The sequence below is a fragment of the Phalacrocorax aristotelis genome, chromosome 10, assembly GCF_949628215.1.
Source record: "Phalacrocorax aristotelis chromosome 10, bGulAri2.1, whole genome shotgun sequence".
Classification (NCBI taxonomy): Eukaryota; Metazoa; Chordata; class Aves; order Suliformes; family Phalacrocoracidae; genus Phalacrocorax; species Phalacrocorax aristotelis.
This window is the reverse complement of record NC_134285.1, coordinates 23,778,147-24,006,606: the sequence shown is the minus strand read 5'-3', so window position 1 is coordinate 24,006,606 and position 228,460 is coordinate 23,778,147. Positions and strand designations below refer to the sequence as shown.

General features: G+C 43.6%; 7 protein-coding genes across 22 annotated transcripts; 5 read left to right on the top strand and 2 right to left on the bottom strand.

The window, feature by feature from the left end:
• Positions 1–17,642: 17,642 nt before the first annotated feature.
• LOC142062812 (uncharacterized) lies at positions 17,643–37,119 on the top strand. Of its 3 annotated transcripts, none has more exons than XM_075105861.1 (14): positions 17,643–17,807; positions 19,637–20,755; positions 24,545–24,761; positions 26,310–26,467; positions 26,818–26,919; positions 27,675–27,872; positions 28,262–28,821; positions 29,843–30,170; positions 30,799–31,009; positions 32,168–32,310; positions 33,223–33,336; positions 34,111–34,314; positions 35,051–35,144; positions 36,115–37,119. In XM_075105861.1, exons 2-14 carry the CDS (start codon positions 19,864–19,866, stop codon positions 36,176–36,178), a joined length of 3,285 nt encoding a protein of 1,094 aa, XP_074961962.1. In that variant the 5' UTR covers positions 17,643–17,807; positions 19,637–19,863; the 3' UTR covers positions 36,179–37,119. The 3 variants fall into 3 exon arrangements, with proteins under 3 accessions (XP_074961962.1, XP_074961963.1, XP_074961961.1); XM_075105862.1 differs by having other exon boundaries at positions 19,223–20,755; positions 29,843–30,116; XM_075105860.1 differs by having other exon boundaries at positions 19,223–20,755.
• Positions 37,120–37,128: 9 nt separating this feature from the next.
• LOC142062813 (uncharacterized) lies at positions 37,129–49,640 on the bottom strand. Of its 4 annotated transcripts, none has more exons than XM_075105865.1 (5): positions 48,628–49,640; positions 47,750–47,911; positions 39,821–40,862; positions 39,488–39,666; positions 37,129–37,962 (listed from the first exon to the last, which is right to left on the bottom strand). In XM_075105865.1, the coding sequence occupies exons 3-5, from the start codon at positions 40,203–40,205 to the stop codon at positions 37,585–37,587; spliced, it is 942 nt and encodes a 313-aa protein (XP_074961966.1). In that variant the 5' UTR covers positions 40,206–40,862; positions 47,750–47,911; positions 48,628–49,640; the 3' UTR covers positions 37,129–37,584. The 4 variants fall into 4 exon arrangements, with proteins under 4 accessions (XP_074961966.1, XP_074961967.1, XP_074961965.1 ...); XM_075105866.1 differs by having other exon boundaries at positions 49,453–49,640; XM_075105864.1 differs by lacking the exon at positions 47,750–47,911.
• A 2,916-nt stretch (positions 49,641–52,556) lies between these two features.
• On the top strand, positions 52,557–62,125 carry RNPS1 (RNA binding protein with serine rich domain 1). 5 transcript variants are annotated; one of them, XM_075105853.1, is made up of 8 exons: positions 52,563–52,645; positions 55,696–55,887; positions 56,243–56,398; positions 56,721–56,912; positions 58,094–58,196; positions 58,978–59,131; positions 59,598–59,739; positions 61,025–62,125. In XM_075105853.1, exons 2-8 carry the CDS (start codon positions 55,817–55,819, stop codon positions 61,128–61,130), a joined length of 924 nt encoding a protein of 307 aa, XP_074961954.1. In that variant the 5' UTR covers positions 52,563–52,645; positions 55,696–55,816; the 3' UTR covers positions 61,131–62,125. The 5 variants fall into 5 exon arrangements, with proteins under 5 accessions (XP_074961958.1, XP_074961954.1, XP_074961957.1 ...); XM_075105854.1 differs by lacking the exon at positions 52,563–52,645 and adding an exon at positions 52,668–52,768; XM_075105855.1 differs by lacking the exon at positions 52,563–52,645 and adding an exon at positions 53,027–53,411.
• A 232-nt stretch (positions 62,126–62,357) lies between these two features.
• On the top strand, positions 62,358–82,690 carry TELO2 (telomere maintenance 2). Of its 3 annotated transcripts, none has more exons than XR_012662562.1 (21): positions 62,358–62,661; positions 63,164–63,441; positions 64,015–64,083; positions 64,775–64,922; positions 65,313–65,415; positions 66,234–66,302; positions 67,253–67,394; positions 69,231–69,367; positions 70,147–70,235; positions 71,278–71,385; positions 71,986–72,071; positions 72,366–72,457; positions 73,483–73,599; positions 74,607–74,678; positions 75,232–75,402; positions 76,104–76,195; positions 76,996–77,095; positions 77,481–77,545; positions 77,816–77,931; positions 80,333–80,634; positions 81,058–82,690. XR_012662562.1 is itself a non-coding variant. In XM_075105851.1 (21 exons), the coding sequence occupies exons 1-21, from the start codon at positions 62,381–62,383 to the stop codon at positions 81,159–81,161; spliced, it is 2,526 nt and encodes an 841-aa protein (XP_074961952.1). In that variant the 5' UTR covers positions 62,359–62,380; the 3' UTR covers positions 81,162–82,690. The 3 variants fall into 3 exon arrangements, 2 of the variants coding, with proteins under 2 accessions (XP_074961952.1, XP_074961953.1); XM_075105851.1 differs by having other exon boundaries at positions 62,359–62,661; positions 80,548–80,634; XM_075105852.1 differs by lacking the exon at positions 80,333–80,634 and having other exon boundaries at positions 62,360–62,661.
• Positions 82,516–171,593, bottom strand: IFT140 (intraflagellar transport 140). Of its 2 annotated transcripts, none has more exons than XM_075105848.1 (30): positions 171,418–171,593; positions 166,038–166,213; positions 164,558–164,779; positions 160,641–160,762; positions 159,812–159,954; positions 155,558–155,733; positions 154,340–154,431; positions 153,042–153,148; positions 152,104–152,252; positions 148,450–148,653; positions 148,041–148,113; positions 146,463–146,554; positions 145,658–145,785; positions 143,892–144,009; positions 143,303–143,430; positions 140,260–140,407; positions 138,538–138,669; positions 136,027–136,223; positions 93,026–93,203; positions 90,209–90,399; positions 89,088–89,183; positions 88,597–88,729; positions 88,369–88,512; positions 87,830–87,958; positions 87,433–87,615; positions 86,222–86,428; positions 85,795–86,007; positions 85,545–85,711; positions 85,059–85,200; positions 82,516–82,994 (listed from the first exon to the last, which is right to left on the bottom strand). In XM_075105848.1, the coding sequence occupies exons 1-30, from the start codon at positions 171,473–171,475 to the stop codon at positions 82,791–82,793; spliced, it is 4,452 nt and encodes a 1,483-aa protein (XP_074961949.1). In that variant the 5' UTR covers positions 171,476–171,593; the 3' UTR covers positions 82,516–82,790. The 2 variants fall into 2 exon arrangements, with proteins under 2 accessions (XP_074961949.1, XP_074961951.1); XM_075105850.1 differs by lacking the exon at positions 171,418–171,593 and adding an exon at positions 168,495–168,703.
• Positions 101,594–135,719, top strand: TMEM204 (transmembrane protein 204). Its single transcript, XM_075105859.1, has 3 exons — positions 101,594–104,544; positions 120,151–120,306; positions 133,540–135,719. The coding sequence occupies exons 1-3, from the start codon at positions 104,265–104,267 to the stop codon at positions 133,782–133,784; spliced, it is 681 nt and encodes a 226-aa protein (XP_074961960.1). The 5' UTR covers positions 101,594–104,264; the 3' UTR covers positions 133,785–135,719.
• Positions 171,594–173,416: 1,823 nt separating the features above from the next.
• CRAMP1 (cramped chromatin regulator 1) lies at positions 173,417–223,463 on the top strand. 4 transcript variants are annotated; one of them, XM_075105847.1, is made up of 21 exons: positions 173,417–173,553; positions 175,902–176,251; positions 185,359–185,552; positions 187,235–187,388; positions 189,556–189,639; positions 192,347–192,395; positions 200,218–200,303; positions 201,054–201,177; positions 202,280–202,361; positions 203,388–204,653; positions 207,040–207,217; positions 210,518–210,699; positions 211,357–211,431; positions 212,668–212,749; positions 213,458–213,562; positions 214,564–214,742; positions 215,343–215,423; positions 216,824–217,058; positions 217,333–217,497; positions 218,153–218,298; positions 220,803–223,463. In XM_075105847.1, the coding sequence occupies exons 2-21, from the start codon at positions 175,903–175,905 to the stop codon at positions 220,965–220,967; spliced, it is 3,981 nt and encodes a 1,326-aa protein (XP_074961948.1). In that variant the 5' UTR covers positions 173,417–173,553; position 175,902; the 3' UTR covers positions 220,968–223,463. The 4 variants fall into 4 exon arrangements, with proteins under 4 accessions (XP_074961948.1, XP_074961946.1, XP_074961947.1 ...); XM_075105845.1 differs by lacking the exon at positions 173,417–173,553 and adding an exon at positions 175,275–175,419 and having other exon boundaries at positions 185,362–185,552; XM_075105846.1 differs by lacking the exon at positions 173,417–173,553 and adding an exon at positions 175,275–175,419 and having other exon boundaries at positions 202,280–202,352.
• Positions 223,464–228,460: the final 4,997 nt, after the last annotated feature.

The following is a 228,460-nucleotide window of genomic DNA, read 5'->3' as shown; positions in this document are numbered from 1 at the left end:
GGAGAGAAAAGGGCATCCTCAGAGGCTGACTCATTTTATGCATCACCATCTCAGTTTAGGTGGATTGCCCGAGCTGGGCAATGAGTCCTGTCCCTCTCTGGCACAGCATAATGTGGTTTAGAGAGATCTGAGCTGGTGGTGGAAACAGGTGGTGTGGCTCTTTTGGAACGGTGCTCTGCTCATGCTAGTTAGCTCAGCATTTTCCTTAGCAATTATTTTAAAATTGCTAGACTTTAGACTGCTCCACAGCTTGCAGGTCACTGTTTTAAAATTCTTTTTGCTCATTTCCTAGGCTCCACAGACTCTTATGAAAGGGGCAAAAATACCCAATATATATGCCTAATCAGTATGGCTCACATGCTAATAAAGGAGTAAGAGTCTTCCCATTAAGTTCAGGGTCTTGGGGACAGACTCGTGCTCTGGAAAGAATTCATCCCATGTGATCCCAGCTAAACAAACTAACAAATATATACCTTAGCCTTAAAATAAAATGCCTGTTACTTGGTCAGGGTGGTTCTTGTGATTATTCTGTGGCATAAAGGCAGTGGAATAGTTGATCTTCAATTATTACGTTGAGTTTCTGCTGTAAACTGACAATCATACAAAGAGAAACCTTCTGAAGGAAAGAGTTACAAGAGCTGATGTTCTTGTCACTGATTACAGAAGGAAATAACGGAGTTTTGTCATTTCTTCTTTGTATGTGAACACATATTTACTTTATCATAAGGTGGTGAACTATTGCAGCTTGATGATTTCCTCTTTATCAGTGAGCTTTCTACAATGGCAATCCAGAGTATGTGAGCTGAAATTACCCTGATGTAAACTTTATTAAGCTGTATTAACACGTTTGCTTTAGGCTGTTCAGGCAAACCCTTAGCTCTGAAGGAATCTTTCTTAAAGCCAAGCTTGCCTAAAAACATACTTGAGCAGGTGCCTGAATATTTCAGGAAATTATGTGTAGACAGTAGGTAGTCTTCAAGTAGATGCCTTAAATATCAGCTTCTTGGTAGTGATTGAACACTCTTGCATCTGATTTTCTAGTGGCTTCTATGTCATCTTTTTTTATCCAGTCCAGTTGCTAGTAAACATATGTTTTTATTTCAGTTTGGTACCTGCCAGAGTCTTGGCACAAGCTATGGGGTGAGCTGTTGCTGTACATGCCATGCCTTTTTGTAGACACATAGGATTTTGCTCTCTGACACTGTTGATCTTTGTGCTTTTAAGCAAACACCACATTCAGTTTAGTTTTGGAAAGCATTAATCTAAATTTCGGGTGAGTCTTGGAGAAAGCAAGATGAAGAGAATATGGTAAACTCTGTAAAACCTGAAGGACACAGAAGGTGAGATAGGAATGACTGTACACTAGCTCTCTTTCTCTGCAAAAATGTGCGTTAGCCAACAGAATTGCCAAGCGTCAGATTTAAAGCAGAGTAGCACTTAAGCACATAGTTTAACTGTGAATTTCTGCCAAAGAATGACTTAGAAACAAAATGTATTAATTGCTTTCTAAAGGATTAAATGCATTCATAGAAGCTGGGCCATGACAGGCTCTTAAACACTTTTGTCCCTGAATCCCTGAAACCAAAAGGACAGCTAATTGCCGTGCGTGTCCTTAGTTTAAAAAAGAAAAAAAATGGTTACCTTGTGTATGTCACATCTTGGATTTGGACTGAAAAACACGCTTCAATGTGTCTCCTTAGAATTTGGGATAGTTGAAAAGTAGAATATTCCATAGGCTGAAAGGAGGCAGAACATGGCAGCTGTGCCGAATATTTAGCCTTTGGAGTCCTGCCCAAAAGGGAAGAGTTTCTCGAGTCCTAGGGAACATATAAGGTGAACTCACAGATAAACCAAGAGAGCCATTTGTTTCATCTTGCCTCACTTCTGACAAACCAGGTTTCAAGATCTTCTGGCTGCCAGAAGGGAATCCAGCATGGTTGCTAGCTATCCAAATCTCGGTAATGAGCAATGATACCAGCATTTAGAGTGACATATTTACTGCTGATCATATATCTGTCTTCAGGTCTGAGACAGCTGAAGGGCTTTGTAAGAAATGCTCGTGCATTACAGAGGTGCTCTGAAAGAGCACACAGGCCTACAGCAAGATGTGGAGCCAAGCCAGGTTAAACTGTTTGAGGAACCATTATAAGCCTAAAGGTAATGTCCTAGACATGATAATGACTTCCTTCTTCCAGCTGGCCAAAGACACTGCTTTCTTGAGACTGATGTGGGACTGACCTTTCAGGATTTGGGAGCCGATGGTAAGGTAATAATACCTGATATTTAGCTCTTTTTAGATTCCTGGTCTTTGGTGACTGAGTAGAAGACAGTATTATGGTCAGGGCATAGCAGTTCTGGGTTCTGTTCCCCACTTCTCCACCTCAGCTTGGGTAAGTCTTATTGTTGCCTTTATTTTGCAGAGCACTTGGAGGCAGCCCTCAAGATCACGTTCGCAAAGAGAATAGCATGTTCTCTTTTCAGATAAACACCAAATGGCCATTTGGTCACTAGCAAGTATATGTATACAGGCTGCTCGTGGACCATCTACAGAGGCTTTGAATGCATGGGAGGTAGGTTGGGGAGTACATTGTGCTCCTGGGAGATACAACCTTAGCCTGCCTTCTGAAAATGAAGCCAATTTTCCCATACATAAGAAAGACTTAAGGAAAGGATCGTATGGGGCTGCTCTTCAAAGATCAGATGAGGAAGGTGAATGACCAGGGCTTAATGAAAGCGTTTGTGCAGAGGCAAAGATGAGTTGCCAATTAATACGCTGAGGTTGTGGAGGGAGTCTCAGGTGTCTAGGACAGAAAGGAAATGGCACAAGTTCTTCCTAAGAAAATACAGAGTATACCTATGGCACATCAGGTTGACAAAGGTGGTGTAGACATCAAAGAGATGATGCCTTGGCAGAGACACCAAGATAAAACATTAATGTAAAGGTAATAGGTGGAAATCAAAAGACTCTTGATTTGCCTCAGAGCTGATGAGAAGCAATTCAAGAGTAGAGAAGGTGATTGCCGGCACTGGGGCTTCCAGCAGGAACTGGAAGAAAATAACTGAAGGCAATGTGAGTATAGAGTGGGCTAGAGGACTGTGAGGAATAGAATTGGGTAGTAAACTGGAAAAGCAGATGAATATGAAATATGAATGCGTGCCTGAGGAAGAATGAAAGGGCAGGTATTTAGGGACAGCAAGCCAGATAGGACCAGAGTGAGTTTATGGACTGGTGGACTATCGATACTGGTTTCATCAGGGATGGAATGTGAGGACCTATGGGACAACAGGGATGGGAGGAGGAGGAGGTCAGGAGTAGCTAACTGAACTTCTCCAGGTTGAACAAAGAGAGTTGATGGCCATCCCTGTAAAGGACAACTTGGACAGGAAGCTGGTAAGTCCAAAGAACTTGCCAGATGGAGAGAGCAGAGCAAGCCCAGAGTGGTGACAGGGGAACAGCGAGAAGTGACCAGGAAGAAACTCAGTGAGGGGAACCACAAAAAAGTGGTGAAAGGTTCTGTAGGTTATAATAAAACTCCCCAGCAGAGCTGCAGGAGCTATCATGTGGATGCTTTTTAGCCCACTGCAAGTGTGGAGATCTGGGTGTCAGCTTAAATCACTCTCAAGGTGTTCTAAGTCACTTTTGCTTTCCAATCAGGGTATGCCTTGGCTCAGCTGACTGGTAGAGTGTTCAGATGCAGTAAGTTGATCTCTTGTAGCAAGTCTGAGGAAGGATAGAGCAAAACCACCACTTGCACTTGGCTGTGTCCAGTGGCAGTGGTGCATCAATGGGTGCTGCTTCTTGGCAGATGCCCTTTTGGATTTAGGAAGCACAAGTTCATGGCAGCTGGGGTAGCTGTAGCTACATAACACCTACTTTGTTATACGCTACCAAGTGCAAGAGAAGTGTTAATCCTGTGTGTACTTGCCTGGCAGTGGGTACTGTTGTCTTTCTCCTGTAAATTGTTCACACCCGGGGGAGCTGGCTGTTTCAAGTTCAACACCACCAGCATATCAGGCCCTCTAGTCTGCTCTTATGGACTGCTCTTGTTCAACTTATGATCTCAAGCTGTGGGCTTCCCCGCTGAATGGTGTTCCTGGAAAACCCACAGCTCTTGTTTGGAAAAACCTTGGAAAACCTCTCTGTTGTTTGAAACCTGTCTTTGTCTGAGTGTTGCCCTCATATGCTGCACCACCTGCTCTCTCCCTGTCCATGGGGTGCACGGCCTCGAAGCAGGAGCCAGGGGTCTTGGGCTCCTGCTCCTGAAGGGAGGTTGCTGCAGTGTATGGACTGCCTAACTGGGACAGTATTGAGTTACAGTCAGGCCCCCACAGGAATGCAGGACCGTGCCAGTATGACCTGTTCAGATATCCCAACTTGAGAGCAGTAGCCATTGGCAGTCTTTTAAACCAGAGAGGTCAAGTTAATGTCACAGCGCACTTTTGCCAGAAGAAAGGCTTCTGAAAGTGTGGTCTGGGAAGCTAACTGGATATGGTTTTTCCATCTATTCTGTATTTTTCCATTCCTTTGGTTGTTCCCTCTCACCAGTCAGTGCTAACCTGCTGGAAGGACACCATGTGTTGGATGCTGGAGGGCAGTAGTGAAGCCCAGATGAGCCAACTTTTCCGTTGGGTAGCCCACATGGTCTCCTCTGGTGGTTTTAAAACCCTGGGGTGGGTGGCGAGGTTCAAAGGCACCTCTGGAGGGCAGATAGTGCTCAGCAGAGAGCCCACATAGCAGGTCTGCAGTAAGTCCTGCCTTCAGGGAGGTCTGCACACTGAACAGGAGTTTTATCAGCTCAAAGGTCAGGTCCTGTTCAGCTGCTCATGCTTGCCATTTGAGTAAGAAACATGAATCCTTGCACCAGCTCACATACAAGGAAACCTAGTAAGCCACAACTGTGCTTGGAGACAAAAGACGCAGAGGAACAGGAGCTCCTCTGAGTTCAGAGGGGTTCATTGCACAGGTGTATGAGTGACTCCAAAGGGTGCCTGCTCACAGAAAAGCTGTGTCTATGACTCAAAATGCTGTTAGCAGCATCAGCACCCAGGCAGCTGGACTCACAGCCCATCCAGTATAATCCATAGGCTAGGAAAAGCCATCTAAAACTTAATATCTAAAATTTAATATTAAGTACTAGCATGAGAGCTCAGAAGTCACTCGTGTCCCTGGTTTCTGGTTTGTAGCTCTGGTGCTTAGTTTTGTTGACAGACTGCAGGACACTGTGCAGTCAGTGCTCCTTGCAGTCACTGAGAATGAACAAAGCAAAGGGAGCTGGCTGGCTTCAGCCGGCAGACCTGCAAAGTGACTCCCCACTGCTTGCATCTCTCTTGCTCTGACACAGCTGTCCTTCTTAAGTCATATTTACAAGTTTACAGCATAAGCAGGATGAGTACAGAAGATGCAAGACATGGTGGAAAGCCCAGAAGAGATTATGTGATTAAAGGATTATTTCTGCGCTGCTTTCAGATTCTTTCTACCCAAGGCATGAGACTTTGAGTTGGGTCCTGTGATGAGCAGCGAAAGGACAACGAACACACCAGACTAATGGGAGAGGGGTCACAGTGAGAGGTTACCGACAGCAGAGGGCACAAAAGATAATGGCAGCACATACTTGTGCACAGGACTAAGTGATCGCTTGGACTGGAATTAAAACTGTCAGGGTTCTGTTACCTTCTCCTTATGACCGGAAAAAATAGGGGTTCTTTACTCTGATTTTTTTTTTAAGCTGCTTCTTAAATTTTTTTCCTTTCTAAATTTTTTTTTTCTTAATATTTAAAATCAGGTGCCACTTCATGGAATCTGTGGGGCAGTTTCCTTTGTTATCCCAAATAACACAGCACCAAATACTCCACCACCTGTGGGATCAGTGTAGTCAGCGTCTCCACTGAAAAACTCTGTGAACCCCTCAGAAAATTCACAGCATCATTTCACCCCATTTCCTTTCCTAATTCATCTTTTTCTATATACACTGTGGTTGCTGAGTGGAATAGATTAGAAAATGCCATCTGATGTTTTGAGGTGTTTGCAATTCAGCTGGAATTAGGAAAGCCTCATCTGGCATTACAGGTTCAAGTGAGGAGAGTGAGTGGGTTTCTGGATCCATTCTGTCAGTGCAGGTGGGTGAGATCCAGCTCCTGAAGACCTGAACGTGTCTGCAGGCAGCTCTGATGAGCTCAGTTGCAGGGGGACAGCATGTGTCTAACTGGGTTTGCAGTGCCGATGGCTGCATATCGTTGGGTTTAAACCTTTTGTCTACACAAATCTCTAATATTTGCTTACTCTAAATGTACCACTCATGATAACTTTAAGTATGTGTTCGCAGGTTTGGGGGCAGCTTTGTTCTTTGTTGTTTCTCTGTGTGCATGTCAGTCATGTTAGTGGTGTTTTTCGGAAGGATGAACAGCGGCTGTTCTTGCTCTTTTTCACAAACTCTGGAGCAAACAGTGCCAATCTGCACGGTTATCTGAATGTTGCTTTTTTAAGGAAATAAAAAACCTGAGCAGAAAGACTTAGCTCTTGAGATGGTTGCATAGCAGCATAACTGAAGGACTTGCACTGGATGGGATGGTCACCACTTTGCTGGGTGGACTGGCTGAAGAGAGCAGGTGCTGGTGTTGAGAGCAGAAGGGCAGCAGTTCTGGCCCCATGATGTTCGTTGTGTTAATCACAGCAATGACCAGGAAAGCCCCAGCATTTCCTATTCCTCTCTCAGAGCAAAAGTGCAGGTCAAGGGGGCAACCACCTGAGGTTGTTATTCCTTTTTTGTTTGTTTTGTTTTGTTTCTGAACAGGAAAAAACCACTCCTCCTGGAAGCACTGAGAATATTGAGGAAGAGATTGGTGAGTTGGGCCAAACTGTGAGACTATGGCTAGAAAAATCTCCTCCTGTGCAGGCATTTGCTTTTGCTACTTCAACCAGGAGTGATGGGGAAAACGCTCCTGGCTTTGCCATCTCATGCATGAATATCTGTACACCCAGCCAAATATTCAGGTTCCTTCTTAGTTAGCACCCAGAGTTCGGCTGTGAGCCCTGCGTATTATCTGCTGGGCAAGTGGGCATTTCCCTGTGGCTAGTTTTTGAAGGAAGGCAAATCTATAGGGAAAACAAGCAAAGAGCTATCTTTGGGCATTGGTTGCATGAGGATGTATGCCCAGAGACCATTCTCCTGAATGTTGTGTCTATGCCAACAGAGCCCCGAAGCCACGATCAGTAATCAGAAGGTGTTCCCACAGTCTTAACAGATACTTCTGGGGAAGTGTGGCTCTGTGGCTGGCACGCTCAGCTATGTGACACCTGATGTGCTCTGGAGGATGCTCTCTGGCCGTGCTTGAGGTCATATACCAAAGGAAAAGATTGTGGTCCTTGCCCTGACCCACTGCCACCAGGGACTGCTAAGGCAGCAGGTAGGAGTGAGGCTCTGGATACTCAGTCTTGCCTTCCTTTTCCCTCTGTCAGTCTTCTCCAGGCCAGCCACACTGCCAGCCTGCTCCACAGGCTCTGACTCTGTGGCACCCCAATGCCTGGCTCTGCCTGCCCAGGGAGCCCAGTGTTGAAACCCTTCCCCAAGCTTTTTCCTCTCAGCCTGATTTGCAAACATGTCATTGACTTCAAAATAAAATTTTATATTCTTCCTTCCTCCCTTCCTTCATGTGAAGGCAGCGTGCCCAGAAGTTGGTCATTAGTGGATATTGCTGGTAATATAAACAAGGCTTTGCTAGGGCAAGAGTGGAGTGGGGTTCATACCCATCCCAGCCCTTCCACAGTCACTGGGTTTCAAAACTGCCCTCCACAAAATGTCACTGGCAATTACTTTTGATGGCAGGTTTTGGAAACTTTCATTGCTTCTATCCACAATCACAACAAGCATTTTTGACCCCCCCCAAAAAAAGTAAATAAATAAATCAATGCTTTGTTTTACAAGAATTCTTCTGTTGCCAAAATTTTATTTGTCCAGCTCTACAGCCATTTAGTATTGTGCGTATTGAAGGGCAGGAAGCCCTCTTGATTTTAATTTCCTCTGTTTTATCACACGCAGGTAAAGCTGCTTTACCCGCTTCCTCATTCTGCAGTCCCTGCAGATTTATCTTTGGAAACCACAGCTTACTTATATACCTCCTTGTGCTAAAAGCACGTACATATTTAACATAATGAGTAAGTACAGCAGTTCACAATGGACTGCACAACACAAAAAGCATAAGCCCAGACTTTGGCTGTACCAGCTGGCAAGGAAGAGACTGAACAGCAACAAGCTGATGGCAGTTCTCCGAACGGGGAGTGATTTTTAGTTTGGCCATTTGGTTTCGCGCTCTTCTGAGCTGTCTGAACCTATGTGAGAAACGCAGCAGGTGAAGTGCTTCCTAGGAAAGCAGGACAGACGGCTTCAGGTATTCAAAGAGGATGTGCTGCCTTCATATGGTGTAAGACCAGCATGGAGGAGAAGACGGCCGTGAAGTCATTTGGAGACCATTGTTTCTGTGTGCACACAAAGGCTGCATTCGTGCTGGAAACCAGTGACTGCCTTGTACTGGTTGTGTGGGGCCAGGTATGACCTGTAGTTGAGAGGTCCCTCCTGAGTTTTGGAGAATTCAGAGGCAATGGTCTCTTGTACTGTGCAGCAGTTGTGATCTTCAGGAGGTCAGTGTGCTGGGTTTCCAAACACGCCACCCAAAAAAGGCACCAAATTTAAAACGTTTAAACAAGCTTGAGAGGATAAAGGCATTTTCAACCGAGGAAAGAGAGGGCTGCAATACAGGTTTTCAGGACAATTATACAAGATCCAGCTCTCCAGGGTGCCATTCCTAACCTCCCACAGCACTTAACCCCCACCAGCAGTTCTTACGAGGCAGTCTCCTGCAGGGCTTGCTGACAACTGCATGGAGCTTATCAACAGAGGTGTATCTTTCTTTGTCCTGCTTCCAGAGCAAGCGGTTCAGGAGACCTTAGACACAGATCTGTATGTGAGAAGAAGACAGCACTCAACTGCTTCCAGGAGATACCGTGAGGGCTACCGGTAAAGACAGTTCTCCATGGGCATCTTGTTTTGTCTGTAGCTCTCCTTCCCTCCTTCCTTTCTTTTCTTGCTCTTCTGGACTCTGTTTCTGCTAAGCTCAACCGTGTCCTTACCAGGTTGGGGTGAAAGCACAGCTGCTGGTGGCTCCCTGTGGGAGGTGTAGAGCGGCCCTGGGGCAGGAGCAGCCACAGGAGTGGGCTGGGGCTGGGTGAAGTTGCGAAGATGAGGGATGTGGAAGAGCACAAGGTGGTTCTGGGATACATTCCCCTGTTAATGTGGGGTAGGAGCTCTGGCCATGTGGGAGAAGAGCTGAGGAAGAGATGACATCATTGTCTTCCTTGGCATGGGCCAGTGAAGAGAGTGTCGTGAGTGGCCTGAATTGGCTGACATATTGGCGAAGGCCCTCCTTGGCTTCTGTTGTTCACCTGGTGTATGTGAGTGGGGATGGGACAGCCTCTTGTCTTGGGAACCTCTGTGGAAATGGAGAGGCCTTTCCCAGTGCATTGTCTCTGGGTGGCAGCTGAGCCCTTGATGGAGCCCGGAGTCTCACCAACATCCTGATGGGCTGCAGCGGCCATGCTGAGACCTGGAGGTGACACTGTAGCTTGGTCTTGTGCTGTCTGAGTAGTCATGCAGAGGTGCTGGGGGCTACACCTTTGAGGCAAAGAGGAAAGGTTTTATTTCTGTTGCTGAGCCCTTTCTGCAGGCTTGGAGACCTCAAAATGAGCCATGTCGATGGACTGGAGCTGAACACCCATGTTACAGCAGGCTCAGTCCAGTCCAGCTCCAAAGTCTACCATGACCTAAGTGACAGGAAAGGGAGAAATGGCACCTATGGCAAGTCAGTGTGGGCTCCTACTGCCAGGCAGCTGGCTGTCCAGCTTCTAGCCACTTCAGGAAAAGGAGTAGAGCAAGGGGGATATAGGGTTGTTGGGGGGGGGGAGGGGGGGAGCAGGCGGGGGAGGGAGAAGAATGTGGCGCTCTCTTTATGTTGTTCAGCCGTTAAAAAGCACCTGCTTGGGATTTTATTTCTTTTCTGTTTCAGCGGTCAATGCTTACCCAGTCTGAGAGTGGTCCTGTAACCTGTGGCTTGGGGGAGCTTCGTTTGGCACCTTGTAGTAGTGCGCTTTGTCCAGCAAAATGCACATTGTATAGATGAATGTATGAGCGTATATAGATATGTGTGTATGTATTTATCTACAACATCCTCCGCCCATTTCCACCTTCTTCAGCACATGTTAAACATTTATGCTGGTTTCATTAAATTAGTCACGGTTGAAGATAGTTTGCATGTGCACACTTATTGTTAGGTAACCCCTCTAGGGATATTTGTGATGCATTAGCTGTGTGCAATATATTAGGCCATATAAAGCATATATTTTGTGTGTGGTGTGTATATGTAGTGACACAGTTTAACCTTGCTTTGGCTCTGCAAGGTAGGTCATGCCAAATGCTCTGTCATGGCAATTTAGAGTTGACCAAGGGTCCCTAAGCATCAGGTTATGTTGGCAGCTGAAATAACCTTCCTCAGACACAGAAAGCATCTGCCACTTTATAATTAGAGCCCTTTCCTCAGCAGCTGCACCAGTGCAGAGGAAGATGGGGAGTGGGGAGGAGGGATGTTCATGCGTCATAGGTGTAGGCCCCTGGTTAATCATGTCAGCCACGGTCCACCACATGAAGGGGAAGGCAGCCTGGTGGGACCTGCTTCCCCAGAGCATTGCTGCTGGCAAAGCTGTGTCCTGGTCACAGGGCTGGGTCTCAACAGGGAGCAAGGACCTGGCCCTGCCACTCCATGTGGAGATGCTCAGCCGGTGTCCAGGACCAGGCAGATGTTCAGGCAGCTTCCCCTTTTTGCCTTGAGCACATAGTAGAGAAGGGAAGTAGATTCAGAGTCCGTCTCCCAGGAGCTGATGAGCAGGGAAGATTATGTCCTTTTCTGTCAGGGTTGCATGTAGCTGAAAGCAAGAAATTCTTGTGCTTCTCAGCACCAAGGATTATGTGCATGTTTTGACCCCCTTTGAAGTAGGTGCAAATGCTTAAGCACTCCCTGAACAACAGTCTCAGATTTTCATAGCTGAGGTGCTCCTCAAGAGTGGTCTCCAGGCCCCTGCATGCTGGAAGGGCCTTCGACATCCTGATCTGCTGCAGTTGCTGGTTTGCTCATCTGTGTCCTGTCACAGCTCATTCTGGTGTAAAGTCCAGCTTGGGGCACTGAAGTCATTTGGGTTTTGCATCAGTGCAGGGAAGATGAGCATTTGGGCCAAAGCCATAAGTGTGCAAAGAGCTCTGCAGCTGGGTTGACCAAAAGCTGCTTTGCTCTCCCAAGTGACCCTGGTTTAACTGCTGTGTCCTCAGCCAGTGAGCAGTATCAGCAGGTCCCATCTGCAAGCACCAGGCTGAGGACCACTGCTCTACTGTGGTGAAAGTGTCCTTCCCTCCAAGGGTGATGTCACTGTTTTCTTTCTCATCTAGCTTCAAAATATGGCTGTCGTCCCGCACTGACTGCCTGCATGTTTTGGTTTTGTTCTTTTCTTGCAGGCCTGAAACAGCCATTCAGCCTGAGACTGATACTACTTAGAACAGTAGCTGGTAAGTGTCCCCCCCCATTGCTCACTGCCCATTTTGTATAGCTCCATCAGGCTAAAGGGGTTAGGTGGCCACAGCTTGTGACACCTGTCTGCGGGCAGTACATGCGGCTGTCCTGTCCCATGTCCATGGATTGAGAAACTGCAGAGCACGAGGGCTGGGCTGATGTCCTGAACCTCAAGTTGTGCTTCGTATTGTACCAGGAGTCCCGGTGAGCTTGGAGTCCCATTGCATGCCTCTTCCTGCCCAGCTCATCCCTGCCTGGATGCTGTCAGAGAGGACTGAAGTTGAATCCATCTGCCTGCATTGCCCCACCACCACAGGGTTCCTGCCTCAGCCTCATGTTTAGGTGGTTTCCATGGGTATGATCTGTTCACCAGTCTGAGACTCTCTTGGAACTGCCACGACACAGCCTGTGCCTCTGTAAGAAATGCAGAGCTGGCAGAGGTGTTGCTAGACTCAGGGCTTTCCAGAGCCCCTTGAGCCAGCAACTGAGAAACGGTTTCATGATACCGCTATTGTCATCTGCCTTGAAGTGAAGTTGTCCCTGAGTAGATGCTTGCCTTCCTACCAGGACACGCCTGTCAGCTCTTAGTCCTGCTCCTCCTCCTCCCAGAGTCTCTGTCTGCACCCCACTCCTGTGATCTTCAGCCAGGTCTCATTCCCTTTTCCTTTCTGTTCCCCAACAGCTCCAGCTTCCATGGTGTGTGGCATCAGCTTGCAGAACTAGTGGCATCGCAGCCTTCCTGGAGGAGACCTAGAATGAACCAAGGGGGTTGGTTGGGTGGGATGGGACTGGGGCATCTTTAGGGGCATACCTGGGTGAGGGGAGAAGGAACACTTGATATTGCAGTTTTGTTGCAGCTGAGGCAAAAAGCTTTCCCTGTGTTGAGGACAGGTCAGGGACATTTGCTCTTTCTTGAGAATAAACATCCCACCTTGTTTGTACAGCTACCGTTTCCCACCCAGCTTGTGGCCCTGGTCAGCACCACGTGGCACTGAGAGAAAAGGCAATGCCTAAAAAGAGAAGGCAGCATCTCAAGGAACACCAAACTGGCCTGGCCAGCATCTCTGAGCACATCAGTGCAGTAGTTGCCTGTCTCAGGCCATGCAGAATCCAAAGCTATCCCACCACCTGAGGACTGCTGGCATTTATAGCTGGCAGCTGCCTGGCTTGACCCTTCTGGCTAAGAGGAGACAGGGTTTGTATAAACACTGGTGGAAACAGGGGCCTAGATGTGCTTCCCACTACCAGGGTCCAGCCCAAACTTGTCACCTGCAGTTTCAGTTCGTGTCTGACCTGAGAGAGAAGCCAGAGAGTGCTGGGGCTGAGCACAGGCACATGTCCTTCTTTAGAGCTTTTTTCCCCTGTTCAATGGCTTTCCAAAGCACCCTCCCACATGGCAGCACTTGGAGGTCAGAGGAGTTGGATGTAACTGGGAGGCTGTGGGCAGAGGCTCAGTGGAGAAGAGCCAATACAGCCAGCAGAAATGCTCTGGGCTGTGGATCCATCTCATCTAGCCTGCTAAACCCTATCCAGTGAGGCTGTCCCCAAAGCACTCTTACTGCTTCAGCCTGGATCTGCAATGAGTATTTGATGTCCCCAGACTTTTTGCCTTTTCGCCTTTGTGCCATGACCTGACAGAGGAGAAAGAAGAGCCTTCCAGAAGGCTGGTATGGTGATGCTTCCCCAGGATAGACTTGAGGGCAGTAGTCTCTGCTTTGACCCCTAGATCTCCTTGGCTTTTCTGGGCTGAGCTGAAGTCCTGTGGGGAGGCTTATCCTTAGCACATGTGGGTGGGAGGTGAGAAACACACGCACGCACTCCTCACCACTGGTCTGGGAGACTCTGCCAGTTAGATATCCCTGCTGCTGGGCTGAAAGGTATACAAAGGAGCATTTCCTAACTGCTCCACGCTTACCGTCCTTTCGCTGGGCATGTGCCAGTGAGACCCCATGGGAAGCACAGCACCAATGAATGTAGTCTGCCAAGAAAAGAAAAACAAAACAATGCTCAGCAGATCTCTCAGTTCATGACCATTATAGGCAGTGATTGGGGAAGGAAGAAAGTTGAAGTGGATAAATAGTAAGGATTTTCCCAGGATTTCATCGAGAGCAGATGCAGATGAGCAGCATAAAGATGCTGAAAATAGCCTCTAGGCAGACAATTACTGCTCACTCTTGAGAGAGGTACCAGGACAGGAGCTTCTAGAGCAGGGGTGGGTTCAGCAGAAAGGACTGGTCAGGGCCATGCTCTCACCTGGGGCAGCAGACCCCCCCCGGAGGGACAGCAGACACCCCCTGGAGGGACAGCAGACCCCCCCTGGAGGGACAGCATGCCCCAGAACTGGGCTGATCAGCTTGGGAGCATTGCTTGGGTCCCATGGTGACATGTTTTTATTTGTTGTATTCTTTTACCCCAGTGCCAGTGGCTGTCAGGGTCACCTGTGTTTGGTGCTGTCCTTCTGGGCAGGATGCTGGTGGTGTTCAAAGCCACCTGCCAGCCCTTTGCAGAAGGGGAAGGGGACAGGGGGAGGCTGCAGCTCATCTAACTCTGCCCCTGCCGTCTCCCCAGGCCCTGACATCTAATCCTAAGGGTGAGGAGCATCTCCTGGCTGGGTGCTGTAAAGCCCTACCTGAGGCCCTCACATCTTGGCCCCTTCACCCAGCAGTAAATGCCTGGTGTCTTTCAGCCTACAAGGGACAAATCAACAGCTCCAAAAGCAGCAAGGAGGTCTCCAGGTTTGGGAGAGCAGCAGCATGTGTTAGACTTGCTTTGCAGCAGCAGCAGCCTTAGAGGTACCGCTCACCAGTTGAGAGGTATCACTGCAATGTAGAGTAGCAATAAAAATGGAAAGGTCCTGTTAACTGCAGGGCAGGAGCTCAGAGATGCCTCTGTCGTGACAGCAGAGCAGGCATTTGGGGAGCACTGCTCTCCACGCAGGCTCGGACTGGGTTGGGTCTTTGCCCGTACTGCCAAGGGATGTTGGTGTCGGCACAGACGCATGCTGGTGATTGCTGTGGGTGCTGGCTGGGGCATAGCCTGGGATCTTACTGGCAGCATGGGTGCAGGCAGAGCCTGGCAGGCAGCACAGCCGCTTTGATCGAGGGAGTTTGGTACAGCCCTGTGAGGCTGAGCAATGCTTCCAGGATTGGCAGGAGAGTTGTTGAGGCAGCCTGCAGCGATGGGTGCGTACGTCTGTGTGTGCAGCAGAGTTAGCTTGTTCCTTGTACAAACCACTTGGAGTGAAACCAATAAACACTGAGCTCTCTGTGCCTGCATTAGTCAGCAAGCTGAGCCTCATTGTGCGTCTCTTTGTTTCACCTCCCTGCGTCATGTCCCTGCTCCATGTGCCCATTGTCAGCTCAGCCATGGCCACCCAACCAGCAGGACAGGGCACCCACAGCCACAGCTGACCATCTGGATGTGGTGGCTCAGGCTGACCATCTGGACACGATGCCCAAGGCCTTGGGAAGCCCTCCACACCCCGTGGAGCTGCAGCGTAGTGGTGAGCACCCATGGCCAGGCACCCACCCCATGCAGGCTCATGGTGGCTGCTATCCCTGCAGCCACCATTCTGTCTTGTGCTGGGTCTGACCACATCCCTGCCACCCCTGCCAGCCTGGCAGTGAACACCCTGCAGCACCCAGTCTGGCCCCAGTGTAGGAGTAGGGGAGGGGGCCACAGTGCACCATGCTGGGCGTGAACTTGGCCAAATACTTGCAGGGGCTTTGCTGTAGAAAGCTGGAGCCAGTTCCACTCCAGCTGGTCCTCAACAGGTCCCACCAGTGCCCCTCATCCTCAGCAGCATCAATGGGTGCTCCTGTTGTCCCCCATGCACTCAGGATCAGTCATCTCCAACCCCATCCACCAGCTGCAAGTCCCACTCTGTGGTAAGACCCTTCTACACAGGTACAGGCTGCTCATGTTCCATCACCTTAACAAAGCAACTTCCTCTGCTGAGGGTGCTGACACATGAAAAACATGCCCTCTTACAGTGTCTGAGCCTTCCAGGTTTTTCCTGCCTTTCATAGGCCCAACTGGCAAAGCTTATTCAGAATATAGGTAGGAAATATATTCAAACAGCAAGGTACATTTTCCTAATGACGTGGTTAAAGGTTTTGCAGGGCTGTACATGCTTGACATACTGAGCTCTGGCTTGGCAAAGCCAAGCCGTGCTGTGCTTGCTGTAGGTTGGAGATGATAGACGTGGCTGTGCCCAGCCCAGCCAGCAGACACAAACCCCCCGAAAGCAATAAGAGCTGCAGCTTTCCTCCTGGTGCCATGGCCCAGAGTTGCCTAGTGCTGCAGACCCACCTCCCGGGCAGACTGGACACAAAGGGAATTTAGACATCAGCCATATGCCTAATCACAGCGGCCACAAATGGGATGTGAGCAGGAGGGACGTCCCCAGGTCCTGCCCTGTCACCTCTACGCTTCTCCTGTCTGGGGGCCAGGTTCTCCCCCACCTGTCTCCCCTCATTACATGGGCAGCAGCCCCTCACAGCGCTGGCTCTGCGGAGGCTCCCTTCGCCTCATGGCAGGACACTTTTTCTTCTATCCCCCAAATCACCCCTTGCTCTGCCTCCTCTCAGGCTGGTGGGCTTCTGAGCAGCTGGAGAAGGCACAGACAGGAGGAAGGAACTTTCTGGGGTCCAGGCTCTGCTTCCCACCAGAAGAACAGGAGCCTAGCAGTACAAAGCAGCAGCGAGCGAAGCAAGCACCAGGGCTGAGCATGCAGCGGAGGTGGGAGGGTGTGGGGACCAGAGCCGGTTTGGGACCCACTGCAGGCATGACAGGGAGTCTAACTGTACCATGGATTCCAGCAAGGGATGAGTCTGGGCCCCTTCTGGGTAAGGGTGTTTCCTCTCCCCAACAGCTCTCCACCTCCCTTTGTAATTCTGGAGCCTCATGATTGCATAAATACTATGTCTCAAAAATGTGATAGTTCAACTGAATAAACCCTGTCAGGAGGAATATTGGCTTACTACCCCGTTATTGAGCAGCCATGCAGAGCGCTCAGGCCCAGCAATCAGCTCTGTGTGCTCAGGGAGTTTGTTTTGCTCAAGTCCCAGGTGGGAACTGCCCCAGCGCTGCTTTGGGGATGCACATGCCGCCAGAGTCTGTGACAGAGTCTGCAGGAAAGCTCATACTGCACTGTTTTACACCCAAAGGAGCAGCCTCTCCTCCAGGAATAACTGTGGATCCCATGAAGATGACAGTTTCCGTCAGCCCAGCTGGCAAGACCTAGAGCAAATGCAGCCCCTTTGGCAAAGCTCCCCCCTTGCATTGAAGCACTGGTTTCCAGTTACAAGAGAGAGGAAGACAGCAGGCTGCTGAGTCACAAGGAGGAGCCCACATCTGGCCCAGCCGCTGGAGCAGCTGCTTCATCAAATGGGTGTGTGGCTCCGAGTCAGCCCAGAGTGGGATCTCCGGGGCCTTCTCCTCCCACCGAGTCCCCATGTCTGGTGTAGCAGGGCAGTAACCACACACATCTCCCCGTGGGGAGATTTAGGGCAAAGGGGACTGGGCAGTTCCGTGAGCAGATTCGGGGGAACAGGACCCAAGAGCTGATGGGGAGGAAGCAGGCCCGGCTTTCCTCTTGCACTTGGGGAGCGGGGTCCCGGTGCAACTTGGGGGGAGCTTAAAGCTCACCCTGGCCAGGTGTGCTGGGAGATGCGCAGCAGTATTTGCCCTTCCCCCTGCATCCAGTCGGGCTGGGAGCTGGAGCCCGCACAGCCGCAACGCAGCACTGGGACGCTGCGGCTCGTGGAGGCTGCAGGAACTAGTCCCACGGAAAAGCCCTGCCGCTGCCAGTGGGGCAGGCTGGGCACAGCCTCCCCGGCACCACCACACGGCTCAACAGCTCCTGGTTCAACCACTGAGGCTGGTGCAAGGGGAGGCACAACGCCCTCCTCGTCCTGGCTGGGGAGTTCAGTGGGGTGGGAGGGTGGATACACAACGGGAAAACATCCGTCCGTTCATTGATCCACCCACGCGCCCACTCACACCCCACCGGGAGAAAAGCTGGGAAGAGCCAGAGAAGGACGTTCCGGGACACGGGGACGAATGAACTTATTTTGGGTATGGAACCTCGTGAATGTCTCTCCCTCCCCGCCCTCCGCGGGCCGCCCCGCCCCGCCCCGCTATCCCCGTTGCGGCCCCGGCGGGCGGCGGTGGCGGCGCGTCCGTGGCAGCGAGCAGCGGTGAGTGCGTGGGGCGGCGGGGCCGAGCGAGCCCCCCCCGCAGCGGTCCCGCTTCGTGCGCTCCCCCCGGGCACCGCGCGGGGACCGCCTGTCCCGGCGCGGGGGCTGCGCGGGAGATGCGCGGGGGGTGCGCCGGGCAGACCCCGCTCCCGCCGGCCCGGCCCGAGGCCCCGCAGCTCCGCTCCGGCCGGTCCGCGGAGCCCCGCCGGCAGCCGGACCGCCTCCCCGGGCCGGACGGGGGCTTGTCCCCAGCCTGCTCTCTTCGCACCCCCTACGGCCGCCGCCGGGGCTCCCGCTGCCCCCCTCACCTCGGAGCGGGGGCGGGGGGTTGCGGGAGTCGCCGCTTGGTCCCCCCTGCGCCGGGAAATCCCGCTCCTGCCCTGCCAAGTCTGTCCAGCTCGGGGAGGGGGGGGAGGGAATATATTATTTTTTCCTGCTGTTTTCTCCCATTTCTGGTGGGTTTCCTTCTGCCTTGCGCACGCCCCGGACAGGAGCTCCCCCGTGTGCTCCTTCTCCTTCCTCCTACCTTGAACTGAAGTGGGGGGAGAACCTGGCAAGAGGGCACCTGTGGGGCTGGGTTCTGTGGGGAGAAACTGGTACAGTCTCTTCTCCTTTGGAGGCTGGGCAGGAGGAAGTCTGCCAGAGGGGGGTGTTGCTAGTGATTTTGGGGATGATCTGTGCCTGAAAGGGAACGGAGACCTTTCTGATAGTGACCATCTAACAGAAGAGAGAGCAGCGCTCAGCTGGTCCTGTGTGGTGGAGGCATGAGGCACGTGTGTGTTCCTCTGTCTTCTGTGGCTTGAGAGCAGAGAAGCTTAACTGCTGTCAGGTGCAGCAAAAGGGGAAGGCATTTTGGGGCAGAGTGGCTCAGGGTCACCTCTTCATCGGGGTCTGATCTTTTGTGGGATCACTGTCAGCTTCATGCTTTGGAGTTATTGCAGTTTGCTCCTGTTTGTGAGGAGACATTGGTGCACTGGCATTAGCTCAGGTGGCCATGGTAAATGGGATCATACAGGCTTGCTTGCAAGCCTGGGTGTTTATGTCCGTAGCTGAAGGTTGTGATGCTATGGTTCCACTGCAGCTGGCACTTCAAAAAAACCTGCAGGTATCTACCCACACAGCAGTCACCCCTTTGGGTTGCTGTGATCATCAGCCATGATTTTAAGCAGTGTGGATGTGGCCACACAGCACAGGAAGGAGGCAGGCTTCCAGCATCCGTGCTGGTAAGCATTGCACGGCCTGGAAACCTCTGCGTGTCTGATCTCAGCTGATCAAAGATGGCACGGAGGTCATCCAAACTCATCAGGTCATGGTACAGCTGTTCGTGGAAACATCTCTGGGAAAGGGAAAACAAGTATCACCTTTTTTTTCAAGTGTCTTAAATTGTCAGTTCCTCCCCACTGCTTATTCTGCAGACCTATTCTCCATCTGCCAGAGCTGCAGCAGGGTTGGTTGCTGTGGTGGTCAGTGGAGCTGCTCTGCAATGCATGCAACAAGAATCCAGCCAAACCCATCTGTCCCCTCCTTCCCCACCCTCACCTTGATGGGGAAGATTGTTACTGTCATCTTTAGTGCCTGTGGAATAAATTGGACTCAGGGAAATAACTATTAACACAGACACCGTACAACTTTCCACATTCACACAAGTCTCAGGGTTTCAAACACTGATAACTGCTGGCTTGTCCCATTCCAGTCGCTGTTACACATCTCAATAAACCTCTGAAGAAACACAGGGAGGAAAAATTACGGGGCTTTAAGGCTGTTAAATGTCACTGGTGTGTTTCTGTGTTTCCTAAGTTTTTTCTTCCCCCTCTCCTCAACTTTTAAAGGAGCTGAGGTGGGAAATCTCTTTTTCAAGCCATAACCTTCTCAGCCTGACTTTTGTGAGCTCACCGAAGAAGTGTGCCTGCCTCTGCCACTGCCTCTGCCGGTCAGCATCCAGGTCGGAGGCCTTGCATTGTTGTCCTGCCACAGTCAAGTGGTGGCAGCTTCCTTCTGTGCTCTCTTTGTGGCTGTGGAAAGGACAGGCCCCCCTCTCCTCTGAGTTTGAACTGGAATGAAAACCCCAGCCTTCATCATGAGAGGTATCTGGCTGATTGAGTTGATGGTACTTGTGTACATCTGGTTTCCCAAGGTTGCTGCTCAGGATCGCATGAAAAACCCCAGGGACCAGAAAACAGAGCATACCCTCTTGATTAATGAAGTCAATGCTGACAGCCCAGGAGAGGACACTTCTGAGTTTGTGGAGCTCTATCACACCAGTGGTCAAACAGCCCGCTTGGATGGCTACTATCTGGTCTTCTACAATGGCAATGGAAACCGAGCCTACAAAGTTTTGAACCTCCAGGGCAAAGTTACTAACAGCCAAGGTCTCTTTCTCATTGGCTCCTCTTCTGTGAACCCTGCTATAGTAATTCCTAAGAACACTATCCAGAATGGTCCTGACGCGATTGCTCTCTACTATGGAAAAGGGAAGTACAAAGAGGGCATGAGTGTCACAAGTTATGGACTAGTAGATGCCTTGGTCCATAAGACTAAGAAAACAGACAGAGCAGATACACTGGTCAGGGTACTGACCCCTGGCAGAGATGCTTTCCTGGAGGACTCCACCTTCAGGACCATGGATGAGTCAATAGAAAGGTGCCATGGGGCAGATTCTCAGTGGATCTTCCAAGTGGCCATGCCCACCCCAGGCACAGACAACCACTGCCTTCTAACTTCTCAGCTGAACGCATCTGCTGTCCTGATCAGTGAGGTCCTTGCTGCCTCTTCTTCTGAAGAGTCCGAGTTCATAGAGCTTCAGGGTCCCCACTCCACCATGCTGAGGGACATTGTTCTGGTGCTGATCGATGGTCGGACCAAAGACATTTATTTCACCATGGACGTTTATGGCAAAACCTCACTGGATGGGCTACTTCTGATCGGTCCAGCAGAAAGCAAAACCCCAGGTAAGGACTGCATTTTGATTACTATCTCAGAGCTGGGGGAGCAATCAGCCAGGTTTGGGGCTGGAGGATGCTGCCAGGTTTTATTGTTGTTTGGGGTTCTGAGAGATCAGTGAAAACGTGACTCAGAACTCAGTGGCAGATAAAAAAGCAAATCAAATATTAGAAATTATTAGAAAGGAATTATATAAAGCAAAGCAAATATTAGAAATTGTTTGGAGAAGAGGAAAGAATGGAGGCCATCTTTTATGCCACTGCATAAGTTCATGGGTTGCTTCTATCTTTAATTGTGTCTTGTGTGGTACAATACCTTAATCTCAAAAGGGACATATTAGAATTAGAGACATTCAGAGAAGGTCAGCTAGGATGGACAGTGCTCTGGAAATGCTTCCCCAGAATAAATAAGTATGCCTAGAAAAGGAAAGCTTAGGAGGGCCCTGACAGAGGTTTCAGAAATGTGAGTAGCCTGAAGAAAGTGGGCAGGGATAAATGGCTTACCCTTTCTACTGGTTCAAGAATAAAAGGGCATCAAAAGAAGGTCAGAGGAGATGGTTTCAGGACAAACAAGTGGAGGCAGTATATCTCGCTGCGGTGGTAGACCTGCAGAGCTCCAGATGAGGGACCTCATGGAGGTCAGAAGCCCACATGTGCCTTAGCTGCTCAGGAGAACACGGTTCTGCCTCCAGCTCTGTGGCCAGCCTGCTGCAGGACCCTGACTGTGCCACGTCTTCTTGAAGTGTCCCTCTTCTCTCTGTGTGACTTGGGGGTCATTCACAGCAGATACATACTCTCTTCTCGAAAAAGCACAGGGGCTTTTCTTCCATTGCACCATCTGCAAATATAGGTCACATGTGTATCAACTGTGTGAAGCTGTAATATAAACTTCCTCCCAATGTTCAAAATTTCTTCCAGGCCACCAGAGGAGGAAGAAATATCTTGTTATTTTAGGCACCTCAAAAGAAGATTTTGGCGGCTGGACACACTGACTCTGCAGATGTCTTGTGTAATTCACTGACTCGTGACTTCTGAGTTGGGAAGTATATCCAGCCCTTACAAAGCTGGATCCCATAAAAATGAAAATACTTTTGCAACTAAAACATTTTTTTTTAAAGCAGTTGAGCTTCTTTTTACAATTCAAACTGCTCCAAATATCCCCTCACCCCAAGTAGAAGAGCTGATTGTCCACTTGAGCTCTGCTTTTCTCACCAGGAAAGGTGCTCTGATCTTACCTCTGGATGAGCTTAGCAGTCAACAGCTAAGGGGATTCAAAGAAAGTGATGGGAAAGGACAACCAGCTTGCAGACTAAGCAGGAAATTTCTAAGGATTATGTTTAACTGCTCCTCAAGACTCACTCAAGTCAAGAAGGTGACTGGAGATACACTTTGGCATTTTTTTCCAATGAGCCTTTGTCAAGACGTCTCAAGCATACTGCACGCACATTTTTGTGGAAAGTTTTCCCAAAAAACACCCAATTACACTGTGTGATATCATTTTAATCATCTTAAAAGGATACTTTCATAGTGACTCCGTGCTGAGCACTCTGTGGGAAGTTGACCACTTGATTTAACCTGACCACTTCAGATTTAGGACAAGAGCTCTTAAAATGGCCCTGGCTTTGTAAGGCTGGCCTGCCTGTTACTACAGGGAACTTAAAGCTGTGAGAGCACTGGAGCTGAAGTCCTCCCTTGACAGATGCCAGTGATTTAAATGAATCATAGGATGGTTTGGGTTGGAAGGGACCTTTTTTAAAGGTCATCTAGTTTCCACCCCACCTGCTGTGAGCAGGGACATCTTTCACTAGTTCAGGTTACTCAAAGCCCTGTCCAACCTAAGCTTGAACATTTCCAGGGATGGGGCATCCACAACTTCTCTGGGCAACCTGTTCCAGCAACTCACCCCCCCTCATAGTAAAACTTTTCTTCCCTATTCTTCTAATCTAGATCTACCCTACGTCAGTTTAAAAACAGTCTCTGGTAAGAAGTCTCTCTCCATCTTTCTTATAATCCCCCTTTAAGTATTGAAAGGCCACAATAAGATGTCCCTGGAGTCTTCTCTTATCCAGGCTGAACAACCCCAAAACTCTCAGCCTTTCTTTACAGGAGAGGTTCTTCCAGCCCCTGGATCATTTTCATGGCCTCCTCTGGGCTCACTCCAACAGGTTCATGTCTTTCTTGCACTGGGGACCCCAGACCTGGACGCAGCACTCCAGGTTGGGTCTCACCAGAGCGGAGTAGAGGGGCAGAACCACCTCCCTCGACCTGCTGGCCACGCTGCTGGTGATGGAGACCAGGATACACCTGGTGATCTGGGCTGCAAGCGCACATTGTCATCTCATGTCTGATTTTTTCATCCACCAGTATCCCCAACTGCTTCTCCACAGGGCTTCTCTCAGTCCATTCCTTCACCAGTCTGTACTGCTACTGGGGACTGCCCTGACCCAGGTTTAGTACCTTGCACTTGGCCTTGTTGAACTTCACGAGGTTCACATGGGCCCACTCCCTCTGGATGGCATCCCTTCCCTCAAGTGTATCAACTGCATCACTCAGCTTGGTGCCATCCGCAAACTTGTTGAGGGTGCACTCACTGCCTATGTCATTAATGAAGCTGTTGAACCATATCAGTCCCAATACGGACCCCTGAGGGACACCACTTGCTACTGATCTCCACTTGGGCATAGATCTATTGACTGCAACTCTTTGGATGTGGCCATCCAGCCAATTCTTTATCCATTTTATTAGATTAGATTAGATTAGTCTGTCCATCAAACCCATATCTCTTAAAACAAAGATGTTTTGTGCGACCGTGCCAAAGGCCTCATAGAAGTCAAGACAGATGACGTCACTTGCTCTTCTCTTATCCTCCAAGGCAGTCACTCCATCGTAGAAGGCCACCAGATTAGTCAGGCAGGGGACAAACAGTCCCCTGGGCAGGGGTACATCAGGGCTAAGGCACAGGACTGCCCCTTAGCATGCAGGTGCCCTGGTGGCACTTCTCAAGGAGTAACCACTTCTCTTTACCCCTCTGCCTCTCATGTGATTCCTCCTTTAATGTTTGTTCCCTGGAGCCATTTACACAGGGGTAAGAAGTATCAGCAGTCTGCTGCTTTTTAATAGTCTCAGCAGTTCCTGCTGGGTGATGGGGAAATAGTTTGTGAAGAGAACAGTAAATACAAGGAAGGAAATTGGGAAGCTCGTGAAATTGGAAAGCTCCACCAAGCCTCAACCTTAATTCTGTGTGCTGGTATCTTGGGCCTTTGCTGAATATGTATATGTGAGCGTGTGTGTATGTGTAGAGTGTTTGTAAAAACCATGGACTGTTAAATGCTAGAATAAAATGTAAATTCTTAAATATTTTTGTGTACTATTAAAGCACTACTACCTGAGAGGTTAGATTTTACAGATCTCTTTTAGAATTAAAAATTTACTTTACTGTAGACAAAGTCACATCAGCACTTTCTTTCCAGTTCCCCTGCTTACGCATAGATCAGCTTCTCTTGTCTGCAGAACCAAAATAGCAGGATGAACTCTGCTCAGATTTCCCCCTCCAGCCTCCCCCACACTGTGCATCTGGCCACAAATAGGGAAATTCAGGCGAGGCAAATATAAGAAATATTAGTGAGCAGAAAGATGGGGCAGCGGATGCCAAATTTGCAATAACCAGACAATGACAGCCACTTCTGAGTTCCTGTGTCCTGCTCTCCAGGACAAAAGAGATGCTGGTTTCCTGCATAGGGAGTATCGCTCATGTGTTGCTTACATGCCATTGTTGTTCCTTTCCTTGCTGGTGTGCAGTGGATCTGCCGTTCCCAGAGAACACCACCCGTCCTGTTCTCAGAGGTGGCCCCAATGCCGTTGCCCTCTACAGGGGCAACAGCAGCAGTTTTGTCCCGGGGAAGGCGCTGCCGGTGACTAGCCTATTGGATGCCTTCGTGTACACAAGCAACGAGGAACCAAACCCTGAGCTGCTGGAGACCCTGACCCCTGGCAGACCTGCCTTCAAGGAAAACCGGTGAGAGGCTTGGCAGGGCTGGGAGGAGAGTCTGGCACCAGAGTCGCCCTTGCCTGCTGTCCCAAACCCTGGTCAGGACTGGAAGACCAGTTCCACCTCCAGACCAGGGTCTCCTTGTGGCGGTATTGAGTCGTTGGCCTTTTCCCACCACCTGGTCTGAGTTTGTAGGTGTCCCCCTCTCCACAGCAGTCCTGGTGCAGCTGTACAGGAAGAATCTTCTGACCAAATGATTGCTGGTTATTATTTGATAATTTAAATTATTTATTATTTATAAAAGTATAATGGTCAACATAATAATTTTTCCAATATTACTTTCAATAAGAAAAGGTTTTTCTTAGATTCAGGTTGGAATTTTAGGTGCAAATGAGGGCAATGGAGGGACTTCATTATCACTCACCTGACCCAGGACAAAATCTCTGCCCTGCTTCAACCAGACCAAGGACTGGAAGCTGGGCTACGGTTCATTCTTTCTTTTTGGTATTTGGGGTTTTTTTTTTGTCTTTGTGGGGTAAGGGAAATGTTAGTAACCTCAGACTTTTGTGAGACAGGAGAACTGTTTCTTTCACATTTTAGGCATGCTTTACTAACTGGAGAAAGAGGACAACAGAGTGGGTAAAGGACAGTGAAGCAGGTGGAGGAGCACAGGCATAGAGGTGCCATGCATGTGAAGATGGGGTGGGGTGTGTAGAACCAGGCAAAAAGCAAAAGAAATCTGGGCAAACTCTTATCTGTGATTTTGATGGCAAAGCACCAGGCTTGACCTCTATGTGTAACTGTCAACTAAATACCAATCTCCTGGCTCTGTAGCAGGAGGAGATTCACCTTTCTGGATGGGCCTGTGGAAAAACCATTTGAGACTACAGTGGAGTTAACTGCATCAGGAAATGGCGTGGTTTACTCCCATGGCAGGGTCACCACTTATTCACAGCATATTCCTATTCCTTCCTTTGCTTGTCTTCCTTCCACTCATGAAACAAAACCTGCATTTGGCCCATAAGGAGGTGGTCTCTTTTCCTGAGGAGCTCTGAGCAGCCCTGCTCTGTGCAGCTCCTCAACATCAGGCTTTATAGAATCATAGAATACTTTGGGTTGGAATGAACCTTTAAAGGTCATCTAGTCCAATCCCCTGTTGTGCTCTTCACCTTTGAGTTGAGGGCTCTTACTCAAGCATTTCATCTTCAGGTGCTGCCTTTCCAGTTTCTCTAGCTGCACCCCACCATTATTCCCAGTGGTCTGAGGCTGAGCACAAGTGTGTCTGTACTATCTTGCCTGTCTTCAGATCACTCAAAAAAGCAGCCAGTGCTAGAAGAGAAAGGGTTGGATGAAGCCTGTGCTCTTCTCTCTCAAGATTTAGTGAGCTATTGGGCTTTTTTTTTTTTTTGAGACAAGGAGGTACTAATGAGGATGGGATATCTCTCCAAACTTTGTGAAGGGAGAAAACTGTAAATGCATGGTTTCACCCTATGGTACAGTCAGGTGTGACTGGTGGGTGAAGAGGACTCGGGTCCCTGGCTGGCAGGTCATATTTTACATGTCTGTCTCTTGCAGGCACCAGCTGGGACGTGTGTCCATGAGCCAGTGCAACTGCTGCTCTGTGACCCGGGACTCCTTGTCCTATATCCTCAGCAGGCCCACCCCTGGCAAGTTCAATGACTGTCCCAGCAAACGCTTCAGCCAGACTCTCTCCTTTTGCCTTCACACAGCAGGTGGGTATTAGTTATTCTGCTCCTGTAGGCAGGACCTTCTAAAGGCAAGAGCACGTGCACAAAGCCGGAGCTGTCCAAGAAGACCACCTAGAGTCATGCTGGGTTGTGTGACTGTAACACCAAAGGAAATGCAACTAGGACATCTGACAATTTTCTGCAATATTTGTCTTCATGGCAAACCATGCCAAGCTGAGCTTCTCCAGTCTTCATTCCCACACCCGACTGCTCAGGGTGAAGTGAAGCCTTTTCAGGCCCTCTGAGTGATAAGCAGTAGCTGAGCTGCACCCATCCCAGAATGAGCTGGATCCTGTGACCACAGTTGCACTGTTAGTTGGCTTTTTGTTTCCTAGATTGTCAGGAGTGGCTCCTGAAGTCACAAGAGATCCTGATGACTCTGGTCCAGGCCCTGGATGGATCCTGCAGTTGCGGAATCTCTGCTGCCTACTTCAAAGGTGAGTTGGGCAGGAGCGGGGCGGTCCAGGGACCACCAGTGGCTAATGCTCATTCGCTTCTGATTTTCAGCCCTCTGTTCCCTGTTGCATTATGTCCTCCTGGCTTGGATCCCAGCTAATTTGGACTTGGTGCTGATGACAGAAATGTAGATCATTAGGCAGAGCTCGATGCTGTTCTTCCATGTTCCACAGAACGCTCCCATCTGCAGCTCCACTGACACACACAGTACTCATTTGCAGACCACCAGCTATTTTTGCATTAAGCATTTGCAATCAGACAGATGTGGCAACAGGGTTGACATCCTGACGAGGAGTATGAACTAAGCCAAGTTGCAGCAGAAATGCAAGTGACCTTACTGGTCTGTGGTGCTTTTCTGATGTCCCTACTAGGTTAGTGCACAAGTGTGATGAGCACATGCAGACACGTGAAGAGAAAAGCTATGACTTTGCAGCCCACATTGTAGGCAGCATTATGTTTTGCTTATGTTTAGACAGAGAGACCATTCTTATGGGACTACAAGGCTTCAAAAGGATGAGGACAGTATCTGGGTGTGCTGTGTGACTTGGTCCCAGGATGCCCCTTGGCACAGGCAGAGCTCACAGCATTGTGCAGATGGTATGAGCTACCCTGAGTCAGTCTGACCAGGAGGGCAGTGTTTGGAGAGATGAGCTGGTGAGCTCTGTGTCTCTTCCAGGAGAAAGTGGGTCTTTGGCAGTGTGGGGAAATTCAGGCAATTCTATGCTTGCCTCTGCAGAGCCAAAGGCAGCCTGCCAGGACCTGGGGCTTGTGTTCACCACTCTGCTAACTGCTAAGTCAGAGGACCAGATGAGCAGCCTGCTGCTAGCCTTCAAGACCTTCCTAGAGACGCCCAGACTTGTGAGTTTTGACAGAAGGAACATCACAGCAGAAAGCTCCTGCTTCAAGGATGTTAATGTGCCAGACTTGCCTCCAGGTACCAGCCATCATTCTTGCAGGTTGGGGGTTACAATGTGTTTGAGGGTGGACATGTGGGTCTAGGTCTCCTAGAGGTGGGAGATGTCCCTCCCTCCATTCCCCCATCTCTGGCAAAGATCCCTTCCAATTTCATCGCATCCAGTTACTAGAGTCCATAGTGCTCATTATCTGGAATAGCAGCAAGCTCTGTTGTTACAGCTGGTATTAGCCAGAGTATTGCGAGGGCTTTTCTAAGGAGTATGGAGCACACAGGTGATAAAAATCTGAGCCACCATCCTCGGTCCTCTGCTGAGTTTGGTCTCACCGCAGCAAAATAGTGTGCAACATTGTGTTGTTTCCCTGGGGCTCTGTGCTCAGGCATATATTTGTGACATTTTACTTTCCAAGGTGTCCCATCAGAGATACCTGAAGGGACTCAAGAACCTTGTGTGCAAGTGGCCAAGCTACTCATCAATGAGGTGAACCCAGACAACCCAGGGGGTGGGGAGAATGCAGAGTACATCGAACTCTTCTACACTGGACAGACACGCTTTGACCTCCAGGGATACTGGTTGGTCCTCTACAATGGTAAAAATAGCCGGGCCTACCAGGTGTTGGACTTGTCTGGACACCACACAGATGACCTGGGTTACTTCCTGGTGGGGAGCAGCGCTGTGAGGCCGGCACCCATGATCAGGCTGCCCCCCAACACCATCCAGAATGGGGTGGACGCAGTAGCTCTCTACTACAGCAACACCAGCATCTATTCAGTGAGCATGGCTGTGACTGCAGAGGGGCTGGTGGACGCTGTAGTGTACACGTCCCGAATGCAGGAGAAGGCAGACCAGCTGGTCAAAGTGCTGGTACCAGGGCAGAGCATCCTGTATGAAAATGATTCTCACAGCACCGAGGATGAGTCTCTGAGCCGCTGCCACAGCCTGAGTGCAAAACTCCAGAGCAGCTTCCAGGTGGGTTGATGGCAGATGTCCTTTCTCCGTCTATAGTCATTGGGAGGGAAGAGGTCATGTTTCGGTATGTCCTTTATTTGGGAGAGTGGGGCATTCTAGTGAGCCATATGTACCTCCTGCCATCTGCTGATGCTCCCACCAGCTGTCCCCTCCCTGCCCCATTTACTGCCTGTTGTTGGCCAAGTAACAGCTGCCTGCGCTGTGCTGCATGGCTCAGAACCAGGAGATCCCTACAGACAGTTCACATGCCACCAACCCCAAAACCAGGGAGTCGGCTTTTGGGCAGCATCTTGGACTTTCAGGTTACCTCAAGTCAGGTGTGGAGCCACCCTTGCTTGTTTGGTGCCACCTTCGGGATGTGTGGTACAGCATGTCACCTCACTGAAACCCAGCTTCCTGCAGGGCTGATGTTTGAAGGACGTTCCTTGACCACCAGTGTGATTGATTTGTGTTAATTCATCTGAACTGTTCCTTTTTATTTCAAAATGTCTGGTTTCAGATAGTCCCCCTGAAGGAATGTGGCAGGACCCTGCACAAAGCTGGGTAAAGGAGGGCTTTGCTTAGCCACTGCTGATGCCTGCTGGGATCAGGCCAGCGCAGAGGTGTGCTCAGGTCCCAAACTGGGGCAATAAAACTGCTCTAGAAGCAGAATGGGTCTGCTGGCAGGAGGGAGGTGCGTTTGCAGTGGGAGAGGACCATAAGGAAGCGATACCATGGACTGGAGACACAAGTGTGGAAGTGCTCCCAACAGTAAGGAAAGAGAATTGTTCCTAGTCCTGAGGGTGGGAGTGAAGGCAGCGATGGGGATGTGTCATGATGAGGCCCTGCAGTCAGGACAACCCTTGAACAGATGGTGGGAGTGAGGAAGCAGCTGGTGTGAGGCAGAACCACCATGTCCTCTTTGGGCCTCACCAGGGAGCTGTGGGAGGCATGAACAAGAGGTAACACCATGAGCAACCATCACTCTACCTGAAGAAATGGGTGCAGCAGAGGTGGCAGCAGCTTTTGTGTCTCCCCACAGGTGACCACAGTGACGCCGCTGGGGGAGAATTTCTGCAGCAGCTCCTCAGCTCTGGTCCCTCCTGCTGTCCGTATCAGTGAGCTGTGCCTGGCCGGTGGCACTAACCCCTACCGCTTTGTTGAGCTGGAGGGGAAGCCTGGCACCAGCCTGGGAGGGCTCAGCCTGGTCTTCTTCTCGGGGAAGGAGGGCAAGGCACAGGCCAGCATCTCACTGAAGGGCACCATCGGAGCCACGGGGCTGTTTGTGTTTGTGCTGGACGGAGGGCACGGGCATGGTGAGGCTGATGGCACAGCTCTGCCGTGTGGTTTGTCTTCAAACAAGTGGGCAGGTGATTGAGTGGCTTTGAGGAAAGGGATGGAGGAGGGTGCACAGCATGGGGAACAACTCTTCCTCGCCTTTCCTGTCCTTTATTTCTGTTTTTTCTCTCTTTGTTCTGCCTGGGCTGTTCCCTCACACTCCAGATGAGAAGGTACTTAATCCTCCTCCATGCCTCTACTGAGCTCCCTGTGCAGGGCAGAAGGACTGGGAGGACTGAAAGTTCCTCCTGCCAATACCAAGACAAAGGGGCTTTCAGGAAAAGCAGAGTCCACCAGGACTGTTGGGTTTTTTTGCTGTTGCATACTGAGCCCTGCAGTGCTGCTGCCTCCTCCTGGTCCTGAGGTGCTGTTTCCTTGGCGCATTTGTTTATCTTGATTTGGGTTTTATTCATCTTAAATTCTGGCTGGGCTGCATGAAGAGGACTCTGCATCTCAGAGGAAGCTTGATCTTCCTGGAAAACTGTGTTCACAGCAAGCAGTTCCATCTTTACAGCTTTACTTGGCCTTAGTCACCACCATTATTTTGTCTGCTGTTTCTGTTCTTGGAGTTCTCCTTGTTACCAGCTTGCCCTTTCAGACTCAAGGCTCAGCCTAACACTACCTAGGTGTTCATGCCACTTATCCCCCTGGCATTTCCAGATAGAACAAACCTGACTTTCAAGGACATCTCTGCTGCTAGTGAAGGCTCCAGCGCTATTGCTGTGTATAGCACCAGCTTGATTCCTTGTGGCACAAAGGCAACATCAGAGAACTTGGTGGATGCCTTGGTTTATACGTGTGAGCCCAGCACAGCTGGAGGACACTTGGACTTCCTCGGACCATCTTACGCTGTGCCCTGCAAGGATGACAGGTGAGGCTACTTCTTTGGGAAAATGTCTTTGGGTTCCCCACGCCCAGAGCCCCCAGCTAGCATGTCACTGAACTTGCTGCCTTGTCCTGCACCCTGTACGGCTGAATGCATTCACTGGCGCTGTGATGAAAAACAGAGAGGTGGGTAGCACATTGCAGTGGAAAACATTTCCCCGCCCTTGGCGTAGGGAATTGAATTTTGTTCCTCCACTGCTCACTTAACTTGCTTCCCCCAAGGGATATGTATGGCATCACATGAAGGAATGCAGCCTTTACAGGTAGCAGCTGTACATGCTTTTTGCCAGACTTTTTCTTTAAAAAAAGCCCTAAACAACAAGACAAACAAAAAAGGGTATCCCTGTGAGCAGAAGGAAAAACAAAACTCAATATCCCTTTTGCTCCTAGGCGGACTCAACAACAAATAGGCTGGCTTTTCTCTTGGTGGTAATAGTAGCAGAGTTCCTCCTGTCCACATGATCTTCTCTGTTAACTAAATCTGTCCTCCGCTCCCCCTGTCCCATCTGGTGTGTCAGGAGGTTCTGCGTTCGTAGCCTCCCCTATGAGTATGCGTGCATAGAACCCAGCCCCATGTGCATGATTTTCCCAGGAAACTGAGATATCCCTCTTCTGTCTGGCTGAAACGTTGTGCTGAGGCCTTGCTGGGGTGGTTATTCACCATGTCAGGGCAGCGGTTGGGTGGGCATGCTCACATGGGCTGACTCCAGGCAGCCTCTGTCAGTCCAGCCCTGAACAACTGCATCCAGAAGAGGTGGTTCCTCATGCTATGACCAGGTTTCTAAGCTCTGGTGTTGGGAGGGGAGCAATAGGTTAATGAAGTGCAAGGGCTTGGAAAACTCCTTATCCTGGAGGACAAAGTCTTAATATTTGGAGGCTGGCTGCAATGAGGCAGCAATCTTACTCCTACAGAAGCCAGTCAGACCAAATAGGTCTGCTCTGGCCAAGCCCAGGTCTTCTCCAACTGGTGGGGTTGGCTGGACCCATCTCTGTGATGGCACTGTGAAAGCTGATTTCAGCTCCAGCAAACTGTCCATCATCCACAGCAGCATCAGGAACTGGGGCCTGGGACGGATTTGTGGTTGGAGGTGGGAATAAAGATGCATGACATGTTGGTGAGCTCTGACTCCTCTTCTGAGGACAGGCCTGTGTCCCTGAGCCGTTGCACCTGCAGCAATGCCAGCACAGAGCTGCAGTTTGCCATCTCAGACCCTACGCCTGGTCTGCAGAACAGCTGTCCCCAAGATGCCTTCGCGGTAGACCTCCATCTCTGCTTCCTGACACCCAGTGAGTGGAGTTGGGTGCCCCCACTGATGCAGGGTGGGAGGGCTGGGCTGGGGGTGGTGGGGACCTGGCCCCAGCTTCCCATGGCATGGGAGGGTGATGCTGGTGGGAACCCTGCTGCCTCCCAGTCATGAAAGGGAATGTGCTGTTGGAGAGCTGGTACAGACACCCGCATGTTGATGTGATGGCAAACACACCATCATCCCAAGAGGGCAGCCTCGCTCACAGCTTCAGTGGGTGCTTGTATGAAGGTGTCCATATACTTAATTTGAGATGTCCCTGCTCAGGCTGGGCCAAGCCCTGCTCTTGGGATTTCTTTCCGCATTAGATTTGCAGCAATGGCAGGAAAGCCCCACCCCAGGTCTCTCATGATGGTAGGGGCACAGTCAGAGAAACTGCCATCAGACCCTCCCATTTCAGCCTATCTGTGGGAACAAAGCCGTGTGGCTTGGTCCTGGCTCCGGAGCCAGTGAGCAGTAGTACAGTGGGGTCTCCAGCCCCTGCAAATGCCATGCTTGGAACAGCTTGAGGCAGTCAAGACCTGGACAAAATGAAACGGAGGTTCCTCCTTCTCCTCCAGCCTCCTGAGAGGGGCAGGCAGTGGACCTCTTCCTCTCCCAGCATGAGAGACCACTCAGTACTGGCCTGTTTGGGGCATGCCTCTTCCCTGCTCCCCTGGGAGGCTGGTGAAGGAGTGAAGCTGGCGTTCATGGTGGTAGAAGGCCAGAAATGAAGACTCGCCCTGCAGAGGGAAGCAGAGGAGGATGGGATGTAGAAGAAGGTGGGATGCAAGCTCTGGAGGTGGTTTGCTCCTGAGGTCAGGTGTGAAGCCAAGTGTTTGAGAGAGGCACACAGCTGAGAGCTTATTAACAGCCCGGAGCTGCACCCAAAAAGCCACATCTCCTTTTCCCCTAGACTGTTCCATGTGGACCCTGCACCACAGGAGGATGCTGGAAAGCTTGGGAAGGGTCTTGGTGAGCTCCCTAGAGGGGAAGTGCTCCTGCGGCATCTCTGAGTTCTACCTGCAAGGTTGGTGCCCTGCTCTACTCTCCCACTTTGCAGTGCCCTCTTCCCTCACCCATCCACAGCTGCTCATCATCAGGATCGTGGACAGTGGTGGGTACATGGGATTTTGGCAAGGAGAGCAGGAGAAAGCCTGACACAGGCTGCTTACTAGAGGAAGGGTAAGCTAGAGGGACCGTGAGGAATGGAAGTCTCTGATGATGCCTTGAGATGTCTGCCAGACAACCTGAATATCCTAAACCTGCGAAGGAGAAAGCTATTTGCACTCTAGAGGACTCTGGTTCTGAACTCTTTCTCTGTCAGTGTTCTGTACTTATTCAAAGACCAAAACGTCACTTCTGGAAGCCTTAGGGACCTACAGCTTTTGAAGGAGGGGAAGAAATGCTTCCTATTTTTTGGCTGGTTTTGTAAGGAAATGAAGGCTTCGCAGCCATGCTTTGTCTCCCTTGCCCAAACACCTTTTTGACCCTTTGAACAATTTCAGACAACTTTCACCAATGGGTAGAGATTGCAAAATTACAAAGTGTAGTACAAAATATTCTGCTTGGTTGGGAGGACAACTCCAGGTCCCTTTTGTCACCAAAAGAAAGGTTGGGCATATGCACAAGTTACCTGCGATACAGCATGGTGGCGTGATTTCAGAGAGGTGGGAAGAAGACAGTGAAGATCATGGGCACTGGAGGGCATTACTGGGGCAGAGCATGAAGTCATGGGAGCAATATGTTCCTGAACATCTGGAGGGTTTCCAACCACCCCAAACCCACTGTTGTTTGTCCTCAGAGCTGAACCTGACGTGTGTGGGCTCCCTAGTGAAGGTCTGGGGCCAGGTATGGGCTCGACAGCCAGAGCAGCAGCAGTCCATAGAGACTTGGCACCAGGACTTCCTGGCCAGCCCCCACCCCTTCTCTGTGGATGGAAGAGTGCTGAAAACCAGTCCCAATTGCGTTGCACCAAAAAATGCACCGTCCGTGTCACACAGCAATGGTGAGTAGGAGGCAAAGCTAAGCATCATGATCTGCTTCCAGCACAGTGAGCTGGGCTTGGGCCAGGGTCAGACCACATCTCCATGTGAGAAGGGCAATGCAAGGCAAGCCACCAGGGACTTCTGGTGCTACTTCTCAAACACAGCTGCCTTCTAGAAACTGCTGGGTCATTATGAGAGAGGTAACAACAGTCAGTCCCTCTGGTGTGATGGGGTAGTCAGCCCTTTCACACCAATACCATTGGAAGTTTGGGTGTCTAAATCTTCTTGCAAGATTGGGCTTCACCTGGGAGCCCCTTGCTTTTGGAGCTGTTGGACACACAGCCCAGAAGCCCTGAAGCCCAATTGCTTGGAGTAGCAGCTGGCACCCAGGCTGGAGCTGGCCAGAGTCAGCATGCCACAGGGGTGCAGATGGCAGGGTGGAAAAGTGGCCCTCCAGATCAGGAGGCTGGGACAGCCCAACCTGTTGCTGCCCAGAGAAATTGTGGGTGCCCCATCTTTGGAAGTGCTCACTGGATGCATGAATTAAAAATGTGTTAAAACACATGCATCCAGCCTGGAGAGGGCTTTGAGCAACCTGATCTAGTGAGAGGTGTCCCTGCCCACAGCAGAGTGTTGGACTAGATGATCTTTAAAGGTCCCTTCCAACCCATTCTGTGATTCTGTGACTTCCTGGTGGCGCCCTGTGCTGGGAAAGGTCACGACTACGATGTTCCATCTCTACCTTTGCACCCTCAGCTTCCTTCCAGGGCTGGAAAATCGCCCTGCTTGTTGTGGGATTTGTCCTGCTCGCGTTCTTGTTGGTCGGCCTGGCATTTTACTTCATCAAAAGGTGAGAAACCACCTTCCCAACTGCCTTGCATCTCTCACCCTCTCCTTCCCCAGTGCTGCCTCTCTAATTGCCATGCAGGGACCTGCTCCTTCACTTGGGTGAACACCTACATTCAGATGCTGCATCCAAGCACTCCAATATGCTGCTCCTAATTTTTGCAGCAAAGCCTCTTTGCTTTTGATGTGGCAGACTGCCGGTTCTGCAGGAGATTAAGATAACCACCATGGATAACATTAGGCAAGTCGGTGGGCACAGGGTAAAGGCCATCAATCTTACTTACAACATGCTGTGGTGGGCAAGCAGAAAGCTGAAGGCTCATGGCATGCAAGGAGCAGTGAGAGATGATGCTTTGGCCACAGGGAAGAGCTCTTCCTTAGAGTGGGGTGGAAGCAACAGACAGCTTAGGACTACCTTGATGGGTAACAGCTTCCACATTAAAACATGACACCACTTTAAATAATTACTTGGTGTTCCCTAAAGTTGTCAGCAGGCAAACAGCAGCTTAACCCTCAGGCTGTATATTTGTCTGAAATAAACATTACAGTGGATGGGTTATTTAGCCAGCCCAGGGGATTATTTCCATTAATCTTTACCAATCTTCTTTCATCATTGGATAGGGGGCTAATGTGCAAATGTTAGAAATGGGGAAAGTTCTTAAAATACATTTGGGGAGTAGAAATCTCAGTATGCATTTTCTTTTAAAGAAATTTTAAAAATACCGTAAGTCAAGTTTAGGGAATCTCTTTCAGAAACCAAGGTAGCTTTAAGTTGATGTACATGTACCAGCTGATGGCAGGTGTTCTGTTCCTGTTTTTCCCCAAACCATTAAGAGACACCTTAGTAAACTCTGTGCCTGCTGAAGGCTGGTCATCCAGCCTCTTCATTTTAAGTGCAAAGCTGAGATGCAGATTGGCTGCCTTCTGCAAAAGAGCAGAGTGACTGAGCTTGCATTTTCTTTGTTGCTTTTCAGGCATCCCCAAAATTACACCAATATCGAAATGAATGACCGTGGGGAGATTGCAGCAGACTTCTAATGCTCCTGGGCACAGCTGCAGCAACAGGGTCTAACAACACTGGGGCCAGGCATGTGTCTTTGTGGGGGGAAGACTGGTTCTGGTTGTCCAGCCGCCCCATCCACCGGGGTTGCTGCAAGGACCTGCAAAATGCCCAGGATATGTGTGTGTATGTGTACAGCTGTCTGTCTCTGTGTGTGTGTGTTTACAAATACCTGAATTATTTTTACACTTCTAAATTTTTACCTCAGACTAAAAGAGTTCAAAGGATAGGCTGGAGACAACTTCTAGGAAAAGTTTGTCTTAAGTGTGGTGACCAGAAAGAAAGAAGCCTGCTTGGCTGATACAGAGGAAAGACTCTCAAGATTCGCTGCTGGGTGATGAACCAAGGCCACCCCCCCGGCAGACATTTCCATCTGGCAGGCAAGTCCAGTTTCTACTCCCTCTGGACTCTACTGTTGCAGTGAAAGTACATCAGCCTCCCTTGAGCCCTTCTTCTGAGGGTAAGGGGGTTCTCAGCATCGTGCCCCTCTCTGCGTGAGCAGCTCTGCAGCACCAGCAGTCTGCACCAGGGAGAGCCCTTGCTGCTGGGGACCACAACCAGGAGGATGTCCTGCCCAGAGAAAGGGTTTAGAGGAGAGACTTGTATGGTCTTGCCCGTATCCTGGCCAGACAGGCAGCAGGAGCAGTGCCAGGCTTCAGATCTGCTGAGAATTTGGGGTGAGGAGGGTGACCCAGGTGGAATCTGCTCAGTAAAAGATTGTTTCCTACACAAGTGTGATATATCCTTAATGGTGCAGCAGCTGATGCCAGGCCTCCAGTAGCATTCTTCGTGTGTGGAGTGCTGGTCTCACCTCATGGATTTGAGCACTCTGTGCAGCTCTGCACATGGTGGCAGCACCTAAGACAGATCCAGCCTGCTCGCTGGTGGGGCGAGGGGTAGCTAGAATGAAGAAAGAGATCCCACACTCTTTCTGTACCATGGTGTATATAGATTTTTACTGAACAAGGCTCTGCAGAGGAGGGGAGGCACAAAGCATTTCTGAGATTGGTTGTCATGGCACTGACCCCTGTGAGAGGAAGTCTTGCATTTTCTTTGACACCCACCTCCCTGCTGTGTCTCTCAGTTGCACCTTCTACTTGCAGGCAGCCCGCCTGTGCTGCTGAAGTCCATGGGCCACCAGCAAGCTCCAGCGCCAGCTGGGATGGGCAACATGGGAGAAGCAAGGCCTCAGCTTTCCATTGCCCTGTCTCTTGTGCCAGGCAGCCTCTTTCTGTCACCAGGGCTGAAAACACAAGGCATCAGTGACCCTCTCTGACAGGTGACCCACATAATCCTTAGGCAGCTGCCACAGCCTCTGAGAGGTGCTTCTTCTCCACCCTGCCATCAGTGCAGCACTGCTAGAGCATGCTGGCATCGCATCAGGTCAGATGAGCTCCATCTTGAACTGGCTGAAATTTGGCACAGTGGGTGAGGGCTCAGCCATACCACTGAAGGGGATGCAGGGCTGGTTCACTGGCACGGTGCCATGGCTCACAGTGGAACTGAGCTGCTGCAGTGTCATCAGCACCTCGTGCTGCAGCCGCTGCTGGTGCTCCTGCTGGCGGTCCAGTTGGCATTGTCTCTCCAGCACCATGTGCAGGGCCTGGCTCAGCTTCTGGATCTCCATCTGTACAGCATCCAGCTTTTCAGCAATGGCATGGGAGCTGGGAGCAGGGGGAAGCACTGGTCCACCCCAAGCAAGGTTTTGATTTTCAAGACTTGTGGGGCTCAGCAGGGCAGTCTGAGTGCTGGCATCTTTGACCTGGAGTAGTGGGAGGCAGGAGAGAAGGGAAGGTGAAGCATTATCAGCTGATCCTTCAGTGGTGATTAGCAAAAGAGGAATTTATTCTGCTACAAGGCATGAGAAAAAGCCATCACCTTGTTGCAGACCTCTAGACCTCACCATGCTCTGAGCTGCACTTCATCCTCACCAAGCCTCCATGCCCTGCTCCACAGAAACACCACATTGCCCTGCACACTGCCAGTACATGCTTAGCCATCTGGTGGTGGATGCTGCTGGATGGCAGCTGGGCTGCCCGTGCTCATGCCAGGCCTGTGTTTGCTCTCAACAGGGACAGAAATAATGTGCCCTGGGTTTCTCTTTCAGCCCTTCTCTCTCCCCTCCCGCGCCATTTCTTGTGTTGCACCCTGAAGCAAAGGGCTGTTCTGATCCCCAAGAGGGATCACATGCTGGTTTTGAACCCCAGGGCCCCTTCTCCTGGAAAGAGTGTTGAACAACCTGTGTCCGCTCAAGTAGCTGGGAAGGCCTCTTGACAAACACTTGAGTGGGCTGGGAAAGGCGTTTGCTGTGTCTGAGCAGAGGCAGGGTGGTGGATGAAGGCTCAGCCTGATTCATGGCTATGTTTTGTACCCAGGATGCCATGGTGAAAAAGGCAGGTGCCAGCATCCTACCATCCTCTGTGGGGCAACAGCATTGCCCATCAGTGAAGTCTCCAGAGGTCAGAGGGTGCTTTGAAGAGGTAAACCTTCCTTGGGCATTGGGGCAGCCCCACAGCCATGCCGCCTTGCTGGCAGCCTACCCGGGGCTGATCCTGGGACTGCTGGGTCACTTACGTTTGCCCCATGGCTCACCACAGCTGCCAGCAAGCTGGGCTTGGCCATGGGGCTAGCCAGCTGGCTGCATGCTCACTGTGGTGGGCAGGATGACTGCAGGGACATGGACCTGCTGGAACAAAGCATGCAAGGCCATGGCCTGGGGGTTCTCATAGCATGGTGAGGCAGGGGTATACACGTTAGGGATTGTGGTGGCGCGACATGTCCCAGAGGGTGGCCATCCGGGATGTGTCACCCTGACCTGGCCCACTGCAGCCCTTTATCTCCTCGTGTGGCACCAAGAAACTCAGCTGCTGGTGTTCTTGTGGGTTGGGGGATCTCCTGAGCTGGTATTGAAACCAAGCCTTAAAGAGGGGGTTTGTGAGCTGCAGGTTGGAGGCCAACACTGGCATCACCAAGGCCAGCATCACCCAATGGCAGCAGTGAGTACTGGCTGCAGGCAGGTGGGCAGCATGCCCCATGGCCCCAGCAGATGGAGGCACTTCCCAGATGAGTTTGCCAAGTGCCAGGGTCAAGCATCACTCAAGAGTGCAGCTAGCAGAGGCTGTGGGGGGGAAGCATTTCAGGAACCCCTCATCCCCAATGGCCTGCCCCATCTGCATGGATTAGACACAGCAGGGTCCTGTGCAGGGCCATCCCAGCGGGCAGCACTGCACCGGCTCCTGGCTGGAGCAGACAGGCTCTCTGTCTTGCCATGACACCTGGCATCCTACCTTTTTCTGCAGGAGGATAGCCCTGTCCACGATCATCTTCTTCACCATCAGGGCTGGGTTCCTGGTGGGGGGTGTGACCAGCCGCCCTCGGCTGGGCAGGAGCTGCGGGGGAATGGCTGGGACCCCCAGAGTGGAGCAGCTCTCCAGAGTTGAGGGGGTGCCTGTGGAGCTATCATCGCCTGCAAGGGACAGTGACAGAAATGCCTCGAAAGGAGGCCCTTGGGGGGTCCCCAGCAGGGGACAGGGAGCCCTTTCTCTGGCCCAGTGCTACTGATGGGGGAGAGGGGGGGAGGGGTCATGGTGGTGACCCCCCCATGGAGAGCCAGGCCTTACCATTCCTGGGGGGCAGTCCCATGGGCAGAGCCTCCCCAAGCTGCCCACCATCCTTGCAGAGAGAGGCCGTGCTAACAATCTGGATGCCCTCCTTGGTGTCTTGGCCACCAGCAGGGCCCCCACGGGACGCTGTGGGGGTCTGGGCACACATTGACTCAGGTGGCTCAGCCTCATGCCCCTGCAGTGGGGGCCAGGGCTGGTCCCCATCCCAGCCAGCTGACGCCAATCCAGGCTCCACGCTTTTCCGCTTCAGGAAGAGGTACACGGCCTGTGGTGTCACCCGAATGTCGTCCAGCTCCAGCACCTTCTTGATCTTGCGGAAGCTCAGCCCAGCCCTGCGTAGCTCCACGATCCTCCTCTTAGCATGGTCGTCCAGCCGGCCCATCGCTCCCGGCACCCCTCCTGTTCCCAGCACCTACATTCCTGATGTGCAGCCACTGTGGGGATGCCGGCAGTCCCCCAGGCAGCACTAAGCCCTGTGATGGTGCTCAGGTTCTGCTAGTGCTCTGCCACCAGGCTGCCAGTCCCAGCCATGGGTCTACACAACACCATCCCCATCTTCTAGCAGTGACATGATTCCCAGCCAGCGAGGAGGAAGGAGGAGGCTCTTCCCTCCGGAGTGATGAGGGTCAGCCCAAAACCTCACTCATGTGGAGCCCCCTCAAAGGAGGGGATCCAACCTGTCTCCCAGTCCGCCAAGGGCACAGAGGATAGTAACAGGCTCAGCTCTGCCCACTGTCCCAAACTGGACATCAGTTCCTTGCTGCCAATAGCACAGTGAAGAATCAGGAGTGGTCAGGATCCCAGGCAGCAGCTCAGTATCCTGGGGAGCACGGTGCAAGTCCTGGCAAGCAGCAGTTCATTGCATGAGGCTGGCAGATCCCACCAAAGCCTCGTGTCTCCTTGGTGGACTGGCAGGTTACAGCGAGCACAACTGGGGATACCCACATTGACAACTACTGCATGGAAACTGTTGGTGCTGCAGCGCCTGCCCTTCGGATCTGGAGACGACACTCCTGTGTCCTTTGTACACTCCTTGTACCTTTGGGAAAAGCAAAAGCAATCATTTATATACCAGTTGTAAAGAAGGCACAACTATAAACGTAATGACTGTACCTCCTGTGCTTCCCCTTTCTCCCCGTGCACACAGCCTTGGCTGGTGGTGTCAGTCACGGGACCATGGCTCAGGACATGGTCACACTCACTGTGCCTGCGTGGGTGGGTGTAGGGTGGCCTGCGCTGCTGGTACGGACCCCGCACGTGTACCTCCTCTGGGTCACACCTGGAGCAAAGCAATGTGGTGGGGCCAGCCTCTTCCCTTGCTGCAGGCATCATGGCGGGGTGAGGTCAGGATGGACAGTGCTTGGAGTTGTGTATACGTGTGTGTATACACTTATACCTACATGGGGATATACCTATATATGTGTATTCATATGCATGTGTGTGCGTATACAATGATGGTGGAGGGGTTTTTCCACTTCCTATCAGCTTCCTTCATCTGCAGGCATTTCTTGGACACTCAGTGCTGCAACTTCTGCCTAAAGGACATCTGGGTTTCGCCTCACCAAAATAAATAACCTCCAAGAATTCCCGTAAGACAGCAAAACACTTTTCAGATCAGCAATGTATAATAGAGGCTACCTCAAGCGGTCACTGTCAAACAGATGTGTGTTTTCCAAACGCCACTTCCCCAGGCACATGTGGATCTTAAAAATGACAATAATATGTTTTGTTGGCCAAGGAGGCACAGAGACTGTTATACATCAGCCACAGAAAGCCACAGGGAGAAACGGAGCCACTTAATTCAATACAGAAGTTGTGCCCCTCTGCGTTTTACTTCTTCCATGGCAAAAGAGAGAGACATTAACTCCAGAGTTGTAGATTGTACTTTGAACCAGACCTCTTTATATCTAAAGGCCTCCCACACCCTGCTATGCGCATTAGGAACCTTGTAGGTAAGAGCTGGGGAATAGTGAATGCAGGAAAACAGATGTCCCTGGCTGCAGACAAGACGTCAGAAGTACCCAACCTTCTCCATGCCAAGGGGAGATGCTACAAGGAAACCACCACCTTTTGTTTCCTGTGGCTGCAGGGATAGGGAGCTCAGGCCCTGGCAAGAAGCTCTGCCCTCCTCCCACAGTGTTTCAAGACACAGTGAGAGGACACTAGAGCAAAAGCAAAGCAGTGTAGCTATCTGAACAGCCGGTGACAGGAACATAAAGTTTACAGAAATACCAGGAAAGCCAGCAGTGAGGTACTCCTGCAGCCTTCATCCAGCCTCCACACGGCAGGAGAGATGATGAGAGCACCTTGGAGATGTGCTGACTCCATACAGTGTTTCCCCCAGCTCTCTCTTCACTGAAGACACGGCTTGCTTTGCACCATCCCCAGGTCCCAGCTCCTTCCTTCTTTGCCTTCTTATCCCCTCCAGACTTTCCCCAGCCCTCTGCAGACGTCCTGCCACCCTGCCTTCCCAGGTTGGGGACAGTTCACGGGAGGCGCAGACCATCCCTGCCCTGCTAACCCCATGTCAGCATGGCATTCCCAATGCAGGGTGTTCCCCTGCAGCTCCCCATTTGCTGGGGGGGCAGTGGGATGAGGAGTCTGGCCGGGATGGCTCCACACCAGCAGTACATGGCTGCAAGCAGCAGCTCCATGGAGATACTATCAGTGCTCCAGGGCTCACGGCTAGCTTCATCCAGGCTCCTTATGCTTCGAGAACAGTACTTGTCTCTGCAGTGAGGATTTCTAAAAATATGTATTTACCAATCAGAACTAGACCAAGACCTGGCAACCCATCTCAGAGAAGGCACTGAAAAGCAGGCTGTGGGTCAGAGTTCACCCAGCTGGCAAGCAGGAAGCGAGTACAGGCAGAAGGGCAGGGCAAAATCCAGCTCAGATCCTGCTCACTTACACCATAAGAGCATGCCAAGCACACAGCAGCTACTCTCTACCATGTCTGGTAGGAGAAGAGGGCTGCCAGTGAAAGCAACAGATCGTCCCTCTGGACAATACAGTATTCCAGCAATTTCCTCCAAGATCGCAACAGTTGGCCTCTCTGAAAGCTCCGGTCTGGCTCCATCTCTAGTTACACCTTTATTTATCTAGGTCCTGCTGTGAATTTGCAGTTTTCCTGTAGTAGACATGCTCCCCATTTCCACATGAAGGTAATGAGTCCATTACTTTCTCCTCTTTCTCCCTCTCCAGAGGGGATTTTCCCAATTGAGCTGCAGCCCGCGTCATACATGCAGCTTATGCAACACAGCTGCCCAAGTTACATATTCACAGAGGTGAGACCTTTACACTCACCCTGCCTACAGGACAGTTGTTACTTGCTAATAACTTTTGCACAAGGGGAAAAAAATCTCAGTCCAATAAGAGGGAAAGATTCAGTGATTTTCCTAGACCTGTGATTTTGCATCAGGGATGGAGTTCTCTTCACTGCTCAGGGCCAGGCTTGGGGGTTGATGTGGTTCCTCTGAAGGTTTCTTATGCCGGTCAGAAGATAATTCACGTGGCTGCTTCGTAGGGGGACAGGGAAAGGGAGCACATCAGTGGAAGCAAATTCACAGCACTGCAATCTTGTGAGCTTACTCTCTGCCTTTGATCCCTTTTCATTTATGTGGATATGGGGAAAACAGGAAGGTTTCATCTCCTCCAGAAAGTCCCTGAAACCATCTCATCTGGGCTGACTCAGCCTTTGCTATTTCTAAAATAGAGCAGCACCCTGAAGTCTGCTTGTCTTGGAGGTTTCCAAACAAGGCACAGGCGCTGTGAGCTGTGTGTGGGCACTAGAAGGCCCCTGCTCCAAAAGCGTGGCTTGCCTCCACCTACCTGGCTATCGCACTGTGCACCAGCCACAGCTGCAAGCCATTTTGCAAGCCATGATTATGCAGTCATGCCTGTGTGGGAAAAACATCATTCCTCTGCAAACTATGACAGCTTCACTGTGATTCCTCATGGGTCTGCAGGTGTCCTTCCCCCCCTCCCTTGTTTTGCAGTGGGATGCATATTCGCAGGGTGAAGATGTGGTGACTGGAACACTCACTCACTGTTACAGCCAGAGAGGGCTGTCACACAGCACTGCAGGCTCCAAGTTTTGCCCTTCAGTGGGCTGGCTTTCAAGAACTTACTCAGCCAGTTGGACATGCACATTTGTGTGAGCAGCTTCATGGTTTGTTATACAGCCAGGCCTGCAAAAGGAATTTTGCTTCAGCCTGCCAATTTAGGCATCTGCCCAGATTTCACATCAGCCACCCTTTCTTCAGCTGCTGCTGAACCCTTGCAATGCCTCAAGTCTTTAAGTACTTAGTCGTAGCTGGGAAAGCTCCTTTGACCAGGCATCACTGCTGGTAATGCTTCTATTCCATAATCCTGCATGCAGTAATATCCACAGAAACACAGACCACAACCTGGAGCAACCTTCTCATCACCGGGATTATTTCCTTAGCCCCTCCGCTTTCTGGCCCAGAAAATATTATGTACAAAATGGAACAGCCTCAAGAGAGAAGGAGAAAGAAGGCAGCACTCGTGCACACCTGAGTTCCCTTCAGGGCAGACTGGATTTAAGGTCTGAGGAAAAGCATGAATCCAAGTTTCCTGCAACCCAGGTGAAGTTCCTAACCGTTAGCCTTAGGGCAAGCAGAAGGCTTTTTCCTCTTCACCACTTGTTTCTGCACCAGTGCAAGCCCCAGCTCGAGGAGGTGAACCCAAGGAGGGGGAGCTCCCCAGTGTCCATCCTGCAAGTCCCTCAGGGTAAAGCTCCCCTGTTCCTGCACATACGTAAACCCACCAGCTGCACTGCTGCCTGTTTCTCCCCCAGTCTTTGTGCAGCCCTGATTACCAGGGTTTGAATGCCAAAGTCCACGGTTGTTGTGTGACCACAGAGCTGCCTTGTGTCTGGGAAGGTTTACTTCTCCCTTCTGTCTCTCCGCTGCAAGCCTGCTCTTGGATGCAGGCAGTTTTTACCCTGGCAAGGTGCAAGCAAATCTTCTTCTGAAATTCATGCCAGGGTGAAGCAGGGAAGTCAGATCCCTGCAGAGCCTTCAACAGACAGTAGTGCTGTGCTTACAATCATGCAACTGCTTTACCCTGGGGCGGCATTTTCTTATCTGGGTTAGCTGCATGACAGCATGCCTATGGTCAGCCTGGCGCTCAGGGATGGAACAGCCTTGGACAGATGTAGGTGTCCGTCCATCTATGGATGGACTTAACCAGAGCAACAAGCCTCAATCTACAATTTCAGAAGCAGCACAGCCACAAGGGTAGCAGATACCAAGGTAAAGCAATGTGTCTCACCAGTGAGACAAATTGCTGATGTGGAGAATGGCTGTGACCAAGGAACAGGGAGGAGTAGGAGAGGGAAGAACTGAACCCACAGAGAGCAAGAAGGTGCAGCTCATCCTGTCTGGTCTCAGCAATGGAAAACAGCCTTTTCACATTGTTAACATCCCAATGCACTTTGGACTCAAGAGCTTGCTTTGCTGCAGAGAGTGCAACATACTCTTGCCCTAAAAAGGTCCATGTAGGACCATAAAGGAAAAAGTTAGATGTGGGTATATCCCTTTCCTTTCAATGTGAACTGTCTTTGTACAGTGCAAGGCCAGTGTACGAGGGCATGGGACAGGAAACAGTTTGACTAATTCACAACAGATGCGCAGGACATCCTGGGCTAGGCAAAAGCATGAAAATAAAGAAGGGGGAGGTGTTAGCAAAAGGGAATTGATCCTCATGGACCTTGTAAGGAGCCACAAGCCCAATCTGCCAGACTTCCCTTTATCCTGGGCCTTGTGGTTGGTAGCAGCTCAAGGAGATCCTGTTGTCCACCCTTCTCTTTGCCTCCAATGTCCAGCTCTCCTTCTCAGATCCTCAGTGCACCTTTGGGAAGCTGGAGCAGCTGCAAGCAGCTTGGGAGGGACACTGATCCGTCATCATCAGTTTTATTGTTTTCCCATGGCATTCTAAATAGCCACTGCAAAAGCTGGCAAGATGAGTCCTTTTTCACTCTGCAGCAGCTCAGAGGAAGAAAAAAAATATTTAGAACATCCTCCAGAAGCACAAGGAGGACAATTCTGGTTTACACTTGATTCAGATATGGAAAAGAGCTTCTTGCAACCAAGGGAGCAAGAAGTGTTTCAAGTAGTCTGAAGGCAAAGATGCTGTGGAAGGGGCTAGTCTGCTGTGGGAAGGCCTGATTCCTTCTCACTCGGCAAAGAAATGGGCTTTGAACACAGTGAGCCACGCTGGAAAGGAAAGATGAGCTGGTATGGCAATGCTCCACTTAGTTTCTTGCCCTTGGGGTCCTGTTTCAGAGCCTGCCTGGCACAGCTTTGAAGGGACATGGATAGTTCTTAGCTCTTCACCCAGATAACAGTTTCACTGCTGTACAGACTGGAAAGTCTTAGCTCCAGGAGAGACAGGTAATCAGAAAGAACTGGCAACATGGTTTAATGGCACTTTGCTTGGAGGGAGGTTAACAGGAAGGTGTCCTATGCCGAAATGCTGCCCAAGCAGGAAGATCTGAGCCAGGGAAGAATGGCCATTTCTCCCAGGCTACTATTTTACCCTGTGTCACTGCTTTGCCAGATTCATCAAGCCTCATGGAAGCAATAACACTGTCTAGCAACACTGCTACCAGCCATACAGACTGCTGTATCCCATGTTACACAGACCTAATTTTCTTTGCAAAATTGGTGAAGGAGCAGCTCTGTTATAGGCTTTATTAGAAGGAGATGGGCCAGTTGAATTTAGGTGGTGCTGCTGTTACCCGAGCCATGCTAGCTCCCCCTCTGAAGGGACAACCTCATAAGAAGTTTTTTAATCAACCTGTACTTCAGCCAGCAGAATGGCAGAGAACAAAGGGTTGTATATTTGGATTTGGAAGTGAGCTATTTAGAACCCAGGCCAAACTTTGCTCTGTCACCTTTGACAACTGACCAATTCCTTTAGGCTCTGCTTTCAGAGCAGTTGAGGACCTAGCCCCCTGCCTGGACACACTTTAAAAATTAGATCCTCAAATGGAAAATGCAAAACTTTAAGGTTCTACTTTAAGGTTTTCAGTACGTGCAAACTGAAGACAGTTGGGTCCCTGCAAGGTTTCTTTAATTAACAGTTTTGGGGTTTGCAAAACAAAGTGTGAGTAGGATGGTGCACATAGTTTACTTTTGACCCAGACAATGCCACTACAGCCTTGTATGAACTGGGGAATAGGGTATAAAGATCAGGTGACGGGATAAAGAGGATCATGTATATGTAATGAGTATTGGGATTTTTTAGGGACACAGGGTAACAACAGTATAAAAATCGTACTGGTTCCTCATGCCTGAGGGGAGGAAAGGAGGAATTTCAGGAATACCAGAAAATCCACCCTGATGGTCAAAGGGTCCCCACCACACAGCACAAAACAGTGACACTGTATAAAAATGTGCTGATGGATAGCTTTGTACAAAAAGGCTTTGCATTTTTTCACCTCTCCTACAGCTCAAAAACCTTAGGTCACCATCATCACCGTATCAGGTGGACTGACAAATTCAGCATGGTTGTGAAGCTGTGCCTCTACCTGGTAAAGGTCAGATCTGTATTCAGAAATGATCTAGAGGATCCAAACCTGATATTAAGGACTGTGGAACCACAGCTTGAAGGAACAAGAGGCTTTCACAGACCACCTGGAAAGGCCTGAGGGAGAGGAATAGGCTGGATTTGACATCCAGACTCAGAAATCCAACTCTGCCTTGGGACTGAACAAACTCGTCAAGCCGAGCTTAAGTATTCAGTCAAGACCAACAAATACCAAGTAGCTCAGAGCCCTGCCTTTATCTGTATAGTCAACATTAGCTTCTCTTTAAAGTGTTTTGCAGCTTTAAATCTCTGCTCTCCAAAGATGCAGCCCTTCCAGCAGAGAAAGTTGCAAAGGCTAAATCACAAGCATACCTTGAATTTCTAGTGTCTTTCATGTGCCTGAAGAGGAAACAAATAAATCAGTGCAAAGTGTAACATGGTATTTGTTCCTTGGGGTGAAACCAGGACATCTGAGGAAGGTTAACATTGAGCAGGCATATTCCTCCAGTGTTGGGGCATGCTTTGTTTAAAGTGCTGCAGGAAAACAGAGAAAAAGTGCATCATGGCACAATGTTCAGGCTAAGAGCCTCAAAATACAAATGTGTGCATAGGCACATTCAGGTGCAGAGAGTCCTGAAGTCTTGAGCTTGTCCGTGGCCTAGCTGCACTACAAGAATCAGCCTCAGACCTCAAAAGAGGGCAGGCCAGATGCTCACAGACTACTGCTGAAGACTTAATTCACCTAGAAGTGTTTCAGCTAAACTGATAAACTCACCTCCTTCTGCAGATTAGAGAGGAATCCCGAAAATATCCTTTTTTCTGCTGTTCCAAATCTGTATAGCTACTCAACAGTACAGCCACTTGAAACTCAGGCTAATCTCAACTCTCTGAAGAGATAACCAAGGCTGTCATTACACATTAGGATGAAAAGTTTCCAAGCCCTTAGAAGACAAATCCCCCATCCTGCAGTTCCTCTAATGAAGCCACAGACTGTATTCCCTGAAGCCAGACACATATCTAACCCCACTCTAACACAGGTGCAGAATGAGTGACGGACTGACCAGGGAGACAGACCAAAGCTCTTACAACATGGGAAACATCGGCATCAAGAGGTTGCAGGCTGAGCTGGTGCTGCAGTGCAATCCCTACAAGCACAAAGTAACACCTGGTATTCAGCACCTTGCACCACACCACAATAAATCAATGCCAGTGGTTTAGTGCTGCTGTTGGCAGAATGACCCATGGATTACCTGGATCTTCTGGGGTTCAAGGAGAGCTCTCTGTAGCCACGCCACCACATTGCTGCAGCTCCACACTCCAAAGCCAATGAATAGGAAGGAAAAATGAAGCACCCAGTTGCAAAATGGTGCAACACACAGGACAAGCACTTTCAGCCACAGGTGGCATTTAGAGACACTGATTAAGTAGCCCTAACCACCATCAGCTACCGCAAGTGGAGCAGTTCACCTGCAGAGATGGCAGTAAATAGCACTGTTCTTGTCGACAGCCTGGAGGTGCAGGAATGAAGGGACAGAAAAACAGAGGCAAGATCCAAAAGCAGCACTCATGGAGCTCCGTTCTTTCCTCTCCTGCTCATCTGTGGTGTCTTGGCTGGAGCAGATTTGTGATTGTCTGCTGCCTTAAATCCGCCACCCAGCAGTCTATCGACACACGGGCAATTTCTAAAGAGGGTCTGCACCTCTGCCGGAAAACTGCTAGGCAGGTTTCTGAGTTCAGGAAGGAGCTGGAGGACAACATTTCAGATAAGGCACGCCACTCCCATCTTTGACACTGAATCTCAGCGCAGCCCAGACCTCCACATCCCCGCTCAAGCGTGTCCCCAGTCTGCATGTCGAGCAGTAGTGGCTTACTCCATCCAGAGCTGTGCCCTGCCAAGCACGGGATGGCTGTGAGCCACAGGAGCTCACGGACAATGGCCTCATGCCACCCCTCCCTGCTGCTCGCACCCCTGTCAAACTACCGCTGTGAGAAGTTTCTCTCCATCCTTCCCACCACGCTCCCAGCACCCAAACCAGCTTAATACACAGAAGCAAACAGGTACAGCATCCACGTACAGGGACTAAAGATGAGTGCCGGGATCCTCCCAGGTGATGGCACCAACTTGCTGCCGTTGCTGCATCCTCCCGTGGCCGTGGACAGCCAGGGTCCCAGCACAGCCCAGCTCTGCAGCAGCCAGCTTTTTGGGAGGCTGCTGTTTGAAAAGCTCCTGCACTCTTTGTTTGGTTGGGGCAGAGCCAGCAAAGGCTGCCGGGAAGGTCTCCCAGGAGGAGACTTATGTGCTGGGAGGGAGGAGCCCTCCTCTTAACTCTTTCAGGGCAGCCTCACTTCAGGACCGTGAGGAGCCTTTGCAATCTCAGGGCGCAGGCCTGCCATCCATCCTGTCCTGGACCACAGCTCAGGTGTGGCTGGTGTCCCCTGTGTCAGAGGATAGAGGAGGAACCCTGCAGAAGGCAGCAGTGCCATCCGTAGAGGTCCCAGCCAGACCTGGAAGCACCAGCTCCTTGCGCAGGACTACAGCGGTGATGGTGGGCTGCCCCGCGCCAGGCTGAGCTGCTGGCATGGGGCAGAAGGCCACAGCAGTGCCGTTCGCTCTGAACTGAAGCAGACGCATGCTCCAACCTGTTCTCACCTCTGCTTGTGCCCCCAACTGAGATGTTCAAATGTCTCTTCTTGCTCAGGCTCGGCCTTGAGGCTTATTCCTGCTGACTGCTAGCAGCCACTGAGAGGAGATCAGCCCCCCCAGCAACCTGCCACCACTGTCCTGGGGCTGGCCCTGCTGCGCACAGCTCTTCCCAGAGCTGCTTCAGGGAGGCCACTGGCAGGAAACTTCCCTTTTTTCACAGTAGTATTATTTTTCTACTGGTTCAGTGAACTCACCTGACCACCCCTGGAGAGATGAGAGCCAATATGAGAATGAGGGTGTGTATGGCTTTGGGATTAGCCAGCCGTTATGGCTTTGCCACAGCCAGGAGAGACTAGAATTTTAAATATCGTTCCCTAAGCCTAACAGCAGTGAGCACAGGCAAGTGGGAAAAGCCTGGCCTCCATCCCTCCTGCCCAAGGAATCATGGCCCCAGCCTCTCCCACGGGACCTCCTCTCTGCAGCAGTACTTGGCGTGGAGGCTATGTTGGGGCTGAGCACTAACAGGCTGTCATGAAACAGCACAACCTGCTGAAAGCCATAGGTGCTGTGGGTACCGCAGGCTGAGACTCCTGGCTTATCTTTGTGAGGCCCAATCTTTAGCCCATATAACCATTTATTGGTGGTACTTGCCATCTTTCATAAACCAGTTTTCAGGTTTGCAGCTGAAATGTGGTATAGAAGAGGTTTGGCTGTATCAGGTCTTGTTCTCCAGCTGTGGCTGCAGTTGTTGTCTAATGGGCACATTGAACAAGCGTACCTTTGCACAGTACTACCCTAGGTATGACAAAAATGGTTAGCACAAAGATGGGCAGCAGAAAATGGACTGAAGATTTTAATAAAGCACCATAAAATTCAAGAATTAAAGCTACACTACTCAAAATTTCACATGTAACAAGTTATTTGGAAGAAAAGAGAGAATAACAGCCACCTGGGTCAGCCTACAGGTTCCTTTGGGTCCCAGAGTACACCCCCCGCCCCAGTGCAGCACTAGGACACTTTCCAAGGAGGCCAATGGCACCCTGGCTGGTATCAGCTATAGCGTGGCCAGCAGGAGCAGGGCAGGGATCGTGCCCCTGTACTCGGCACTGGTGAGGCCACACCTCGAGTACTGTGTGCAGTTTTGGGCCCTTCAGTACAAGAAGGACATCGAGGTGTCGGAGCGTGTCCAGAGAAGGGCAACGAAGCTGGGGAAGGGTCTGGAGAACAAGTCTGATGAGGAGCGGCTGAGGGAGCTGGGGTTGTTTGGCCTGGAGAAAGGGAGGCTGAGGGGAGACCTTATTGCTCTCTACAACTACCTGAAAGGAGGCTGTAGCAAGGTGGGGGAGGTCAGTCTTTTCTCCCAGGTAACAGGAAATAGGACAAGGGAAAATGACCTCAGGCTGCACCAGGGCAGGTTTAGATTGGCTATTAGGAAACATTTCTTCACCAAAAGGGTTGGCAGGCACTGGAACAGGCTGCCCAGGGAAGTGGTTCAGTCACCAACCCTGGAGGTATTTAAAAGAGGTGTAGATGTGGCACTTAAGGACATGGTTTAGTGGCAGACTTGGCAGTACTGGGTTAATGGTTGGACTCAATGATCTTAAGGATCTTTGCCAACCTAAACGATTCCACAATTCTATGACTCTAAGGTCATCATGACAGCCTACCGATAGTCCTCAATATGCATAGTCCGGTTTCTGTTTGAACCCATGTCAACTTTTAGTAGGCTACATCCTATGGCAGGGAAATCTGCCCTTTAACAAGATGTTGTGTGAAGAACCTCCTTTTGTTTTTCTCTGAACCTGCCCATGGCTAGTTTCATGTAATATCCCCTTGGTTTTGCAGCAGAAGAGAAAATAAACCAGTTCTTCTCCTTGCCACACATGATCTTATAGACACCTGCCCCGATCTCGCCCACATTCGGTGAGGGAGGTAGACAGGGCATATTCTCACACTGCATTCAGGAGGTGGAGCTGTATTCCTTTCACAGAGCAGCAAAAGGATTCGAATCTTAGGAATTAAACAAAAATGCCTAAGTCCATGCTTCAGCTGACTAGCACGATGCTTCTTGGAGAGGTTTGTCATGTTTAAGGCCCTGCATTATGAATGGGGTCAGAGGACACTTCTGACTTTGTTCCCTTGAAGTCAGGGGTCAGGCAGCCAGTGCACCTGGAACCCAATGTGACCAGGTCAAAAGATCAGCGCCTCCAGCTGAAAACTTCCTCGTTAAGTTCACAGTACAGTTTTGGTGGGGGGGACAGGACCAAAAAAACCCAAACCAAACAAAAACATAAAATGTTCTTCCCACATATATCTTTGTATGTATGAAATGCCAGTGGCTGGTGCTCCATCTTTGGCCTTTTATTCTTCTCTTCATATTTTTTGTTCACTACTGCAAGTCCAGTGCAGTTGAGTCCCCGACTGACACGCTCCCCGCCTCACACCCCGACGGACACCCTCGCCCACCCGCTCCCGCTCTGCCCCTTTAAACCCGCTCGGCCCCGCTCCTCAGACCCCACCTCCGCCGACGTGTGACGCCATCGGCGCGCGGCGTCCCTTCCCGCCCGCCTGCGTCGATCGCGCGCGACGGGCGCGGAGCGGAGGCTGTGGCGGGCGCCCAGGATGTGAGTGGGGCCGGGGGGCATCGGCGTCCATCGGCCCCGCCGCGGCGCGGAGCGGGCCCCCCGCCGCGCGGAGGTGCCGAGGGGAGCCGGCGCCGGAACCGCCGAGGAGATGGCGGGGCGAGGGTCAGGGATGGCGCCGCGGCGCCGCGGCCTACCGCGCCCGGGGGCGGGGAGGGAGGGAGGCCGGGCCGGGGAGGGGCCGGGCGGGGCTGGGCCGGGGCCTGGGGGGGAGCCGGGGCCGGGGGTCTCGGCCCTCCCCGCGGCCGGGGCGGCGGGAGGAGCGCTGTGCGGGCCCGGGGGCGGGCGGCGCGGCCCCGGGGCAGGGGTTTTCTCTGAACCGACTCTGTGCTTGGTCTGTGCTTTTCTCTTCCTGTTCCTTAGCCCGCGCCTTGGCTTCGCTCATAGTATGGCGACACGTACGGTGCGGTCAGCAGCGACAAGCCCTCGGTCCGCCCGGCGCCGTAACGTACCCCATGGCGTGCGAACCGGGACGCGGAGCTGGCTGCCCCTGCGCTCCTCCGGCCCTGCTCGCTGTAGTTAGCTTGGGCGAGCGGCCGTAACTTTGCAAAGAACTGCCGAGCGTTGAACCCTCTCCTCCTCATACGAGGAAATCTTTTCCCTATTTTGCAAATGAGGATCTGGAGCAAACTGCCATTAAAGGACTTGCCTGTAGTCGTGCAGGAAGTCCGGGGGAGAGCTGAGTTTGCTTCCTTTGCTACAGAATTGCAGCTCTCTTGAGTGCAAATCAACTCTTTAAAGCAGAGAGGTGTGTGTGTGAAATGAATGTTTGGCCTGTGTAGATTGCTCTTAGACTTTCTGGTGTGGGGTGGGTGCTGCAAAAACATTGACTTCTTGGGGATTGAGAGGTTTTTTTATTGTAAGAAAGAAGCATGTCCCATAGAAATGCGTTGTTATACACCCCTGTGCGAAGACCATGATTTTATTCTTTCCACATCTTCCAGTGAATGTCTGAACATGCACAGGTGAAAGTGCCCATGGGCTGCGTCTTGTAGGCTGAGGTTTCCAACTGAAGTGAGCTAGGCAAGTGGCATTCTTGAGAAAGGTACATATATTTTGATGGAGAGAAAACACTGGTTAGTTTGGAGGCTGCTTAAAAGCTGCATGTACCATTATACGGAAGTTTGAATGTATAAATACCATGTGGCTCATTTGTCTGGTAAGTGCCCAACCTGAGGAGTGGTGGCTGTTTAAGGGAAGTGACCTCCTGCTCCAGCAGCAGGCTGGATAACAGCAAAGTGTGTGCTGATTTTTGTCCAGGCTTTCTCTTCTCTCCCTCCAGTAGGGGTAAAACCAGAGCCAGCTATCAGGTGATAATAGATAATTTTGCAGGCTGTGCTGGTAGCGTCATCACTGTGATAGTCCAGAGGTGCAAGAGAAGTCGGTGGGAAGGGATAACACAAACCTGAGTATGGTGTATTGAGAAGAAAGGTAGGAAAGGAAAATACAAGTTTTGGTCTTGTAAGTCCAGAAACTTGCTGTTCTATTCTTCCAAGTGAGTTACCTGGTCTTATGCAGTGGCTTTCAATTTTTGAGCTGCAGCCCCCTCGCACTTTGCACTAGAGGCATAGATTTGGAAATGCTATCTGAATGATTGATGAACACAGGTTTGTTTTTCTTAGTCACCTTTGCAGCACTGATGGAACAGTCCATGGACTGCCTTCTTACCACCACTGGTCTTAGAGGAGACATTTCCTCTTCCAACGAGTCCTGCCAGTGTCCCATTTGTGTTGTGGGTTTCCCGTTCTCCATGCAAAAAGGCATGGGTGTCTCTTGACTTCTGGATTTGCAGAGAGCTGGGTTTGCGAATGTTAATTTGTGTTGCTTTTTGGAGTTGTTGTATTAGGGAAAACTCTGAAGCTGAAAATCAGGAAAGTGAGTTCAGCTGTTCAGAAGTGATCTCTTCCCAAATATAAATTTAACTGCAATTTAGAGAATAAAGTAATTACTTACCAGACTGACACCAGAAGTGTAGAAGCAAGATGACTCTTGGATGCAGTGAGCTGGAGAGTTTTTTTTTTTTCTTGTTAACTGATTTTACCTGTGATGCATGTGGAGATGTTTCTTTCCAACATTGTGCAGTATTGTGAATATTCAGTGTCACTTCAGATAAGCCTGGCAGTTCAGACATGCTTCTGCCCACTCTTGCATTTCCTGAATGTTTCATTCATGGGTAGATAATGGGTATTAACACCAAATCAAATCTGTCACACTTCCTTAGCAGTGATTAAAACATACCTTGGAGGCAGCTTTGTAGTGCAAGTGTTAAACAACCCATGTAGAATAGTCAAAATGCAACAACGTGTTTGGACATCACAGAATATGTGATGGATGCAGCCCTCTCATGGGAAACCTCTGGAATTCAACTAATGCCCAGGATTTCAGTGTTAAATAGTGGGGTGTTAAATTTGTCTCCTTTTGGATGTAGAGTAAAGAGGGAACTGATTTGGGCGAAATGAGGTCAGAATCCAGTTTAGACTTTCTGCTAAGAAGTTGTAGTAGAATCTGCTGTTGCAGCAGTGCAGCAAACTGGGCCCTTTAATCTGGTCTGACAGGGCTTTGGAAGCAACTTGTTGAGGCTGGAAGCAGCCATAATTCAGTGGGGGTGGGGGGGTTGTTCTCAACAACCCTTTCTTCCTGAAAAATACATGCTGTATGGTACAAATTGGCTTTGGAGAAAACCAGTGCGTACTCCTCTGGAGACAAGGCTGTTGTCAAGAGGCGTGAACTGCATGTACAGTTTGCAGACCAAGTGGATGCCCTCTGTCTGCCACTTTTTTGGCACTTTGTGTTTCTGTGAACATCAAAATGATAGCCTTAAACGTGGATGCAGGCTTTTACATGAGGCACACAGTGCCAACATGAGCAGGCATGAAGGCTGGCAGTTAACAGCCGTGTAACAGTATGTGTAACTGAAATACCCTGTAGAAGTCAGTTGATGCCCAGTCTGCTGCCATTGTTGCAAAGCGGGTTTGTTGTTTTATGCCTATCTGTTAATTTCTTGTTTCTAAACCCTTTTATCTTGTCACTAGGCTGTTCTTTGGAGTTTATTGCACTCGATTAGGGATCGGTTCTCAGAATCAAGGAGTTAGAAGTGAGATTTGAGATAAGTGAGGCCCATTCGGTGCTGCTTTGGACGCCTCCAAAGGGGAAATGGAGTTATCAGGATTGAAAAAGAAGAGTTTGCTAGGACTCAAAGAAAATAATAAAAAATCCAACACTAGGTAATCATTCTGTACGAATTTTCTAGGGTTAACAAAACTGGGGATATTATAGGGTACTAGGGCTCTCCCAGTGAGGGTGAGGAATTGGAAATGTACTCCTTTCTGCGTGAATTTCTGTGAGAATTTCTGTATGCTATAGCTGTCTTCCTCAAAGCTGCTCTGTAATGTAAAATATTTTCCTTTTTCTAAAAAGTCCAAACTTGCCTAATGCTTTAACTCTGCAGTTATGGTGATCTTGAGTTACATTTGAAGTTCATTGTTTTGTGTTGCTGTTCTGTTCTTTGTTTGGGTGTGGGTTCTCTGTTGTTTATGGTTTTCTATATTAAACAATGTCTTCTGCAATTTGTTCTTGAAGGGCTCCCTCACCAACCAAGCGCAAGGATCGGTCTGAAGAGAAATCAAAGGACCGATCCAAGGATAAAGCAGCCACTAAGGAATCAGGTGAAAAGGATCGTGGTCGAGACAAGACACGTAAAAGACGCAGTGCTTCCAGTGGGAGCAGCAGTACCAGGTAGTTACCTTCACAGGTAGTGACAAATTACAGTGTTTTCACAAACCACCAGCTTGATCTCTGGTACACTTCATTCCCTGTGTCACAGACTTGTTGAAAGCTTACATTGTGTTAGTCACAGTGCTGTTTTGTTTAACTTAAGGGTTTTATTTCTTTTAGGTATGAATTTCCTTTGGCTGTCTAGTGAACTGTGGAGCATCAGTTTTCATTGTTCTAACTCACAGTTGCGCTCTCTGATTATCAGAAGCTTTTCAGCCATTCTTTTTCTGGGTACTGCAATCATTTTTATTCCCCACTTCCTGTCCCTGCCTGCCCCCAACAGATCCCGTTCCAGCTCAACTTCCAGTTCAGGGTCCAGTTCCAGCACTGGTTCTAGCAGTGGCTCTAGCTCCTCTTCTGCCTCAAGCCGCTCTGGGAGCTCCAGCACCTCACGCAGTTCCAGTTCCAGCAGCTCCTCTGGATCTCCAAGCCCCTCTCGACGGAGACATGACAATAGGAGACGCTCCCGCTCCAAGTGAGTTTTATTTGCCTTCTAGGAATTAGCAGCTGGCAGGGTAATAATCTTGTATTCTACATGGTTGTGATCGGAACAGGGTTTTTTTTTTATGAAGACCATTTGCTTTCTCCCTAACTTAGAGATCTGAATTTTCTTAGGATATGTGTGCTCCTTTTGCTTACAATCAAAACATATGCCCTATAGGAAAAGAGATTAAAAACTTGATTTTTAAAGGGTGATTTTTAAATACTACGTTTTGCAGAGGCAGTTTTAATCAATGTTTCCCCAACAGTATGGGACTATATGGGCACTAGATGAGAGTAAAGCTCTTTGGTTCCTGTAAATTACAGCCAAGAGTAACAGAAAAGTCAGGGCTGAAAATGGTGTACATGTGTATATGTATATTCTTATGTATAAAAAAATAAAGGGGGGGAGGCTAAGGAAGCATTTTCCTGTAGGGGTGGGACTCAAACTGTTGTTCCTTTGGATAATTCTGTAGGTAAGGTACTAAAGGCTGATAATATCTACTGAAGTATTATAAGCCAGTGTGTGTTTTGTAGTATATCCCTCAGTTTATGGACAAGAAGATTAGGAAGAAGCATAAATATAAATTTTCTACACACTGAATTTTATACAGATTAAAATTACATTCCAGTTTTTATAACTACAAAAAAATTGTGACATGCAGCTACTTACAAAAGAACCTACTTAACTGTGACATTTCTGGACCTCTATAGTGAAGAGAAGATACAGAAACACAAATCATTGGATCCACTAATTTGCCTGGATGTGGTATGCTTTGGTATATATGCCCTTATTTTGCCTCTTTAATTGTTGAGGCAATAAATTTTTGTTTTAACAACTGGGAAATTCTTTTACTATAGCCAACAACTTTGAAGGAATGCTTGCTAAATTTCGTGTCTGTTACCCTAGTTGCAGTAAAGTGGAAAACTCACAAAAAAAGGCTCTAAAAATTCCAGAAGGTTCAAAAGCAGGCAAGGCAAATAGAAGTTCTGAGGTGTTTCTACTTGGAATACCCCCACCACCACTCCAGCACTCCCTAAGCTGTAACTTTGTAAGAAAAAAGATGCTCTCACCCAAAAAGTGGTACCTCTTTTATGATGTGATAATGATTGGCTTCTTGCTTTTGTCTTGCACGTTCCCTGAAAACTGTAAACATTTTCTGTTGTCAAAATCAGGTCCAAGCCACCCAAGAGAGATGAAAAGGAGCGGAAGAGACGGAGCCCGTCACCCAGACCTACAAAAGTGCATGTTGGAAGGCTCACTAGAAACGTGACCAAGGTAATGGCATGCTCCCCCGTAATATCAAGCTTGCATATCTCCTGTGAGGACGTGTGAGTGGCTCTTTTGAAGCTCTCAAAACTTTTTTGTTGCCAGAGCACTGCCAAGGAAATTCTTGTTTTGTGTCCAAATTGATCAGTGAGGAAAATTTAGGTAGGATTTTACTGAGTCAAACACAGTGCAGGCTTCTGAGACTGTGCAGTGCTTAAGAGGTGTGTCTGCTTTGTCAGTGTTCCAGACCTTGTATCCTGGAGCCTTACTAGGAAGAAGACTCTAGAAGCTGGGACAGTAGCTGAAATTACCTCGGAGGCATTAAGGATATCTGGAAGTTCTTGACAAAGGATCTGAAGAGGCCTGGGCTGGCTTAAGTTGTCTTTGCTAGAATGTAGTTTAAAGGGCTTCAGAGATAAAAGGTTTAGGGTGCTGCAAAGATTATGGTTTTTTTTTAAGGTGCAATTGTTAATAGTATTTAGAGTTTTCAGCTGAGGGAATAAGTTCTATTTTCAGGTCCCCGAGAGGATTTTTACACTAGTTGCATTTTTGGACGCAGTGTTGACATGCGGCAGTAATGCTGCTAGAAGCTAAGGGTTGGAACAACCTGAGGAGAAACTGAATAGACAACAGTGGTAATCCTTTCCACACCTAGCCAATGAAATATGTCTCTTCCTGATGGTGGCATTGATTTAAAGCTAATCTAGCGCTGTGGATTTACCACTCTGTGCCAGCCAGACCTGGTCAGTAAGCGTGGTCTATGTCCTCTAGACTTGCTTTTTCTTTGCAGGATCACATCATGGAGATTTTTTCCACTTACGGAAAGATTAAAATGATTGACATGCCAGTTGACAGGCTAAATCCACACCTCTCTAAAGGTTATGCTTATGTGGAGTTTGAGAACCCAGATGATGCTGAGAAAGCCCTGAAACACATGGATGGAGGTAGGTATCAAGTGCTGCAAGGAGGCTGGGTGCTTTTAAAAAATCTTTGGAGCAGATGAGTTTGATGAAAATGAATTAGAGGCAATAGGGAGGCCTTTGGGGAACTGATCTGAAATACTGTCTGATTTCAGCCCGAATGGCCTTGGCTTTTGTGTGATTCAGGACAGATCCAAAACATCACAGAACTATTAAAACTGAGTTTTTTCAAAACAGTAATAAAATTCTTCAAGTTTCTGTGAAGATCTTTCCCAATTAACATCTGAACTGCAGTTTGATGGGATATTAGATTGTCTATTATGTATGTGGACTTCACCAAAGTAACCCCTGAGCAGACAGTGGAAATGGGACTGTAGGCTGATTCACGCATAAGTTGCTTGTGACAAAGCTGTGAGCTGCAATAATGTGATGTGTAGATGTTAGTGTCAAAAAATACTTACTCTTCCTGTCTCTCTGCTTCTCTAACAAGGCCAGATTGACGGTCAGGAGATCACGGCCACAGCTGTGCTGGCACCACGACCTAGGCCGCCTCCCAGACGCTTCAGCCCACCCAGGAGGATGCTGCCGCCACCACCGATGTGGCGCAGGTCACCCCCTCGCATGAGGAGAAGGTGAGAGCTGTGACAACATGTATTTCCTTCTCAGTTTAACAGCCTGTTATCACCGAAGGACTCGGCGTGGGGACAGTTTCATCCTGTTGGACTGACTTTCCCCTTCAAATGACCATAATACCTTTCGGGCATCAGTTGAACCTGGATTGTACTTCATAACTCCTTAGCACCAGGGTGACCTGCTTGGGTCTACAACCCTGAACGCTGTCTGTTGGAAATGTCAGATGCTTTCCAGCCTGCTCCCTGGAGTCCCTTCTGCATAAATGCTTCGAGGTGAAGTGGGAACACACTTTGGCTGGCAGAATGCTTTTGGCAGCCTGCTCCAGCCGCTTGCTTTTCAGAAGCCCTTGCACCTCTCTCCCTTACCTCTGTGAATGGGTATGTGACCAAAAGCCAGTCCTTCCGCATCAGGTGAGCAGAGTACACTGACCCTGAGGTGTGACCTGACACATGCCTGTTGTGCAGCTTGGGGCTGCCTGAATGTGCAGATAAGTCTTTCAGAGTCTTCCTCAGCATCTAGATGGATGTCTTGGTAATCTGCTTAAACTCTTGTCCCTAGTAAAAGCGTCTCCTATTTGAGCCACTTGATTGCTGAAGAGCTTATGAACTACAGGTTTAAAAATGAGAACTAGTTAATGTGGCACAAGATCCACTGCCTGTTGGTCCTCCTTTAAACATGCCTTTTACTGAGGTCTGGCAAATGCTAGAATTGCTGTCCTTCCTCACTGTTTTCTTCCCTGGTCTAACTCTTAGTATCCTGTTCAGGCTGTTTATTAATATTCTGTGCCTGGAACCTTGGTGTCATACTGGTGGCTGTGCAGGTTGATTGTAATACTGAAGAGCTTGAAGCTTAACTGTTTCTTTAGAGTTAGAGAAATGGCCCTTTGGCTTGAAAGGGCTTATATAAAACCTTTCTCTGAATATCACTGTATTGCAGGAGTCAAAGCTGACTCTTCACCTGAAGGAGAATCTGGTGTAGAATGAACTTCAGCTTGTTTTGCTTGAGGAAAAAGACAAGATTCTTCTCTGTTCTTTGGATTATTACACATTCTTTCAAATTACACAGCAGGGATGTTCTGGCTACCCTCCGCCTCAGGAGTCAATGTTTGAATTGCCTTTTTCCTCTCTGGAGCTGGTTGTATTTCCCTGTAGCTCTCTTACTGCAGTGTGTGAGGGTTTTTTTGGAGGGGTGGGGAAGTGTTTCGAAAAGTTGGTAGAGGAGCTGACAATTGACTGGAACTTGTTGCTCCTGTTGCCTAACAAAAACTTTCTTCTTCTCTGCCAGGTCCCGGTCTCCTCGGCGCAGATCCCCTGTTCGCCGGCGATCAAGATCCAGATCTCCTGGACGAAGGCGCCATCGCAGCCGCTCCAGCTCAAACTCCTCACGATAAAGCAGAAAGACTGGACAGCTTTTTATTTTTTAACTTAAATCCCATCAGACTAAATATTGTACCTTTTTTTTTATAATGGGTCTGGGTGAGGAGGAATGAGAGAGAGGAGAGAGTACCCTGGCAGTGAAGGTAACCTAAGAAGAGAGAGCAGCAGTTCCTGGCCAGTAGATAGCCTTTGCTATGGGGCTTATAGTTTCCTGGCATTGAATTGAAATTATTTAAAAGTGGCTCTGATTTTAAAGGCTGCAAAAACATCTTTTCCAGATAAACCAAAGGAAAGATGTTACAGCCTCTCCTTCTCCAGTTAGCAGGCTGCTGCTCAGTGATTTCTAAACGCTTCGCATGCTGTACAGACGAGCATGTAAATCTTGAGCTATTTCAGAAACGCTGCATAGTAAGGCAGGGAGGCTTTTAACTTGATCTCTAGGTGCCAGTATGGGATTTTTCAAAGCAGCTGGAGTCCAGATCTGCCCAAGACTTAAATACTGAGTTGTTGCTTTATTCCAATTCCCAAACAGATTATTAGTTTCTGCAGAGTTAAGCTCCTCTGTAACACATATACCGGTCGATCATCACAGAAACAATGGTCCAGCCCACTGAACGTGATACTTTAGAAAAGAAGCTGGAAATCTTAAGAACTGGTTTGTAGCTGCCCCTGTAAGTGATTTTTTTCACCTTTACTTAAAGGGTTTTGGTAAAAAAACTTCCTTCACAGCCTCACAATGGAACGGTGCGAGCGCTTCTGCTTTTGCAAATCTCAAATTAGCGACTGAGTGTCAACCCCCTGGAAGCTGCAAGGCAGAGGGAGGCACAAGGATGCAATGCTGTCTGGATTAACTGGGGTTCACATGGGGAAAGGCAAGGAATTTACCACCTGTTGTACAGTCAATACTATGAAGACTCTTTTTTTGTTTTGTATCGCTTTGTACCCTTTTGGGCCATGTTGTGTTTGTACTTGTGTAGGATAAGCGAATAAAGCAGTAGGGTTGAGAACAGCTGGCCTGCCTCGCTCCCTTCTCCAGTCCCTTACTGTGCGCAGGAGCGGTGAGGCCAGCAGCTGCCTTTTCCGGGGGATTTTTATGGTAAGACAGGTAACGTCCGTGTCTCCCGCCCCGGGGCGGGCCCTGTCTCTTTAAGACCGGCGCGGGCGGTGCTTGTCTTCGGCGTCAGGCGGGCGGGCGCCGCTGGTTGGCTGCGGCGGAGGACGGGCGGGAGCGGGGCGGGGCGGGCGCTTCTCTCCCCTCAGCGCCATGGCGGCGGCGGCGCTGGAGCGGGCGCTGCGGGAGGCGGCGGCGGCGCTGGAGCGGGGCGGCGAGGGAGCGGCGGCGGGCGCTGTGCAGGCCGCGCTGTGTGTGGCGGGGGGCCCGGCCGCCCTCGGGGAGCGGGAGCGGGCCCTCTACGGCGCCTTCCTGCGGAGCCTGGCCCGGGCGCCCCGCGCGGCGCGGCCCGAGGGCGTCTGGCGGAGCTGCTTCCTGGAGGGCCCGCCCGGCCTCGTCCTCTGCGTCCTGCTAGAAGCCCTCGCCTCCCCGGGGTCAGTCCGGCGCGGGCCGCGGTGGGCGGGCGGCTCCCTCCCCTCCCGCGGGCCCGGCGGGTGTCACCCGGCGCGGTGGCCTGGAGAGCTGATGGGGGCTGCTCCGCCGCAGGGACCGCCTGCGAATGCGGGAGGAGGGGACGCCCGGGGCTGCGCCGGCGGTGCCGTAACGGGGGCGTCAGTGCGCGGGTGAAGGGAGGTGGGAGTGAGCGGGGGCCTTCACTTCAGACCCTGCACGCAGTACTGATGCTTCCCGCAGGGGTCGCAAAGCTGTCTGCAGTTACGCTTGTTGGATATCCGAAACGTTGTGAGCTGAGGAAACTGTAGGGTTACAGAGAGATTAAAATCGCTTTGATTTTATTTCGCTTTTGATTATAATTCTGTGTGATCGAGCAACAGTGTTTTAGTGGTGAGACCACAACAGAGGAGCAACAGCATGCAGGTCTTTTTTTTACCAGTTAAGAGGGGTAGGGACTGATTTACTCCCGTTACTTCCTTCCAGTCCTAACTTCCATCCGAGGGAGGTCGTTGAGGTACTGGAACAGTTCCTGCAGGAGGGACGGATCTCAGCTCTGATGTGGGAGGCCTGTCAGCAGCAAGCGCAGGCTGGCTCACCTGAGCTGCAGGAGGCCCTGCTCAACAAGATTGTGTGTTTGCCTGATCATGTGGGCAATAAACTCCAGGGGAAAAACCCACCAGTATTCTTCCCACAGAACTACTTTCCTCTCTTGGGTGGTGCAATTATCCAGGTGCTGCAGAAGATCTCTGATTCTCTAAGAGGTAAGATTGCAGGAGGACTGTGCTATAGAGATGGCTCTTCAGAAGTGTTTTGTGCATGGACCCTCTTGGCTGGTGCTTGAAATGCAGATAATGGGTACTGCAGAGCCTCATGGTCATCCTTGAGGCTGAAGTTAGTTGTCCTTAAAAGCATAAGATACCAAGAATAAGGAAGATGGCCAAGGCCTTTTAAAATCCCACTGAAGGCTGCAGTCCTACAAGCCGTTAAATATCATCATCTGTTGCCAAAGCTCAATTGTGGTCAACTGGTCTTTGCTGAAGTAATTGTATGGAAGATTTAAACAGTACTGAATGATCCGGTGGCTTTGTTGCCATTGTGTTAAAGTGGGACTGAGCTACTTTAGTCTTCTGACTCTCACTGTGTATAAATAATACCAGGTGCTGTTTTGTGCCTGAAGGCAGGTGGTAGAGGGAGGAAGAGATGGTGCTTGAAGAAAAAAAGTGCATCTGTGGTTTCAGGCTTCGGTACTTTTGGAAGTGTATGCACCCCCTTCTGAAGGTTGTTTGGAAGATGCTGGTGACACTCTTGTTAAGCTTGTGTCTGTTTTATCCCAGGTGGTTTGGATTGCTCGATTTCTTTTATTTCTCATGTCCTGGGGAAGGTATGCGTTCACGGGAGACAAAGTGAGTGGTTTACAATACTATTTTGGGGAGGGGGAAAGTCTGTTTTACCATATTTAGTACAGAAGGATGATGATGATGACAACGATGATCTACAGAGGGAGTGAGAGGCCGACCAGTTAATAGTTTGGGAGTTTTGTAAGTTGGACTGTCCAGGTTGCTCTCTGCTTTCCCAGGCCACTCGGCTATGTACCTGATAGATGATAATGGTTTTCTGTCGGCCCACATGAATGTGGTCCATTCTCCTCTCAAAAGTTGATGAGGTTATTAGCCTCCTCATCCTGCCATTTGGGGCATAACTATTAAATGCTCTTCTAGTGCTCTTCATGCAGTGGTCTGAAAGTGCCTTGCAAATACCAGCATAAATCACTGCCCATAGGTAATAACCCTCTCATGGGAGTAGCCTTCTTCAGACTGGCTTCGCTTAGGTCTTTGAAGCCACTGAATGCAGAAGTAGTTAACAGGGCTGGGGAAGAAGAGGAAAGATTTTCAAGCTGTTTACTGTGATGAGGAATACTTGTAAGTTCCTTAGGCTGCTTAGGTTAGTTCTTACCACAGGAACAATATAGAACTGTAAACTATGCATTGTATTTCTTCATCTTGTAAGGGTCTTGAATTTTTCGGGCTGACCTTGAGTACTGTTGCACCAGTTCTGTCCATCTGGTATGTTTACCTCTTTTCTCTTCCACTTCAGAGGAAATTCTGAGCGTTTTGGTACCCCGCCTAACGGACCTCACCAAGTCGGACTGCATCTGGCAAAGAATATGCTGGCGATTGGTTGAATGTGTGCCGGACCGCTGGATGGAAGCGGTCGTCCTTGGTTTTGTGCAGAGAGCGCCTGGGTAGGAACTCCACATTCCTCCCTGATCCAGAGCAAAGGCTGGATTTTTTTCACAAGTATTTGCAGAATCAGTTTCTGAAAGATGCTGACGTGTATGTGGTTTTGTGTAGGCAGTTTCTTACAGTGCCATTTACTGAGCGGCTTGAAGGGTAAAGTAGTGGATTGTTCCCTTTCAGGTAGAACCTGCACCATTCCTTAAAGATCTGTGTCGTGACATGCAGTGAAAAAACAAGTTAAAACATTCTTTGCAATTAATGACTCACTCTTAAAGTTTAGATGTGTTTTAGAGATTTTGTTGCAAATAGCTGCTCACAGAATTTCCTACGATTAATAGCAGCATTATGGTAATTACATGGATTCCTTATGTTTTGCTATTGACCTGTCTTGGTAGGGCAGATATCTTGTCTAGGTTGCTGGGGAACCTGGTGGTGAAAAACAAGAAAGCTCAGTTTGTGGTGACACAGAAGGTGCTGCTCTTGCAGTATTGCCACACGGTAAGGACTCTGCGTTGAACAGCAGCGTAGTAACGCCTGATTTTTCCCAAGTGCCAGTGTGTTTTTTAGCTGAGCTCCGGGTGTTCTGGAGAAAGATTTAGCTCTTCATTCTGAAGTCAGCCCTCCGTCTCTCCACATGTACCTGAGCTGTGCAGCTGTTTACTTACATCCCCTCAGCTGAACGTAATGAAGAGGGAGTGGTAAACGGTTGCTTTGAAATTATGAGTTTCATGTGCTCTCTCAGGGTTGATAGTGATTAGTGGAACCAAATGGTTATTTGCACATAATTTCAGTGTTCTGGGGAGCTGGAGACATCTAGTTAAGTTGGAATCTGAAAGAAGAGACTGAAGAAGCTATGACCCACCCTCAGGGATAAGAATTAGATTGAAGAGATGAGACAAGGATTGGTTTTTGTGGGGTTTTTTGTTTGTTTTTGATTCTTTGTGGGGTTTGTTTTTTGTTGTTTTTTTTTTACGGTGTGCACCTAAGTTTGTCACAAGGTGTTAGGAATTGTTCTGTGGCTTGTGATGTTGTTGCGAGAGATGTTCTCTAGGCTTTCTGTGTTCCATGGTTGTCTGGGACTGCGCTGATCTGATTTTGATGATAAAAATACTGTACTGTATTCCTGTCCTGTTTTTCCTTGTATTTCATTAGCAACTGCACGTGTGTGTGGTTGGTTTTTAAAATTTGCTTGCTTTTCTGTCTCTGAATGTTGTCAACCAGTCCCTCAGTATGAAAAGTTTAATATAGTAAAAATACACACTTGTCATTGCTGGATGATAACTTTATGCCCTGTTAAAGCAAGATTTTTGTTGCAGACTGCAGTGCTACAGAACCTCCTTGGCTACCTGTCCCTGGATAGCCTTCGGCGTCCCTTATTGATCAAAGTAAGGTTAAGTAACGTTGTTGGTGAGCTATCTAAGGGAGAAAATTCCACTGTGTGAGTGTGTATGTCTGTGGGGTGCACAGTTTTGGTACTTCTCTAAGACATTTTTGTTACTGTTCACAAGAGTAAGGGAAGCCCTACCATATCACAAGTAAATTGTGATATTCAAATATAACACACTGCTGGTGTTTAGTTTTTCATATTTAATTGTCAAATTGTCTTCCAATTATCAAAACTAATGAGGCTTGGATTCCGAGAGATGTCCCATGTCCTTCATCCTTCCCAGCTTCCTCTGTCACCCCCTGTTTGTGTGGCTGGGCAGAATGCAGTAAGTGATGAAGCTGGTTGAGAGCTGTCTGTGTGCCAGATGGTTGATGTTTCAGAATCTCTCACATCCACCTTTTCCTCAGTGGGGATGCAGACATTTTCCCTCTCCAAGTCAGCAGCGTGATGGAACTGCTAGGAAATCTATATCTCTGGAAATCTCTACCATTTTGTCTTATTCTTCTCTCTCCCTGCCGCCGCGTGCCCCCCCCGCCCCGTTACATGTTCTGTTATTCTGATTATCTGGAAGTACTGGCAGCTATATAAGATTGGACTAAAACCATATAAAAACATATAATATTGTACTGTTTTTTGACAGTAATACATATTGCTCTGCATATAATATGAATCACTTTTAAATTAAAAAAAAACCATATTTAACAATATATTAAATTAAGGTGGTGTAGAGTTCTCTGTTAGTCAAACACAGTATGTTTAAGGCCCTGAAATACAAAGCTCGCTCCATTTGTAGGGAGTGTAAATTTCACTGGGAAGCATGAAGACCAAAGGGCCATCAGAACATATACTGAGCTGCTTGAAAGCACATTTAAAATATGTGCTTCAAAAAGAAGGTGATTTGTGCGTAGAAAAGATTCATTTCAAGCCATCTTGAGTCCTGTGATTCAGGTGCTGCAAGAACTCTTGGAAACCTGGAGCAGCAGCAGTGCTGTGAAACACTCTCCGCCTGAGCAGCAGCAGTATATTAGCAAGGCCATCCTTATCTGCCTCTCCCACCTGAAGGAGGCTGAAATCGAGAGCTGCAGACAAGGTGAGGCAGTGGGAGAAGCAGGGGTTAGATTTGTTTAACAAGGTCTGACTGCGTGTAGAAAAAAAATCTTGTTTCGATCTATGGATAAACAAAATTGTCCCATATTCATCTTGGCAAATGGGGTAGCCTCCTGGAATCCTCTTTTTCTTTAGCACTGGTAAGATATAATTCCAAGGGCATAGATTTAAATTATAAAATTGGAGAACCATATCTTTGAACTAACATTCTTACCTGAACAGTGGTTTAGGAACCCTTAAGTTTTGTTACAGGAGAATCAGGATTGACTCAGGCGGGTTAGAGGAATGGTGTGACTTGCAATATAGGCTTACTGTTGGAGCATGAGCAAGGCTTTGAAGGAGATGGGAAAATACAGCAAGGATAAAAAGCTGTTTGGTTGGAATCTGACTGTCCCTGTGCATTCCTCTGTGTCAGTCTGCTCCCCTCAACGTGAGGGGAGTAGGGAGAGTGGGTTACTGGCAGGGACCTCATATTCCATATTCATACAGGGTGTAGCACACTGGGGTCCTGGTCTAAAATTTCCATTTCTGTTGCAACTCTAGACTTCAGTGTCTAGAGTTACTTCTCTGTGTGTGTGGCTTTTGGGGGGCGAGAAGGCTGACTTAGAAGACCGGTTCTTATGTTTCATTCTAGAAATCTTCTTTAGATGAAGTGACGTGTTATTTACTAACAGTACTGTAGTTTTATTATCTGTTTTTTGTCTGACAGCTGTTGCAAAGATAAGCTTTTCTGAGTTGAAGGAGGTCGGTCTAACAGCACTAAGCCTGTCTGGTAAAGCTGGTGGTGTGGCTTAGCCCCAGTTGGCAACTAAGCACCACAAAGCCACTCTCTCACCCTCCCTTTCCCCCAGTGGAAGGGTGAGAATTAGGGGCGGGGGGGGGGGGAAGTAAAACCCATGGGTTGAGATAAAGACAGTTTCGTAGGACAGCAAAGGAAGAGAAGATAATAATAAAAGAATATATAAAACAAGCGATGCATAATGCAGTTGCCCACCACCCGCTGACCAATGCCCAGCCCAGCCCTGAGCAGTGGTCGCTGCCCCCTGGCCAACTCCCCCCAGTTTATATACTGAGCATGACGTCATATGGTATGGGTATGGAATATCCCTTTGGTCAGCTGTCCTGGCTGTGTCCCCTCCCAGCTTCTTCTGCGCCCAGCAGAGCATGGGAAGCTGAAAAAGTCCTTGACTAGTGTAAGCACTGCTCAGCAACTATTTTAGTGGTTATCAACATAATCAGTGTGTAATCAACATAATTCTACTAAATCCAAAACACAGCACTAGCCCAGGCACTAGGGAGAAAATTAACTGTCCCAGCCAAAACCAGGACAGTTGGCAACCGTCATTCTCTGGGCTGAGAAATACTGATGTTATCTGCCCGTTTCAGCTTACCTAGGTGGTGAGGGAAATTTCTCCCTCTATGACGTTGTACTGGTCAGAACTTGTAGCTTCCTCAAAACATGGCATTTCATTTAAGTGGCTTTGAAGCACTCTAGAAACAAGATTGACAAGCAAGACAAGATTGACTTGACTTACCACCCTTTTTTGTTTCAGTGAAAACAAAATATTCCAAATTTAGAATATATTGCAATGCTTTGTTGGCTTTGTACCCCATGTAAAAGTGTGGTTTTATTATATTGGTGCCGAAGGGCAATACTGCCAGTGCAGAAAGAGAAGTCACAGTTGCGTGGGCCCTTCTTATCTTTATACCCATGATCGGGTGGTGAGTGGCTAAAGATGTCCTCTCAGGGAACTGGCATAAAGATGTGTGTTTGTTTCTGTCATTGTTTCATGCACTGCTTGATTTTTTTTTTTTCCAGAGCTTCTCACAAGCATGATGGAGGGCGTGAAATGCCACTTGGACAGCAATCTGCCACAAATACGGCGTCTGGGAATGATTGTGGCAGAGAGCATTAGCTCAAAAATAAACACTGATGGGCCTGTCCTGAAGTTTCAGGTGAAGGTTATAATGAAATTTATGTCTGGTGTGCAAGGCTTTGAGGAAATAGAAGCTTTAAGCCAGATGATCCAGGGCATTATAGCAAATGCTAACACTTATCTGGAAATAAGGAGAGGCAGCCACACTTTCAAAAAGAGACGATATCTGTTTACAGAAAATAATAGTATAGAAAATAGCCAGGTGGCTGAGAGTGACCTTAAGAGTGGAGTCTCATGACAGAGTTCAAGGTAAACTAATGATAATAAAAAGGACTACCAGAGGATTATCATATATATGGGGGAATCAGAATCTGGTCTATGGAAGCTGAGAAGGAACTTCAAACCTAAACCAGTGGTGAACGTTCAGTCTCTGACATGGTGGAAAGACCTCTCTGAGTTGAGATTTTCAAGATTGTCATGAGGATATACGCTTTGCCATTTCCAGTAGAGTTTGTAAGAATTCTGTGATTAAATCACAGTAATTCTTTAAAAACCTGCATCATCCCTCATGTCACATTGCCATTTATTAAGTGTTTTAAAGATAGTAAATAACATTCAGAGAAGGTCTGATCAGGTACTACTGTTTAATATAGGGACAAAGATTATGTATGGCACCGATCACTATATGGCATAAATACATTACTGCTGGCAGCACAGTGATTGAAGCAAGTGGGATTTGTGTGGGTCCATCTGCTCATGATTCAGTTTTCATGTGCACGAAGCAGAAGGGTCAAATATTGAATGCTGGGCATATTTGCAATCAAATAGAGTGCAGTAACAGTTATTCTGAATGTCTAGTATGAAGATGATGGTGAAACAAGAGAATTGAAGTCCCTTCTCGTGCAGACTCCACCATTCAGTGTTGCCCCCAGCCTTCCAGATGATGAGTAAGATACTGCTGCTATTCATCTCCATGCCATCTTTTTGGACTTCTCTGTACCTTTTTTGAGTTACACACTAGAACTGTATACAGCATTCAAGATGTCTTATATATTCTTAAGCATGATAATGCACCTTATTCTTACAGTGCAGTGTAGTTATGTTAAATTCATAATTCAAATGGTAGTATGTATTAAAATTTTTTGTTTGATAGCTGCACGTGGTGAAACCATGCTGCAGTTTCTAGGTATCTTATGTGCCCCTGGGTAGAATCAAATGGGTCTTTCTGTTCACATCTGGGAAATCTGGCATTTGGGCCATATGCCCCCAACTGATTTGTCTGTGACAAAAATCTAGCATATTTGTTAGTCTAAAGGCTTGTTCTTTGGTGCTTTTAACTTCCATAGCATCTGCTGAGGCTCTTTGAAGCACTTAGTTTTATCAGCAGATGAACAAAGCACTCCGTGTTATTAGCAAATTAAAATGTCCAGCACTCCAGTGAAATTCAGAAGGTTTATTGCTCCCGTTTTAGGGGCATAATCAGCATAGACCACTGAGGTAGCATTTCAGAAGCAGAGAGATGAACGGACAATGCCAGAGCCCACAGGAATAGGGACAGAGACGAAACAAATTCTCCATTGTTGTATTCATCCCACTAGCAACGGTTAAAGGTGTTTCTTCCCCATTTGTTCAGTTCCATTCACAGCTTCAAATATGGTGCAGGCCAGTGTGATCCACTTCCCACAGATGAGTCTTTCCTTAGCAGCTGTAGGTACCAGTTAGTGCAGGGGGAACACCGCAAGTTAGCTAGCTTAATTTTTGTTATCCATTGCTCTTCTGTTAAGAGATGCTGCTTCTCTTCTGCCCTCACCCCGTTGTCCTTCCCAGGACTTTGTTCCTTGTGTTGGCCACGCAAGGTGGGAGACTGCAGCAGAAATAATTCTCTGCCATTCTATTGAGGCAGCAAGGGTTGGTGGTTTGGGTAGTTTCTTGCTTGTGAACAAGGACTGTTGCTTTATTGGTTTTAATACTTCTTGTACCTTGTGGCAGGAATGAGGCAGCAGGTGCTGCGCTGCCATTGATATTGGAAAGTAATAAGAAATCACATACAGCAGCCCCTGTGATGCCAGATGAGGAGTCGGACGCTGAGCTTGACAGGTATGGGGTAATGGAAAATAAATGGCAGGTTCTTAAGAGCAGACACAGGGAGAAGGGAGCTGTCGGTAGCTGCATTTCTTGGCAAATCTTGCGCTTTCTGAGCTTGTTCAGCTGAGTGGTATGCAGCAGAGTGGAACTTTGTGTAGGAAATTGCACGCAAGTATGTTAGTCAATAATTTAAGCAAAGTCCACGTCATGTACAACCATTTTATTTATTCCACTTGACTTAGGTACATGTTGCCTGGAATTATGTATATATCCATTTTAATAGTGGACCTGCCTATTCTGTCACTTTAGCAATATATAAAGAAATCTCAAGAATCGGTTTCTAGTCTCTGGGTCACCTGACTCCTTCCTGCACTCAACCAGGAGATCCAGTTCCAGATCTGGTCACAGAACTGCTGTTTCACTGAGCTTCAGAGTAATTCATAGAACTTCCTAAGGAACCCTTTCAGGCTAGGCTTCAGCAGTGCTGCTGGATGATGCAAGAGTGACAGTATCACGACAATGTATGTGCTGGTTCTTTCCCTTTTGTGTGAAAAGCTGAGGAAAGGAAGAACGTCTATACCTCATAGACTCCTGCTTTTATTTCTTTTACAGTGATGATGACCTCATCCCTTATGACATGTCAGAGGATAAAGAACTAAAGACTAAGGCTCCTGTGTATATCCGAGACTGTATTGAAGGTAGGAGATTTGGGCCTGAGTTTTTATCTGTTTTCTCATTGGGTTTGGGAGAATGATTTCTGTGTAGGTTTGGTTTTTTTTATTCTGAGCTAATTTGAAGAAGCTGTAGGATTTCTGTAATTTGGGCTCAAGTGTTGAACTGTAATTTCAGTTTAGCTCCTAATGCTGGCCATGCACTGGGTCAGTGATACCTGCCTATAACAAGACAAACTATTGGCAGAAGGAAGCTGGGGGTATTTACCCAAGCACAACCATTCTGTTAATAGCTTTTGTTTGTCTTTTGATTACCTTCAGTCCTGACAGGATCTGAAGATGTGGACAAATGGGAAGCTACAGTCCAGGCTCTTGAGAGCTTGGTTCGAAAGAATCCAGCAGCAACAAGAGAGGTGAAGTATTATGAGCTAAGTTACCAGTGGGCTGTAATACAGGATTATCCCTTTGCCTTCATGAGGAGACTAAACATGCCAACGGAGCAGCAGGCCAGGCTTATGTGTACCTGGATTTAAAGCTTTCACCCTGGGAAGGGAAATAGAATGAAATAGTTGCTTTGGAGATGAGACTACAGAGCACAAAAGAACAAAGAAGCAGGCAAAGGTGCTGGCAACGGTATGGCATTTAGCAGCTCCTGTGCTGAAAATGAAATGCATTGTGAGTAGAGCTTGCCAGTAACGTGAGGAAGCAGAGGAAGGTCTATGCTTTGTGCTGGGCGGAAAAAACATTAGAAATGCAGTTTACAGAGCAGCCACGAATTGATTTTAATTTTGGATTTAATTGATTTTGAATTGAAATTTAATCTAATTGTTCTTCCCCAACAAAAAGGGGTATAAAATCAAATGGACTTTACCTATTTGCTTGTACAAGCATACAGTCTTCTGGAGGGAGTGGTTGGATTGTACTGGTCAAGATGAAAAGCTCAGGTGAGAGGAATCTGGGACAAGGTCACCAGTGTGATGAGTGCTCACCACCACTTGCTAGTGAACACTTGAGGGTGGCAGATACAGGCCTCTGCCAGCTAAGAAAGTGAAGGGGTGTAGTCTGGTAAACACTATGCACTCTGCTGCTGCTCATCAGACCTGTTACTGAGCTGGATGAGCTTTGGGTGTGGTACTGTACCCTTTAACACGCCAGTTATAGTGGCAAGTCCTCCTATATTATGATGCCACCACTCTTCCAAAAAGCCAAAACGAATGTGGACAGAGAAATTGGCATAGGGGGTTTGTTCAGTCTTTTGAGAAATGTGTCTTGATGGCATTTAGCTTAATGTGTTTTCTCTCCCTCCTAAGTAATGGACACGTTGCCTATATTCTGTACCCTCTTTGCCTTTGCTTAAATGTTAGAAATGGTGTGTAAATCCCATGAGGGAAAAAAACACCTGCAGGGATTTGATTAATTTTTTTCATATTTTGAGCAGGTTAGCGTGGAGCTGGCAAAAATATTATTGCATCTGGAGGAGAAGACTTGTATTGAAGGCTTTGTGTTGCTCCGTCAGAGAGCTCAAGTAGCTGTTTTAACCACAGATCCAATACCTGTGAGTCCCTCTTACTGCTTTCCTTTTCCTAGTTGAGGCACAGGCAAAAACTTAAGCAGCTGAAGTCTTTTGCTAGCTTGATAGAAGCACCTATCAGAGTGAGATAGACTAGCTAGTTCATGTCTGACAGCATTTATGCAGAGATGGGCTAGGCACTGAAGGATCTGCAATGGATGACTGAAACAACAGGAAAGAGAAAATTCTGTCAGAGCTGTAATGGACTGGAGGAACTGTTTGGAGGCTGTTAGTATGAGTATACCTGACAAGGCAAATGAGGTATGGTCTTGTTGCACTGAAGGGGAGATTGTTGCACATTGAGGGAAGCTGAGGCACAAAAGGCTTCTCTAGAAGATTTGACTGGTGATTGTAATCATAGAATCACAGAATGGTTTCAATTGGAAGGGACCTTTAAAGATCATTTACTTCCAACCCTCCCTGCTATGGGCAGGGACATCTTTTACTAGATCAGGTTGTTCAAAGCCCTGTCCAACCTGACCTCGAACACTTCCTATGATGGGGCATCCACAGCTTCTCAAGGCAACCTGTTCTAGTGTCTCACCACCCTCATAGTAAAGAAATTCTTCCTTATGTCCAATCTAGATCTATCCTGTGTCAATTTAAAACCTTTACTCCTCATCCTATCAGTACAGGCCCTAGTAAAAAGTCTCTCTCCATCTTTCCTATAAGCTCTTTTTAAATACTGAAAGCTGCAGTAAGGTCTCCTTTGAAGTGTCCAAGCTGCCATGGCAGTTGTTTGGATATTTCTGCATAGGAGGGAGAGAAAAATGGCAAAGTCCTGTTTGTGATTTACTTCCTTTGGGAGAATCTAGAAGTGGAAGTGTCTGAATTTCCCCTATTTGCACAGCGTGTCTCTTCCCTTCGCTTGGAGGCTTGTGGTTAACTAACAGGAAGGAGGATTTCTCCTGAAATAGAGTGCTTTTAGAGTTAGTGGGAAGGCTGTTTCCAGCCTGGGTTTGTATTTGTTGTGCCTTGCTTTTTCTGTACAGGTAGCGAAGTACTTGACCTCCCAGTTCTACTCTCTGAACTACAGTCTTCGTCAGCGCATGGACATTCTTGATGTAAGTGCTTTTCACTTCCCACTTTCCTTGTGTCTTTGTCGCACCAGTGCTGTTTCCCTGAGATGTAATGGGGTTACCTTTTATTCCTCACAGGAGGAGGCAGAGGCACGGGAATCATTTATGTTAGTATTTGTGCCTGGTGTTCCCCTCTTGTTTGTAACCCTGCTACACTCCAATTATACAGCGATCCTTCCCCAGAGGATGCAAAATATATGATGGTCATTTGCCTAGGAGAAGCCACTGTTCCCTAACATGTCATTGGTCTGTTACATCTTCGCTTTTTGAAAGACAGCAATCTGATCATCCTACATCATTTCACTTACCGTATCTGAAGAAGGAGCTGCTGTTCTGTTTCAGTCCTAAGTGACCAAGTGCTTGGGCAATACCTCAAAGACGGTTGGTTGGGGGTCAGTTACCTTGCTGTTCTTCATTCTAAACCCGTTGTGCCTTTCTGCCTTGCTGTTCCTATCAGTTTGGGTGCAGGTAACTCTGTTGCTGTTCCCTAGTACAGGGATTACCCCTTTTTAACAGAACCTCCCTCTTTTTCTCCTAGGTATTGGTTTTGGCAGCTCAGGAACTCTCCTACCCCAAATCCCACGGGAAGACCAAGCGTTCTGGTGCCCAAAAACCTTGTATCCAGCTTCTTCCTGGAAGTGACAGCTCTAAGGACTGGAGAAAAATTGTTGATGAGAGGATCAAAAGCAAGACTCGTAGATTTGCTACGGTGAGGCCAGGGCAGAAATAAACTAAGGTCAAATCCAGTAAAAATAGGGACACTAGGAGTTGCTGTAGTTCTATCTGGAAAGAGCAAAATACCTGTGAAATTGGGCCCAATCCAACGACAAGACTGTGTAACTTCAAATATAAATTTATCTTAGTATCTGGCTGTATCTTTCGGTGCAGAGTACTAACTCTTATAGTCCTCTCTCAACAGGGAGAGGAAAGCAAACCTTGAGCTCTTGCTTTGCATCGAGGGATAGTTGTTGCTGTTCTTGGCATGTTCTGAGCTTGTCTGGCCGCTGCAGGGAGCTGTGACTGCACCTCGCAGATCCAGAGCCTCCTCAGCTGCCTCTGGACCAGACTGTCTCAGCCTTCCTGTTTTTCAGGGAGAAATTGATGCCAGTTGCCTAGTTCCCAGAACTCCCCTGTGGTTCATCCTGGCAAACTTGCTCTCCAAAACGTCTTTATCCCTTGCATATTCTTGTTTCTTATATCTAACCTAGAAATACAGAGCTATATTGTACTGAATGAGAGGATCTAAAGTGGGAAGTCATCCAGTCTGGAAACTAGTAGCAACAGGTGTACAGGCAAGCAGTGGCTGACAATGGGATGGCTGCAAGGAACATGCAGTCTTGACAGTGTCTAGTGAACTGGAAGAGTCGGATGCTGCATCTTGTGTCTAGACTTCATTTTTCTCTTGGACAGGGTCAGTCTCAAGTGGAACTGGCCTCCAGCCCAAATGAGTTCAGTTCGGTTGCTGGGTACTTCTTTTTTCCATTGATTCAGCACTTTGACAGGTGAGTGTGAACACCTTGGGATGTGGGCCTCGCAGCTGCCAGGGTGAACCTTTCTGCTTGGGTTCAGCAGCTGTGTGGGAGTCCAGTGACACCACACTGCTGCCTGGCTCATGCATAAAGCTTAGAGAGGAGGGGTTTGTGGTCTCTTGGACTTATCCTGTGAAGTTTTGTTGGGCAGGAGTATGCAAGACCCTGCAGAAGTGAAGATACATTATGAAGAATAACCTGTCGGGAGGCACACAGGCGGGTGATTTTGGCAGTACCAAACCAGTTGTTTTGGCTGACCCTCCACCTTAGGAGGTTTGCACAAATCTGCAGAACTCAGACTGCAGTCTTTAACCAAAGTTAACTCTGGCTGAGGTTTGGGCCTGTCATCTGGACTGGTCCTTGTGACCACATTATAGGACATAGTTTATTGTCAGTCTCTTAAGTCTTTGCTTACCTAAGGAAGGCTAAGTAATCGATTGCATGAGAACCAAGATCCCTGTAATACCGGTCGTAATGGTTTGTTTCTAGTATGATGGTGGTGCTAGCTTTTGCATGCAATTCTTTCTAAGTAAAGCCTTTTGGTAGAATAAGTGATACCGGCTGTAAGAGTAGAGGATACTACTGGTCTGGGAGCAAAGATGAGAGCAAACAGCTGTGGCCTGTATTAAACCGGGAATGACTGGATAATGGCTGTTGTTGTAGGGATTCAGGCTTGTGGGGGACAGTTTGCCATGCGTAACTGCTCTGACTGTTCCAAAGATGCACTGGTGGGCCTTCTCACTGCCACGGGACTGTGTATCTTGTACTTGCAGGCCTTTGACAACATTTGATCTCCTGGGGGAAGATCACTTTGTCCTTGGGAGACTGGTCCACACTTTAGCAATCCTGATGTACTTGGCAGTCAACACTGTGGTAAGAAGGGCTGCAATGAGCTTGCATATAGGAGGGAAGACTTCCAGCCTGCAGCCTTGGAAGTGCCTTCAGAAATAGCAGGGTACTCTGGGGCCTGCTACACTTAGACTGGCAGCAAGTTTGTGTTGCGTGTTGTGAAAAGGGCTGGGAAAAATTGGTCAGAAAAGAGACAAGGGATTCGTGGCACCCCTGCATTATCTTTTGCTTCTTCTGGTAGAATAACTATCAACTTCTGTAGGAGGCTGGGCACATTTCACTTTACTGCCTAAGTTTCCCCAGCTGTAAAATAAAGTTAATTGTAACCCTGATCTTCACAAGGTCCAGTTCTATAGGGCAGTGTGAATGTGAAGATATTCAGTGTTTCTGTCATAATCCTGTTTTGCAGGCAGTTACTGCAATGGGAAAGGCACTGCTGGAATTTGTTTGGGCTCTGCGTTTCCACACTGACTCGTGAGTTGTAGCCAAAATGCTGTAAACATCCCATTTCTGTTTTTATCACAGACTTGTCCAGGACAGTGAATTACGGTAGGCGCCCTGCGCCACAGTATGGCAGGGGCTCTGTAAGGGGGCACTCTGCGAGCTGGTGCATGATTACACTCCTAATCAATAAGAGTATGGCAAAAGTCATAATCACAAACATTTGAACCTGAAGAACCCTTGAGGTGAGGAAATCAAGGCAGAGCATGAAGCTGCTGGCTGTAACCAGTCTTTCTTCAACAGGTATGTGCGCCAGGGTCTTTTGTCCTGTATCTCCTCTGTGCTCCTCAGTGTACCTGCGGAGCATCTTCTGGAAGACATGACAGAAGAGCTTCTAGAGACTCAGTCCTGGCTGGGAGGTAAGATGTGGTGGCATATGCCAGCGTTTTTCTCGTTAGTGGTGCAGTTTTTGTGCAGCATCTCTTTAATTATGATGGTGCAGTAATGCCTAGTGTTGTGCACTAGAGGCTCGCATAAGCATATTTATCACTTGCTTGTAAGTTTAGGGCAAATACCAGACCACACTGCACTGTACAGGCACATTACCAAGGTTTCTAAAGCATCAGCTGAGTGCTGAATATGGAATTTCAAAGCGTGACTGTCTTCGCCTTCCAGGCCAACCAAAAAATACCAAGATGTAGTATGTGCCCCTTTCTCTGTCTAAGTGTCCAACCACCCACCTCATGAAGATGGAGGAAGTATTGTCATATTGCATATTACATCCAGGCAGTGACTTTGACCAGCAGTAGCATACAAGGCTTGTATGGCCTGTTTACACCATGTGCACGGAAGATAGGGTTTGTTAGTGCTAAAAATAGGAGGAAGACGAGCATGGCCCCATCTCTTAACTTCCTATTGCTGATGGAAAGAATAAGCTATGAAAGGCAGCAAATGGCCTTGCATGCTGCACTCAACACAACTTACATCAACATAAGCCATGTTTGTGGGTTCTGGCAGACTGGAACTGCACAAATCAGTGGTCAGGTATCGCAGTGTGCTGGAAGTACAAGAGGAAGTAACTCTGTGTGCTTTATAGCTCTGAAGCCTCCGCTGTATTCTGAGTGGACCTCATGTGACTCCCTGGGTTTGTTTCCTTCACCATTCTCACTCTTGGCGAGTTGGCTTCCCACAGGGAACAGGCAGGAAGTGACACTGCCACAGCCGGCCTCTGATCCTTGCAGGTTGTGGAGCTTTGTGCCCTTTAAAAGGAAGAGAGCTGCCTTGTGGGGCCAAAAACTTTACTTTTCCCATGACATGGTGTGCTCTGAGGAATCTGCTTGTCTCTGCAGTTAACACTGCTATTACCAAGTAAAGCCTTTCCAGGAATGTTACAAATGTATTCTCAGCATGAGGGTCTGTGTAGTCTGTTTTTATTCAGTTATTTTTGGAAGGAGAATGATGACAGAGCTAGTAGCATCTTTTTATGCCTGTAGGTAGTGTAATAGTCATCTCTTTACCTGCTTTTGCATGGTCGGTCCTGGTGGGAATGAGAGCAGGATAAGATCACAGTTGTGTGTGTAGTAGAGAAGGTGAAACCTTAAAGAATACAACTCAGCTCCACATCTGGTCAGAGACAATTTAAGTGCAATTTAAAAGAGCTTCTAGAGCTGCTTCCTGAAACACAGCAGCTTCTTGGGCTGTGCCTTTGCTATTTGTTGTAAAATTGTTGGTGAAACAGCTATCACAGGGAGGCACTGGGCTCCTCCTTGCTGCTCCAACAGATAAGTCAAGTCACTAGAGACCTACTTTTGTGACTGAATCATGGCTTTCAGCTGGCGGACTTGCTGTTGCTTCATGACTCTTCCAGACAAGATTGGCAAGAGGTGTGATATATTAGATCTACCACTGAAGCTGGGAAAAATGACAGGCTGTCAAGCATGCAAGCCTTCTGCTGCCGTGCCTAATGGCCAGGAGAATTCACCACTTTGGGTTTCAGCTTAAAGCACCTACATTTCTCCTGCTACGGCTAAAACACAATGAGGACCAGTGGGCTAGAAAATAATATCCATGAAGCATTTAGTAGACATCTACAAATCTGCTCCAGTTTGTTGTTATATCACAGCCTGTGCAAATTGCTGTAGTTCATTGTGTGAATATGAGTGTTCCTGCCCTTCAACCTTTGGGCTGTAACTAGAACTGTTGCCCATTAGGTGTTCACAGTGTGGTGTAAGAAGCTACTTCAGTTACTGTCACAGTACTGTCTGCTTAGTGGATGCTTTGTGACACTTAAGCTGGGGAGGGAGGCTAGAATCTACCTTGTACTTGTCTGTCATTGCTCTTCATGCCATGCTGGACCTACTATTGAGTAGCCTAATCTTTCCCAGGAGAGGGAGGGAATACCTAAACATTTCTAGGAAATGGTTCCTTTGATTCCTCAGCAGCTGCCTTTGAGGGAATTCCCCACCCCTTGCAAGTGCTGTAGAGCTATGTCATAGGTAGTTTTATGTAAGGACCTGAATGATACTCTGGAGCCCTGTGTCTCCCTTTCAGTGGCAGCAGTTCAAGGTCCATGCTCATGGCAGTTAGAAACAGTGCCAGCATCAGTTGCCTGGCTTTTGAGCTTCTACTCATCTGTCTTGTAACCTCCCCTCTTTGCCTTCTGTAGGGGGAGTATGGAAACATCACTGTGAAGCTCTCCCTGAGGTTATAAATAGTCCTGCACCATCTGAATGAGTCATGGGTTTGGGCTGACAGTACTGGGCTCTGAGCACACTGCTTGTGCGTACAGGATATCCTTACACAGGCTCTCTGCTCTTCCAGGCTCCCCCTGCTCAGACATCCTGCATGCATCCTGGTTTTCACTTTGCAGGCCCATTAAGGGCCTCTGAAATAACAGCTGCTAGAAGCAGCTTCATGCCCTGCCTTACATGCTGCATGCAGTGTGAAGGAACTACTATTTTACCAGAAGACTAATCTCTCAGAACGGCGATTGTGTTGAAACTTGGGGCCTGCTTCTTTCTCTCCCCCATTTGAAGGGCAGCGTGACCACAGATTCTGGGAGGCAGCACTGAGCCTTTGTTTAGATTGCGGGAATTGGCAGAATGGAGACTACAGGCTTTTGAGTAAGTGGATTTCTAATTGCAAACGGCATTCGTGCTAGCAGAGCAGCTGTAGAAAGGTTATGTGAAGCTCAAGGGCACAAGTATAAATTCTGGCGTGGAGGTTATCCCATGGAATGCAAGGTCAGACAGTTTCTCTAGTGTTTCAACCCAGCTGACTGTTTCTGCTACAAGAATGAACTGAGCATCACCACATGGGAGAGTCAGGGCTCGGCTAAACTCACACTGCCTAAGATGATCAAGTTTCTGCATCTTTTCCTTCTGGTCTAACATAATTCCTGCAAGTGCTGATGTCCAGCCCAGACTTAGCTGCATCTGCTGTTGCCTTTAGTGCCGTTCAGTGATGGTCAGTGAAAGAGTAGAGAAGTGTTAGGTGAAGGGCAGTTTTTTCCATTTTCCAGTTAACAGAGGCTTCTTCTTTTACAGATGTGGTGGAGAAAGATCCAGATGGGGACTGCAGGAGGCTGGCCTTGCAGAACTTGCTGCTAATGGAGAACCTGAAAAAGAAACTTGAAACTGTCCCTTCCTAGCTGAAGGGTAAAAGAAATGACCTTTACCTCGTACTCTTGCCAGCTGCATATGTGTAGGCACTGCTGGGGCCTCTTCAGCGGTCACCTGGCTGGAGAAGAGGAAGAAGGGGGAAGGGTGCAGAGCTGTAAGCCAGCGAACCTGACTTGACATCTGGACTTTGTAGTGGAGGCCAATTTAGTGAGCTATTGCTATCCGGTACGGAGTGTACAGATGCAGGAAGGTAGGCTAGTGCTGCCATCCTCCCCCCACCTCCCCAGCCCCCACCCCCAGCTATTTATAACCTTGGCAGGTTGGAATGCTCTGCTAAAAATACAGGGACGATCTCATAGCCGACTTCTTGTCAGAAAAACAGGAGAGCTGGAGAGGGCCACTTACCTCCCAGGGCTAAGTCTATGACATGCTCCCAAGTCTTGTAGCAGCCAGTGTGGAATAGTTCCTGGTCTGCAGTTCAGAGGGGTGGCGTAGGGAATGACACTGCTGATGAGATGTCAGCTATGCTGACATTCTGAAAATATGCCAGACCTTAAAGGCTTGAGCTAGAGCTAGGAAGGAATTGTTTTCTGAATAATCTCAGTAGAGAAATAAGTTTCTATTTAATAACTAACGTCCAGATTTTGGCCTTAAAAATCTCCCCCACCCTTCTGCCCTGAAAGCATGCAATTTAAAATTTCATATTCACCCCAAGTTTTGAAGCAAGTCACAAAACAGGAAGATGAAAGATCACTCTAAGCAGAAAAGCTGATATAAAATTATGAGAGTGACTTTATAGATATACCTTTACTGGGCAGGGTGGCAGGCTTAAAGGTGAGCAAAACCTTGGTTGCTTATGTTGGGCGTCACTTCTCATGGTCCTACTTGTGCCAGAGAAGAAATTTGCATCCTGAAATCTGACTAGTTCAGAGTAGCTTGTCTTAAGTGTGGTGTTTGGAACAGAAGCTTCCCAGTGAGTAAGAAGCTTCACCGGCTTAAAGTGACCCAGCTTGCGGAGGGAGGATTGGACTAGATGACCCCCAGCAGTCCCTTCCAACTCCAACCCTTCTGTGACTCTGAGGTTTAGTCCAGATTTTTGTAAATGGTAGCGCTAGCTGTCATGACCCTGTGATGGCTATAAATACAAAAGTTTTGGGCTGGGGGACGTCTCCATTCTGCAGAGGGGAGTAGTTTGACTTTTACCCAAGCTCCTACCCAAATGGGACAGAGATTGTTTTCAAAAGTTCTGCCTTCTAGGGAGCGACAAATGAGTTAGCACCTTAGCAGATCAAAGTTGTACTTGAAAATTTTGTCAACTTGGGAGTTTCCATCTCAGTTACTCAGCTCTCTTCTATGCTCAGAAAGAGGCGTGAAGTTACAATATGCAGTTCTTGTTGGGTTTTTTTCTCCCTCAAGTTTATTAAAGTACTAAAACCAGCTTCATTACAGGATATACATGTGAATCTGTGTGTGTAGTGGATGAGATAATATATTAACTTCAATACTGTTGCTTGTACAGTCAAGCAGGAAAAATAAATTTCTTGGTAATAACCAAAAAGCCTTTGCAGCGGTGTGTTGACTAATACAGGGTCCCTAATGAGGACAGAATCAATGACCTAGTGTTAAAAGTCAATGTAGCGCTTGGTAAGTGTAAGTTGTCAAGGATCCTCTGCATCATCAGCCACTTCTTCTTCCACCTCTTTGGTCTCCATACTGCTGTGGCAAATTTGCTCTGGAACCAGGGTTTGTCTTACAGGAATGCCTACTCTGCTGTGAACTGCCTCAATGGTCTGCTGAGTCACGTAGTAGGTCAGGTTCATGGGTGGAATTCTTTTCTGCATCTCTTCCAGATACCGGTAAGCCTAAAGTAATGCACAGAGATCACTGTGATGGGGGGTGGGAACTGCGTATATGAATCCCAGCAAAAGCATCCACCCTTAGTGCATTGCTGAGCTTGACAGGCGCTCAGTGTTGAAGGGTGCTAACGCTTAGCCAGGAGTTAAAGCCTTTGCTAACATAGAACCATAGAATCATTTAGGTTGGCAAAGATCCTTAAGATCATTGAGTCCAACCATTAACCCAGTACTGCCAAGTCCACCACTAAACCATGTCCTTAAGTGCCACATCTGCACATCTTTTAAATACCTCCAGAGTTGGTGACTGAACCACTTCCCTGGGCAGCCAGTTCCAGTGCCTGCCAACCCTTTTGGTGAAGAAATGTTTCCTAATAGCCAATCTAAACCTCCCCTGGTGCAGCCTGAGGCCCTTTTCCCTTGTCCTATTGCCTGTTACCTGGGAGAAAAGACTGACCTCCCCCACCTTGCTACAGCCTCCTTTCAGGTAGTTGCAGAGAGCAATAAGGTCTCCCCTCAGCCTCCCTTTCTCCAGGCTAAACACCCCCAGCTCCCGCAGCTGCTCCTCGTAAGACTTGTTCTCCAGACCCTTCCCCAGCTTCGTTGCCCTTCTCTGGACACGCTCCAGCACCTCAACGTCCTTTTTGTACTGAGGGGCCCAAAACTGCACACAGTACTCGAGGTGCGGCCTCACCAGGGCCGAGTACAGGGGCACGATCCCTGCCCTGCTCCTGCTGGCCACGCTATTCCTGATACAAGCCAGGATGCCACTGGCCTTCTTGGCCGCCTGGGCACACTGCTGGCTCATGTTCAGCCGGCTGTCAGCCAGCACCCCCAGGTCTTTCTCTGCCAGGCAGCTCTCCAGCCACTCCTCCCCAAGCCTGTAGCGTTGCCTGTGGTTGTTGTGGCCCAAGTGCAGGACCCAGCAGTTGGCCTTGTTAAACCTTACACACTTGCCTTGGCCCATCAAACCAGCCTGTCCAGATCCCTCTGCAGAGCCTTCCTACACTCATGCAGATCAACACTCCCACACAACTTGGTGTCATCTGCAAACTTAGTGAGGCACTGAGGTCAGGCTGACTGGCCTGCAGTTTCCAGATCCTCCTTCTGGCTCTTTATGTAGGTGATAGGTGTCACATTTGCTAAACTCCAGTCAACCAGGACCTCCCCGTGGTTATCCAGGACTGCTGATAAATGGCAGAAAGTGGCTTGGTGACCACTTCCACCAGCTCCCTCAGTACCCTTGGGTGGATCCCAGCTGGCCCCCACAGACGTGTGTGTCTAAGTGGTGTAGCAGGTTGCTACATTTCCCCTTGGATTATGGGGGCTTCGTTCTGCTTCCCATCCCTGTCTTCCAGCTCAGGGGGCTGGGTACCCTGAGAACAACTGGTCTTACCATTGAAGACTGAGGCAAGGAAGGTATTAAGTACCTATGCCTAAGTGACCTTTCATAATAAGTTGGGGCAATGCTATCTTTTTCAGTTAAAAAAGAAGGGGTCTCAAAGGCTGGTTTTATATTCTCCCGATAGCTGGAGCACTGTCAAAACAACATGTCAAAAATAAGGTTAATTAGCACAGCTGTAGAAACTAGAACTTGGCATCCATATGGTTCACAACAGCGCAGGTTACAGTTTAGTCCAAACGCTGGTGTGTTGTGGTGCATCTGCCCTGAAGAAGTGATTCACCATTTCCTCAAGTGACTGCAATTTTACCATTTTCTTTTCTTCTTTGGCCAGGTGGCAAATGAAGTACAGCGTAATTGCTGAGACATGCACCCAGACAGGCCCTTCTAGTCTTCTTTCTGTTCTTAACTGGGAATGTTTAAGAATCCACTACTATTTACGCTCTTTGTCCTGTGAGCTTCCTTCTTCTCTTCAGCCCCATGAAATGAAAAATATATTAATATCGATATAGTTCCTGAGGTCTACCACACCCTGCTGAGCAGCTTAGCTCCTGTAAAGGAGCCTCTACAATGGAATGTCTTCCCGTATGACAGCACCATGCTACACCAAGCTGCACTGGTGTATATAAAATATGAGCTCTGTAGATTGGAAGAATTAAGAATTAATTTACCGTATGGAAGTCCTCCACTTGTACATAGTGTTCAACCAGAAATCCCAAGACATCGCCGTGACGGATGGCGTTGTCAAAATCTTGTTCAGCCAGGAGAAGTTCACACTGTCTGACTGCTTCTTTGGGATCTTCAGAGTAAATTCTAGGAAAAGAGAAAAAGGAAACTGTAAACAATCAGGGAGAGCATTCAGCTTGTCATGTGATGAACAGGGAAATTTTTTTTAATGTGTTATGTTTCATCATCGCCTTTCTGGCTACAGTTGCCTTGGTCAATACGCTTGCCTGTATTTCAGGTTACCTTTTCATCTTTAATGTCAACAGCACTTTTAAAAAAACCATGTAATGGTTTCCCTGCTGGAAAAATGTAACAGCAGCTTTTAGAAGTGGGTCTGCAAATTATTTATTAAACTGTAGGTACTAGTACAACTTATCTTCTTGTTTGATACTTCCGTCATTAGTTTACGTGCTGTGAGTACTGCAGCTCACCTCCGAGCATGGATGAATCGCTTAATCAGGGTCATCTTGCTTTGCAAATGTGCTAGTTTGCTTTCCTGTTCCAGAGGGCTTCTAGTCTTTGCTTTTGAAAGGCACTTATATGCTTCTGTCAGTGCTCCTTGTGCTTTCTCATAGTTATGATACTCATCAATTTCTACCTGCAAGAGGAGAAACAAGATGAACATCTTGCTCCAGAGCTAACAAACCAAACACCTTTAGCAGTCGCAGAAGGGGGACATACCTGAGCACATGCATCATAGAAACCTGCCAACAGGTCAAGGGCCCTTCCTTTAGTATAGAAGCTAATGATGTTCTTCATAATCTCGGGGTCCTTACACCAATCCAGTGATTGTAGATAGTTGGCTGCCATGATATAAATCTCCCTCTGTCTGGAAACTCCCGCAAAAAAGACAATTTTCTCGGTATCTCCAGATTTCAGCAGTGCCCTCATAGCCTAACAATGGAAAGGGGGGCGCAGGGGAAGAGGGGGTAAAAAATATCATTGTGAAGGCAAAAGATGCTAAGATGGCTAGGAAGCTTCATCTGGACAGTCTACTGTATGAAGACTGTTCCAAGATCTACTTCTCAAAATGGCCTTGTTTTGAGGAATCGTAAGAAGGTAAGAGGCTCAGCCTCTCCAGATTCTTTTTCTATCTATCCAGGCTGACCTTTAACTTGTTTCCTGCTTGTGTGTATTTCTTGGTTGCCATGTGGTAATTGCCTTGTCTCATGCAGCAGTTGGCAATCTGCTCCAACAGCTCTCTCCGGGACTCCTCAGAGAGGTCCTTGGAGTCCTTAGAGACTGTCATCTTCTCAGCCATCTCCTCTGTGATGGTCAGGTTCTGCTTCAGGCAAAGTTGCAGAGCTTCATGATACTAATGGAAATGAGAAAGCAGTGACATGTTGCAAACACTGTAGTGATGCTTCACATCGATTATGGTGTAACCTATGAAAATTAGCCATATGAAGGCACAAATACTAGCAGCTGTGGATGCTCTATCTAGAACACTGTTGTGTAGTTAAGCATCCCGACAGCAACTCCTGTTCAAGTACACGCTGTCTCATTTTGTTTGCTAAGAACACATTTGTTCTTCCATGAAGACCATTGCTTCCCACCTCTCTTCTCAGAGGACTTAGTGTGGCACCAAAGATTCACCCACTTTGTCTCTTTAAACATGACATTCTCAGAGTCATATAAATCAGATTTATTAGGTATGATCGATTGTATTAGGGTTTTAAGCAAATACAAATAAATAAATGCAGGCATTTGAAAGATTTTGCTAAATATTTTGCTACTTCCCATAGCATAGAAACAAATTATGAACAGAATATACAATGGTTTTTTGCCCAGAGAAGGACTACTATACTCTTGCAAAACATGGAAGTAAGACATAGACACTCATTAGAAAGGAGCGGGTACAGGACTGCTTTGGTACCCAGCATTTCGGTAAGGCTGAGTTGCCAGCACAATAATGAGGGCAGGGTGGAAGTGCATAGAAGCTTAGGTGTGAAATGAAGTGCCTTAACTACATCGGTGGTATGACAAGAGGGACAGCACTGGGATTTTTTTTGACTGATGCTGTTATAATTTCCCTGTCTCCAAATAGTTTAGTTTAGAGCGTAGGAGTTTTTCTTTTCCCAAGAGTGCAAAATCTGCAGGTTTAAGCCACAAATAAGACACAAAGTCAGGAATATATTTTTAGAGTTGACCCAGTGGGCTACCACCCCATGAGTCATTGGCATGACAGGAAACTGTAAATCTTAAAAATGTCTCCACATATCTGTTTACCGACAAAGACAAATGTATGTGCATGCATGTACACACCTGTTGCACTCCGCTCTACCTGTGCATGGAGGGACCAGAGAAGCTGGAGCGTACCTTTTTGGCTATTAGCAGCAACTCCACTGCCTTCTCATACTGAGCGTGTTCAATAAAAAAATCAGAACAGCGGGCTAGCAGAGCTGGGTCTGATTTCTCATCCAGGTCTTCAGCAATTAGCTGCAGGGCCCCAAACTGCTGTGTGGCAAAGGCTAGCTCCAGTGCTTTGGAGAAATGGCCTGCCTGCAAAATTAAGAATGAGTATTTAAAGAGTAGAATAAGCTCTGCAGAATCAGTTTACAGCACACCCTAGAATGGATTAATAAAGCATTACCCACCATGAAGAAATTACTAATAAACAGTACATATAGTAAAAACTACAGTTGATTTAAAGGTCCTCTGCTGTAGGAACTGCTTCAGTTTAAAGTTTGGTATTTTCTACTGAAAAGACATTTACCTTGTGGTATAACGTGACAGCTCTGTCCATTTGCTCCCCCTTTTCCTCGTAATAGCAGGCTGCCTCGATCATGTCTTCCGGAGAGCTCAGAAGAGCCAGGTTCATCAGCTGATCATCTAAATTGTTCTCCTGTTCAAAAGCAAAGGTTTGGCTGTAGGTCTGCAGCAAACAGATTTCATAATTCTGTCTTCTGGCAAGCCTACAGCTTTATACTGTCACACATTAGCACATCAACACCCTTCTGTGTAAAACCTATACCAACCCAAGTAACCCTGAGCTGCAATGATGATAATTTGTTTTAGGCAATTTTCTGTTGAGATATACAAGAAAATAATGTCCCATACAGCCAAGCTTTTATTGATGCATCTTTTGTAGAAGATGCAGGCAGAAACCAGGAGCATCTTCACAGTGGGCTGTATATGAGCAAGTGTCTCACAAGAGAGAATGGGTACAAACAACTCGTACCCCTTTCATTCTCTATAATGCCTAAGGATAGAATCCTCCTTTGCTTTTGGACATAAATATACCTCTTCACATACCTTACACAATCGGATGGCATTGTTAAATGCCTGGGCCCTCGTGTAGAAATGTACAGCCTGCTTGATTTCATCCTGACTCTCATACTGGCGGGCCAAGTGATACGATGCTGCCCAATTCCCTGTTTCATTTGCTATTTCAGCAGCCTGAAAAGGAAACCATATAGCTTTACTTTGTGCCATCCCAGGAATGAGAATTCTGTGGAAGCAGATGGGAGCAGGCTGCTTTACCTTCTGAATGTTGCCCTGAAAGCAGTGGACACGGACTAGGGAAAAATAATCCTGAGCCAGTGCATAGTATTTTAGTGCAGATTCCATATCTGATTGGCTCTCCAGATACTGTGCCCACCATTTCCATAGGCTCCTAGAAAAGCAACAGTATTAATTGCAGTAAAAAGAATTGCCAGACACTGCATTTTTCATTCCTGGAGATCTTGACCTCAAGACTAGATAAATTTTTTTCACAATGTAGACAAGGCTTTACCCCAACTCAAGGGTGACATTCAAAGGTCTGCACTATACGGGAGTTCAGCCTAGATCTCTAATGTGGCAGCTGAGCAAGATGTAGCATAATCCTGAAAAGCTGTAGGAGGATCATAATGGATATGACGGTTTGACCTTGCGGTTGAAAGGACTCATATTCCTCCTTCCCTGCTCTCTTCACAGGTTGTATTTCAGACCTGAAAGTCCCATTTGGGAGTAGGAACAATCATAGCACTGACTTGTCTTTCATCTTGTTGACGTAGTTCTCCAGGGCTTGTAAGTCTTCAGAGAGCATTCGGGGTACCTCGAACCTATGTGTGTCTGACTTCTCATAGCTGTAGAGAAAAATAACATATTAGATGTGAAATGACTACCTTATTAGCTCACTTCCCATATAAAAAATCCATTTAATGTTGTTTGACAGCTATAGAGAGACAACACTGATAACACTGCTTCATTTGTATTATTATGTTCACTGTAAGACCAGTTGCAGTCTGCCAGCACCATCGAAAAAAAAGTTCAATGCTCCTGCAAGGCACCTGGAATTGCATTGGCAATATGATCACAGAAATGGCCCGAAGAAACATCCCTGAAAGCTCCCCAAACATTAAGCACATCCCTGTGCTGAAAAGGTCATAAGAGCCCTGGGCTTCTCGTCTTGCCTAGTCCTTCTACCATCCACTGCAGCTGCAGCCTCTTTTCCACTACCAGGAGATCACTGCACTTACACCACCATCCACCGTTAGGGTGTCCTCATGTCCCTGCCCACCTCAGTCATCTAATAGGTCTGTCTGATCATGTCAGAGCTCTACTTTGACTCTGAACAGAAGTGACCATTATTATTATTCTTATTATATTGCTTCATATGGTAAAACTAATATAAAACTAAGATTTCAAACAACAAATACAACACATTAAAAATCACCTCCCCTGACTTCTCTAGGGACTCATCAGTCACAGGAGAGGACCAGGTGCTAGAAGCACCCAAGTCAGACTAAATTCTGCCACAGCAGTTGTGTCTGGTACTCTTGGGAGAAGTAAACAAGTAGCTTTGTCATGGAAAAGGAAGGAAAAGAGGGCAGCGGTCTTCCAGGGACAAGTACAGGACTGGATATTAGTGGGGTTCAACTATTGGCCCCGACAAGACACTTAACCTTTCTGACACTGAGCTTTATTAGCCTGTGAGGGTGCTGGGAATTTTAGTGTAACAATGCTTTTGCCCCATGAGAAAGCACCAGAAACAGGAAAAGACTTTAATTAATTATTAGTAGTCATCACCAGACATCCTCCTTAGCCTGCCTCCAGTCTTCACAGGAGAAAAAGACTCCAAATCCCCTGGGTGCTACAGGCTGGTGCTTACTGGGTGAGTGCAAGACTGCGTTCTCCGGTTGCCTCCAGGTGCTTGGCATAGTTGTAGTACGTGGTGCGTAGGTGGACCCGATCGTGAGCTTCTGCTGTTTCGATGGCTTTCTGCCACTGGTTTGAGGCTTGATAGAACTTGTTCAGGAGGTCGTAGCGTTTGCAGGCCTTGTACAGTCGCTCCGCATCCTCCTGGAAGGAGAGCATACAAACACCCTGCTAGCTCTGACCGGTGTTGCATAGGTGTCCTTCCCAACACACACTGCACTTCTGCGTAGTTTATTGGTGCAGGTCATTGTAATGCAATTAAAGTAACAATAATTCAGGCAGGGGGTTTCACCAACTAAGTACACGTAGCCTGGAATAGCACGTTACTGGGAAACAGGATGTTTATGTAAAAATAAGGAAAGCACTCAGATCCTGGCATTTACTGTACAGTATCAACTGGGGGTGACATGAGCAAGCCATCAACAATTAAATGCTGTCATCAGGAGCGTAAACCATTTCAGAAAGGGGAGATATGCTCCTGTGGGGCTACAGTTAACAGCCACGCTGCCTACCCAGAAGTGAGGTCCAGGAGAAGGTCCTAGGCACTATGGATTTTGGCAAGAAAGTGTTACGTGCCAGGGGACTCCTTGTGACCTCCAATCAGGTCTCAGAGGTAGCAACACTGTTCATGAATAACTGAGGAATAACATGGTATAAATGCTATTTATTTAAGATGGAATTAGAACAGGAGGATTTTGCTGATGCTGACGCAAGGGTGAGCAAATCTGGAACTATTATTTTTACGCTTTGAGAGGTACTCCTGTGGAAGGAGCATTTTCCTGCTCCACCCTACTGCTGTCCAGCTGAACACTATATTTAGTAAATTGAGATTATCTGTCCAAGACAGAAAAATAGTTTCTGTCTCTTATTGTTTCAAATTCAAAAAAGCATAGAAAGTGGAGATGGAAGATGCCTGCACTATGATTCTGTATGAGATGAAAAAAAGCAACAGAACTGCATTCGTTTTGCTACAGTTCCCCTTCGCCTCTAGATCTATATCCAAAAGAAGGAGTACTGATGCTTTTCAGCCTCATAGCTTTCTCTGCCAGGAATCTTTTCCAAACATTTCATCTGAATTTTCCTTTTCTTCTTCACTTTAACTCAGAATAGTTACTCTCTGTCTCTAGCATTTACACTCTTAAAATAGTTGTACATCGCTAAACACCTTTTTAAGCCAAATTCTAATTATTTGGCTATCTTAAAGATTTCCTTGTCTATGAAACCTTTCCAAGAGCTTAACAATTTGCACTGATTCTTTCTGAACTTCTTCCAGTTCATCAATGTTTTTTTCTGGTAATGAGATACTTAAGCGTGGAAGTCCATGTTCCAGCTGTAGCTGCAACAAACACAGACAGAAGTTATCAAATCAAAGCCCCAGGATGTGGTGTCTCCTCAAACACAGCCCCAAACAGATTTTTGCTGTCAGAGCACCTTGCCATTTTTTATTTAATTTGTGATTTCCTATGAACTGTTGGGTATTCCATAAATTCTCCTTTCACAGTTTTTCCCTCTTACAGATCATATGCCTGAATCTTTTAGTTCAGTTCCTAAACCAAAAATCTCTGCTTTTGTTACAGATCATTGATGAAGGCATTAAATCAAGGTGAATACATGCTCTTATCAGTCATCTCACTCAACAGTGCTCTGCTCAGTTTTCAAACCACATGATAATGCTGGTCTTAAACCCATTTCAGATCTTGGTTCTATTGGTAATCAAGGGGAGTGGGTTCAGACACAGTAAAGACACATGAGAAAGACAAGGTCCATTTTGGTATGTATTTGCTGGCAGGTCGGGCTCCCGATACAGGGACAAGGCAACAATTGCCAGACTACAGGGAGAACAGCCTGACCGTGTCCTCTGGCTGTGCTGGATCCAAGCAAGTTACTGCTCTCATGATGGGAAAGCCGGGATGGCAATCTGGGTGACTGTAGTAGAGCAGGCATCCCTGGGACAGCATAAGCAGCAAATGTGGCTTGCCAGCACTCTCCAACCCTGCAGAAGACACCAATTTTGCCTAACCTGCTCAAATACCTTAAGCCAGTCCTCACTCTCTGGCAGAACACAGCTTTAGCATTTCACTCTACAAACAAACATGTCAAAATGGAACTTACATTTCCCATATTGGGCCTTAAAATATGTTTGTTGAAACATTTTAGCTAGAATACTTTAAAGTACATCCTTTTTTAATCCATTCAAACCTAGAATGATTAAGCTTGGAAGAATTATGACCCAAGAAAACAGTTTTTCTGTTTAATATTTCACACATAAACCACCCTTAAAAGCTGTTTCCTTCATTCAGCAATTTTTCATGTGGGAGTAAAACTCTTATATAAATTCTGTACAGTAGTTAAGAAAACAGATGACCAATCTGCTACACCCTTAGGTGGCTATGGCTCCTGGTACTTTTATTTCCAGGCATCAAATTCTGCCACGCTCATTCTCATCTATTTTGTCAGGAATGCAAAAAGGGCTCAGGGGACTGCTGGGCCTCTGGAGTTCAGGGAAAGCCCCTGATCAGCGTCACGCAGAAATCGCGCAGCATGCGGTTGTGCAATGCTCAAGGAGATGCCTGTTTCCCTAGGATAAAAAACTCAACTTCAGCAAAATGTCAGAACTGTTCTTCATCACTTCTTGGAAACCTGGCAATAGGTTTTACTCCCCCCACCAAGGTTTTTGCATTTTAGAATTTAAAAAAATTATCAGTTTCACATTTTTGTCCCTACTTAAGTGGGGTGGATATTCCCAAGTGTGTATGGTCCGTGGGTTTACCAGCATGCCCAGCTGAATGGCCAGCACAGCCACTCTGGCCTCCTGCTCTGGTTCTTGTTCAGCCTCCCTCAATGCCTTGGCTCCTCTTGCATGTCCCATGTTTCCAAGGCAAATTTTGGCAACATCGAGCCTCTGAGTCTTCACACACATGCGAGCCATGCTCTCCCAGACGGCCTCACTGTGAGAAACGGGAAAGAAAAGGAGAGCTGTTATGGTGTCACCTTCAAGGTTTGGGTACTAAGCAGATAAGATGCAAGGAAAGAGAAAAGTGTGAAAGCAAAAAAACATCAGTACGTTGGACACTTGCTGGACGTAACAAAGAGACTCAGTTGCTGTGTGAAGATTGAAGAGGAACAGAAATAGGCCTCAGAGATAAAGGTTAGTTCTGGTGTGAATGCCCACAGCCTTAAGGAAATATTGTGGGTTTTATTTTACACCAATGTCTAAAGAAAAGCAGTTATGTTTGCACATATATAAACATTTATTGTGCACCCATCACTGTGGCTTTTGCTGTGGCTGCAACGTACAGACATTCACAGTACCCCCACGTCGATGTTCAGAATTCAAAAGAAAAACTATGAGAAAGGTGTTGTATACATAAACCTTATGCCGGAAACTACTATCATGTTCTAATTTAAAATTTGCATTAAAAAATGGCACAAAGAAAAGCTTTTTCATGCTCAGAATGAAAACTCCTCAGGGCTAAGAGCTTACACTTAACATTGCAAAATCCTCTGCCAAGACAGAGGCAGGGACTGGCTGAGCACCACGCTCCCGTGCACTGCCTCAGCAGGCAGTGTTGCTCAACAGAAGGACTACGACACAGTTGACAATTACATGGGGTGACAAGCAAAGATTTTAATAGATTCTATTTACATTTGAGGCTCTTCAGAATAAAATGTAATATGTTTGACTAAAAGAAACCATAAGCATTCAAAATATAGGCTTTTCTCAGTGTGTGAACCTCAAGGAGGTATGGTCCGTACAGTTCTCAGACGCCACCACAACACAAAGTATCTAAATTATAACAGCCAAAAAAAAGAAGAAAAAAAAAGAAAGAGGGAAAAAAAAAAAAAAAAAAGTGAATGACCCTTCAGGTCCTGCATCTGCAAGCAAATCCCCTTCCAGTTTTCCCATGAATAAAATGTTTTTCTCTTCCCAGTTGCTGTGGGAAAGCCCTGCACAAACAGGGGAAAGTGACTAACCGGGAAGCACTGAAGCAGATGAGACACGACGTGCTGTCGAACACATACAATAAAGATAGGCAGAGAAAAAATGCTTTTCCTAATTTATTTTACAGTTAGATCATCTTTTATTTGCAACTACAACTGGTATAAATTTTCAGGTAGTAATCAACACAAATATGTGACATAAACTTAATTAAGACCAAACAGTATAGAGAAAAGAAAATAGGATCAGAAGTGATAAATCGGGCAAATTTCAGATAGCTCAGAAGTTTTGCTTCTTTTAGAAAAGCAAAAATGCATGTCTGAATATTTTACTGAATTTTTCTGCATGTCCATGCTGAATGTGGTTCAAACGCAGCCTCCTCTAATGCTCTGCTCTGACATGCCCACGTCCCCCAGACGGCAGAGCCAAAAGGAACATTGAAACAGAGCACAGTAGCTTCAGAACTGGAAAAGTCTTACAAAAACCTCAGTGCTAGATCCTTCTGAGTGTAAGTCTATGCACCACCACTCAATATAGAAATATTGACTTATATCAGCAGTTGTGACCATCCTGTTTTTTTAAAAGTTGGAATTGATTTCTCTTTTATTCCGGCCACTGCCTGTATCTGGAACTGGAAAGAGCAGGAAACCCTCCTTTAAAGAACATTTAAGTCTTGGTAGATATTGTCACCTAGCTTTGATCAACAAGGAAAGTGAGTTCTGTCATTAGTAAAAGATGTCAAATCTTGTGTGCATTGGCATGGCTGCTCTTCACTATGCACAAGGAAAAGAAATATGTTTTCCAAAATCTGTAGCATGCCAGAAGAAGTTGCCAATAGCCATTTCACTCTGGGTGAAGGAACAGACTGTGCTGTGCTTTGTCAAAATGACTAACTGCAAGTTTCTGAAAGGCGATCAAACTCTTTATTTTCCAGAGCCTTGACAGCTTGCAATTCCCTCACTGTAAGAAGACAAGAGTTCATGGGCTTGAATGACAAGCAGATGCAAAATCTTATTTAGACTAGAGGGAGCGGAAACTTGAAAGGAAATAGACCAAACAGTGTATTTTAAAGTACAAACTTAAAAGATAACAGTGTGCAGAGACATACAGCAGGACTTGGAAGATGCTATTCATCATCTATTGGCTGCATTATGCTTTCCTGAATGGCAATGGCTCCTGCCAACTTTAAAACTCGGTGGGAGCTGCTGCCCCAGGGGTTCCTCTTTGGGAGCTCTTGCCCCAGGCACAACTTGCCCGAGGGTCACCTTGGCACCCATGCCAGCCGAATACAGTGGACCACCCACAAGTACCTCTGCCCCGGGAGGCTGCAGCTCTGCCATTCCACCTCTTCCTCCTCCACTCCAGACCACTTGCAAAACTAACCTGAGAGGCTCCAGCAGTGGAGTACCACGTGGGTGCAACAAATACAGAGGAAGAAACATTTCCAGTTGATGCGCTCTGCATTTAGTTTTATTTTGGCAAGTGCTGCCTTCTCAACAGTCCCAGCTGGGCAGATGGCGAGCACACACCAAAAATTCAACACTGTGGTCAAAATGGACCAAAGCACTGAATTTGGACGTGTTCATAGTACAGCAGTGCTTCCATGGACTTATCCAGTGCAGAGACCACAGCAAGAGACAGCCTAAGAGCAGCTCACCAGCACAAGTACCTATGAAACACAAAAACATTGCCTCCCCCTGACCATCCCTTCTCATGCCTCTGCTCTCCAAGAAGGCTTGAAGGGATGTTTCATCTAATGAACGTTGCCCTGCTCTGCACAGAAGAGTTCCCATTCTCCCATGGGAGCTAAGGATGGCTTTGTTAGCAGCTGGATGGGGGAGAACCCACAGCTAAACCTTCTCCCCTGGTCCATGTAGAGCTGCAGCACAGGCTGGTTCTTTCTGCTAGACATGCCCCTCACAAGAACACCACTTACAAACTCACAAACTAGAACAAGGCTAAGAAGTACATACATGTATTATTTCAATTTTCTTCCTGCAGCAAAACATCAGAAAACTGTTTCTGCTTTGAGAGACCATTCCTTTTAGCACCACACTCCATATACTGCTGCTAAGGTACACAAGTATTTCTGACACAGCAATACACTATTTGCTTGCAAAGACCATCTTTGATGCATATATTATATACTTATTAATATATTTCTTTGTATTTATTATTTCATTATTATATCTTATTTTAAAACTATAAAGGTACCAGAGTAACACCACCCTGTGAAATGCAAAGGATCCAAAGAACTTCACAAAAATATCCTACCACAAAACACACAGAAGGCCTCACTGCCTAACTGAGGCACAAACCCCAGAGCTGTTGACCACCTCAGAGCACTGCAATCAAGCCACAGCTGAGCAACAGCAAGGACTGTGTCTCACCAAAACCATGGGGGGATAACACAGCAGATATGTGCTCCCAAACCTTGGCCGGGGCCAGGACACTGGGACAGATCCACCCACAGCTCCTGCAGAAAGACCAGGAGACCCTTAGGCAGAACTTCAGTTTTGCCTTCCCCCTGAAAAGACACCTCTATGCCATGGCTGATCAGAAAGAACAGACAATTTTTATAATGCCAAATTGTTTTTTAGACATTTCCCTTGCAAACTATTCGGCTGGAGGCACCCAGCAGGCTTTCTGGCAGGAGTGGGCAGGCCCACAGGCAGGGATGTGTTTAGAGAAGAGAGCAATCCAGGAAGTATCAGCAATGTGCTTCCACATTTCTCCATGTCCCAAGACCAGCCGTGGCCTTGGCATGGCACAACATCCCTAGCAGACGGACACCTCCAGTACCAGAGCAAGAGTCCTGCTGTCCCTGGGGAATGTGGGCAAATTAATGCAAGTCTGGTTAAGAAACAAGAAACAGGAAGTGCAGAACAGGCTTACTTAAATTGCAGGCAAAACACGGTTTCTCTCTCAACAGTTGTTAGTGTAGCGAGAAAGACGAATCTGTCCTTGCATCCCTAAAAAGCAGCGACTCTTCCCTCCAGGCCTGGCCCTGCTGTTGCATATAAAATGCCAAGTAATGATTTACCATGCCCCCAGCTCATGCTCTGGGAATTTCCTGTTCTTCCCCTCCTCCTCCTCCTCTTCTCCCCCTTGGAAAACTGCTCGCATCTGTACTTCATCAGCTGAAGCTGGAAACTTAATGGAGACCAGACACAACAGCATGAGCAGAGCAATGGGAATGTGCCCCCCAAGCATCCTGGGGGAGTGACGCCTCCCTGTGAAGCACATGAATAAATGAGCTGCTGCCGCACCCCAAACTCCCAGGCTTAAGGCCACATCAATAGCACTATGGATTTGGAAAGCAAACTTTTACACCTCTTTTGACTGGACACAAGTTTTACCACGTATCTGATGAAAAAGTTTCTCTTCCTTTAGATCTGATCTTTTGCATCTGTTTTTCTATGAAAGTATGTTTATAGCATCTAACAGTCTGATTTTACAAACCCTCCTGTTGCTATGTATTTTTCATTGCCCATTTTGCATGGAAGTTTAAACTAAAAATCCAGTAAATTTAGTATTATTTAGAAGTGCTGGAGATTTATGTGTCTGAGGCATCTCACTACAAACTCTCTCTCTCCCTCCATGTAATGGGGCATATTTGGAAAATGAACATATGTTCCATCTCTTGCCTCTAGATATCTTGATTGGGAGAAAATAAAACAGCTCTCTCTCCAATTTGGGCCCCACTTCATTGAACAGGACCCTAAGCATTATGCTTTAAAAGACTACTGTATAATATGAAGAGAAATCATAAAATCACAGGTTGGAAGGGACCTCAGGGATCATCTAGTCCAACCTTTCTAGGAGGAGCCCAGTCTAGACAAGACGGCCCAGCACCCTGTCCAGACAACTCTTGAAGGTGTCCAATGTGGCCGAGCCAACCACTTCCCTGGGGAGATTATTCCAATGGTGACTGTCCTCACTGTGAAAAATTTTCCTCTTGTGTCCAATTGGAATCTCCCCAAGAGCAACTTGTGTCCATTCCCCCTTGTCCTCTCCATGGGACTCTGTGTAAAAAGGGAGTCTCCATCTTCTTTGTAGCTACCCCTTAAGTGCTGGTACATGGTGATGAGATCCCCTCTGAGCCTCCTTTTCTCAAGGCTGAACAAACCCAGCTCTCCCAGCCTACCCTCCGTATGGCAGCTTCCCAGTCCTCTGATCATCTTGGTGGCCCTTCTCTGGACCCCTTCCAGCCTGTCCACATCCTTTTCGTATAGCGGGGACCAGAACTGTACACAGCACTCCAGGTGTGGCCTGACCAGCGCTGAGTAGAGCGGGATAATGACTTCTTTATCTCTGCTGGCGATGCCCTTTTTGATGCAACCCAGCATCCTGTTGGCCTTCTTGGCCGCAGCAGCACCCTGTTGGCTCATGTTGAGCTTCCTGTCCACCAGGACCCCCAGGTCCCTTTCCACAGAGCTGCCCTCCAGCCAGGTGGATCCCAGTCTGTGCTGCACTCCTGGATTATGTTTTCCCAGGTGCATGACCTTACACTTCTCCTTGTTGAACTTCATAAGGTTCTTGTTAGCCCGCTATTCCAGCCTATCCAGGTCTTCCTGCAGAGCATACTGATATATCTATAACACTAATATCAGATATATCTATAACACCACATTGTAGATTATATATAATAATATATTATTATATACTTTTAGCACTAGAGTATATATAATATGTATTAATATATTATTACATTCCTATAGCACTATATTATATATAACATATTACAGTATATTATTAGGTCCCTAAAGCATACATCTACCTGGAGTGCGTGGGTGTCCCCTTGTGCCTCGGGGACGGCCTGGGCTATCAAAAATGGAAATAAAGCCAGCAAGCAGGAGAGCTTTTGCTGATCCAACAGACTTACCCCAATGTAAATGGGGTCTGGGCTGGCCTGGACACAGGCTGCAGGGCACTGGGCACCGCCCTTCCCAGCCTCCACCTGCTGTGTACATGCTGCCTGGGAGGGGTTCTATGCAAAGGAAAGCAACAGGACAAAGCAGGTGCTGCTTCCTAAGGAAAATTAACAATATCTATTACTATTTTTCAAACATTAATCCCTTGCCTGGATTTCAGTAACTTAAAAGTTGGACGTTCCAGCCCCTGAAAAATGCATTAATGTCATGTGGCTGACATCTACAACAGTGGGTGATACTGACCAGTTAATTAATTTATGATCACCTTTACATACACATGATTTGATAGACAAGTCATAGGATAAAAGCATCATGCTGTGGACCATAATGGCTACATAGGGCTTGGACATGGTCAAATGAGACAAACTACATGATTCCTAAGGTTAGCAGGCATTTAGAAGTACTACGTGAAATTTTAAATGCATCTATGAAACTGGACACTGATCTTCTCTCCAAGCTACTGCAAAATAAATAGGCAGTTAAAATGTGAAAATAGGTGGCTTACTGTCTATTTTCTTGTAACCCAGAAAAAACTCAGGGCTTGAAAAAATTGGGTTCCATCTGATGTTGCTAAATTATGTTAGATGCTTTTAAAATGCATTTATCAGGTTCTGGTTATGCCTGTTCAGTGGGACTAGAAGGTAAGAAGGAACTAAATAATATATGAAAAGTTGCAACAGTTAATGAGATTCTCAATAGTGTTACTCATACTAAATGAACACCTCTCTGAGAAATGTGTCAGGTGTTTTTCAGGTATGATCAAAATATTGAAAGCTGTCTAGATTATTCCTAAAAACCCTTGCCTGGCAGAAACAGGATATTTGATAAATCAACAAAAGCCTTACAGAATAGAATCTATAATATATTAAATACTTAGCTTTGTCTATTCCAAACTTATCCTAATAAAATCAACACCAAGCTACTGTTCAGTGTGAATTGTATCAAACAGAACCCTCATGTCCTAAGGAATGCAGTAAATACTGCAATTGAATGTATTTGGCACATTTATCAGTAGAGAAGCATTAATTGAAGTGATTTTTCTTTTTATTTTTTAAAGGATCAGAAGGATTCGTGGACTGTTTTGTACTGGAAGCACAAGATCTCTCAGTGAAGACAGAGAACGTCACTGACTGAACATGCCCACAGTCAGTGTCAAATGTACCGTTTGATTTAAAAGGTAACAAAAAATGAATACTGGAGCCATTTTGGTAGGAGCAGGCTAGGAAAATTTACTGGACATTTGCAAAACTCATTTAATTTTGACTTGGTGAAATCTACTCATTGGGGGAATTCCCCAACTTTACATCTTTAGGTATTGTTATTCATTGAATAGAATGCCATTTGCCTATTAAAAGACAACAGAAAAAAGACTGTTCCCTGCATAAACACCTATAAACAGAATCTATTAGGTAGTAAATGCATAAATTCAGTATGGAAGCAACTAGTTATCTGATATAATTCAAATTATTAAGATTCTGAAAGTAAAATTACATTTACATAAATGATTTATCACCCAGAAAGACCCATAACGCTTTATAAGCTGCTATGCAAATTATATGGAGTAATTTAACCTACCACTGAGCAGAACCACTCGCTAGCATGGAACAAGCCGTTAGCAAACAGCTACTTCCAATAAGAACATCCACCAGAAGTTTTGCCATGGGGAAAAAAAGTCATCATGTGCTTGCTGAATTACTGCAGCCAACAGCAATTCCTGCTGCCTTGCATTGCTTCTCCGATACTCTCCATACTGGTGTACTACCCAGGCGGGCTGAAGACCTCAGTGCTGCTGTCCGTTCTGCTCTGTAAGTCATGATCGACAGTCCCAGAAAAATTTCCATCGTTACAAAAACTAAAAGTCCCAAATCATTTGTGACATGGCAATCCCCATCAACAGAGAGACTGCATGGACTTAAAACTTTGCAGCCTTTTCGGAGATGACCACCTCCCCATAGCTACAGGGGTGAAGCATCTGATCCAAGGCCAACTTTGTCACCAGTCCTAGCGCCATCTCCTGTGTTACACGTGGCAGTGAATTGATCCACTTGACTCATCTGCACCCATTCCCAGCTGCAACTCACTACGTAGCCACCAACCCATCTGCAGCCGCAATGATCTGGGAGAGAGAAAGACATTTGGTTTTTTCCTCTGGGAAAGCTGCCTTAAATGAAAACTCATTGACTTGCATATGTAACACAAAGAATTTCTGAAGTATCATGTACCTCAACCAGAAACTAATGCCATGATGTTTAGATCACCTGGTCCCTTTGACGCTCAAAGACAAGTATGACTTAAGAAGAACATGATTTATTTTTAATGTTGATGGAATTCAAAAAAGGTTGAATATTCTCACACCAAATAATTGCTGTGAAAAGAGAATAAGATGTGACTAAGTTTTAAATTATTAGACTGATTTGTTTGGCCTTTGTAAAATACAATTGCTTTTTTTTTTTTTTTTACACATAACATGCAGACAAAGTTTTTGCCCTTCTGAAAATACATGCTTAGACTTCAACAAATCACAAAAATCAAAAGACAGGAGGGGGCAGAAGCAGGTGTGCAATGTGGTAAAAGAGATTTTTCCCTGGCGTTATCTGTATATGAACATCCTCTGCCTTGCTGCTGAATCACAGGCTTAAAACAATAACAAATAAACCATGGGTTATAAAAAAATATGAAAATGCAGTCATTGTTGTTAGGAAATTTCTTTGAAGAATGGCAGGCACCAGGATGTTATTTATATTGGAGCTTCTAAAATCAGGGACGTATAGAAACCTGACTAGTCACAGGAAGAAAAGAAACCAAAGATGCTGTACTGCTGTGAGAGCATGAAGATACTCAAAGTACCTAAAACTTAATCCATTTAAGGATTAAAAATTAACCAAGCACACAGGAGAGGCGTGAATTCACAGCCAGATTTGTACATTCAATTCCAATAGCTGAAACCTAATTATAGGGGCATATGAACTTCATTGAAATATTTTCCACTCCTCTCAGCAACAAGTCTTAGAAAATAAAACATTAACTTTCATAAAATTGCCAACCAGTTTGTCTACAGTACGGACCTGTTGACTAAGGGCAAAGTAACTTAGCTGGTAAGACAGAACTGCTATAAAAATAAATCCGTTTCTAATCTAATATTATTAATTACAGTAATGTGAACTCTCGTGCCAGCATCTCAGGTGGGGTTGGTGCGGTGCAGATGCGCCTGGTGATACAGGTACTCTGCCGCAACTTCTCACTACTCCCTCTCCAGGCTGTCGACAAGACTGTCACACCTTCATTTCACAATATACTATTTAATACTACACCTTGTACAGTATTTTTTCAGCCTAAAGAATTTTGACAGGCTCAGATCAAGGAAGGGCATAACGACAGGCAATAAGGCCTGGAGGGGCAGGAAGCCAGCAGCCGCAGCAGTGAGGCAATGCCCACTGGGGAACCCTGCCCTTGTCCCCAGCTCCGCAGCAGGTCCTGCTGTGGCAGCTGATGGAAACAAGAAACAGCAAACAGCCATTTAGGGAGCTGGTCTTTGCAAGACCCCTCTAGAAACATCTATGTTCAGGGACAGTTTGAAATGCCCTCAACAACTCTTTTTTAAGCTGTTTGTTAGAGCTGCTTTCGTTGCAGCTTTTGCAGCACCAGTGCTGCAGTCCCAGCTTGCTGTACGGTAGTCAATTCTGTACTGGATTGTGAACAGAGGCATTATATTAAGCAACTTGCAGAAGCTTTTCCATCCTCTGGGCACTGAAGGGAAGTGGCCAGCATTCTCAGAGGCAGTGCAGAGCCACAGCATTCACAGCAAACTGGGTCGCGGGGCTCAGGGTTGTGCCAGCCCTGCACAGTTGCAGTGCAGCGATTTTCAACTCCATTCACATTGTAACACTTGCAACTGCCTTTTCAGACACCCCCAAATTCGTTTGTTTAGCAGGGTCAGAATCTTGAGATTTTATATTTTCTATTTATCTGCCATGCTCCCTTCTAGGGTTGCAGAGAGGAAGGGGGACATCAGTCCCCAAACCACATCGCTTTTGTCACGCTGTTCAACAACTAACCCCAGTCCTGTTTTGCCTTCAGTAAAAAGCATTTCAAAATCCCTCTCCTCAAGCCATTTCTGCAGATCTCATGCTCTGAGGGTTGAGGTTGGGGATTTCTTTTTTTCCTTTTGAAGAGGACCTCTGATTTGCTCCCTGGGCTCCCCTGCGATGTACAGCCCGGTCCTCGCAGCCTTGCTTTGTGCTGCTGGGAGGGTAGGAGGAGTGAGATGAGGAGGGGGGCTCTCCGAGGGGAGGAGGTACAACTTTAGAAGTCTCCATAATCTTTTCCTTTCAGGAAACACATCCTGTTAATGTTTGACTGCTGTGGCAGTGGCTCTGTTTGTTGCAGTCGACTACGCCCTGAAGCTCGCCAAAAACAGCCACAAAAACAGCCATTTCCTCTTCGTGGAGAGGTGGGGGGGCCTTTTCCTCACAGCAGTGGCTGTTCTCCCGTCCCGGCACTCGCAGCTCGGATCTTCACACAGCAGAACAAACTCCTCGAGATACTCCAAACTTGCACAGCTCCTTTGGGATGACAGCATTCTCCTCCAGTTCGGCTTGGCTTTGAGAGAATGACATTTGTCATAGTTTGCACGATATTCTGAAGTTTGCACCTGAAAAAAAGGGCTTTTGGAGCGGTGCTGCTTGGCTTGGAATACCCTGCGCATTTGGCACGCTGCTGGCTTCATCCCCGCCTCTGCCCCGGCCACAGCTCAGGCTCTCCTGCCTCAAGACTGGATTCTTTCTGGATTTGCCTCATCTCACAAGGAATGGACCTCCCTATCATTCAGTTCACTACAGGACTGGCATTACTTATCAAAGTGCAAGAAGGTGGATAAGTCAAAGCTGGGAAGGACCTAAAAAAGCTTCTTTGTGTTCTTATTTTATGGAATTCTCCTACCTACCTCACAAAATTCTCATTTCCTTGATCAGAAACACCTCTGGAGTTGACTTTGAGAATGAACGGTGATGTCCTCTAGCCATTTGTAACATCCTAGTGAAGCTGCCTCTGTTTCAAGTCCAATTTCAATGTGCTGCAGCTGATTGAGACCTCGTGTCTTCTGCAAATAGAGACTGGCAGCAAGCTGACAGTCAGATATGACTGTCCAGAAACTGGTAGCCACAGCTGTGTTGGTAGCCCTGGTCTCACTTATACTTAACAACGCAGCTGCCTTTACTCCCAACTGGGTATACCAGACGCTGGAGGATGGGCGTAAGCGCAGTGTGGGGCTCTGGAAGATGTGCTGGCTGGCAGAAAAGAGCAGAGGAGGTGCAAGCACGAGTGCCAGGCACGGGCAAGGGGAGGAGCGCGAGTGTGAAGCCCTGGGCTGGGGTTCAGAGTCAGCTGGATTCCAGGAGTCACGCAGTACTGTCAAATGTAAGTTCAATCTCTTGTCTTCTCTGCTTATGCTATGTCTTGATTAATACAGTGCACCTGGTCCCCAGGAGATTTATAGCCTAGCAGAGCATTCTCAAATCACTGTTAACGATCTAATTCTAAACATCTCTTAACATTCATCCCCAAATAAATTACTTTGGAAAAATAAGAATAATTATGTCCACCAGTGATGAACTAAATTCCTTCTCCCCCCTCAAAAGCATTAATCTACATTGTGCTGTCTGGTTTATACAGCGTATGGAACAATGTACTTTGAAAAAATAATTTGTGAAGTGTATGTCTAAAGCTTTGAGACATCTGTTGCTTGCTTTTCCCTCTTGGGTTCCTGCTATAAGCATATCCCTTCCTGCTCAATATATTAAACCCTAACCACAGTTGCTCTGAATACCATAAAATTAAAAAAAAAAAAACCACAAACAAAAAAAACACCACAAAAACACCCCAACAACAAGAAAGTATTCAGATGCCATGCTAAGTTATTTTTCCCTTCTGTTTATGTTTGTTGGAAGTGCCAGAAGCAGAAAAGACAGAAACTGTTTTGGTAAAAACATGTAAAATTGAGATAGGCCTTAATGCATGCGATTATTCTTCTTGGTGAAAAAACACAATTAGCGTACTACTTGGAGAACATGAAAATCATTAAGCATGCTGTATTTCTCATTTCACAAATTCACAGGCTCATGGGATCTGAAGAATGCACATAGCTTATACTGAGCTAGGTAAATTTTTTTGATTAAATGAAACCTGTAAGCCCATGTTGAGAATTATAAAGCTGAATAATAAAAAAGTGCACCTTACTTATCACATTCATAATGTTAACAGTGCAACCCTGCTCTCATTAAGAAACTAGAGCAGAACTGTGTTTGGAATACCTGCGGGCATCTCAGACACCATAGCTGTGGCCACAACTAATGATGGTGCCAAGAGATTTGTTCCACTGAAAGCCTCAGCTGCCAGCAGCTGGCTTCCAGGCAGGCATCTGAGCAAGCTGGTAACCGGCAAGGGCTCTAAGCAGCAGTGCCTCAGGCGTCGCTTGTTCAGCCAAATCAATGCTTTAACTGTATCCTTCAAGGAACTGAATTTAACAGGACAAACGTCTATACAGTTCATGCCTTGACAGACACTAATAATTTCCAGAGATTTCACCAGTGCTCGTGAAAAGCTCTGGTGCCTCTGAAGGACAGTAGCATTAGTAATATAAGGGATTTCAGATAGATTCTTTTTTTCATGGTTTGAAATGCGGAGAAAGAGCAAAATGCTCTGCTCCTCCCCAAAGTCCTGTGGAAATGAAAACAAAAAAAATATGAGAGAAAATTCTTTTTTAAAAAATGCTTTAACGTGGACCCATTCCATATCATGTTTTCCAACAAAACTGTGCAGTAACATTTTTTGCACATTTGCTAATATTAAACCTGCATAGATCACAAACATAAAATTCCTAAACTGTTATAAAGCCCTAAACCTAACTTTCAGTTCTTTTTTAACTGAAAAAACTTTTGTAATGACAAATAATTGTAAAAAGGATTAGACCACTGAAAAAGTTTCTTGATGTGTATCTGCAACTTCCTCACTGGAATCACTGCCCCAATTAATATTTATAAGCCATGTTCTAACTTGAAAAACATCCATACCATTCATGAGTTTTAAAAGTACATGTTCTATATTCAACAGCTAGGATGAGCTCCTGCATATTGAATTTGGCTCCTGTAGCATTTTAAACACACAAACTTGTATTTCTTGCTGTGCACAGATCAGAAGGTGGGTGGTGCTATAAAGACTGGCATAGATGTATCAGTTTCATAGCAGAATTGTATGGGCAGCAATTTCTTACATCAAATAAAAGCAAAATGGGATAGGAAATTTTAAAATTTCAAAGTAATAATTATAGCACGATCAAGTCCCCAGAAGAATTCACTAATAAACACTCTTAAAAATTCTAATTTAAAGGACTTTGAAGCCCAGTGACTCAATTTGTGTAGGACTAAAACATCCATTCACTATTTAATCTGGAAGCAAACAGTAAGCAAAAGGCCAATTCTGAATCTTTATAAAGCACTTAAAAGAAAATCTCACCTCTGCAGCCGTACCGTGACAAACTAAGGAGGAAACATATCTGTTGCACGTATTTTTAAGACAAATATGTTTCCATGGATTGTACATAGTCAATACGAGCCTGATTCCGCATCCATGTTTTTGTCATTTTAAAGAATTTCTCTAATAAGAAATCACACATTATGTAATATATATGGCAACCCTCATCTATCAGTTGTAGATAAAGCACAAACATATGCGTATGTATATGTGTATATATATGCATATAAAAATAATTTTCTGAACAAAGAAATTCCTTCTTCAGTGATAAGGATTAACATTTAGTCTTTTAGATGTCATTTGTAGAAAAATAAAAAGAGAATATGGTCTTCCATTTGCAAAAAGGCCACAATCTCACTCGTATAAAAAATGTTATTTATACACGCACATACAAATTGGGGGGGCAAGTTATTTATCTCACAGTTCAACAGAAAAACTGTAAAAGCTTTGGGAATTTACTTTTCCATATACCGATGACTTATGTACAAGTAGTATGTAAATAACAGCCAACTAAATGCACTGCTCTAAGCAGGCTTGCTCGCTTGGCAGAGAGAAGCACATTCTTAAAATCTACTTTTCACTGACTTTCACTGCCTGTTCTTTCTCCCATTGAAATAATTGGCAAAGCTCCTTTTCAGAGGACACAATAAAGCCAGGGTGGGTTTTTTTTCCCCCTCACCATGTAGACAGCTCAAGCAAAATGATTTGCAAGAAAAATCATGGAAGTAGCTCATTTTGTCAGGACTTGCATGTGCTCAAACTAAAAATAAACTACAGCAAATTGAAACAAATAATAATTGATGTTTTGCATATTTCATGTAAAAGTCATATTAATGATCTGTCAAAAGATCGTGTAGGGAATCAACAGGAAAAAGTCAATGTGATACAACATGTCTACCAAAAGCCCCTCTGGAAACGTGAAGTCAAATCCCATACCAAATACCTCTCTGATCCAATTCCCCACTCACAGGACATCTGTGTGAATAATTTCACCGTAACACAAACCACTGGAGAAAGAGAAAAATCTGAGGTGTTTTGCATTCAGATCCTATGATGTAAACACTGCATCAAGGATACTAAACTGTTGGTAGAGGACTGCTGGTATAAATAGCAAGTAACATAAAAGACGAGAGGCGATTACAGATGCTGCAGCAAAAAGATGCTGTGAAAATACTAGAAATGGGAAAAAAAAGAAATCCAAGGGCAGGAGTAAATGATATTAAAAATATTATATGGAATTGAAGCATCTCAACATCAACTATTTCAACAAAGCACAACACAAGAACTATGGATGACTTTGGTCCTAGGGGAAAGCACCTCAACTCTGTTCTTCAAGCTCAAGCCTCCCTGCTCCTGGAAAGGGGACATCTCAGGCCCTTCCATCTGTCTTTATCCACTTCTTTCTTTCCTCGCTGTGCAGTCCTGCATCCTTCTTTTAACTAGCTGTGATGCTAAAAAACTTCTGTGAGACAGTTCAAATGACTAACAGCAAGAAAATACCCAGGTTTGGAGTAGAAGGTTTGAGGTGGGGAGAAGATGGGATTTTTCTGTTGGATTAAGCGGTGGTATCAGGAGTCCAGCTAGTAGTGCTTCTGGCACAAGCTGCATCCATGTGATGACTGGTCAGAGAGTTTGTTGCCACTAAAAGGGAGCTATCAGATCTGAAATCTTTGCTTATGCTGAGGATCAGAGCCCAGGTATGAGAAACACTTTGCTTGGCGTCCTAACATGGACAAACCACTAGATGATACAAACCTAAAGGCTTTCTTTATCAAGAACTCAGAAGGCGCATCCCCCTTCAAAACACTTTAAGGACGCTTACCCAGGTAGCCTCACTCTCCTGTCATCTCTGCGAGACAATGAAAATTTGACAAAGGGTTATGGAGATGCAGTTTCAGAGCTGTTGCAGAATTTTGGAAGATTATGCTCTTGTCTGCATCTCTTAACCCTTAAAAAAAAGACCACATGTAGCAGAAACATAACTTAGTAAGATCTTGGGTAGGACAGCATGTCTTGAGTACTCAATACTCAGCTTTGTGCCCATGTAATGCATGAGCAGACGCAGCATACTGAGTGATGCAACATCATGCAGGGATACACAAGCTACCTCAAGCAGCAAGAACACGGAGCTACACTGCCAGTGATGCCCTCTCAGAGCAAACCAGACCTGCTCAAAGTCACCGTTACCTACGTCCTGGCCCAGCACCAGACCAGTAATACTGCATGACACTGTGTGAACACACCAGATAATTTGGAATAGCTTAGGTATTTTTAACCACGCTGTGCAGTACAAATATGCCCTTAAGTCCTACTGTGTTACAAGGCTATCTCTGGGTGGACAGATGGAGCTGATTTATTCATTAGCTGAGGTCACAGTCTGTCCCTTTTTATCTAAAGAACATTATGAACAGTGTGGAAATGCAGGAATAGGGAGGGGTTTAAGAGATATAAAAACCTTGCTCAGTTCTTCAGAGCTCCAGAAGACATAACAAAAATCCCAACAGGGGGAAGCGCATTTCAAACACAGACACCCAGCGCAAGAGAGCTCTTGTTAATTGTAGTTCTTAAAAGGAAGTATAACCAGTGCCAGGGAGAGGCACAATATCACAGGTGACTATGTGACTGCCATAGGGACCAAATATAGACACCTGTCCAGCCTAAATGTATAATTTATGCAAACACATGTACACTGTGAAATACAGTGGCTAAGGCAGGATGCTGGTTGGTGTGGGAATAAGGAGCTAACATTTGCTTGCAGAGACAACATGGAGTGCCCACATCCACTGCATTTACACAAATTTCCAGTGTCCACAGATTTCTCTGAAATTTTGCTGGATGGAAGCCAGGCTGAGCCAAGGAGCTGAGCATGTTGTAAACACATGTTACTTTATCAATATATACAGATCAAGAAAGGAGGCCCACTACATTTGGAGAAGACAGGAACTACCATCAGATTAAAAAAAGCCCCAAACCTTATCATATATGTGGCTGACTGGTGAACTGTTCAGGTTGTAACATAGAGCTGGAGGCAGTGCAGACAGCTGGCAGCTCGGGGCTTGTGATTTCCCCTCCTAACATCTGCAATAGGATCAATACTTAAATAAGTGAAATTACTAATTTAACAGTAGAGGCTAGTGGAGGTGAATCATAAGACGTCTGGCTCTTCAAATGAGAGTGAATGCTCATTTTAATGAGGATTTTACTACGCTGTGTACTTATTTTGGAAAAGTTCAAAACGTTTTGGGATTCGGGATAGGAAAACGGACCTAATGTATGTTTCAATACAGTACCTTCACATGCGTTGAACAGACATATCAGAGAAAATGTTTGATTACTCTCACCACCAAGACTTTGAATTCAGTTAAAGCATTAAGAGTGAAAATGGCTATGGAGCTTTTGAAAATTCCAGATTAAATGCATTTATTACAGCCACCAACACAGAATACCCTACTGATGATGTATAAACAGGCAAACCATAACACACAGACAACTAACATCTCAACAGGAACTATGTAACAGCCTTGTCTGTTAAAATTGATCACTGTATAGAAGTGTTCTCAATGCTGAGTTTGAAAGGTCCCCATCATTTAAACATAAGCACTTGTTTATGTTGAAAATAGTTGATTTAGCTATGTCCTCACTCCAAAAGTTACTGAAGCTGTTAAAAAACACCCCAACCAGTCACACTCTCCTCTCCTCGAACAAGATCTGTATGCCTTTCAAACTAAATATTCAAATATGAAGTTTCATGCTCAGAGGAGCTCAAAGTTCCAAAATACCTAGAGGGATGGAAGATTTCACCAGTTTGTCACATCAGAACATTCTTTTAATTTAGTCAAAACAGATTGGTTCCTCCCTCCACCCCTTTTAAAAAAATTATTATTTTTAAGTGAAAAAGCATAAATTGCATACTTCAGAAAGCTACACAGGAGATGAAACCAAGCAAAAATAAGTGACTGTCTAATTTTTAAGATATCCATCCAGCAACAGAACTTATTGATGATTCCTTGTAGCTGAAAGCTATATGGCTGCTTATATAGATTTAAAAAGAAAAGAGAGAGGGAGAGACTTTCCTTTTCAGGATGAAGTCCTGTCCTTACGACATGCAAACAACATCCTTATGTGGAAAGGGTACAGACTGATGAAATAAAAAAAAACTAGATTCGGATCCGTTTTACTTTTAAGAAATTAGTGTATATTTGGACCATCAAAACATATCTGTATCAAAGCAGCAGTGCTTTAATTACTTCTTCCCAGAGTCTCAGCTAGACAGTCATGCAAAGGTGTATTTAGATACTCCCAGCATTTGTTTTAGTTTGTTTCACAAATACCTTTAAAGTGTTTCAATATATTTCCTAATGCATACTCCAAAAAAGCAGCTCAAGAGATTAACAACAGAAATACCACAAATTTAATTCAACAGAAGAAATGAAATGGCCAAAGACTTCATAAATAGAGCACAAGTTTGGGAGGCGTAGCATAATGTTGACTGTCAATAACTAATTTCAGTGATTTCATTTATTGTCCTTATTATCTCAACTATTTTAACAGTAAGTGCTGAATCTCCTATATCTATGTTGTAAAATGAAGCATAGTTGTACCCTGCATTTTCATAGTGCCCTTGATATTCAAAGCACAACTCCAGCCGATTTCCACGTCAGCTGTGGAGACTGTTTCTGCACATCTGATCTTTGCTGACAACGCTGACATCCAAAACAAGAGGAACACACAATTAGTTGCCAGAAGTTTGGCTAAAGTAGATTTTTTAGGGTTATAAAGAAGGGATTCTTCTAAAATTATTTATTAACACAGAATTCAGTTCTCCAGGTTGGAACTCGGCTTCATTAACAGCAAGACCATAAGAAAGAGTTAGCAAGACAGAAGTCAAATAGAGAGCTGGTCTGAATGGCACCACTTCAGCTTTTTTGCAAAGTACTATTTCACATATTGAATGAATCAGAGCTCCCATGAAAAAAACGGCATAAGCCTATTTAGGTAAAAGTGCACTAGTCTAGCTTTTCCCAATGTTTGGATGCTTGCCTTTGCATTTCTGAAGTCCCTATAATATGGTTTTAAAAAATTACTCCAAAAGGCTGAAAAAGTAGAACTCGGCTATACAAGACCATTCACTAAATCCAACTCAACCTGCATCATGGTCAGGCTTCAAACCTTTAGGTTAATGTACAGGCGTAACTGTTACTTATTTTCCAAATGGCTTAGTAACGGGAGTAGACATGAGAAGCTGCCCAGAGAGGCCTCAGGGCTTAGACAGAAAAAACCCTTTGCTTTCTGCTCTTGAGTGTCTGGTACCACAGCGGCTGGATGAACACACGCAAAGCCTGTTGTCAGTATTGTGGCATATGCACTGCTCTGTGACAACAGAGCCATGATGTGATGAAGATGCCTAGCACTGCTGGGTTTTCAGAAGATTTAGTTGTCAGCTATGGTTCTGTTAAGTCAGTGTATACTAAGATTATCAAACTCCTTACTGGAGTGAAAATTACTAGAAGAGCAGGAGATGCATCTCTTACCTCAGGATAACACCTCAGCAAAATGTCAAGTTCCAGAAGAAAACCGTGTACTCAGTTAGGATCTCTTGATTATATTAGAACAAATCTAATTGCTGATCTAGTTAGATTACATTTTAACAGCAGAGTATGATCTCAGCCTGCAGACACCCAGGCCAGGAAGATGAAGTCTAGCAAAGTTACAAGCAACTGAAAATGGGTTCTTACAAAAATAAGTGAAGCAACTTAAGCATAAGAAGCATTGGCAGTTCTACCCATAATTACTTAGAAACCTCTATTTCAGAAACAACCACTTATCCTCCTTTCCAGGATAAAGTCATGTATGGACATTAAGCATTTATGAAGACAATCAGGTACATCTCAGAATCTATACTCAATTCACTGAACATAATAATTAATAAATAAACCCAAGAACCATGAAAAAGAAAGAACATTATAAAATACTTGGTTTTTTTAAAATTCCTTTCATGACAAACATAGCACATATTGAATTCTTCCTATAAAGTCTACCTTTTTATATTGACAGTGAAAAAAGTTTAACAACTAAGTGATGTTTAAAAAGCAAGTCAATGAGGAAAAGGTATTACACTCAGAACTCTAGTTGGCTGGAATAATTTTTAAAAACAATACCTAAAAGGGTAACTTTTGGTTAAAAGAAAACTGAAGTTAAACACAACTAAAGTAGTTGTTTAACATCAAAACAATCAATAGAAGCATGGAAGCAAAATTCCTTAGGGGATTTAAAGTATGGATAAACTGACAGATCGACTGTATCTGATAAATCAACTAAGCAGCAGCCTAAGGGGGTACTATCCTTCAGCCAAGCATAACAAACTCCTGCCCATCTAATTACAAAGTTTAAATAGCGTTTTTCAGATATAACACATTTGTGTCCCACAGCGGGGATACAGTAACAGCATGCTTAGTGTCAGCTCCTGCAGCTTACATGACAGGCAAGAAATGGTGAAGCCTTGGTAGATGTTCAGAGTCGGCACTGTTCTTATGCAGTGAGTAAATGCACGGTCACTAGACTCTTCCCAGGGCTGGTAATTTCATAAGTTACAGAAGTTTGCACTGAAATTTTTCATCACCAAAAGTGGTATTTCTCAGGGGAAGTTTTAGATAAATATTAAAATATCTTGGACCATTTAGTTTCCTTCATATAGACTCTGTGCTTTAATCAGTCAAAAGCTTGAATTCCCACCTATGATTGTTTTTTCCCTATATGCAGACAGAAGAGGGGAAGAAAACCTCACATTTTAAGCAATTAGCATAATCTCATGTTTCAGTGAGATCATCCTTCCTCATTATCCCAAAATACTGCAAATTACTCTCCGATATGACTAACCTACTTCTGCAAAGCACTAAAAGTCCTAGGGCTATCATTGAACATAACAAAATTGATGCTTGCAAATAACAAAATCAAATCAACATTTCTAATTCAGATGGATGCATCTGGTCTAGGAAGTGAGAAAGACAACAAGGAATTTGAATTGGTCTTGTCCCTGGAGTTTGGGTTTTGACCTTTGATCACTGTGTTTTAAACAAAGCAGAATTCATTAGTCAGTACCCCCAGCTGTTCAAGAGACCCAGCTGGATACCCTGTCCATGAATTAACTACTTCTAAGAGTAAACTGGGATCATGACGGGCTTCCAGAAGGAAAAAGTCAGGGACTAGCGTTTTAAATTGATGAACAACAGCTGCTTAGAGCAGAGTTTTGGAGCCATTCAGTGTCTACCCCTTTCCAGTTCTCGACAGCCAAGTTGCATCGTAAGGGAGGTGAAGGAAGGCTATGTATAAAGCAGAGATATATTCCGGATTGCCATCCCTCCTTCACCTATGTCAGACATGCACAACAGAATAAACACCGTCTGCAGTGTCCAATTCTGTTCTGCTGGAAGCATCTATCTCTAGCTCTAGGAAACTCATTTCACAGTTAAACTTCAGGAGACAGGTGACATTAACAATAATGAGCTCCAAACAAACAAAAAAAGGGGGACATCCAAAATACAAAATACCTATGTCATGACAGTCTGAGACAATAGATTCTAGAAGCTAATGGCTAATACAAATGCCACCAGTAATTGCGCAGACATAATCGCTATGAACCTCTTGTTTTACAAATTCTGGCTAACAGAAAATCATTCTGCAAAAGTTGAAGAAGTCTGCAATGGCCACAGAAAGTTACAATGGCATCATAGCTACCATAAATGAAGCAGAAATGTTTGAAGTGGTTGAAACAGATGATCCTAAATTCCTACTAATTATAAAGTCTATAGAAAACACAGAGTGGACTGAAGCTGGCTACTGAGGAGTTTCTGGTTTACATGTAATTTAAAATAGCAACAGACAGGGTAGAAGAGCACAAAGGTAAACACTAAATTTCACAGCTCTTATAAAATTGGCTGCTATAGAGTTTTTGTAAAAGATTAGAAATATTTATTCCTGGATCAAGCAGTCATTCAAGCAGGAAGAGAGCTTTGTAGCCTGGCCTTCCTCAAAATTTTTTACATCTTCACCGTCTTTGGGTATAGACTCTGAAAAAATGCTTTGAAATTGCACACTCAGTTCCCTTTCATGATCAGAATTGTCCATTGGTTATCCCCAGTAAAAGGAGGCCAGAGCTGCTTTCCACAACTACCACTTTTTGGGGTGGTTGGTTTCATGTTGCAGAAGCTCAGCTTAGGGCTGCGTATATACAAAACAGAATTACCACGTGCTGAGCCGACAACATGCAAAGTTACTGTGGCTGTAAGTAAGAAAGCATAGTCATCTGCAGAGTGGCACTTTCAGGTGGAATACAACTGACAAGCTCCATTGCAAGAAGAATGGAATTTAAGGGTTATACATTATTGATTTTTTCCCCTCTGAGGAAAAGGAATCATTACAATTCTAGAACAAAACCAAAAGATGACAGATCATACGTTAAACCTATTAGAATAAAACAACAATATCCTAATATGAAATATGGAAGGGTACTCAATTCTTGTAATACCTTACTCCATAAAAATAACTGTCTTCACATTTAATGAAATCATACCAGCTGCTTCCTCCTTATTCTACCTGTCATCATCCTGTTGTGGTTCCAACCTGGACTACATATGACCTTCTTTTGGTTAAAAGAAGCAGCTATGCAAAATATCAGTTGCATTTCTACATCTCTCTGAACAGTGTGTATTAGGTGAATAAGCACCCCTAAATCTGCAGTTCTTACAAACAGTAGTAAAGATCATCAACGTTACACATCCAATGCTACTGCACTCTCCAATTGCAAGAGAGGACAGCAACCATAGAACCATTATTTAGAGACTGAATTATTACAAATTATTTTGGAATTCATTTGAGTCACAGTCATAAACTTAGTATTTTTAGTACACTAGATATAAAATAATCTCTGGCAAAGTCAAAAGAATTTATAATACAGTTAAGTGTTAAAAAGAAGTCATGAATAACAGGGAAGGCAAAAACCTGTGTTTGTTTCTATGTCAAGGGGTAGTATGTATTTCTGGGATAAACTTCAGAAAGCGTATATTAACTGAGGCTTTTTTTTTTAAGCTCATGCATACTATATACACACAAGGCAACAGAATTCATTATGGTTGTAAATAAACTATTTTTTAAATTTGACACTACAGATAGCTCTGTCAACAAATTAAAGTAATAATAATGGCTGCAAGCCTGCTCTTTACTTAGTACATTTATCCTTTGAAAGTCATTACTATCTCTTCAGCAAGCATTGGTCCTCAAAGTATTACAGAGGTCCATCTAAGAGGAAAAATAGAAGAACACTCAAAATGCTCAAAGTTTTACTGATATTTGCAAAGCTCAGGCATCTGAAGCCGATTCTGTTGTCAGCCAACATGTCTCGACCTGTAACGATTCAACATAACAAGAGATCTAAATGCTCCTAATGCTAGAAAGGACAACTTTTAAAGTTAAACAGAAAATATCTGAGCAAACTATTTTTCCTGAGTGAAATAATTTCCCTCTCTCATCAGAGATGAACTCACCAGGAAAAACCAAAAATACGTAGTATGTTATCTTCTTAACATTTTATTCAATGTGGAAATGTTTACTGGACTATGGTTAACTCTTTCAGATACAACATCATATTTCATTAAATTTTAATTATATCACGAGTTGATACTTAGAACACTGGAAGCTAAAGATGACCTATGAGGGGAAAAGAAAGGCTAACTCATTTTTATGACTCACAAAAGTAGACCAGACTCAATGATTACCACGATGAGGTTTACTCTTCCCTGTTTATATCAAGTTTCGTTTCTGCACTTCCTAGCAGTCTCCTTGGAAGATCAGGTATCAAATTCTGTTGGTCAGTTCATCCACTAAACATATAACCAGTTAAGCAATTTTTGAAAATCTGGTGAATATTCATGTCCGGAATCTTTCTTTTTCTAACATATGCCAACTTAAACACTAAGCTACTTCTGTTTCAGAATAGCAACGACATATTAGCAAGAAATGTTGCACTGGCACAATGATATTTACATTTCCCACCTTTTGCTAGAGAGGAAGGAAAAGGATGAAAACAGGACATCCATTGGGTTAACAGGAAAAGTAGGAAAAAGCCTGATTAAAAGTACCCAACTTTGCAATGAATATATTCCATTCAGTAGACAGCTGGGAGACACATTTTAATCAGGTTTCTAGCCAAGACTCTAGGTATCTATGTCTGTAGTATTTTCTGCATTTGTTCTTTAATTTAAAAATCATAGAATCATAGAGTATCTTGAGTTGGAAGGGACCCATAAGGATCATCAAGTCCAACTCCCTGCTCCTCACAAAACTACCTGAAACTAAACCATATGACTACCATCCAGATGCTCCTTGAACTCTGACAGGCTTGGTGCTGTGACCACTTCCCTGGGGAGCCCGTTCCAGTGACCAACCACCCTCTCAGCAAAGAACCTTTTCCTAATGTCCAGTCTGAACTTCCCCTGACGCAGCTTCATTCCATTTCCTCATGTCCTATCACTGGTCACCAGAGAGAGGTCAGCACCTCCCCCTCCACTGCCCCCCTCAAGGACAGAGTAGACTGCGATGAGGTCACCCCTCAGCCTTCTCTTCTCCAGGCTGAACAAGCCAAGTGACATCACCCACTCCTCATAAGCCTTGCCCTCTTTTCACCATCTTGGTTGCCCTCCTCTGGACACACTCTCATAGTTTGATGTCCTTCTTGTATTGAGGGGCCCAAAACTGCACACAGTGCTCAAGGTGGGGGCGCACCAGTGCAGTGCAGAGTGGGACAATCACCTCCCTCGACCAGCTAGCGCAGCTGTGCTTGATGGACCCCAGAGCACGGGTGGCCCTCTTGGCTGCCAGGGCACACTGTTGACTCGTATCAACTTGCCATCAACCAAACCCCCAGATCTCTTTCCATGGGGCTGCTCTCCAGCCTCTCATCCCCCCGTTTGTACATATAACCAGGATTACCCTGTCCCAGGTGTAGAACCCGGCACTTGCTCTTCTTGAATTTCATACACTTGGTGACTGCCCAGCCCTCTAGCCTATCCGGATCTCTCTGTAAGGCCTCTCTTCCCCCAAGGGAGTCCACAGCTCCCCCTAGTTTAGTACAGTCCGCAAACATCATGTACATTCGATCCCTGCATCCAGATCAGTTATAAAAACATTAAAGAGCACTGGCCCTGGGGAACCCCACTAGTGACTGGCCACCAGCCTGATGTAACCCCATTTACTATAACTCTTTGAGCCCGACCCATCAGCCAACTGGTCACCCAACATGTTATGGATTTGTCAAGCTGCAGGCTGGACAGTTTATCCAGAAGGATACTGTGAGAGACAGTATCAAAAGCTTTGCTAAAATCCAGAACCACCACATCTACTGGCTTCCCGTGGTCCACTAGATGCTTGACCTTGTCACAAATGGAAATTAAGCTGGTTAAGCAGGACTTTCCCCTCGTGAACCCATGCTGGCTACGACCAATGACTGCATTGTCTCTCAAATGTTTTTCAGTAACTCCCAGAATAACCTTCTCCATAATTTTACCAGGCACTGAAGTGAGACTCACAGGCCTGTAATTACCAGGGGCTTCCTTCTTACCCTGACTGGAAGCTGGGACAACCTTTGAGAGCTTCCAGTCAACTGGGACTTCTCCAGATACCCAAGACCATTGAAAAATAATGGAGAGGAGTCCTGCGTAACATCGGCCAGCTCTTTCAGTACGCTGGGATGAATCCCATTGGGCCCCATAAATTTATGTGCATCCACGGGAGCAGCAAGTCTCAAACAAGTCCAGCGTTGGCTGGGAGTTTATCATTCCCCCAGTCACGGTCTTCCAACACAGGTCTCCGGGGGTGCCAGCACCCATCATCGGTGTTAAAGACAGAGGCAAAGGAGGCATTAATTGTCTCTGCTTTGTCTATGTCCCTGTTTGTGAGGTGACTGACCTCATCAATGTTATCTCTGGTCCTCCTTTTGCTGTTAATATATCTAAAAAAGCCCTTTTTGTTGTCCTTTGCAGTGCTGGCTGGCTTAAACTCTAATCAAGCTTTGGCCACGTGAATTTTCTCCCTACAGTGGCCAACAGCATCCCTGTAGTCCTCCCGCGTCATCTGTCCTTGCTTCCAATATCTGTACACTTTCCTTCTCCACCTAAGTTCTAGAAGAAGATCCCTGCTCAGCCAGGCGGCCTTCTGCCCCTCTTGCATGACTTCTGACACTTTGGAATTGCCGGCTCCTGCATTGCTCTTAAGAGATGGCTCTTAAAAAGTGTCCAGCATTCATGGACCCCAATACCTTCAAAGGCAGATTCCCAGGGAACCCTACTAACTAGCTCCTTCAGCAGCCCAAAGTCTGCTCTCCCCATATCCAGGGTCAACGTTTTGCTGGCAGTTTTCTTCCTATCACCAATGATTTGAAACTCAACTACTTTGTGGTCACTGTGACCAAGCCAGCCACCAATCACCACTTTACTCACAAACTACAAATCTAGGAGGGCACCTTTCCTAGTTGGCTCCCTCAGTACCTTCACCAAGAAGTTATCTTCAACGTGCTTCAGAAATTTCCTGGACCTGCTTGTGTCCGCTGTATGATATTCCCAGTTGACGTCTGGGAAGTTAAAATCACCCGTAAGGCCAAGGGCAGCTGAACTACAGATATCCTTTAATTCATTGGTGTCGTTGTCCTGGCCGGGTAGTCAATAGCAGACTCCCACAACAAAACCCACTAATATATATATATTTATGAACTAGTATATATAAAAAAGGTAACTTTTTACTTATACATGCATACGTATATGCATATAAATGCCATAACACCTCATTCAGAACGGCCATCTTCATTCTGACTGCTTCCCTCATTACACAGATAGAAATACAAAGGTCTTTCCAGTGCACCCAAAAGATTAATAAATGTTAAAAGAAGGAAAAGTCAAGAACCCTCTATACAAAGCTCCCTTAAACCAATAAGACATTAATATTAACATCCAGAGGACATCTTCTAGGACAATACAGATGGACTAGGTGAAAAAGAAATTCAGGGTGTTATAGATTCGGTTTTGGGATTATTATTATTATTTTAGGGCCTTGAAAATCTATTTGTGAACTAAGGTTCCATTTCAGTCAGGGCCACACAACTGCAAAACAAACGCCATTCCTCATATAGAATCTTCATAAGGCCAAAGTCAGACCTTCAGCAGACCATGCTCAGAAGTTAGCGGCTTGTTTCATACAAGATTGTTTTGCACTGAAGCAACAGTTATGGGATGCTCTATAAGTAAAGGAAAGATTCAATATACATCCTAAAGAAAATCTTTTCTTAATCAGACCACAGGGAATGCAGTTAGAGCAAGGGACTGTTGGGATTAGCAACAGTGTCTAAGAATCATTTTCTGTGGACTGACAAATTTTGCATACCTACTCAGCCAGGATTTTTTCCAACTTTATATAATTTTAATTTTATGCTTACTTCTTATGTTTCCTTAGTGCAGTTTGACATGATGCGTGCTTGTAACCTCATCGCCACTGTTGCTCTGACTGCTGGCCAGCTCATCTTCGTCCTGGGCCTGATGGAGCTACCTATAATTTCTCAGGATACCCAGTGGTGGGAGGAGGCCATAGCTGCCGTTTTCCAACTTGCCAGTAAGTCCACTTCTTTTTACTGATGGAAAAATACTTATTCTTTATTAAATCCAGGTGGAAAAGAGTTTCTTACTTTATAAATCTTTCAAGTGACAAAGAATAACAAAAAGGCCTAAATCTAAAAGTAAGCTCCTTGTCTCTTAAAAGCTCTCCCCATGAGATTCTGCAGTACGTGAATAGAAGCTTTTATCTTTGATATATCAGAATGAGTCTTCTGCCAACCAAGAAAAACAAGCCTTTATTATTTCCTATGAAACCAGGAAGACAAACATGAAAGAAATAAACTGGATGCAATGTAATCCCACAATTTAGCAGGACAAAATATACCAAAGGAACTGTTTGAAAGCAGAGCAGAATGGCCAAGCAAATTTCTGAAGTCTTGCTGAAATCTGATTATTTGCTTTTAGCTAAATGAATTTTACTCAATGACCATCAGCTGGATTTGATCGACAGATACATCTGCAATCTAGCAGAGAAAACTGAAGTCAATTCATAACATTGACTGCTATAAATAAAATTCCCACAATAATTCTCATGGACACAGACTATATACAGAAATGAGTGAGGGGAGGAAGAAGCTGTTTTATCACAATTCTGTATAGACAGCAGTGGCAACAAACCGTTTGCCATTTTTGCAATAATACCTTTCTTTACTACATGAAATAAGTCACTCAGTGTTCATTACAGCAAGAGTCCAAACCTATAAAATATCCATGCATGAAATTGTCATTAATGGAGTATAACATTCAGGCTGCTTAAAAGATCTGATTAAAAATATATCATTATTATTAATGTAAGCAACAGGTTATAATAAAGTAACACCATATTTAGAATGTTATAGACCTACTGGGACATCAGGTTTATACTGCTGCAAGCTCAGAATCTAGCCTAGGTCATTTAAATATGGGCTTCACAGCAATAAACACCCATTAAGAAAGACAAAGCGGAAATCCAAACAAGAAAAGACTGCAGAGGTTCTGTAACTCTCAAAGCATCTGATCCACCTTCCAGGTGCAGCAAGACCCTCAAGCATCAGTCAGTGCTACCAAGACACGCATATATAGCCTTGCCATAACAGGACTTCCCTACAGCCTCTTCACGTTCTCCATGAACATTGTAACTCTGCATACCTTCTGAATAGTTATTCCTAATCATCAGCATGATGCCTGCTTTACTCTCAACTCCCTCCCACCCTCCCCAAAACTCGACATGTTTTTTCCCAGAGAGGAAATGCATTCTGGCCCTGTTTAGATGTGTTGTTTCATTGACAAACAGCACAGTGGACAGCCATGTGCCTTTCTTCTACCAAGGCTGCTAATTTTAGACTGGGCTTTTTTTTTTTTCTCCCCTGCACTGGAGTCTGTTTTAAACACAGTCAGAGAGAGACTGAAGGGCGCCAGGATATCCCGACACAGGAGAAGGAAATGCCTGCTATTACCTGTTATGCAAGCTGAACCTTGAAATCCCCAGTGCTGGGAGGGGAGAGGGGAGGAAAGCCAGAGTCAGAATGATTAACAAAACACTAATGAGAATGGCTGAAGAAGCTGTTGAATTGAGGAGTTCATCTGCCTGCCTGTGTTCAAAAGGTGTGAAGAGACGGATCTGGTAGCTCATGACAGTTACAAAGACATTGCGCTATATGAATCAAAGGTCTCCCATCTGCAGAAATAATACAATGACTTTGGTGGCTATCCCTGCCCCCTTCCCCATCCACCTTTGCAGTTATGCCACGCTCTCCTTCACCATTGTCAGATGGTTTTCTGCCTTGCAATCAGTAACATGATATTAATTTTACATCCCATTATCTTAATGAAAGTCTTATATTTAAACAAATTATTTCCTGATATCCAGAATGACCAGCTAAAGTCTTATGGAATGTATACTTTTGAAAAAAGATGAGTCATCATATCTGCCATTATCCCAATATAAAACAGACTTCTTGGAGACCTCCCTAGTTTTCCAGGACAGTGTTACATCAACTGCTGACTACCTGGGTAATCAAGGATCTGTGCTCACAGGACAGGCAGTTCAGTGTACAGCTTGCTCTGACAAAAGAGGCTGTCTCCTCTTTCACAGAACCCAACATGTGCTCTGTAATGTTGAGCCACTCAAACTGGCCACAAAAATCAGCCGCATCCACCAAATGCCCTGGATTGGGCCCAGGTGACAGCATTTTATACATTATGGCTGAAATGTCTTCAATATCAAACAAAACACATAAGCAAACTGTGAGCAAGTCCAGCATTTCTGTTGCTCTGATGAAGTATTGCTGCTACATCTAGAGACCAAGACTTCTTGATTGAAGGGGAAGGGAGCGGCCACCCCTTATCCTATAAGCCTCAGCCTCTGAGCCTCTACTCCCAGATGGTAACCTCTCATCTATTTTCAAAGTAAAGCAGCAGTATTAGGCAAAAACATCAGAACAGTGGATACAAAGTTTGTATTTAAAGGCACTTTGTCCATGTAAAACAGCCCAAGAGAATCACTGTGAAGCTCTCCCCTACTTCATTTTAAGGGTTAAAGCCAATGTACTTTAGGACAGACAGATCATCGGGGTGAGAAGAGCAAGCAATATTTAAAAATATAAACACTTAGATCTTATTAAATATCTCTTGAGTGCTGGCTGCATAATTTCTATATATTACACTTTCAAATACGTTACTGAAAACACAAGCACCCACCTCCCTTTTTTTCCTTTTCAAAATCCAAATGATCTGGAGAATTGTTCTGCAATTGCTTGTCCTGTCAATAATTTCAGAAAAATTTATCTTGAATCATGTCCCCTGCAATTCTAATTTCTGTTTGATCTCTAACTTTCATCCTGGAATATGCCAACAAGTGCTGAAGGGAACCACAATGGTCACTGATAGAATGAAAACTAATATTATGGAGGAATGCTTGAGTATATGGCTCAGAGTCACAAAGTCAACCTACAATTTACTTATTTTTAGTCAGAGCTTACCCACTGAAACATTAAGTGTGGTTTCATTACAGTTTCCTGAGGTCTGAACAAAAGTCCTTTTCATTTTAGAAAACAAAGTGTACTATGTATTACCTTCCAAACCCTATCACAAGTTCAAATCGACCATCTCTGATCCCAGTAGAGCTTCCGACGACTCCAGGCTCCACTGCTTTTTCACTTCTGCCACCTGCACGAGCATTTGACAGTCATTCAAAAAGGATGGACCTCTGACAGAAAATAAAGCCCCAGGAAGCAAAGAGGAAGGAAAGAAGAGAGGAAACAGCATTGCCCCTGGGACAGCAATGGGATTCACACAGCTCCAAAGCTCCGCAACCTCACACCTCCTGGTTAACAGGAAAGTGAGCTGTTTGCTTTGGGAAAGGCGTGTGGTGAAAATGGAACCAGCACTGTATGTGGAATTTTGTGTCAACACTCAAATTTCCCTCTAGAGGGTTTTGGGTTTTCTGGTTTTTTCCAAGGAACTGTTACAAACTCAATGTGCTGAATATAGGATGGACAACAGAGCTGATAGAAGAGCAGCTGGAAAGGGAAATCCATACTAACAGGATAGGGAATAAAGAGCACTTCAGAGAAAATTAAACTACTACAAGAAGTAACCTGTTAGACTAGATGAGACCTTAAGGGACTCTAGCTATGTCTCTGATCTTGAAAAATGGTGATTATCACAGACTTCAGAGTAAAATGTTAGAAACGTAATGGGGAAAATCCAGGACAAAATATCCCTTACATTAGATCTCATCCTAGTTTCTGAAAGTCCAAGATAGGAATAAACCTGAGTCATAATGATTAATATTCTTGCCAATCCATTTCCAGCATTAAATTACTTCAATACATAATATCCCGAAGATTAAAATATTTTGTGTTCCTACTGAGCTTGTCATTTACAGCCAAATAAATTACAATCTCACCTCACTCTTGAATTTCAAGCACTGCATTCCAGCTTTTCCTACTGTGTTTTTCTGCTGACACTGCGTTTCACTCCAGACCCCTAACGCATCACAGGAAATATGAGTTCACACATACTCTCATCTCTGTGCTATTAAACCTAAAGCAAACGATTGTTAGACCATTTACCTTCTCTCTTCTTTCTGGGTACTACAACTTTGGACTGGTTGATATCCAGAAAATCTTAATGCAGCACACACCAGCAAAGCTGCTATTGGAGAATATAGCTGAAGACATTCACAATGTGATCCTGATTTCTGTATTACTTCCTTCCACCTTTTTCCTTCACGACACCCTCAAGCCAGATCTGTTCTAAGATGAAGTCTATGGAGTTGTAAACTTAATGCTTCCTGAAAAGGAAGCAAATAAATGAGACACTGTAAATAACCTAAAAACCATAACAAAAAGAGAGAACTTGACTGCTTGATTTGTGCTAAATGTTTTCATTATTTCTTCTCTTTATTTCACCAGTACCAAATTTGCATGTTCTTTCTGGGGCCTGAAAACCTCAAAATAAAATTAACTTGCTTTCACACATTTGCAAAATGAATGGCATTTGCAAAGATCTTAAAATATGGAAGCCCATCTCACTTATTTATGACCAAAATGGTTCATGTAAGCAGCTGAACCAGTAAACTGGGAAGGGCGGTAGCTCACAAGAAGGGTGTTGAACACTTCAACTGGTATAACTGCAGCAGGGAGAAGATCTGCATATATTCTTCATGTTTAAATGCTAATATGAGCAGCAGGCGATTTGTTGTAGCATCTCAGTGTCAAGGGCATGTATTCTGATTAGAAATACAATAACAAATATATTACCAGATAAATATAATTTGGCTATGCAAGTATAAGGAACATGTTTTATGACAGACACAGCATTAGAAATAATGCAGTAACACAGAAAGCATGTGAAATGAAAAGTTCTTCAACTCAAACTTTCACTTCATTGGTTATGAGCATGCATATTATATACACATGGACGTGCCTCCTAAAATGGGTTTCAAACTGAGTTGCTTGGCTAGATCCACAGTTACGCAACTCTCACCCTTTGAAGCATCAGGAGATGGACACTGCCTTATGCTGACTACATCTCCCAACCTTACCAGGTTAAGGACAAAGAGGGACTGACAAACTCAAAGAACATCACAAGTGGAAGGCCACTGTAATTCAGTGGTGAAAAGTGAAGGACAAGAGGGTCTTATCGCCCCTGAGAAGCTTTGCTACTCATAACTTTTTTAATTCTAAGAGATGCTACATTCTACCAAAATCCTTGGAAGGAAATTATTATTGTACTCAACAAGGTACAACTGACAACTCAAACACAACTGAAGTCTCTGTGGCATTATAGACCAAAGCAAGCATACTTCTACAACTTTCAGCCCAGTACTACAATGAAGAGCACACAACTATTACAGAAGCTCCACATATGCCTTGCACTCTAACAACTCTCTTGTGCCAAGCTGACACAGGGAAAGGTGTTATTTGATTAATAATTTACCTAAGTCCTATAGCAATCACACTTCGGGAATCTATCTCACTTTAATAAATATGGTTGAGCTCCTACAAGCAGCTTATTCAGGCTTGTGAGTCACTGCAGCCAAATCATTCCCTGTAAACGTTTACAGGGTACACAGAGTAGGAGGGTGAAAATTTTCCCCTCCCTGTTTGCAACAAACAACCAAACCAAAAACAAACTATCGCAGAAACAAAAAAGTGACTGTGAGAGCTCTTTTAAAATGCTAAAAATCTGTAGTTGGCTTGCAGCCAGCTACAGTCAAACAGGAAATTCAGTATACAGATCTGAAGTGTAAGTTCAAAAAGTAACAATCTCCCAACCCACCCCCACTCACACAGTCAATACTGTCCCAACCAAAAGTCTTCCTAGTGAATTCGTTATCTGTTTCCTTCCCCAACGGAAAAGCACCCCCCATCCAGGCTTGTTTTGCTACGGATGGGAAACAACTAGAGATAAACAGCAGCTCTATGGGAAAATAAAATACTTTAATCTCATCAGGATTTTTAGTAAAGATGTGGCCTCTGTGCAGACTTTAGAGAATACACAATAAAATGATCTGAAATCGATTGACATACATAACGAAATTAATTCAGGGAAATTCAGCCATGCATCTAAAAGTCTTGTCAGTGCTACAAAAGATAAATGAAAACCAGATGAAAATGTTTAATATTTTAATTACTAAATGTAAAGAAATATTTCCCATCTGCAGCCCTCCTCTAACTGTATTGTAAATTAAGAGATCAAGAAGACTGATAGCAAGTAGAGCAATTTTCTGGTTATTTTTGGTAGAGTTACCTATGGGAAACAGTCTGGGAAGCCATCTCCCTCCAGGTATTTCACTGGAATACTGAAACTAACTTCAGACATTGTTATTCAATGTTACAAATACCTATCTAAAAAGCAAAAAGTTGCCACAGACAGTTTTAGTCATGGACACAGAAACTAATCTTAATACAAAGTTAATTTTTACAGGTGTACTACTAACTGTTCTGCCTACAGAGCCAAATTCTGCACTGGTATATTTACATTAACAGCCGAGTTATATCCATGTAACACAACAATCTGCAGGAGTAGAATTCCAACACCATTTTTCCTACACTAAAATCTCACAAAAGCAATACACTAACTGAATATTTAACAATATTCAAAGGCAACAAATAAAATGTTGTCAAAGATTTCCTAATGCTAATAACACAGTGAAGGCAGTAAGCAAAACAGGAGATACCAACATCATGCTTTAGCTATGTTAGTAAAAATAAAATGTTAGTCAAACTTCAGTTTCATTCTCTCTTCTTACAGAAACTGAGTATTATTGCATCGGTGCACTAGGGTTTGTAACCAAATGGTACACACATAATTATTCATAGTTTCATCCAAACTGGGAAAACTCTTCAGATACAGCCATACAACAGAGGGAAGATAGATGGATGGATAGATGGATAGATGGATAAACCTACTCTCCCCTAAGAAAGAGAAACTGCTGAAGGAGGAGGACCAGGCTGGCACAAATAAGTGAACTGAATGTGACTGCCCAGTCATTTAGAGAACAGACTCACTGCTAAATGTTCCATCCCAATTCTTGCCTGGTGTACAAGAGCACCACTCTACAGGCAAGGAAAGCATAAGAAGCTCATTGGAACACTTTGCTTCAAGAAGTCTAATTTTGATTAAGTTATTACAGACAAAATCTCTCCAAGCAAGCTTTGGGGGTTTTCACACATCATCTTTACAAAAGCAGCATTCATCAAAATTTAAATACCATCCTATGCAAACAGTCTTTCTGAATCGATATGATTTCTTCACCCTTTGCTCTTGATTTCCTACATTTATAAATCCAATATCAGGTCACACTAATAGGAAATAAGAATGCTGGAAAATAATGTTCACAGTGACATTTTTATTCTGGAGCTCACTTACACTGGCAGAACTGTAAAACTAATTGTGGAAACCCTACAGTAACACACTTCCAACTCTCCCACCTCTGTCATGTTTTTCTCTCTTCTTAAATGTCAGTTCCTGTCTCGCCTACAGCAAAGTATTCTAAACAGATCCTGCGTTTTTCTCTCAAGAGTTCCAGTGACTCACTCCTGCTATCTCCCAACTCAGGGAGCAATCAAACCCTTTACCTCCTCCCAGTTCCCCTCATTCAGACACTGACACAGAACTCTACAAAGAAGGTCAGAAGGAGGATCCAGGGAACTACAGGCCTGTCAGCCTGACCTTGGTGCCAGGAAAGGTCATGGAGCAGATCATCTTTAATGCCATTATGCAGCGCACGCAGGACACCCAGGGGATCGGGCTCAGCCAGCATGGGTTTATGAAAGGGAGGTCCTGCCTCACTAACCTGGTCTCCTTCTATGATAAGGTTACCTGATTAGTGGATGAGGGGAAGGCTGTGGACATTGTCTACTTGGACTTTAGTAAGGCCTCTGACACTGTCTGCCACAGCATTCTCCTGGAGCAGCTGGCTGCTCACGGCTTGGGCAAGTGCACTCTGCGCTGGGTTAAAAACTGGCTGGGCGGCTGAGCCCAGAGAGCGGTGGTGAATGGAGTCACATCCAGTTGGCGGCCGGTCACGAGTGGGGTTCCCCAGGGCTCAGTGTTGGGGCTGGTCCTGTTCAATATCTTCACTGATGATCTGGATGAGGGGATTGAGTGCACCCTCAGTAAATTTACAGATGACACCAAGCTGGGTGGAAGTGTTGATCTGCTGGAGGGCAGAAAGGATCTGCAGAGGGATCTGGACAGGCTGGATCATTGGGCTGGAGCCAACTGTATGAGATTCAACAAGACTAAGTGCTGGGTCCTGCACTTGGGTCACAACAACCCCATGCAAGGCTACAGGCTTGGGGAGGAGTGGCTGGAGAGCTGCCTGGAGGAAAAGGACCTGGGGTTGCTGGCTGACAGCTGCCTGAACATGAGCCAGCAGTGTGCCCAGGCAGCCAAGGCGGCCAACAGCATCCTGGCTTGTATCAGGAATAGTGTGGCCAGCAGGAGCAGGGCAGTGATTGCGCCCCTGTACTCGGCCCTGGTGAGGCTGCACCTTGAGTACTGTGTGCAGTTTTGGGCCCCTCAGTACAAAAAGGACGTTGAGGTGCTGGAGCGTGTCCAGAGAAGGGCAACAAAGTTGGGGAAGGGTCTAGAGAACAAGTCTTATGAGTAGCAGCTGCGGGAGCTGGGGTTGTTTAGCCTGGAGAAAGGGAGGCTGAGGGGAGACCGTATCACTCTCTACAGCTACCTGAAAGGAGGTTGTAGCAAGGCGGGGGTCGGTCTCTTCTCCCTAGTAACAAGCGTTAAGGACGAGAGGAAATGGCCTCAAGATGCACCGGGGAAGTTTAGGTTGGATATTAGGAAAAAATTCTTCAAGGAAAGGGTTGTCTGACATAGGAACAGGCTGCCCAGGGAGGTGGTTGAGTCTCCATCCCTGGAGGTATTTAAAAGAAGGGTAGATGTGGTGCTTGAGGATATGGTTTAGTAGTGGACATGGCAGTGATAGCTTAGCGGTTGGACTCGATGATCTTAAGGGTCTTTTCCAACCTTAACAATTCTATGATTCTATTCTATGAACTGCAAAAGGAGAGGAAGCCTCTTGCATGACTGGCTGTTCATCCGATCAGGGTTCAGGCAAAGGGCCTGCGATGGGAAATAGTCTTGCTAGCATAAATGGTTTTATTCTGGGACCTGTAAGGAAGCCTTAGTGCTTTTTCCTGGTGGATAATTCTCCATTGGATGGAAGGGAGATCATGAAGTGGCCAGTCTAGCATGGACATGTGTAGCTGTTTTAGGACAGTAATAGCCCATAAGTGATACATAAGCAAGAAAGAAAAAGCTAAGTAATTTAATTAAAAGCTGCGTGTTCGGGGAAAAAATTTAAATATTTAAAATATCCTACAATGTTTATTTGCTTCTACTGTGCCTTAAAGGAATGTAGATAGATCACTGCTGCTTGCCTCGGCTAAGTGAGCAAAGAATGGGGCAAAACTCATGCCCAAGGGAGTACAGCTCTCAGGCACAAGGAACCCTAAAAGTTTTTCCCAGCAGGTTTGCACAAGCAGACCCGACTTTCAGTAAGGACACTAGAAGCGCTAATGATCCATTACTTCTTTAAGCTAGAGATAATGGCAGAGTAAATACCTGTCAACCTGCAGTGGGAAAGCACCAGCCACAATTCAGTAACTAGAAATTAAGCTGCAAGACACGACATATCATCAGGGTTACTCTGTGTAACTGATGCTCCTGAACCTAGCTTCCTCTGCCAAGAAAGTCTCAAACAAATACAAGATAGCGTAAAGTGGACTGTTGTTGATATTTAGAACTGTCCCTTAGAGGTACCTGTAAGTGGTCAGTGGTACAAACAGCTTAGGTTCAAAGTTCTTCCTGCTTAAGATTTTATGATTTGCTTCACACATTTTGAAAACTTATTTAATGATTTTTGGATTCCCTGTGAAAAGTGTATGTGAACTGGAAAAGAGTTCTGAAAGGAAAACTGAAAAGGAAGAATGACCACACAAAGTTTTGTCACATGCCAGACTCCTCAGTAAGATGGGTCTCTTGGATCGTACCTCAATACCCTCCTTCCTGTGAATTTTAAACCAGACAGAAAAGATACAGGTCCACAACTTGGCCACAGAAGGTGCAAACAATCTCCTTTTTCTTAATTCCCTACCTTTCCGAGAAAATTGGTATATAACATCCTTTGACTGCAACCTGTGGAAGAGCAAAGCACTATAAGCGTTTATCTGTATTGTAAGACCTAAAGACCTCAAATGTAGACATATTGACACACATGCACTATAAGCTCATTACTACTAGCACACTCTGCTCCCAAAGCCCTGAAATACAAAACAAAACACAGGAGAAAAGTTTTATCATCTTGGTTCCACAGATGGGGAACCAAGTCATCTCAGAGGAGAGTTTAAAAAACCCAATGTATTCCACACTGCAGGATCTGATCTCCCCCTCTCTCCTCTACCATTGTGCTTCAGGACAAACTGAACTCAGAGAATGACACTGGAAATGAGGGAAAACTATTTTGTTTCCCAGCTCTGCTGCAGTCTTCTTGTATGCTATTACTGCTAACAATAAAGAAATAGATTAAAGTCATACAAGACCCAGATAACACCAAACAACAAAGTCATGAGAATTCAAAAGCAATTCAAGGAAACATCACAGAAAAGGAACAGTACGATTAACCGTGGCTTTAGGGACAAAAGTAGTGTTCTATGAACGTGAAAAAACATTTGCAAACTTCAGCAAGGATTTTGAATGCACAAGGAGAGAGCATTTCCACTTTCGTGTAATGATGAGCTAAGCGTATGAATATACAGACAAATTAACTCCTTCAGAGACAGAGGATTTGCCTTCAACAGTCCATCCAAGGATGTGGATAACATCTGCCTGGCTTCAGGAGACCAGGATTTTTAAAAGCATGCATAATCTGATAGAAGGTGTGCCATCCAACAATGATTACTGAAAAAAAAAATGAAGATTTAAGATTGATCTGTCAAAAGCACAACTTCACAATTTTTTTTACCTTAACTGTAACTCAATATTTTTTTAATAGGAGCGGAGAAGCAACTTCCAAACCTGTATACTTTGAAATAATGCTAGATGCCCACCTATGTATTGGGATACCATATCCAACTTGGCTAACATTAACATGGCCTCCTAAGTAAGTCTGCAGACTCAACTTGGGAGTGCTAGCAAATAATTATTGTACAGAGCAGCAATTTCTGCAAATCAATTAGGTCAATATGCTCCATGTGGCCACATTTATCCCAGATGGAACTTGTTCATTTATAACTAAGCTGAACCGTTACATAACTCCTAGACTTACTTTAAAAAAAAAAAACCAAGGAGTTATTAACTGCTGTCCTTACAACTGAGACTACTCAAGAGCCTAAAAGCCACCCAGAATACATTAGACTTTTTTCACACTGCAGAGTGAGCAAAAGAGCAGGAAAGAGCTACTCCTCCTGTAAGAATGTATTTCCTCCTCATATATCCTTAGGAAAAGATGCCTCACTTCAAACCCTCTCTTGTACATGCCATCTGTGGGACAGTACTACTTCAGGAGGAGAGGGTGTGGCGAGCAACTGAGTTACAAACCACCTTCTAGGCAGACACAAGAGAGCTGAGGATGCCAGACATCTCCTGAGTTAATACTCATTCATTGTTTATTAGAAGGGCGACTTCAGCCTTCACATTACTGACTCTCAGAATAGTAAAAGTGTCATGCCTACTTAACTATTTCCCCCCCCTATTTGTATTTCATTTCCCTCCTCTATTTTTTTACCTGTATATATAAATTTGTGTCTTTTCCATCTTCATTGCATTACTAGTACTCTTTTTAGAAAGCAACTCAATACAATGCATACTGAGGATGTGCTCTTTCATGGAAAATTAAGGACCAGAGGCAGGTGTCACACCATTTCAGAGCATTGCCATGTATCTGTGGGAACAGTGTTTGCAAGCAGCACGGCTGAGAAAACAGCATCCAGGCACTGGAACTTACTTACTCTTGACTTGTCCTTGCCCACAAACTTAGGAATATATCTAGAAGTAATCTGGCTGTTTATGGCCTTTGTTTACTCTAGTATTCCTTCATGAAGGAGTCCTTTTGTCAATATTTCTTGCGTTATGGTGGTGGCGATGAAGGAAGTGTGCAGGAGAACAAAGAGAATACGGTTTTTTTTGTTAATGAGGCATATTTACCTCTTTATATGTTTGTTTCAATCTAATTTCATGTATAAATTACTTCTCTTAAAAAGCTGAAAAGTATTTTTATTTGAGAGTAGGGATGGGAAGAGAGACTAATAGAAAAAACAGAGGGCAGAAAAGTAATTGTACGCTTATCGATGCATCCTTCAGGGAAAGGACAGTCTTTGTAACAAAAAAAGTAGGAGTCAAGGCATATGGATTCTGCCCCTTGTTCTAACATGGACCTCCTGTATGACTAGAAAAGTCACCCCACATCATCTCTGAAATAACATTACTATTTATCAGTGGTGTCTACCAAAAAGAACATGGAAAACATTTTTTTCCATTTTTTTCTGCAAATCGCATTGCGACATCTGGGTGGAAATGCTAGACAAGCGCAGTGTTATTATGCTAGTATTACCTACCTTTTAGGGAACTTACTGCTGGGCTTAAGATTAGGAAGGGAATGGAATCCTTGCCTTTGGTAGCTTCTGGAGACATGATATTACTCCTGCCTCATAACACTTTTTTTCAGCAAAGAAAAAGTAGAACCATAAAGTCCCATTTATTTCACCTTCCCTTTTCTTTAAGCTTCTGTACATGTTTGGATTTTTTTATTTCTGTAAGAGATTTAGCTATTCAACATCTTTGAATTTTACAATAGTGGCGTACCTTAAACAAAAATTTTAAAATTTCAGAATAAGCATACCATATTTTGAATAAAATATTTTCATGATAATTATCATTAATATATCAGTTTTCTGTGTTGGCAACAGGAATAAGATAGAGGACAACTGTGTAAGTGAGACAAGAGGATGGGGAAAAAAACATAACATGAACTACAGCTAAGTGGGAGTAAGAAATTTAAATCAGAGTGAACAGATTTAAACCTAACATTGAGACTCCATTTCAGGCACCCAGTCTTTGCATATATCATCATGCCCGAATATGCCTTCACGAACGCATACAGCACATCCTAACAGGGATGGAAAGGCTTTACAGGCTCATGAATGTTGGCCTAGGGCATCTTGCCACTACAGAAATTGAAGAGAATAACACATTAAAAATAATCCTCGCATTCTCCTTGCAGGTTTTGTTCTGGTTATCGGATTGGTGACTTTCTACCGCATCGGACCATACACGAACCTCTCTTGGTCTTGCTATCTGAACATCGGAGCCTGTCTTTTGGCCACGCTGGCAGCTGCCATTCTCATATGGAACATCCTTCACAGGCGTGAGGACTGCATGGCACCACGGGTCATTGTCATTAGCCGTACCCTGACCGCTCGGTTTCGCCGTGGCCTGGAAAATGACTACGTTGAGTCACCATGCTGAAATAGTGGACTTGAAAGGGGAAGATCTCCTAGAAGATCTGCATTAGAGTTGTCTCCTATAAATATATGCTATAATTTAAAACTAAGGGTTGAAAGACATCACAAAGCTCACTCTTGTGGGCAGAAGCCCTCAATTATTATTTGGATGGGCTCCATCTATATACATATGTATAAAACATAATTTTATATATATTATATTATATTGCCCTCTCCCTCTGCTATACAGCACAGAATGTTTGATTGTCAGAATTCTGACAGAGCATCACAGCTACTTGTCAGCAAGGTCAGCTGTAGCAGACACAGAGTATATGCAATGAGACTATAGAAGAGACGCAACCAAACACACCTTCTCTGGCTGCATAAAGTTATCCTGCTCCCTAGTAATAATGTAAAAAGCTATAGGAGACAATAGCTTTGGAGTTAACAGGCAATCTGAGAAAGCAGAAAACTCACTATAGAATTAGTGATGATTTTAACAGCTGTTTAAATTTCATGAATCTTTAGTCCTTCCATCCACCCCTCTTCAAGAAACTTCTCATTAGCTGCTACACCAGCTCCTCAGCCACAGCACAACCCAGACAGTGAAAAGCAAAGGCAACTCTAACCATTCTAATTGTAAACTAAGAGAATGCAGAAGAATTAAGATGCATTTTTTTCAGACACTTCTCTTTTATCCTGAGACAAAGGTTTATCTTTATCCTATATGTAAACAGACATGCCATTAAAAATGAAAAGGGTACGCAGCTAGAACAGGCCACATGTATCGCTGAAAAGTCTACTTCAGTGTTACAGTGACTGCAAATACCTACAGAAGGTTACCTGGACTACCTAAGAATCATAGATACTATTAACTTACATTATTGGAAGTGATTATTAAGAACAGATATTTCAGCCCAAATTAATTTATTTTTTTCCTAGCTTGCTTTAACATTTTCTGTGACGTTTTGAGATTAGAGTGCTATGTCAGGATACACAGCTCTGCCCAGAAATGCTCTGAGGCACATAACATAATGAATATTGGAAAAAGTAAAATTGCCACTCAAGCACCAAACTGGAGAACAAGACACATTTAAAAATCTCATGCTAAAGTCCTGTATAAGGTCTGCCTCGAACTTAATATGGTAATGAAATTAAAATAATTAGTACCTTTGGAATTAGGCATAATGTCTATAAGCCTTACCCTGAAAAGCACATGGGTCACAGAAATCATGTGTACGTAGCTTTCAGGAAGAAAAACCACAGGTCAAAAACTATTATGCAGAAATACTTAGGATACAGGAACTAGAGGCAATGACATGTTTAAAAACTCTAAGGATGCTACTCTGAGCACAGTTACTGACAGGTGTAAAGGACCATGAGCTGTGAAAGTTACAAATTCTTTAGGACTTTTGTGTTGCTCCCAGCTGAGTACACTGCTTTTCTTCTTTATCATTATTTCCACTATACTTTTCCACACTTTGTTAAAATGTGATCATCAAGCTGGCTCTTGAGTTCTGTTCTGCACTCAGTTCTGATGTAATAAGAAACTCAACCCCAACTGCTGCTCTGCACCACGTTCAATGTGAGAAATGCTCTGCAGAGGCTGATGCTCTAGAACAACTGCATTGTTCTAGACTATCAGGGTAGAAGACCATAAAGCTGACAAAGAGTTTCTTCTAGCAGTAGGTTTGTAAAAACCAACTAAGATTTGTATTCATTTGCCTGCATTACTTTCTGGAAAATCTTTTCTAGAAATAATATGCTATGATTAATTGCAGGGTTTTTTAAAATTAAATCTTGGAATATTTAAAAGACATATTATTTCTTCTAATATTGCAATATCCATATTATAATAATGTACATTTAAATTTAAAAATCAGCTATGTGATCGGTAAATTTGTAATACTCTGTATTACTGTGATTATTTTAGATGTATAAATAAAGTTGTGAATGTTCATTTTTTTCTAGTGATAACAAGAGATTTTTGCCATTTGGACACAGAATAAGGTTGATTGTTATCAACCTTTTTTCCCATTTAGTAAAAAGGAATCCACAGGGCTTGCAACATCTTGTAGACAAAGAATAAGCAGAGAATACATTAAAATATCTGTAGGATAAAGATATTTCATCTAGATAAAAATGAAAGGGAGAATGAAATCAGAGAGGAACAATATACAGAGAATTTAGGAGGATCAAAACTTCATACAAACTTTTAATGAAAATAAACTGCACCCACAAAGAATACATACAAAGACTTACAATACCTTTTTATCAGCTTGATGGATTTGAAGGCCTCATCCATGTCTCCAGCAGTCAGATAGAAGCTGAAGTTCAGCATGGCATCCCGGGTAGTCTTATCACAATCTCCCAATCCAACAAAGTCTCTCATGGGTCTTCTCGCAGCCATCTGAGACACCTTTATCGAGCCAGATTCTGCTTGTCCTTTCTCAGCTTCTCCGAGCTAAAATAGGAATGTTATCATTTAGGTATCAAGTAGGTTGAAACTTACTCCCTTGTATGTGTAATGAATTACATTATTTCCACTACAGTCCAAGTTTTCTATTTCTGCAGGACCATGATCAACAGTGAAAATAGCTGCACTGCTTCAGAACTTCAGAGAAAATGCCCCAAAATATGGAGTGTCGTAGAAGAGATTAGCCTATCATAACGAACAATCACAGTACATCAGTGATAGTTTGGAGACTGGTAAAATACCACAGGAGAGGCAGCTTCCTATTATTATAGTCATAATTATTATTACTTTATATATTATTAAAATCACAAATATAAGAGCAACTATTATTTTAACTCCCCAGATTTCTGGAGATTTCAGATAAACATTTCTCTAAGGTTAGTCTCTTCTCGAAAATGAGTCTGCTGTTCTGAAAGTTAACTATATAGACCCAATTCTTTTATTCTTGCCTTCATGTGAAGCTTATGGATACTAAATTCAAACCCTTCCCCATACAGTTGGAAGTTATAGAGCCTCTGGAGCTTCAGTGATACTTTCACCAGTCATTGAAATGAGCTCAAAGCAATTTAACCATTATTCATCAACAGAATAAAGTCAATCATCGATATCAAATGATCTGTCTAGAGTGTAACAAGGAAACTTTCAGAAGCCAAACACAGTGGAAGATCATCTGAGTCATGAATGACACCAAACTTCACATATACTCTACCCCAATCATATAGTTAGATGAGATACCTAAATATTAAGGTTTACAGAAGCCAATAAAAACACAGTATTATATTATTATACAATGAAAGTATTAGATACAGTAAAAGACAGAAATCAGAAGTGCAAATGAGTTTGACTACAATTTGGGGAATTTCTGGAACCAGGACAGAAGAGACCTTACAATGAACAAGGATAAGCCCTGCAATGGAACCTGGTCAAACAGACTTGTTGCATCAATATGATTTGCTGTATTTAAAGCAGACTCTGTTCACGAACTAAATCATGTTTCCAAAATTAATTATTAAATTACAAGTAATTTTGTCACTAAGAGGTAAGAAAACAGAAACAGAAGAGAGAATAGCAGATAATGAAGGAAGAGGAGCAAAATAATGCAGATACTTACAGGTTTATAGACACATCCCCTCCGAAAAAACAACTAATGGCAGCAATTAGAGTTAAAAAAAAAAAAAAAAAAAAAAAAAACAGGAAAAAACCAGACATAATATCAAAGTAAAATAGCATGAGACATGATGGGGGAAGCGTTAAAAGAAAGATTAGAAAATGCAGCAGATCACTTTTGACCTCTCAAATTAAGGGAAGATGGGAAGTTAAATAGAGTGCAACTCTAAAAGCTAGATCTGCACGGGAAGAGTGAAAACAGTCAGTTCTTTGGAAGGGGGCTAAATTGCAAAGTACCGCTCTGAATCTAAATATATTAAGTAGAAAAACATCTTGATACATTCTACCTGTTTAACATTGTTCCCAAAATACATGGGATTAGATTTACATGATCACCTTGGTCTGTCTTATTCAGAAGATTTAGAGGATTAGAAGTCTCACTAAGTTCCTGGAGATTTTACAATAATAATGCCTTGGTAGAATAAACAGACTGTTAAGCTCCCCCTACAAGAAGGGAGCAGCGCAAATAATCATCTTAACAGGCACTGAGAAACTCAGGTCAGAGCTTAAGCAGAAAACCAATCTGTAGGTAATAGGCTTCATTTCTTCCAGTATGCTTGGTATTATTTACTTAAGATGCAAACAATTTTGGATTCATATTCAAGTTTAAGAAGTTAAAGCATGCATTCCTGGTATTTGTAGGTACAGGTGATAGTGCGAAAAGAGTATTCTTGCTCTCTTCAGTATTCTGTGGAGATTAAGCTCAGTTCCAAGAAGGAAATGGGTTGCTTCTGCTGAAGCTAGTAGGAAATGTCCCCTCCTATGGCCTATGGCCTACGTAAAGTTGACACACACACCCCCCTTTACTTGCAATAGGCATGGTGACTACATAAAGTAGATTGAGAATTTTTTTCACATCCCTTTTTCAGTTGCATTCCCTGGTAAGCATTGTGTCTCCTTTGCTCTGCGTAGCATCCAGTTTGCAATACCCATGAAAAGCCAGTTGAGTACAATTTCCACAGCACTGCCAAGTACACTGCATTAGAATTATCTTTATGTAATTTCTACATGTAATGCAGCAACTGCCACTGGAGTTGGTCTACCTACCCCAGCCATAATTTGGTTAAATTTGATTCCTACACAGTGAAAAGTCTGAAATTCTGGGAAGACAAAGAATTGCGAAAGGTTTCCTCACCTTTTTTGCAAAGTAATAATGTGGCACCTCTATGCCCAGAAGAACCTGGTAGGATGAAGGCAGTGGAAAGCTGTCCTGAAGCAAAAGGCCATGCTCTTCACTACTGAAGAATGATACAATCCAAGCATCCATCTGGAAAAGGAAGCAAAGCATTGTTTTGTTTTTATGCTGCAACATCCTTCTTTCGTTTTGTTTTTATTTTCCATGTTCACTTGGCAGAACCTTCTTTAGACAATAACATGATATATACATTCACACACACACACCTGCTGGAAAGGGCAGAGCTGCATGCTTCCTCCCTATAGTAAAGTAGCCAGCAACTCATTGTACAATACTGACTGTGTTCCTACTGCAAAAGGACCTCCACCTCTGCCTTTCAGAAACAAACTTCACCAACCACAAAGAGGGAGAAACCTGGCCATAAACTGCGGCTCTAGAAGTGTCTTGGACAATTCTGACTCAGGTTAAAGAAATACTCCCAACTATTTTCAACAATTATTTTTTTTAAGACTGTATTATTTCTATTATAATTTCAGCAGCTTACTGACTGCTTTGAGTTCCCAGGGAATGTACCAGCCATTTAAAAATAGTTTCTGTAACAGCTCAAATACGGACCTGATTCAAGTCAAGATAAAGCATTTATTTTCCAACTGAAGTTAACCAGACTTCTCATTTCTTAAAGGATAAACACATAGAAGTTCTGTTGAATAAAGGCCAAAAAGTAAGTTGCACTCCTTTTATATCTTTTTATTTTTCAACTTTATGTATTAGCCAAACATTTTTCTTGTTTACATTAGGCATATAAAGTTGAAGTGTCGTTCTCTTTACTAGAAAAGCCTAGCAAGGCCTTTTGAGACATCCTTTTTCCCTTCCTCCTTCCTACATTGATCTTCCCATCATTTTTCTAAGGTCATTTCAACCAACAAAAACAACAAAGAGCTTTTGATTTCTAATTGGAAGAGGTTTAATTGAAGTCATGCACGAATCAGAGAACTTTAAATCTACATGGACACTTCAAACCAATGGAATAATTATAAAGGGCAGGCAGTTCTATACAGGCAAAATGGTAAGGACTGCTAACAAGCACATTAATGGGGAAGCAGGAAAGAATTGTTGGTCTGATGAAAAATCTTTGATTATATTATTTCTGATCAATAAAATAAAATCTTTCTTCTAATGTAAAAAAGACCATAAAAGATAAATTTGTGAAATACCATAAAGATGTACAACATCTATCCAGAAAAACAGAAGATGGCAAGAACCGGGCGGGAAGAGTGTCCTTCACTGTTCACCTTAACAGTAGGGTCCCTGTTATTCTATCAAATCAATTCTTGCTACTAAAAGTGGGGTCAGGATGTAAAACTGGTTTGTTTTTTTTTTTAATTAGAATAAATATCAAACCTCTAGATTATCAATTCACCCAATAACATCACCCGAAAAACTGTAGTCCAGATACAAGCTTGCATTACAATCATCCTTAGAATTCTAGCACAGATATAGTGATAAAGAGGTAATTTCTCTATGCAAGCTAGGGCTAAAACAGAAAGCTAATGTACAATGAGTGCCTGAAGCCACAGACACCAAACACACAGTTTCACTGCTCACTTTTGTGCAAGATAATGTATACTACCTAGTTCCACATCCTATTGAAGGGCCAATGATTTACTACTTGGACAGGGAGAACTTATGTAAAACAAGGTAAAACAAACAAAAAGACCATACTGTGCTCTCAGTCTGTTTTTTCTTCTGGTCTGGAGATTGTAGGCCTGTTTCAAGAACAGCTTCACAGACAAAAAGTCTTGGCTCACTCTGGTCCCAGAAATGGCAAGCAGGAATGTGACTGTGCAACTCTGGATACTCCACAAGAGACCTACCAAAAGACAAGAAAAAGATGTAGAAAGGGAAACAAAATAATTCCAGCCTCTTCAGTGCATGAATATAATTTAAAGGACTTAACCAAGGAATAATTTTCAGATGATGATCAGTTATCTACACCAGTACCTCTGCATTGTAACATTAACCATATACATCTCCCTACCTCCTAACACTTTATACATGGCAATGACACTTTTAGTTTATTCTGTATATATTAAACCATGACTATAGGACAGAAAGCATTTCAGTAGGAAAAAAAGCTGGTACTGCCACAAATACAAATAGGCACCCAAAATCTGCCTCCACTGAGATTACATGTCCTACAGAAATACTTGAACATCCTTAAACGATCTACCTTGGCAACTGCTACCAGCGTAGGTACTGGTGTAGCATGGGTGTCATCTTGTGGGTTTTACGGCCTGCCCCAAGGTGCTTATTGCCAGCTCCGCTAGAAATGTCCAGCCAGGTTAAAGATAGTGTGAGTACACTGATGTGCATTTAGATAAGCAGTACAGAGAGAGTTTCTAGTACCTATGCCTCACGTTCAAATCCAGCTAAGCAGTGGTCATAGGATATCACAACTAGACAATTGTGATTAAACTGATGGGTAAAAAATAAGGAATTAATTTATATTCTTAGGCAACACATCTCCCTACTGAGAGTTCAGCAAAGAGACCTGGGCATGCAGCATGACCGATGCTTTGAACTGAACTTCTCAGTGCTGAGGGAAACTCCAGAGCTGCAGCTGAACCTGACCTGCAGCTGGGGGACTTCAATCTCTAGCTATGCCACAGTTCATTCCCTTTCCTCAGTACTGTGCTTGAACTTCATACTATGTATTTGAGGGGAGACCGTATCACACTCTACAGCTACCTGAAAGGAGGATGTAGTGAGGCAGGGGTCGGTCTCTTCTCCCTAGTAACAAGCGATAGGATGAGAGGAAATGGCCTGAAGCTGCGCTGGGGAAGTTTAGGTTGGATATTAGGAAAAACTTCTTCAAGGAAAGGGTTGTCCGGCATAGGAACAGGCTGCCCAGGGAGGTGGTTGAGTCTCCATCCCTGGATGTATTTAAAAGAAGGGTAGATGTGGTGCTTGAGGGTATGGTTTAGTGGTGGACTTGGCAGTGATAGGTTAGCGGTTGGACTCGATGATCTTAAGGGTCTTTTCCAACCTTAACGATTCTATGAGTCTATGAAGAATTCTGAGGCACTGTGAAATAGCACATTAAGCACAAGGGCAACCCTTGCAGCATTAGGAAAGCCGCTCCCTGGCAGCAGTTTAAATAAGAAACATTTTACTGCCTCCTTCAGGCATTTAAATACAACTTCAGTGCCAGTCTTGTTAAGACTAGACATACAGAATCAGACTATTTTATCAATGCTTATGATTTTTCTGAAAAAATACAGAATATAAATAGGTGTCAGATTTTTAAAAAGAGAGAAACTAAAGACATCTTTAAAATGTTTTTCTCATTTGCTGTCATCACTGAAGGGTTGACCTTGTGAGAAGGATTGGAGTAGGGCTGGAACGCAAATTAAGGGAGAGATTCAAAGGAATGCAGAAATACAAAACGTCCTGTCCATGTTGCTGAATTCAAAATAAAGTACTTGCAAACTGAAAAATAGTATTTGTGTAAAAAATATAGGGAGTGCTTTTAGATTCTGCCTCAGGAAGAGAGAGAGAGAAGGGGAAGAAGTGTATATTATTATTATCTTCTGGTGAGTTTACTCATTCCAATTTCAAGATACTCTAAAATGAAGCACAGACAAACAGATTATTCATGCTGACACCACCTAGCATTTAAATACCAGTGAAATAGTATTATTAGTTTGTGGTGGCCTCTGCTGGGCTACAGAAGATACTACACTTAAAAACAACTTTCTCACTACTCATAATTACACTGTTTGCATAACTGACCAAGACATAAGGCCCAAATTTGCACTGTCCTTTGCTGGGTACTTTCGCCTGTTTTTCAGTGATAAGGAGAGTAAATCCTTTTTTGCTTGTAGTATCTATAGCAGATAGTTGCTAAAAAAGCAAGCCACCTTCTATTCTAACACTTGCATTTTTCTTAAGAAAAAAAGAAGTCAGAAAAATTATTGCAAAACCAGACGGGAATTTGTACTTTAACATTCCACCGTACTTCCATGAGATTTCCTAGTTCACTGCATTTTGCTGCCTTGCTGTTAGGATTTCCGACGTATTTGCCACAGAACAGCTTGCATGAAAACAAAGCTGTCAGTTCTAAATAGACATTTCATGAGTTTTTATCCATAAAAACATCCTGTACCGAACTTAAAAATTAACTTTTTTTCCTAGAAGGAGCTTCAGAATGTCTCTTTTTAGCTCCTGCCCTGTAAACTCTTCATGGAAAAGTAGCTTTCCAAGACTTTTCCAAGATTTTTCTTTATTTTAAGATGAAGATCCTGATTCCAGTCATATACCACCTCTACGCATACCCCTCAACACCCAACCATCCTCCTCTCAGAGACCTCGAGCCAGATATGGCTCCCACTTATCTAATAACTCTCACTGCATTTCTCTTCCATTTATTTGTCCAATTCCTCCATGAACCCTTGCTTCATCATCTATAACTTCCTTTGGCAATGAGTTTCTTAGCTCAGCTGCATCTTGTCTGAAGAACAACCTCCTCCTGCTTATTTTGAGCTTGCTGATACCTTTGTTTTACACTCCCTAGTTCATGTATTGGAAGAGAAAGGGATGCAGGCTGAATGACATTAATTAATTCTTTAGAAATAAAATAATTAAATTTGTACAACCTCCTACACAAACACACAGGAATGCCAGTATCAAGATGTTGCTTGTCTTCATAGGGCAGATTCCCACCTTAAATCCACAAGTAATACTTCTCAAAATAAAAGCTTCCTACTTGTCAATGCCTTGTCCAGAAGAAAGCTTCTCTCTACCATTTCCCTGTTCAGCCTTGAAATCAAGGAGTGTAGCTTTGTCCATTTCAACATCATAGAAACAGATCTTGGAATCAATGTTTCCATCCACCTAAAGCAAAACAAAAGCTGCTGAAGCATGCAATCAGAAAGAAAAAAAAAAAGTGACGTTCAGATGGGATGTTTATGTCTTCTGATTCAAGCTCTCAGTTTTGTTTACTGGTAATCACACAAGAACATTCTTTGGAGGAAATGTCAGAAAATTTCTTGCTGTTTTTCTATTCTAGCAAGTTAGCCTTTGATTTCTTTGAAATGCTACAAAGTAGCTTTTTTAACTGAAATATTTCTCCTTTTCTGCCTTGTTCTTCTCACCACTTGTACAAAACCTTAACATGCCTTAATTTTAGCATTTAGTTACGTGCTTGGACACTACATTTCAAGACCCAATACACTGCACAGAACACATAGGTTTATTTCTGAGAAGTGAGTCTTGCGTCTTCAGTAATCTTGACTGCACCAGTCTACTAACTCATAGTCAGGTACTAGGGCGTAGAGCAAAGACCTTTGCCTCACCTTGCTAATAAGGATGCTGACTTTATTGCCATTAGCATTGCACTTGACAGATGCAATGCCTCCAAGGCCAGGAAACAGCTCAGAGAAATTCTTGCTATTGCAGTGCACTTTTGCCTCTCTGTGGAAAGGAATAAACTTAAATCACATGGTGGCAAGCAACTGGCAGTAGGCATCAGCCAAAACACTTTTCAAATTACGGGTAAAATAAACTATTTCTACCTTATGACACCACTGCCCCAGATTCCAGCTTCCTCTCCAGAGAATTGCTGCGACCTGCCTTTCTTTCAGGAAGAAGTTAATGAGACATTCTTTCCTCAATGAATCAGCAAGAATAAACTTCGATGCTCCTACAGGACTCCCAAAACAGGGCTATACAGCAAGACCATCCTACTAGAACATTGAATTTAGAGGTCTGTTTTTCCTACATAAGTTGAACAGTACCACAAAGGTTGAATATAGCCCATCACATAAAAGTTCTGTGTATGGAAAACACACTGTGGAGCAGAAGTAAATAAATGTCATTGGAGAGGTGGTATTTATATCATCTTACTGGTCACTTTCCCTCTGTACATAAGTTCCAAAAGACTGTATCATTCACATACTTAACACCCACCCTCCCCCACACACACCCCCCGGGCTTTTTTTATTATTTCAGAAGAATCTTACTGCCAGTATAGATACAAACCCAGTGATCATTAAGCAACAAAGAGGACAAATCTCATGGACAGAAAGAAGTGACAGTAATTTAGACCCATAATATGATCCCATGAAAAAACTCTCTGATTCTATAAAAACAACAGTCTTGGGTTACGTGTTTAGACCTCACATCTATTCTAAGCCAACTATGCTTGCTTTGAAATTAAAAAGCACTATACTGTCATCATTTGAGAAGGGGTATTTTCATTACTAGCCATGAAAATTTAACATAGCATGCAGGGGTTAAGCTACTTTTTTCCACCATCAAACATCATAAGCCAATATTTGTGCTAGCTAACACAACCTGCCCAAACCCAGTAACCTTCAAATTGTGTTCCAAGGGGAATTTGTGCCACCTCAACACAGGTAATGAGTTTCCAAGTGGGTAACTAGCTAGACTTCAGCATTCGTCTGGTGACAGTATGTAAGGAAGAACCAAATCCATTTCACTCTTGAGGTTTTTCAGGTTTTCAAAATTACATTTATCATTAGCAGATAAATTTTCTAACCAAAAGTCACATCAGGCACATATCTTTTTCATGCCACAGCTGTTTGTCAGCATGGGAACACACAGTAAAGTTTGAACAAAGTCAAGTAAACTTTTCTCTTAACCTAAACAGGAGGAAGAACAGTGTGTCCACAATTCTAGGTTCTAGGTTCACTTCCTCCATGGATTCATTGAATCAAGTTTGTTGATTTATGAAGAGACATGAGACCTAGTATTTTTTGGCTTTATTTAAACTCTTCTGATATTAAGGTCTTGGTCAAGTTATCAGCAGAAACATATAACAGCCTTATCTTGATCCTCCATAAATTCTCCACCCACTTCCAAATACACACAAATATCCCTCATAATATTCTTTTTTAATAGTTACTGTTACTCATCCCATGATTTATCTAATAATTCTGTGGCTCTTCCCTTCCCATCAGTTCACACGGGTTGCATGTATTGTCTCAAGATTCAAAGCGGCTATCACTTTTCATCATATCAAAACCAGCTAAAGATCTCCCCCTCCCCACAAAATATATGCTCAATTATAAACAGATGTTTTTAAAAGGCTTATTAATACCTGCGAGAGAGATCAAAGATTTTAAAGTAAGCCAAATCAGTTCCCACAGCCAGGAAATTTCCACAGACGTCCAAGAGGCATGGATTCCCCTCTGCTTCAGAGAACACCAGCAGCTGCTTAACTGTGCCCTGAGAAGAAACGTGTAACACTAGGTTTGTGTGTTCAGAATCTAACTAGAAGGGACTGACTTTGTCACCCAGTAACTAACTGCTGAACTTCTGTTAGACAAATCACCACCAGCAAAATGAGAGAAACTGCACACACATACAGTCTCTACAAATGCAATCTGTGTTTCAGGTTGAAAACTGGATGTATAGCCTCCAAAAATGTCAAAATTTAGAGGTATCCTTCTGCAGCAATTTTCTCTTCAATAACACAACTTTTTCCAACTAAGAGAGATACAAAAGAGATACTAAGAGATGCAAAAGATTTTGCAGGAACACACAGAATGTGCAGAGGTTGTTTTTCATTACTTAATATAAGAATATTCACTATGTCCATTTTCCTGTCAGTAATATACATATTCAACCTGTATGTAATTTTGATCCTCCTAAAGCCTGCTCCTTATAGAAGTCTGTTTTCTTTTATCAATACTTATTCGTTACAGTGCAGTAGTGTTTAAAGTGACAGACTTTTTAAAGAACACAATGTCAAAGATCTTTCTGCTGAATTACTCAAATTTTTTTTTTATGATGAAGGTAGAGTTAATAGATCTACAGAACATCCACTTAACTTTTAAGCTGTAACACAAATCTTTGAAAACAATAAGGCATATTTGTTGCTTCATGGTTTCATCAGCCCTTACCTGCAAAGTACGGACCTGGACCCGATATGGCTCAACCGTGTACAGATTTTCGCCATGCACAGACAGAACTGGAGAGTCACAAAGGAAAGAGCCTGGAAAATCACAATAAAGCCGTCATTACAATAAGCAGATTTAAAAAAAAAAAATCATTTAAAGCATTCAGTTTCGACTATCTTGCACCAAATCCATTTTTCAATCCATCAGTCTCTGCTGATTCCCAAACTCCCTGGTGTTGCAGCCTTCTTCTGTTCTGCCACTACAACCAAAAGCTTGGACTCCTACTGTAAACAGGCTTTTTGTACACTCTGCACATGAAAACAAGTTGGAGAGGAAGGATATAGAGTTGATATGGGAGTGAAAGAAAGAGAAAGACTAGTGGAATGTGAGGTTCTGTTACGAAAATTCACTCCTTCCTTTATTGAACTGCAACTGAAGAGTGATAAAAGAATCTCTGTCAGAAAAGAAGAGTGGCTTTTAAATAATTTCATGAGTGTTGTAGACTGTTGGGACCTTGGTGGTAATAATGCATTGATTCAGCATGGGAAAGTTATTAAATAAATTAGTAAATATAGACAAGATAAGCCACTTCTCAGAAAACACTTGATGGTTCTTAAAAGACAAAGCCTAAACGCTCAAGATTTTGGATGGAATTGGTAGAATTATGCATAACCTGTTTCTCAAGGCAGAAATATTTAGGGAGTATTAATCATAGAAAAAACTAATTTACTTGACTTGGCTGTATATACAGCAACTTATGAAACAGATTTTCCTGATAGCTGGGACTAAAACCCACTCCTTCCCCATTCCTATGCAAGTGCTATGTAACCTTGATTACACTTTCTCCCAAGCAAAATAGAACAGCTTTCAATAGCCATCATCATGACCTATCTGTAGAAGGCAACAAGAGCTATGGCTACAAAAGTAGGAAAAAAATTCTGTTCTTGATCAACTGTTGGAATGATTTACTTAAAAGACAAAAAAAGGCAGCCTTATCCTCATATCTTGTTTTGTGCAAGCCCCTATATGATATGCTAGCTCTGAGGATACCTTTCAAGTCTAGGTATGACAGTCAGGTATACATCTAAACTGTGGGAAACGGCAACAAGGTGCTTTGTTTTGTCAAGGCTTGGATGCCTTAGGAACTCTATGAATGAAGCACATTTAGTCTTCAGGTACGCTTCCAGGACTGGGTTGTAGCTGAAAAGAGGTTAAGAGGATATATATTTTAATTTTATGCCTACAGATACGCACCACCTTTGGTTTTACCTCTGTTGCTCCACTGCTACTCCTATACAGGAATACCAACATATTCTGAGGTTAGTCCACACATTATGTCCCAGTGTATTTAGTGAATAAAGCACAGATGTAGGAGTCAGCATTTGAGTTCTGGTTTTGTTGAGGATTTTTATACCCTAATCTTTCTATTCTGCAAAATGGGAATATGAAGTCTAATTAGTATTAATAATATTTTTCACTTTGCACTTATGATTACAGTCCATCAGCTACCATGAACGAAGAGAACATATAACTTTGGAGGAAGAGAACCATTGCAAATCTGATCAGTGTTCTAAGTTCTACCTGCACTTCTGAAAGTATCTCCTAAGCACTCGAAGACAGTAACTTGCTTCCCGTTCCAGAATACTACAGCATCCTAAACCAATCAAAAAAGAAAAAGAATATATAAATTTAGTTTCTCTTGGAATTGTACAGGAATTCATGCAATAACACAGCAAGATCTTCCACACAACAGCCACCACTCACTAGTTCCTCTGTATATTGAGTTAGGCGGCTTTTGGTAACCCAAAAGTTCTCTGGTCAGCACCCAGAGAATTACTGAGTCACTGTGCTACCTGAAAATCAGCTCCACCACAGTATCATTGCTACCATTGTAACAATACTTCCATTACACAATAAATTGAATATCAAAGGGTTGCATACACCTAACGAGGCAAACAATCAAGCAAATGAATGATAAGTCCCAATTAACCTTAGTAGCGAAGACTCCATTAATGTTCGTATCAACGTGAAGACTGTGTGTTGTTCCTGTGCTGAAGAAGGTCACATTAAACAGGTTGGGAGTCACCTGTACAACGGCCACTTGCTGATGAAAATGAGACAACATGGCCTGCTCACTAAGGATCACCACAGAACTGATGTTGTTCACTGCCAACAGGTTTTTTCGGGAGCCCCACTGCACACAGTAGGAGGGGGGGGGGGAAGGGAAAAATAAAAATAAAAATAAAAAAAAAATCACAATTTCATCTAAGATCTTGAACAGCCACAGCCATGTCCCAAGACAGATGACAGGGGTAGGACAGAATAAACATTTTTATACATATCCATAGTCCTACTATCTAAATACAACTACAGTCAATGATTAGGAATTATTACAGATAGACACTACTGTGCTTGTTACCCAGCTACTCAAGCTCCCTTCGCCTAACGGAGAAGTTTTTTAAATTAAAGTGTTTTTTAAATTAAAGCCACTTTTCTTTCCTAAGATATTATTGCACCACCTTACATTTACTACTGCAAGAGAGCATCGCATATTTAAATGGATTTATAATGCTGTGATCTGTAAAAGCAAGTTGCATGCAGTTTCTTCTTTGATTACCATATTCTTTTCTGCAGTTTTGACAGCTCTTTCAGTCAACATGGTTCAAATGCCCTAGCAAAGAGTACTAAATCAGATGGATAAATAAAGGGGTCCAAAAGTACACTTCTCCCCTTATAGAATAGTTCAAGTGGAAAGGGACCTTTAAAGGTCATCTAGTCCAATGCCCTGCAATAAGCAGGGACGTCTTCAACTAGATCAGGTTGCTCAGAGCCCCTTCCAAACTGACATTGAATACTTCCAGGGATGGGGCATCTACCACCTCTCTGGGCAATCTGGGCCAGTGTTTCACCACACTTGGTGTAAAAAATTTCTTTCTTGTATCTAACCTAGATCTACCCTCTTTTAGCTTAAAACCATCACCCCTTGTCCTATCACAAAACACCCTGCTACAAAGTCTGTCTCCATCCTTCTTATAAGCCCCCTTTAAGCACTGAAAGGCTGCAAGGTTGTCCCCCTGGAGCCTTCTCTTCTCCAGGCTGAACATACCACATTAGCCACAAGCGATCCAAACTCCAGTCTGGAAGCTATAACTATGTGTAGGTGTGCAGGGGTGCTACTCCTGCTCCTTGGCAAGCACAGTCCATAGTTCACTGCACAGCTTCAGCATAGGAGCTCCTTCAGGGCTCGGCCAGGGAGCAGGCAAGAGGGGTTTTGGGTTGGTTTTCTACGTAGTTTGTTCGGGGTTTTTTGTTTGGTTAGGGGTTTGGTTTTTTTTAATCTACCAGAAACCATTCATACAGACAGACTTTCATGGGCTAGAAAAATTATAAGGTTCCCTGGAGCTGCAGAAAACCCCTTTGAAGTCCAACAACTTCCCTGTCCTTGCACAACTGATAAGCTCTATAAACTCTAGGCATATGCCAAGTCTCTAAGGTCTCTCAGAGACCCTTGTTTCCCTCAAAGATATTTGAGATTTCATATTAATTTAATGACATACTGATATTTCTGTGGCTATACCTTTCCAACAACGCTGATTTAAATAGTTGTGTTTGGAAATATTTTCATTTTATTCAAGAGCATTATTTAAGAAATAAAGCTATTTTACACTAGATTTAGTTCAGATCAGGTGCATATGTTGCTGCACAACAGACGAGCCAGACTGCATTTTGCAGCTACCTATCTTTTGAAGCCACCATATCAGGTTGGAAAAAGATGAGGTTGGCAAGGAATCAAATGAAGTTACTGCTGCCCTTTGACCTCACCATGGTATAAGGCTTTCTATTCTGAGGTTTTCACGGTAATATAGGAAAAGGCTTTTATAGGAATGACCGAAAGATTCCATATGTAAGAATCTTTAAAATATTTTATAAAATATTTTTTTGAATGCAGGGATTAGAATAAAAAATAATCTAGAGTTTCCATAATTAAAGACAGCTTTATAACATGAGATATGAATGCAGTGATTGTTGACAATTGTTTGGCAATGCTTTTGTTTATGTTAACAAACATTGGGAACAAGGTGCTATTTTTGGGCAGCACTCCATATCCTGTTATCTGGAAAACGCTTGAATGGTCAAGCTGACATAAACACCTCTATCTCTTCCCTTCCCTCAACTTACTGGCAGATGTATGATACACTAATGGCACACACTATTTCCTATATCCTGGACCTTTTGTTACTGAAGCATCTTAACAAAAGATTTGGGTTCTCCACTTTACTAGTACTTACGTTTTAATTTTGTAAGTAGGACTCTAATACAGACCGTCGCTATGTGCCAACCCAGAGCAAGCACATGCCATTGCTTTTTATATACTTTCCATTCTTATATGAAAACAGAATAAAAGAAAATATAAAATTACCTTCTCTAGAAAAGCACCAGATATATTTGTTTGATATTCATTCCTTCTGAAAAGTAAGGGGTGGTGTTCTCACATATTAAGCACAGCAACAGAATAATCTAAGTTATAACAGAAACTCTGAAATACCTGGGAAAAAACTTAATAATGGGGTATAACAAACAAACAATACAAAAAATGTTGGAGAACCTAAAAGCACAAGCTTTGCCTTTTAGCAGAATGGTGGTGGTCAAAAAAGCTAACTGCTTGTTAATGTAAAATTTTTACATTTAAATTTACAACTCTAATGACCAGCATTCTCTTTTGCATATATCAAAATGCTAGTAAGTATAGAATGAGTGTTTGAGCTTACGGTGACAACTGAAAATATTTCAAAACAAAAACGCTGCACCCTGACACTTAACAGACAATTGGTTAAAAAATAAATATTATAATGCTATGTATTGTCATAACCTTCAGCATTAAAAATATTGTCAATAGCAGTAGATATGTTTTAAAGCATTGGTTTTGCAAATTTAAGAGAAAACTTATCATCCACATCAGTCTGACACTGGCATACATAATATTATCTAGCAAAAAGGAAACATTTTCTGACAAAAAAGCAGTTGAAAACATTTTTTGTGTAAAAATATAGCATTTCCTTCTAGATGGCACCCATTCTCACCAAAGAATATTTGGTTGTAAATACATCTTTATTTCTGTAATACTAAAAGTAAACTTTACACTGAGAAAGTGACTAAAAAGAAGAAAAATACCTGCAAATAAAATAAGGCATTTAGTCAGATTTTCTCGCTTGCAATTTTAATAAATTTATGTAAATTTGTCATTTCTGACAATCTATCCTTTCCAGGAAATAATTTCAGGGTGCTGAATCTAAAGAGTTTCTCAGTGAGACATATAACAGAGAGATGTTTGGATTTAAGGATGCAATGACTGTTAATTCTCCCAGACAGAGAGATGTATTTGCATTTCAGTGTGTTATCTTGCTGAGCATTTCAACCCTGCCTATAACAGAATAGCTACAAACAGGTAGTATTTTTGTCCATTTCAATTTTAAGTTACTTGATCCTGATGGCTTTTCCTCCTCCTTCTGAAGGAGGACCAGCCTCTACTGGTGCACTTATCTATATGATAGCAGTAATATTCATGTGTTTCACAAAAAATGATCTATTTGTCTAATGTTTGTGAAGTGCTACTAATATGCAAGAAGACTCTTTCCTGTCTTACCTTTATCTGAGTGACATTTCCTTCAAGCTCTGTAGGTGCTTGGGGCTTCCACTTCTCCTTGCCCTCCAAAGCCCGTATGCTCTGATCAGATCCTGCTGCTTTCCTCCACATAGCTATTCTCCCTTTGTTAGTACCAGCTGCTAAGAGACCTGCCATTCAAAAACTTTTTAGGCATTTCATATCTTAAACTTCAGAAAAACAAACCCACGTTATACACAGTAGCAGGCAGCCTAGCTTTGGTTCTAAGGTACTCAGAAGCCGCCTTCTAGCGGCATCCATTTCTTTGCCATCCTGCAAACCAACATCCTAGTCCTGAACAGGAGAAACTTTCTGAAGAAACAATGGGAGAAGTTTCATCTCGCAAGGCCCATTTTCCAAGCTACCATATGAAGTTATCTTTTAAATGATCAAGTGACAATTTTATTTTAACCATTTATTTTTGAATAGCTGGTGTTGTAGTCACCATGAGCAAGTCACCATTGAAAACCATTCTAGCAGACACTAGCTATGCCTATACTGGCAAACAAGGTGATGCACAGGAGTAGCTCTGCAGGAAACATCACTTTTAAGGACCTGATGTCCATTCCACATGTTTGGCGAGTCCTACTTTGCATTAGTTCTAGCGTGGGCTTGTAGACTGAATGCCCATAAAATGTTGGAGTGAATGAGGTGTACTCCAGCTGTACTTGCACCAGTTCAGTGTCTTCAAAGGGAGTCCAGCTTGTGTGCCAGGAGACAACTCCACACTGAGACAGTGTGGTGATTATCAAATGATCTCATTGTACCTTCAAAAGTACACTCCTGATCTGAACTAACACATGCTGTTACTGAAACCCTCAGTAACAAGACAAACATACTGAAATGACTACAGGGCACTGAAGGCTGAGGTTTGACAAGATTTAGGATCCAGAGATCACAGCTGCCATGTTATTTCTCACCTTTAGCACAGCAATAAGAAACACAGTTAATACATTCTCCTCCCTCAAAGCCAAATTGCACATCTGGGGAGAGCACATAGTTGTCGTCTCGGTCCAAATCCCAGAACCTAAGGTACACAAAACAAGAGTGTTAACAATGCTTTTCCTCCAGGTGTCTTGCTAAACACAGTCAATAGGATGCTGTACATGGCATTAATTTGCTATTTCCATAATGCCCAGATTATTCAATTTTTAAAATTAAATTGCCAGCAGCTGCCTCTGGAATGTGAATTTCTTAACAATCTCCTTCCTTTTGCTTTGACTTTTTCATCTGTAGCATGTTTTATGATATTCTCCTATGAAGAAAGGAGTCAGAATCAAACCCAGCTTTAAGAATAAAAGAGAGAAAGAAAAAGAAAACAAGTAAAGTCTAGTTCCAATTTTCCTCCTCCCTACTTATGCTTCCTCCTCTATTTTAAGATTATTCCTTGGTTGAGCATTAGTCCTTTGGATTCCAGATTTATTTTCTAGACCTAAACATTGTCAAAAGTATTCCTTCTTGATACTCGGTCTTTAGCACATTTTCACAAAACTAACAGATTATTTTGTCTCATAGTAGCATATAAAGGCTCAAGAAAGTGAACTACTGATGTTAACAGAACACCCCCACCCCCCAAAAAAAAGTTAGAAGAAATAGGTAGAGCAAGTTCATAGTAAAGACAGGAAAAAGAAGATGTAATACTTTTTTAAAAAACAAGATGCAAAAAGATAAAAACTACAGAACATGGTAACATAGCAGCATGGCAAAGTAACATACTTAGTTTAAAGAATTAGGGATAGAAGTAACCGAAACACTTGTCTTATATTACAGTAACAGAGAAACATCCTGAAAAGCAAGCACTTTTTTTCCTGTTGCTGATGCTATAACTACCCCAAGAATCAAACAACAATGGAAAGAACAAGAAAATGGGTATCTCCTTCATGCAAAAAACCCCAAATGGATATATTTTCAGAAGAAATCTATAACAGCAGATAAGAAAGGAAAGGATTTGGGTAGTACTGCCTGACAAAATAAAATAACTAGAGAAAAAGAAAGATATATAGATTAGTTTCTGTTCTCAAGGAAGCAGGTTTTTAATTTCATTTCTCTATTTTGGGAAACAAAATTAGAAAATACTGGGATTTTTTTCATTATTGGTAAAACCAAAGCAAAACAAAAAACAACAGTTTGGTAAAATATTTAGTGTGTTGCAGACCGTAAATCTTTAAGTTGGCACTTCTCATGGACAGCCAGAACAGCTTTAAAATCAGATTCTTACCTGATTACTGTCTCCCCTAGTGCTGTAACAACAAGGCTATGGTCTATTAAAATTATGTCTGCAGAATGACCTGTCTTCCCACTCAGCTTCACCTGTAAACCATAAGTAAATAAATTTACCGAAGGTAGGAGGAAGACACTGAAAGACAGCAAGCATCTGAATTGCCTAGTTTGGCTAAAATGTTAAAATGTAAGAATAACTAGACCTGTCAGTTCAAATAGACCAATAGTTTCTAGAAAGGTTGGACTAGATGATCCCTGAGGTCCCTTCCAACCTGTGATTCTGTGATTTCTCTCAGATAGTGATCACTGCTAAACGTATCAAGTATATGATGTATAAATTTAATAAGAGAAACCTTGTAATGGGTTAATTAAGTAGGATAAGTTAATTAAGAAGCATTTTTTTCTCTTATAGTAGATCTTCTCTTAGAACTTGATAACGATTGCTTTAAAATGTGAAATACCAAACAATTAATAAGAAGTAGACACTCCTGTAATACACAAGTGCCCATCTTTTTCAATCTGAAAGGAAAAAAACACCTTAGGAACGTGAAGGTTTGGGTTCTATCCCCCCAAGCAGTATTCTCCAACAGTACAGTGTTTTACTGGAGCCAAGGTGATTGTAAATTAGTCTGGTTTTTGCCCCTATACAAAAAATTTGGGGTCACTACATTACTGTTTGTGATTCTGTGACTTGTGGGTTGTTATTTTTTAAAGCCTATGCAGCTGTGAAGAACACTTTCACAATGTGAGAATCAAGCCATCAATCAGACTTGCAAAGACAATATCACCAAGAGGAGGTACTGCTCCTATTAATCTGAAAGACAAGACAGCTTTGAGCAACCAATGACAATAAAACCGAGGATGCAGATTATCAACTATTTATCCAAAAGACTTTTTAACAAATATTTGATTATACTGGAATTTTCAATTCTTTAATTCACTAAGACAAGGTAACTGAAGTATAAAAGGATTAACATGGGGTAAAAATGAAAGAAACTAAGAAAAAAGGAAGGCAATATGAAAACCATCTTTCTAAATTCAATAACACATCGCTCTTCCATTTCTAAATGAGCATTTGTTTGCTCATCAAGGTGTTATCCAAGAAACAAAAGTGAGAGCTGATTCATTTGTAAGCAAAAAAGTGATAATCAGAAAACCCCAAAGAATTGTTATCAAGATTAAACATTGCAACTTTACCCTGTAATCTGACTCTTACCTTCACAAGCTCTTCTGCCTCTCCCTCAAGAGGAATTGCATGCAAGGACATCTGCAGGTTCTCTGTTATTACAACTAAAATATCTCTTTCCTCCAAGAACAGAAGCTTTTGGACCAGACTGTCTGTGGACAATACATGCCTTGTCTTTCCTTTCTCACTCACGTAATGCACAGAGCCTGTAGTACACATAAAAAAGGTACAGGTTTAGATAATGGTTTTTAGGTACAAAAACCAAAGTCACTGCTTTCTACCTTAATAAAATATTCCTCAAGTGCTGAGAAGGTAAAAAAAAAATCACAGTTCTTTTGCCTTCTAGTTTGTCTCAGGATAAAGACTATGACAGTTGACCAGAACAACAAAACAAAACTTATTCACTTTTTCCCCACATACAAAATCCAGAAGGGAATCATTTAAATACCATAATTTAAACAATTTTAAAATAAAATTAAACTTTCTGCACATGTGTGCATGAATGATGGCTTCTGAAATGCTCAGTATTAATAATAATTTGTGAAAGAAGAACAGCAGCTAAGAATTGGTACGATTTACAGCAGCGTCTAGATTATGGAAAACTGGATATGAAGTTCTTCATTGCTTAGAAACACTCCACCACGCACACTAAATACAGGTTTTCTGCATTCATTTCACGAGCAAATGGGATAGTGTCTTTCTAAGACCACTGACAAAATTGTCTGTGACCTGGCAGTTACAGCACATATCAACATTTTAAAAGCCATTATCATTTGGTTAAATTGTAATACTGTATAAAACATGCACAGGTCTACCCAGTGAAAAATCCTAGAATTAGCAAAGCCGTTTGCAAACTGTATTACAGAAATAACCCAAACGAATGAAGTCATTGAAATCTGACAGATCTCATGCCACACAAATTCATAATTCCTTACAAAATCATGGTATCATATAAATGTGGCATTTCAAACCAGTGCAAATTTTTAAAAAAATTAAATTTTTGAATTAATATTTTATTTGAAATTAATAAATATGAAATTAAATAATATTTTCCCAAAAAAGCTGAAGTAGAAAACACAAATGTATAAGAATGGACCTTGAGGATCCACACTAAAATGTATCCAAGAGGCAATATGATGTATCTAATTTAAAAGGATGTTTTAAGATATTTGCAAGAGTTTTGGAAATTATCATCCTCTATATTCCAACTATATAAAGAAAATTCAAACTCTCCCACCTCCTCCCACACTGCTTCATTTTCCCCTGACATAAAACACTGAAGAGATAATTTCATTCATCTCTCTGGTTAAATCAAAGAATGCTTTAGGTTGGAAGGGACCTTTAAAGATCATCTACTTCCAGCCCTCCCTGCCATGCACATCTTCAACTAGATCAGGTTGCTCAGAGCCCCTTCCAACCTGACAATGAACACTTCCAGGGATGGGGCACCCACAACTTCTCTGAGCAACTTGTTCCAGTATCTCACCACACTCATGGTAAAAAATTTCCTCCTTGTATGTAACCTAGATCTACTCTCCTTTATCTTAAAACCATCACCCCTTGTCCTATCACAACAGGTCTTGCTACGAAGTTTGTCCCCATCTATCTTATAAGCCTCCTTTAAGTATTGAAAAGCCCCAGAGCCTCCTGTTCTCCAGGCTGAACAACCCCAACTCCCTCAGCCTGTCCTCATAGGAGAGGTTCTTCCATCCCCCTAATCATTTTTGTGGCCTCCTCTGGACCCCCTCCAACAGGTCTATGTCTGTCCTGTGCTGAGGACCCCAGAGCTGGATGCAGCACCCCAGGTTGGGTCTCACCAGAGCAGAATAGAGGGGCAGAATCCCCTCCCTCAACCTGCTGGCCACGCTGCTGGTGATGCAGCCCAGGATATGGTTGGCTGCCCGGGCTGCAAGCGCACATTGCCAGCTCGTGTCAAATTTTTCACCCACCAGTACCCTCAATTCCTTCTCCACAGGGCTGCTCTCAATCCCTTCATAACCCAGTCTGTACTGACACCAGGGATTGACGGGATAGTTCTCCAATGCATCATTTTCTGTCACACAGATATCTGTTTATTGCAGTAATCAATCACCTACTCAATCTCAGTTTTGTTGGATCTTTTACAAGAAATGGACAGTCCCTTGATTTTATTTGCTGTCTGAAATTTTTTCTTACGTTAAATTAACCTTCTATACTTGGATATTACCATCAAAGTATCAGGTATCGCACAGACAACGTTACCCACTATTTTGAAGCTACTTAGGCGGTATGGTAGAGGGTTATAGTTTTCTGAGTAACTTTAAGAAAGTTTTCACATTGTATCACACAAGAGACTAAGCTCAAAAGTTAACAAATCTGAGCTAGTTAAGTAGAGCACATAATTCCAAGATTCGGAAGACAAAAAGCAGCAGAAAGTGTATGCTGTTTAGGAAATCCAAAGGGGGCCAGTGGAGGATTATTACTCATGACCTAAAACATCTGTAGTGAAGACAAACAATGGCACATTCAGTAACTCAGGATGACTTCCACTATTCAGGTTATGTCCCAATACCTGTGCCAGTCATCTCAAATGCTCAGTAATGAAGATGATTCCTTGTGGTCATGGAAAGTGTTGCAAAACAACCTCCGAAAATTGTTATCAGTTCATGTATGCTCTCCTCAGAAAAGCATCTCACGTCACATATTACCCAAATTGCAACATATTACCCAAGTTACAGCAATGATCAAGTGTTTTGGAAACATTTAAAAATATCTAGACTAATAAATACTTAAAACTTGAGAGGTTTTTTCATTTTGTTTAGGGCTTTTTAGAAAAGCTTAACTGTTTATTTAGTTTTGCCTTAAAAGATGCTCTACTGTCTTTAGTCAAATCTCTTCTGATATATTTAAAAGCATGCAGTAAGAATGGTGTTGGGTTTCTTTTAATTCATTTTTATTAAACAAATGAATGGGCTGAGAATCCATACTTTAGAGGAAGTTTACTGGTTGCATTTAAACCCTATGAAAACATTAACTGATTATGAAGTTATGACAGATCACTAACTAGATTAAGAACTGGGTCCAAAATACACATGCCCAAATCAACCTAGACAATAAGACTGCTCAAAAGAAACAGTGTCATTTGACTGAAATTTGGAAACCTTGAACAGGAGGCCCAAGAAACAAGATGTGAAGGACAGCCACCGGCAGGGTACAGTCTGTCCCTAGATGGAGCTGTATACCACCATGACAGCTGCTTTGAGAGCACAGCTACTCAAAGACTCTTTGTCCATTTAAGAAGTGCCTGTACCCCTTTTTCATCTGAATGGTTCACATCTAGTAAAGAGGCTTGTAACTCACAAATCAACTGAAGGTACAGCCCACTGTGCTGCAAAACATACACACAGCTGGACAATGCCACTCCAGTAATCGTATGGAAGCTATACTGGTGCAAATGATGGGTCTCATACTTGACAATGTAAACACTGAATCAAACCGTAATTGAGCTGCAGAACTAGCATAACTTAAATGTTTTTCAGAGTAGTTAATGCTTGAATTGAGAGGATTACCTACTTGAATCACCTACCAGAAACACACTCATGACAATACTTGTCACACACATTCTGGCTCCTGTCCAAAGAGTTAACAGGTTAGAGAGAAAAAAGGCATCATGAGGTAGGAAGACAATGAGCTGGGAACAAAATAGTACCCATAAGAGTAAAAGGGAGAGGAAAAGATAAATGGCAAGGAAGAAACAACATTCGGAAGAAAACTAACTAAACAGGTATTCAGACCTTTTTGCTTCCTTAGACTGAAGCCTCATTTCAAAGCATGAGAGAAAAAATAAATTAAAAATTTATATTAAAGAGTATGTTCTAGAAAAAAAACAAACAACTTTCTTTTGCCTATTTCTAGAAAAAAAAAAAAAACCAAAAAATACATGCATTATTTTGAAGCTTAGCACAAAATGGCAACAAATTCTAATTTTATTTACATTTAGGTGTAAGAGATCACTGTCCTTACACTAACTTCTCCAGGAACCTGACTAATCCAATAGCTATGGTGTCCTTTTAGAGGTGACTCACCCTGAAGATGCAAAGATTTTAATAATTTTATTAATTTCTTCTTACCAAACATTCTTCAACACCTATGAATACTCTATCCCTTTGGATATTTGAATGTGATGGATATATGGATATACTCTAGACATTGAATAGATGGAAACAGGACTATCATGCACTGAGCTATTTTGAAGCATTAAGGAGACAAATTTCCGGCAGAGTGGAAAACTGGTTTTGCTCTTACCATCTGTCAAAGTGATAAAGAAGGACAGTCCTTCCTGGAGTCCAATTTTCAGAGGTGTTCCCGTTCCAGCTTTCCTCCAGTTAAACATATCCAACGCCTTCTCATCACCACCCACAGCTGCTTTTGCCAGCTGAACAAAGTCCCTGCAGGCAGAGATACTTCATTTCCAATTCCTTACATAAGAGAGTCTTTCCATCTCATAAAATGCATGAGTAGCTAATAAAACATATTGTAAAGAGAGAGTAAAGATATTTCATACACTGACTGGAAAAAGGACAAACTTTAAAAGATACCATGTAAAATCTTAATACTAGGGTTTTTTGCATTGCTTCACTGTTTTTTCCAGAGCGTTACTATTTTTACAGAGGTATGAAACCGAAGTGGCCCAGACAAGGAAAATTTTTTTTTTTTTTTACTACAGGTGTTTCCTATTTCTTGCTTGGAGAGGAAAGAAATTATAATGTTTAAGAACTGACTTTTAATTATTCTTGCCATTAATTTAATGGATAATTGTGCTTTCAGTGTGCTTTCTCCTTTTCACTGTGAGCAACACTGTTAATTAAAAGAACTAAAGGAAGAAGAATACAGCAACAGAGAGAAAGGTATGGACAAAAGGAAGAAGATCCATTGCTGCATACAGGACACAAGCAGCCGGCTACAATAGTGGGAGAAGAACTTGGAAATAAAGGAGAGTTAGGAGAGGAACTTTTTATATATGTATGTATGTATGTATCATTTAAAAAAAAGTTTGTGAGCAGGATTTTCTTTCTGTGGAACAAGAGAAAGACCTGGTCTATGTAGCAGTGCTCTCACAGGGCACAACACTTACTCGCCAGGAGGGGGTGGTCGAAAGACACAGTGAGACAGACATTTTCCATACTCTTGTTTCAGCAGGGCAGGACCCTGCACTCTGCCTCGCTGGTCCATTCTCCATAGAATCAAGACGCCATGCTAGAAAAAGACAACAGTTAATTCATTACACTTTGCACACAGATGAGAATCCAAACTCTGGCTATCCAATGCAGATAAAAACAAAAATTTTACTGACGGTGCAACACATTTCCTTTCATTTAGTTGACACATACAATTACTCCCACTTAAAACTAAGCCACAAGGAATAAAAATTATGTTTAAACGTCATATTATTTGCTAATTAAAATCAAGTTATCTAAAAAAGCATGCTGGTCATATCCATTCCCAGTAAAACGGCACTGCCAGAGCAATTAAATGGAACAGCCCTGGGTTTCCTCCACAAGCAGCACATGCAAATATTGGTTTAGATAACTCCCATTCCACTTTTTTCTTGCAAGTAGTCTGACTGCTGAAAGAAAAGATATTGAGATAAAGGATAGTAAAGCATAAGACATGTCTCCCTGAGTAAATGCAGATAACAGTGATAGAGATGAGCATGGGTATATGATTAGACACATGTGAAGTGACAGGATGCAGATAGTCTAAGGAAAGAATTTCAGAATTTCTGGGCCTTTCCTCTTCATTCAGAGTAGACATTAAATTACAATAAGAATTCATTTTTAGAAACAGAACTTAATACCTAGAAGAATCATAGATGCTGAAGAAAGGAAGACTGGTTAGCTAATTAATTCAACAGTAGTCAATATAAGTTAGCCCTCAGAGCCTGGCACAAGTACTGAAGGTAACACGCATTTTGCAGTGCCAGATCAGAATGAGCACCAAACCCCTGGTGACTGGAAAGAACAGAGAAGGCAGAGAAGCAAAAAGACAGTTCATCCTGACCATCCCATTAACCACCCCAGCAAGTGTAGACTTACACTACAGCCTCACAGCTGGAATTTTAAGATTTTTATTTATTGTTGCTATTATGTTAGTGCTTAGGGAACCAAACTGCATTTGGAGGCCCCCTGTGTAAGCATTACATGAACAAAACAGCAACAATTTGCAACATCAAGTTCAATCTCATTTTATTTCATTAATATATATAATAATACAGTGGTATAATTTGCTCTATTTTTCTTTATTGTTTTCAGTGAAGTATAATCTTCCTAGAAGTGAAAGACAGTAGCAGTGGTACACTCTAAACCCTTATTCTTCACAATCCTAACTAGAAGCCACACGAAATGCAGCGGAAGCCTTCCAAGGTACCATGTCTATTTTTTTCCTAAGAATCAAGAATCCACTTACTTCAGCAGTAAGATGACAATATTTATACCACCCAAAAACTGTTTATGAAGTGCAATGCTGTCTCTTACAGCTTAAAGAATGTGACACAGCTGTGCATCTGCGAAACTGCTGTACTCCTCTTCCAAGAGGCCACTTGCGATTCATACCATGTTTGCTGATTACCTCTGGAAATCACAGGATCCTATGATCTGAAAGTTCATGTCCTGGCGTTTCCTCCTCTAACTTTTCCCTCAGTTTTAAATATCACCAAGCTCCAGGGATCCCAACGAAGAACACCTGCACCATTTATAAGCTGGAGAAAGAGCCTACAGCTTCATAAAGCTGTTGACCTTCCTTCCATCCCATTCTACATATCCTATCCTGTATCCAGATAACCTAGCTGCAAACTCAGTTCTGAGTTTGGAACACATGAGATTGGAAATAAAAAATGCTCACCACCTTTTCTCAGTGTGACTGGTTATAGAAAGGATAGAACTGGTCTGTATTCAAATGGTATTTAAAAAGGACAAAGGACATTGACCTTACAATCGGTAAGACAACTCAAAGCTTTAGCTTCTTGTTAGGAAGGCTATTTGCCTTATAAGTAGGCTTTCATTATAGAAAGCGCCTAGAACCTTAGGATTCTTTTGTGTGATTGAAGCCTGGAAGTCATCCATGTTATTTGTTACTTAACACACAAGTTAAGAGCTTCTGATTTTCACAGCATCCTACGCCAACTTTAGGACATTATTTTCAAATAATTTTCTTGCAACTCAGGATTTATGATGACTGAATGTTCTCAGCTGAGCACTCTCGCTTATGAAGTCCCAGCGAAGATAAACAGAAACCAAATCAGGGCCCAAATATTTATCTCCTTTCTAAGGGTATGCCTCTAATATGAGAAGAATATGATGCTGGCAGCACTCACCCAATGGAAGTTACCCAAATACAAACCTTCACGGGAAACGTTTTAAAAATAAACTTAAAAGCTATTGGAAAAGACGTACGAAATTAAGTATACCAATGCTGCACATCAGACCATGATACAATGAAATAAGTGCACAACACAATGGATGAGCGGGCCAACCCAGAGCAGTACTGGGCAGAGACACCATCTCGGAGCTAGCCACAGGATGCTGAACCAGCTGCGTGCTCAGCCTAGCAAGCCCAGGGTCTTAGCAAGTCTGGTTACCTCAAGCTGGCCCCTACACACACAGCTGCAGGACCCACATTTCATTGACCAGCGAGTACCTTGAACTGTGCTCAGCTCTGTTTCCATGTCTGCAGAGGGTAATACATCATAACATTATTTTGCAATAATGAACTTGTCCAAGTTCAAATGTGCTGCTGTTCCATCTTTCCAAATACTGCAATAGAAACTACGTGAAACTGAAGACCATCCGTGTCAACACATGCACAGGCTTTGTTTTGTCATGTTAAGGTATCTCCTTGAAACCACTGCTTATTCTACTTTAATTAGTACTCTCATCAGGAGCAGTTAGGATGAGTCTATAAAATTGCTAAGCTTCCCTATAAGAATGGCTATATATGTTTTAGTGTGCCTTCATTACTGTGATATGACACCAAACAAATCAATTTGAAAAAAGTTTGTTGATAAATGTGGGGTTAATGTAGGCTGTGGCTACATTAATGTATTATTCACATATAAATAAGGCCTTAAGGCCTCATTACACTGTGCGTTACCTTCTTCCGTCTGGGCAGCATTTCCTCTGTTCTAATAAAGAAGATAAATTAATTTTTTACTCAATTTTTTATTTATGTCAAAGGCAGCGACAGAATTTTACAAAAAATTATTTTAAATTGTATTTTCCTCTGACTTATATAGGTAAGAATTCTCAAAAAGCAGAACTGAAATTCTTGGACAAGCTCAAGTTTATACCAGGGAACATATAGAAAAACCCACTTTTTTTTTTTTTCATTTGCTGACTCAAGAACTGGCAAAACCAGAATCTTCGATGAATACTTAATCCAGAATCTAAATATTCAATAGCTAGTTTCTCATTTCACTACATAAAAGAGTAATAAACTCCTCAAGAAATAAGACCGTCACATTTCAAGTATTTCCACAACATATTTTCCATACAATACATTTGACTCATTTTTAGAGTACTAATAAAAACAGAACAAGAGAGATTAACGTGGGGGTTTTGTACATAAGTGAGCATTGCTATGCACTCGCTACAGATTAATATGTTGTCACCAGAATTTGTTTCTCAACATTTAGGCTTTATTCCCGAGTCTGACACAAAATCAGTGCATAGACAGGAGCAAATAATTCAATTTGTCTATGCCTCAATTACCCCATCCATTAAATAGCCTTAAACCCTAATCTACTGCTCAGCACATACTGAGATTAGATACACTTTTATTTAAAGATTAAAACAGCAACAAGTACTGTAAAAAAAGTTAAAACACTGAAATTTTATTTTATTCCCTAACAGTTTTAATTTGTACCTAAAGCAAGGAAATTTATCTCCCCTGCTACTATCCCTTCCCCTACCAATCCGTCCCGTAATCCCTTCCCATCACAGGGCTTGCAACACTCTGTTCCACATCAAACACATATTTGGCATTTCAACTACTCACCCTATCACCAGCCACAAGGCAGGTACCATTTGTACTCCAGTTTAGGACTGTAATTTCGGCGTTGTGATTGGGTGGTACAGTGTGGTGCTCCTTGTCTCGTTTGTTCAGTACCACAACTTCTCCTGTCTCCCAGCCTGCTGCAATAATCGGTCTGGAAGGGTGCCAGGAAAGTGAAGTGACCTGAAAGCTTCTCTCAACACGTGCATCAGACACATGTTCTCCCTGCAGTCGGAAATAAAGTGCAAGCTCGGTACAATGGAAACTCGGTACAAAGATGCAGCTAAACCTTCAGATTCGCTTCCCAGTCAACAAGGTATTTTCCTGTGATAAAAAGCTGGCATGTAATACAGCTTCCTGCAAGAGATATTAAGTGGCTACACAAATTCTCTTTACAGCTATTTCACGTGCATAAAAATGTGCTACAACATGCAGTACATCCACTTGAAAATTGCTAATGAAAACACAGCAGTGTTAAGTGACTGCCTCACTCCGCTTTTCCAGGCTATTCTTCCCTCACAGCATACACAAGCAGCTCTCACTGAATATCAAGCTTTTACTCCTGTATGAACAACGAGAAGGCTTCAAGCACATTTCAAGGTAAAAAACCCAACTTTTGAAAAAGAAGCACCTCACTAAGGACACAGATTAAACTAATGCTTAAACAGCTCTTAAAGGCAGACACTCCTTTCTGCACAGTTTGCAATAAGATTTCAGGCAAATCATTTAACCTCTCTACGTATTTATTTTTCCATTTATAAAATTTGGAAGACAATCTTTCATAATGTACTTCCAAAAGTACACATTTTATAGGCTACTTATATTAACAGACATAAACCTTTCCAGTATGTCTGCTGCTAGATAGCTTGTAGTACCGTTTCCCTAAATAGCACATTTTTTTCCTGAAAATTATGCAAACCAAAGTCCTACGCAAGCCTCTTGTGTAAAGTTTAAAGTATGCAAAGGAAATATCTCCCCACAGGCAGAAACTATACTAAGAAACAACCTACTCAAATGGAACAAGCTGAGTCTAGCAAATCAGCTCAGTCTCAAGGTGGAAGAATGATTTGGGGATTTTATTTACATTTCTTAGTACATTTTATTAACTTAGAGTTTAAAAAAAAAAGCAGCAGCATGTGTCCATTTTACTTTTAAGCCTGAAATTCTCATACCATGAGAAGTAAAAAGCGAATCAGTAACCATCACAAACAAGACTGAAAGGCTGTAAAAATTAAATTGCAATTGAAAGATCAATTTAATTTACAAAGACCTTTTTATAAAATATATGCAATCAGTAGCTGATTACTCTGACATGTGCTAGATAGCACAGGACATGGATAGCAATTAAAATCCAGAGACATGGATTCAAGGAGCATAAGTAAGGCTGTAAATATATACATATATATATATACACACACAAAAAGTGAAGTTTCAAACCAGCAAAATGGTATCAAGCCTAAAAGCAAAGTTGTTGATTATTCACCTGTTCCAGGTAGATATCTACACAGCCCCCAGATGCTGTGCTGATAGAAGCGACTGCCAGGAGTGGATGAAGTGGGTGCCATGCTATATGAGAAGGGGAGGCAACTGAATCGGGAGCTTCTGTTCGATGATTCACATACACAGCCATAACAACAGAAGCTGTCACAGACTGCAAACCTGTACAAGGAAAACAACTGTTTCTAACAGGTATGATTAAGTATATAATATATACATATACGTGTTATATGTAATACATACACTATATATAACAAAAGTATGCTTAAAATACTCAATAAGTGCTGATGTTCTGAGGAAAAGAACCTGAAATCAATGCTCTTTTCAGAGTTGTGTGTCAGAAATGGAAGAAGTCACTAAGAATCTTTACTATCTTATACACAGAGAATCTCCTTCCAACCTGACCTTGAAAACATCCAATGATGGGGCATCCACAACTTCTCTGAGCAACTTGTTCCAGTGTCTCACCACCCTCATCGTAAAACTTTTCTTCCTCGTGCCCAAACCTACCCTCTTACAGTTTAAAACCATTACCCCTTATCCTACCAGTATGGGCCCCCGAGCGAAGTCTCTATCCCTCTTTCTTATAAGCCCCCTTTAAATATTGGAGGGCCACAAGAAGGTCTCCGCAGAGCCTTCTCTTCCCCAGGCTGAACAACCCCAACTCTCTCAGCCTGTCCTCAAGGGAGAGGTTCTTCCAGCCCTTGGGTTATTTTCATGGCCTCCTTTGGACCCGCTCCAACAGGTCCATGTCCTTGTGCTGAAGACCCCAGAACTGGATGCAGCACTGCAGGTAGGGTCGCACCAGAGCGGAGTAGAGGGGCAGAATCCCCTCCCTTGAGTTGCTGGCCACACTGCTTTTGATGCAGCTCAGGACACAATTGACTTCAATGGCCTGCAAGTGCACACCATCACCTCACATCCAATTTTTCACCACCAGTACCCTCAATTCCTTCTCCACAGGGCTGCTCTCAATCCTTCCATCCCCCAGCCTGTACTGATACCAGGGGCTGCCCCAACCCAGATGCAGAACCCTGCACCTGGCCTTGTTGAACCTCAGGAGGTTCACACAGGTGAACATTAGACATGACATTAACGTCTACCCACAGGAAGGAGTTAAGAGAGGTTCAATGTCATTCTCCGCTCCTGTTTTTAACGGACCAGACACAAGCCAGGTCTAGTCCAGGCATCATATACCCATAGTAAGGTGGCCCTGTGCTCAGGATATTGGGTCCTTTGGGGAAATCTAGCCTTATTTCAGGGTTTATCAGCTCACAGGTCGTGCACCACCAACACAGGAACCAATGCAAACTGATAACTGGCCATCATCTTGGAACAAGGACAAAGGACTGCGCTTGTCTGTGCCTGCCGACACAGACGTGTAAGATTTCACAAGGAGTTGGTAATTTTGTGAGTAGGGGAAAACTATCCTTTGATAGGGGGTGATTTCCCTCCAGACAAACCTCTAAATACATTACTTAAAAGTTGACAGAGTATTAAAATAAATTACAAAAGAAATAGCCAAATTCCAGAGCCGATATTTGTTTGGTTTGAATTTTCTGGGCTTTATGCAGGTAACCTCAAGATTGCTATTGCTACAAATGGCAGCAGTGAGCCAGAACACATAAATGTATTCCCAAACACAATCATCTACTTTCAGGGAGAAAAAAAAAAAAAGTCAATTATGCTATTCTGTCCTTGGTGACAATTCTTAAAAAGTTACTTTTATGCTCTGTATGACAATGGCATAGGCATATTTAGACTCTAAAGGAGGCTGATTATGGTTACGTTTGGATTCTTGTGGAACTGCTACCGGCCACAAGCTTACCACAAAACCCATCGCCAAGCATATTCAGAAAATAAGTTTTCTGGATACACTGCTGTGACCTTTACCTGATAATACAGGACAGCCACCCATGCAAAGCATAGGTTTTTCTTTTAAGCCCTACCTATAAGAAATGCTAGCTTTTTAAAATGTTTAAAACGGCTAGTCCCAGAGAAAATCGAGTTATGCCACAAAAAGACGGCCAACGACTAAACACTGTTTCCTCTAAGTAGTAAAAAAGAGAGAGTAACTAGTACAGATCAGGTTAAACCCTGAGCGCGCACCGAGGGGGACGGAACGAGAAGGCGCACCCAGGGCCGAGCCGCTCCGGCTCCTCGAGCAATTCCTCTGCCCGTGGGGCGGCGCCTCGCGTGGGCCGAAGCCTGCCTGGGCTTCCACCGCCGGCGCAGAACAACAACGGGCTTCGCGAACCGCCCCCAGCCCCCGAGCAGCGACGGCTCCTGGCTCGGTAACCGCGCAGCTCCCGCCCGCCACGACCGCGCTCCGCGGGGTCGCCGGCAGAGCCGCCCGCTCCCACCCTCCGCCCGCCGGCAGCGGCCGGCCGCCCCGGAGCCTCGGGCTGAGCGCGACCCCCCGGCACCCCCCGCCCGCGCTCACCGGCCGCGGCCCGGCGCTGCAGGCCGCGCTCACTCCCAGCTGCGTTGCGTTACCCCTGACAACGGGGGCAGCGCACCACCCCAGCCCCGGAAACCGCCGACCCGGGGCCGAAGAGTCACGGAAGGAGCCGAAGCCGCCCGCCGGAGAGAGGCGGAAAGAGCCGAGCGCGGCGTGAGCGGGATGGTGTCCCCGGTGCCGCGGTGGGGCGTGGTCCGCTCCCCTCCCTAAGCCCGAACGGCGCCGGTCGGAGGGGCGGGCAGCGGGGACCAGCTCCCACCCTCCCACCGCCGCCATCACCCCGGACACGGTACCGAAGGAGTGCTGCCCCGTCCCAGCACCTTGCCTCCGGTAGGGAGACTGCGGGCACCGATCCACCGCCACGCTTGGACACCCACCCTCGGGGCTCCGGCTGGCGGGACCCCAGATGACACCGATCAGCAGCCTTCGGCACTTTGAATTAACCCGTAAGGAACCCCCTGTAGCCCCGATGATGATGGATGGGCACACGGCATCTGGAAGTCAGCATCGTATCACGAACCCTTCAGGCCTCCCAACACGCATTAACCACTCACTGCAACAGAGCCGGATCCAGCTGAAATTTAGCGAAGTATAAATGCGTATCATAACCCTGTGTGATTGCACAGCCTGGAGCTTATTAGCTTATTTAGAGCTTTTGTGGGAAAAGTGATGTGGTAACTTTTTAAGATAGCGGCCAAGCTTTTCTCGTAACATCTAAGCGGATATGGCCCACAAAGCTGTCCTGCCGCTACCCTCACGTGCTGCCCTTCCTCTCCACCAGCACCCCTGGGTGCCCAGGGCAGGGACAGCTCAGCTCCACCTCGGACCCTCACCAGCACTGGGGCTGCGTTCAGCCTTGGCAGCCAGCTTTACCCAATGCCTTCAAGAGACAATTCAAGACCCAACCCTCATTCAGCCATCAAGCCCACAGTCATTTGTAGTTCCTCTGAAGTCACACCGCTTCCATGCAAACAGACAAAGCCACACCTCCAGTACAGCTGTGACCACCGGCTCCTGCATGCCCCAACTTAGGTTGACTCTTGCCATGAGTAACGTGTTATTTACGTGGTGTTTTACACCGTTTCCCTTCTCCAAGTATACAGCAATTACTGGGACCCTTCTGACAAAAAAAGGCCAGTGTTGTCAGCAAGTAGGAAAAAGCAGTAAGCAGGAGACAGACTGCATTAAAACCTTCTGTGTCTCTTCCAGAATTTAAAGATAGGCTTTAGGTAGGGAGGCAGAACACAGACTCTAGACCTCCTTGCTACAAGCTCAGCAACCCCCTCTAGAACCAATTGGTTTCTGAGCAGCAGAATTTATGAAGTCATGTTTCCTGTAGCTTTTTATCTCATGCTTTAATTTTCCTCTCCCTTACAAGGCATCAGGTCTAACAAAGTCATTTATGGCATCTCTTCGTGGTGGATTCTTGCACATGTAGTAACACCACTAGCTCACTTGGGTGCCACTCCCAAAGCAGACCTAGTAATTCATCTCGTGGCTTTGCCCAGGTGCCTATTTTCACTGTTCATACCCATAGTGTTCTTGAGGTCATCAGACTTGAAGTTGAGTGTTTGAGCAGACCATGTGTGCAGATGCCTTGTTTTCTCAGACAACAAAGCTAATGAAGAAACTATTGCAACTACATAGTACAATCAAGTCAGAAACACATGGCCAGTAGGAGACTCAAGCAATCGCTTAGTCTACCATCCCTTCCTAGGCTGGGATAAAAATAATCTAAAAAAACCCCACCAACTGTGACCATTTTTACAGCTTTCATAATTGCCTGGCTCAATGTTACACAAAATTTGGCCCAGTGACCCAACTAAAGGCTGAGCTGGAAGTTAAAAAGTTCCCTGCCCTCCGATATTCAAATGAGAAGCCCTGCTGTAAAGGATTTACATCCTAAATAGACAAATAAGCAGGGCATCCTAGGAAATTAAGATCTTCCCTCCTGAGTACTGTGCTCACTAAAGAGGCCTAACAGCTCCAAGTCCCAAAAGTCCCAGGACATACAAAAACCAAGCTTCAGCAGCATAGTAGCACATGGTGCATTTCATCCCTTCCTCTAAGGGTGTGACCTCAGAGGCTGAGAAAAAAAAATAAAGTTACATGATTGGGTGCTCCCTATTTAGTAAGCCATAAAGTATTATCAATAGAAGTCTGACCTTCGGTTTAAATCCTCTTACCTGAGCAGGAAAGAACTGCTTTAGTAACACAAAGATCGTCCATTTGCCAGATTAAACAGCTAAAGAGACTTAAGAACAAATGAGTTACAGATGAAGTGTTGTAGCTTCTAAGTAACCTAGAAGGAACACACAGGACAACATCCACTATATTGGTGGCTTTTACATCCAAGATATTCGGAAAAGTATTTTTGTGTTATAATTACTGTCATGATCATACATGTTAGACGCAAAATTAAAGACACCTCAACATAAAACGGAAGTACTAACTTTGTCCTTCTGCTGGACAGTTCTGCACTGCTTGCTCTAATTCTGTTAAGCATGCAATTTGTTATTCATACCTTAACATACACAGGATGTACAACAAATCCAAGCTAACGTTCTTGCCTAGTCTAGAAAACCATGGCAACAAACACTGAAAGATTATTTGCATTTTGTCTCTGTGCAGGTCTGCCAAAGCACAATCATGGACCCTCCCTGCTATTAGAAAAGAACTAATGGAAGTTCAAGTATCTTTTGACATCTCAACCTACCCCCTGCCCCTCAGCTCTTGTCCAACACCTCTTTATTCAGTCTTTCTTTCATAAACATTTACACACATGAGCAATTCCACACCTTAACAGACCACTTGAGGCAATGGGGCTATTCAAGCATATAAAGTTATTTACATACACATAGAATGGAAACCTTCCACTCTGAGCTCCTTGGGGAGCTGAACATACCTTCACGTCTCTTTGCAGAGCACCATGGAATATATGGCACTGTAGATGCAGAATGCATGATTTCCTGTCAGTATTGTTAAATTTGGTTGTGGTCAAACCAAGTGTCAAAAATAAACCATATGATCTTGTGCTACTTTGTCAGAAAACTGCAAAGTACTCTCTCTACAAAAAAAAAAAATAAAAATTAGGATGCAGATTTAAATGCAAAGCCCTACAGTGAAGACAATACTATTAAGCAATTTGGCTCTTTTTTGTTTACAAACTACATTCATAGCAATACACTCTGTTGCAACTATACTTTACAGCTTATATCTAGAAGATGACACAGAGCCCAAGGCACATTCAAGTTTAGTTCACTGTTGCAAGATAATTACTTGCAACTCTCCATGGGAGCCTAATCTTCCAGAATTTAGATGCCATCATTAAGTTTAAATTGTTAAGACATTGATTTCTAAGCTACAGATTACAAAGATTTTCCTTAGAAGAGTAAGGCTTCCTTTCCTGCTATGATACCCACAAAGGTTCAAGATGATGATGATCTTATGTTCTTTCCACAAAGAGTCTATCAAGGAATTAAAAAAAAAATCTCACACGGTACCAGTTGCAAGTTTTTTTTTTTTGGAAATCATTCTTCCTAGCAGTTAAGATGAAGTCACCACACACAAGTATCAGAGAACAGTCACTGGACAACAGGCCAAAACATTAGCTTCGCAAATGAAATTCAACCCCCTTTGATTCAGTATATCACTAAATAAAGCTTCTTAATCCTGGGGATAGTTTATTTAAAAAAAAAAACAAAAAATCCCACCCAAGAGTACCTATCCAATTGCAAACTCAAGAAGACTAGAAGGTGTGAAGACACCAAGCCTCCCCCGGAGGTTTCACATTTGTGATTTCATGCATGTTACTCGTAACCTTTATTAGCAATAAAGGACTTGTTAACATCTTTAATTAGTAATAAGGACGTGGTCAGTGAGCGCCTCAGGGGCGCTCGAGGACCGAGGATCGCCCTCGGAACTGCTAAACCCCACACGACACCGGCAAGAAGCAGGGGGTCCCTCAGCTGACAGCGAGGAGGCACCGTGCCGGACCCACAGCGCCGTGGGGGGGAGGGGGCGCCGCCCCACTGGGCACCCCAGCACGGCCCCCCGGGGCTCCCCCTCACGCTCCCGCGGTCGGGAGGGAGCGGGAGCAGCGGGCTCCCCGTGCCGTGCCAGCTGATCCCTCCGGGCGAGCGGGCACGGTCGCGGTGTAGCCCCACGCCACTTTTACCGCCCAGCTAGGAGCCGAAGGCCGCAGCGGAGTACGCGAAGCACCATCCCGTCCAGGAACCACAGCGCTCCCAAGAGCTGCTCCATCCCGGCGGGCAATAAAGAGAGCGCTGACGCAAACGCCCAGCCTTCTGACCAATGGAACCCTGGAACACAGCCAAGGGCCCCGGCTGTAGGGCCCCCAATTGGTTTTTCTTTTAGCCAATCAGCAGCCAGCTCTAGGGGTTCGCCTCGCGCTCTGACAGCTACCGGCCACCGCCTCTTCCTCTGCGCTAAGCTTGCGTCACCCACCCCGCGCCGCGCTTTGTTTGGCTTGCGTTGGGGCTCCGGCCCCGCCTCCCGCCTCGCTCCCGCTTGCCGCCAGCCAATAGGACGCCCGGTTCGGGGTGCCGGGGCGGGGCGTACCGGCGCGCTCCGCTGGGCCCGCGCGGCGCGTTCTGCCCCGCCCCCTCGGCCTGGCGCAGGGTGAGGAGGAAGCGGAACCGCTGCTGCCGTCCCGAGCCCACCGCGGCCCGCTCGGCGGCCGAGCCCGGGCGCCAGCAAGCCGGGGCGCCAGCGAGCCGCGGTGCCGGCCGGGGACGGCGAGCCCCGGCGGGCAGCCGGCGGTGCCGGGACCGCGGCGTCGGAGGAGCCGGCGGAAGAGAGGTCGCCTCCCCGGCCGGGAGCAGGACTGCCGCCGCCGCCAGCAAAGCTGGGAGGGCCTCTGGGGCCCGCGGCGGTGGTAGGGCGCGCCGGCCGCCCCCCGAGCTGGCGGGACTGGGGTGCGGCCTGCGGGTGCCTGGGGCTGCAGGAGCTGGAGGAGCCGCGGCAGCCACCGGTGGGGGAGCCGGAACGCGGAGGCTGCCGGGCGGCGTTGATGCGGCAGGTGAGACTTGGGCGGAGTGGGGAGTAACGGGGCTGTGGGCCCTCGTGGGGCGGGGGCGTCCCTGGGGGAACCGGCCTGGCCCGGGCCGTCGATCAACGGGGTGCGGTGGCGCCGGGCTCTGCAGGGAGCTTGAGAACACCTCCGCTGAGGGGAGCCGGGGTTTGTAGGGGACTCAGGGAAGGGACGGCGACTGAGCATGAAGGGCTAGAGGGCCACACCAGCCAGGGTGAGAAGATCTTCCCCTTGAAGGAGGGAGGAAAAGCAGGAGCAACGTGAAAGTGAAAGGCAGCTGAAACGGGCAACGCGGGTGCGGGGCAGGGCAGAGGGTCAGGCCGGGCAGGAGCCAGCTCTAGGGAAGCGGGGCAGGTGCTGGGCTTTGCTACCCGTAAGTCATGCAGGTCACCGGCCCCGAGGTGCGTTTCTTTGGTATCTCCCGACTGATGGTTGGGGGATGCCAGTGGATGCATCGTTTAAGTGATGGTAATAAAACCAAACTTGAGATCAAGGAGATTTAAGCCTTACTCAAGTTTTTGAGCACAGACCGTCAGAGTTGGAAGATTTCTGTCCTCAGAATAACTGAAAATACAGCAATTTTTGTTGTGTGGACAAGTTTGTGTTTGTAATTAGGAAGCTGCCAGGTGAATAGTCAACCAAGTTTTCATACAAATTTAGATGCAGAGTTCAGATCAGTTTATTGAGGGTTTGCAAAGAATGGAACGTTGCCCCCCATTATTCTGACTTGGTAGATTTGGTGGTTTAGCTGAAAATCGTTAGAGAGAAAAGTATCATTTTAATAGTAGGTATACAGTCCAGAAACTGTAATGACACAAATTCATACGCCATATAATGCTGATGCATCTTGTTCATTTTAAACCACATTATTCTGGAGTCAGCCTAATCTGTAATGATTCCATTTTTTATTTGTGGTATTCAGAATTTTGTTTTGTTTTGTTTTTTCTTTTCCTTTAATTAAAGTTGGGCTGTGGTTCTTGCTCTGGTGATAAGGCAGCTGCATTGCAACTGCTACTTCTTTCTGTTTTGCCGTAAGTGGTTTCTTGCTTGGAAGTTGACTTCTTTTAGATGTGATGTCGGTAATATTTTTCAATCTTTAAGGAAAAAAAAACCCAACCAGTTGTTGGGTTTTAGCAGATAATATGATGGGATGCCTTAAGGTTTTGTGTGTGTATCTGGTGGTTTGTTCCAAGTGTTAAAAAACTCTAGAATTAAGAGGCCTTATGAAGCTGGGCGCAGAGCGAGTGGTCATCCCAGTGGCCAGTCCCCATGTCAGGTTTGGGGTTAGAGCTGCGTGGCGATGCCCCTCAGGGAGTCTAGCAGCAAGTCCTCCAGCAAACGATTGTTTTAAAACTTTTTCACTCGGCCCAGAGGCCGCAGCGTCGCCCTGAGCTGCCCGCGCCCCGTCGAGGTGAGGGGGAGAAAGCCGCCGCAGATGCCTGCGGAGTTTGCTGCCCTTCAAATTAAGAAAATGTATGATAAGGGGCGGGGGGTGGGGGGGAGGGGTGTCGTGTGAAGTGAAGCCCCGCGTGCGGGAAGGCGCGGCGGAGCCGGGCGGGTTGCCGGCGGCGGGGAGCGGCGCGGGCGGCCCGGCCCGGCGGTGAGAGGCGCCCGGCCCGCGGCGCGATGCTCCGGCGGCGGGGGCGGCCGGGCCCGTGGCTGCCCGGCGGGGAGCGGCTGAGAGGTGCCGGGGCTTCGGCGGGCTGGGGGCGGAGGGGGAGCCTGGAACCTCGGTAGCCTCGGCCAGTCCCAGCCCCAGAGACACACACGCACAGAGAGAGGAGGAGAAGCCGCCGCTGCATCTGGGAGTATGAATCCCCCCCCCGCGGCGGGTCGGATCGCCTCGGCTCCATGGTGAGGAGAAGGAAGAGCCCCCCGGGGCCCCAGGAGCCGCGGAATGGGTAGGATGGGGGGCGAGCGGCCGGCCCGGCCCGGCCGCGCTGCCCTGCTCCGCTCCGCCGGGCGCGGCGGCTGCCTTTCCTCTCAGCGGCTGTCGAGCGCTTCCACACGCCCGAGTTCGGCCGGGCGATTTCTCCGCCAAAGGCGCCCCGAGGCCCTTCGGGAGGGTGCCGGAGGGCTGCCGGGGGAGCCCGGCTGCCTTTTGGGCCGGTTTGGGGGGGGGTCCGGTGGGGCTTTCCCCCTCCCGCCGTCGGCACAGGTTGTTGGGTCGGGACAGCAAACGAAAGGGGATTTAGTAACAAACAACGGCGGCCATGTTGAGAGGAATTTCTGCAGCTAAACTTCTCCCCTCTCAGCCCAGGGATTTCTCTCCCTCTCTGGGGGGCTGTCTGGCCTGACTTTGTGCCCCCCTCTTTTTTCTCTCTCCCCCACAACAGGATGACAGTGAAACTGGGCGAGAGCAGCGGGGAGGAAGGGGTGAAAAAGCTGGGCAAGAGAGCAGGAGGAGATGAGGAGTCCCTGGAAGAAGAAGGGGCAGGAGGAGGAGGAGAGGCAGCTCCAGGCAGCAGCAGCACAAAGAAAGAAGAGAAGATTATTAACAACAACACTAGCAGCAGCCCTCCACCGAACCCCAGCTTATCACAGGCCCCGACCTCCCTCCAGCCCTCCCACAGCCAGGACCAGCATCATTTTCTCAGGTCCAGTGTCAGACCTCAGAGCAAGAGGCTGAAGAAGGATTCCCAGGCATCCTCCTCAGTTGGCAGCAGCACTGCTGCAAAAGGCAAAGGTACTGTATTTTGGCACCCTTAAAACACGCGGGCAAGGGGGGGTGGGGGGGGGGGGGTCACCTGTGGGTTTGGGAGTTGTCATTCTCCTCCTGTAGATGCCACCTTTTGTTTGGTTTGGGGAAGGTGTTTTGGGGCTTGTTTCTCACAGTAGCTGAAGTCGTCTTTGTGTCCCAAGGCTCCAGCTTCTCTACTGCCCACTATCCTCTTTGCACTTGCAGAAATGGGGGGTTTGGGTGTGTATGTGGAGGAGGAGAAAGTCTCCATTATTGAAGCAAGCCTTTAATTCCTGCGTTTAATCTCTGCTGAGTTTTAGGAAATTCCCATATTTTGGTTAGGAAATTACACCCTATCTGTGTAATCGGATGGCTGCACTCTGAATTCTGTTCTTGGATAATAACAAAATATTCCCTGGGTGTTAGTTAAAAAAGGGGGGGGGAACCCCAACTGACAAAACATTAATGATTTAATCCAATTATTTCTATGACTCTTCTACCCAAAGAACTATTTTAGCAACAGCTAAAAGGTACACATATTGACATATTTGTTTCTAAGATTTTGAGTCCTGCGTTACTGTTTCAGAACAGTTTGGGCATGTCCATGTAATTTTATTTTTTTCTTGTTTGTTATCTCTCTGTATGTACATACATACATGCACGTGCTTTTCACTTTAGCATTGTAGATAAGAATTTGATTTTTTCCAAAGCTTTTTCTTACTTGAATAGCTAGGAGAGAGCAAGGATATTTAAATATCTTGGTGCTATTGTGTTTGTGTTCAGCAGTTGCTGGATGACACCTGGCCCTGTATCTGAGCTGTACTTGAGACTAATTTTGGATACCTTGTGCAAAGATACTCAAGTGTTGTTTTCTGTTAATTTTTGAGAAAAACAACACACGGGAGATTTCTTCAACATTTGGAATAACAAAATTTACTCTTGTCTGCTTCAGCTAAGTAAAACTCCATGTAGAGTAAATGTGTCTTGGAGGTTACCTCACTCTTTGGTCCGTTGCAGTGGTGTGCACATACTAGACATTAGGTAAACACTATGCATTATGGTAGTTTTGCATTACAGTAATAAAACAGTGCAAATTGTGGTATTTTAATTATTGCTCTATCATGAAAAAAATTTTTTAACTCCGTTGCTTGACAGTTATTTTTTATATATATATATAATTGACTAAAGGATTTTTTAATACCTTTGTAAGTTCTCTTTAATCTGTTAAACTTTTTAAGTTAAAAACTTCTATATGTGGTATTGGAAGCTAGAGCAGAAAGGCCTATGTAATTGTTCTCCCAGCTGCATTAAACCAAATAAACAGATGGAATACCTAAGAGTGTTTACTTACAGATAATTATTTCAAGGGTGGTAAATAGTATTACATGGGAGGAGGTGTTTCTTTGGAATACAGGTTGTCTATGATAGACAAGTCAAATATAAGCATTTGAAATTATTCCATTACTTTGAAAGCCTATATGTGTGTGAACACAATACATGTATCTTTGTGCATATGTACATTCATGTTTGTGTATTTGTACATAAATATTCATTTCCAACTGAAAAGCAAACTTCATTCATTTTGCAATTCAGATTTGAAAATAACCCTAATAAAATTATATACAGAATAGAAAGTATTATTTCAGTAATTGGTCATGGATGATGCTTCTAATCACTGTACCTGACTGTGTTGTCAGATTTGGGGAAATTTCTTAAATCATTGGGACTGACGGTGGTAGCATTACAGTTAGGCTTTGACTTTTTGAATTATATGACCAGCCGCAGCTCTGCCTGGCTAGTTTTGAAGTGAATACATTACAGTTCATTTCTCTGATACCGTTGAGATTAAAACTGTCAGATCTTGGAGCCACGGAGTGGGATCCTTTCTAATTTGAGTTCTTTACATTCAGGGATGCACACTGAGAGGTTTTCTAGGCTTGTCTGAATTCTCCCTAATGGAGTGTCTTGTGATCAGAATTTATAGGGCTTTCCATTCTGAGTGAAGTGTCTCACAGAGCTAGCTTCCAATAGGGAACCAGTGGAAGGGTGAAGATCACTAATAAAGATTGGACTTAAATCCTTCCCCTTGCTGTCCCACCAACTTCCTCCTCCCCCTGTAAGTATAAAAATGATAAAAATCTCGAATGCATGTGCTTTGGATCAGCTCTGAAAACTGGAAGCTTTTTCCTTTTGTATGTCACAGTCGAGGTGATAGCTGCAAAGGTAATTTTAACATTGGCCAGCAGGAGCGTCTAGAGCACACTCATGCCTGGTCCAGTGAAACCAGAAACTTGTTTTTGTCATGGTGTTTCAATAATGCTGTGTAACCCTTGAAATTTTATTGAAGTGGTCCTGCTTTGAGTCTTGTGTATTCTGAAGTGAAAACTCACACTTCCAAAGGCTGTTTTTAAGGAGCGTAATCAATAAACTTAATCTCTTTCAAATTGTAGTTACTCAGCAGGCGTTGGCTTGTCCTAATCATGTCTTTAAAAGTGATTTGAAAACAGTTTTTTTTTTTCTGTCTGTCACAGATCCCTTTTTACTTCTGGCATGTGTACTTTTCGGGTGCTTCACTGTAGCAGACAAATTATTGACGAAGTAAACTGTACTGTAAGCTGTAGGATGAGTTTGCCCACCCAACAGCTTCTGACTTTTCGATTTTACCTTGCTATGGTTGAGGGATGATTGTTAATAATAATTCTCAAATTCTGCATAGTAGAATGTGTAAGCGTATTGCTAATTTTCAGATTATCCTGATGTAATCTTTAATTGCATTTTTGGGTTCTCTCTCTTGCCTTTTGGGTACTAAGGTGCACTTTTGAGTTTAGGGTGAAAAATTACATAGAAAGTAGCATAGTAACATGAAGTTGGAGAACTATTTCACTTCAAAAAGCCAATCCATTTTGAGTTGCTGAAAGGTTTATCAGATTTCTTGCACAAATATCTAAATCTGTGCTTTTTAAAAAAATTATTGTCTTACTTTTGAATGTTGGTCATCTTTTTATTGTATTTACAAGTAAACTACACCTCAACTAATGAATGAAGTATGAATGCTTGGAAGTAAGTCTTAAAGTAACTTGCATGAAATCAGAGAAGGAACTTGAAGGAATAGCGGGGTGGAGGCAGTTTATTATGAGAGTTCAAAAGCAGAGAGGTTCACTGAGGGAGAGGCAGCAGACCAATGTAAGGTTGCTGAAAAAGAGGTATTTCTGAGAGTTTACTTCTCAAACAAATATACCATATGGCTGCTGAGCACAGCTTTTCAGGTGTGTTTTGGGGCTTCTTTCCATGAAGCGAGAGTGGTTAGAATACACGTCTGTGGTGTGACCACACTGATGAAAGCAAATGCAGAATACGTTGACATCATGTGATGTAGATTCAGTTTGAACTAGAGTAGAGTGTTCCTATTTCCATGTTTTTATCCATTTTCTGAATGCAGAATGAAGTCAGGAGGAAATAGTAACAAAGTCTAATAGTCATAAGCTGAAGCTTGAAGATGTCTTTCATGCTGTTGCTCTAGATTTATTCATAAAATGTGTAGAATGGCCCAAATAAGTACTTGGATTTGTTTTGCAGTAATAAGCGGGTCTTGCTTGAAAAAATTATTCAGCTGAAACCATTAATTGAATTAAAATGTTCCATCTTTTGCCACCGTATAAAACTTGTTAGAAAGCAGTCCAGTTTGTTTCAGCCCACCAAAGTTGCATGTCGTGTAGCATGTAAATTAAATTAACAACTGTCCTCTCCTCTGAAGAGGGTATACGTACCAAGATACCCAATGTACGTACTTGATACGATTTGGTTGTAGCTTCCCAAATTTGGATGCTGCAGAATGTATTGTAGCCTTCATTCGAAATGTCATTCCTCCAGCATTATTTCTTTAGGGCATGAATGACTACTGGCACAGTACCTTGTTCTAGTATTATCCTTAATTCTGCCCATCTCATTTACACTTGGTCCTTCACCTTCCATCCTACCCTGACATGCTTTCTTTCATTCTTTGCCCTGTCATTTACCCCAGTTCTCCCCTCCCCCTTACCTTTGTAAGTGGATCAGGACCGGAACTCCACGTTATCTCATCCCACACCACAAGAGGAGGATTTTTTCATGTGCCCTGTGCAGTAGGTACTGAACTTTGAAAGGTGCGTGCCTGCCAGGCTGCACAGCCACCTGGTTTAGATGGAACTTCATACTAGGCTTTATGGGTGTTTTCTAATGAAAGAGCAAGAGAATAATGATTTACTGGAGATGGGGGAGAAACCAAATTTATAATAAACCATGTTTGTTTTTGAGAGCTATGCCTGGTTAGCTCAGATAGTGCTGCATTTGATGCATTATGTATTAGATACATACTATCTGTAGAAAAGCAAGCCTTCGGTACAGTTTTGTATGTAGACTCCTGTTCATAATTGACACTGTATGTGTTTAAACACATTCAGCTACATCTTGGTTGTGCAAATCTTCTAAATAATAAGAGGTAGAGGAAGCTAGACTAGTCTGTGTCCTTGTAGGGCAGTTATGTATTGTGTTTAAAACTTTGGATGTTAATTCATAACAAGAACACTGCATGGTATAACCATGCAATATGGCATAAGCTGTCCTAGACTTACCTTTCTTAGGAGCCCATGCTATTTACTGTGGAGGCATACAAGGTGGAAACTTATTGTTTTTCTGTTGTAATGTTAGTACTCAAACAGAAACAATGACTTGCATGGAGTGTGTCTGTCTCCCTCTTGTCTGTGTTCTCTTCTCAGCTACAGTTCTTGGAGGCGAAAGCAAATTGGATCCAGCCTGCATCTTTGTTGGGTTGTCTTTCCACAGAGCAAGTGGCTTCACTGAAATTCCCAAAGCGCACACTTTCGATGAGATAACCCAATTAATTTCTTTACTTAAGTCTATGGTGTGGTATCTGCCATTAGAAAGATACATGGCTAGAAATGAATGATCAGAAGGAAAGTTTGGACATTTTGTCTTTGATTGCTTTTTCATTAAAATCAAAGAGTAAATGCTCACTGAGGAATGCTCTGCTATGTTGCATTTGAAGCTTTCTGGAAAGTATAGATCATAGCACCTTACCCAGCTCTGTTGGCAACAGGCGCTTTGATGTACATTTCATAAGACTGCTGAGCACTAATGCAGGTTTAAGAATACACCTAGTCACTCAGAGGTGCTTTCTGGTATGGCCTCCTTAAAGGCAATCTTTACCGAAACCACTTTTGAAGGTAATCTTGTATAGTTTAGCCTTGCTGTTGGCTCCTGTAGAATCCCAAAGAGAAGAAAGTATGTTCAGAAGGAAACTTTCTGGCATGTTACAAGTTGGTATTCGCATCCTGCGCTTTGGGGAGTGAGCTTAGTCTCCTAACGCTCTGCATTTGGCCCGTAGCATGCAGGAGTCTGAAAGTGCCATCTCATTTATGAAGGTATTCCCCGATAGATGTTCCACCTACAGTTGACTGGTGACTCCTGAAGAAGTTGAGATTTTTGCAAGCTAAGCCTGTAGAATGGCGATAACAGAAACAGCCTGTGAGTTGAGATGCATGGGTGTAGTGGGAATTAACTCTGTGAATTCCAGCTTCTATGGGTATGGAATCTGTCATAGATGTGAATCAGCTGGCATGTAAGAGCTGCCAATGGAGAACTGAAAAGCAAACACTAACATGCTACATAGAGCCTGGAAGGCTGTAGCCATAAGACACCGATGCTATCAGTGATTCCATTATTTGATACACGCAGCGTTCCATTGTTTGTCATTTTCATATCAGATTTTTAATCTGCAGTCTTTAAATCCCTCTACATGCATTTTTGCAAGTGTTTGTTTTGCTTAGAACTACAAAGCGAGCTTTTTCTACAGAAAATGTAGTTTGACATGATGTTATGCCATTCACAGCTAGATGATGTTCTAATAACAGGGCATCCAATGCGTAGAGAACACTGGATAAAAGGAATTAATAAGTTTCTCTGAAACATTGGAGTTCTCCATGATTTTGTTGGGGGTTATAGTTCAAATACCAAGTACAAAAACCTGCTGCCTTTGCAGACTGAGGGTTGAAAGCCAAGTCAAAAAGCTGAGACCTTAGGCATCCAAACTTGCTGCATCGTACCTCATGTGCAGGTGCTGGTGCTCCACTGTATCCTGGAGCAAAGGGAAGGAACTGCCCTAGCTGAAATTGCGTGGATGTCCAGTCCAGTGGTTGAGTGACGCAGGATAAGTGGACAGAGTGAGAATGGCCATCTTGTCTTTGTCTCATCTGCAGTGATCTCCTTTTATAAATGATTTTACTCTAAAACAAGCACCTAAGCAGATTATTAGAGTAAGCCCCCTTCTTCTCTCCAGCAATTCTGCAGCAGTAATGGTACAGCTAGCCTCAGTGGACCTTTTTGTTTTAATGCATTGCTTAAGTTTTAAATAATCTATTGTTGAGAATTAATGATCATCATCATCTGTCATTAGTGAGGGAATGAAAACTTGTTGGCTCTTTTGTATGTTACAAGAATCTCATACAGTAGATTTGAAAGAAGGAATTTATGGGATGTAATTTAATGATGTATGACTATTTCTGCTTTTGCCTTTTAGCCTGAATTGGTTTATAATACCATATTTTAGAATATACTGCATTCCATTGCCTTACCAAAATCTAGTAAACTCTAGAGTGGATTGTGGTAAACTGATGATAAATATTACTGTGCACAGTAGTAAGAAAGTTTATGCAAAGGGATGATATAGTGAACTCCTTTATTCCTGGAAGAATTAAATGGCATATAAGACCTTTGTAGAGGTGACAGGATATTAGAATTTTTAGATCTTCGTATATGATACTCTAATCAGTTGTCTGGATAGTAATTTATTTGCATTTAAAATAAGAAGGACTGTGATAAACTGCCCAGGACTACAGTTTGTCTTGTAGAATAGTAAGTAGATATAAAGGAACAAAAGAGCAATTATGAGCTACATATCCTTTGTAGAAGTTGAATCAGTGGATTCGTTAGCATGTCCTCAATAAGACTGTTCTGTTCATTTTGGCTTTTTACATACAACTAAGAGGAACTCTACTGAACTTCATAGTCTTATTAGAATTTAAGGTTCTCATTGACACTTTTGCTTCTTATGCTTTTTAGTAATGAAAACTTCATGTGTAGCAAGTGTACTGTACAGTCTTTGGAAAATCTTTCATAAGATCTGAACTTCAAGCAGCTGACTTCAGGTTTTTACTTACTTGCGTATGTATACAGTGATGTAACCCCCACTCCCCAAACAAAAAAAATAACCACCCAACAAATAACCAACAAAACCCCGCATTTGTGGTTCCCCTAAACGATTTCTTAGAAAGTTAGAGTTCTGTGAGCAGAATAATAGCCCTGGAATAGAATCCTGTAGCTGACTTGATAAAGGACAACTTTTGCATTGCAAGCTAGTAGCAACAGAAGATTGTAGATTGAGATCGAGGACTGATGTGTTTGAATTCCCCTTTATTGACCAAGGATTTTAAATATTAAGATCTGTATTTCTTTACCATGTGAATTGTGATATTCCAATCTCGCATTTGCGAATAAAGAAGCAATTCTGTGTCTTAATATTGTTTGCTTTCTTCTTGGCCATCTATTAAGTGCTCAGGTTTCTCTAACGTTTTCATTTTTGAAAAGGGTTATCCTTCACAGTAACAGAATGCAATTGCTTAACTTTTTTATCAGTGGCTGATGGAGGCTTTAGGATATAGAGAAGCTGTTTATTTGAGAAGTTGTTTTTAAGTGCATTTTCTTCTAGATGTCCAGTTCTTTTTTCATGTTTTGCCATACATGCTTCCCTGTGGTGACAGTAATCTTCTTGGAAAGGATCAAATAGTCTTTCCTAGAAAGAAAAGAAACATTAACTTTCAAATGCTTACGATATGTTTGATGTTAAAAGATTTCTGTTTTATTAAGTACACGTCTGCATTGATAAGGCAGTCAGATCTTAAATAATACTACTTAGCAAAATTGAAGAGAATATATTTTGGAAATGTAAGTTACTGAGAATGGTTATGTTTTTGTGGAAAAAAAAATTAGTGTGCTTTTGGGGAGGTCTCCCTGGTTTCTGGATTAACATTCTGATAATCTGTTACAGAGTCAAGCCAAGCATGATGTTTGGTTTGATTTCTGTTTTGAATAAATCACAGGTTTAAGGTTAGTTGATAATGTTTTTGTTGATGAAAATGTCTTTGAACAACTAAGTTTCAGAGGCAATTTAAAAGAAATGAGAGGCTTTTCCAGCTGAATTAAGTTGAGGGGATGGAATCTTACAGCATTGTATGTAGCTCTCACTTCCCGCAGTTTCTCCATCCCATTTTCTTCCTGTCCCCTACTTGCATAAATGGCAAATTCTCTTAGTTCCATCAGGCTTTATTCTCACTTTAGTATTTCTGAACTTCGTATCTTTCTTCTGATCCATGTTCTTTGGGGTGCCGATAACTGATAAAGGTACAATCAAGATTATGCTTCTGTGCCTTTTTCCAAAAGCCAGGATTTGGGGAAGGAGAAGGGGTTGGGACTTACCATCCTTGGGATACCTTCAATTGTCCCCGATGGGCTGTCGGAGACAGTGCTCTTTATACTGGGGATCAGATTCTTGAGAATGCTGATCCCTTGTCATGTGATGAACTAAAGTAGATGTCTCTTAGTCCTTTCACTACCACAGTAATTTTGGAGGCAGTAGGATCAAGACCAAAGACAAGGATGTGAAATTACATATATTTTCTCACGGTCATTAATTTGTTTTTCTGGTCACATCGATGTTCTGCATTGCTCAGAAGTTCCCCTCAGCTGCAAGGGGTCAACTGCAGAGCACACCAGAGACCACGCTGTCTTTTAGAGGTTGCTTTGGCATATCCCTGCTTATCTATCCTATCTCTTGAAATAGAAAATTCAGCCATTGAAACCTTCCCCTTGTTTTTTGCCCTTTCAGATTTTTTCTTTAAAAAAATGTTATTTGCTTATTGTATTTCAGTGAAATATCTTGGGGAAAAAAACCTGATACAAATGGGAGTGGTGAAGAGGAAGAAATACTGAGTTCCTCACTTATCTCTATCAATAAATCCTCCTGTTGGTTTAATACCCACTCTGGTCATGTTTTTTTGCAGCAGCAGATAATGGAGGAACTGCATCGGGTGGCACATCAGGAATTCCTCCCAGTAATCCTGCTGGGAATTCCAAGTCAGCAGCAAGGAACCTGGGCTCCTCAGCTGGAGAGAAGGAGGAAGGAAAGAAGGTCAGACGGCAGTGGGAGTCGTGGAGCACAGAGGACAAAAATACTTTCTTCGAGGGACTGTATGAGGTACATTTAGAGGATAATGAAAAGCTTAGATGGCTTTGCTTAGTATCTGGATGCTCCTAAAGAAGGTTGATTCAATTCAGATTTGCAGGAGCAAAATGCATGCATACACATATGCATTTGTTTGTCTATGCTTATATGTCTGTACAAGTAGCTGTAAACCAGCTGTCAATCAAAGCCACATTTCAAAAGTGTCAAGGGTTTTTTTTTGTTTTGAAATACACAGGAAATATTTGTGAGTTTTATTCAAGAATACTTATAATTAAATTATTTTTCAGTTGTGGTTCTGTTTCAAATGAGAAATAAATCAATAACATCCCCATCTTAACTTTCAGAAGCAACACACTTATGGTGTAATACTAGCAAACACGAGACTATGTTCTGTTCTAATGAGAATTCTAGGCACTGCATTTAGTCTTCGACCATAAGGTTTGTATGAGGGCTGAGAGACAAAGAAGAGTTAGAGCAGCTTATCCTTTCTCTCATATGATTTATATGATGTATTCCTAGCGTCTTGCTCTTAGGATTATTTTAAGAGCACTTCTGTTACGAAAATACATACTAAAGGAGAAGACAAAAGAAATGGTGGTGGGTTTTCTTTGCATGTGTGCATCTTCTTAAAAATACATTTTTTCCGTGGTAGGCATGATTCATGTGTATCTATTTTGTGGGCAAACTGAAGACTTAAACACTGTTTTCTTTTATTAACTCCTCTGACTTGCAGTAATATTCCTGGGAATCATGTACTTTCTAAGTCCCTTTGTCACTCAAATAAAACTTTTTTTTGAATGCTGAGGGAAAAGTTTTAAAACTTGCTCTAAGATGGATTTGGGACTCAGTTCGTTTGGTCCCCCACTTCCATTCATTTTATGTCACTACATTTCAAAAGAGCTTTTTGCATTTTGTATTTAAATCAGTTCCAACCTTTTCTGAGTACTAAGAAATTTTGTCGTAACAGGATTTCAGTGTTAATGTGTATAAAATTAAATTTTCCTCTTTTGAATGCCAAGGATTTTATAGGAATTGGCTAGGTTTAAAGAGACGCTTAGGTATCTCATTTTTATTTTTACCCTGAGAATAAACTTCTGAATGACCTAAAGTGTAAAAATGTGTTTTCTGTAAGAAGTTTCTTATTTTAAAAAATGTTTTTCTTCATCTGAAACTCAAATTTTGTGATCCTGATAACTAGAACATGAAATTTGCTGTAAATAAAAGTGAAGTTGTTAAATATAGTAGGTTTTTCATTCACCCTAGTCAGAAATGGAGGAAGGAGGGAGAGAGGGGTAAATGCAGAGGAAAGCAAATAAAGCTTGAGTAAGAAAGTAAGTGAGAAAATTGGTGTTTTCAGTTCTCATACTTAGTACATTTATGATTAAAATTTGGTTGGTTGGTTTTTTCTTTTTTTTTTTCTTTCCAAAAGTTTGCTAGCAACTTAACAGTTTTTATTTTGAAACAGTTCAAGAAATTGGAAAATAAATTATTTGGCATCTATAATACATTTTATATAAAATAAAGGAAACCAATGTTATTCTTGTGCTGTTGAGTTCTGATACCCAAGAATTCTATGACTGTTGAAATCTGATTTCCCAGGAAGAACCCCAAAGTCACTCATGTTGTTCAAGTTGTCTTATGACAAAATAGAGGTTTCATTTTGAGTATTTGGATTTGTTTTGTTTATTCTTCAGCATGGGAAGGACTTTGAAGCTATCCAGAACAACATTGCCCTGAAATACAAGAAAAAAGGCAAACCAGCAAGCATGGTGAAGAACAAGGAACAGGTCCGCCATTTCTACTACCGCACCTGGCACAAGATCTCAAAGTACATTGACTTTGATAATGGTTAGTATGCAATGAAATGGGCTTAGTGTAGAGCTCGCAGTCTTGTGAGGGTTGGAGTCCTGCCATTTCGTGCCATCATGGAGGCTAGGAATGGTGAAGATGAGAACAAATACTGGATAGGAGGTCTGTGAACATGTCTTATTTTTATTACCGTGGCCATACTGAGGTTCATGTTTTCTGAAAAATAATTCTCAAAACTGGTATTTGTATCACTGCTTCTATATCAATTCACCACGCCATAATAAATGCTGATACTACTACTAATACTGGGAAAAGTCAGGTTCAGGGAAATTTTTTTGTTCTGAAGAGCACATCTTGGAGGATAGGTACCTAAATGTTAGTCAGGCATGACTTCATCAACCAAAATGACTCCAGCACTACTTGTACTTCTTAGAGGAAGGTAGAAATAAATAAATAGTCTCATTCAAGTGTAAACAGTGAAATATTGGCTCACACTATAAATAAGCCTGAAATTGTATTGTCGGTTCAGTCACTTAGGATTCCCGGTGCCATGATCCCCTCTTCCCATTCTTCTCCTTTCTTCCCCAGCTTGTTGAATTAAATGAAATGAATTAAATTGGGAAGTCATACGAACTACTAGTGGTGTTTTGTAACAATAATAGTAATATATGATCATTGATAATAGATTTTTATCAGATGCATACTATTCAGTAACAGGCAGTGACAATTCAAGTCAATTTGCCTAATCTGAACAGTAGATTAAAGAAATCTATTGGAGAGTGAACAGATTTTACTAAGACCCAGATCTTTTGACTCTTTTTAAGGTATGAAGAATGGCAGTTCTCCCCTTAGCTTGTTGATCAAGTAGGGGTCTCTAGGGCTTTCCTACCCTTCCAGTGTTATATGCTAAGTTGAATAAATCATGGCAGTTTCATGGTGGTTGAATTTTTTGGTCTTCTAACTACTCTCTTTAGCATCAGCAAAAGTTTAGATAGGAAGGTCATCTACATGATTTGTGGCCAGAGCCTCTCAAATTGAAAATAACTCATTAATGAGAAATAGATATAACTAGAAAAAAGCTGAAGGAAAGCAAAAATAGTGTACAATAGAGTCTCTTGTACGAAATTGTTTTGTCTGTTCCTGAGATTAGGTTATCTTAAGGGGGACTTCTGCATCTAAAACACCTGTTATAAGGTGTATTTTTGAGTTCCTTTTTCAAAACAAGGCAGCATTTTAAAATGAAACAAGCTATTAGTATTTTATTTAAAAACAAATGTTACAGCAAACACAGTAGAGAAGAACTTAAAAAAAACCCAAAAGGTGTCATGGAGCAACTTCATCTGTTTTCTGGATAACATAAAGTTCTGTATCTGTACCTGTAAGGTCTGAAATCTCATTGGCTGTAGGAATTGAAGACTTAGTGCAGTAGTTTGACATAGCTTTAGTATTGGTAGAAATATGCATGTCTGGATTTTGATATTAAATGAGCCCGCAAGTCAGAGAACTGAATTCTTGACGTATAGACAAGAATAAATATTTTCATGTGATTTGTAAATCACAAGACTCTCTTCCCGTGCCGTCATAGTTCTTGGGATCTATTAGCAATAATGATGCTATTACACATCATGTGTAATAATACACACGTTGTGTGTTGGTGAGAAAGGAGAAGAAAACCCTGTAAAGGTGAATAAAATGTGTGCAATTCTTCATATAAATATTTAGAATCTAGAATTTGCATTTAGTCTGTAAGGTGAATTCATGTGCACTGAAGACATTCTCTATCTTCTGGAAAATTCAGACCTACTTCTTAATTTTCATATAAGAAAGAGTTCTGTATGCATTTTCTTGAGAGCATCTGGACATGCCCTTTAGAAATTGTAAACAAGTGATGTAGAGTTAGCTTTATTAGGAATTAGCTTTATTTTGCATATCAAACTGTTGCGTATTTGTTTCAATTCTGTGGAAGCTGCTTTGTCTTTTCTGCAATCTAAAAACTAATAATTTCCCAGATATTTAAGTCACCAAAAGGAAATTGGTGAACTCATCTCATTATAGTGTTTCTTGAAACACAACTTAGCCTTACCTTTGGTGAGGTGTTTGTCTGTTAATTGAAAATACAAATCTCATTTTCAGTGTTGAAATGAGTATCTGCAATGTCTCTGTGTGTGACAATCTACATCTCATTTACACTTTTTCTGCTTTTCAGTGTTTTCTCAAGGGCTGAAAAAATCCTCCCTGGAGCTTTATGGCTTAATCTGCTATGGGGAACTAAGGAAAAAGATTGGGGGATGTGAGTATGAATGACTTAAAATTATTTTTATATAGTAGAATCAGAAGTGTTTGCCCTTCAAGTAAGCAATAGCTAGTACAGTTTCACTTTTGAGTTACTCAGAATTTGTGTTCACTGTATTCTATTTCAGTAATCTGTGGTATCATGTTTTCATTAGAAGTATTTAAGAATAAAAATACCTCCTTAGTCTGTTGCGTTATTCCCCCTTTTTTCCTTGACAGATTTCTTTAGCTTTTGCTATCTGTGGAATGCAGTGCATGTAATACCCATAGATGGCAGGTAAATGTATGTGATTATCTGTTTATTTTATTATTCTTGAAAACTAAGCAATGGAATGTGTAAATGATATCATTTGCACCAACAATTATTTCTGCCTATGCAATCAAAATTGGGGATGGTGCCTTTCTCTAAGTCAGTCTCTAAATCTTTACTTATTGAACCCTCAAGATGAAAAAGCATGACAAATCATAATCAGAAATAACAACTGTACTGGCTAACCAAGATGCATTCCGACTGTGTCAATCCCAGAGGCTGGTTTTGTCAATAAGGATGAGTGTAGATGGATGAGTATATGCCATACATACGCTCCCCCATTTTCTGGAAGTTGATTGGTTGCATTGGCAAGATATCTGAGCTTAGGCTTACTACCATGTTCGTAGAATCGTAGAATGGTTTAGGTTGGAAGGGACCTTTAAAAGCCATCTAGTCCAACTGCCCTGCGACAAGCAGGGACATCTTCAACTAGATCAGGTTGCTCAAAGCCCAGTCCAACCTGACTCTGAAAATGTCCAATGATGGGGCATCCACAACTTCTCTGAGCAACTTGTTCCAGTGTCTCACCACCCTCATCATAAAACTTTTCTTCCTTATATCTAGTCTGAATCTCTCCTCTTTTACTGTAAAACCATTCCCCGTGGCCTACTGCAACAGGCCCCATCTTTCTTATAACCCCTTTTAAGCACTGAAAGGCTGCCATAAGGTCTCCGCAGAGCCTTCTCTTCTCCAGGCTGACCATCGTCAACTCTCTCAGCCTTTCTTCATAGGAGACGTGTTCCATCCCTCTTATCATCTTTGTGTCCCTCCTCTTGACCCGCTCCAACAGGTCCATGTCTTTCTTGTGTTGGGGACCCCAGAGCTGGATGCAGCACTGCAGATGGGGTCTCACCAGAGCAGAGTAGAGGGGCAGAATCCCCTCCCTTGACCTGGCCACACTGCTTTTGATGCAGCCCAGGATATGATTCAAGTGGTCTTTATGGCCTTCAGACTAGTGAGAGCTCTAACTGGAGAATGGGCAGAGGAACATGCACGGTATGTGCTAGTCTGTGCACGTATACCTTCTTATCTGTGGATTTTTGTCATTTGTCCTCAAGCTTTTTGTAGAGTCAATGTTATATCATAGTGTGTTTTCTACAAATTTTGCTTAATTTGTGAGGCATGGTAAATCCTCAAAATACTTTGTAGAGTCATACTAGTTACAAAGTGCAAAAGACAGGAAAGATTTAATGAGTGGACATGTACAATTCCTAATGAATTGTAGTATTTGGCAGATGTTTGTTTTCTTTTTTACTATATTATTTCCTTACCTGGGTTTTTTATTGTAATGTGTCATGAACGAGACTGTTGTGAATGTACATATTGACTCTCTTCTGTTTCTTCGAAGATCTCCATTGTTTTAATACATCTTGGAGAAGCAATTTTGAACTGTTTCATGACAAGGTGCAGAGGCAAGACAGACTGCGTTGTTAGTAATCAGTATTAGTGTTTCTGCCCTATATCCACGTCTTGTCTTAAAAGCATCAACAGACCCTCCTTGCTATGACTGGGATAAGGTTTCACGCAGTCACCATGGCAATGCATGCATACTCTGTGCTTCTGCCTTTTTATAACTTTGGTACTTGCTTACATATTTTACCTACTGTTACTTGGAAAATTCTAGTCTCCAAGACCAAACAGGCTTAAGCTGCAAGCCTCTCCACCCAGTTTGTGAGAGGTCTGCTCTGCAGCTGGTGAAAGTAGGGGTTTTTTTTGCTTTTTTTTTTATTATTATTATTTTTCTTCTTCCTGCCCCGTGGTATTCCCCCAATCCCAATATTCCCAGAAACTGAGATGCCTTACGTAGAGCTGTTGAGACATGAAAGTATGTCAGGAACACTTTCAGTGTTGCCAGAGGGAGGTTAATTGTTCAGTAAATAGACCTGGGCCTAACTGTCATAAGGAATATAAATCAAGTTACCATGATGTCCATTTAAAAATGTGCTCTATAATGCATAGAAATAAAATGTGGGCTACGTGTGCATTTTATTATTTTTATTTACTTTTTTTATTGCATTCAGCACTGTGAGGGCTTGATGCTCTTTCATTACGCCGTGCTGCCTTAGCAACGGAGATTGAGCAGGAAGATGAGGAAGCTTTTCTTTTTAATATTGCAGTTTCAGACTAACACCCAGCAACCCAAGGTGACAGTAGCACCTAAACTAGGGTCATTTAATCCATGAGTAAAATGTAATTTTCATGGCAGGATCATGAAAAGCTTGCACACTATGAAAATAGAAACTTTTCAGAAAGGGTATATTATAACACATTTATGCACGTTAATCCTGTGTGAGAATAAAAGGTAATAGCTTTGAGAACCGAGCAGATACAAAAAAAGGTCAAGACTATACCAATTTAAATCCTAATTCACTGTGTTATTCTATTTCATGTAAAGGTATGGATGACAAGAATGCAGCTAAACTCAATGAACTCATTCAAGCCGGGTAAGTAAGAGCTTATTCCTGAAACTCTTAAAACTGCGCTTGTTCAGCAGCTTGATTGTTGAATTTGTTATCCAGAGTCTTAGGGGGCATCTCTTACTTTCTTAGGGCTGCAGTTTGACATTTTCCATTCTTAGTTTGTTCTGTATGGTTTTTTTTTCTCCCTGTTCCGTGAAGCCATTAATTGCTATTAGTAAGAAACGATGGGTGAAGTTCAAGAAGGTAGTGAAATGAGAATTCCTTAGAGAAGTTACAGCATTATAACTATGATAATTGACTGTAGGGAATATAGTTCATCTCTAAACAGTTCTGTCAACAGTGCTCATGTGTCCTGACTTTCAGATATGAAACCACACTTAGAGTACACCGTAGGCCTCAGCCCTCCTCCCTCAGTCACTTCTGCATCTGCTTGACTTTAAGAATGAGTATTCTCTTTAACTTCAAGAATGAATTATGCGTTTTGGGGGTTCGGTCTTGGCAATTTCAAAGGGTATTATTTTAAGGAGCATGATCATTAAGCAGGCATCACTCAGCAGGCATTGACTTATCCTATGTCTTTAAATAGGCTTTTCACACCTTTAAGAGAGATTTGAAAACAGTATTATTTTTGTGTCTGTCACAGATCCCTCTTTACTTCTGGCATTTTTGCTTTTAGGGTGCTTCATTGTAACAGACAAATAATTGATGAAGTAGCGGTTACTGTAAACAGGAGAAGAGCTTCCACACTTAGCAGCTGCTGAGTTTGCATCTTTACCATACATAAAATGGATACGTATTGTGCCTTTCTGTTGTTCAGAGTTTCCAAATGAGTTCCTTACAGTTTATTAACCTTTCCTCTCCTGGGACATGCACTTTGTACAGTATGCTGTTGTGTTGCAGGTCTTGAATATGATTATTTATCAAGTTACTTGTTCATTCTTTTGTTAACCGCTAAGTTTGAAATTAGAAAAGAAATTGCCATTTGGTTTGTATTTTGTACAATTAAGAAAATCAGGAGTCTCTGCGTTTGAAAATATTAATGCTAGTCTTCCTCCCAAAAACTGAAGTGTACCTAATATTAACATTCTTAGGCAGTTCAGAAATAGTTGCTTTTGCATAGGCTTTTTTTGTCTACCAGATAGAGGACACATCTTTGCTTCTCTTTTTCACCTGCATCTCTTACTCTACTTGGTGGGTAAACCTTGTCAGTCGAGAAGGAGCAAACTGCGCAGAGAAACAATGTTGACATTTTCGTCTTCATTACCACGTGGATGTCTACACCATCTGAATTAATTCCCTGTATGTGGAGAGCAGCCTCATATCACAGAAGCAAATACATTGCGCATATCCCATTAAATTAAAACTTCCATCTTGCTCAGTGATGTTAAAATTCTGTGATCCCCCTCAATTTTTAAGCAGTTCTTTTTTTTCGGTTCCTAATGTGTTTCTCTCAAGTGTGATGCTCCTCCTTTTCCTCCGAGTGCAATGTGCTTTATAAGGTTTGTCACTGCATTGAAAGTCTGGAGTGAAAGTGAATCCAAAGTGATTAAAAGTAGGGAATGTGAACGTGCATTATTCTGATGTTTACCTGGTTCAGGAGAGGATCACTAGCCTCATTTAATTGTCAAGAGAGCTAAGAATGTGAGGAGCTACCTGGCAGGTTTTTTTGCAGGGCAACTCTAGACCCTGGAGTTGTACATTCTAATTCAGTGCTTATTTTGCTTCTCTTACATGTCATCTCTGGCTTTATGCAATAGTTAACATGGTGTGTGGGAAACCAAATGACCCTGTGAGGTGCTCTTAAGAAAACCATATTTTAAATCTTCCTAGTTGAGTTTATAACCCAGATCACAGATGCTAGTGCCTGAACACTTACTCAGCTGGCTATTCCAAGTAATGGCAAAATCTTTGTGTGAAATGTCCCTGTTTGGTCATTGAAGTTAGGCCATTCACTGCTATACGTTTGTGCACTTGTCTTCAGAATTTCAGTAACATGTAAAATCAGGCTAGACCATAGCCTTTGGTACAGTTGTAGTTGAATGAGTTGGGAATCTTCTAGAAAATAGACCAAAGTTTAGATGTTTATAAATGCAAGGGGAAGGTAAGAATTGTTCTGTCAGCTTTTGTAACTGGTCTGAGTAGTTCAGCATACTCATGTCAACGCTGGCCCACGTGAGCTGCTTAAAGTTTTCAGAAGCACTAAGCAGGACAATTGTGAAACAAAGCTCCCTTAGAAATTACAGGAAATCTGAATCACTTTCTGTCCAGACCTTTGTTGCTAGTTCTTTATTACAGCAACGATATGTCACTGGATTGTGTGGTTAGGGTATATAACAACAAACAAAGTTTTATGACAGTATATCAGAACTGCTCAGAAACCCATTTAAATAAGCTTAAACCAAGTTTTTTTTGTTTTGTTTCACTTCTAGGAGTGAAACATTTTTATTTAACTTAGGTTTTGCAACAATCTTTACGTTTAATAAAAAACTACATTTGAGGAAATTAGATTTTTTTGATATCTTTGTAAATCTGTAGGATTTGTGGATGAGTTAAAAAAAAACAACCAAAGCACAACAAACACATAATTAAAGAAATACTGTAAATAAGCAACAGTTAAAGCACAGTACTACTCAGTGTCTGTTAGCATATATGTTTTTGCCCCTCAACCTGAGAGGCTCTTAATATCACAAATAAGACAGACCGTTAAAGGCAGGAACTTCTAACATGTATTGATTGATCTGCCTGGTTCAGTTCCTGGGTGTGCTTTGTGTGGAGTGGGAGCAATCCTTCGTTTCTCCTTGTAAAAGCTATTTGGCATGCTGGAGGGGAATTTTAACTCCCTAAAAATCTTGATAATAAAATAGCGGTTCATCCTGAAAAAAATTCATACACAAAACCAGTCTTTTTAAGTAGGCAGAATATGCTCTTGGTGTCAAGTTATACTAGTAGTTCTTAATGCATATTCGGTAGAATAACTTTTTTTAAGATTTACCATTTTCTGCATTTGGAAACATCCAGGATCTAGGTAAGAGAAAAGAAGGAAATAAGTGTTTTTAAGCTAAGAGTATTTGTTGCCAGCTGTCTCCTTTTTACTGTGCTTTTCTTTTACATTAGTAGAACTATTCCTTTTTCAGCCTGCCAGCCATGGATTTCAATTCGGAAACTACAGTCTCTAAATATTTCTAATTTTATATTAGTTTAAAGGATAACTTAGACTCTCCCTAGATTGTTTGAAGCCCATCATACTTTATGGAAAAGGAAATTAGGGAATTACTCCTGACTCTCCAAGCAGAACACCTGAATCTAGAGAGCTGGGATGCTATTTCTGAAGTGTATTTTAGGGAACAATGAAATAAAAGTATTGATTGCTGTAGATTTGGAAGAGTGCTGCAGTACCAGGGAGAAAGCTTCCATGTGAAGTTTTTAACATTGTTTTGTCAGATTCATGTGTGCTCTGTGTTTCGTGTTTCTTCATCTACTGAACAGTGTACTTTGCTAACTTCCAGACTGTGCCATTCTCACTCAGTACTTGGGGTATACAGTAGTTCCTGCTCCTCTTTCAAGGCTATCAGCAGTTCTGCATTTGTTTTCTTTCCTCCAATATGATTTTTCTCCTAGATTATTACTTTTAAATATTTTCTCCTTAATATGTTTTTCACACTTCTTTTCTGGCTTTTATCCTAGGTTTTGTTGGTTGGGTGTTGTTTTTTTTTTTTTTCTTCCCCTTTCTGCCTTCTAAGCACAGATACAAATGCAGGCAGGAGCTTATGATGCTGATCCATTTTTCATTTGTGACCTGATCTGTGGTGGTAACAGATAGTGAGTATCTGCAACCCAAGGTGCAGCCAAGCAGGTGGTAGACAAATTGATCAGGAACAACTTCCAGGAAGCCTGACTCAATAAATGCTTTATTACCATCTAGTTCGTCTGTTTAAGAGAAATATGAAAAATTAATAGCAGCGCTTTTTTTATTTTTATTATTTTTTTATGAAATTAGCTCAGCTTTTCTAGGTGGATCAAATCATCTTTTGAGCATTCAGGCCCTTCTTTCAGTCACTGTCAAGTGATGTGATGGAACTATTTCCACAAAGCTTGTCTGGTTTATACAGTCATATCTGTTAATCTAAGAAGAAATAATGTTTCTCTCCACAAACCCTTTCTCACTTATACCCTTACACTGTCAAAGTTACAATAATAATAATAAAAAAATGTTGTGTCTCACTCTTCACTTGCATGCAGCTAATTCAGGGGCATATTTGATACAAAGGTGTTCCATTAGCTTAAATCAAGATGCAGGAGAGTCTCAGCTTACAGAAGTAGTCAAAAGAATTTCCTGTCTTGAAATAGCGTAAATTTGAAATTTAGCAACCTGTTTTAAGGTGCATTGCATTATGGGATTTACTTTCACTGGCTTTAGAGGATTTTGTGTGAGGCTATTTATTGAACATATATAAACTTACATATGTTCCTTTTCTGGGTTAAGTATAGGTGGCCCATCCGCCTTGGTAAAGACTGGTGATAATTGTCTTTGGCAGGAAAGGTGACACATCACGTTACTGAGCCCCAGTTCGTCCCTACATACTGTCACCCTCGGCTTTTCCAGGAGGGTCCGGCTCCTGCCTTAGATAGGCAGAAGAGAAAGGTCAATTGATTTACAAACCATTAAAAAAACGCATTTACAATGCATCAAAACGTTATGATCTTACAGTGGTTCTTACTTGTCTAACAAACACATGCGTAATGTCCACTGAAGAAGAGAGTGCTCAATTAGATAAATGGACTCTTGGCGGGAAAAGCTAGCTCACCAAATTCTTTCAGCAATTTGTAGTTGGCTTGATACCATTTTCCACGTGCACCTGATGGAAATCCCATAAATTTAATTATACTAGCGTTAGTCAGTTCCTGCACTTGATCTTTTAGGTGTTGGTATATTTTAATTATGAAACTGTTTTCCACTAGTATAGGAGGGAACACCTAGGCATGTCTTCACTAAGTAAGGAAATCATTACAGCAGTTCTGATTGCTCTAATTAACTCCTTGCAAGAACAAGGAAGACAATAATTTTGGCATGTTTGCGCAGCAGCATTGTTTTCCGGACAACTGTTCTATCAAATGCTAGACTTTGCGTTTTATAGCAGTTGGGTGCATTCTATCATCCCAGCATGAGCTCTATAAAATTAGTTACTGTGATGAGCAGCATTAATGGTAATAGAGTAAATTTAGCTTTCATTGAATCCCTGTAGTTAAAGGCAAAGGGTATTTGTTGTGAATCGTGGGGATGTGTTACTTTAGCACAAAACTATGTAACAGGAAGAGATTTCTAGGAGCTATAGTAAAAGTTGAAGACATTTAGTCCTCAACTGTTTTTTTAGTTACTGTTCTTGGAAAAAATAATAATAAGCACTGGGCAAATAAGTGTACCTAGAGTTCTTATTTACTGCAAATTCTCTAGGTTCTGCCAAATCCTTCAGGTTTTGTACCAGGCACTCTTATGCCACGCTGCTGCTTCTGACTGCTGGCTGAGAGCAAAGTTTGGGCTCACGAAGAAGAGCAGAGATTCTCTACCTAAAGATTCAGACCCAAGGGGGAAGTTGTCCAAGCACTGACCAGCTGAATTTGAGACCAGCAGAATTTGTAGTTGTTTTCTGTCTTTATACACTGCAGTCCCCATTAACTTCACGTTAACTCAAGTTTGGGTTGATTCATACTGATCTTGTCCTCACTTGTATTGAAACCTGGTTTATTTACACATTAAAAAAATGAGGGTGCTAGCTGCATGTGATTAAACTTATTTTGAGAAGATTTATTTTCTAAAAAATGCTTATTTTCTGATAAAATCATATCTGCACTTCAGTATTGTGTTGGTTTTGGCTGAGAAGGGGTTAATTCTCTTCACTGTGGTGCCTATGGTGGTCGGGGACCTCTCCAGCTTCCCGCGCTCTGCAGTGGCTCTGCAGTGTCAGTGGGAGGCTGGGAGGCGCAGGGCCATGGTGGGGGCGGCTGACCCCGACTGGCCAATGGCATGTTCATTCCATACCATGCGACACTGTGACCAGTATGTTAAGGGGGCAGTTGCGGCTCAGGGAGGTGGGCGGTGAGCGGCTGCGTTGTGTGTGGTTTGTTTCGGTGGTTCATCATTTGATCACGACCCCGCGGTGTCGTGCCTCTTGTTGTTTTCCTTTCCATTGCATTTTTGTTGTTGTTTTTATTTATTTATTTATTTATTTTAATGATTAAACTGTTCTTATCTCAACCCACGAGCGTTACCCTTCTGATTCTGTCCCCCATCCCACCAGTGGGGGAGTGAGCGAGCGACTGTGTGGGGCTGAGTTGCTGGCTAAACCACGACAACTATAATGACAAGAGAATATTGAGCCTCATGAATTAAGATTGTCTATTGTAATGACCAGGGGGAAGTTTTACCTTTCATCGTTAACCTTACGTCATTGACTAGATATCCACAAGTGTTACCATGTCCTCCTCTAAGAGTCTTTCCACTGGCAGAGATTGACTGCTGTACTTGGTGGGACCCACTCTCTTCAAACAGTTCAAGTTTCCAACAACTCAAGTTTGGGTTAAGTTAAAAGAGGGAAGGTAATGACAATGCTTATTTTACAGCAGCTGTAGTGTTGCCTGCTGTTGTAGATGTGGAAATAGGAAGCACTATTTAAAACCAGGCAAGTAGCTCTTGGGTCTTTTTATTTTTCCTTAAGTAGCACTATTGCTAGTTTCTCCTCAGCACTTCAGAGCCTCCTTCTCTTTCCATTAGTTGAGCCATCACTATTTCTGTGTCAGAGCTCATTAGAAAGAGGGCTAACATATGCCCTCTAGCTTCTGGTAGCTCAGTACAGATTGAGGAAATCTGCCCTTTCAGACCTGGGATATTCTGAATCTGTAGAAGTTCACAGCTTAGTAACTGAAACTTTTGAGCTGCTCATCTCATCAACTCCATCTTCTCAGGTCTGGCTTCACTTCTGCTGCTCTTTTGTGAATTTTCCTTTCAGCAGTATAGGCAAGTGCTCTTTCTGCCTGATGTTGTCTTCCTTACAGCATAGGAAAAAATAAGCTCTTGCTGTAGGAATATTCTCTGTAACTTCTTTCATTTTACGTGCAAGGACTTGTGTTCAATCCTGCAGCTTCTATGCTAGGTAATCCTTATTGCTTAAAGTATTAGGTAGTAAATACTGCCATCAGTAACTTTGTTAGTCTCAATCCTGCCCTTTAAGTCTCTAAAGAGAAAACAGGGCTGACTGAGTGAATAAGTCAAATATTTCCACTGTGTGAAGACAAAAATGGCCTCTTGCTTTGAAGGGTCTTTATAGCTGTTAGTGTGGTATTGAAGCTAAAAGCCAAGGAAATCATACTGTAAGAGTTACTTTGTTTAGATTTCTGTGCAAGCTGTTAGACCTCATTTCTGCAACAGGTGTGGTCTTGATATTCCAGAATGGAAGACTTCAAAAACTTCAGACTTTCTTCCCATAATTAAGAGTTTGGAGTATAAAGAGGAGACTAAAGCAAAACTACTTGTCTTTTATGAAGAAGCTGTCTCTAAGGGTACTCTTCAACCAAAGTAACATAATTCTGGTCCACTTACAAAACAGCAGTCCCTCTCTAAGTGGACAGCCCAGTGTTTCATGAAAGTCTGGAAGAGGAGGGTCATAAGACTAGTATTGCTATAATGAAAAGTGATAGAAAAGATTGAATGCTGTTGTGAATGTGCACTGCAAACCTTTACATTTCTTTATTCTTCTATAGCCATGATTGTCTTGAACACTGTCCTAATATGTACATGTTCACAAATTTCTGCTGATTGTGCCTGTAAACACTTCTCTTTCAATGTATTCAGGGCTACGACTGTTCGTTACAAAGGCAGAAACCTTCGTATCAAAGCTCCAATGTGCAGGGCTTTGAAGAAACTCTGTGATCCAGATGGTAAGTAAGAGGTGCTGGAACGTGAAAGGTTTTTAACATATGGTCAGAAGAATATGAGAGAGAGTAGGCCTGTTTTGATGTGTACATCGCTGGCAGGGGAATTTTTGCCATTTCACGTTTCTGTTGGGCACAGATATGTCCCTATTGTCTTGCTTATCCTGTTTGCTTGTATAATCCCAAGAACTTTAGGACCCACTCACCTCTCTAAGTCTTGGAGTATGTCACTAGCTAAATTGAAGAGGAAATAGCTACACCAGGCAAGATCGCTACTGCTTCACCAGTTGTGCTTTCACTATATGCAAAGTTTAGTCCCTGTGCCAGTGAATAAGCAGTAGTACATTGTTTAGCATTGAGCATTTTAGACTTTTACTTAGTCCAGTTCAGCTATATGTGTTTTTTTAAATTTTTTTTTAATGGCTTCCACCCACCCACCCCCGATAAGTAGAATCAGTGCAATTTAAAGGTCTGAAACACTGTAGTTCAAAGTCCCCAGCCAACTGATTTTGACACTACTTGCTCATCTGGAAGCTCCAGTATCACTGCAGTGTCCAAGGGGAAAAAAAACGTATTGGAACAGGAGATGATCTAACAAAGCAGGCTCCACTGCTGAAGCTGAGCTACCTATATAGTCTGTAGGTGATGCTGATGTCTGTGATGCTTTTTTTTTTTTTTTCATGTAACTGAGCATATAGTGTTCTGACTGAATTGCCTTTGCGTTGACTGATGTCCTTTGTACTTCGTCTCATTCAGGCGTTAGTGATGAAGAGGACCAGAAGCCAGTACGTCTTCCTCTCAAGGTCCCTGTGGAGTTGCAGCCACGAAATAATCATGCATGGGCTCGAGTACAGAGTCTTGCTCAGAATCCACGGCTTAGGTAATGAAGAACTGATTGTGGTGCTCAGAATAGAATAGGGAGATACATAAGCAGTATTCTAGAATCTTCCTCTCTCTCCAGGGTTCTTCAGGGTTCTCTTTGCCACTGGGCAAAGCTCATCTTTATTAATGCAGTTTGCTTAAATGTACTTTTTCTGAAGGCTATTGCTGTAAACATGAGTTACCAGACTTGAAAATTAGATTACCATTGTTCTTTTGAGTAATGATAGGAACTACTAGGGTTGGAGATGAGTATACTTTTGTGCTGTTTACACCCAGTTGTGAGAGCAGAGTGCAAGTAAAATGGAGATATGCAGCACTAGTTCTTCTAAAATTTGTATGGAATATACCATGAGACAGAGGCACAGCGGGGGGGAAGTGGTCAGAGGTGCCTGCACCAAGACTGTGAACACATCAACTGCAATAAAGTGGTACTAGCAGACAGGAGGGTAGTTGTAGCTTAATCTTCTCCCTGCAAAATATAGTTGCTGATGTTTCAGTGTCATCAGTGGCTGTTCATCCTAGCACTTACATCTAGTCCAAAACTCAGGGCGGAAAATACGAGACCTCTGTGATGTTGATTGTTCTTTCAAAGACAGTAGTTCAGTATAGTGACCAAAGATCATGCAGAGAAGAGAATGAAGATTTTTATCATTAGGTTTATTTTGTAAAATGCTTTGAGAGCAAAAAGTTAAATATTTGGGTTTTTTTCTATGTACCTTTTTTTCATCCTCTCTATACTTCATGTGGTAGAGTTGTGCCTTGTCTGCAGTTTAGCTAAATCTTGCCATCTTTTCCTATCTTCTTTACTCTAGAGAAGTTAGTATCTTGAGTCACGGCAATCAGATTTATCTGATAGGCTTTAAGATCTTTCTCGGTTGTGAGTTGTCTAGATTCTAAAGTTGCAGGATAACTTGTTTTTTGTTTTCCTGTTTTTTTTTTTTCTTAGACCTTGGGAGTGGTAGGTGTGTCCTCTGTGCTTGTATTGCAGAATGCCAGTTTCTTCCCTTAATTCCCATTGTAGCATCAAGGCTGTGACTTGAACTGCTGATTATTTTTTTTTTTGTTCCTCTGTTCGTTCACTTTGTTTGTCTTGCATACAGGATGATTGTGGAGTTACATCGGAAGGTCTCCAGCCTCATTGAGTTCCTGAAGCAGAAGTGGGCTCTCCATGAAGTGCGTATTGTATCCTTGTTCTGCTTAGTCTGTTCTGTATGCTGTGTCCTGGGAACAATTCCCCTCCTATTGTAAGTTCATTTCTGCATTGGAAATGTGATTCTACCTCATAAATTTATCAGCATGTGCTTGGTAAAGGTAGAGGTCAATTTCTCAGCACCACTAATGGAGCCTTTCATGGGAAATGCCATAATATTCCACTTGTACCTCAACTCCTCTCTACTCTGATCCCCTGAAAAGCTAGTTAGTAATAAATGAAGCTCCCTGTCTTTATTTCATTTCCTTAAACAACACGCTTAGTCTGTTCATTATGGATGGGTGACCACCATAGAAGCCTGGATAATAACTGATGATTTTGTTTCCAGTTTGAGCAGAGAGGTTAAGGACAGAAACTTGCTTTATTCAGTTTCACCAAATGAAGGCTTAAGCTTCTTGTCTAGATAGCTGCTGCTACCTGTTATGTATCTATATGCTGTCTGAGCCATACAATGTTAGAGATATCTGTACCTCTGAACTTCGATCCATGAAGTAGAAGGATTTGTGAGTTAACAGAAATTCTATTCTGTTGTCTGGTATGCTGTATCCTGTTCTTTAGTCCTTTAATTCAGGCTTTTCTTTTTAATATATGAGCCTGGAAGAAGTAGCAGCCATAGCACTTGAAACTTAGAGGGATGTCAAAACGTGTAAGATAGAGGTTACTGCACAGAAAGGGAAGTCTGTTTAGCTATCCAGTGACGTTGGGGGTTTTTGCTTGGTTTTGTTGGGGGTTTTACAATTGCAGTGGTGTGTGAAGCAAAGTTTGTCTGGAAGAGAGATTTAGTTTGTGCTTGTAGCAGGTCCTCAGTGTAGTCCTTATCCCCACAAAAGGACTTAATTCGTGATCATAGAATCTTCATATCTATGCTGAATAGAGAACATGTCCTTGATCAGCTACTTTTGGTTGTTTGTTTTGTTTTAACTTGAGAAGTAGGCTATCAGGTGCTTCTTTGGAAGGGACAGATGATTGTTGTGTTCTTTGACACATCTTTTTTTTAGCGTAAAACACTAGAAGAACGGCAGCTTCAAGACTCCAGAGACTCAGAAACAAGAGGCAGCTTCTCAGAGGAGAAGGTGATGCTCCATCTCTTTCCAGGAGAGAATTGTACACTCACTCCACTGCCTGGGGTAGCCAGAGTGGTCCACTCCAAGGCTTTCTGCACAGTACATTGGCAGGAAACTGGCAAATGCAAACAGAACACGAAAGACTCTCACTTACTACCCCCTGCACAAATCTTAGGCATACAGAGTGGTCAGGGGACAGCTAGGGGACAGCTAAAATACACACGGGGAACAGAAGGTAAGGGTGTTGGAAGAGTGGAGAGCACTACAGAGTCAAGCAGAACTTCTCAGCCCACAGCTGAAGTTTCTACAAGCACTGAAGATGGCATCCCGGAGTCTGGCTTGGTGGAAGGAACAGCCTCAAATCTTGGCATCACTAATTCTCTCCAAAAACCACCTTCTGGACTTCAAGATCCAGGAGGGAACCATGAAAAGCTGAGCTCAGTGCCCTTCTGTGTGGAGGGCAGGGAGGCCCTGGCGAGTGACCAAGCAACTGTGCTACCATCATACAGCACAGCTTGTGGTTGTGGTAAGATCCCTGATGTGGAGGAGCTCTCTCTGCTTGATCCATTCCCACGGTACATGAAGTCCTGTCAGGACCTGATCGTCCCAGAGAAATGTTCTTGCACAAATAGACTGCATGGGAAAGACTCTACTCCAGCAGCTGGTGATACTTTTCCTGCGGCTTTTTCAAGCAGGAGGAGTACAGAGACATCTGACTCCTATTCACAGCTACCGAGAGGTGGTGTGGCTTCACCTGGCAGTGGCCCGTCCAGATATGAAACTCAGGCTAGCCACAGCCAGGGCCAGCAGCCTGATGCTTGTACCAAGGATATAATAGACACAGTAATGGAGGATTCTCAGGAGAAGCTCGGCTCCTCATTTCCACCTCCACCTCAGGGACAATCTAGTACAAAGTCTCTCAAGGATGACCCAAGCCGGCTCTCTCAACAGGTTAGAGAAGAAGGATGGAGCCTGCGAACTTCTGAGAGCCTTACGCTGGCTGAAGTCTACCTCATGATGGGCAAACCAAACAAGTTGCAGCTGGAATATGACTGGTTGGCTGTCTTGGAGCCAGAAACCCAGGAAGCCAGGGAGCAAACATCTGAGTCAAGTTCCATTCCTGCATGTACCACCTTTCACAAGCAGAGACTCCTAAACTGCCTTTTAAAACTCATCTCTACTGAAGTCAATCCCAAAACAGTAAGTAGCTCTTGTTCATGCTCCAGATGCTAAACTCTTATTAGATCTGGGGAGTAGTTGTCCAGTCCTGTTTTCATAGTAAATAAGTGACCAGCCTTGTCAAGAACTTGGAGATTGCTGTGTTTAAAAACAAAAACCCAAACAACAAAAAAAACCCCATCCAAAACTACAACGTAGCTTGCTACAGAGTGGACTTTTCTTCCATATGCTTCATTTCGTTTTTACACCACCTTTTAGTTTCTGGTTTGCTCTGAGTCTCAGTGGTATTACAGTGAACATTTAATGTGACTACTGAAGCGATCAGTCATGAGGTTAGGCTGGGTAGGTGCCTTTTATTCTCTCAAGTTCACAGACCATAGAACAGCCCAGGTTGGAAGGGACCTTGGAAGACCATCTGGTCCAACCTTTTGTGGGGAATGGAGCCCAGACAACAAAGGGAGCCTAGATGAGCTTAATGTGAGAACTGCAGCCCTTAATTTCCAATATATTTATGTAGTTCAAGTTACACTAAGTCGACGTGTGAAAAAAATTTCTTTGGGATAGCATAGCCAATATAACTGTACTGGCCACAGTGATTTTTGTAAAAGTTCTAGGATAGGTGTTTAGCAGACCCAGAAAAACATCTTTTTTTTTCAGGCAAACAACTGAGAAGGAAATCAAGTCCATTCTTGTGCGTTGTAACCAGTATTTAAGATCTGCCTCTATGATACCTGGGCAGCCAATTCCACCTTGTGAAACTGAATGAAACTTAGTAAAACATACTTTCAAAGACCAAAAAGACACTGAATTCAACAGATCTGACTGAATTCCTGTAACAGCAATACAATGAGTTAAAGATACCATTTGCATCGTATTCCAGCATAGGATGCAAATCTATTGCTATTCCCAAACACACGTAGTTCTTCGATCTTTGGTGGTGCAGAATTAAACCCCACAAAGCTCCTTTTGGTCCTGACTTTATAGACATAGAATGTAGGATTTTATAAATTTTAAACCAATCTTTGCTCAGATGTAGCTCCAGATACAGACTTTGTTCAAACTGTAGACTTTTGGTCTGACATCTCACAGATCCGTGACAGTGTCTCCTCTTTTGGCATCTACTTTTACTTCTGGTGACACATGTGACAGCCAGGGATGAGGATTAAACAATCACAAACTAGAAAGAAAGACAACTCCTTAGTCTTGGGTGGAGAGGAGTAGAATAGGTGGGGGGGAAATCCAGCAGTTATTATTTGCACTCCTCAGCACTCTCAATGTCTTAATCAAAGTAGTGTAGTGTTCCTGAAAAATACTGGAGCTCTTTCAGACAGTACCATATCTTATATTCCAATAAAAAGAAGCAACATACCCTTTTATTTGTCAAATACCACTTCATACTGGCCGTGTTTCAGAAAAAAGAGACTCTTCTTGCCGCAGTCGGTGTCCTGGGGCTGATACATATTCAAGAGGGGAGGATGATACTTAACTGCCTAATTGGAACTACTGTAGACTTTTTGAAAGTTTTGTCTCAAATCCTCTGCATTTCATCAAATAATGGCAGGGACCATAACGTTTTTGCCACAGGGTACTTTAACAGAGGAAGGATTGATTGTCTAGATCCCTGCTATTTTCTCAGGATAATAGGTAACAAAACAAAACGGCCAACCGTGCTGTGGTTCCTTCCTCTGAATGAAGATTACCAGCATAAAACAAACTGTAGCGAATTGCATTGCAGTCAAGTGTGGGTGGTAATTTTATGCCTGTGGTTCCACACAGATGCCTTAAAAAGGGAGCATTTTCTAGAAAAGCATTTAAACAACTTAATAAAATAACTGGGTAGGCCTTGAAAATGAGTAAAGCACCTTGGCATGTGCCTCTTGTTCTTTCTGTATTACGGGTATGAAATGGGGATGGGGAAAAATTTACAAACTCTTGGTCTCTACTTGATTAGAATTAAGAGCAAAATATTTTTGTCCAGGTATACTTCCAACCAGAGGAGCCCTTTGGATGGTTAGAGTTTATGAAAATTAGTTTTGCACTGAATTAAAAAACAAGACTTTTTCCATAAGTCTGTCAAATCTGTGTCTCTACCTCTGTTTTTTCATCTTTTTTCTTTTTAAATATTTATCCTGGGGTGATCCAGCACACTGTGTGAGGCTTGTTTTCAGTGTTAACCCAATTGTAACATACATTAATGATATTGCACTGATGACATTTAACACTGCTAAATGCACAGGAAGGGAATTTTGGCTGCCCACTGAACACACAGAGAGATTGGTTTAGAGTACTTAAAGATAATGTAGTATGTCAGGTGTTTGTTTTTTTTTTTAAAGGTTCCTAAGTAGAGTGAGTTTAACAACGTACTTGTTGTAACAGTACACAATATTTAATGTGCGTGCATTTTTAGACGCCTGAGATGAGTTCTGTTGCCACGTCACCTATAAAGCCTGCTCAAGAGGAGCAGTCACTGACTCCTCCGGGAAAGGTGATTGCCATCAGCACCAGGAGTCCAGGTTGTGCACGAAATCAATCTGCCCTTCGCAACAGCAAGACTTTTTCTCCCGGTGCTGCTTCCAGTTCCTCAGGTTAGTATTCATAAAAATCCGTTTCAAGAGATCAGACCATTAGTACCTCATACCGTGATGAGCGCATCCCAGTAGCATAACACTCAGAGAATGAGTGTTCTTGCTCTTACAAACTTAACTACTTTGGAACATTGGTATGTGTTAATTTGCTTTAGAGTTGTCCTAAATTTAATACTACTTTGAATCTTGAAAAATAAGGCATGCCAATAATACAACTTACAATCCAGAAGAGCTCTCATGAGTGACTCTTACAGAGCATGCTGGCATTTGTTAGGAGCTGACTGACACAGGGTATGAGATCTCAAGAGAGTGGAGGCTTACAGAGCAGGAGAGTAAATATAAGGCATAAAGTTTGTTGATAAAATAATTACTGAAATTTTTTGTACCATTCTGCCATTATAAAATATGGAATGATTATGAATTACATCTTGTTCTAATAGAAGGTACAGCTGCTATAACTTGTGAGGCCTAGCCACGCAGACCAATAATTTCAGTTCTGTTCTTCAGTCCAGTTGCTTTTGCCAACAGATGTTTTATGACTTTAGAAAAGTCTGTGAAGGTGTCAGAGTTACTGGGAACAATTGTGATTCTTATGCTGTCATTTTCACATCTGTGCTGGAAGAAGCAGTGGACCATGAGCAATTTAACTGATGCTATAAAACATACTAGGTGCTCTGTGTGGTTTTCATTTTAAAATGGCATTATTTCAATTTCATCTTTGCCTAAAGCTTCATTGTGTGTACTTACAGACAAGCATGTATTTACTTAAGTATCTAGTGAAAAGCCAATAATTTAGTAGATCAAACAGATAAATTGTTACGTTTCAGTGAGATATATGGGCTTGAAGAACATATCTTTTCAAATCAGACTTGCCAGTAGAATAAAACTTTGCAACATTCATATTTATGAGATTGTACTTTATGCTTTGAAATGCCTAATGCCTTGAAAATCCTTTCTGAAGCCTTTTAAGTAAGTGTAAAGATCAACTGTGGAGGATACCAGACAAACAGCAAGAAGATAACAGTACTTTGTATCCGATCACCTGCTCTGTTTACACAGAGCTTCATTGATTCAAAACCAAATATAATTGTCCATGTTAGTCTTTGGTTCACATCACTGAGTTAAAAGTAGGGTTGTGTAGCGCTGTGGTTTAAGATACTATATAGTCTTTGGTGCAAAGTCAGGAAGTGAAAAATACAGACTATGTATTCCTGCTTTTGCATAGTACCAATGATAGCCATGTTGGCTTCAGCTGAGCTGTTTGGCTTGAACAGAGGAGCAGTAAAAGTGGGTTCAGTACAGCATCCTACCTAGGTAATCGGTTTAGCTTCTCAGCAGTTCTGCCTCGGGTACTGCACTCAGCCTAAGCCTCAGGGGATGGCATGTCAAACGGATACCTCAAGCAAGTCTGATGTCTTCACACTAAGCACTAAGTTGTGTTGTTTTGGTAGACAGACTGTATCCCCTTGATAAGCCCTGATAAGGGTGTTCTGGATATAAAATAGGATTGTTTGTGGTCTGGATTGCAACCTTTAGTTTATGCTAATTATCAAGCTGCTTTGTATCCTCACCTACAGTGATATTAAATGACTGCAGTTATTTGGCTGTCAGAAAGCAAACCGTGGGGTTACTTTTGATGATGGGCCTTCTAGGTGTATTCCTTCATAGACTTTGGTCCTGAGTCCATCTAGGTACTGACTGCTTTTGGTTTTTTTTGTCTTTTGGGTTTGTTTCTTTTTTTAATTCAAGATAAATTGATTTGGCTTTCTTGGTAGAAAATAAAGATTAGAAGATAACCTGTGTCCACTCCAGAAGAACCGAAAGCGTTAGCAAACTGACAGCTCCACAAAAGCCACGTAGCTAGCAGGAGAGACAAAAAAAGAAGATAAAAAGAATCATGCAAAGAGATTTAGGAAAAGTGAAGCAACAGCTGTGATGCAACATCACTTAGAGTGCTTAAAATATAATGTAATTATAGTTGCATTCCTTTATTGCTTCTTTTTTAAAAAAAAAAAAAGATAACATCATGCATGTTATCTTTAATAATTCTCTCTAACTCCTGGTCAGGGAGGAGGCACAAATTTAGATTTTTAGATACATTGGCACACTGTAATTTTAACTAACCTTTCAAAAAACAGCAAAATATAGAGCAGCAGGGTGGAGGTGGCAATTTCTTCTTTTAAACAGGAGGATAATAAAACCTGCAGGTTTATTTGTTAGGTAAATAAAGCTTGATGTTCTTCAAAACAATTCTTGAATACTCTTGCATATATCCATCTCTGCATTAGGGTGGCCCAAGCCTGTGCTGTATTGGCTTCCTGCCCAGGGAGGCAGTAGGTGTGACTAAGGATCATTGCCCACTTTGCTGCTTCCCCCTCTGGGTGAGTCAGGTGCCTGCTGCCTCCCAGCTGGGATCTCCAGCCCAGCAGTAGAGGCTATAGTACCATGACAAGTATGGGTGCAACATAAGTGTGAAAATAGCTGATAATGTCTGTTGTAACAAAACCCAGTCTTATTTATGCACAGTGAGCACTACCGTGGAAGAGAGGCAGGTACACTTCTTGGTTACTTCAGAATGATATACTAACAATACTGGTTTTCATCCTAGCTGGATGCCTGTAGGGTGGGTTCAGTGCTGTGAAAGCCTACAATATTTTTTGAAGTTAAGTGTAAACGGAAAAGTTTTATTTGAACCAGATGCCATTATTTCAATGTATGCCAAATGTATTTCTAAGACAGTCCATCTTTTGGAAGGCATTTTAGCAAATTGAACCCTGCTTTTTCATTTCTCTGTCACCAGGATCACTTTATTGGGGTTGCACTTGAATTACCATGGGGTGATGGTGGTGGGGAGTGTAAATGAAACATAAACATTTTAGGATGAGTCTGTGTCTACATAATCTTCCCCTACAAAAGGAATGGTGGATATATGTATGCTTTGTTCAGTGGTAAGGGCCCTCAAGTGTTTCTACAAGCTGAATAGGTAAACTGGTTAACACAGTCTGTGTGGGGCTTAAAACTGGGTGCTTAGATTCTAGTAGCGTAAAATTGCATTTAACCCCCTTCTTCCAAGGATTTCAAAGCAAGTGAATGTTCACAGTGTCTTTGTGAAGCAGGTACTGTTGGTTTGAGGTGGAAAAACTGAAGTACCAAGAGTTTCATGATCTGAGATCACAAACAAATGGTGGTAGAGCCAGAGTCCATAAGTCCCAGCTCTCTGTATGATCCTTCCATTACTAAATAGTTGCTTTCTTTTTGTTTCCACTGAACTTCATTTAAATTGCTGTTAAAATCTTCTAGGTGTGAGAAACCTCCCTAGACCTCTCTTGGTGGCTGGTCCTTCAAGTTCTGGAAGCACTGACACAGATGGTGGACTCTTTGCAGTTCCTACAACTCTGCCACCCAACAGCCGCCATGGGAAACTGTTCTTGCCTAGCAAAGAAGCAGAACTGACCTTCCGGCAGCACTTAGACACAATCAGTGTAAGTGAGATGACTGAATGAGAATAGTAGCATATTGTGCCCGAGCCAGCTTCCAGTAGGTGTTACAGGGTTTTTTTGGTTCACCAGAAAGTATGGGCTTCCCTGTGAAGCGGGGCTTCTAGCAATGCTCAAGCATAACGTTATATGAGCTGAGATTAGTCCAATTTTGACTATATAACTATGCTTTGAAGTGACATCACCTCTTCAAACCTGAATCTGAATGCCATCACAGAGCCTGATGTAACTGGATCACTCTCTAATTAAGTCGCTCCAGCAAATATGTTTGCCAGGTTTAGCAAAACTGATATCCTTCTTATCATGCAGCTAATTTTAATATAACCTTATTGCTGTATTTAATTCAAATAGTCATTTTTGTATATACAATCTCGGTAACAACTTCATAGCAAGCTGCAGTAGTTAAGTAGTGAAATGGCTTTTCTGGGAGAAAGCTGTATGTCCATAAAACAAGAAGGAAAAAAAATACATTCCTGGTGGAGAATTTTCCTACTCTAGCAGAAAGAATACTCTACTGTCTGAAACAAAACACAGTATTTTAATAAATAGTTACAACTTTCCTGAAAAACAGAGTTTGGGACATATAATTTATTCTGTCTGCATGCTTAAATACTTTCTAATGCATTTCCTGTTCTTGTCCAGATGCAGTCGGACTTCTTCTTGCCAAAGCCAAGGAAGTTACGGAACAGGCACTTGCGGAAGCCATTAGTAGTACAGGTCAGAACAATTTGCAAAGTGTGAAATGCCTGTTCTGCTTCCTGAATAAATATCAGTAAAGCTATAATGATTTGCACCTAACTGAAATTAAAAAACTGGACTTTTCTTGTACATCCACTGGAAAAGTGAAACTGAACGTATGAAGGAACAAGCATTTTAGTCTATATTGTAACCAGCTATGTTATATTCCCTATATGAGGAATCTCAACAACAGTAGTAATCCAGTGCATGAGGTAGTTTGGAAAAAATAAAAAAGCCCCTCATCTGAAAGCAGGTTCTGCTCTTTGGGCGTGCTTGTGGTGATGCACAAGCAGTTTGTTCATGTGGTATCCTGATCTGTCATTGTTAGAGCTGACAGTGCTATTGCAACAAGATTTCACTTTAGATATTTTTCGCTACTTCCTACTTGCTAATGGCTGTTAAACTGGGGTGGGTATAAACCTATGTACTGAAATAAAACATAACACTATTTGAAAGAACAATGATTTCGGGGAAAAAAAATGGGACTTCTAAAGAGATGTACGGAAGAGGTAGCCTGTTGTCATGGGACTTTGATGGTAGGCAGGCATTAACTTCCCTTGGACTACCCTGATAACCCAGCAGAAAGGCACATGCCACCATGAAACCACAGGTGGACAACATACAAGAAACCTAAACCAAAGTAATGGAAACTTGCTTGGGGAAAACAAAGGTAGCAAGTGTCAATATACCCTTTGGTCTCTTCTGCTCTGTATAAGACTAGGAGACCTAGAAATTACGTACACGCTATTTTTTGGTACTGAGATGTTCTGGTCTGTGCAATTACATTTGTTCTAAGAGCTCCCAAGTACATTCAGCTGCCTCATTAATTCACACTTATTTAATTGTGATGGAAGATCAGTTTGCACACAGACTTGATCCCATCCTTAAGATCACTGCTGTAATTCTGAGGGAGATATGAAAATTACTGCAAGTATGATCAGAAAGGAATATAGCTCTAATCAGCATTTCTCTGAGAATTGTCCATGTGGAAATCTTCTCTTAGAGTAGTTTACAGATAAAACATAATTCCTGTCTGTCGCTTCTTTCTCAAGATTACACAGACCTTATTGCTGTGTCTCTTGCATGATAGTCACACCATATAAATAATATGCATATTCTGGAAGGTATCATGAACTTCTGTGCCTTAGAAGATGAGCTTTACCCTCTGTTCTGTGTTTAAATACATTCTGGTTTATTGTCGTTTCTCTCATGTAGAGAACACTGCTCCCCAGGCCATCTGGAAATCCATCCCAGCATGTCTGTTCCTTTTCTATCTTATCCAACTCATCCATTACAGGTGAGTCCGCATGTCTTCTATTGCTTTTATGCTGCCATGAGATGGACTGGAAAGTGTCCCTTAAAAGTGCATAAAGGAGTAATTCCTAAAAAGAGGAAAATACCCTTTCAAAGCCACAGACTCATTTACCAGTTGCTTGAGTCACTTCTTACAGGATGATGGGATTGTTCTCCTGAATCATTGTTAAGCAAGTCATGATTATGACAGATATCTTTTTCTTCCATTTCCCAGTATTGAAAGCAGGGAAGAGTAAAGAGTTCTCTACAAGGTGACAAAATTCTGGAATAAATTACATAAATTTTTTTCTCTAGGGTGTAATAATTTCTCTGGATTTTATAATGGACTTTTCCTAGTACCTGGGATACTGTTTAAATTTCATACAGGATAATCAATATACTGCCCATTTGTGCTTTTCTGCTGATACACTCTTGAGTACAGTGTTGTACAGGCGATCCCCCATCTCAGCTTAAATCTCAAAATCAACATGAGACACCTTCCATAACACAGCAACACTTGCCATTGCATTTTTTTGATAAGGCACTGGTTAGCTTGCATTACTATTTCAAGTCTGTTTCGTTGTCTCCACTGCTTGCATTCCTGGAGCTCGCTACTGCTTCGAATTTGTTTGCTTCCATTGAACTATGTTGTGCTCTGCTTTAAAGATGTTAGATTATATTTGCTTGAGAGGTATTTAATCCTTTGCCCTAGGGAGAGGTTCATTTCGGCCAATCCAGTCCTCACTGACTAAAGCTGCTGTTTCTCGTCCAATTGTGCCCAAAGTTCTTCCAACACAGACTACCAACCACCTGTCTAGTAAGTAATTTCTTGAACAGAATGAGAGTCACCGTCTGTTGTGATCTGTATGATGTTACACTGTTGGTTTCTATGTCCTAGGTAAAATTATTAGTGCCTCTGGAAGCTAAAACAGCTGTGTTAATGATACCTTACTTTCTGTGGTTTTGTGTGATTGCAGAAAGGTAGCGGTCAGTGTTGGGACAGTCTGAACTAGGTTCCTTCACTGTGTCTGACCTGCAGGCAAAGCAAGGGGTTAGAACTTGTAACCAAAGTGGAGCACTTTTGTGACATTTTGCTGTAAGAAAAGGAATTGTGACATATTTGAAAGACACTTATAAACAGGTTATCTACTAATGTGGGATTATAAATTCTATGAGAAAAAACATGCTGGTGTACCCCCAGCAAATACTGTCGTGCAAAGAAGAATGGGTCCCATAATTAGAATGATTAGTGAGGTGAAAACAATGCCTGCCTCTGTGTTTTACTTGGAGGATTCTCTGTGATGGGAAGACGTCCAGATGTTTTAAGTGGATTTTAAAAGATCTGGGTGAGGTTGATCCTGCGACAGTGTAAGGATTTTTTATATTGAGACTAGATGGCTGCTAGAGGCAAGATAACAAAATAAGACTATGTTATTTTTATAGCATCTCTAGTAAGCCACAGGAAATTTCTAAAAATTGCATAACCAAATACTTCACAATTTGTGGGACAAAGAAGAAAAAAAATAGAAGGACAGGGCAAGGAGGGGAGAACTGGGATATTTTTCTAAACTGTTTTGATGTAACTGATAAGACGTTGAAAAAATATAAAGAAATGTTGTATTTTGTGAAGAGGAGCAACTGGTACAGCTGATCAGATAATGACCATTTTCACTTTTTGCATGTGTTAAGTTGTGACTCTGGGCAATTTTTTAAAAAATTGTCTTTCAAATGAATCAAAACAAAGTAATTGCCTGAAGAAAAGGCTTGTAATGTGGTTTTTTTTGCCTTGTTTTTTTTTTTTCCTTCCCCACACAAAAGGTGCTATCGACTTGGCAGCTAAAAGTGCTGGTATTATCCCTGGTAGCCCTGTGCCTGTCCTGGATGCAGATGGTTTGTCAGGTGTATCTCCATTGTCCCCAGATGGAGTGACCACGGTGGTAGCAGGGCAGGAGTCAACAGTAGCACATCAGAATGGAGGCTCCATCACTGCTGTAGAGGTCAGACTCTTGAGCATGCTTTTTACAGTAGTTAAGTGTCTTGCTCTTTCACTGTGCTGAAAAAAAAAAAAACCAAAAAACAAAAAAAAAAAAAACCAAAACTGTATTATTAATGACTCTTCAATGAGCTTTATCCTGGAGCTTGCCGTTAGACACTTTTATCATGGCAAACCTAATCTATGTTGTATAGTCTTTACATTTTGGGGTTGAAGGATGAAATCATCATCATGTTGAACAGATTGCCATCCTATAGAATAGCTTTTAGCTGCCAGACTGTTGAAGTTGGCCATCCACAAATCTGGGCTTGAAAAGAAACAGTCACATTTCAATAGACAGTAATTCAGGAGGGAATTTGGGGCAAAACAGGGATGTATTTGGAACAGAAACTGTGATTTCTCCTCGCCATTTCTTTCATTAAGACCCAGATACATGTAAGTCTAGGTAATTTTCTCAGGAAGTTGATGGATTATTTTGAAAGGCATGATATGTAAAAAGAGCATGCATAAACAGTGATAGGCATTTGTCTCTTACCTCCCCAGCTATATTTGCAGCACCTTGTGTAAAACTTTGTCACTCACATGCTTACTGTTGTGCTTCTAGGGCTCGGGCCCTGGGTGTCGTGTTCCATTCATCAGCCTAACAACACGGCATGAGCAGGAGACAGTTCCTGATGGTTTCCAGGTAGAGTATGTGTTGAAAGAACAGTTTTATGAAATGGGTAATGTTCTGAAAACACCACCGGTATTATTAGTTAAAACCCCTTGTCCCCAGGTTATTGTACACTATTGGTACTGTTTTGTGGGAATTGAAATCTCTAACATGTGAAGAAATTTAAAGAAAGAAACTTAGGAAAGCTGCTTAAATTTGCGTGGGTGCCGTTCTCTAAAAAAGCAAAGTGAAGCTGACAGTGTCTGATCTCTGAAGGACAAACAGGTTTTATGTATTTCTTGATACAGTGGAGGAGTTTGTAACTGCTCTGCTATATTGTACAAGTGTATTTTGGACATCACAAAGAAAGATTTCAGCAACTGGCAGTCCTGCTGCTTGCATGTTGCTGAAGGAGGGATATTAAGACTAAAAGCATGATTGTAATGCCAGCATCCTCTTCAGAGGATCACTTTTCTTTATGCTGGAATCCAGTAAGACATAGATACTTACACAGTAACTGTGGCAGCACCTAAGTTGTAGGAGTCATCCTGTCCCCAACTTCATTCTCCAGTGGGATCTAGGACCTTGTGTTAGATATTAAGACTCAGAATACAGGCTTTTCTTTGTTTTCAGTGGAAGCATTTTCCACCCTTCCTGTGATAGGTACATGCAAAAAAGGTCAAATTAATTTGATCGGAGAGCATAAAGAAGAGGAAGATTGGTTTGGTTTTGGGTTTTTTTTATTAGCACAGATGTTAGGACATGAACCTATTTAAGGCATTTATTTGTGGTAATGGGGCCTTAGGTTCTGGTTCTTGCTCTCAGGACAGCTTTGTATATGCTACATCAGAAAAAAATCACGAACAGCTCTATGATGAGGTACTAATAATGAGACTCTCTTAAAAAGATCCATTGAGCTTTGGGAAGCCTGGCTGTAAAGGGTAGTGAGTTAGTATAAAATATTTACATACTCTTCAAGCAGTTATAGCAGTTTTGCCTATACAAAAGCAAATTAGTACTAAATTCTTAAGAACCATCTAGTAAGTTCATCAGGATCATGTTAATTTTATTATTCTGCTTGTTTCTATTATGTAGGCTGTATTAAATAGTCTTTGGAATGTTACAGACCCTTATTTTTTCAGATTATTTGGCAGGGTGTGGGCTGAAGCATATTTGTTTATGCTTACAGATATTTTTCATGAAAATAATACAGATTTATCATATAAATAATAATGAAATTTTAGGAATGTTATCTGCTGGATTATTAGTCCTCTTTTTTTTTTTTAATCCTTTCTTTTTTTTTTTCTTCTCCTCCCCCTTTCCCCTTAAAGTCTGATTTTAATCTGATGCTTAGAATCTAAGCTGTTGCTTTTCAGGCAGATTTCCAAGTCCTTTGTGAATTTATGAACAATTAACTCTGCTTCTTTTAACAGGGCACATCAGTCCTTTCTCTGTCAGAACTGTCCAAAACTCCCCTCCAAAATGGTCTTCCCACCCCTCCACTTCCCTCATCAGAGGCTTCCAGTACCCGGCTCTCCCCTCCCAATGTTTCTGCTCTCTTGGATATTTCTTTGCCTGGACCACCTGAAGATGTGCTTTCTCAAGGAGAACCAGCCACTCAAATCAGTGATTCTATCATTGAAATAGCTATCAGCTCTGGTCAATACAGTAAGTCTGAGCTTAGCTGAAGTCTTCCTGTTAACTTAAAAAAAAATCCCTTAAAGTTATATCAGAAACTTCTCCAGGAAGTAGTTCTTGGCTTCTTTTTTTTGTTTTAATTTCTGTTGGAAATAAAATTATGTGCCTAGCCTTTATTTTCTGGCAGATGTAGGTGGATTTTTTGTTGTTGGGCTTTTTTTCCTCTTTCTAAAAAGAAATCGGTGCAGTGTCCCATAATGTTACTGCATTGACTGAATCAGTGATTCTTGACATTGGCTTACAGGTGAAGGTGTGTCTCTCTCTCCTGCAAAGCTGAATGGCAGTGACAGCTCCAAAAGTCTTCCGTCCCCATCCAGTAGTCCTCAACAGAACTGGATTGCCTCTCCCAGCCACGATCCCCAGTGGTACCCCAATGACTCCACAGACTCGTCTCTCAGCAGCTTGTTTTGTAAGTGTCAGTATGCAGAGAACTGCAACAAAAAAGCTTTTCTCTTAAAAACTAACAAAACCAACAACCAATGATGTTTATTTGAGCTGAATCCTTTGGAAAATTGTAAAGCCAGTAGGACATTTGTAGAATTTTTTCCCTTACTTCCTGCTTTCATTGCAACAGCGTTGCCTTGAATACATTTTTCTTTCCTCTCTACAAGTCTGTTACTGAAAAGTTCCTGTTGCTAGATTGGGGCCCATACCTTGGGACAAATAACTCCTTTGCAGTTTTTTATAGACTGTCTGGAGCCTGACTCATCAGTTAGGTTGAGACATTTTGGCTGTTCTGCCAAAATGAAAAGATGCCCTTGGCTCTGCTGTTGGAAAAATAGGCTTTGTTCTGTGCTTGGTGAGCATAATCTCAAAGACATGAGATCATGTCTTGTTTGTTTGGGGTTTGGTTGGTGGTTTTTAAAATTAATATTTAATGGGGCCAATGTAATGAGTCTCTGCATAGCACTATGCTGATGGTGTTCATGCTGGTAACAGATAATTTTTAAGAGCTAGAAGAAATAGATATCTGTCTTCCACTTTCAGTTTCCTTGTCCTTCTTTTTATCTTCCCAATTACAAACATTCAGTGCAGTGACTTACTGATATGCCTGTTCTTTATAGCAAGTTTCATCTCCCCTGAGAAGGGACGAAAAATGTTGCCAACTCCTGTTGGGACTGCCAGTGGCACCTCCTTACTGGGACCCAGCCTTCTGGATGGAAACTCACGGGACTCTTTTGTGTCACGGTCTCTGGCAGATGTAGCAGAGGTATGTCATCAAATTACATTCAGATGTCTGCTTCCTTTTTTAGTGCAGTTGTGTGCACTATTGTATATTGTCCATCGTACTTTCCTGAGATACTTAAGGCAAAGATGCTTTTTCCTTAAGCTTCTGCACTTCAGCTTCGTAAAACAAGGTTACAGCCTTAACGGGAAGACGTAAAATGACTTCAGGGTACACTGCACCAGAGCTGGTGCAAGAAGTTGTTGTGAGAACCTTCGACCCAGGTTCTTTTTGCTGGGGGAGGTCATGTTTACCTTGTTGGATGTATCTTTGTTTTGACAGAGAGAGTTGTAATCCTGCTGTTTGTGTGTTCTGCTTTATAAGGCAGAAGTTCAAAATGCTAATGATAAAAAGGTTAATACTGATGCAGCTACAGTACAGTTGGAGGACTGGTAGAAAAAAATAAATAGGTCCAGAAGGAAGAAGCAGGAAATGGCTAATACTAAGTTACCTGAGAGAACAGCAGAAGGTCCTATGCTGCTGAGTTATTTTCTCTGTTATTAGAATTATTCTTCTGTTTTGCAATCTTTTGAAGGGGTAGAGTGAAGACCAGCAGTTACTAAGGCTCTGGTATGGTTGAGGACAGAACTCCCTTTCAGAGGGACAGAGACAGACTGGAGGAATGAGCTGCCAGGAACATGATGGAATTCAGCAAGGACAAATGCCCAAGGGCACCTTGGGGAAGGAGTAACCCCAACAGCAATATAGGCTGGAGATTGACTGTTTAGGACACAGCTTTGCTGAGAAGTACCTGGGCATCTTGGTAAACAGCAAGCTGAACATGAGGCAGGATGTTCTGTGACAGCTAAGACGACCAACAGTGTCATGGGCTGTTGCAACAAGAGCATAACAAGTAGATGGAACCAAGTGATGATTATCCCACTATGCTCAATGGCTGTGAGACCATATCTAGAATATTTGACCAATTCTGAGCTCCCAATAAAGGAAAGATGCAGATAAACTGGGGTAAGTTCAGCAGAGGGCCACCAAGACGATTAGGGGGCTGAAGCACCTGTCCATGAGGAACGCCTGATGGTACTGGGCTTGTTCAACCTGGAAATAATAGAAATAAGACTTCAGGGTGGGAGGGACCTAACTGCCTGCCAGTACTTGCAGGGAGGTCATCGGGAAGATGTAACCAGGCCCTTCACACAGTGGTGATGTATGGCAGAAGGAACAGGCAAAAGCTGAATTGAGAAGGGTTCTGACTGCACACAAAGAAAAAATCTTTCATTCTGAGTACAGTCAGGTGCGGGAACAGGTTGCCCAGAGATGTTGTGCAGTGTCTATCTTCAGAGCTTTTCATGACTAACATGGGTAAAGCCCTGAGTAAGCTGGTCTGTCCTCCTAAGTGACCCTGTTTGAGCAGGAGATTGAACTAGAGACCATTTCAGGTCCCTTCCAGTCTTAATTACCCTACAGCTTACAGTCATTGACTTAGTGTAACATCATGTACGTTGTAACTTTGTGGGGGCTTGCCCTGATGGAAGGAAAATGTCATTCCTCCATTGCCCTTTGGATTTGGATGAGGAGATTCTGTACAAAACTTCTAACCAGAAGCTGCAGCAAGTTCATGCTGTTTTAATGTGCCCTTGGCAGCTTCAGACTCTACACACAACTCTACTTCTGGCATAAATATGAAGGTTCTGCTTACCTGGTGGTGAGAATCTGTCAAGGTGTGTGTTAACTAAAGGAATATATGATAATTTATTTGTGTGGAATTGAAGTGATATTGCAGGCCTTGATCTTACAAACTGCATTCCGAAAAAAATGGGACAAGCTACCATTTTAGGCTTACCAGAGTAGCTGTTGTGGCAGATGTGGGTTTGTGTGGGAGTCTTCAGAGGAAGCAAGTATTGTTTAGAAATGGCTTTAATGATGGGAGAATTTTGAAAGGCCTCTTATTAAATGTACTGCAGAATCAAGTTTTATTCACAAATGCAGTTGTTATGTCAGAGGTAAATACTTACTTGTTAACTAATTTTGAAAAATGTTACAAATAACATTTTTGTACTGAATTAAGGATAGGCAGGTAAGGCCCACTGAGACTAGAGGGAGGTTTGGGGTTTTTCTGAGGCTTCCATTTAGCCATGGATCAATAGGTATTCTGTAACTCAGATGAAGTGACATAAAGTGTATCTTTCATATGAGGAGAGGCTGGGAATGAAGATGAGGAAGCCCAGCTCTCCTCAGGACAAGAGGCAGCAGGCATAAGTTGAAACACATGAAATTCCACCTGAACACAGGGAGGGTGGTCAAACACCGAAACAGGTTGCCCAGAGAGGTTGTGGAATCTCCATTCGTGGAGATAATTCAGCGCCTGACTGGAGAAGGGCCAGGGCAACCTGGCCAAGGTCCTAGCTGACCCTACTTGAGCAGGATGGTTGGACAAAACGATCTCAAGATGTCCCTTCCAACCTACACAATTCTTAGATTCTGTGAAATTTCCATTGATATGTAGCACTTCTTTTCTCTCCTGTCTCTTCTAGGTGGTGGATTCCCAGCTGGCTTGCATGATGAATGAGAACAGCATAGATTACATATCTCGTTTTAATGACCTTGCCCAGGAACTGTCAATACCTGAGCCAACCCGCAGGGAAATTCTGTTTGATGGAGGAGGAGGTGGTCCCCCAATTGGGGATCTCTCTCAGTGAGTATATGAGACCATCAGGCTGGTGTAGACTGTTCAGCTAAAGTCGGAGCTTGCAGCATGGGATCATGGCAAGAGCAGGTTGTAGAGAAGCAGCTGAGGCTCAGTTGCCCCTGTCTTGTGCTATTCTTTCTAAAAGAGAAGCATTGTCTTCAAAGGTCTGAAGAAGTACTTGCAAGTCCTGGAATGTGCAATATACTGGGAACAAAAAAACATGGAATAGTATTACAGGAAATGGTGTGTCCCCTGCATGAGTGATACAAGATGGCAGGTTTATGGGACAGTCCAGGACTTGTACTTTGGAATGGCCTAAGCAAGAAGCTCAAGCAGGGAAGGGTATTGCCAGAAGCTCCCCTACATGAATTATTTTTTGCGTAGTAATCAAAATGCCATGACTTGGGATCCACACTGAAGTTGTGGAGGATGAAGGGTGGGGGTGGGTATGGGAACCATTTTGCATCTTGACATGTCCTAGTTGGCACTCTTTTTATCAATCAGTCAAACTGAAGTTTCTTACACTCTCTTCAAAGGTGCTGCGACTCTATGATGCTTTGTTTTTATAGACCATTCTGTTCCTTTGGCTATGTTTTGTTGTGTGACCATTCCAGCAGGGGCACGTACCTGCTTTCTTGTTTTGTAGGGGAGCTCTGATTTACCCTACTCCCAGATTGCATGGATCTTTGGGGAGTTTCCTCTGTTTCTAAAGCCTATCACATGTCACAATCATCATTATCCTGACTGCACTCATATTCTCTACCTTTGAGATTGTTCATCACATTGTGGAGTTCATCCCACGAGTGGGAGAATGCTTTTTTTGCTTTCCCTGAAGAATGGTTGCTTTTTAAGTCAGGAAACACTGCAGAAGAGCTTACTGGAATCACTATGAGAGCTTTATCATAATTAGTCTTGGCTTTGCTGGAAACCTGTATATATTGCCATCTTTCTTCACAAAAAACTGAGGATTGACCTGGGAGAGGAAATAGGAAAGAATATTGTAATGTATAGAAAAAAATTATATGTTAACGCTAAAGTTGTTGAGATCTGTTTTGTGTCATGAAGAGGGGAAGTGTCAAGTCCTAGCTTAATCCTTTATTTCCTCCTTGTTCTGTGAATTCCAGGTGCTCTGTAGTACCTCAGGGCATCATTTTTCATTATAGTCACTCACAGGCACTAGTGGATCTGGTACTCCCTCTACTAAATCCATATGCATTTAATGTTAGTGTTTTAATATTTGAAAGACCCAGATCCTGGTACCAATGGGTTCAAAGGAATATAAAAGAATATAAAGTTACTTTCTCTACAGCTGTTGTCCATTGATTCTACCTTTATAACTCAGGAGACTTTTCCTATTTCCTTTCCTACGAGTCACAAGAGAATACCTTTAGTGGGCACTTGTCTGCTTCTCCAGTAAGAGGATGTCCCTTGGCTATTTTAAGAAGCTCTGAACTTATCCGAGGGGCTAGTCTTATATAAACCTCAACTTTATATTATTAATAAACAAAACTTCTTCATCTCTTAGGCTATTATCAGGGGTTCATTTTCCCAACTTGCACTATACTTGGTGGATGTAGTTCTACCTGCCTTTAGCTACTTTTACAAGGCATTTGACTGGGAGTTTTTTCTTGTAACCTTGCTCACGATGCACTGATTGGATTTGCTGTTTCCCAGTCACTTTACCCTGCTTTATGTAAGTTGTGTTGTTTTGTTGTTTCTTTTTTTTTCAACTGCGCTATAGTTTGCCTTATGCTTTCTACCAAGAGAAAATGTAACAAGTTTTCTGATGCACCTTTTGTGTGGCCCAGAGCAGCCTTCCTGATTTCACTCAAAAAGTAGTGAGATTTGGATGACATTCCAAGACCCCACATAGCAGGTTGCTACGTTCTCCTCTTTGATGTAGGAACCATACAGATGTGTAAAACCAGCATTAGTACAATGGGATCTTCCCAACAGGGAGGCAAACCTGTATTACTAGCAAGAAAACAATCATGACTATAAGAATGGAGAATTTCATACCTGTGGGCTAACTTCCTATTCTGACTGCATGTCATGTGGGATATTAAGTCCTTCTGTCATTATTTCTCTTTTATTATTCTTACGGAGCCTTGTTTGAGAATTCTGATGCAATTATCAGGAAGTCATGAAATCCTAGAAAATAAAAAGTCAAAGGCTGTCAGAAAAATGCATGCTGAGAATTTTATCATTCTGAGCATTCACCTTTGCTTTGGAGAGTTTGGAGATATCCATTAATCTCAAGAATCATTCCCTCTAAAACTTTTTAAGTTTCACTTAGAGTTGATCTGTCTTTTGGTTTGGCCGTTCCCAGATTGTTTCCTCTTGGTTTCGGCTTCTCACATTAGTGATGCTGATTATCCTTATGCTGTACCTCCAAAAATCCTTCAGACTTGCAGGACAAAAGTAGAGGGCTCATACTATAGCTGTGGCTGTGGATTATAGGATGTGCAGGAGGAGATGTGACACATTCTAATCAAGTACTGTATTTAAAAAAAAAAAAAAATCTGAACTCTCATTCTTAAAATTCCAAATCTTGAAAGACTGGTCTGGTGGTCTCCAATGGCTTGACAAACATTTCATCTTCTTTACCCATGCGGGTATTGGAGTGGATGTGACACCGGGTTCGACTCTTAGGTTGCCCAGAGTAAGTGCCAGTGTTGCTGCACCTATATGGCAGAGCATTTCATGGAGATCTGTGAAGGCTTTCTACCATCTGATACAGGAAGCTGTCAAGCTGCCCTTTCTCAGCCCAATCAGTTGCCATAGGGGAATTGTAGAATTGCAGAATGAAGTCAGCGTAGTGGCTGCTTTTAATGGTGCCATGAGATCAGAAAATGTTAATATCCTGAATTTTGCAAGTAGACTTGGACCACCAAGTAATAATGAAGTGGAAATGACAGAGGTCAGTTCAGCACTCAGAATTTTGAGTTTGGCATCAGCCTCTTAAAAGTTGTCATTATGAAACAATTTGATTTCAGAAATATAATGCTTTGCAAACTGCAGTTTAACAATAAAGCCCTTTCAGGACAAGTAAGTCTTATCAGGGAAAAACTTGAAAATAACTTAGATCATTGTGGTAATTTTGAATTGATGCAGAATTTGTTATCCTTGTTATGTGAAAGGTCACTTAAAAACACCTTTGATTCCACCAGTTCTAGATTTTAGGTGGATGTGCTTTACAGTACTAATCATCATCAGTTTGTGCTTAAGACTGCTAAGCAAAAAATTGGGGAAGAGGTGTAGGAGGGAGGTGGGGGGTGTACACACACATACACACACACACACATATATATATATGTATGCTTGCCTGTGTGTACATATATTTTTTTGTAAAACACAACTTTTTCAATTTTAATTATTTCAGCTTCCCCAACAGAGGTAACAAAATCCATATGGGTAACATTGTCAGCCTATCCTAAGCAAACATTCAAGCAAGTTACACTGAAATGCATGCAGGGTTGTTTCTGAGGTAAACGTGACTTTGTTAGCTTAGTAGTTTCTTGGGCACTGTAAGGTGGTTGGAGAGGACAAATGGACACTAACAACCTCTGGTTCTAGTATTAATTGCTCTAGGCTTTCCCCATGTTGGTTTAGTGATTATGTATAAGAAGGAAGTTCTGAATAGTTCAGCAAGGCGAATGGCAGAAAATTTAGTATTTGCTGTCATCATAGTCTAGGTGAAAAGCAGTACTACATCCTAAGAACTAGATCTACCCGTGTGCGTGCTAACTGGGTTTTCTGCTGGGTGTTGCATCCTGATAACCCATGCAATTCATTTTATCCTGTATCACTAAATCTACTAAGCATAGGAATACTAATTGTTTTTAATATGGCATTGTTAAGCCTTGTCTTGACACCCCTCTTGATATTTCTAAATTGAATTAAATGGCTTGGATTAAATCTAACCTATAAAGACATCTCATTTACTGACTCTGCAGATCCCAGATGGAAATTAAGTTGCATTTTGGTTTTTTTACACTCGGACTTCAGATGCATTTATAAGGAAAGTACTGCACTTTTTTTTTTTACTTTTTCAAACCTTTGAATCTCTTAATTTCACAGCAATTTGTAAATGTTAACTAAGTGAAACCTTGGCAAGCACTACGGCAATAAGTTATCATTAATTATTGAAACATGATAACTGCTTTAGAGCTTACGGTTCTGGCAGCAAAATTTAATGCTGTTTCTTTTAATAATAGTTAAGCCATATCATCTAAGGTTTCTGGCTTGTTTGAGATGTGAATTTGTTTTATAGATTATAAATATACCTATATAGTGTATGTATAAAGCAGAATGCGTGTCCTTACTGATTATTTTTTGTACCATATTGTAAATTATATTATTTATTCTTTACCAATTTTGGAAAAAGGTGTTTTGGTTATTTAATATAATATACAAAAGCTGTTAAACTTCCTCTGTTTAAATTTCCAATTCAACTTGTAAAGCTGTTTTTATTCTTGTGCATAAATACATACTAATACTTGGTCTAACTTATGTCCAGTGTGTTTCTTGCTGTTAATGCTCTATCAGATTTTTCCTTTTAACCTTTATTTACATGATAATGGCCTGGGGGGCGGGGGGTGTGTGCAACTAAAAATTTGTCCATAAGGGCAAGCCTTCCAGGGTGAAATTCTGGTTTCAGTGAAATCAGTGGCATACAGAATCGCAGAATGGCAGGGGTTGGAAGGGACCTCTGGAGATCACCTTGTCCAACCCCCCTGCTTGAGCAGGCACACCTAGAGCAGGGGGCACAGGAATACCTTCCATTGACATCTTGCATCCAGGGTTTCCACGATTTTCACCGTGGTGAGAGGAGGGGTGGGGGTTTTTGTTTGTTTGTTTTGGGTTTGTGGGTTTTTTTTCCTTTATGGGTTCCATTCCCAGTTCCATGCTGATACTGCTAATTGCAAGTATCAGAAACGGGCCAAACCAGAGGGCTGGGTGTCCTGAATGTTGTGTCTTTGTCCATGGTCAGCAGTAACAAGGGAAAGAAAAACAAAACAAAAAAAACCCCAAACCACAAAACCCCAACCAAAACAAACAAAAACCGACAAGCAAAAAAAACAAACCACAAAACAAGCACAAAAGACCTGCACCAAACAAAAGGGGCTACAATAAAAAAGATACTGTATATCTTGATTCTTATTTTTTCCCACCAGCTTTTTTTTCCTTCACAGCTTCAGATAAGCAGGAACTTAGCTGAAGGGGTTGTATTTGGGACATCGTGTTTTATGTAGCCACTACCAGAAAAACGTCTTCCCCTGAGGTCAGTGAGACAAGGGAACAGGTAAACCAGAGAGGTGGTGGTGTCTGTCTTTGGAGCTTTCCGAGGCAAAGCCCAGAGGAAGCTGGTCTGGTCTGGCTCACCCTGCTTTGAGCTGGAGGTTAGACTCTAGAGCTGAGCTTTATTTTAGGCTGAATTATCCCATGGCCTATGTCGTTAATTAGTTCCTTTTGGTACACATTTAGGATTTTGGTCTCTGCAATACGCAATGGCAGCTTTAGTTTAATTATGCATTAAGAAAGTGCAAGAGTGTTCTTATACTAGATGCTAAGAAATCAACAGTATTTTAAAAAGCTCAACAAAAACCTTATTAGTAATATTCTTTGATGCTTCCTTTCCATTCAAAGAGTGAGGACTCATCTCTGCCACTTGTGTACTGAGAAAACTGGACTTTATGACCAAGTTTGAGCCTTCTGTGCAGCTTCTCACCTCCACCATGCTGTGATAAAGGCTCACAGCTAAGAGAGACCTTCAATTCTTTTCCACCTCATGTCCTACCACTTCCTTTTCTCACAGATCAGACAATTTTGCCTTTAAGGACCAAAATATAACACTGTAAAAACAGAAAAAATGAGTCAGACATAAAGAATGATCAGCAAAGCCAGAAATGAAACAAAGCAAGCTGTTGCATTTTGAGTACATATTTTTGGTGTATTGGGTTGTGGTTTTTTTTTTGTTTGGTGGTGGTGTTTTTTTTAATCCAAGACAAAAGCAGCAGTACAGCTGCTTCTAAATTTACTTCTTGGCACATAGAAAGCTGTGGAGCCATTAAATAAAATCTTGCTATCAATCAAAAATGTTTGGTTAAAAAGGCCACGCAAGTGTTGGTTCCTTGAGCATAACTGTACCAGCTCCTGCAAGTGCTGGTTCCTTGACTATAGCTGTATCAGCTCCTCTGAGCCCAGATTCTCCACGAAACAGATGGCTTTCACGTGACAGTTGCCCAATGCTGCTTTGGCTGCAGCCTGCAGAGCTGTGGGCAAATTTACAGGCACCATTTCCTGGGACAGGAAAAGATGGATTCGAGTAGTTGGACTGTTTATGATCTGATTACACTGTGTGCATATTACCTCCACACCGCTGTGCTTCGTGAGCCTGAGGTGCAACCCTCTCTCTGGCAAAGCTAGGTGAAGCTTCAGAGGTCCCCAGATGCTAAAGTCATCAGGTTATACAGTTGCCTGTGAGGTTAGAATCCTAGAATGTCCTGAGTTGGAAGGGACCCACAAGGATCATCGAGTCCAGCTCCTGTCCCTGCACAGGACAAACCCAAATTCACACCATGTCTCTGAGGGTGTTGGCCAAGTGCTTCTGGACTATCATCAGGCTTGGTGCCATGATGCCTCCCTGGGGAGCCTGCTCCAGCACCCTCTGGGTGAAGAGCCTTTTCCTAAACCTCCCCTGGCGCATCTTCCTGCCATTCCCTTGGGTCCTATCGCTGGTCACCGGAGAGAAGAGAGCAGCGCCTGCCCCTCCTCCTCCCCTTGTGAGTGTATCCAAAAAGCAGGTTCATCACCCAGTGTGCAGTGAGCCAATAATCACACGCTCTGGAGAGACACTGCAAATTTATTTCAGGGTTGCACAAGCCTGGGTACTTGGTGGTTTTCCACAAATCAAGCACACAGAAGCTGGCAACCTTATAATTTTTATACAATATGGCCATACATATTCTACCTGTCTGATACATATTCATTCTAATCTACATAAGTTACACAATTGGCACTGAGTCATTCTTCTTGGCTCTGCTTCAGTTTCTTCCACGAAATGCTTTCCTTTTTTCAGGGGTCTTTGGTGATCTTGACAGATGGGGCATCCTAACTCTTGTTACGTAGAAACAAAACTAATTTCTCTTAGCAACTCTCACTCATTTTACTTCTAAAAAGAAGCACTTGTCATTCATTAAGTGAGTGAGCTCATGGCCAAGACATCCTGGCCCTAGTCTTATAACAATGCTCAATCAAAAAGGAGAGAGTCTATATTCACACTAACTTAATCGTATACAATATCCCTCAGATTCACGCTAACACTCCTTGTATCCAAGGAGGGTAGGGTTGTCTTCTGTCATGAGGAAGCTGCAGAGAGCCATGAGGTCTCCCCTCAGGCTCCTCTTCTCCAGGCTGAACAAATCAAGTGAATTCAGATGCTCCTTGTGCAGTTTCTCCTCTAAACCCTTCGCCAACTTTGTGGCCCTCCTCTGGACACTC

Coding starts and splice junctions, on each gene's coding strand:
- LOC142062812 (XM_075105861.1), top strand. CDS start 19,864: ATGAAAACCCCAGCCTTCATCATGAGAGGTATCTGGCTGATTGAGTTG. Junction 26,468..26,817: donor CTTTTGCCTTCACACAGCAG/GTGGGTATTAGT, acceptor TTTGTTTCCTAG/ATTGTCAGGAGTGGCTCCTG. Junction 34,315..35,050: donor GTCCGTGTCACACAGCAATG/GTGAGTAGGAGG, acceptor TTGCACCCTCAG/CTTCCTTCCAGGGCTGGAAA.
- TELO2 (XM_075105851.1), top strand. CDS start 62,381: ATGGCGGCGGCGGCGCTGGAGCGGGCGCTGCGGGAGGCGGCGGCGGCG. Junction 74,679..75,231: donor AGCGCATGGACATTCTTGAT/GTAAGTGCTTTT, acceptor TTTTTCTCCTAG/GTATTGGTTTTGGCAGCTCA. Junction 77,932..80,547: donor GACTCAGTCCTGGCTGGGAG/GTAAGATGTGGT, acceptor CCCCATTTGAAG/GGCAGCGTGACCACAGATTC.
- LOC142062813 (XM_075105865.1), bottom strand. CDS start 40,205: ATGGGCCGGCTGGACGACCATGCTAAGAGGAGGATCGTGGAGCTACGC. Junction 39,667..39,820: donor GGGACTGCCCCCCAGGAATG/GTAAGGCCTGGC, acceptor TGTCCCTTGCAG/GCGATGATAGCTCCACAGGC. Junction 37,963..39,487: donor CTATCCTCCTGCAGAAAAAG/GTAGGATGCCAG, acceptor CCACTACTCCAG/GTCAAAGATGCCAGCACTCA.
- CRAMP1 (XM_075105844.1), top strand. CDS start 175,376: ATGAATCCCCCCCCCGCGGCGGGTCGGATCGCCTCGGCTCCATG. Junction 201,178..202,279: donor GCTCAGAATCCACGGCTTAG/GTAATGAAGAAC, acceptor TCTTGCATACAG/GATGATTGTGGAGTTACATC. Junction 217,059..217,332: donor TATCAGCTCTGGTCAATACA/GTAAGTCTGAGC, acceptor ATTGGCTTACAG/GTGAAGGTGTGTCTCTCTCT.
- TMEM204 (XM_075105859.1), top strand. CDS start 104,265: ATGACTGTCCAGAAACTGGTAGCCACAGCTGTGTTGGTAGCCCTGGTC. Junction 104,545..120,150: donor GTCACGCAGTACTGTCAAAT/GTAAGTTCAATC, acceptor ATGTTTCCTTAG/TGCAGTTTGACATGATGCGT. Junction 120,307..133,539: donor TGCCGTTTTCCAACTTGCCA/GTAAGTCCACTT, acceptor TTCTCCTTGCAG/GTTTTGTTCTGGTTATCGGA.
- IFT140 (XM_075105848.1), bottom strand. CDS start 171,475: ATGCATTCTGCATCTACAGTGCCATATATTCCATGGTGCTCTGCAAAG. Junction 140,408..143,302: donor TCTGGACAAGGCATTGACAA/GTAGGAAGCTTT, acceptor GTCTTTTGGTAG/GTCTCTTGTGGAGTATCCAG. Junction 87,616..87,829: donor CTGTCACGTTATACCACAAG/GTAAATGTCTTT, acceptor TTAATTTTGCAG/GCAGGCCATTTCTCCAAAGC.
- RNPS1 (XM_075105853.1), top strand. CDS start 55,817: ATGGAGTTATCAGGATTGAAAAAGAAGAGTTTGCTAGGACTCAAAGAA. Junction 55,888..56,242: donor AATAAAAAATCCAACACTAG/GTAATCATTCTG, acceptor TTGTTCTTGAAG/GGCTCCCTCACCAACCAAGC. Junction 59,132..59,597: donor CCTGAAACACATGGATGGAG/GTAGGTATCAAG, acceptor TTCTCTAACAAG/GCCAGATTGACGGTCAGGAG.